We start from the raw sequence: 288,358 nt of genomic DNA, 5'->3' as shown, positions 1-288,358 counted from the left end.
TATAGAGGAGAAGGACAAACCTTTGTCCAATAACTCAGTAAGGTATTGAAGAACAACACTTAAATTAGGTTTAGAAACATCAAAGTCCTTTGCTGTACTCCAAATTAAAAATCTCCTCCATTTATCTGCGTAAACTTTCCTTGTACTAGGCCTTCTGGCCTCCAAAATAACATTCAAAACTTGTTGTGGAAGCTGAGACCCTCCAGGGTTTAAAACAGAATATGCCAGGCTGTCAGATGCAGAGAGTGAAGTTTGACATTGAGTAAATGACTGTTCTCCTGAGACAGCAGGTGTGGAATCGAAGGCAAAGGCCATGGAGGCTCCCGTACCAGACTTCTCAGTAATGGGTACCAGTGCTGTCGAGGCCAATCCGGAGCTATTAAAATCATGGTTGGCTTGTCCTGTCTGACCTTCAGGAGTACCTTTGGGAGGAGAGGCAGTGGCGGAAAGGCATACATGTGAAGATTGCTCCAATTGAATGAGAGAGCATCCACTTTCCAAGCTGTGGGATGAAACCTTTTTGTGCAAAACTTTGGCAGCTGGTAATTTAGTGGAGAAGCGAACAGATCTATGTCTGGAGTTCCCCATAACACTGTCAATTTTTGAAATACATGAGGATCCAATTTCCACTCGTGGGGATCCATAATTTGTCTGCTCAACACATCTGCTAAGGAGTTCTGTGTTCCTGGCAGAAACCTTGCCTGAAGATTTAGCTGTAAACTGAGAGCAGTCTCCCACAAAATCATTGCTTGTCTGCATAGAGGGTATGAATGAGTCCCCCCTTGCTTGTTGATGTACCACATGACAGTTGTGTTATCTGTTTGAATCAACACCTGCCCTGGAAGAAGTAAATCCTTGAAAGCTATCAATGCAAATTGGACTGCTAACATCTCCTTCAAGTTGATATGTAAATGTTGAAGTCTGGCAGGCCACGTGTCTTGTACCCATTTTCCATTTAGATGAGCTCCCCAAGCTTTGTCTGAGGCATCTGTCGTTAGAATCTGACTCGCCTCTGGTCGGGTCACAGAGAATCCCTTGTTTAGGTGACATTCCTGAGCCCACCACAAAAATTCCTTTTGAATGCAAGGTATTATCTGAATGACAGTGTCCATATCTTGGCAGTGTTGCGTCCATACATTTTTGAGATACCATTGTAGCTTCCTCATATGCAGTTTGGCATTGGGAAGTACCAGAATACAAGATGCCATGAACCCCAAGGCTTGAAGGACTGTCCTTGCAGTCAGCCTGGACTGACGAGACAACTGATGGAAGTAGAGAGAAAGATTCTTTTGTTTGTCCGGGGTCAAAAAGGCCATCTGGGATGCTGTATTCAGTCTCACACCCAGAAAGCACATGTCCTGAGAGGGTACTAGACTGGACTTTATTTCGTTCACAGAATACCCTAGGCATCTTAACACTGCCATCACATACTGTAAATGATGAAGAAGTTCGTCCTTTCCTTGAGCCAGAATCAGGCAATCGTCCAAATAAGGATAGATTTGTATTCCTCTTAGCCTGAAGAAAGCTACCACTGGAGCCAGAACCTTTGTGAACACTCTGGGCGCAGTAGATAAGCCAAAGGGCAATGCAGAGAACTGATAGTGAAAAATCCCAGCCCGAAAACGCAGATACTTCCTGCAACTGGGCCTGATAGGAACATGAAGGTAAGTCTCCTTGAGATCCAGAGTCACCATCCAGTGATCTTTGCCCAGCAGAGGTAAAAGCTGTTGTAACGTCAACATTTTGAACTTGGGAATGTCCAGATATATGTTGAGGATAGATAAATCCAAAATTGGTCTCCACGTGTTCCCTTTCTTTGGTACTAGAAACAGGCGAGAATAAAATCCTAGGCCCACTTCTGGCAGAGGGACCGGTTGTATAGCTCCTATTTGAAGTAGTAGAGAAATCTGTTTGTGAGCCTCTAGTCTTTGCTGAGGAGGAACGTCTGGCATGCCTTTGAAAGGAGGTAAAGTATGGAAATAAAACTTGTAACCTTGGTGTATGATATCCAATACCCATTTGTCTTGGGTAATTAAAATCCAATTTTCCTTGAAGAGTGCCAACCGTCATCCCAAAGGTGCTGCCAGGCAAGAAGAATCTGGCAGCTGAAAAAGTAGGTCATTGGGCCTGTTTACGAAAGGACTGGCCCCTGCCCTCACTCGAAGACTGTGCAGGTGAACTCCATGTTCTAGGCCTGAAGGAACTCTGAGCTCTGCCCCTACCACGTCTAGATCTACCCCTAGACTGAGAATCAGAAGAAGGATACGTCCACCCCTTAGCAGGCCAATTTCTACTAAACTTTGGAGGCTGAACCTGCAAAAATCTTTGACAGTCTGCATAGACTTAGCCTTGTCTTCCAATTTCTTCAAGACTGACTCCACAGGTGGACCAAACAACACTTCATACTGCAAAGGAGCATCCAAAATCCTTGTCTTAACATGGTCAGATAAATTCTGATCCTTAAGCCAGGCGTGCCTGCGAAGAACTGAACCAGTGGCAGCCACCCTAGAAGAGGCCTGCAAAGCATCAAAACCACACTGTAAAGAATGCTTACCCACCTGTTCAGAGACATGCACCAAATCTTGTAATTCTTTACAGTCAATGCCTTCTGCCAGAGCATCCACCTTAGATTTCAATGTGGAAAGAAGAAAATTTTGATATTTCAACATATGAAACTGGCAATTCAAAGCCCTCATTGCTAAGGTAGAAGATGTATAGGCCTTCTTTCCCCATCTATCCAAAGCTCTGGCCTCTTTATCTAGAGGAACCGGATTCTTTACAACAGAGGCCTTGACACCCTTAGGTCCCTGACTAATAGTTTCTGGGTCCGCCCTAGGACTCTTATAGAGATATTTATGAGCCTCAGGCACCCTGTAATACCTATCCGGTTTAACAGGCGCAGGAGGCAGAGAATCAGGATTAAGTGAAGCCTCTGAAAATACATCTTGCACAACATCCAGAACAGGGGGTATAGCTAAGGGTCTATGTTGAGGTAAAAACAAAAACTCCCTAAGCCTTTTCCGTGAATCAGAGAAGTCCTGACCTTCCCACTTAAAATGTTCCCTCATAGAATGAAGAGTCTCCGAAAAAGAAAAATCCTCTGGAGGAGAAGCAGAAGGAGTGGAATCTTCTGCATCAGAATCAGAGTAAGGAGTGTACTCCTGCAAGTCTTCAGCCGAAGACTCTGAAACATCCGAAGCCTGTTCAAAACTTTCCAACTCTGGCTCTACCCTAGGCCTCTTATCAGGAGGGGGCAAAGAACCTCTAATCAGAGTAATCAAATCTTCTGCCATTTTAAGCATGTGCTTCTTAGGCACAGACCCTGCTAAACTAGGACTGACACCAACAGAAGCTAAACCTGGCCTGCCTCTGGAAGAAGCCTTGGAAACAGAAGGAGAGGGTCTAACCACCCTGGGAAGGGAGGGGAGTACAGAAACCTGAGAAGCCCCTTCAGCCTGACCTGCCTCGTCTACCACATCTTCCAAAATCAAAGTCTCCCCCTGAGACTCCAGAGAAGCCACCATCGGAACCACCGGTTCCACTGAAGCCTCTAAAGAACCGGCGTCCGGAACGGACGACTCATCTTGCCTGGGTTTAACCGCTTTGTCTTTGCGCTTCTTCATGGAAGCGGGCGTCGGAGTATCCGACGGCATATTATAATTGCACCGCTTACCTAAGACCACCTTAGCTCAATCTAACCTTCGCTTAATAGTGGGCTTTTTGAAGCTAGCACAAAGCGACCCGACTACGGCGTGCTCAGGCCCCAAACAAGGAAAGCACAAAGAATGATAATCGCTATGCGTATCTGTTTCCCACAAGAAATACAATTATTCACTTTTTCTGACATCCGTAATACACTGAGGCAAGAAAAACCAAAATATTCCCAACGGGTACTTAGCCAACTTGGATTCGGTCTGAAACTCAACTCAAAATTTCAGAACGCCGAACGGCACTTGCAACGCTGCTTCTGCATCGGACCATGCGGCAAAAAAGACTGAGGATATGACGTCGGTCATGCGCTTTTGTACCCTGACGTCCTGATGTCAGTTTTAAGCGCCTTGACCGACGTCAGCTTAATACTTTGGTATTCGGGCCGACCGAGGACAGCGGACTACCCCATATGTAAGGACTGCAGCAATGTGAGATGAAGAACATCTGGAGGTATAGCTAAGGGCCTATGTTGCGGTAAGTGTAAAAAGGTCCTAAGCCTTTTTCTTGAATCTGAGAAATCTTGTCCCTGCCATTGGAATTGCTCTCGCATGGCATGTAAGGTTTCCCCAAAGGAAAATTCCTCTGGTGGAGAGGCAGAAGGAATAGATTCTTCAGCATCAGAATCTTCATAAGTAGAAAGAGGAGCCTCTGGATGGTCTGTAATGTCTGAGTCATCAGAAGAGTCATCTGAGGAACCTGGCTCAGGGGGCTCTGCTCTAGGTCTCTTTTCCGGAGGTAGTGAGGCCCTGTCTGGGTGAGATTGGGATCCCCTTATTAAAGAGATGAGATCCTCTGCCAGAGTAAGCATTTGTGAACTGGAGCTGGGCCTGTGAGAGGGGGGCTTAACAGGCACTGACTTAGCACTTTTGGCTGCTTTAGCCCTGGCAAAGGCCTTTATAGACATGGCTGCAGGAGGCCTAGCAGCACCACGTGCTGGGGTAGAGACATCCAAAGGGATGGTGTCCGATAACTCTAGAGAAACCACATTAGTAGGCAAAATTTCAGAGGCCGATTCAACTAGGGTAGAAGGGGCCTCGGTAGTAGTCATGGATTCGGCTGTAGATTGAACCGTTTGCTCGGTTTCGGCCGAAACCAAGACACTCGCAGTTTGCTTAACCGTGGTTTCGGCCGAAACCGCGGACCGCGAGTGTCGGGCCTTTTCTTTGCGTTTCTTAACAATTTGAGTAGTCGGAGGATCCGACGGCATAATGTACGCAAAGTCTGAGCCGAAAAACTGTTCAGCAAACTACGACCGACGCCTAAGCGTTCGTCGGTTGAAGGAAGCACAGGCTAAACAAGCTGCTACGTCGTGGTCTGGGCCTAAACAAGGTAAGCAGTAAGAGTGGACATCTTTATGAGGTATTTGTTTCCCACAAGTTAAACAGTTATTTACTTTTTCTGACATCGGCTGAGGCAAGAAAGAGTCCCCAACGGGGTACTTAGCTTTTAGAAGTCTTCGAAGTAGTATTCGGTAGTATTAATCTCTGGATCTGACCGACCGGCACTTGCGAACAGCTTCTGCTTCGGGCACAACGCGGCAAGAAAGACTGAGGAAAATGGCATCGGCTGATGCCTTTATACCCGAAGACCAGCAGAGATGACGTCGGGTGAAGAGCGGCACCAGCCGAGGCCAGACCCAGACTTTGGAATCCGGCCGACCGAAGGGCTGCCTGACGACAGGACAACCCATTTGTTAGGACTGCAGATGTATCCTTGAAGGACATCCGGAGAACCAGAGACCGGATCAACCGAGGCCTCGGAATCGGGCTTAGGCCTGGGCTGTCGGTCCTTGTCGCTGCACTTTTTGTGCACGCTGGTAGTCGGTAGCTCCGACGGCATGTTATAGTTAAATTTTCTACCAAAAAAGTGTTGTGCGAAATCAAATCGTCTTTTAATAGTACGTTTATTAAATCTGGCACAAAAACGACAAGAAGTGACGTCGTGATAGGCAAGGTATGCAATAAGAATGAAAATCCTTATAAGGTATTTGCTTCCCACAAGAAATACAATTGTTAACGTTTTCTGACATCGGTCTGAGACAAGAAAAGTTTCCCCAATGGGGTACTTAGCTTTATAGAAGACTTCGGTCTGAAATTCAGGACCCAGGACTTTGGAATTCAGGCCGACTGAGGGCAAACTCTCAGCAGGATTACCCAAATGTAATGACTGCAACAGTGAAACACGAAGAACATCCAAAATATTTAGAAGCGTAAATATACCCACGACGGACAGTTCATTGGTTAAATAAGGCAGAAAACCGACAGAGAGATACTTCGTGGTCAGGGCCTAGGCAAGAAATACAGTACGAATGAAAATGTTTATAAGGTATTTGCTTTCCACAAGAAATGCAATTATTAACTTTTACTTACATCAGTAAGAGCAACAAAAAGTTTCCCCAATGGGGTATTTAGCTTTTAGTTGAAGACTTTGGGTCTGAAACTCGAAAACGTAAATTTCAGGAGTCGTACGACCGGCACTTGCGAACTGCTTCGGACACCGAACAGCAAGAAAAACTTGATGTAATGGCATTGGCTGCATCTTTTATACCCCTGATGACATGACATCATGGAAGAAGGGACGGCAACTGACGCAGGAACCAAGACTTTGTTAATCAGGCTGACTGAGGGCTACTGCAAGCAGATAACCCAAATGTGATGACTGCAACAGTGAAACACGAAGAACATCCCTGTAATATCTATCAGGTTTTCTGGGAGCAGGAGGTAAAGAGTCAAGGGTCAAGCTAGATTCCGAAAAGGCATCGTCAATAATGTACAGCACAGGAGGGATAGCTAAAGGCCTGTGTTGGGGCAGGAGTAAGTATTTAAGCCTCTTTTTAGAATCAAGAGTAATCCTGGCTTTCCCAGTGAAAACGCTCCTTAAGAGTATGCAAGATTTCACCAAAAGAAAAATCCTCTGGGGGAGAAGCCGAGGGAATAGAGTCCTCTGCATCAGAATCCCCATAAGTAGATAAAGGTAAATCCTGGTCATCAGAGGAGACAGAAATTTCAGAATCCTGGTCAAAAGTATCATAAGCAAATTCAGTCCTAGGTCTCTTAGAGGAGGAAGCATGGCTTCCCCTGATTAAAGTAATAAGGTCTTCAGCCATTCTTATCATTTGTTTTTTAGGCAAAGAGGCCTGACCATCCGGTCTGGGCGTCGGTTTCCTAGGCATGGTTCGAGTTTTAGGCCTAGAAGAAGAAGATGGTGTCCAGTTTAATATGCACGTCAGTAGGCCTGAATACACCCTCAGAAGCCGGTGCCTGCACAGTGGCTCCGGACCCATCCAAGGTAGAGACAATCGTAGGTACCACAGTTGAAGCATCTCGTGGCATACCGGACTCCGAATGGGAATCAGTAGAGGCCTGCGAATCTGAAGTAGTGGGCATCAGGGGCTGCGAAAACGCCTCACTGAGTACTGGCGAACTGGTGACTAGCTTAGGAGAAGCGTCGTCGGCAGCTTTGGACCTAGGCGGCCTGTCTCTGTCTTTATCTTGCATTTTTTTGGAATGTTGATAGTCGAGTGGCTTACTGAAGACACATCTGGATAATTGAACCAAGTACAAAAATATTTAGAAGCGAAAATGTACCGACGATGAATAGTGCGTGGTTTAAATAAGGCACAAAACTGACAGCGAGGTACGTCTTGGTCAGGGCCTAGGCAAGGAATACAGTACGAATGAAAATCTTTATGAGGTATTTGCTTTCCACAAGAAATACAATTTATTTACTTTTACTGACATCGGTTTAGAGCAAGAAAAAGTTTCCCCAATGGGTTACTTAGCTTTAGTTGAAGACTTTGGTTCTGAAACTCGAAAACGAAAATTTCAGGAGTCAGCTGACCGGCACTTGCAATCTGCTTCTGCTTTGGGCACCGCACGGCAAGAAAGCCTGATGTAATGGCATCGGCTGCATGCTTTACACCCCTGACTACCTGACGTCACAGAAGATGAGATAGCAACCGACGCAGGACCCAAGATTTTGATAATCAGGCCGACTGAGGGCTACTGCAAGCAGATAACCCAAATGTGATGACTGCAACAGTGAAACACGAAGAACATCTTCTTAGTGTAGAATATGATGCAGCTGAAGCTTCAGCTGCATCATAACTGCATCTTAAGAAGTGTCTATTCACCTGAGAGGTGAGGGCTACCAGGGAGGTCAAGGAAGCTTTGGCTACACAATCAGGATTGTCAGCTAATTCCTTAGTGCTTTTGTCCAGCAGAGCTAAGGAATATTTGGTCATGTGAGTTTGGTAGTTAGTGGCTCTGAATGACAGGGTAGCAGAGGTGTAAATTTTCTTTCCCAACCTCTCCATATTCTTGCTGTCCTTGTCAGCTAGGAGGAATGGTAGTGGTAGGAAGAAGCTTGGAAGTCCTATCAGTACAGATGGAGATAGTGGCTGGATCAGCAGGAGGGCACTTAATCAGAAATGTTTCTGTCTCAGGGACTTTATAGAGTCTATCTGCTCTCCGTGGGTCTGGAGGTTGGGAGTCTGGGTTGATGAAAGCAGAAGCAAAAGCAACCAGGAAGGCTGGCTGAATAAGAAGGATAGCAGAAGGACTGGGGGAGTTCATTTGTATCAGGTCGTAAAACGTCTTCTGTACTTCAGTCATTGATATTTCATCTTATTGATCATTTCCCCATAGGTTAAATCCTCCACAGGGGAGTCGGGTTCAACAAAGCCTTCCTCTGGAGATCCATATCCCAGGGGGCAAGAGAGGACTAAGAGAGGGGAATACTCTGAGGAATCAGACAGTTCCTCCTCTTCTAGTTTTTCTACCCTCCTTTCAGAAATGAGAGGCCTAGGACTTAGGAGGGGAGGAGCAGTGTTAGGGGTTTCTGAGGCAGTAGGCCTAAGGGCCATAAAGACATTAAACAAACTCTTGCTGAAGGCCTGCCAATCAGGCATGCTTTCAATAGCAGGAGCTAGATTTTTTGTTTTCTGTTTTTTCTTTAGAGGCTTCGCTGGCGTCTGGCTGGGAGAAGGCCTCGGGTCAGGCATAGGGATGGCGGTGGCAGAAAAAGACGACCCCAAAGTGAATACTGGCCCCCCCCCCCGGTATCTAAAGTAGACACCGGTATATCCATTTTGGACGTGGCATCCACTCGAGATTGTGCGGCTTCCTCAGTGGTACCTGCTTTATCCACACCGGCGGATACTGAATCCTCAGCCAAGCCAATGTCGGCCACAGACTGAGGAATGGCTGAAAGAGGCTCAGCTGAAGAAGTAGGCCACAAGGTTTTGTCTCTTTTCTTGGGCAATTCAGATGGGGCTGCAGATGCGGCCTCCATCCCTAACGCTATTTGTTTCAAGCATTGATTTTCTAAGTACAAATGTAATGTCTGTAAATAGCAATGTAAGGTCTTAGGGACAAAAGATTGACAAATCGCACAGTTCTCGTGGTCATGTTCCTTACCTAAACAAAAGATGATCATGGGTGTCTTTGGTCTTTGTGGGGAATCTGCTGACCACATTTACACTTACCCTTTCTGGATGACATGAACAGACTATAAAAATTAACAGTAGGACTGAAAGGATACCCAATGGGGTACTTAACTGAATATTTCTTGATCCAACGTCCACGAGATGCAGGAGCACCTGGCATACGACTTGACTGCTGAAATGTTCTGAGGACTGGTGCATGCAGATGTCACTTTTATGGCCCACATACCTGCTGCCACATCAGACGTCTGACGCACCTACAGGGACTGTAAATCTTTGGAAACCTGGCCGGACGAACTGGAGGGGAAGAAGGGTAAACCCACATGTAGAATACTGCACACTGGAATAGAAAGACATCATCCTCTACCACTTCCAAAATTGGTGGGATAGCTAAAGGCGTGTGTTCAGGGAGGTCCAAAAACTCCCCAACTCTCTACTTGGCTTGGGGTAAGATTGTGATTCCCACTGAAAATGCTGCTTCATAGCATGAATAGTCTCCCCAAAAGTTTGATCCTCTGGAGGTGAAGCCAAGGGAAGGGTCTCCTCAGAGTCTGATTCTTCATAGGCTGTATAAGAGGGTCCTTCCTCTGACACGGGAGTCCTCCAAGTCTGAATCCTCTTCAGACATGAAGGGTTCAAGGTCAAGATCAGTATATGCATCCCTTTTCCTTTTTTCAGAGGCAGCTTCACCTGTGGTCTGTCTAGCCCTCACAATACTAATTAAATCAAATCCTGTTGGGATTCTGGTAACTGGGAGCCCATAGGCCTAAGTGGAGATGCTACCACACTGCCCTTCTTTGGGGTGAGTTTAGTCTTAGGCCTAGGTGCATCTGATGTCATACCGCTTGACTCTGAAAATACACCAGCATAGGCATAGGCCTTGATGTGTCACAATTTAAGGAGTGCTAGCCAGAAGCCATGGCCTGCTGAGCAGCCTCAGACCCAACCAATGAGCTGAAGATAGTGGAAGTTGAAGGAACTGAAGGGATGTCGGGACTCCAAATGGGTCTCAACAGAGGCCTAAGTCACTGTTTCAAATGTTGAAAGGGGCTGTGAAGGCACCTCACCTTCTTCAACAATGATCAGTCTAGCAGGAGAGTCAGGTGGGGAGTATTGTTGTCCGATGACTTAAGCTTACATTTCTTTCTCTTTTTTTGCACTTATGCACCTCAAGATCAGGACGACCAGCGGATGCTATTGGACGCGTTTCAACTGATTCTTGTCTTAGAAAACAAGCTAAGAATTCAGTCCTATGCCTAATAGTTCTACCATTAAACCTAACACAAAAATGACAATTTGGGACATCGTAGTCTGGGCCTAGGCAAGTAACACAAAGCATATGGAAGTCTCTGTGTAGGATTTGTTTACCACAGTGGAGAAAAATTAACTTTATCTGACATGAGTTAAATGAAAAACAAAGAGTTCCTCAATGGGGTACTTTTCTTTCCAACGACAACTTCTCTCTGGTGTGGACCAAACAACAAACTTGAAAACTGCTTCAGGCTCCGGTGGCAAGAAAAGACTGCAGTGATTATGCAGGCTGGCTCCCTTTACACCTGACTGTATTGACATCCACCAGACTAGGAGTCAAAAATGGTTTTCTCTGGTAGTTAGGCCAGCTGAGGGCTTTCAATGTGGAAAATCCCAACAGTCAGGACTGCAACAGTGAAACACAAAGAACACCTGCAGATGATTTGTAAGTAGCCATCTGAAGCAACTCATATCATCTCCTCAGAAATTCAGATACTTGAGAAGAATCTCACTTAAAAAAGTATTCCATCATCCTAGCAACTGTGTCCCCAAAGGGCAATTCCTCAAAAGAAGACTCCTCCTCATCAGAACCATAAGCCAAAGCCAAAGGCGTCTGAGAAGAATAGGACAAATTATCAGACTCTGAATTGTCATCTGAGGAATCTGCTTCCCTGGGCCATTTAGAAAGGTTTAAGGTCAAAAGAGGAGCAGGCACTGAAACCCCTTGAGGGGGCTTCAGGGCCATCAAGGCAGAAAACAAGCCCCGAATGAACTCTTGCCATTCCCACTGAGGATCCTTAGGACACACCGAAACATGCTTCAGTTTTTGTCTTTTCTTGAAAGGGATGTCAGCCCTAATAAATACTGGAGGCTCCAACCCTTGGTAAGACTCAGTAAGAGTATCCGTAAACTTTTTCCTGACTAGTACCTGTGGAATCCCACTGGCACTCTCCAAGATAATCAACCGTGGTTTCCCTCTCAACATCCAGAGCAGATGCATGCAAACCTTCACAGGACATGCAAAAAGACAGATAAATGCCAGGTCACAGCAGAGGAATCCGATGCAAACGCCAAAAGTCCTACAGAGCTATAACCCACTTCTAGAGGGTGGCCTGTGGAGGCTAGAGAGCTAAAGAATCCAGCTAAGACTTCTTGGTCTTCTTACCAAATGGGAAGTATCTCACGGTTAATGGATTCTGCCATGTTACCCTGGGCTAACTGTTTAAGCTGTTGGTTTTTAAGATAAATGGCCAGGGAAGACAAATTGCTTCTGAGTGTCTTAGGCACAAACACCTTATAGATACTACAAGAGGTCTGGTCATGGGAAGCACTCAAACAAAACAGACACTGTTTGTGATGAACCTTACAGGGGAATCTGCCTCCCACACTGATATTTACTTTCTTAGATGACAAATTCTAGGAAAGCAAAGTAAACACAAGACCAAAGAAAAGAAAAGAAAAAAAAAAGAAAATCCCAACAGGGTACTTAACTGACAGCTAGATAGTTATTCAGCAAAGCAATAATGTTTTCAGAGCATTCAGAGCAAAGAATAATAACGACATTCTGACTGTCGGCAAAAAAGTTCTGGATAACTGCATCCATACGTCACTTTTACGCCCAACATCCTGTGTAGGCAATATGTGTGAAGTACAGTGCATTCAAGACCATAAGGCTTTGGTATACTAGCCTAACATTGGGCTGCCCTGGACTGGAGACCCACACAGTAAAGAATACTCCCAACAGTGACATAGAAGAACATCATCCCAGTCACACAGACATCAAGGAGTGATTCTAGTATCTGATCATATTGCTGAAGGCTGACTAATATGGCAGCCTTTTAAAGACATGCAAGATAGCAACAGCAAAACATTACAATCAATGTATTCCCTTCTCACTCATTTATAAGCTGACTGATTAATACATGCTCAAATTTCCATGTAACTCCTGTTTATAAAACTTTGCTAATCAGAACATGGTTGCACTATTCTGGTACATCCAGATATCTTTAATTGTGCTAAGAAAATGAACAAAATTGAAGAGTGCTGTTAAACTAAAAGCATGTAAACAATTTCCTTGAACTGCTTCCTAATGAAAAACTTCATAGGGGAACCCATTTATGTCACGGTTGTGACCAGCAGAGATCTAGGCTAATGCCTGGTTCTCTGAAGATGCCTCATAGTATTCTACTCACCTAAGTATGTTAAAACCTGCAGTGCGGCCATTCTCTTTACTTGCTCATATTCACATACAGAGCTGTTGGGTTTTATGCAGACAGTATTTATGAGATGATATGGAATCCCTTGAATAAACACCTGAAACTTGAAGAAAACCACTCCATTTTCCCCTGTAATCCAACGCTTTATATGATACATTGGCAAACCCAGCTGCCTCTTCACACAGATCTTAGCCAAACTGTCCACAGGATCCCACGTGACTCTCTGATGGTTACTGCCAGCACAATGCTCATCAGGAAGACCAGGAAGAGGACACTGCAACAGCTGGTTACAAGCAGCTGCAGCCTTCTCTCGCTCTTTCTGCATTTTGACTTTCCTTTGGGGTTTCAGCCAGTCCACAACAATTGGGTGTCCCCACAGTTCAAGGTACCCTAAAACAATATGGGTGGTACAGACCAGTTAGAAAAAGGCAGGACACAGCACCTCTCAATAAAAAAATCAAACATCAGGTAAAGTAAAACAGCAGTTAAGTGTCCTAATTATCAACCTTTTTATTTAAAAAAAATATCAGAAACTACTTAAGACTATATAAAGCATATTTGTGTAAGAACTTACCATAATCTTAGATGTCCTACTCTTCCATGTTGCGGAATTCATAACAGTAGGAAGGCTGCTGCCTGCAGCACCACCATCTGGCCAGTTTACCAAAGTCTTTGTTTCAGGAGGGTACGTGTGCCGACCCTTACCAGGGCCATAAACTGACATTGGGTATAAAAGTGACATCTGCACGTATGCTCATCAGAATATTTTGCCACATACAGTAGTGCTTCTGTGGGTTAAGGGGAGTCCTATTTGGAGACCCTTAGACTTACATGTAGGCCATGCCCAGGACAGTAGGTTGACTGTGTTGAGAGAGGAGATGGGGGAAGAGAATGGCTATGTCCCCACAGGTATGTCATGGTGTGATAGTTAGGAAAGAAACGGGGTAGGTGGGTGGGACTGAATACTGCAACATGGAAGAGAAGGACATCTAAGGTTATTTTAACTTCTAACTAACTATTCTATGGCCTTCTATTCTCATGCTGCAGTATTCATAAAGTACAGTTGTGTACACCTACCATAAATGTAGATGTTCGAGTGTCTTCACTGTTGCAGTCATGACTGTAGGGCTCTCCCCTGCCGGCAGGCAGCCCTCGGTCGGCCAGAATCCCAAAGTCTGGGACCGGCGTCGGCTGTTCAACCATGCTCCCTGACGTCAGAGCACCAGGAGTACAAAGCTGACAGCCGACACCATCTTCTCCAGTTTTTCTTGCCCCAGATGTCAGGAGTCCCAAAATGAGAAAGGTCCCATATCCTTTGCAAATACACCTCAGAAGAATGGTGAAAAAAGCAAAGTACAGTTTTGTACCTACCATAAATGTAGATGTTTGAGTGCTAATACAGTTGCAGTCATAACAGATGGGTTCTCCTGCCATCAGGCGGGTTCTCGGTCGGCCGAATTCCAAAGTCTAGGTCCAGCGTCGGTTGTCGTCGCTTCTTCCCTGATGTCAGTGCGACAGGGGTATAAAGGAAAGTACAGTTGTGTACACCTACCATAAATGTAGATGTTCGAGTGTCTTCACTGTTGCAGTCATAACTGTAGGGTGCTCCTGCCGGCAGGCAGCCCGAGGTCAGCCAGAATCCCAAAGTCTGGGTCCGGCGTCGGCTGTATAAGCTAGTATCCTGACGTCAGGACGCCTTGGTACATAGCCCTCAGCCGACGCCATCTTCTCCAGCCTTTCTTGCCCTAGATGTCAGAAGTCCCCAACAAATCAAAAATGAATCCAACAAGGAAACACAAATACACCACAAATATGAGAGAAAGAGGGATAGGAGGAGGACCCCGACTGCAACAGTGAAGACACTCGAACATCTACATTTATGGTAGGTGTACACAACTGTACTATGTTCTTCGTGTTTCACTGTTGCAGTCATAACTGTAGGGTGGAATCCCAAAGCAGTGTAGAGAGGAGGAGGCTTTAGATAGAAGAAGGGGAGGCAAGAATACCCTGCAAGACAGCAGAGGCAAAGCCTGCCCTAGACTTAGAAAACAAGGGGAGATTGTAGTGCTTGGAAAAGTATGCACAGAACTCCAAGTGGCAGCTTCCAAGATATCCTTGGTAGGGACTCCTCTGAGGAAAGCAGTAGAAGTAGCAGCTGCTCTAGTAGAATGACTTCTAATGGTCCCTGGAAACTGTTTCCCATGATGAGTGTAACAAAATCTGATTCCATAAGCAATCCATTTGGAAATAGTTTGTTTAGAAATAGGTTTTCCAAGAGAACTGGAAGCAAAGGAAACAAACAATTGGTTAGACTTTCTGAAATCTTTAGTCTTGTCCAAGTAAAATCGTAACTGTCTGTGCACATCCAATGAATGCAAAATCCTTTCCCTTTATTTTGAGGATTTGGAAAGAAAGTAGGAAGGTGAATTGTCTGATTCAAAGCCACTTTCAAATCACCTTAGGCATGAAAGTAGGATTGGTCCTCAAGGATACTCTGTCCTGATGGAAAATAAGGTATGGTTCCACAGCCATGAGAGCTTGCAACTCTGAGACCCTTCTGGCAGAGGTCAATGCTAACAAAAGAACAGTCTTCCAGGATAGAAATTTAATATCTGAAGATGCAGCAGGCTCAAAAGGAGGCAAAGTAAGTTTTTCTAAAACATAATTAAGATCCCAGGCAGGGACAGGAGGGGTCCTTGGAGGCCGCATATTTTAGCCCCTCTCAAGAACTGCTTCACCAAAGGATGTGAAAAACAGGAGGATCAGAACTGAAATGCGAGAGATAGCAGAAGCATGAATCTTAATGGAAGAAAAGGAAAGTCCTTTACATAAAAGTTCAAAGGTAAAGCAAAATAGAGGAGAGATCAGGAACCTGAGGATCAGAGCCTCGGTCCTGCATCCAAATAGAAAACCTCTTCCATTTAGAGGCATAAGATTTCCTAGTGCTAGGCCGTCTAGCTTCCAAAAGAACATCCAAAACTTGTTTGGGAAGACTAGAGGAAATCAAATTCCTTTGAAGAGCCAAGCTGCCAAGCAAAGGGTCTTGAGATTGGAATGTAGTAACTGACCCTGATGCTGGGACAGAAGCGAAGGGTTCAGTGGAAGAATCCAAGGAGGCCCCGAGAACAGGAGCTTTAAGGTTGGATACCAAAACTGTCGAGGCCAATTTGGAGCAATCAAGATGAGGAACTTGGGCTTGTCCTGCTTTATCTTCAGTAGTACCCGAGGCAGTAGAGGAAGAGGAGGGAAGGCATATGCTGACAGGCTTCTCCAGCTGAAGGACACATCCACTCTCCATGCTGTTTTGTGGAAGGACCCGGTGCAAAAGCGAGGCAGCTGATGATTGAGATGGGATGCAAACAGATCTATCTGGGGACATCCCCAAACTGCAGTAATCCTGTTGAACAAGTTGGTGTCTAGCATCCATTCGTGAGGATCTGAAATGTTTCTGCTCAGGCTGTCTGCTAAGAGATTCTGTTTCCCTGGAATGAATTGAGCCTGGAGATGCAGATTCAAATTTAGAGCTGTGTCCCATAAACCCATAGCTAGTCTGCAAAGGGGGTATGAATGAGAAAGTACAGTTTTGTACCTACCATAAATGTAGATGTCCGAATTGGATAGCATCTGCAGTCATAACAACTGGGTTGTCCTGTCGTCAGGCAGCCCTTCAGTCGGCCGGATTCCAAAGTCCGGGTCCGGCTTCGGCTGATGTCGCACTTCACCCGACGTCATCTCTGTTGGTCTTCGGGTATAAAAGCATCAGCCAACGCCATTTTCTTCAGTGTTTCTTGCCCCAGATGCCAGAAGCCCTATAGAAGGCTAAAAATTTTGGATAGATGCCAATGTTTCCAAAAGATAGAGGTAAACACAAAAATAAGCATGTATGTACATAAATACAAACAAATACACCATGAAAGAAATCCCCCCACTAGCTAGCTATTAGAAGGGTAAACACCCTAGGAGTACCACAGAGGGGAAGGAGGGAGGGTAATCCTGACTGCAGATGCTATCCAATTCGGACATCTACATTTATGGTAGGTACAAAACTGTACTATGTCCTTCATGGATGCATCTGCAGTCATAACAACTGGGTAGAATACCATAGCCAACTAGGGGAGGAGGATAAAAGTAAATTATGGTGTGTTTAGGATCCCTTGCAGAACAGCAGGGCAAACCCTGCTCGGGATCTGGAATATAGAGGTAAATTATAATGCTTGGCAAATGTATGCACGGAGGTCCAAGTAGCCGCCTCAATAATGTCTTTGGTAGCCACTCCTCGTAAGAAGGCTGTGGTAGTGGCTGTTGCCCTTGTAGAATGAGGTCTTATGTTCTGTGGAATTGGCTTTCCATGGAAGGAGTAACAGAATCGTATGCAATTTCCTATCCATTTGGAGATTGTCTGTTTGGAAATAGCTTTTCCTTCCCTTCCTGTTGCATAGGCTACGAAAAGTTGGTCAGTCTTTCTGCTATTTTTTGTTCTGTCCAAGTAGTAGCGTAGCTGTCTATGTACATCCAAGGTATGCAGTATTCTTTCCCCTCTGTTTTGTGGGTTGGGAAAGAAGGTAGGCAGGTGGATTGCCTGGTTTAAAGACACTCTGGATACCACCTTAGGCATAAATGTAGGATTAGTCCTCATGGACACTCTATCTTGGTGGAAGATTAGAAAGGGTTGCACTGCCATTAAGGCCTGTAGTTCGGAAACCCTCCTTGCTGAAGTAATTGCCAGTAGGAAAGCAGTTTTCCATGACAGGTGTTGTAGGTCTGCTGTTGTTGCTGGTTCAAAAGGTGATAGTGTCAATTTTTCTAGCACAAAGTTCAAGTCCCAAGCTGGCAATGGTGGTTTCCTTGGAGGTTTTACATTCTTGATTCCTCTGAGGAACTGCCTGAGCAAAGGGTGTGAAAAAACAGGTGGATCAAAGCTGTATTCTGCTGAAATAGCTGATGCATGAATCTTGATGGAGGAGTAGGACAGGCCTGAATGAAGTAGTTCAGCCAGATACTCCAGAATGTTAGGCATATCTATGTTTGATACATCTTTTCCTCTTTCAGAACTCCAAATGACAAACCTTTTCCATTTCCCAGCATAATTCCTTCTAGTTGAAGGCCTGCGTGCTTCAAGAATAATGTCTTTAACTCTTTGTGAAAGTTCTGTATTAGCAGCTACTATGTGATGTTCCATGCAGACAGTTGCAGCGTTTTTAGGTTTGGATGCATGGTGCTGAAGTTGTTCTGAGTTAGCATCAAAGGCATCAGGGGAATTGGCCACATATTGTTCCGAGACATGCTCCTCAGTAGTGGGTACCAATGCTGTCTTGGCCAGTTTGGAGCTATCAGGATTATCCTTGGACGTTCCTCCTTGATTTTTAGCAGTACTTTGTGTATCAAGGGAAGAGGTGGGAATGCATATGCTGTTAGGCCTTTCCAGCTGAAGGAGAGCGAGTCCACTTTCCATGCTAGTGGGTGTAATGTCCTTGTGCAGAATTTTTTGAGCTGGTGATTGAGAGGTGATGCGAATAGGTCTATCTGAGGCATTCCCCATTTCTTCAAGATGGTCTTGAAGATATCCGGGTGCAGCTGCCATTCGTGGGCATCCGATGTGGTCCTGCTTAACATATCTGCTAGAGAGTTTTCTTTTCCTGGCACAAATATTGCCTGTAACTGGATGTTGTAGCTGAGTGCCAGGGTCCACAGCTCCAAAGTCATTCTGCATAGGGGGTAAGAATGAGTGTCTCCCTGTTTGTTGATGTACCACATGACTGTGGTGTTGTCTGTCCTTATCATCAAGTGGTCCTCCTTGAGAAATGGTCTGAACTTTTGGATTGCCAGTTTTACTGCCAGCATTTCTTTTAGGTTGATGTGCAGGTGAAGTTGGTCCTGTGTCCACAATCCTTGTACGCATTTGTCCAGCATATGCGCCCCCCATCCTAGGTCTGAAGCATCTGTTGTGATGGTCTGGCTTGCTTGACCCTTGCGAAAGGGCAGGCCTGGGTTTGACTGGCATGCCTGAGCCCACCATAGGAACTCCTGTTTTAAGCATGGTATTAGTGGGATTTCCGTTTCTAGGCTGTGACTGTGTTGGGACCATAAATTCTTTAGGTACCACTGTAGTTTTCTCATATGTAGTCTGGCAAATGGAACCAAGATTATGCATGATGCCATGAAACCCAAGGCCTGCAGTACCTTTCTTGCTGTTAACTTGTTCAGTTTTGTTAGTGCCAAGAAGTAAAGAGGGAGTTCTTTTGTTTTTCTGTAGTTAGGAATGCCATTTGTCTTACTGTGTCCAATTCCGCTCCCAGGAAAGTCCTTGTCTGGGATGGTATCAGTCTTGACTTTTGTAAATTGACTGTGTATCCCAGTGCTTGAAGCAAGTAAATGACCCTTTGTAAATCTGTTGTCAGCTTGCTTTTGTTGTCCCCTTGTAGCAGGCAGTCGTCCAGGTATGGATAAATTTGAATTCCTGTAGTCTGCAATGGGCGATTACTGATGCCAGGCATTTTGTGAATACTCTGCGCAGTAGATAAGCCAAAGGGCAATGCTGAGAATTGATAGTGCTCTGATCCTGCAAGAAATCTGAGGTATCTTCTGCAGATTGGTCGAATGGGGACGTGCAGGTATGCCTCCTTGAGATCTAGAGTTACCAGCCAACACTCCTTGCCCAACATGGGAAGAAGTTGCTGTAGGGTCAGCATTTTGAATTTTGGGACAATGATGTAAGTATTCAGGGTGGACAGGTCTAGAATTGGTCTCCAACTTTTTCCTTTCTTGGAACTAGGAATAGTCTGGAGTAGAACCCTTTCCTTGCTCTGCTGTTGGCACTTTCTCCACAGCTCTCATGTTTGCTAACTCCATTATCTGTTGTAGAGCCTCTGTCTTTTGATTTGGAGGTAGATTTGGCATTCCTCTTTGTCTGGTAAAGTGTGGAAGTGGAACCGGTAACCTTGATCTATGGTTCGTAAAATCCACTTGTCCTTTGTTATGTGGTGCCAGTTTTTTGAAAATAAGGTTAGCTTTCCGCCTAGAGGAGCTGCTATTTGTTCCCTGGTAAGCGGGTTTAGGATTAAGTCACTGTGGTTGTGTTGATGTAGTGGCAGGTGTGGAGTCTGTGCCTCTGTTGTTACCTTGCCACTGTCGTCCTCTGTAGGCACCTCCTCTGGATTGGTTTTTGCCTCTGGAACGTCTATTCCTGCCCCTTTGAGGTCTTGTGGAGTCAGGAAAGGACCAATTTTTGGCAGGCCAGTTCCTGCTAAACCTTGGGGGTTGAACCTGCAAGAAATCTTTAACCGTCTGGACTGATTTTGCCTTTTCTTCCATTTTCTTCATAACCTGCTGGGCAGGTGTACCAAACAAACTTGTTTTATCCATAGGAGCATCCAGCAATTTAGATTTAACATGATCCGGTAAAGCTTGCTCCTTTAGCCATGCATGCCTTCTAATTACAGTGCCAGTCATGGCTGATCTAAATGAAGCCTCCAGTGCATCATAGCCACATTTTAAAGAATGGTTACTAACTTGCTGTATGTTATTTACCATTTCTAATACATATTTCTTATCAAGAGATTCATCAGTGGTTAGTTTTTTAGTTAACTGATCAAGCATAAACTCTTGGTATTGTATCATGTGAAACTGACAGTTTAAAGCTCTAGCTGAGAGAGTGGCTGAAGTGTAAACCTTTTACCCCATCTGTCTAATGACCTTGCTTCCCTTTCAGAAGGAACAGGGTTTTTAGCTGTGGTCGCTACTGCCTTGGGACCCTGGGAAATAGTTTCGGGTCTGCAAGAGGGGCCTTGTAAAGGTGGTGATGAGTATCTGGCACCCTGTAAAATCTGTCTGGTTTGGCAGGGGCTGGGGTAAAGAATCTGGAGCGGAGCAGACATCATTGAAAGCATCATCCACCACAGAGAGAACAGGAGGTATAGCTAAGGGCCTGTGCTGTGGAAGGTGCAAAAGGTCCTAAGTCTTTTCTGGAGTCTGAAAAATCCTGTTGCTGCCATTGAAACTGTTCTCATGGCATGCAAGGTTTCCCAAAGGAGAATTCTTCTGGTGGGGAAGCAGCTGGAATGGATTCTTCAGCATCAGAATCTTCAAAATTGGAGAAAGGAGCCTCTGGCTGGTCAGTTATGTCTGATTCATCAGCAGAATCATCAGAGGACACTGGCTCATGGGGCTCTGCCCTAGGTCTCTTCTCTGGGGGCTGAGAGGCCCTGTCTGGGTGAGATTGAGATCCTCTAATTAATGAAATTAAATCTTCTGCCAAAGTAAGCATTTGAGAACTGGAAGAGGGCCTGGTTGAGGGGGGTTTAACAGGCACTGTTCTAGTAGGCTTGGCTGCTTTAGCCCTGGCGAAGGCCTTAATGGACATGGCTGCTGGAGGCCTAGCAGCACCACGTGCTGGGGTAGAGACATCCAAGGGAATGGTGTCTGATAAGTCAGTGGGAAGCACCGTAGTGGGTAAAATTTCTGAGGCCGATTCAAGAGTGTTAGCAGGGACCTCAGTTGTAGAGATAGATTCAGCTGTATTTTGATCAGTTTTCTCGGTTTCAGCCGAAACCGAGACACTCATGATTTGCTTAACCATGGTTTCGGCCGAAACCGCGGACCGCGAGTGTCGGTCTTTTCTTTGCGTTTTGGCAGAATGCGTAGTCGGAGGATCCGACGGCATAATGTACGCAAAATCAGAACCGAAAAACTGTTCTGCAAACTCCGACCGACGTCTAAGCGTTCGTCGGTTGAAAGAAGCACAGGATGAACAGGCTGCTACGTCGTGGGCTGGGCCTAAGCAAGGCAGGCAGTAAGAGTGGAAATCTTTATGAGGTATTTGTTTCCCACAGGTTAAACAATTATTAACTTTTTCTGACATCGGCTGAGGCAAGAAAGAGTCCCCAACGGGTACTTAGCTTTAGAAGTCTTCGAAGTAGTATTCGGTAGAAGTAATCTCTGGATCCGACCGACCGGCACTTGCGAACAGCTTCTGCTTCGGGCGCCACGCGGCAAGAAAGACTGAAGAAAATGGCGTCGGCTGATGCTTTTATACCCGAAGGCCAACAGAGATGACGTCGGGTGAAGTACGACATCAGCCGAAGCCGGACCCGGACTTTGGAATCCGGCCGACTGAAGGGCTGCCTGACGACAGGACAACCCAGTTGTTATGACTGCAGATGCATCCATGAAGGACATCCCCCCTGCTTGTTGATGTACCACATGACCGTGGTGTTGTCTGTGCGAATTAGCAGAGGCCCTGGTTGTAAAAGGTGTTTGAAGGCTAAAAGTGCATTTTGAACTGCCAACATTTCCTTCAGATTGATGTGCCAGTGAAGATGGTCCTTTGTCCAGGTTCCCTGCTGGCAATTGTCTAGAAAGTGTGCTCCCCAAGCATAATCCGAGGCGTCCGTGGTTAGGATTTGAGTAGGCTGAGGGAGACGAAAAGGTTTTCCTTCGTTTAACGTGCATGCCCTGGACCACCAGAGGAACTCCTTCTGGAGGCAGGGGATCAGAGGAATCAGAATATCCAGATCGTGGTAGTGCTGTGACCATACACTTTTCAGATACCATTGAAGCTTTCTCATGTGAAGCCTTGCGTTTGGAATCAACAGAATGCAGGAAGCCATGTAGCCCAGAGCCTGCAGGAATTTCCTTGCAGTGAGCTGAGATAGAGTTGCCAAGGTGTTGAAAGTAGAAGCCAGCTGAGTTTGTTTTTCTGGAGTGAGGTAGGCCCTTTGTAAGGTTGTATTTAAGAGGGCTCCCAAGAATACAATTTGTTGAGAAGGGATCAAATGTGACTTTTTTATGTTCACTGAGAATCCCAGTAGTAGGAGAAGACGTTGAACAAAGTCCAGATGTTGAAGCAGAAGATCTTTGCTGTCTGCCTGAATAAGGCAGTCGTCCAAATAGGGTAAATCTGGATCCCCTGAAGTCTGCAGTAAGCCACTACTGGTGCCAGGCACTTGGTGAAGACTCTGGGCGCAGTAGATAAACCAAAGGGCAGAACAGAGAATTGAAAGTGCCTCGAACCTGCCTTGAACCTGAGGAATTTCCTGCATTCTTGTCTGATAGGGATATGCAAATAGGCTTCCTTTAAGTCCAATGTCACCATCCAGGCGTCCTGAGAGAGCATTGGAATTAGCTGTTGCAGAGTAAGCATCTTGAACTTTGGAATTTCCAAAAGGTGTTTAACACAGAAAGGTCCAGAATAGGTCTCCATGAGTTTTGTTTTCTGGGAACCAGAAACAGCCTTGAATAAAACCCTTTTCCCATTTCGAGAGTGGAACAGGCTCTATGGCTCTCATGGCCAGAAGAGCATCCACTTGAGTTAAGGCCTCTGACCATTGAAGTTTTGGCAGATCTGGCCAACCGTGAGTCCTTGGCAAAGTGTGAAAGTGGAACTTGTAACCTTTTAAAATCACGTCCAATACCCATCTGTCCTGGGTAATATGAGTCCAATTTCTGTAAAAGAGACAGTTTTCCTCCGAGAGGGCGTCCAGGTAAAGGGGTCCTGAAGCCCAACCGAGAGAGTCATTGAGTTTGCTTTCTTTGAGATTGGGATCTGTCTTCTCCCTCCTAGGTGAAGAAGCAGTCCATTGTCTAGATCTGTAAGAGGTCTGGCCTTGACCACGACCTCTGGAGCGTCTATATCTTCCCCTTTGAGGTCTGTCAGACGTGGGAAAGGACCAATTTTTAGAGGGCCAATTCCTGGAAAATCTAGGAGGCTGAACCTGCAAGAAATCTTTTACAGTCTGCATGGACTTTGCCTTTTCTTCCATCTTTTAATAACTTCCTCAGCCTTAGAACCAAAAGAATATCCTGTTGAACAGGGGCATCTAATAACTTAGCCTTAACCTGTTCAGGTAAACTTTGTTCACGAAGCCAGGCATGTCTCCTAATCACAGTACCAGAGGCAGCAGCCCTGCAGGAAGCATCCAAAGCATCAAAACCACAATGTAAGCTATGCTTGTTAACCTGTTCAGTAGCATGCAAAACATCCTGAAGTTCCTTATCCTCTGCACAAGCAGGAAGGGAAGCAAGCTTTTGCTTTAAAACAGACAAAAGAAATTGCTGATATTTAAACATATGAAACTGGCAATTTAAAGCCCTTACAGACAGGGTAGCAGAAGTATATACCTTTTTCCCCACCTGTCTAAAGCACGAGAATCCTTCTCAGAGGGAATAGGATTTTTAGAAGTAGCAACCTTAGCAGCCTTAGAGCCCTGAGAAATAGTTTCAGGATCTGCAGAAGGGTTTTTAAATAAAAATAAATGAGAGTCAGGAACCCTATAAAATCTATCAGGCTTAGAAGGAGCAGGAGGCATGGAATCAGGATTCAAATTAGCCTCAGAAAAAGCATCATCTACAATGTCCAAGACAGGAGGAATAGCTAAAGGTCTATGCTGAGGAAGAAGAAGAAATTCTCTAAGCCTCTTTTTGGAAGCAGAATATTCCTGTCCTTCCCAATGAAAATGTTCCCTCATCTCATGCAAGGTTTCCCCAAAAGAAAAATCCTCAGGCGGAGAGGCAGAGGGCAAAGAATCCTCAGCATCCGAATCCTCATAAGGGGGAAAGGAAGAAACAGAAGATACAGAAGCCTGGTCAGAGGAATCCAGAGTAACATCCTGTCGAGGCCTTTTTTCTGGAGGGGGGTGAGAACCCCTAATCATTGTAAGCAAATCTTCAGCCATCCTCAATGATTGTTTTTGTGTCTTGGGAGTGGATTCAGAAGCAGCTTGAGCTGGAACTTTAGACTTAGTAGGAGTCTTTGTCTTTGCCTTTGCCTTTGAAATAGTGATGTGAGTAGGCCTGAAAACCCCCTCAGAAGCCGGTACCTGCACAGCGGTTCCGGACCCATCTGAAGGAGCGACGTCTGAAGGTCCTGCAGCAGTTAAAATAGTGGGCCTCGATGGCTCCCCATGGGAGTCCGTATCGGCCATCGGTTCAGAAGTGGCGGACGACAGGGGCTGCAAAAGCGCCTCACTGACGACAGCCGAACCGGACGCTGGCTCCAGCTGCAACGAGTCCTGTTTGAACCTCGGAGGCCTGTCTTTGTCTTTGTGCTTCTTTTGAACTCCGGTAGTGTCCGACGACATTCTATAATTGAAGCGTCTGCCAAAATAATTTAAAGCCCAATCGTACCTGCGCTTGATAGTACGAGAGTTGAACCTGGCACAGAACCGACAACAAGAAACGTCGTGGTCAGGGCCTAAGCAAGGTAGACAGTAAGAGTGGAAATCTTTATGAGGTATTTGTTTCCCACACGCTATACAATTATTAACTTTTTCTGACATCGGAGGAACAAGAAAAAGATTCCCCAACGGGGTACTTAGCTTTGAGAAGAGAAGTAACAACTTCGGACCGACAACAACCAAATACGCTGTTCGAAAATCGCCAACCAACGTTTTGCGAGCTGCTTTCCACCGCACGGCAAGAAAGACTGGAGAAGATGGCGTCGGCTGAGGGCTATGTACCAAGGCGTCCTGACGTCAGGATACTAGCTTATACAGCCGATGCCGGACCCAGACTTTGGGATTCTGGCCGACCTCGGGCTGCCTGCCGGCAGGAGCACCCTACAGTTATGACTGCAACAGTGAAACACGAAGAACATCCAGCCAATGCCATCTTCTTCAGTTTTTCTTGCCCCAGATGTCAGGTGCCCCCAGAAGGAAGGCAATACATAAATTTGTGTAATAAAGCAATGCAATATAATCAAAATACAGTAGTTGCAAGCAAATACACCATAAATGAATACCCAAGTCAGGTTGTATGAGGAGGTGTTAGCCAACAGGCCTGTCCCAAGAGGGGAAGGAGGGAGGGAAAAGTACAGTTTTGTACCTACCATAAATGTAGATGTCCGATAGGTATGCATCTGCAGTCATAACATATGGGTTGTCCTGCCTCAGGCAGCCCTTCGGTCGGCTGGATTCCAAAGTCTGGGTCTGGCCTCGGCTGATGTCGCACTTTCCCCGACGTCAGAGCGTCTGGGGTATAAAAGCATCAGCCGATGCCATTTTCCTCAGTTTTTCTTGCCCCAGATGCCAGGTGCCCTCTAGGAAGGCTAAATTTGGATAAATGCTGAAAAGTTCCAAACATTTGCAAATTATATACATATATAAACAAACAAATACACCATAATAGATTCCCCCAGCTAGCTGAAAGAGGGGTAAGCACCCTAGGAGTCCCACAGAGGGGAAGGAGAGTGGGTAATCCTGACTGCAGATGCATACCTATCGGACATCTACATTTATGGTAGGTACAAAACTGTACTATGTCCTTCAAGGATGCATCTGCAGTCATAACATATGGGTAGAATACCATAGCCAATCTGGGGGAGGAGGTACTAAGAGAAGGATGGTGTAGTTAAGATCCCCTGCAGTACTGCAGTTGCAAACCCTGCTCGGGATCTGGAGTATAAAGGTAGATTGTAATGCTTGGCAAATGTATGCACGGAGCTCCAAGTAGCAGCTTCTAAAATGTCCTTGGTAGCCACCCCTCGTAGGAAGGCTGTAGTGGTGGCTGTGGCCCTTGTGGAGTGAGGCCTGATATTTTCAGGAGCTGTCTTTCCATGAAAGGAGTAGCAAAAGCAAATGCAATTTCCTATCCATTTTGAAATTGTCTGTTTGGAAATTGCTCTTCCTTGCACCCCAGTTGCATATGCTACAAAAGGTTGGTCAGTTTTTCTGTTAGTTTTAGTTCTGTCCAAATAGTAGCGTAGTTGCCTGTGTATATCCAAGGTGTGCAAAAGTTTTTCCCCTTTGTTCTGTGGGTTAGGGAAGAACGTAGGCAAGTGAAGCTTGGTTTAAGGATACCCTAGATACCACCTTTGGCATGAAAGTAGGATTGGTTCTCAGTGACATTCTATCCTGGTGAAAAATAAGAAAAGGCTGCACTGCCATTAATGCCTGTAACTGAGATACTCTTCTTGCTGAAGTGATTGCCAGAAGGAATGCAGTTTTCCAGGATAAAAACTGTATGTCTGCTGATGCTGCTGGTTCAAAAGGAGGTAGTGTCAGTTTTTCCAGCACAAAATTGAGATCCCATGCAGGTAGAGGGGGTCTTCTTGGAGGTTTAACATTTTTGATCCCTCTCAAAAATTGCCTGAGAAGAGGGTGTGAGAAGATAGGTGGATCCATATTGTATTCTGCTGAAATTGCTGAAGCATGAATCTTAATGGAAGAATAAGACAGGCCATTGTGGAACAATTCTGCTAAGTATTCTAGGATGTGTGCTAGGTTTGCCACTGTGACATCTGTGCCCTTTGATGTGCTCCAAATGAGAAATCTCTTCCATTTAGCTGAGTATGTCTTTCTTGTGGAAGGTCTGCGAGCCTCCAGGATAATGTCCTTCACCCTCTGAGATAAAACAGTTTGGTTGGGTTTTAAGGAATTTTCCAGGCAGTTAGCTGCAATGTTTTCAGGTTGGGATGCAGGGTCTTGAAATTGTTCTGCATTAGAAGAGGCCATAGGGGAAGAGGCCATGAATTTGCCTGAGACATGCTTCTCAACAGTGGGTACCAGTGTTGTCTTGGCCAGTCCGGAGCTATTAGTATCACTTTTGGCTGTTCCTCCCTGATCTTCAGTAGAACCTTGTACATCAATGGGAGAGGTGGAAAGGCATATACTGTTAGGGCATTCCAGCTGAAAGAGAGAGAGTCCACCCTCCAGGCTTGTGGGTGGTATGTCCTTGAGCAGAATTTCTTCAGTTGGTGGTTGAGTGGGGAGGCGAACAGATCTATCTCTGGCATTCCCCATGTCTTTGTTATGAGTTTGAAGATGTCTGGATGCAGCATCCATGGTAGTTCTGCTTAAGCTGTCTGCTAGTGTATTCTCTTTTCCTGGTACGAATTTGGCCTGCAGCTGGATATTGAGATTCAGGCATAGGTTCCACAGATTCATAGCCATCCGGCATAGAGGGTAGGAATGTGTGCCTCCCTGTTTGTTTATGTACCACATGACCGTGGTGTTGTCTGTCCTTATTAACAGATGTCCTTGCTGGAGGAAGGGTCTGAATGCCTCGATTGCATGCCTCACTGCCAGCATTTCCTTTTGGTTTATGTGCATGCTTAGCTGTCCTTGCAGCCATAGGCCTTGGATAAGTTTGTCCTCCATGTGTGCTCCCCATCCTCGGTCTGAGGCGTCCGTGATGATGGTCTGCCTTGTTTTTGGTTTGTTGAAAGGCAACCCTCTGTTGGACTGGCAGGCCTGAGCCCACCACAGGAATTCCTTTTGAAGGCATGGAATGATTGGTATCATGGTTTCTAGACTGTGACTGTGTTGAGACCATACATTCCTTAGGTACCATTGTAGTTTCCTCATATGCAACCTGGCATGTGGAATTAAAATTATGCAGGATGCCATGTAACCCAGGGCCTGCAGGACTTTCCTTGCAGTAAGCTGAGTTTGCCTTGTCAGAATCATGAAGTAATCTGGAAGTTGTTTTTGTTTTTCTTCTGTGAGAAAAGCCATCTGGGTGATTGTGTCCAGATCCGCACCCAAAAAGGTTATCCTTTGGGATGGTACTAGTCTTGACTTTTGGATGTTGACTGTGTATCCCAAGGTCTGTAGCAGGTGTATGGCATAGGCCAAGTCCTTTAACAATTTTTTCTTGTTGTCCGCTTGTATTAGGCAGTCGTCCAGGTATGGATAAATTTGAATTCCCTGAAGTCTGCAATGTGCAATTACTGATGCCAGGCATTTCGTGAATACTCTGGGCGCAGTAGATAAGCCAAAGGGCAATGCTGAGAATTGATAATGCTCTGATCCTGCAAGAAATCTGAGGTGTCTTCTGCAATCTGGTCGGGACGTGCAGGTATGCCTCCTTGAGATCTAGATTCACCAGCCAAGACTCCTTGCCCAACATGGGAAGAAGTTGCTGTAGGGTCAGCATTTTGAATTTTGGCACAATGAGATAAGTGTTCAGTGCAGACAGGTCGAGAATAGGCCTCCATTGGTTTTCTTTTCTTGGTACAAGGAATAGTCTGGAGTAAAATCCTTGGCCTTGTTCTGTAGATGGTATCCTTTCTATAGCTTTCATCTGAAGTAAATTGCTGATTTGTCTTAAAGCCTCTGCCTTCTGGTTTGGTGGAAGGTTTGGCATTCCGCCTCTTTTTGGCAAAGTGTGGAAGTGAAACCTGTATCCTTTGTCTATTACTTGCAATGCCCATGTATCCTTTGTAATGCAATGCCAGTTTTTTGAGAATAAAGCCAGCTTTCCGCCCAAGGGCGCTTCCAGTTGATCCCTGGTAGGCGGAATCAGAGTCAAGTCATTGGGTCTGTCCTGTAGTAGTGGTTGTAGTTGTAGCTGTTGCACTACTCCTCTGGTTGGCAGGCTGCCACTGACGGCCTCTGTAGGGGCCCTTCGATTGACCTCTGCCTCTAGGGCACCTGTTCCTGCCTCTCTGTGCTCTGGAGGAGTCTGGAAAGGACCAATTCTTTGTAGGCCAGTTTCTGCTGAACCTCGGAGGTTGAACTTGCAGGAAATCTTTAACTGTTTGCACAGATTTTGCTTTTTCTTCAACCTTCTTTAGAATCTCCTGTGCAGGGGAGCCAAATAAATTTTGTTTCTCCATTGGAGCATCGAGGAGTTTAGCCTTGACATGGTCTGGCAAAGATTGCTCCTTCAGCCAGGCATGCCTACGAATTACTGCCCCAGTCATAGCTGATCTAAATGAAGCCTCCAGTGCAACATAGCCACATTTTAAGAAATGATTACTAACCTGTTGTGAGTTGTGTACCAGATCCTGAAGGGATTTACGGTCTAAGGGTTCAGGAGAAGAAAGCTTCTTATTCAGCTGATCTAACAAAAATTCTTGGTACTGTATCATATGGAATTGACAGTTTAATGCCCTGGCAGAAAGAGTAGCAGATGTATAAACCTTTTTTCCCCATCTCTCTAATGCTCTAGACTCTCTTTCAGAGAGTAGGGGATTTTTGGCAGTAGCGGCTGCAACCCCTTTAGGGCCCTGAGAAATAGTTTCTGGGTCTGCAGCATGGGCTTTATACAGGTGGAAGTGAGAATCCGGGACCCTGTAATATCTGTCAGGTTTGGCGGGGGCCGGAGGAAAAGAATCAGGTGCTGTACTGACATCATTGTACACATCATCAATTACATTTAGAACAGGAGGTATAGCTAAGGGCCTATGCTGGGGCAAATGCAAAAAAGTCCTTAATCTTTTTCTAGAATCAGAGAAATCCTGACCCTGCCATTGAAAGTGCTCTCTCGTGGAGTGTAAAGTCTCCCCAAAGGAAAATTCTTCAGAAGGGGAGGCCGAAAGGGATAGATTCCTCTGCATCTGAATCCTCATAAGGCGAGTAGGCCCCTTCCTGGTGGTCTGACAAATCAGATCCATCCGTGGAGTAATCTGAGGAGTGAGGTTCAGAGGGGTCAGTCCTGGGCCTTTTGTCTGGAGGAGGTTGGGAGGCCCTGTCTGGGTGAGGTTGGGAACCCCTGATTAAGGAGATAAGGTCCTCAGCAAGACTGAGGATCTGTGAACCAGAGGAAGGCCTCTGGGATGTAGATTTGGCAGGCAAAGCTTTTGAAAGTTTGGCAGCTTTAGCCCTGGAGAAGGCCTTAATAGACATAGAAGCTGGGGGCCTAGCTGCCCCACGTGCAGGGGTAGAAATGTCCAAAGGTATGGTGTCGGACAATTCCTGAACACTAGCTTCGGTAGGGATTTCTGAAGCCGACTCAGCCGGGGCCTCTCTGGCCTCGGTGGTCGGAGGTATGGTTTCGGTAGTAGGAATAGCCGTGGACTCAGTTTCAGCCGAAACCGAGACACTCGCGGTAGGCCTAGCCGTGGTTTCAGTCGAAACCGCGGGCCGCGAGTGTCGGTCCTTTTCCTTGCGTTTTCTGTCCATATGCAAAGTCGGAGTCTCCGACGGCATTTTATAAGCAAAAGCGGTTCCAAAAAATTCCTCTGCAAACTCCGACCGACATCTAAGAGTCCTTCGGTTGAAGGAGGCACAGGCTAAACAAGCTGATACGTCGTGGTCTGGGCCTAAGCAAGGAAGGCAGTAAGAATGGAAATCCTTATGAGGTATTTGTTTCCCACAAGTTAAACAATTATTTACTTTGTCTGACATCGGCTGAGGCAAGAAAGAGTCCCCAACGGGGTACTTAGCTTTTTTCGAAGTCTTCGGTAGCTGAAATCTCTGGATCTGACCGACCGGCACTTGCGAACAGCTTCTGCTTCGGGCACCGCGCGGCAAGAAAGACTGAGGAAAATGGCGTCGGCTGATGCTTTTATACCCCAGAGGCTCTGACGTCGAGGAAAGTGCGACATCAGCCGAGGCCAGACCCAGACTTTGGAATCCGGCCGACCGAAGGGCTGCCCGAGGCAGAACAACCCATATGTTATGACTGCAGATGCATCCTTGAATGACATCCTGGACTGCAGCTGTATTAGCACTCGAACATCTACATTTATTGTAGGTACAAAACTGTACTATGTTCATCATGCATACAGCTGCAGTCATAACAGATGGGTAGAATCCCAAAGCTAAGAAAGGGGTGGTAGGCACTAGGTGGAACTAGGAGGAGCCAGGATGCCCTGCAAGACTGCAGTGGCAAAGCCTGCTCTAGTTTTGGAGTATAATGGTAGGTGGTAGTGCTTGGAGAAGGTATGTACAGAACTCCAAGTGGCTGCTTCCAAAATATCTTTGGTAGGAACTCCTCTGAGGAAAGCTGCAGAGGTAGCTGTGGCCCTTGTGGAGTGAGATCTGATGCCTGTAGGTACAGTTTTGCCATGAAAAGAATAGCAAAAGCGTATGCAATGGGCTATCCATTTTGAGATTGTCTGTTTGGAAATTGGCTTTCCTTGAGCTCCTACACCATAGGACACAAAGAGCTGTTCTGATTTTCTGAAAGGCTTTGTTCTGTCCAAATAATAATGCAGTTGTCTGTGGATGTCCAAGGAATGTAGTAATCTCTCCCCTTTGTTTTGAGGATTAGGATAAAAGGTAGGTAAGTGTATGGCCTGATTCAAAGCTACCCTGGATACCACTTTAGGCATAAAGGACGGGTTGGTTCGTAAGGAAACTCTGTCCTGATGGAAGATGATAAAAGGCTGCACAGCCATGACAGCTTGTAGTTCTGAAACTCTACAAGCTGAGGTAATAGCCAGAAGCAGCAAAAATTTATTCCGGTACCTCGGCTGAATGCCTTCAAAGGAATAAAACCATAATTTTCTTAGCTGCTTAGATATTATGCAAAGCACCAATTATACAATTAAATATTTACATAAATACCAATTAGAGTTAAAGAAACATATAGTGAAACAGAAAATTTCATATAAATACATTCAAACTGAAAATATGCAAACACCTTAATGCATCACAACATACAATATAATTTATTATTCATTACCCAAAGATCAGAGTGTAAGATTTACTTCTAGGTTCATACCCTTAGGTTTTAAAGTGCTAAATTTCAAAATAAATCTACTTTCAAGATTTAAAAGATTCTGTAAGTAATTACCATTCATGCCTGGAGCAGGTTTAGCTAGAGCACAAAAAAATAAAGATTCCATAGCACCATTATGAACTGTGTTAAAATGTTCAGCAATTGGACTATCAATTCTGGCATTTCTAACATCTCCCATGAGCAAAATTATGTCAATTGGTGATTTTTGTGGGAGGCAAAGAGATCTATGTCTGGCCTTCCCCATGCTTGGATTATTTCTGTAAAAACTTTTGGATGCAACTTCCATTCGTGTGAATCTGTCATATTTCTGCTTAGGTTGTCTGCCAGCGTGTTTTCCTTGCCTGGCAAGTACTGTGCTTGTAGTTCGATTTGTAAGCCCCTGGCCATGTTCCAAAGTGACATGGCCAGTCTGCATAGGGGGTATGAATGTGTTCCTCCCTGTTTGTTTATGTACCACATAACTGTGGTGTAGTCCATCCTTATCAAAAGTTGACCTGGTTGCAGAAGGTCTTTGAAAGCTATAATAGCATTTATTACTGCTAGCATTTCCTTTTGATTGATGTGAAGGTGCTTTTCTTTTTGGGACCATTTGCCCTGAATGCACCGATCTGTCATGTGCGCCCCCCCCAGGCATAGTCCGAGGTGTCTGTTGTGATGACTTGATTTGCTTGAGGCTTGCTGAATGGAAGACCTGTGTTTGTTTGGCATGCTTGAGCCCACCACAGAAATTCCTTTTGTAGACATGGAATTAGTGGTATTATTATTTCCAAACTGTGGCTGTGTTGAGACCATAGGTTTTTCAGGTACCACTGAAGTTTCCTCATATGCAGCTTTGCACATGGGATTAATAAGATGCAAGATGCCATGAATCCCAGAGCCTGCAGGATTTTCCTTGCAGTCAGCCTGGTGCAATTTGCTAGTGCTCTGAAGTATTGAGTTAGTTGCCCCTGCTTCTCTGGCGTGAGGTAGGCCATCTGGGTGTTTGTGTCCAAGTTGGCACCCAGGAAAATTATCTTCTGAGAGGGTATTAGCCTGGATTTCTTTTTGTTGACTGTGTATCCCAGAGAGTTCAACAACATTATTACATAAGCCAGATGTTTCAGAAGAATGTGCTTGCTGTCCGCTTGGATCAGGCAGTCGTCCAAATAGGGGTATATTTGTATCCCTTGAAGTCTGCAGTAGGCAATTACTGATGCCAGGCATTTCGTGAATACTCTGGGCGCAGTAGATAAGCCAAAGGGCAATGCAGAGAATTGATAATGGGTTGAACCTGCAAGAAATCTGAGCTATCTTCTGCAGTTTTGTCTGACTGGGACATGCAGGTATGCCTCCTTGAGGTCCAATGCTACCAGCCAAGTCTCCTTGCCCAGCATGGGAAGAAGCTGCTGTAAAGTGAGCATCTTGAATTTTGGTACGAGTAGAAATGTGTTTAGGATGGATAGGTCCAAAATAGGTCTCCAATCTTTTCCCTTCCTTGGTACCAGGAATAGTCTGGAACAAAAACCTTGACCTTGTTCGTGCGTAGGTACCTCTTGAATAGCTTTCATGTCTATGAGATCTGTAATTTGCCTTTGTGCCTCTGCCCTTTGATTGTGTGGCAGGTTTGGCATGCCTCTCATTTTTGGAAGGGTGTGAAAATGGAATCTGTAGCCTCTGTTTATAATGTCCAGGATCCATTTGTCTTTTGTGACAATATGCCAATTGTTTGAAAATAATGCCAGTTTTCCTCCTAAGGGGGCTGCCATTCGAGTCTTGCTTGGCATGCAAAGGGGAAAGTCATTGGGCTTGCTTTCTGAATGATTGCGAGTTATCCTCACCACCTCTTTGTGTAGGTGCTTGCCATTGTCTGCCAACGATCCTTGGGATTGTCCTCTGCCCCTCGGGCGCCTGTATCTACTTCTTTGGGGTCTGTCCGTGGCTGGAAAGGACCAATTTTTGGGAGGCCAATTTCTACTGAAACGTGGGGGTTGTACCTGTAGAAAATCTTTCACAGTTTGCATTGATTTAGCCTTTTCCTCCATTTTCCTTAATACCTCCTCAGCATTAGCACCAAATAATACATCCATTTGTAGAGGGGCATCTAGTAATTTAGCTTTGACATGATCAGGCAAGGTTTGTTCCTTGAGCCAGGCATGTCTACGTATGACTGATCCTGTAACAGCAGCTCTACATGAGGCCTCTAGAGCATCAAACCACATTGTAAGGTATGCTTACCCACTTGTTCTGCACTATGCATCAAATCCTGCAGCTCCTTCAAGTCTGGTTGTTCAGGTTGTGACATTTTACTTTTCAATGTGATAACAAAAACTGTTGGTATTTTAGCATATGGAACTGACAGTTTAAGGCCCTCATGGTTAAGGTAGCCGAGGTATATACCTTTTTTCCCCACCTTTCTAAGGATCTGGAATCTCTCTCGGAAGGTAATGGATTTTTAGCAGTGGAGGCCTTAATTCCCTTGGGGCCCTGTGAGATGGTTTCTGGGTCAGCAGCATGGCTTTTGTATAGAAATTGGTGTGAGTCAGGAACCCTGTAGTACCTGTCAGGCTTGACTGGGGCTGGAGGCAGAGAATCCGGGTTAAGGCAGGCCTCCGAGTAAACATCATCTAGGATGTCCAAGACGGGAGGTATAGCCAGAGTCCTGTGCTGAGGTAGCAAGAGAAATTCCCTAAGCCTTTTCTTGGAATCTGAATAATCTTGGCCTTCCCAGTGGGAGTGTTCCCTTAAGGTATGCAAAGTTTCCCCAAAAGAGTAATCCTATGGGGGGGATACAGAAGGAATGGACTCCTTTGCATCAGAGTCTTCAAAAGGGAGTAAGAATGTTCCTGATCATCAGAGTGCTCTGAAATAATTAAGCCCTGATCAGAGGAGGGGGATTCTTCCTCCACTCTGGGCCTTTTGTTCGGTGGGGGTTGTGAACCCCTGATAAGAGTAATTAAATCCTCAGCCATTTTAAGCATCTGTTTTTTAGGCATGGGACCTGGAGATGGGCCCTGTGTAGCTTGTCTCTTAGAATGCATGGCTGCTTTAGACTTAGTGAAAGCCTTGATGGAAAAAGAAGAGGAAGGTCTGAAGACACCTTGAGTGGAGGTAGACCTGTCCACATTTTGAGGTTCAACGCCAAGAGTGGTAGTCGGGATGTGGGCCGAGGAGCCTGCGACCTCGGGCACAGGAGACACCACCAATGAAGTGTTGTCGGTAGTCAGGGGCTGCGTAGGCGACTCGCTGAGAACTGGACCACGTGTAGTCGGCTTTGGCATGGTGTCGGTAGAGGCCGCGGACCTCGTGTCAGTCCTTATCTTTGTGTTTTTTAGACAAAACTGGAGTTGGAGTATCCGACGACATAATATAGTTAAATGTTTTCCCAAGATAATGCTGGGCGAACTCCGCCCGACACTTAATGGTGCGTTTGTTGAATGTAGCACAAAAGCGACAGACCAAGACGTCGTGGTCTGGGCCTAAACAAGGTATACAGAGGGAATGGAAATCCTTATGTGGTATTTGCTTCCCACAAGAAATACAATTATTAACTTTGTCTGACATCGGTCTGAGGCAAGAAAAATTTCCCCAACGGGGTACTTAGCTTTCAAGAAGACTTCGGTTTCAAAATTTTCGTAATTTCAGGAGCCGGCCGACCGGCACTTGCGAACTGCTTCCGCTTCGGGCACCGCACGGCAAGAAAGACTGAAGAAGATGGCGTCGGCTGGTTCCTTTATACCCCTGTCGCACTGACATCAGGGAGGAAGCGACGACAACCGACGCCGGACCTAGACTTTGGAATTCGGCCGACCGAGGACCCGCCTGACGGCAGGAGAACCCATCTGTTATGACTGCAGCTGTATGCACGATGAACATCATGTGGAAATGAAATTTGTATCCCTGGGATACTATATTTAAAACCCAGTTGTCCAGGGTAATAAGCTTCCAGTTTTGTGCATGAAGTGCCAGTTTTCCCCCCAAAGGGGTGGCTAACAGGTAAGTGCTTGGTGACTGTAGAGGAAAGTCATTGAGACTGTTTACCATAGGGAGGTGCCTTGTTGTTTCCAGATTTGAAGGTGGAGGCACCCCATTGTTTTGTTCTAAAAGTTCCTTGTGACTGAAATCTGGAGCCTTTGGAATGTCTTGATTTGACTTGAGCGGCTCTCAAGGGGACTGGAAAGGACCAGTTCTTAGTAGGCCAGTGCCTACTAAATCTTGGAGGTTGCACTTGTAAGAAATTTTTCACAGTTTGCATAGATTTAGCTTCATCTTCCATCTTTTTTAAAACTTCTTCAGCCTTATTACCAAAGAGACGGTCCTGTTGTAAAGGAGCATCCAACAATTTTGCTTTAACATGGTCAGGCAGAGTTTGTTCTTTGAATCAAGCATGCCTTCTTAGCACAGATCCAGTTACAGGAGCCCTGCAAGAGGCCTCCAAAGAATCAAAACCACATTGCAAAGTAGGTTTACCAACTTGTTCAGCTGAATGCAATAAATCCTGTAAATCTTTACTTTCCACACAGTAAGAAATTAACATAATTTTCTGTTTAAGTAGTCCCATGATATGCTGTTGATATTTAAGCATATGAAACTGACAGTTTAAAGCCCTAATTGCCAAGGTCGCAAAAATGTAAACCTTCTTACCCCATCTATCCAGCGCCCTGGAATCTTTATCAGAAGGAGTAGGATTTTTAGCAGTAGAGGCCTTAATGCCCTTGGGACCCTGAGAAATGGTTTCAGGATCAGCAGTGGGATTTTTGAAAAGGAATTTGTGAGAGTCAGGAACTCTGTAGTATCTCTCTGGCTTACAAGGAGCTGGAGGCAGAGAATCAGGAGCCATACTAGATTCTGAAAAAACATCATCAACAATGTCTGGAACAGGAGGTACAGCCAAAGGCCTATGCTGAGGAAGAAGAAAATCTCCAAGTCTCTTTTTAGATTCAGAGAAATCCTGACTTTCCCAGTGGAAATGTTTTAGTAAAGTATAGTACAGTTTTGTGCCTACCATAAATGTAGATGTTTGAGTGTTCACACTGCTGCAGTCATCACACTTGGGTTATCCTGCCGTCTGGCAGTCCCGTAATCGTCCAGAGTTCCAAAGTCTTGGTCCGGCATTGGTTGCTGTCGCGTCTTCCCTGACGTCAGTGCGCCAGGGGTATATAAGATGTATCAGACACAATTTTTTCTTGCCCCAGATGTCAGGTGCCCTCAAGTAGGTAGGCAATACATATACAATAAAAAAGTACAGTTTTGTACCTACCATAAATGTAGATGTCCGAACAGGATAGCATCTACAGTCATAACAAATGGGTTGTCCTGTCGTCAGGCAGCCCTTCGGTCGGCCGGATTCCAAAGCCTGGGTCCGGCTTCGGCTGATGTCGCACTTCACCCGACGTCATCTCTGCTGGTCTTCGGGTATAAAGGCATCAGCCAACGCCATTTTCCTCAGTGTTTCTTGCCCCAGATGCCAGTTGCCCTCTTGGAAAGCTAAATTTTGGATAAATGCCAATGTTTCCAAAAAAGCAGAAGGCAAACACAAAAAATAAGCATGTATGTACATATATACAAACAAATACACCATAAGAGACTCCCCCCTAGCTAGCTATTAGGAGGGTAAATACCATAGGAGTACCACAGAGGGGAAGGAGGGTGGGTAATCCTGACTGCAGATGCTATCCTGTTCGGACATCTACATTTATGGTAGGTACAAAACTGTACTATGTCCTTCAAGGATGCATCTGCAGTCATAACAAATGGGTAGAATACCATAGCCAAACTAGGGGTGGAGGAAGAAAAAATTATGGTGTAGTTAGGATCCCTTGCAGTACAGCAGTGGCAAACCCTGCTCGGGATCTAGAGTATAGAGGTAGATTATAATGCTTGGCAAATGTATTCACGGAGGTCCAAGTAGCCGCCTCAATAATGTCCTTGGTTGCCACTCCTCGTAAGAAAGCTGTGGTAGTGGCTGTTGCCCTTGTAGAATGAGGTCTTATGTTCTGTGGAATTGGTTTTCCATGGTAGGAGTAACAGAATCTTATGCAATTTCCTATCCATTTGGAGATTGTCTGTTTGGAAATTGCTTTTCCTTCCCTTCCTGTTGCATAGGCTACTAAAAGCTGGTCAGTTTTTCTGTTACCTTTGGTTCTGTCCAGGTAGTAGCGTAACTGTCTATGTACATCCAAGGTATGCAGCAGTCTTTCCCCTGTTCTGTGGGTTGGGAAAGAAGGTAGGTAGGTGGATTGCCTGGTTTAAAGACACTCTGGATACCACCTTAGGCATAAATGTAAGATTAGTTCTCATGGACACCCTATCTTGATGGAAGATTAGGAAGGGTTGTACTGCCATTAAGGCCTGTAGTTCCGAAACCCTCCTTGCTGAAGTAATTGCCAGTAGGAAAGCAGTTTTCCATGATAGGTGTTGAAGATCTGCTGTTGCTGCTGGTTCAAATGGAAGGAGTGTTAATTTTTCTAGCACAAAGTTCAAGTCCCATGCTGGTAATGGTGGTTTCCTAGGAGGTTTTACATTCTTGATCCCTCTGAGGAACTGCCTGAGTAGAGGATGCGAAAAGACAGGTGGATCGAAGCTGTATTCTGCTGAAATAGCTGATGCATGTATCTTGATGGAGGAATAGGACAGGCCTGTATGTAGAAGCTCTGCCAAGTACTCCAGGATGTTAGCAATATCTATGCTCGACACATCTTTTCCTCTTTCAGCACTCCAAATGACAAACCTTTTCCATTTTCCTGCATAGTTCCTTCTTGTTGAAGGTCTGCGTGCTTCAAGGATAATGTCTTTAACCCTTTGGGATAGGTCTGGGTTAGAAGCTGCTATGTGATGTTCCAGGCAGTCAGTTGCAAGGTTTTTAGGTTTGGGTGCATGATGTTGTAGTTGTTCTGAGTTAACATCAAAGGTATCAGGGGTATTGACCACATTCTCCCCCGAGACATGCTCCTCAGCAATGGATACCAGTGTTGTCTTGGCCAATTCGGCGCTATCAGGATTATCCTTGGGCGTTCCTCTCTGATTTTCAGTAGTACCTTGTGCATCAAAGGAAGAGGTGGAAATGCATATGCTGCCAGGCCTTTCCAACTGAAGGATAGAGAGTCCACCTTCCATGCAAGTGGGTGGTATGTCCTTGTGCAGAATTTTTTCAGCTGGTGATTGAGTGGGGATGCGAATAGGTCTATTTGTGGCATTCCCCATTTCTTTGTGATGGCCTTGAAGATGTCCGGGTGTAGCATCCATTCGTGAGCATCCGAGGTGGTTCTGCTTAGCATGTCTGCTAGGGTGTTTTCTTTTCCCGGCACAAATATTGCCTGTAACTGGATGTTGTAGCTCAGAGCCATATTCCAAAGGTCCAGAGTCATTCTGCATAGTTGGTATGAATGAGTGCCTCCCTGTTTGTTGATGTACCACATGACTGTGGTGTTGTCTGTCCTTATCATTAAATGGCCTTCTTTGAGGAATGGTCTGAATTTCTGGATTGCTAGTTTTACTGCCAGCATTTCTTTTTGGTTTATGTGCAGTTGCAGCTGGTCTTGAGTCCACAATCCTTGTATGCATTTGTCCAACATGTGCGCCCCCCAGCCTAGGTCTGAGGCGTCTGTTGTGATGGTTTGGCTTGCTTGAAAGTTGTGGAAGGGCAAGCCTGGGTTTGACTGGCATGCTTGAGCCCACCATAGGAACTCCTGTTTCAGGCATGGGATTAGTGGGATTTCGGTTTCTAAGCTGTGCCTGTGTTGAGACCATAAATTCTTTAGGTACCACTGTAGCTTTCTCATATGCAGTCTGGCATGTGGGACCAAGATTATGCATGATGCCATGAAGCCCAAGGCCTGCAGTACTTTTCTTGCTGTTAGTTTGTTCTGCTTTGTTAATGCCAAGAAGTAAAGAGGAGTTGTTTTGTTTTTCTGCCATTAGGAATGCCATTTGTTTTACTGTGTCCAATTCCGCACCCAAGAATGTTCTTGTTTGGGATGGTATCAGTCTTGACTTTGTAAATTGACTGTGTATCCCAGGGCTTGTAGTAAGCAAATGACTCTTTGTAAATCTGTTGTCAGCTTGCTTTTGTTGTCCGCTTGTAACAGGCAGTCGTCCAGGTATGGATAAATTTGGATTCCCTGTAGCCTGCAGTGAGCGATTACTGATGCCAGGAATTTGTGAATACTCTTGGCGCAGTAGATAAGCCAAAGGGCAATGCTGAGAATTGATAATGCTCTGATCCTGCAAGAAATCTGAGGTATCTTCTGCAATTTGGTCGTATGGGGACGTGCAGGTATACCTCCTTGAGATCTAGAGTTACCAGCCAACACTCCTTGCCCAGCATGGGAAGAAGTTGCTGTAGGGTCAGCATTTTGAATTTTGGGACAATGATGTATGTGTTTAAGACGGACAGGTCGAGAATAGGTCTCCAACTTTTCTCTTTTCTTGGTACTAGGAAGAGTCTGGAGTAGAATCCTTTGCCCTGTTCTGTTATAGGTACTCTTTCCACAGCTCTCATCTTTGTTAATTCCGCTATCTGCTTTAGAGCTTCTGTTTTTTGATTTGGAGGTAGGTTTGGCATTCCTCTTTTTACTGGTAAGGTGTGGAAGTGGAACCTGTAGCCTTGGTCTATGGTTTGCAAAATCCACTTGTCTTTTGTGATATAGTGCCAATTTCTTGAAAATATGGCTAACTTTCCGCCTAAAGGTGTTGCTATTTGCTCCCTGGTAGGCGGTGTCAGAGCCAAGTCACTGTGATTGTCCTGTTTTAGTGGCAGTGGTTGTGTCTGTGCCTCGGTTATTGCCTTGCCACTGTCGTCCTCTGTAGGCACCTCCTCTGGATTGATTTCTGCCTCTAGAGCGTCTATTCCTGCCTCTTTGAGATTTTGAGGAGTCTGGAAAGGACCAATTTCTGGCCGGCCAGTTCCTGCTAAACCTCGGGGGCTGAACCTGTAAGAAATCCTTAACTGTTTGTACAGATTTTGCCTTCTCATCCATTTTCTTCATTACTTGCTGAGCAGGTGTACCAAATAGACTGGTCTTATCCATAGGAGCATCTAACAGCTTTGCTTTAACATGATCCGGCAAGACCTGTTCTTTCAACCATGCATGCCTTCTTATCACTGTGCCAGTCATGGCTGATCTAAATGAAGCCTCCAGTGCATCATATCCACATTTTAAAGAATGGTTACTAACCTGTTGGATGTTATTTACCATTTCTAAAACATATTTCTTATCTAAGGAGTCATCAGAGGACAGCTTCTTAGTTAACTGATCAAGCATAAACTCTTGGTATTGGATCATATGAAACTGACAGTTTAAAGCTCTAGCTGAGAGAGTAGCAGAGGTGTAAACTTTTTCCCCCATCTCTCTAAGGACCTGGATTCCCTTTCAGAAGGAATAGGGTTTTTGCTGAGGTCGAGGCTACTGCCTTAGGCCCCTGGGATATAGTCTCAGGATCTGCAAGTGGGGCCTTGTATAGGTGGTGATGAGTGTCTGGCACCCTGTAAAATCTATCTGGTTTGGCAGGGGCTGGAGGTAAAGTATCAGGAGCGGTGCAAACATCATTAAATGCATCATCCACAACAGGCAGTACTGGAGGTATAGCTAAGGGCCTATGTTGTGGTAAGTGCAGAAATGTCCTAAGCCTTTTTCTTGAATCTGAAAAATCTTGTCCCTGCCATTGGAATTGTTCTCTCATGGCATGTAAGGTTTCCCCAAAGGAAAATTCCTCTGGTGGAGAGGCAGATGGAATGGATTCTTCAGCATCTGAATCTTCGTAAGTAGAAAAGGAGCCTCTGGCTGGTCTGTAATGTCTGAGTCATCCGCAGAATCATCAGAGGACACTGGCTCGGGGGGCTCTGCCCTAGATCTCTTTTCTGGGGGCTGAGAGGCCCTGTCTGGGTGAGATTGAGATCCTCTAATTAAGGATATTAAATCCTCTGCCAGAGTAAGCATTTGTGAACTAGAAGTGGGCCTGTGTGAAGGGGCTTAACAGGCACTGATTTAACAGTTTTGGCTGCTTTAGCCCTGGCAAAGGCCTTAATAGACATGGCTGCAGGAGGCCTAGCAGCACCACGTGCTGGGGTAGAGACATCCAAAGGGATGGTGTCTGATAAATCACTAGGAACCACAGTAGTAGGCAAAACTTCTGAGGCCGATTCAACTAAGGTAGCAGGAGCCTCAGTAGTAGTCATGGATTCGGCTAAAGATTGACCGGCTTTCTCGGTTTCGCCGAAACCGAGACACTCATGCTTGCTTAACCGTGGTTTCGGCGAAACCGTGGACCGCGAGTGTCGGTCTTTTCTTTGCTTTTAACAATTTGGGTAGTCGGAGGATCCGGCGGCATAATGTACGCAAAATCTGAGCGAAAACTGTTCAGCAAACTCCGACCGGCGCCTAAGCGTTCGTCGGTTGAAGGAAGCACAGGCCGAACAGGCTGCTACGTCGTGGTCTGGGCCTAAGCAAGGCAGGCAGTAAGAGTGGAAATCTTTATGAGGTATTTGTTTCCCACAAGTTAAACAGTTATTAACTTTTTCTGACATCGGCTGAGGCAAGAAAGAGTCCCCAACGGGGTACTTAGCTTTTTAGAAGTCTTCGAAGTAGTATTCGGTAGTAGTAATCTCTGGATCTGACCGACCGGCACTTGCGAACAGCTTCTTCTTCGGGCGCCACGCGGCAAGAAAGACTGAGGAAAATGGCGTCGGCTGATGCCTTTATACCCGAAGACCAGCAGAAATGACGTCGGGTGAAGTGCGACATCAGCCGAAGCCGGACCCAGGCTTTGGAATCCGGCCGACCGAAGGGCTGCCTGACGACAGGACAACCCATTTGTTATGACTGCAGATGCATCCTTGAAGGACATCAATACCTTCAGTCACAAGCAAATACACCACAAAGGTTATATAGGATAGAAAGGTATAGAGAAGGCCAGCTAGTTCAGAGAGGATGGAGGGAGGGTAACCTGGACTGCAGCAGTGTGAACACTCGAACATTTACATTTATGGTAGGTACAAAACTGTACTATGTTCATCGTGTTACACTGCTGAAGTCATCACACTTGGGTAGAATCCCAAAGCTAAGGTTGGGTGGCTGGTCTATAAAGAGTTAGGATTGGCTATGAGGCCCTGCAGAACTGCAGTGGCAAATCCTGCTCTGGATTTAGAGTAAAGAGGCAGGTGGTAATGCTTGGTAAAGGTGTGCACTCAACTCCAATTTGCAGCCTCCAAAATTTCCTTGGTAGGTACTCCTCTGAGAAAGGCTGCTGAAGTGGCTGCAGCCCTGGTGGAATGTGGCCTAATGCTATTTGGGACTGATTCCCATGCTGTGTGTAGCAGTAACGAATACAGTGTCCTATCCATTTGGATATAGTCTGCTTTGAGATAGCCTTGCCCTGTGATCCTGCAGCATATGCTACAAACAGTTGCTCAGTTTTTCTGATAGCTTTTGTTTTGCCCAAGTAGAAGCATAGCTGCCTGTGTATGTCCAAAGAATGCAGAAGTTTCTCCCCTTTATTCTGGGGGTTTGGATAAAAAGTTGGCAAATGGATGGTTTGTTTAAGAGCCACACTAGATACCACCTTTGGCATAAAAGTAGGGTTTGTCCTTAAAGAAACTGTCCTGACGAAAAATTATAAAAGGTTCCACTGCCATTAATGCCTGTAGCTCTGAGACTCTTCGTGCTGAAGTTACTGCCAGGAGCAGAGCTGTTTTCCATGATAAAAATTTTAGATTGGCTGTATTGGCTGGCTCAAAAGGAGGCAGGGTCAGCTTTTCCAAAACAAAATTGAGGTCCCAGGTTGGTGTTGGTGCTCTCCGGGGCGATCTTATGTTTTTATCCCCACTGAGGTACTGCTTTAGCAAGGGATGAGAGAATAAAGGAGGATCCGTGTTATAATGTGCTGAAATGGCAGAGGCGTGGATCTTAATTGATGAGAAGGATAGGCCTCTGTCCAGCATCTCAGTTAAGTATTGTAAAATCTGAGGAATGTTTGGAACAAGATGGTCTAGGCTTTGAGCCTGGTTCCAAGCGCAGAATCTCTTCCATTTTTCTGAGTAAGCTTTTCTGGTGCTAGGCCTCCTGGCCTCCAAAATGACATCCATAACCGCTTTAGAGAGAGGTGTTGCCTGTTTGACTAATAAATCTGCCATGCAGCCAGGTTTAGGGTTTTGAGCTGACCATGCAGGATCTGATTGTTTTGCCAAGTCAGAAGGTGTGGAATTTGAAGCAAAATCCATGGTGGGCCTTGTGCTAGGTTCCTTAATATAGAGTACCAGTGCTGACGTGGCCAGTCTGGAGCAATCAGGATCATCTGTGGTTTCTCTTGTCTGGCTTTTAGGAGTACCTCTGAAAGGAGAGGCAGAGGTGGGAAGGCATAAACTTTTAGGTTCTTCCAGCTGAACAAAAGAGCATCCACTTTCCATGCTTGTTTGTGATAAGTCCTTGTGCAGAACTTTTGTAGTTGGCAATTCAGTGGGGAGGCAAAAAGATCTATGTCTGGGCATCCCCATTTTTGCGTTACCATGCTGAAGATTTGTGGATTCAATTTCCACTCGTGAGGGTCCATGATATTTCTGCTTAGATCATCTGCCAGAGTATTTTTCTTTCCTGGCAGGAATTGTGCTTGTAGATGAACTTGGTACGTTAGAGCTGTGTTCCACAAGGTCATGGCTTGCCTGCATAGGAGGTAAGAATGAGTGCCCCCTTGCTTGTTTATGTACCACATTACTGTGGTGTTGTCTGTCTTTAATAATAATTGTCCTGGATGCAAAAGGTCCTTGAAAGCTGTTAGAACATTTTGCACAGCCAACATCTCTTTTTGATTGATGTGAAGATGCATCTGGTCTGTGGTCCACTTGCCCTGAATGCATTTTCCTGTATTGTGTGCTCCCCAGGTGTAATCCGAAGCATCTGTTGTTAGAGTCTGCCTGGCTGTGGGCAGGGTGAAAGGCTGACCCTTGTTTAGGTGACATGCCTGTGCCCGCCATCGAAACTCCTGTTGTAGGCAGGGAATCAGTGGTATGACTGCTTCTAAACTGTGAGAGTGCCGAGTCCAAACACGTTTTAGGTACCATTGTAATTTCCTCATATGCAGTCTGGCATTTGGTATTAGTAGTATGCAGGATGCCATGAATCCCAGGGCCTGCAGAATTTTTCTTGCGGGGAGATGGGACTTTTTTGACAGTACTTGAAAATATTGAGTTAGTTGCACCTGCTTGTCTGGCGTGAGGTAAGCCATCTGGGCCGTTGTATTTAAGCTGGCAAACAGGAATATAATCTGTTGTGAGGGTACTAGTTTTGACTTCTTTTTATTTACTGTGTACCCTAGAGAAGTTAGCAACCTTTTTACAAACGCCAGATGTTGTACAAGAATGTCCTTTGTCTCTGCTTGAATGAGGCAGTTGTCCAGGTATGGATATATTTGAATTCCTTTTTGTCTGCAAAATGCAATTACTGGTGCCAGGCACTTTGTGAAGACCCTGGGTGCAGTAGATAAGCCAAAGGGCAGTGCAGAGAATTGGTAGTGCATTGTACCAGCTTTGAATCTGAGGTATCTTCTGCAATTTTGTCTGATAGGGACATGCAGGTATGCCTCTTTGAGGTCCAGAGTAACAAGCCAAGCGTTCTTGCCCAGCATGGGTAGAAGCTGCTGTAATGTCAACATTTTGAATTTCGGAATATCCAGGTAAGTATTTAGAAATGAAAGGTCTAATATGGGCCTCCAGGCCTTGTCCTTTCTGGGGACCAGGAAGAAGCTTGAGTAAAATCCTTGTCCTTGTTCCTGCTGTGGTACTTTCTGAATAGCTCTCATATCCATGAGGGCTGAAATTTGTTTCTGTGCCTCTGCCCATTGATTTTGTGGCAGGTCTGGCATTCTTTTTAGCCTTGGTAAAGTATGAAAGTGGAACCTGTAACCTTGAGACACAATATTTAGAACCCATTTGTCTTGGGTGATTGTTTGCCAGTTTTGAGAAAAAAGTGCTAGTCCCCCCCCCACCAAGGGGGCTTCCAAAAGGGAAGTGCTTGGCGTACGAAGGGGAAAGTCATTGTGACTGTTTCCTGTAAGGTTGAGACTTGTCCTCACCTCCTTTTGGGGTTGAGGTGCTCCACTGTCATTGTCTGCATGAGCCTTGGGGTTGAGATCTGCCTCTTGGGCGTCTGTATCTGCCTCTCTGTGGACTGTCTGACACTGGAAAGGACCAATTTTTTTGTTGGCCAATTTCTGCTAAATCAAGGTGGCTGTACCTGTAAGAAATCCTTGACTGTTTGCATAGATTTAGATTTATCCTCCATTTTCTTTAACACTTCTTCTGCCTTAACACCAAACAAGGTATCATGCTGTAAAGGAGCATCCAATAATTTTGCCTTAACATGATCAGGTAAACTCTGTTCTTTTAACCAGGCATGCCTTCGAATCACTGAACCTGTAACTGCGGCTCTACAAGAGGCCTCTAGAGACTCAAAACCACATTGCAGAGTATGTTTTCCCACCTGTTCAAACACATGCAATAAATCCTCCATTTCTTTACAATCAGGAGCTTCTGAGCTTGCAAGCATTTTCTGTTTTAATTGAGTCATTAAATATTGTTGGTACTTAAGCATGTGAAACTGGCAATTTAAAGCTCTTACTGCTAAAGTTGCAGATGTGTATACTTTCTTCCCCCATCTATCCAAAGCTCTGGAATCTCTGTCAGAGGGTACTGGATTTTTTGCAATGGAAGCCTTAACCCCTTTTGGACCCTGTGAAATAGTTTCTGGATCAGCAAAAGGGTTTTTATAAAGAAACTTGTGAGAGTCAGGGACTATGTAGTACCGATCTGGCTTGGCTGGTGCAGGAGGCAAGGAATCAGGAGATAAGCTGGATTCAGAAAACACATCATCCACAATATCTAGCACAAGCGGAATAGCCAGGGGCCTGTGCTGAGGCAATAGAAGGAAATCTCTGAGCCTTTTCTTAGATTCTGAGTAATCCTGACTTTCCCAATGGAAATGCTCCCTCATGGTATGTATAGTTTCACCAAAAGAATAATCCTCAGGAGGAGAGGCTGAAGGGATAGATTCTTCAGCATCAGAGTCCTCATAGGGGGGTAGAGAGTACCCCTGGTCTGAAGAGGAATCAGAGGAAATGGAAACCTGATCGGAGGAATCAGAGTCTGTATCCTGCCTAGGCCTTTTCTCGGGGGGGGGGGGGATGGGAACCCCTGATTAAAGTAATGAGGTCTTTGGCCATTTTAAGCATCTGTTTCTTAGACATGGAGGCTTGTCCAGGAGAATGCTGTACTTGTTTCTTTGTCTTTAGTGGTATTTTTGTCTTGGCTGTAGTTTTAATAGTAAGTTGTGAAGGTCTGAAAACACCCTCAGAAGCCAATGCCTGCTCAGCGGCTCGGCTCCGGACCCATCTGAGGGATTAGTTTCCATAGGCCCAATACCTTGAGTTTCCAGAGGCCTAGTTGTCTCCACGTGGGAGTCGGAGGCGGCCTGTGGCTCTGAGGTAGCGGGTGTCAGGGGCTGCGAAAGCACCTCACTGAGAATCGGCGACTGGCCTAGAAGAGGCTTCGTCGTCGGTTTTGGACCTTGGATGTCTGTCTTTATCCTTATCCTTGCGTTTTTTCGGTATTGCGGTCGTCGGTTGATCCGACGGCATTTTATAATTGAACATTTGACCAAAGCAGTGCAATGCAAAGTCAAAACGCCTTTTAATAGTACGTTTGTTAAACCTAGCACAAAACTGACAACTAGTGATGTCATGATCAGGGCCTAGGCATGGAATACAATAAGAGTGGAAGTCCTTATGAGGTATTTGCTTTCCACAAGTAATACAATTATTAACTTTTTCTGACATCGGTCTGAGGCAAGAAAAAAGATTCCCCAACGGGGTACTTAGCTTTATTGAAGACTTCAGATCTGAAATTCGACTTCGAAAATCTCAGGAGTCGGCCGACCGGCACTTGCGAATTGCTTCTGCTTCGGGCACCGCGCGGCAAGAAAGACTGAAGAAAATGGCGTAGGATGCATCTTATATACCCCTGGCGCACTGACGTCAAGGAAGAAGTGACAGCAACCAACGCCGGACCATGACTTTGGAACTCTGGACGACTACGGGACCACCAGACGGCAGGATAACCCAAGTGTGATGACTGCAGCAGTGTAACACGATGAACATGTAAAGTTTCCCCAAAAGAAAAATCCTTAGGGGGAGAAGCAAAAGGAATGGAATCTTCTGCATCAGTGTCCTCATAAGTAGATACAGACAAACTCTGTTCATTAGAAGAGTCAGAAGAAAAAGAATACTGTTCAGAAGATTCATAATCGATGTCTTGCCTAGGCCTCTTAGAAGGATGAGGTTGGCTAACCCTGATCAGGGTAATTAAATCTTCAGCCATTTTGATCATTTGTTTTTTAGGCATAGGGGCCAGTACATGTGGCCCAAGCATCGTTTTTTTACACACAGAAGTAGATTTTGGCCTTAGTTTTGAAGATGGCGTCGGTTTAATATACAAATCTTTAGGATTAAAAACACCCTCAGAAGCCGGTGCCTGCACAGCGGCTCTGGACCCATCCAAGGTAGAGATACCGGACTCCGAATGGGTCTCAGTTGAGGCCTGTGAGTCAAAAGTAGCAGGCATCAGGGGCTGTGAAAGCACCTCACTGAGTACCGGTGAACTAGTGACTGGCTTAGGAGAAGCGCCGTCGTCAGTTTTGGACCTTGACGGCCTGTCTCTTTTTCTTTGCGTTTTTTTTTTTTAGGTATTCTGGTAGTCGGATGCTAACCGACAACATTTCTGGATAATTAAAGCGTGAGTCAAAATATTTAGAAGCAAAAATGTACCGACGTTTAATACTGCGTTGATTAAATTTAGCACAAAACTGACAGCAAGGTACATTGTGGTCAGGGCCTATGCAAGGAATACAGTACAAATGAAAATCCTTATGGAGGTATTTGCTTCCCACAAGTAATGCAATTATTAACTTTTACTGACATTGGTAAGGAGCAAGAAAAGGTTTCCCCAACAGGGTACTTAGCTTTTTAGTTGAAGACTTCAGTTCTGAAACTCGAAAACTAAAATTTCAGGAGTCGGCCGGACGACACTTGCGAACTGCTTCTACTTCGGGCACTGTGCGGCAAGAAAGACTGATGTAATCGCATCGGCTGCATGTTTTATACCCCTAACAACCTGACATCATGGAAGAAGGGACAGCAACCGACGCAGGACCCAAGACTTTGTTAATCAGGCCAACTGAGGGCAACCTACCAGCAGATTACCCAAATGTAATGACTGCAACAGCACAAAGAACATCTCAAGGTTGATGGAACCGTCGGCGCCGAGCTACCAGCTGCCGCACGGATCGGGGAAGGAGAGATGGGGTGGAAAAAGGGCATGGAGGTCCCCTCTCCAGAAAGAGAGGGGCCAGGCAAGACTCCCATCTGTATTTGGGTCTGAATGAATCTCCGCATCATCCTGCCCATGTGCAAGTCCGATAGGCTCCGAGTCGATCGTGAAGAGGCGACTGACTCGGATTTGGCTGGTCTGCGCAGTAAGGGTAAGGAAGGCCTCAGATTAGAAGACTCAAACGACTCCAGCGAGAAATGGGGTGAGCGGAGCCTGGGAGAAGCTGGCCTTAAAGTCTTGGATGGTGGAGTAGGGAAAGATTCCCTGTCTGTGGACCTCTTGCAAGGCCTATCCTTCTTCCTCTCTTTATCCTCCTTGCGCCTTTCTCTGCCCTTTTCTTTTTCTCTCTCTCTTGCTTTTTATTTATCTTTGTCTTCCCCAACACCAGAACAAGTGGGAGTTTGAGTCCCTGTCTGAGTGGGTGGTTGGGCGGGAGTACCTGAGACCGAGGCCATGGCAGAATCCAGCATGGAGGCAGGAAGAAGACTCTTGGCAACAAAGTTGGCCTTCCTGTCCCTGAGGGCCCTCGGGTTAAAGCCTGCACAGATTGAACACTGTGTTGATAAATGGGGCACTCCCAAACATATTACACACAGAGTGTGATCATCAGCCGGTGAGAGCTTATGGCCACACTCTGTGCATTTTCGCCACTCCCTAAAGAGAACACAATACACTAACACATGCTGAAGGGAAGTGGGCCTAGAACTACTTTCAGCAATAAAAAACTTCTTTTTTTTTTTTGAAGCTATACCGACGAACAGCGTACACTAAAGGGGGGAGGAAGGGAAAACTAACTACCACTTGCACACTAAAACAGAATTAACCTACTTACTAGCACACAAAAACAGAATTAACCTACTTACTTATCCCTGAAGCTCACAGCAAAGGAGATCACAATGCTTACTATGGCACTGCAAACGAGATCTGGGGGAAGATAGGAGATGGTGGTGTATTGCGGGTAGGGGGAGGAGCTCGGAGTTTGGAGCAGATGCTAGAAGTTGCCGGCTCGGATCCAGTATGGATCTGTATACCCACAGGTTGCAGATAAAATGAAGTTAACTACTTCAGCTAGAACATTTAAAGAAAGCAACAATAAACAGACATTAAAAAGAATAAACAAAGCATTTACACTTCCTATAAAGTTTCCTCTAAATTGTTAAATTATCATTTGACTATGTGCACGTAACTCACAGTGAAAATGGGACTGAATGGTCCATTACACCTAAAAGTCAGAGAAAAAGATTACAGCCAGATGGGTGACATACAACAGAGATAAAGTCTGGACTATGATTAAGGGCTTGGACATCTGACAGAGGTCAAGGAGGATGGGTGTTAATATCCTTGGGGGGGTGTCAATCTAGTAAATCTGGATCACTCTTCAAGCCTTGGCAGAAAAGTACAGTTTTGTACCTACCATAAATGTAGATGTCCGATAGGTATGCATCTGCAGTCATAACATATGGGTTGTCCTGCCTCAGGCAGCCCTTCGGTCGGCCGGATTCCAAAGTCTGGGTCTGGCCTCGGCTGATGTCGCACTTTCCCCGACGTCATAGCTCCTGGGGTATAAAAGCATCAGCCGACGCCATTTTCCTCAGTGTTTCTTGCCCCAGATGCCAGGTGCCCTCTAGGAAGGCTAAATTTGGATAAATATTGAATGTTCCAAACAGTAGCAAAAAAAAAAAATATATATATATATATATATATATATATATATATATATATATATACATATACATATACATATATACAAACAAACAAACAAATACACCATAACAGATTCCCCCAGCTAGCTGAAAGAGGGGTAAGCACCCTAGAAATACCACAGAGGGGAAGGAGGGTGGGTAATCCTGACTGCAGATGCATACCTATCGGACATCTACATTTATGGTAGGTACAAAACTGTACTATGTCCTTCAAGGATGCATCTGCAGTCATAACATATGGGCAGAATACCATAGCCAAACTGGGGGAGGAGGTACTAAGATAAGGATGGTGTAGTTAAGATCCCCTGTAAAACTGCAGTTGCAAAACCTGCTCGGGATCTGGAGTATAGAGGTAGATTGTAATGCTTGGCAAATGTATGCACGGAGCTCCAAGTAGCAGCTTCTAAAATGTCCTTGGTAGCCACCCCTCGTAGGAAAGCTGTAGTGGTGGCTGTGGCTCTTGTGGAATGAGGCCTGATATTTTCAGGAGCTGTCTTTCCATGAAAAGAGTAGCAAAAGCGAATGCAATTTCCTATCCATTTTGAAATTGTCTGTTTGGAAATTGCTTTTCCTTGCACCCCAGTTGCATATGCTACAAAAAGTTGGTCAGTTTTTCTGCTGGTTTTAGTTCTGTCCAGATAGTAGCGTAGTTGTCTGTGTACATCCAAGGTGTGCAATAGTTTTTCCCCCTTGTTCTGTGGGTTAGGGAAGAACGTAGGTAAATGAATAGCTTGGTTCAAGGATACCCTGGATACCACCTTTGGCATGAAGGTAGGATTGGTTCTCAGAGACACTCTATCCTGGTGAAAAATAAGGAAAGGCTGCACTGCCATTAATGCCTGTAACTCGGATACTCTTCTTGCTGAAGTGATTGCCAGAAGGAAAGCAGTTTTCCAAGATAAGAACTGTAAGTCTGCTGATGCTGCTGGTTCAAAAGGAGGTAGTGTCAATTTTTCCAGCACAAAATTGAGATCCCATGCAGGCAGAGGGGTCTCCTTGGAGGTTTTACATTTTTGATCCCTCTTAAAAATTGTCTGAGAAGAGGGTGAGAGAAGATAGGAGGATCCATATTGTATTCTGCTGAAATTGCTGAAGCATGAATCTTAATGGAAGAGTAGGACAGGCCATTGTGGGACAATTCTGCTAAGTATTCTAGGATGTGTGCTAGGTTTGCCACTGTGACATCTGTACCCTTTGATGTGCTCCAAATGAGGAATCTCTTCCATTTAGCTGAGTATGTCTTCCTTGTGGAGGGTCTGCAAGCCTCCAGGATAATGTCCTTGACCCTCTGAGATAAGACAGTTTGGTTTGGTTTTAAGCAATTTTCCAGGCAGTTAGCTGCAGTGTTTTCAAGTTTGGATGCAGGGTCTTGAAATTGTTCTGCGTTAGAAGAAGAGGCCATAGGGGTAGAGGCCATGAGTTCGCCCGAGACATGCTTCTCAGTAGCGGATACCAGTGCTGCCTTGGCCAGTCCGGAGCTATTAGTATCACCTTTGGCTGTTCCTCCCTGATCTTCGGTAGAACCTTGTACATCAATGGGAGAGGTGGAAATGCATACACTGTTAGGGTATTCCAGCTGAAAGAGAGAGAGTCCACCCTCCAGGCTTGTGGGTGGTATGTCCTTGAGCAGAATTTCTTCAGTTGGTGGTTGAGTGGGGAGGCGAACAGGTCTATCTCTGGCATTCCCCATTTCTTTGTTATGAGTTTGAAGATTTCTGGATGCAGCATCCAATTGTGAGCATCCGTGGTAGTTCTGCTTAAGCTGTCTGCTAGTGAATTCTCTTTTACTGGTAAAAATATGGCCTGCAGATGGATATTAAGATTCAGGCCTATGTCCCACAGATCCATTGCCATCCGGCATAGAGGGTAGGAATGCGTGCCTCCCTGTTTGTTTATGTACCACATGACCGTGGTGTTGTCTGTCCTTATCAGCAGATGTCCTTGCTGGAGGAATGGTTTGAATGCCTCGATTGCATGCTTCACTGCCAGCATCTCCTTTTGGTTTATGTGCAAGTGTAGCTGTCCTTGAGACCATAGGCCTTGGATACATTTGTCCTCCATGTGTGCTCCCCATCCTAGGTCTGAGGCGTCCGTGGTGATGGTCTGCCTTGGTTTGGGTTTCGTGAAAGGCAACCCTCTGTTGGACTGGCAGGCCTGAGCCCACCACAGGAATTCCTTTTGAAGGCATGGAATGATTGGTATCATGGTTTCTAGACTGTGTCTGTGTTGAAACCATACATTCCTTAGGTACCATTGTAATTTCCTCATATGCAGCCTGGCATGTGGGATCAAGATTATGCAGGATGCCATGAAACCCAGGGCCTGCAGGACTTTCCTTGCAGTAAACTGAGTTTGTCTTGTCAAAGTCATGAAATAATCTGGAAGTTGTTTTTGTTTTTCTTCTGTGAGAAAAGCCATCTGAGTTATTGTGTCCAGATCTGCACCCAAAAAGGTTATCCTTTGGGATGGCACTAGTCTTGACTTTTGGATGTTGACTGTGTATCCCAAGGCCTGTAGCAGGTGTAAGACATAGGCCATATCCTTTATCAATTTTGTCTTGTTGTCCGCTTGTATTAGGCAGTCGTCCAGGTATGGGTAGATTTGAATTCCCTGAAGTCTGCAATGTGCAATTACTGATGCCAGGCATTTCGTGAATACTCTGGGCGCAGTAGATAAGCCAAAGGGCAATGCTGAGAATTGATAATGCTCTGATCCTGCAAGAAATCTGAGGTGTCTTCTGCAATCTGGTCGGATAGGGACGTGCAGGTATGCCTCCTTGAGATCTAGAGTCACCAGCCAAGACTCCTTGCCCAACATGGGAAGAAGTTGCTGTAGGGTCAGCATTTTGAATTTTGGTACAATGAGAAATGTGTTCGGTGCGGACAAGTCGAGAATAGGCCTCCATTGGTTTTCTATTCTTGGTACAAGGAATAGTCTGGAGTAAAATCCTTGGCCTTGTTCCATAGATGGTACTCTTTCTATCGCTTTTATCTGAAGTAAATTTTTGATTTGTCTTAAAGCCTCTGGCTTCTGATTTGGTGGTAGGTTTGGCATTCCGCTCTTTTTTGGTAAAGTGTGGAAGTGAAACCTGTATCCTTTGTCTATTGTTTGCAATGTCCATGTGTCCTTTGTAATGCAATGCCAGTTTCTTGAGAATAAAGCCAGTTTTCCGCCCAAGGGAGCTTCCAGGTGTTTCCTGGTAGGCGGAATCAGAGTCAAGTCATTGTGTCTGTCCTGTGCTAGTGGTTGTAATTGCAGCTGTGGCAGTACTCCTCTGGCTGGCAGGCTGCCACTGACGGCCCCTATAGGCACCTTTGGATTGACCTCTGCCTCGAGGGTGTCTATTTCTGCCCCTCTGTGCTCTGGAGGTGTCTGGAAAGGACCAATTCTTGGAAGGACAGTTTCTGCTGAACCTCGGAGGTTGGACCTGTAGAAATTCCTTTACTGTTTGTACAGATTTAGCTTTTTCTTCCACCTTCTTTAGAATCTCCTGTGCAGGGGAGCCAAATAAACTTTGTTTCTCCATTGGAGCATCTAGGAGCTTAGCCTTGACATGGTCTGGCAGGGATTGTTCTTTTAGCCAGGCATGCCTACGAATTACTGCCCCAGTCATAGCTGATCTAAATGAAGCCTCCAGTGCATCATAGCCACATTTTAAGAAATGATTACTGACCTGCTGAGAGTTGTGTACCAAATCCTGAAGAGATTTACGGTCTAAAGGTTCAGTAGAAGAAAGCTTCTTATTCAGCTGATCTAACAAATATTCTTGGTACTGTATCATATGGAATTGACAGTTTAAAGCCCTGGCAGAAAGAGTAGCAGATGTATAAACCTTTTTACCCCATCTCTCTAATGCTCTAGACTCTCTGTCAGAGGGTAGGGGATTTTTGGCAGTGGCAGCTGCAACACCTTTTGGGCCCTGTGAAATAGTTTCTGGATCTGCAGCATGGGCTTTATACAGGTGGAAGTGAGAATCCGGGACCCTGTAATATCTGTCAGGTTTGGCAGGGGCCGGAGGAAGAGAATCAGGTGCAGCACTGACATCATTGCACACATCATCAATTACAGTTAGAACCGGAGGTATAGCTAAGGGCCTATGCTGGGTAAATTTAAAAAATTCCTTAGCCTTTTTCTCGAATCAGAAAAATCCTGACCCTGCCATTGAAAGTGTTCCCTCATACAGTGCAAGGTCTCCCCAAAGGAAAATTCTTCAGGAGGGGAGGCAGTTCAGGAGGGGAGGCAGAAGGGATAGAATCTTCAGCATCTGAATCCTCGAAAGGAGAATAGGCCCCTTCTTGATGGTCTGACAAATCAGATCCATCCGTGGAGTAATCAGAGGAGACAGGTTCAGAGGGTTCAGTCCTAGGCCTTTTGTCTGGTGGAGGTAGGGAGGCCCTGTCTGGGTGAGGTTGGGAGCCCCTAATCAAGGATATCAGGTCCTCAGCAAGACTGAGAATCTGAGAGCTTGAGGAAGGCCTCTGAGAAGTAGATTTGGCAGGTAAAGCTTTTGAAAGTTTGGCAGCTTTAGCCCTGGTGAAGGCCTTAATAGACATAGAAGCTGGGGGCCTAGCTGCCCCACGTGCAGGTGTAGATATGTCCAATGGAATGGTGTCGGACAAATCTTGAGCGCTAACTTCGGTAGGGATTTCTGAAGCCGACTCGGCCGGGGCCTCAGTGGCCTCGGTTGTCGGAGGTAAGGTTTCTGTCGTAGGAAGAACCGAGGGCTCGGTTTCAGCCGAAACCGAGACACTCGCGGTAGGCCTAGCCGTGGTTTCAGCCGAAACCGCGGGCCATGAGTGTCGGTCCTTTTCCCTGCGCTTTTTGGCCAAATGCGAAGTCGGGGTCTCCGACGGCATTTTATATGCAAAAGTGGAACAGAAAAACTCTTCTGCAAACTCCGACCGACGTAGGAGGCACAGGCTAAACAAGCTGATACGTCGTGGTCTGGGCCTAAGCAGGGAAGGCAGTAAGAATGGAAATCCTTATGAGGTATTTGTTTCCCACAAGTTAAACAATTATTTACTTTGTCTGACATCGGCTGAGGCAAGAAAGAGTCCCCAACGGGGTACTTAGCTTTTTTCGAAGTATTCGGTAGCTGAAATCTCTGGATCTGACCGACCGGCATTTGCGAACAGCTTCTGCTTCGGGCACCGCGTGGCAAGAAAGACTGAGGAAAATGGCGTCGGCTGATGCCTTTATACCCCAGGAGCTATGACGTCGGGGAAAGTGCGACATCAGCCGAGGCCAGACCCAGACTTTGGAATCTGGCTGACCGAAGGGCTGCCTGAGGCAGGACATCCCATATGTTATGACTGCAGATGCATCCTTGAAGGACATCCAGGAGCTGGAACAATCACCAGGCTTGGGGGAAATGGGATGACTGAGGAGGTGTGGTAGCCCAAGAGCATTAGGTGAGTACATCCTTGGCAGACCACTCCTCATTGCCTAACCCAACCTACTAATGAAAGTCAACACACTGAGGCTACGGGTCAGCCAGCATACATCATACTGACCATGTCTACCTCCATTGTACCACCCAAACTGAAGACCCCACTTTCCACATCACCTATTACAGACTCTCTTCAGGAGGATCTCTTCTGGTCATCTCTATTCTCTCCACTCCACTCACCTTCATCAGAACGGCACACATCTGGAGAGGGGATGCACTGGCTGTGGATGTTGGGAGCAATGGGAGAATCTGAACAACTGATGGGCAGGTGGGAGTGTGCTAAGGGAAGAAAAAAGAATAAGTAAGGTAACAAATGTGTGTGTGTATTCAGGATGGATTTCTATACCTTCCACAAGAGCCTTTTTTGCCACTGCTGCAGCTTGGTGAGTTTCATACTTCACGATGGCAGTGGCTTTCAGCTTATTTTCTGGACAGGGATATAAACACACATCACGTACTCCTGCTGTAAGTTCCTTCATGAGTTGCAGGACTTCCTCCTTATCCTTCTCCAGTGGGAGCTCATCCACACTCAGCTCACACTTCTCTATACTCCGACACACCACAATGAAGCAGTCCTTCTCTACCTCATAATTGTTCAGGGCAGTAATTGCAGCCTTTGCAATGCGCCGGCTCATATATTTTGCATATGCAAAGCCACGGTTTCCACCACTGAATGTCATCATCAGGCGGAATTCATAGAGTTGCCCTACACTCTGAAAGAGAGGAATAAGCTTGTCCTCATACATATCCTGCGGAATCTTCCCTATGAAAACTTCGGAGCCGCAAGGAGGTGGATGTCCAATCCAACCTGCAAAACAAAATGAATCAGAACTTAATTGCATCAGTGGACACCAACTTACTTTTCACCGCAAGAAAATATTTAAAATCTCAATGTATTTACTAATGTTTCTACATAAATCAACTATATCAGTTTTAGCTGTACTTATTTTATCCCTAAAACACAAATAAACATTTCTTTATATACATCTTACCTGAATCTATTTCACATATACCCTACATCCCCTGTGAAAAAGGCTGCCCAAGAGATTTGTGCTGTTCTACAAGAAAGAATAGTTGTGTAAAATCTTGCCATAACCATAGATGTCCTTCGCAGTATTCTTGGTGTGGGATTTCCTGCCTTCAGGCAACTCGTACGTCAGCTCCTATACAAATGTTTCAGCTTGGCTGTTGCAGCTGCATGGGACGTCACAGGCAGGACCATAAAAGTACAGTTTTGTACCTACCATAAATGTAGATGTTCGAGTGTATACCCTGCTGCAGTCATCACACTTGGGTTATCCTGCCGTCAGGCGGTCCGGCAGTCGGTTGATGTTGAATTCCAAAGTCTTGGTCCGGCGTCGGTTGCTGTCGCTTCTTCCCTGACGTCAGTGCGGCAGGGGTATATAAGAGGCATCCAATGCCATTTTCTTCAGTTTTTCTTGCCCCAGATGTCAGGTGCCCCCCCAAAAGGTGGACAGTAGATAGTACCAATAATAAAAGTTTAGCACAAACAAAACATCCCTCCAGCTTTAAGCAAATACACCACAAAGGTTGTATCAGATTTTAAGGTACTGAAAGATTTCAGTTAGGTCAGAGGGGATGGAGGGAGGGTAACCTGGACTGCAGCAGGGTATACACTCGAACATCTACATTTATGGTAGGTACAAAACTGTACTATGTTCATCGTGTTACCCTGCTGCAGTCATCACACTTGGGTTGAATCCCAAAGCTAAGGATGGGAGGTGGAGTCAAACAGGGTTAGAGGAGGCTAGAAGGCCCAGCAAAACTGCAGTGGCGAAGCCAGCTCTAGACTTAGAGTAAAGTGGTGATAGTGTTTGGTGAAGGTGTGTACTGAACTCCAAGTTGCAGCTTTCAGAATATCCTTGGTTGGCACCCCCCCTGAGGAAGGATGTAGATGTAGTAATGTAGTTGCCTGTGAATGTCCAAGGAGTGCAGGAGTCTTTCTCCTTTGTTCTGTGGATTTGGGAAGAAGGTGGGTAAATGGATGGTTTGATTTAGAGCCACACTGGATACCACCTTTGGCATAAAGGAGGGGTTAGTTCGTAGAGAAACTCTTGTCTTGATGAAAAATGAGGAAAGGCTCTACTGCCATTAGTGCCTGTAGCTCCGAGACTCTTCTGGCTGAAGTAATTGCTAGCAGCAGGGCAGTCTTCCATGATATAAACTTTAAATCAGCTGAGAAAGCTGGCTCAAAAGGTGGCAGCGTAAGTTTTTCCAGAACAAAGTTGAGGTCCCAAGTTGGTGTTGGTGCTCTCCTGGGAGGCCTAATGTTTTTAGCCCCTCTGAGGTACTGCCTTAGAAGTGGATGTGAAAATAAGGGAGGATCCGTGTTGTAGCGAGCTGAAATAGCTGAGGCGTGGATTTTAATAGATGAAAAAGAAAGTCCTTTGTGTAACATCTCAGTTAAATATTGTAGAATCTGAAGTATGTCCGGCAGAAGGGTATTTTGGCCTTTAGCTTGGTTCCAGGCGCAAAATCTTTTCCAATTGTCTGAGTAGGCTTTCCTGGTGCTGGGTCTCCTGGCCTCCAGAATGACATCCATAACAGCTTGTGAAAGAGGAGCTGGCTGGTTGCTTAGGTGATGTGCCATGCAGCCAAATTTAAGGTTTTGAGCTGGCTGTGTAGAATCTGACTGTCTTGTTGTGTGAGATGTGGAATTTGTGGCAAAATCCATGGTGGGCCATGGGCCATGTTCCTTAGTAGAGGGTACCAGTGCTGGCGTGGCCAGTCTGGGGCAATGAGTATCATTTGGGGTCTCTCCATCCTGACTTTCAGCAGCCCCTTTGTGAGAAGGGGCAATGGAGGAAAGGCATATACTGTCAGCATTTTCCAACTGAATGAGAGTGCGTCCACTTTCCAAGCTTGATGGTGAAATGTCCTGGTGCAAAATTTTGATAGCTGATAGTTTTGGGGGTTGGCAAACAGGTCTATGTCTGGGCTCCCCCATTTTTGAGTTATCATTGCAAATACTTGTGGATCCAGTTTCCACTCGTGGGGATCCATGATGTTTCTGCTTAGGTCGTCTGCCAATGTGTTCTTTTTTCCTGGCAGTAATTGATCTTGTAATTGAACTTGGTAAGCCAGTGCCTTGTTCCACAAGGTCAGTGCTTGCCTGCATAGAGGGTAGGAGTGTGTACCCCCTTGCTTGTTTATGTACCACATTACTGTGGTGTTGTCTGTCCTTATTATAAGCTGTCCTGGATGTAAGAGTTCCTTGAAGGCTGTCAGAGCATTCTGTAGAGCTAGCATTTCCTTTTGATTGATGTGCAGATTTCTTTGATCTGCAGTCCATATGCCTTGAACGCACTGTCCTGCCATGTGTGCACCTCAGGCATAGTCCGATGCATCTGTTGTCATAATTTGCCTGGCTGGGGGTAAGGTGAAAGGTTAACCTTTGTTGAGGTGACATGCCTGTGACCACCACAGAAACTCCTGTTGAAGACAGTGAATGAGAGGTATCATTGTTTCCAAGCTGTGGCTGTGTTGAGTCCATACGCTTTTCAGGTACCATTGTAATTTCCTCATATGCAGTTTTGCAAATGGTATTAGTAGTATGCAAGATGCCATGAAGCCCAAGGCCTGCAGAATTTTTCTTGCAGGGAGTTGGGTCTTTGTTGCCATCATTTTGAAGTATTGAGTTAGTTGTAGTTGTTTGTCTGGCATCAGATAAGCCATCTGGGCCGTTGTATTCAAGCTGGCACCCAGGAATGTCATATTTTGTGAGGGCACTAGTTTTGATTTCTTTTCGTTTACTGTGTACCCTAGGCAACTTAGAAGATGTTTTACAAAAGCCAAATGTTGTAAGAGAATGTCCTTGCTTTCTGCTTGGATGAGGCAGTCGTCCAGGTATGGGTATATTTGAATTCCTCTTTGTCTGCAGTATGCAATTACTGATGCCAGGCATTTTGTGAAGACCCTGGGTGCAGTAGATAAGCCAAAGGGCAGTGCAGAGAATTGGTAATGGGTTGAACCTGCAATGAAACGGAGGTATCTTCTGCAATTTTGTCTGATAGGGACATGCAGGTATGCCTCCTTGAGGTCCAACGTTACTAGCCAAGCTTTCTTGCCCAACATGGGAAGAAGCTACTATAGTGTTAATATCTTGAATTTGGGTACTTGCAAGAAGGTGTTTAGAATCGAAAGGTCCAGAATGGGTTTCCAAGCATTGTCCTTTCTGGGGACTAGAAAGAGCCTTGAGTAAAATACTTGGCCTTGCTCCTGTGTAGGTACCAGTTGAATGGCTCTCATGTCCATGAGAGCTGTAATTTGCTTTTGTGCCTCTGCTCATTGATTTTGTGGCAGGTTTGGCATTCCTTTTATCCTTGGCAAGGTGTGGAAATGGAATCTGTATCCTTGTGAGATAATGTCTAGGACCATTTGTCCTTTGTGATGATGCGCCAGTTGTCTGCAAAAAGTGCTAATTTTCCTCCCAAGGGAGCTGCCAAGAGAGCTTTGCTTGGCAGTTTGAGGTTTAAGTCATTGTGTTTGTCTTCTAGTAGTTTGGGACCCATCTTCTCCTCCCTTCTCTGTTGCAGTGCCCCATTGGCAAGGTTTGTAACGGATTTGTGCTTGTCCACTGCCCCTTGGGCGTCTGTATTTACCCCTCTGTGGTTGGTCAGAAGCTGGAAAGGACCAATTTTTTGTTGGCCAATTTCTGCTGAAGCGTGGGGGTTGTACCTGTAAGAAATCTTTGACTGTCTGCATAGATTTTGACTTATCCTCCATTTTCTTTAAAACCTCTTCTGCTTTAACTCCAAATAAGACATCCTGCTGTAAGGGTGCATCTAGTAACTTTGCTTTAACCAAGCATGCCTACGTATAACAGACCCAATAACAGCTGCTCTACAGGAAGCTTCCAAGGAATCAAATCCACATTGTAAAGTATGTTTGCCCACCTGTTCAGCTGCTTACAACAGATCCTGCATTTCCTTAAATTCAGATTGTTGAGGGTGAGTGCTCATCTTTTGTTTTATTTGAGGCATTAGGAATTGCTGGTATTTCAGCATGTGAAATTGACAATTTAGTGCTCTCACAGCTAGAGTAGCTAAGGTGTAAACCTTCTTCCCCCACCTATCTAGTGCTCTGGAGTCCCTTTCAGAGGGTACAGGATTTTTAGCCATAGAAGCCTTACCCCCTTGGGACCCTGGGAGATTGTCTCTAGGTCAGCAACAGGGCTTTTGTAAAGGAATTTGAGTGAGTCAGGCACTCTATAATATCTGTCTGGTTTAGCTGGAGCAGGAGGCAGAGAATCTGGATTTAGACTAGATTCTAAGTAAACATCATCCGCAATGTCTAAAACTGGAGGGATAGCAAGTGGTCTGTGATGGGGCAGTAAAAGAAACTCTTGGAGCCTTTTCTTTGAGTCGGAGTAGTCCTGACCTTCCCAGTGGAAATGTTCCCTCATGGTATGTAAGGTTTCCCCAAAGGAATAGTCTTCAGGGGGAGAAGCTGAGGGAATGGAATCTTCAGCATCAGAATCTTCATAAGGGGGAAAGGAGTAATCCTGTTTCTCAGAGGAGCCTGAGGAAATAAGACACTTGATCAGAGGAGACATAATCCTCCTCTTGTCTAGGCCTTTTGTCTGGGGGGAGGTTGGGAACCCCTGATTAAAGAAATCAAATCTTCAGCCATTTTAAGCATCTGTTTCTTAGGCATGGGGCCTTGAACTGGAGAGTGATGTGCAGTCTTTTTTGGTTTTAGAGGAGTTTTAAGCTTAGCATAAGATTTTATGGTGAGAGTAGTCAGTCTGAAGACACCTTCTGTAACCGAAGGTGTTTCCACAGCACCGGCTTCTCCTTCTGCAATGTTGTCAGTAGGGCCTAAAAAAAATGGCTGCGTCGGCCTAGAACTCTCTGCTTGAGAATCCGAAGCGGTCTGGGGTTGCAATTCTGCAGTCTCCAGGGGCTGCGCAGGTGCCTCACTGAAAACCGGGAACCGTGACCAGCCCAGCCTAGGCCTCGGAGTCTGGCTTGGATCTAGGCTGCCTGTCTTTATCTTTGCGTTTTTTATGCACGCCGGTAGTCGGTTGTTCCGTCGGCATAGTGTAATTAAATTTCCTACCGAAGTAGTGTCGTGCAAAATCAAAGCATCGCTTTATAGTTCACTTATTGAACCTAGCACAAAACCGACAACCAGTGACGTTGTGGTCTGGGCCTAGGCAAGGTATACAAAAAGAATGAAAGTCCTTATGAGGTATTTGCTTCCCACAAGAAATGCAATTGTTACCTTTTTCTGACATTGGACTGAGGCAAGAAAAGGTTCCCCAATGGGGTACTTAGCCTTGAAGACTTCGGACTGAAACTCGATGCGAAAATCTCAGGTGTCGGCCGACCGGCACTTGCAAACTGCTTCTGCTTCGGGCACCGCGCGGCAAGAAAGACTGGAGAAAATGGCGTTCGATGCCTCTTAAATACCCCTGCTGCACTGATGTCAGGGAAGAAGCGACAGCATCCGACGCCGGTCCAAGACTTTGGAATTCAGGCCGACTGCGGGACCGCCTGACGACAGGATAACCCAAGTGTGATGACTGCAGCAGGGTAACACGATGAACATCTTGTACCGAAGTTCAGAATACAGCAAAACCTGAATTCAGGACTATTCTAGCACAGTAAAGGCGGGAAAAAGTACAGTTTTGTACCTACCATAAATGTAGATGTCCGATAGGTATGCAACTGCAGTCCTGACATATGGGTTGTCCTGCCTCAGGCAGCCCTTCGGTCAGCCGGATTCCAAAGACTGGGTCTGGCGTCGGCTGCTGTCGCCCTTTCCCTGACGTCAGAGCGCCTAGGGTATAAAAGCATCAGCCGACGCCATCTTCTTTAGTGTTTCTTGCCCCAGATGCCAGGTGCCCTCTAAGGAAGGCTAAATTTTGAAAATAGAGAAAAAATTCCAGACAAGTACAACAACATAAAAACAAATACACCATAAAAGATTACCCCAGGTAGCTAAAATGAGGGGTAGAAACCCAAAAGAATACCACAGAGGGGTAGGTGGGAGGGAAAACCTGACTGCAGTTGCATACCTATCGGACATCTACATTTATGGTAGGTACAAAACTGTAATATGTCCTTCAAGGATGCAACTGCAGTCCTGACATATGGGTTGAATACCATAGCCAACCTGGGGGTGGTAGGCACTAAGACAAAGATGGTGTAGCTAAAATGCCCTGCAGGACTGCAGAAGCAAACCCTGCACTGGATCTGGAATATAAAGGCAGGTTGTAATGTTTGGAAAATGTATGCATGGAGCTCCATGTAGCAGCTTCTAACATGTCCTTTGTTGCCACTCCTCTTAAAAAGGCTGTGGAGGTGGCTGTAGCTCTGGTGGAATGTGGCCTGATGTCAGCTGGCACAGTTTTCCATGAAAAGAGTAGCAGAATCGAATGCAATTTCCAATCCATTTAGAAATTGTCTATTTGGAAATTGCTTTTCCCTGCAATCCAGCAGCGCAAGCTACAAAAAGCTGGTCAGATTTTCTGAAAGGCTTTGTTCTGTCCACGTAGTAGCGCAACTGTCTGTATATGTCCAAGGTGTGCAGAAATCTCTCTCCTTTATTTTGAGGATTGGGAAAGAAGGTAGGCAGGTGAATAGCTTGATTCAGGGACACCCTGGCTACCACCTTTGGCATGAATGACGGATTGGTTCTCAATGAAACTCTGTCCTGATGAAAAATGAGAAATGGTTGTATAGCCATAAGGGCCTGTAGCTCAGGGACTCTTCTTGCTGATGTTACTGCCAGAAGGAAAGCTGTCTTCCAAGACAGAAATTTCAACTCTGAAGGTGCTGCTGGTTCAAAGGGAGGAAGAGTTAATTTTTCCAGCATGAAGTTGAGGTCCCATGCAGGCACTGGTGGTTTCCTTGGAGGGTTGATGTTCTTTATACCTCTTAGAAACTGTCTTAGCAATGGGTGAGAAAATACAGGCGGGTCAGTGTTATATTTGGCAGATATTGCTGAAGCATGTATTTTTATGGAAGAATATGAAAGGCCATTGTGGAGCATTTCAGCCAAGTATTCCAGGATCTGTGGAATGCTCATCACTGATGGGTCTTGACCGTTTTTGCTGTTCCAGATAAGAAATCTCTTCCATTTTTCTGAGTATGTTTTTCTAGTGGAAGGTCTGCGCGCCTTCAGGATGATATCTTTTACCCTTTGGGAAAGAATATCCTGAGGAATAGTCATGGAATCTTCCAAGCTGTCAGCTTCAATGTTTTCAAGCTGGGGTGTAGTGTCCTGTAATTGTGCTGTGTCAGAAGAAGTGGCCTTTGAGGAAGGAGCCACGGATTGGTGTGTGTCAAGCTCCGTAGCAGTGGGTACCAGTGTTGTCTTGGCCAGTCTGGAGCTATCAGTATGACTTTCGGTTGCTCTATCTTGATCTTTAGTAACACCTTGGTCATCAAAGGAAGAGGTGGGAAGGCATATAGTGTTAGAGAGTTCCAACTGAAGGAGAGAGTGTCCACCTTCCATGCTTGAGGATGGTATGTCCTTGTGCAAAACTTTTTCAGATGGTGATTGAGGTGGGAGGCAAAAAGATCTATGTCCGGCCTTCCCCATGCTTGAGTTATTTGTAAGAAAATGTCTGGATGCAACATCCATTCGTGTGGATCCATGATGTTTCTGCTTAGGCTGTCCGCCAGAACATTGTCCTTCCCTGGTACAAACTGGGATTGTAGCTCTATTTTCAGTTGTAGGGAAATATCCCACAGATTCATTGCCAGTCTGCAAAGAGGGTAGGAATGGGTACCTCCTTGCTTGTTTATGTACCACATAACTGTGGTATTGTCTGTCTTTATTAGTAGATGGCCCTAATGCATGAACTTTTCGAAGGCCTTGATTGCATGTATCACTGCCAGCATTTCTTTTTGGTTGATGTGCAGGTGCTTCTCTTTTTGTGTCCACTGTCCTTGAATGCATCTGCCCTCCATGTGCGCCCCCCATCCATGGTCTGAGGCGTCTGTTGTTATGGTTTGACTTGTATGAGGCTTGCTGAAAGGCAGACCTTTGTTTATCTGGCTTTCTTGAGCCCACCACAGGAATTCCTTTTGAAGGCATGGAATGAGTGGGAACAATGCTTCCAGGCTGTGGCTGTGTTGAGACCATAGACTTTTTAGATACCATTGTAGTTTCCTCATATGCAGCCTTGCGTGTGGAATCAGAAGAATGCAAGATGCCATGAAACCCAGGGCCTGCAGGATTTTCCTTGCAGTCATCTGGGTGTGCGTTGCTAATTTCCTGAAGTATTCTGGTAATTGGTTTTGTTTTTCTTTTGTCAGAAACGCCATCTGGGTGTTTGTGTCCAGTGTGGCACCCAGGAAAGGTATTTGTTGGGATGGTACGAGACTTGATTTCTGAATATTGACTGTGTATCCCAAGGCCTGCAGTAGGTGAATGACATAGTCCAAGTTTTTTAACAAGGCTTGTTGGCTGTCCGCTTGTATAAGGCAGTCGTCCAGGTAAGGGTATATTTGTATCCCCTGGAGTCTGCAATGTGCAATTACTGATGCCAGGCATTTCGTGAACACTCTGGGCACAGTAGATAAGCCAAAGGGCAATGCTGAGAATTGATAATGCTCTGAGCCTGCAAGAAATCTGAGGTATCTTCTGCAACTTTGTCTGATTGGGACATGCAGGTATGCCTCCTTGAGGTCCAGAGTTACCAGCCAAGACCCCTTGCCCAGCATGGGAAGGAGTTGCTGTAAAATCAGCATTTTGAATTTCGGCACAATAAGGTAAGTATTCAGTGCGGACAAGTCCAGAATGGGTCTCCATTGGTTTTCTTTTCTGGGAACAAGGAACAGTCTTGAATAAAATCCTTGGCCTTGTTCTGCAGAAGGAACCTTCTCTATTGCTCTTATTTGAAGTAGGTTTGTTATTTGTTTGAGTGCCTCTGCCCTTTGATTTGGTGGCAGATTTGGCCTGCCATGCCTTGTTGGTAGTGTATGAAAATGTAATCTGTATCCTTTGTCTATTATGTCCAGTATCCATTTGTTCTTTGTAATATTGTGCCAATTTTGTGAGAATAAAGATAATTTTCCACCCAAAGGTGCTTCTAATTGATCCCTGGATGGCGGAGTCAAAGCCAAGTCACTGAGATTGTCCCTGCGGAGAAGTGGAAGGTCCTGCTCCACCTCTCTGGTTTGGAGGCTGCCATTGGCGTCCTCTATAGAAGCCTCGAGTTTGCCCTCTACCTCTGCCACGCCTGTTTTTGCCTCTTTGAAATTTGTCTGTGTCTGGAAAGGCCCAATGCTTAGAAGGCCAATTCCTGCTGAATCTTGGAGGCTGTACCTGGAGGAAATCTTTAACTGTTTGCACTGATTTTGCCTTTTCCTCTATTTTCTTTAAAAACTCTTGTGCAGTAGCACCAAATAGCTTATGTTTCTCTAGTGGTGCGTCCAAAAGCTTAATTTTCACATGGTCTGGCAATGTTTGTTCCTTTAACCAAGCATGTCTGCGTATGACCGCACCTGTCATTGCTGCTCTACACGAAGCTTCCAATGCATCATATCCACACTGAAGGAAATGGCTGCTAACCTGCTGAGTATTATGAACCAATTCCTGTAACCCTTTTCTATCTAATGGTTCAGGGGAAGCCAATTTCTTTTGCAAGTCATCCAACATGTATTCCTGATACTGAATCATATGAAATTGACAATTTAATGCTCGCATAGAAAGGGTGGAAGATGTACATACTTTCTTGCCCCACCTTTCTAAAGCCCTAGAATGTCTTTCCGAAGGAAGTGGATTCTTAGCAGTAGTGGAGGAAACCCCTTTAGGCCCCTGAGAAATAGTTTCAGGGTCAGCAGTATGGCCCTTATACAGGAATTGATGTGTGTCTGGGACCCTGTAGTACCTGTCTGGCTTGACAGGAGCAGGGGGGAGGGAGTCAGGGGAAACCCTAGATTCTAAGTACACATCATCTAAAACATTTAAAACTGGAGGAATAGCTAAGGGTCTATGCTGAGGTAGCTTTTAAAAATTCCCTTAACCTTTTCCTAGAATCTGAGTATTCTTGGCCTTGCCATTTGAAGTGTTCCCTCATGGAATGAAGCGTTTCCCCAAAGGAAAACTCCTCAGGAGGAGAAGCAGAGGGAATGGATTCCTCCGCATCAGAATCCTCGTAGGCCGGGAAGGCCTCCTCCTGGTAGTCTGAATGTGCAGAATCACCTGAGGCCTCATCGGAGGACTGGGGATCTACCTGCTCAACCCTAGGCCTCTTGACAAAAGGTGGCTGAGAGCCTCTATCTGGATGTGGCTGAGAACCCCTGATTAAAGAAATAAGGTCCTCAGCTAAACTTAAAATTTGAGAACCAGAAGTGGATCCCAGAGAAACAGATCTTGGAGGGAGAGACTTAGCCTGTTTGGCAGCCTTAGCACATGTGTAGGCCTTAATGGACATAGACACTGGAGGCCTGGCAGCCCCACGTGCTGGAGTAGTCTTATCCACTGAAATGGTGTCAGAAATATCCTGGGCTACGGTCTCAGAGGGGAGAACAGAAACCGGCACCGAGCTGGCCTCCGGTACCGAAGTAACCGGTGGGGCGGTGTCGTCGGTCTGTAGCGGTTGTGAAACCAGCTCAGAGGAGACCGAGACACTCGCGGTAGGCCTAAGCATGGTGTCGGTCGAGACCACGGGCCGCGAGTGTCGGTCCTTATCCTTCCATTTTTTAGGTAAATGCGCTATCGGAAGCTCCGACGGCATGATATAACAGAAATCTTCCCCAAAATAATCCTGTGCAAACTCTGACCGACGCCTAAGAGTGTGTTTATTGAAAGAGGCACAAGCTGCACAGGCCGAGCCGTTGTGTTCTGGGCCTAGGCAGGGTAAGCAGTAAGAGTGGAAATCCTTATGAGGTATTTGTTTCCCACAAGTTAAACAATTATTAACTTTTACAGTTTTATCTGACATCGGCTGTGGCAAGAAAAGGTCCCCAACGGGGTACTTAGCTTTTTGAAGACTTCAGTAGCTGAAAACACAGGAGTTGGCCGACCAGCACTTGCGAACTGCTTCTGCTTCGGGCGCCGCGCGGCAAGAAAGACTGAAGAAGATGGCGTCGGCTGATGCTTTTATACCCCAGGCGCTCTGACGTCGGGGAAAGGGCAACAGCAGCCGACGCCGGACCCAGACTTTGGAATCCGGCCGACCGAAGGGCTGCCTGAGGCAGGACAACCCATATGTCAGGACTGCAGTTGCATCCTTGAAGGACATCAAAGAATTTTTTTTGTTTTTTTTTCTCTTTTTTTTAGGACAGCATCAGAGGCAGAAAAACACAGTAAATGCTTTGCACAGGCTAGCGCACTTGAGTGGGCAGCCTTAACAGTTAAATCAAACAACAAAAAATGACTTTAAAGTGCAGGTAAGCAAAAAATGAAATAACAAGCTTATTAAGGTATTACAGCAGTCACAAACTCGCTTTTTGGCGAGAAAATGCAGTCGCTAATGTAAAGGTAGCAAAGAAATACTTAAATCAGGTAGCAGTCACTCTTTTTCATCTCTCTGCTGCTAGCACCGCTCTGCAGGACCACAAGGAGGTGCTTATAGCAGAAATTAATGAAATGGCCTATCCATTTAGAAATGGTTTGCTTTGAAATAGCCTTCCCCTCTGCCCCTGCAGCAAATGCCACCAGCAGTTGTTCAGATTTCCTTTGAGGTTTAGCCCTGTCCAAGTAAAATCTAAGTTGTCTGTGCACATCTAAGGAGTGCAGTATCCGTTCCCCTTTGTTCTGTGGATTAGAAAAGAAGGTTGGCAAATGAATGGACTGATTAAGAACCATCCTGGATACTGCCTTGGGCATGAAAGAGGGACTGGTCCTGAGGGACACCCTGTCTGCATGAAAGATGATAAAAGGCTCCACTGCCATAAGGGCCTGTAATTCAGATACCCTTCTTGCTGAAGTGATTGCTAAAAGGAAAGCTGTTTTCCAAGAAAGGAATTTTAACTCTGCAGTTGCCGCTGGCTCAAAAGGAGGAAGAGTGAGTTTTTCCAATACAAAATTAACGTCCCATGCTGGAGTTGAGGCTCTCCTGGGTGGTCTTAAGTTTTTGGCCCTAAAGGAACTGCTTGAGCAGTGGGTGAGAAAAAGTACAGTTGTGTACCTACCATAAATGTAAATGTTTGAGTGTATTCACTGTTGCAGTCATTACACTTGGGTTATCCTGCTGGCAGACGACCCGCAGTCGGCCCGAGTTCCAAAGTCTTGGTCCGGCGTCGGTTACTTTCGCCTCTTCCCTGACGTCAGTGCGCTAGGGGTATAAAAGTAGCAACCAACACCATTTTCTTCAATTTTTCTTGCCCCAGATGTCAGGTGCCCCCAGATAGGAAGACTGGAAAGATAAAATTATGCCCAAAAAACATGCAGATATTACTATAAACATTTTCTTCATCTACAAGCAAATACAGCACATAGGTTGTACAGAGATGAGAAGTACAGAAAAGTCCCAGCAATGAAAAATAAAGGAGGATGGTGGGTGGGTAACCTGGACTGCAACAGTGAATACACTCGAACATCTACATTTATGGTAGGTATACAACTGTACTATGTTCATCGTGTTTCACTGTTGCAGTCATTACACTTGGGTAGAATCCCAAAGCTGAGGTTGGGTGGCTTGGATTTGGAGAGGCTACCAGGCCCTGCAGAACTGCAGTGGCAAAGCCTGCTCTGGATTTAGAGTAGAGAGGTAAGTGGTAGTGCTTGGTGAAAGTGTGCACTGAGCTCCAGGTTGCAGCTTCTAAAATGTCTTTGGTTGGTACTTCTCTGAGAAAAGCTGCTGAAGTGGCTGCTGCTCTGGTAGAATGAGGCCTAATGCCCTTAGGCCCAGATTTGCCATGTTGTGCATAACATAAGCGGATGCAGTGTCCTATCCATTTTCGAGATTGTCTGCTTTGTAATAGGCTTTCCTTGTGATCCTGCAGCATATGCTACAAAAAGTTGCTCAGTTTTTCTGAAAGATTTTATTTTGTCCGAGTAGAATCATAGCTGTCTGTGTATATCCAAAGCATGCAGAAGTCTCTCCCCTTCATTCTGGGGATTTGGGTAAAAAGTAGGCAAATGAATGATTTGGTTTAAGGCCACATTGGAGACCACTTTTGGCATGAATGTTGGGTTTGTCCTAAGAGAAACCCTGTCCTGATGAAAAATGAGGAAAGGTTCCACAACCATTAATGCCTGTAACTCTGAGACTCTTCTTGCTGAAGTTATTGCTAAGGGTAGAGCAGTTTTCCATGACAAGAATTTTAGATCAGCTGTGCTGGCTGGTTCAAAACATTTTGAATTTTGGAACATCCAGGAAAGTATTTAGGATTGACAGGTCCAGTATTGGTCTCCAGCTTTTGTCCTTTCTGGGTACTAAGAAAAGTCTTGAGTAAAATCCTTGTCCCTGTTCTTGCTGAAAAGTCTTGAGTAAAATCTTGCTGTGGAACTTTTTGAATAGCTCCCATGTCCATAATTGCAGCAATCTGTTTTTGTGCCTATGCCCATTGGTTTTGTGGCAGGTCTTGCACACGTTTTGGTTTTGGAAGCGTGTGAAAGTGGAACCTGTAACCCTGAGAAACAATATTCAGCACCCATTGGTCCTGGGTGATCATGTGGCAATTTTTTTGAGAAAAGTGCTAGCTTTCCCCCTAGGGGTGCTGTCAAAAGGTAAGTGCTTGGTATTTGTAGAGGGAAGTCATTGGGACTGTTTCCTATAAGGTTGTGATTTGTCTTCCCCTCCTTTGGGGGATGAAGCACCCCATTGCTTAGGTCTGTAGGAACCTTGGGGCTGAGATCTGCCTCTTGGGCATCTGCATCTGCCTCTCTGTGGCCTATCTGACACTGGAAAGGACCAATTTTTTGAAGGCCAGTTTCTGCTAAATCTAGGTGGTTGAACCTGTAAGAAATCTTTCACTGTCTGCAATGACTTTGCTTTAACACCTCTTCTGCCTTACACCAAACAAAGTATCATGCTGTAATGGAGCATCCAATAATTTTACTTTAACATGGTCAGGTAAACTTTGTTCTTTCAACCAAGCATGCCTTCGAATAACAGAGCCTGTAACTGCGGCTCTACAAGAAGCCTCTAATGAATCAAAACCACATTGCAGAGTATGCTTTCCCATTTGTTCAACTGCATGCAATAAATCCTGCATTTCCTTACTGTCAGGACTTTCTGTATTTGAAACCATTTTCTGTTTTAACAATGACATGAGGTACTGTTGATATTTAAGCATGTGAAACTGGCAGTTTAAAGCACTTACAGCTAAAGTAGCAGAAGTATAAACTTTTTTCCCCCATCTGTCCAGAGCTCTGGAATCCCTATCCGAGGGAATTTTTAGCAGTGGAAACCTTAACCCCTTTAGGACCCTGAGAAATTGTTTCTGGGTCTGCAGCGGGGTTTTTGTAAAGAAATTTATGAGAGTCAGGGACCCTGTAGTACCTGCCTGGCTTGACTGGTGCAGGGGGTAAAGAATCAGGAGACAGACTGGATTCAGAAAAAACATAATCAACAATATCAAGTACAGGGGGGATAGCCAGGGGCCTGTGCTGAGGCAATAAAAAGAAGTCTCTGAGCCTTTTCTTGGATTCTGAATAATCCTGGCTCTCCCAATGGAAATGCTCCCTCATGGTGTGCAGGGTTTCCCCAAAAGAATAATCCTCAGGCGGAGAGGCTGAAGGCATGGACTCTTCTGCATCAAAGTTCTCATAGGGAGGGAGAGAATATCCCTGATTAGAAGAGGAATCAGAGGAAATGGAAACCTGGTCAGAGGAATCATAGTCAGTGTCTTGCCTAGGCCTTTTGTCAGGAGAGGGATGGGTACCCCTGATTAAAGTAATTAGGTCTTCGGCCATTTTAAGCATCTGTTTCTTTGGCATGGAGGACTGTTCTGGAGAATGCTGCACTTGTTTCCTTGTCTTTAATGGTGTTTTTGACTTTGCCTTTGCTGTTGTAGTGGGCTTAATTGTAAGCTGTGAAGGTCTGAAAACACCCTCAGAAGCCGATGCCTGCTCAGCGGCTCCAGACCCATCTGAGGGAATAGTTTCCGTAGGCCCAATACTTTAAGTTTCCACAGGCCTCGGTGTCTCCATTTGGCTGTCGGTTATGGCCTGTGGCTCTGAGGTAGCGGGTGTCAGGGGCTGCGAAAGCGCCTCACTGAGAACCGGCGACTGGCCTAGAAGAGGCTTCGTTGTCAGTTTTGGACCTCGGATGCCTGCCCTTTTCTTTGTCTTTGCATTTTTTATAAATTCCGGTCGTCGGTTGTTCCGACTGCATTGTGTAATTAAACCTTCAGCCAAAATAATGTAAAGCAAAATCAAACAGATAGTGCGTTTATTGAATCTAGCACAAAACTGACAACTAGTAACATCGTGGTCAGGGCCTAGGCAAGGAATACAGTAAGAATGAAAGTCCTTATGAGGTATTTGCTTCCCACAAGAAATACAATTATTAACTTTTACTGACATCGGTCTGGAGCAAGAAAAAGTTTCCCCAATGAGGTACTTAGCTTTACTGAAGACTTTGGTTCTGAAACTCAATTTTTGAAAATCTCAGGAGTGGGCCGACCGGCACTTGCGAACTGCTTTTGCTTTGGGCACCGCACGGCAAGAAAGACTGAAGAAAATGGCGTCGGTTGCAACTTTTATACCCCTGGCACACTGACATCAGGGAAGAGGCGACAGCAACCGATGCCGGACCAAGACTTTGGAACTCGGGCCGACTGCGGGTTGCCTGCCAGCAGGATAACCCAAGTGTAATGACTGCAACAGTGAAACACGATGAACATCAGGGGTGGTTCTGTGTTGTAATGAACTGAAATGGGTGAGGTGTGAATTTTGATGGAGAAAAAGGAAAGGCCCCTGTGAAGCTTCTCAGTTAAGTATTGAAGAATCTGAGGTAAATTGGGTGCTGCTGTGGCCATCCTTTGAGTTTGGTTCCAGGCACAGAATCTTTTCCATTTTCAGCATACGATTTTCTAGTACTAGGCCTCCTTGCCTCCAAAATGACATCCAACACTTGTTTACTGAGGGATGGCAACGGAGAGATTAGGTAATTAGCCAGGCTGCCAGGTTCAGGGTTTGAAGCTGGAGGTTCAGAATCTGGCTCTCCTGCTGAGACAGCAGGGCAGGGGTCTGAGGTAGGTGCCATGGGGCCAGCTGTGACACACTGTGCAAGAAGGGGTACCAGTGTTGGCGTGGGTAGTCTGGTGCAATCAGTATAATCCTTGGTCTGTCCTGTTTGATCTTTAGTAGTCCTTTGGAGAGGAGAGGCAGAGGAGGAAAGGCATAAACTGATAAATTTTTCCAGCTGAAGGACAGAGCATCCACTTTCCAAGCTTGTTTGTGGGGACTCCTTGTGCAGAATTTGTCTGTTTGTTAGTTCTGGGGGGAGGAAAAAGTACAGTTTTTGTACCTACCATAAATGTAGATGTTCGAGTGCTAATACAGCTGCAGTCATAAAGTACAGTTTTGTACCTACCATAAATGTAGATGTCCGAACAGGATAGCATCTGCAGTCCTAACAAATGGGTTGTCCTGTCGTCAGGCAGCCCTTCGGTCGGCCGGATTCCAAAGTCTGGGTCTGGCCTCGGCTGGTGTCGCACTTCACCCGACGTCATCTCTGCTGGTCTTCGGGTATAAAGGCATCAGCCGACGCCATTTTCCTCAGTGTTTCTTGCCCCAGATGCCAGTTGCCCTCTTGGAAAGCTAAATTTTGGATAAATGCCAATGTTTCCAAAAAAGTAAAAGCAAACACAAAAAATAAGCATGTATGTACATATATACAAACAAATACACCATAAGAGATCCCCCCCCAGCTAGCTATTAGGAGGGTGAATACCCTAGGAGTACCACAGAGGGAAGGAGGGGTAATCCTGACTGCAGATGCTATCCTGTTCGGACATCTACATTTATGGTAGGTACAAAACTGTACTATGTCCTTCAAGGATGCATCTGCAGTCCTAACAAATGGGTAGAATACCATAGCCAAACTAGGGAGGAGGAAGAAGAATTATGGTGTAGTTAGGATCCCTTGCAAAACAGCAGTGGCAAAGCCTGCTCGGGATCTAGAGTATAGAGGTAAGTTATAATGCTTGGCAAATGTATGCACGGAGGTCCAAGTAGCCACCTCAATAATGTCCTTGGTAGCCACTCCTGAAGAAAGCTGTGGTAGTGGCTGTAGCCCTTGTAGAATGAGGCCTTATGTTCTGTGGAATTTGCTTTCCATGGTAGGAGTAACAGAATCTTATGCAATTTCCTATCCACTTGGAGATTGTCTGTTTGAAATTGCTTTTCCTTCCCTTCCTGTTGCATAAGCTACTAGAAGCTGGTCAGTTTTTCTATTTCCCTTGGTTCTGTCCAGGTAGTAGCGCAACTGTCTGTGTACATCCAAGGTATGCAGCAGTCTTTCCCCTGTTCTGTGGATTGGGAAAGAAGGTAGGTAGGTGGATTGCCTGGTTTAGAGACACTCTGGATACCACCTTAGGCATAAATGTAGGATTAGTTCTCATGGACACTCTATCTTGATGGAAGATTAGGAAGGGTTGTACTGCCATTAAGGCCTGTAGTTCAAAACCCTCCTTGCTGAAGTAATTGCCAGTAGGAAAGCAGTTTTCCAGGATAGGTGTTGAAGGTCTGCTGTTGCTGCTGGTTCGAATGGAGGGAGTGTCAATTTTTCTAGCACAAAGTTCAAGTCCCATGCTGGTAATGGTGGTTTCCTAGGAGGTTTTACATTCTTGATTCCTCTGAGGAACTGCCTGAGTAGAGGGTGTGTGAGAAGACAGGGGATCAAGCTGTATTCTGCAGAAATAGCTGATGCATGTATCTTGATGGAGGAATAGGACAGGCCTGTATGGAGAAGCTCTGCCAAATACTCCAGGATGTTGGCAATATCTATCTTTGACACATCTTTTCCTCTTTCAGAACTCCAAATGACAAACCTTTTCCATTTTCCTGCATAGTTCCTTCTTGTTGAAGGTCTGCGGCTCAAGGATAATGTCTTTAACCCTTTGGGATAAATCTGGGTTAGTTGCTCTTATGTAATGTTCCAGGCAGTCAGTTGTAGAGTTTTCAGGTTTGGATGCATGATGTTGTAGTCGCTCTGAGTTAACATCAAAGGAATCAGGGTAGTGTCCACGTTCCCCGAGACATGCTCCTCAGCAAAGGATACCAATGTTGTCTTGGCCAATTTGGAGCTATCAGAATTATCCTTGGACGTTCCTCTGATTTTCAGTAGTACCTTGTGCATCAAAGGAAGAGGTGGAAATGCATATGCTGTCAGGTCTTTCCAACTGAAGGATAGAGAGTCCACTTTCCAAGCCAGTGGGTGGTATGTCCTTGTGCAGAATTTCTTGATCTGGTGGTTGAGTGGGGATGCGAATAGGTCTATTTGTGGCATTCCCCATTTTTTTGTGATGGCCTTGAATATGTCGGGGTTTAGCATCCATTCGTGAGCATCCGAGGTAGTTCTGCTTAACATGTCTGTTAGGATGTTTTCTTTTCCCGGTACAAATATTGCCTGTAACTGGATGTTGTAGCTCAGAGCCATATTCCATAGGTCCAGAGCCATTCGACATAGGGGGTATGAATGAGTGCCTCCCTGTTTGTTGATGTACCACATGACTGTGGTGTTGTCTGTCCTTATCATTAATTGGCCTTCTTTGAGGAATGGTCTGAAATTCTGGATTGCTAGTTTTACTGACAGCATTTCTTTTTGATTTATGTGCAGGTGCAGCTGATCTGGAGTCCATAATCCTTGAATGCATTTGTCCAGCATGTGGGCCCCCCAACCTAGGTCTGAGGCATCCGTTGTGATGGTTTGGCTTGCTTGAATGTTGTGGAAGGGCAAACCTGGGTTTGACTGGCATGCTTGAGCCCACCATAGGAACTCTTGTTTCAGGCATGGGATTAGTGGTATTTCGGTTTCTAAGCTGTGCCTGTGTTGAGACCATAAATTCTTTAGGTACCACTGTAGCTTTCTCATATGCAGTCTGGCATGGGGAACCAGGATTATGCATGATGCCATGAAGCCCAAGGCCTGCAGTACTTTCCTTGCTGTTAGTTTGTTCTGCTTTGTTAATGCCAAGAAGTAAAGAGGGAGATGTTCTTGTTTTTCTGCAGTTAGGAATGCCATCTGTTTTACTGTGTCCAATTCTGCACCCAAGAATGTTCTTGTTTGGGATGGTATCAATCTTGACTTTTTTAAATTGACTGTGTATCCCAGGGCTTGTAGTAAGCAAATGACTCTTTGTAAGTCTTGTGTCAGCTTGCTTTTGTTGTCCGCTTGTATCAGGCAGTCGTCCAGGTATGGATAAATTTGGATTCCCTGTAGCCTGCAATGAGCGATTACTGATGCCAGGCATTTTGTGAATACTCTGGGCAGTAGATAAGCCAAAGGGCAATGCTGAGAATTGATAATGCTCTGATCCTGCAAGAAATCTGAGGTATCTTCTGCAATTTGGTCGTATGGGGACGTGCAGGTATGCCTCCTTGAGATCTAGAGTTACCAGCCAACACTCCTTGCCCAGCATGGGAAGAAGTTGCTGTAGGGTCAGCATTTTGAATTTTGGAACAATGATGAATGTGTTTAAAGCGGACAGGTCGAGAATAGCTCTCCAACTTTTCTCTTTTCTTGGTACTAGGAAGAGTCTGGAATAAAATCCTTTTGCCCTGTTCTGTAGGTGGCACCCTTTCCACAGCTCTCATCTTTGTTAATTGAGCTATCTGTTTTAGAGCTTCTGTTTTTTGATTTGGTGGTAGGTTTGGCATTCCTCTTTTTACTGGTAAGGTGTGGAAATGAAACCTGTAGCCTTGGTCTATAGTTTGCAAAATCCACTTGTCTCGTGATATAGTACCAATTTTTTGAAAATAAGGCTAACTTTCCGCCTAAGGGTGCTGCTATTTGTTCCCTGGAAGGCGGTGTCAGAGCCAAGTCACTGTGTTTGTCCTGTTGTAGTGGCAGTGGTTGTGTCTGTGCCTCGTTGGTTATTGCCTTGCCACTGGCGTCCTCTGTAGGCACCTCCTCTGGATTGATTTCTGCCTCTGGAACGTCTATTCCTGCCTCTCTGAGATTTAGAGGAGTCTGGAAAGGACCAATTTTTGGAAGGCCAGTTCCTGCTAAACCTTGGGGGCTGAACCTGTAAGAAATCTTTAACTGTTTGTACAGATTTTGCCTTCTCTTCCATTTTCTTCATTACTTGCTGGGCAGGAGAACCAAATAGACTGACCTTATCCATAGGAGCATCTAATAGTTTTGCTTTAACATGATCCGCAAGACCTGTTCTTTCAACCATGCATGCCTTCTTATAACTGTGCCAGTCATGGCTGATCTAAATGAAGCCTCCAGTGCATCATAGCCACATTTTAAAGAATGGTTACTAACCTGCTGAATGTTATTCACCATTTCTAAAACATATTTCTTATCGAAGGAATCATCAGAGGACAGTTTCTTAGTTAACTGATCAAGCATAAACTCTTGGTATTGGATCATATGAAACTGACAGTTCAAAGCTCTAGCTGAGAGAGTAGCAGAGGTGTATACTTTTTACCCCATCTCTAAGGACCTGGATTCCCTTTCAGAAGGGAGAGGGTTTTCGCTGAGGTCGCTACTGCCTTAGGCCCCTGGGAGATAGTCTCAGGATCTGCAAGGAGTCTTGTATAGGTGGTGATGAGTGTCCGCACCCTGTAAAACCTATCAGGCTTGGCAGGGGCTGGAGGTAAAGTATCAGGAGCAGTGCAAACATCATTAAATGCATCATCCACAACAGGAAGAACTGGAGGTATAGCTAAGGGCCTATGTTATGTAAGTGTAGAAAGGTCCTAAGCCTTTTCTTGAATCTGAGAAATCTTGTCCCTGCCATTGGAATTGCTCTCATGGCATGTAAGGTTTCCCCAAAGGAAAATTCCTCTGGTGGAGAGGCAGAAGGAATAGATTCTTCAGCATCGGAATCTTCATAAGTAGAAAAGGAGCCTCTGGATGGTCTGTATTGTCTGAATCATCAGAAGAGTCATCTGAGGACACTGGCTCAGGGGCTCTGCTCTAGGTCTCTTTTCTGGAGGCTGAGAGGCCCTGTCTGGGTGAGATTGGGATCCCTTATTAAAGAGATGAGATCCTCTGCCGGAGTAAGCATTTGGGAACTGGAACTGGGCCTGTGAGGGGGCTTAACAGGCACAGACTTAGCAGTTTTGGCTGCTTTAGCCCTGGCAAAGGCCTTTATAGACATGGCTGCAGGAGGCCTAGCAGCACCACGTGCTGGGGTAGAGACATCCAAAGGGATGGTGTCCGATAATTCTAGAGAAACCACATTAGTAGGCAAAACTTCAGAGGCCGATTCAACTAGGGTAGCAGGAGCCTCGGTAGTAGTCATGGATTCGCTGAAGATTGACCGCTTGCTCGGTTTCGCCGAAACCGAGACACTCGGTTTGCTTAACCGTGGTTTCGCCGAAACCGCGACCGTGAGTGCCGGTCTTTTCTTTGCTTTTAACAATTTGAGAAGTCGGAGGATCCGAGGGCATATAGTACGCCAAATCTGAGCCGAAAAACTGTTCAGCAAACTCCGACCGACGCCTAAGCGTTCGTCGGTTGAAGGAAGCACAGGCTAAACAGGCTGCAACGTCGTGGTCTGGGCCTAAACAAGGTAAGCAGTAAGAGTGGAAATCTTTATGAGGTATTTGTTTCCCACAAGTTAAACAGTTATTCACTTTTTCTGACATCGGCTGAGGCAAGAAAGAGTCCCCAACGGGGTACTTAGCTTTTTAGAAGTCTTCGAAGTAGTATTCGGTAGTAGTAATCTCTGGATCTGACCGACCGGCACTTGCGAACAGCTTCTGCTTCGGGCGCCACGCGGCAAGAAAGACTGAGGAAAATGGCGTCGGCTGATGCCTTTATACCCGAAGACCAGCAGAGATGACGTCGGGTGTGAAAATGGAATCTGTAGCCTCTGTTTATAATGTCCAGGATCCATTTGTCTTTTGTGACAATATGCCAATTTTTTGAAAATAATGCCAGTTTTCCACCTAATGGTCCTGCCATTTGAGTCTTGCTTGGCATGCAAAGGGGAAAGTCATCGGGCTTGCTTTCTGGATGGTTGCGAGTTATCCTCACCACCTCTTTGTGTAGGAGCTTGCCATTGTCTGCCTCTAAACGATCCTTGGGATTGCCCTCTGCCCCTCGGGCACCTGTATCTACCTCTTTGGGGTCTGTCAGTGGCTGGAAAGGACCAATTTTTGGAAGGCCAATTTCTACTGAAACGTGGGGGTTGTACCTGTAGAAAATCTTTCACTGTTTGCATTGATTTAGCCTTTTCCTCCATTTTCCTTAATACCTCCTCAGCATTAGCACCAAATAATACATCCTTTTGTAGAGGGGCATCTAGTAATTTAGCTTTGACATGATCTGGTAAGGTTTGTTCCTTGAGCCAGGCATGCCTACGTATGACTGATCCTGTAACAGCAGCTCTACATGAGGCCTCTAGAGCATCAAAACCACATTGTAAGGTATGTTTACCCACTTGTTCTGCACTATTCATCAAATCCTGGTTGTTCAGGTTGTGACATTTTACTTCTCAATTGTGATAACAAAAAGTGTTGGTACTTTAGCATATGGAACTGACAGTTTAATGCCCTCATGGTTAAGGTGGCCGAGGTATATACCTTTTTTCCCCACCTTTCTAAGGATCTGGAATCTCTCTCGGAAGGTAATGGATTTTTAGCAGTGGAGGCCTTAATTCCCTTGGGGCCCTGTGAGCTAGTTTCTGGGTCAGCAGCATGGCTTTTGTATAGAAATTGGTGTGAGTCAGGAACCCTGTAGTACCTGTCAGTCTTGACTGGAGCTGGAGGTAGAGAATCCGGGTTAAGGCAGGCCTCCGAGTACACATCATCTAGTATGTCCAAGACAGGAGGTATAGCTAGAGGCCTGTGCTGAGGTAGCAAGAGAAATTCCCTAAGCCTAAGTTCCCTTAAGGTATGCAAAGTTTCCCCAAATGAATAACCCTCTGGGGGGGATACAGAGGGAATGGACTCCTCTGCATCAGAGTCTTCAAAAGGGGAGTAAGAATGTTCCTGTTCTCTGATATAATGGAGCCCTGATCAGAGGAAGGTGATTCTTCCTCCACTCTGAGCCTTTTGTCCGGGGGGGTGGGGGTGGAGAACCCCTGATAAAAGTAATTAGATCCTCAGCCATCTTAAGCATCTGTTTTTTAGGCATGGGGCCTGGAGATGGGCCCTGTGTAGCTTGTCTCTTAGAATGCCTGGCTGCTTTAGACTTAGTGTAAGCCTTGATGGAAAAAGAAGAGGAAGGTCTGAAGACACCTTGAGAGGAGGTAGACCTGTCCACATTTTGAGATTCACCACCAAGAGTGGCTTCGGTATCTGTAGTCGGGGTGTGGGCCGAGGAGCCTGTGACCTCGGGCACAGGAGACACCGCCAATGTAGTGTTGTTGGTAGTCAGGGGCTGCGTTGGCGCCTCGCTGAGAACCAGACCACATGTAGTCGGCTTTGGCGTGGTGTCGGTAGAGTCAGACCTTATCTTTGCGTTTTTTAGACAAAACTGGAGTCAGAGTATCCGACGACATAATATAGTTAAATTTTTTGCCAAAATAATGCTGGCCGAACTCCGCCCGACGCTTAATGGTGCGTTTGTTGAACGTAGCACAAAAGCGACAGACCGAGACGTTGTGGTCTGGGCCTAAACAAGGAATACAGAGGGAATGGAAATCCTTATGCGGTATTTGCTTCCCACATGAAATACAATTACTAACTTTGTCTGACATCGGTCTGAGGCAAGAAAAGTTTCCCCAACGGGGTACTTAGCTTTCAAGAAGACTTCGGTTGCAAAATTTTCGTAATTTCAGGAGCTGGCCAACCGGGACTTGCGAGCTCCTTCTGCTTCGGGCACCGCGCGGCAAGAAAGACTGAAGAAAATGGCATCGGCTGGTTATTTTATACCCCTGGCGCACTGACGTCAGGGAAGAAGTGACGACAACCGACGCCGGACCTAGACTTTGGAATTCGGCCGACCGAGGACCCGCCTAACGGCAGGAGAACCCATCTGTTATGACTGCAGCTGTATGCACGATGAACATCTGGGATCCCCCATTTGTTGATCAATCTTTGGTTCCAGTTTCTACTCGTGTGGGTCCATGAGATTTCTGCTTAGTTTGTCTGCCAGTGTATTTAGTTTTCCTAGCAAGAATTGAGCCTGTAGATGCACTTGGTAGCTCAAGGCTGTGTTCCACAGAGCCATGGCTAGTCTGCAGAGGGGGTAAGAATGGGTACCTCCTTGCTTGTTTATGTACCACATAACAGTGGTGTTGTCCGTCTTTACCATTAATTGTTCTGGAAGAATGTGGTCCTTGATGGCTGTCAGAGCATTCTGTACAGCTAACATTTCTCTTTGATTGATATGCAGGTGCATTTGACTAGGGTTCAATTTGCCCTGAATGCACTTCCCTGCCAGGTGAGCCCCCCATGCATAGTCTGATGTGTCTGTTAGGGTTTGGGTGGCAGGGGTAGAGTGAATGGTAGCCCCTTGTTTTGGTGACAGGCCTCTGCCCACCAAAGGAATTCTAACCGTAGGCAAGGTATGATATGAATCATTGCTTCTAGATCCTGAGAATGTTGACACCACAGGCTTTTTAGATACAATTGTAGTTTCCTCATATACAGTCTTGCATATGGAATTAGTAGAATGCATGAGGTCATGAACCCCAAGGCTTGCAGTATTTGCCTTGCAGATAGCAGGGTTTTTGTGGCCAGTTGTTTGAAGTAAGTTGTCAAATGAATTTGTTTCTCTGGCGTGAGGAAAGCCATTTGGAAAGTTGTGTTCAAGCTTGCTCCCAGGAAAATAATTTGTTGACAGGGTACCAGATGTGATTTGTTTTCATTTATGGTGTACCCCAGACAAGTTAACACCTTTTGTACAAATGCCAGATGACTCAGAAGTATGTCCTGGCTTTCTGCCTGAATTAGACAATCATCCAGGTATGGGTATATTTGAATATTTCTTTGCCTGCAAAATGCAATGACTGGAGCTAGGCACTTTGTGAATACCCTGGGCGCAGTAGATAAGCCAAACAGCAGTGCAGAGAACTGATAGTGCATGCAGCCTGCTTTGAAGCGTAGGTATTTTCTGCAAGATTCCCTGATTGGGATGTGCAGGTAGGCTTCCTTTAAATCCAGTGTTGCCAACCAGGCATCTTTGCCTATCATGGGAAGCAAATGGTGAAGAGTTAGCATCTTGAATTTTGGAATCACCAAAAAGGTGTTTAGGATAGACAGGTCCAGGATAGGACACCATGAGTTGTATTTTCTGGGTACCAGGAAAAGTCTTGAGTAGAAACCTTGCCCCTTTTCCTCTTCTGGTACAGTATGAACAGCCTTTAATCTTAAGAGAGAGAGAACTTGCTTTTGAGCCTCTGCCCACTGATTTGGGGGTAGATCTGGCCAACCGTTTAGGGTTGGTAATGTGTGGAAGTGAAATCTGTATCCTTGGGAAACAATGTTTAAAACCCTTTTGTCCTGGGTAATGAGTTCCCAGTTTTTTGCTTGCAGAGCAATCTTTCCCCCTAAAGGAGCAGTCAGTTGAGAAGTACTTGGAAGTTTTAAAGTTAAGTCATTGAGACAGCTTACCATAGGTGGGAGTCTTACTACTTCCTGATTTGGAAGTGGGAGCTCCCCACTGCTTAGTCCTGTGCATACCTTGGGACTGAAGCCTGGGTGTGCTGCTGGTTCTGGATTTGAACTGAGAAGGCCTGGAAGAGGCAGGAAAGGACCATTTTTTGAGGGCCAATGCCTACTAAATCTAGGAGGCTGCAATTGCAAGAAATCTTTTAACAGTTTGCATAGATTTAGCTTTTTCCTCCATCTTTTTAAGAACTACTTTTGCTTTGTTGCCAAACAGGTGGTCCTGATTTAAGGGATCATCCAGCAATTTAGTTTTAACATGATCTGGCAAAGATTGCTCCTTAAGCCAAGCATGCCTTCTAAGTACAGACCCATTGACAGCAGCCCTGCAAGATGCCTCTAGTGAATCAAAACCACATTGCAAAGTATGTTTTCCAACCTGTTCAGCAGAATGCATTAAATCCTGTAAATCCTTATTTTCAGCACAATCAGGAATCAACATCATTTTCTGTTTAAGCAATCCAATAATAAGCTGCTGATACTTTAACATATGAAACTGGCAATTTAAGGCCCTAATGGCCAAGGTTGCAGAGGTGTATACCTTCTTACCCCATCTATCCCGGGCCCTGGAATCTCTATCAGAGGGGTAGGATTTTTGCAGTAGTAGCCTTAATGCCCTTGGGTCCCTATGAAATGGTCTCAGGATCCGCAGTAGGATTTTTTAAAAAGGAAAGTACAGTTGTGTACACTTACCATAAATGTAGATGTTCGAGTGTCTTCACTGTTGCAGTCATCACTGTAGGGTTCTTCCTGCCGGCAGGCAGTCCTCAGTCGGCCAGAATCCCAAAGTCTGGGTCCGGCGTCGGCTGTTCAGTCATGCTCCCTGACGTCAGAGCGCTAGGAGTACAAAGCTGCCAGCCGACGCCATGTTCTCCAGTTTTTCTTGCCCCAGATGTCAGGTGCCCAGAAAAGAAGGCTAATAGTAAAACAATAAAAGTAACATACAAAGTACAGTTTTGTACCTACCATAAATGTAGATGTCCGAACTGGATAGCATCTGCAGTCATAACAACTGGGTTGTCCTGTCGTCAGGCAGCCCTTCAGTCGGCCGGATTCCAAAGTCCGGGTCCGGCTTCGGCTGATGTCGCACTTCACCCGACGTCATCTCTGTTGGTCTTCGGGTATAAAGGCATCAGCCGACGCCATTTTCCTCAGTGTTTCTTGCCCCAGATGCCAGTAGCCCTCTTGAAGGCTAAAATTTGGATAGATGCCAATGTTTCCAAAAAGATAGAGGTAAACACAAAAATAAGCATGTATGTACATATATACAAACAAATACACCATAAAGACTCCCCACCAGCTAGCTATTAGGAGGGTAAACACCCTAGGAGTACCACAGAGGGGAAGGAGGGAGGAAGGAGGGATCCTGACTGCAGATGCTATCCAGTTCGGACATCTACATTTATGGTAGGTACAAAACTGTACTATGTCCTTCATGGATGCATCTGCAGTCATAACAACTGGGTAGAATACCATAGCCAACTAGAGGAGGAGGATAAAAGTAGATTATGGTGTGTTTAGGATCCCTTGCAGTACAGCAGTGGCAAACCCTGCTCGGGATCTGGAATATAGAGGCAAATTATAATGCTTGGCAAATGTATGCACGGAGGTCCAAGTAGCCGCCTCAATAATGTCTTTGGTTGCCACTCCTCGTAAGAAGGCTGTGGTAGTGGCTGTTGCCCTTGTAGAATGAGGTCTTATGTTCTGTGGAATTGGTTTTCCATGGAAGGAGTAACAGAATCGTATGCAATTTCCTATCCATTTGGAGATTGTCTGTTTGGAAATAGCTTTTCCTTCCCTTCCTGTTGCATAGGCTACAAAAAGTTGGTCAGTCTTTCTGCTACTTTTGTTCTGTCCAAGTAGTAGCGTAGCTGTCTATGTACATCCAAGGTATGCAGTATTCTTTCCCTCTGTTTTGTGGGTTGGGAAAGAAGGTAGGTAGGTGGATTGCCTGGTTTAAAGACACTCTGGATACCACCTTAGGCATAAATGTAGGATTAGTCCTCATGGACACTCTATCTTGGTGGAAGATTAGGAAGGGTTGCACTGCCATTAAGGCCTGTAGTTCTGAAACCCTCCTTGCTGAAGTAATTGCCAGTAGGAAAGCAGTTTTCCATGACAGGTGTTGTAGGTCTGCTGTTGCTGCTGGTTCAAAGGGTGATAGTGTCAACTTTTCTAGCACAAAGTTTAAGTCCCAAGCTGGTAATGGTGGTTTCCTTGGAGGCTTTACATTTTTGATTCCTCTGCGGAATTGCCTGAGCTAAGGGTGCGAAAAAACAGGTGGATCAAAGCTGTATTCTGCTGAAATAGCTGATGCATGTATCTTGATGGAGGAGTAGGACAGGCCTGAATGAAGAAGTTCGGCCAGATACTCCAGAATGTTAGGCATATCTATGTTTGACACATCTTTTCCTCTTTCAGTACTCCAAATGACAAACCTTTTCCATTTTCCAGCATAGTTCCTTCTTGTTGAAGGTCTGCGTGCTTCAAGAATAATGTCTTTAACTCTTTGGGAAAGTTCTGGATTAGCTGCTGCTATGTGATGTTCCATGCAGTCAGTTGCAACGTTTTAGGTTTGGATGTATGATGCTGTAGTTGTTCTGAGTTAACATCAAAGGCATCAGGGTATTGGCCACATATTGTTCCGAGACATGCTCCTCAGCAGTGGGTACCAGTGTTGTCTTGGCCAGTTTGGAGCTATCAGGATTATCCTTGGACGTTCTTCCTTGATTTTTAGTAGTACTTTGTGTATCAAGGGAAGAGGTGGGAATGCATATGCTGTTAGGCCTTTCCAGCTGAAGGAGAGCGAATCCACTTTCCATGCTAGTGGGTGGAATGTCCTTGTGCAGAATTTTTTGAGCTGGTGATTGAGAGGTGATGCGAATAGATCTATCTGAGGCATTCCCCATTTCTTTGAGATGGTCTTGAAGATGTCCGGGTGCAGCTTCCATTCGTGGGCATCCGATGTGGTTCTGCTTAATATGTCTGCTAGAGTATTTTCTTTTCCCGGTACAAATATTGCCTGTAACTGGATGTTGTAGCTGAGTGCCAGGGTCCACAGCTCCAAAGTCATTCTGCATAGGGGGTATGAATGAGTGCCTCCCTGTTTGTTGATGTACCACATGACTGTGGCGTTGTCTGTCCTTATCACCAACTGGCCCTCTTTGAGAAATGGTCTGAACTTTTGGATTGCCAGTTTTACTGCCAGCATTTCTTTTAGGTTGATGTGCAGGTGAAGTTGATCCTGTGTCCACAATCCTTGCACGCATTTGTCCAGCATGTGGGCCCCCCATCCTAGGTCTGAAGCGTCTGTTGTGATGGTCTGGCTTGCTTGACATCTGCGAAAGGGTAGGCCTGGGTTTGACTGGCATGCCTGAGCCCACCATAGGAACTCCTGTTTTAAGCATGGAATTAGTGGGATTTCTGTTTCTAGGCTGTGTCTGTGTTGGGACCATAAATTCTTTAGGTACCACTGTAGTTTTCTCATATGTAGTCTGGCAAATGGGACCAAGATTATGCATGATGCCATGAAGCCCAAGGCCTGCAGTACTTTTCTTGCTGTTAACTTGTTCAGTTTTGTTAGTGCCAAGAAGTAAAGAGGGAGTTCTTTTTTTTTTCTGTAGTTAGGAATGCCATTTGTTTTACTGTGTCCAATTCCGCTACCAAGAATGTCCTTGTTTGGGATGGTATCAGCCTTGACTTTTGTAAATTGACTGTGTATCCCAGTGCTTGTAGCAAGTAAATGACCCTTTGTAAATCTGTTGTCAGCTTGCTTTTGTTGTCCCCTTGTAGCAGGCAGTCGTCCAGGTATGGGTAAATCTGAATTCCTGTAGTCTGCAATGGCGATTACTGATGCCAGGCATTTTGTGAATACTCTGGGCAGTAGATAAGCCAAAGGGCAATGCTGAGAATTGATAGTGCTCTGATCCTGCAAGAAATCTGAGGTATCTTCTGCAGATTGGTCGAATGGGGACGTGCAGGTATGCCTCCTTGAGATCTAGAGTTACCAGCCAACACTCCTTGCCCAGCATGGGAAGAAGTTGCTGTAGGGTCAGCATTTTGAATTTTGGGACAATGATGTATGTATTTAAGGTGGACAGGTCGAGAATTGGTCTCCAACTTTTTCCTTTCTTGGAACTAGGAATAGTCTGGAGTAGAACCCTTTCCTTGCTCTGCTGTTGGCACTCTTTCCACAGCTCTCATGTTTGCTAACTCCATTATCTGTTGTAGAGCCTCTGTTTTTGATTTGGAGGTAGATTTGGCATTCCTCTTTGACTGGTAAAGTGTGGAAGTGGAACCGGTAACCTTGATCTATGGTTTGTAAAATCCACTTGTCTTTTGTTATGTAGTGCCAGTTCTTTGAAAATAAGGTTAACTTTCCGCCTAGAGGAGCTGCTATTTGTTCCCTGGTAGGCGGATTTAGGGTTAAGTCACTGTGGTTGTGTTGATGTAGTGGCAGTGGTTGTGTCTGTGCCTCTGTTGTTACCTTGCCACTGTCGTCCTCTGTAGGCACCTCCTCTGGATTGGTTTCTGCCTCTGGAACGTCTATTCCTGCCCCTTTGAGATCTTGTGGAGTCAGGAAAGGACCAATTTTTGGCAGGCCAGTTCCTGCTAAACCTTGGGGTTGAACCTGCAAGAAATCTTTAACCGTTTGAACAGATTTTGCCTTTTCTTCCATTTTCTTCATAACCTGCTGGGCAGGTGTACCAAACAAACTTGTCTTATCCATAGGAGCATCTAGCAACTTAGCTTTAACATGATCCGGTAAAGCTTGCTCCTTTAGCCATGCATGCCTTCTTATCACTGTGCCAGTCATGGCTGATCTAAATGAAGCCTCCAGTGCATCATAGCCACATTTTAAGGAATGGTTACTAACCTGTTGTATGTTATTTACCATTTCTAATACATATTTCTTATCAAGAGATTCATCAGTGGTTAGCTCTTAGTTAACTCATCAAGCATAAACTCTTGGTATTGTATCATGTGAAACTGACAGTTTAAAGCTCTAGCTGAGAGAGTAGCTGAAGTGTAGACCTTTTACCCCATCTGTCTAATGACCTTGCTTCCCTTTCAGAAGGAATAGGGTTTTAGCTATGGTCGCGGCTACTGCCTTGGGACCCTGGGATATAGTTTCGGGTCTGCAAGTGGGGCCTTGTAAAGGTGGTGATGAGTATCTGGCACCCTGTAAAATCTGTCTGGTTTGGCAGGGGCTGGGGTAAAGAATCTGGAGCGGAGCAGACATCATTGAAAGCATCATCCACCACAGAGAGAACAGGAGGTATAGCTAAGGGCCTGTGCTGTGGAAGGTGCAGAAAGGTCCTAAGTCTTTTCTGGAGTCTGAAAATCCTGTTGCTGCCATTGGAACTGCTCTCGCATGGCATGTAAGGTTTCCCCAAAGGAGAATTCTTCTGGTGGGGAAGCAGCTGGAATGGATTCTTCAGCATCAGAATCTTCAAAATTGGAGAAAGGAGCCTCTGGCTGGTCAGTTATGTCTGATTCATCAGCAGAATCATCAGAGGACACTGGCTCAGGGGCTCTGCCCTAGGTCTCTTCTCTGCGGGCTGAGAGGCCCTGTCTGGGTGAGATTGAGATCCTCTAATTAATGAAATTAAATCTTCTGCCAAAGTAAGCATTTGAGAACTAGAAGAGGGCCTGGTTGTGGGGGTTTAACAGGCACTGTTTTAGTAGTCTTGGCTGCTTTAGCCCTGGCGAAGGCCTTAATGGACATGGCTGCTGGGCCTAGCAGCACCACGTGCTGGGGTAGAGACATCCAAGGGAATGGTGTCTGATAAGTCAGTGGCAACCACCGTAGTGGATAAAATTTCTGAGGCCGATTCAAGAGTGGTAGCAGGGGCCTCAGTTGTAGAGATAGATTCAGCTGTACTTTGATCAGTTTTCTCGGTTTCGCCGAAACCGAGACACTCGCGTTTGCTTAACCATGGTTTCGGCCGAAACCGCGGACCGCGAGTGTCGGTCTTTATCTTTGCGGTTTTTGGCAGATTGGGTAGTCGGAGGATCCGACGGCATAATGTACGCAAAATCAGAACCGAAAAACTGTTCTGCAAACTCCGACCGACGCCTAAGCCGCTCGGTTGAAAGAAGCACAGGCGAACAGGCTGCTACGTCGTGGGCTGGGCCTAAACAAGGCAGACAATAAGAGTGGAAATCTTTATGAGGTATTTGTTTCCCACAGGTTAAACAATTATTAACTTTTTCTGACATCGGCTGAGGCAAGAAAGAGTCCCCAACGGGGTACTTAGCTTTAGAAGTCTTCGAAGTAGTATTCGGTAGAAGTAATCTCTGGATCCGACCGACCGGCACTTGCGAACAGCTTCTGCTTCGGGCGCCACGCGGCAAGAAAGACTGAGGAAAATGGCGTCAGCTGATGCCTTTATACCCGAAGACCAACAGAGATGACGTCGGGTGAAGTGCGACATCAGCTGAAGCCGGACCCGGACTTTGGAATCCGGCCGACTGAAGGGCTGCCTGATGACAGGACAACCCAGTTGTTATGACTGCAGATGCATCCATGAAGGACATCAAACCCCATACCCTGAAGCAAATACACCTCAGAAGAAGGGTGAAGTAGGTAACCACACCAATGAAAATATAAGAGGGGTCAGGAGGGAGGGTAACCCAGACTGCAACAGTGAAGACACTCGAACATCTACATTTACGGTAAGTGTACACAACTGTACTATGTTCATCGTGTTTCACTGTTGCAGTCATCACTGTAGGGTTGAATCCCAAAGCTGAGATAAAGGGTGGTGGTTACAGAGTAGAAGGGCCGGCTAGAAGGCCCTGCAAGACTGCAGAAGCAAAGCCTGCCCTAGACTTAGAGTAAAGAGGGAGATTGTAGTGCTTACAGAAAGTATGCACTGAACTCCAAGTTGCAGCTTCCAAAATATCTTTGGTAGGTACTCCCCTGAGAAAGGCAGCTGAAGTAGCAGCAGCTCTGGTAGAGTGAGTCCTAATTTTTCCTGGGATTTGCTTTCCATGATGTGAGTAACAAAATCTGATTCCATGAGCAATCCATTTAGAAATGGTCTGTTTTGAAATAGCTTTGCCTTGGGAATTTGTTGCATAAGAAAAGTACAGTTTTGTACCTACCATAAATGTAGATGTCCGATAGGTATGCATCTGCAGTCATCACATATGGGTTGTCCTGCCTTAGGCAGCCCTTCGGTCGGCCGGATTCCAAAGTCTGGGTCCAGCGTCGGCTGATGTCGCACTTTCCCCGACGTCAGAGCGCCTGGGGTATAAAAGCATCAGCCGACGCCATCTTCCTCAGTTTTTCTTGCCCCAGATGCCAGGTGCCCTCTAAGGAAGGCTAAATTTGGAGAGATGCATTTAAAAATCCAAACATGCACAGTAATATAACAACAAATACACCATAATAGATCACCCCAGCTAGCTATAAGAGGGATAAGTACCCAAGAAATACCACAGAGGGGAAGGAGGGAGGGTAAACCTGGCTGCAGATGCATACCTATCGGACATCTACATTTATGGTAGGTACAAAACTGTACTATGTCCTTCAAGGATGCATCTGCAGTCATCACATATGGGTAGAATACCATAGCCAATCTGGGGGAGGAGGAACTATGTAAAGGATGGTGTAGCTAAAATGCCTTGCAGGACTGCCATAGCAAAGCCTGCTCTGGATCTGGAATATAAAGGTAAATTGTAATGCTTGGCAAATGTATGCACGGAGCTCCATGTAGCAGCTTCTAAAATGTCCTTGGTAGCCACCCCTCTTAAGAAGGCTGTGGAGGTGGCTGTGGCTCTCGTGGAATGAGGTCTAATGTTAGCTGGCACAGTTTGTCCATGAAAGGAGTAACAAAAACAAATGCAATTCCCTATCCATTTTGAAATTGTCTGTTTGGAAATTGCTTTTCCTTGTGTTCCAGCAGCATATGCTACCAACAGCTGGTCAGTTTTTCTGTAACCTTTAGTTCTGTCCAAGTAGTAGCGCAACTGTCTGTGTATGTCCAGGGTGTGCAGAAGTTTCTCCCCTTTGTTTTGTGGATTTGGAAAGAAGGTAGGCAAGTGAATAGCATGGTTTAATGAAACCCTGGATACCACCTTTGGCATAAATGTAGAATTGGTTCTCAATGAAACTCTGTCCTGATGAAAAATAAGAAATGGCTGTACTGCCATAAGGGCCTGTAACTCAGATACTCTTCTTGCTTAGGTTATGGCCAGAAGGAAAGCAGTCTTCCAAGACAGGAACTGTAGTTCTTCAGATGCTGCTGGTTCAAAGGGAGGCAGTGTTAGTTTTTCCAACACGAAGTTAAGGTCCCAAGTAGGTAGGGGTGGTTTCCTTGGAGGATTGATGTTTTTGATTCCTCTTAGAAACTGTCTTAGGAGAGGATGAGGGAAGACAGGTGGATCAGTATTGTACTCTGCTGAAATTGCTGAAGCATGAATTTTAATGGAAGAGTAAGACAGACCATTGTGGAACATTTCTGCCAAGTATTCCAGGATATGTGCCATGTTCATCATTGTCGCATCTAGGTCCTTTGTGGTGTTCCAAATGTGAAATATTTTCCATTTTGCTGAATATGCCTTTCTTGTGGAAGGCCGGCGAGCTTCCATAATAATATCTTTCACTCTCTGGGAGAGCTTATCCTGAGGAGGAGTCAAGGTATTTTCCAGGCTGTTAGTTGCAAGGTTTTCAGGTTGGAATGCAGAGTTTTGTAGTTGTGCTGTGTCAGTAGAAGTGGCCATAGAGGAAGAGGCCATGGTTTCGTGCGTGACATGCTCTTGTGGGTACCAGTGCTGTCTTGGCCAGTCCGGAGCTATCAGAATCACTTTTGGCTGCTCTGTCCTGATCTTCAGTAAAACCTTGGTCATTAATGGGAGAGGTGGAAATGCATACACTGTTAGAGTTCTCCAGCTGAAAGAGAGGGCGTCCACTTTCCATGCTTGTGGGTGGTATGTCCTTGAGCAGAATTTCTTCAGTTGATGATTGTGGGGGGAGGCAAAAAGATCTATGTCCGGCCTCCCCCATGATTGTGTTAGCTGTAGAAAGATGTCCGGGTGCAGCATCCATTCGTGTGCATCCATGATATTTCTGCTTAAGCTGTCCGCCAGTATATTGTCTTTCCTGGCACAAACTGGGATTGTAGCTGTATATTGAGCTTCAAGGAAAGTTCCCACAGATTCATTGCCAGCCTGCAAAGAGGATAGGAATGGGTGCCTCCTTGCTTGTTTATGTACCACATAACCGTGGTGTTGTCTGTCCTTATTAGCAGATGGCCTTGATGCAGAAAGGGTTTGAAGGCTTCGACTGCATGTATCACTGCCAGCATTTCCTTTTGGTTTATGTGCATGCGTAGCTCTTTTTGTGACCATAGACCTTGAATGCATCTGCCCTCCAAGTGCACTCCCCATCCGTGGTCTGAAGAGTCTGTTGTAATGGTTTGGCTGGCTATTGGTTTGCTGAAAGGCAGACCCCTGTTTGACTGGCTTGCTTGAGCCCACCACAGAAATTCCTTTTGAAGGCATGGAATGAGTGGTATCAAAGTTTCCAGGCTGTGACTGTGCTGAGTCCATAAACTCCTAAGGTACCATTGTAGTTTCCTCATATGTAGTCTTGCTTGCGGAATCAGAAGGATGCAAGAAGCCATGTAACCCAGGGCCTGCAGGATTTTCCTTGCAGTCAGCTGGGTTTGTCTTGTCAGATTTTTGAAGTAACCTGGTAGTTGACTTTGTTTTTCTTCTGTGAGGAAGGCCATTTGGGTGGTTGTATCTAGATTTGCACCCAGATAAGTTATTCTTTGGGATGGAACAAGTCTTGATTTGTGAAAGTTGACTGTATATCCCAAGGCCTGAAGTAGGTGGATGGCATAATTCAAGTGTTTTACCAAAGTTTGTTGGCTGTCCGCTTGTATAAGGCAGTTGTCCAGATATGGGTACATTTGAATCCCCTGAAGTCTGCAGTGTGCCATTACTGATGCCAGGCATTTCGTGAATACTCTGGGCGCAGTAGATAAGCCAAAGGGCAATGCTGAGAAATCTGAGGTGTCTTCTGCAACTTTGTCTGATAGGGACATGCAGGTATGCCTCCTTGAGGTCTAGAGTTACCAACCAAGACCCCTTGCCCAGCATGGGAAGGAGCTGCTGTAGAGTCAGCATTTTGAACTTTGGCACAATGAGATAAGTATTCAGTGCGGACAAGTCGAGAATAGGCCTCCATTGTTTTTCTTTTCTTGGAACAAGGAATAGTCTGGAATAAAATCCTTGGCCTTGTTCTGACAGAGGAACCTTTTCTATAGCTTTCATTTGCATTAAGCTGGAAATTTGTTTCAAAGCCTCTGCCCTTTGATTCGGTGGCAGGTCTGGCATGCCTTTTCTTTTTGGTAATGTGTGGAAATGGAACCTGTATCCTTTGTCTATTATTTGTAGTGTCCATTTGTCCCTTGTAATACTGTGCCAATTTTCTGAGAATAAAGAAAGCTTTCCGCCCAAAGGTGCTTCCAATTGAGCCCTGGTTGGCGGTGTCAAAGTAAAGTCATTGAGCCTGTCCTTGTGCAGCAGTTGAAGGTCCTGCATTACCTCTCTGGTTGGGAGGTTGCCATTGACATCCTCTGTAGGAGCCTCTAGCTTGCCCTCTACCTCTGGCACGCCTGTTCTTGCCTCTCTGGAACCTCTCTGTCTGGAATGGACCAATTCTTGGAAGGCCAATTCCTGCTGAATCTTGGTGGTTGTACTTGGAGAAAATCTTTGACTGTTTGTACGGATTTAGCCTTTTCAAATTTCTTTAGGACCTCCTGAGCCGTGGAGCCAAATAACTTTTGCTTTTCCAGTGGAGCATCCAGCAGCTTTGCTTTAACATGGTCTGGCAGAGATTGTTCCTTCAGCCAAGCATGCCTACGTATGACTGCGCCAGTCATAGCTGACGTACATGAAGCTTCCAATGCATCATAACCACATTGCAAGAAATGGTTGCTAACCTGTTGTGAGTTATGTACCAGATCCTGAAGTGACTTGCGGTCTAGGGGGTCAGGTGAAGACAGATTTTTATGCAATTTATCTAACAAATACTCTTGGTACTGTATCATATGAAATTGTCAATTTAATGCCCTCATAGAAAGAGTAGCAGAAGTATACAATTTTTTACCCCATCTCTCTAAAGCTCTGGACTCCCTTTCAGAGGGGAGAGGATTTTTAGCAGTGGCAGCTGCAACCCCTTTAGGGCCCTGGGAAATAGTTTCTGGATCAGCAGAGTGGGCCTTGTAAAGGTAAAGATGCGAGTCCGGGACCCTGTAGTACCTATCGGGTTTGGCAGGAGCCGGAGGGAGAGAATCAGGGGTTGTGCTAGAGTCAAGAGTACACATCATCAATGACATTCAAAACAGGAGGAATAGCTAAAGGTCTATGCTGAGGCAAATGTAAAAAGGTCCTTAATCTTTTCCTGGAATCAGAGAATTCCTGGCCCTGCCATTGGAAATGCTCTCTCATAGTGTGTAGTGTCTCCCCAAAGGAAAACTCTTCAGGAGGGGAGGCCGAGGGAATAGATTCCTCTGCATCAGAATCCTCGTAGGCCGAAAAAACCTCCTCCTGGAGGTCAGAGAGAGTAGAGCCATCAGAGGCCTCATCTGAGGAGTGGGGATCAGAGGGCTCAACCCTGGGCCTTTTGTCTGGAGGAGGTTGAGAGCCCCTGTCCGGATGAGGTTGAGAGCCCCTAATTAAGGAGATAAGATCCTCTGCTAAGCTTAGAATCTGTGAACCAGTAGAGGGTCCCTGAGGAATAACCTTGGGAGGCAAAGCTTTTGAGAGTTTAGCAGCTGTAGCCCTGGAGAAAGCCTTAATGGACATGGATGCAGGAGGCCTGGCTGCACCACGTGCTGGTGTAGATTTGTCTAAAGGAATGGTGTCGGAAGGTTCCAGGACACCAGTTTCTGTTGGAAATTCAATAACCGACTCAGCCGGGGCCTCCGGGACTGAGGTAGTCGGTTGAGCGGTTTCAGTAATTGGAAGTACCAAGGACTCGGTTTCAACAGAGTTTATACTCGCGGTAGGCCTGGCCATGGTTTCAGCCGAAATCGCGGCCCGCGTGTGTCGGTCCTTGTCCTTCCGTTTCTTAATTAAATGTGAAGTCGGAGTCTCCAACGGCATCTTATACGAAAAACTAGCCCCAAAAAATTCCTCTGCAAACTCCGCCCGACGTCTAAGAGTGCGTCGGTTGAAGGAAGCACAGGCTGAACAGGCCGAGACGTCGTGGTCTGGGCCTAGGCAGGGGGGGCAGTAAGAGTGGCAATCCTTATGAGGTATATGTTTCCCACAAGTTAAACAATTATTAACTTTATCTGACATCGGCTGAGGCAAGAAAGAGTCCCCAACGGGGTACTTATCTTTTTGAAGACTTCGGTAGCTGAATTACAGGAGCTGGCCAACCGGCACTTGCGAACTGCTTCTGCTTCGGGCACCACGCGGCAAGAAAGACTGAGGAAAATGATGTTGTCTGATGCTTTTATACCCAGGCGCTCTGACGTCGGGGAAAGTGCGACATCAGCCGAGGCCAGACCCAGACTTTGGAATCCGGCCGACCGAAGGGCTGCCTGAGGCAGGACAACCCATATGTGATGACTGCAGATGCATCCTTGAAGGACATCCCTGTAATATCTATCAGATTTTCTGGGAGCAGGAGGTAAAGAGTCAGATGCCAAGCTAGATTCCAAAAAAGCATCATCAACAATGTCCAACACAGCAGGGATAGCTAAAGGCCTGTGTTGGAGAAGGAGTAAGAAATCTCTAAGCCTCTTTTTAGAATCAGAGTAATCCTGGCTTTCCCAGTGAAAATGCTCCCTAAGAGTATGCAAGGTTTCACCAAAAGAAAAAGCAGAGGAAATATAGAGTCCTCTGCATCAGAATCCACATAGGTAGATAAGGGTAAATCCTGGTCATCAGGAGACAGAAATTTCAGAATCCTGGTCAGAAGTATCATAAGCAAATTCAGTCCTAGGTCTCGTAGAGGAAGAAGGTTAGCTTCCCCTGATTAAAGTACTAAGGTCTTCAGCCATTCTTATCATTTATTTTTTAGGCATAGAGGCCTGACCATGCGGTCCTGGAGTAGGTTTCCTAGGCATGTTTTTGAGTTTTAGGCCTAGAAGAAGATGGCGTTGGTTTAATATGCAAGTCAGTAGGCCTGAATACACCATCAGAAGCCGGTGCCTGCACAGCGGCTCCAGACCCATCCAAGGGAGAGACATCCGCAGGTTCCACAGGTGAAGCATCTCATGGCATACCGGACTCCTAATGGGTCTCAGTAGAGGCCTGCGAATCTGAAGTAGCAGGTATCAGGGGCTGCGAAAGCACCTCACTGAGTACCGGTGAACTGGCGGCTAGCTTAGGAGTAGCATCGTCGGCAGCTTTGGACCTAGCCTGCCTGTCTCTGTCTTTATCTTTGCATTTTTTTGGAATGTTGGTAGTCGGGTAGCTTACTGAAGACATATCTGGATAATTGAACCGAGTACCAAAATATTTAGAAGCGAAAACATACCGACCACAAACAGTTTGTGGTTTAAATAAGGCACAAAACAGACAGCGAGGTCAGGACCTAGGCAAGGAATACAGTAGGAATGCAAATCTTTATGACGTATTTGTTTCCAAAAGAAATACAATTATTGACTTTTACTGACATCGGTTTAAGTTTCCACAACGGGATACTTAGCTTTAGTTGAAGACTTCGGTTCTGAAACTCTGCTTCTGCCTCGGGCACCGCATGGCAAGAAAGACTGATGTAATGGTATCGGCTGCATGCTTTATACCCCTAACAACCTAAAGTCATGGAAGATGAGACCGCAATCGACGCAGGACCCAAGACTTTGATAATCAGGCCAACTTGAGGGCTACTGCCAGCAGATAACCCAAATGTGATGACTGCAAAGTACAGTTTTGTACCTACCATAAATGTAGATGTCCGATAGATATGCAACTGCAGTCATAACATAAGGGTTGTCCTGCCTCAGGCAGCCCTCGGTCGGCCGGATTCCAAAGTCTGGGTCAGACGTCGGCTGATGTCGCATTTCTCTCCGACGTCAGAGCGGCTGGAGTATATAAGCATCAGCCGACGCCATTTTCTTCAGTGTTTCTTGCCCCAGATGCCAGGTGCCCTCCAAGGAAGGCTGTAATCAAATTGGAAGACAAAACAGGATTCCAGACAAATAAGTAAGCAATAAACAGATACACCATAACAGATATCCCCAGCTAAGAGAAACAGGGATAGGAGTGGACCCAAGGCATAGAGGGGTATGGAGGGAGGGAAAATCCGACTGCAGTTGCATATCTATCGGACATCTACATTTATGGTAGGTACAAAACTGTACTATGTCCTTCAAGAATGCAACTGCAGTCATAACATATGGGTTGAATACCATAGCTTAGCTGGGGGAGGAGGAATACTCTAGGAAAGAGATGGTGTGGCGATCAAACCCTGCAGGACTGCCGAAGCAAAGCCTGCTCTGGATCTGGAGTATAAAGGGAGACTGTAGTGTTTGGAGAATGTATGCACGGAGCTCCATGTAGCAGCTTCTAGAATGTCTTTTGTAGGCACCCCTCTTAGGAATGCTGTAGAGGTGGCTGTAGCTCTGGTGGAGTGTGGTCTGACATTGGCTGGAACATTCTTCCCATGGAATGGAATAACAAAATCTGATGCAATGTCCAATCCATTTTGAAATAGTCTGTTTGGAAATTGCTTTTCTTTGTACTCCAGGGGCGTAAGCTACAAAAAGCTGATCAGACTTCCTGCTGGTCTTGGTTCTGTCCAGGTAGTAGCGAAGTTGTCTGTGAATGTCCAAGGTATGCAACAGTCTTTCCCCTTTGCTCTCAGGATTGGGGAAGAAAGTAGGCAGGTGAATAGCTTGATTTAAAGAATCCCTAGATACCACCTTTGGCATAAAAGTAGGGTTGGTTCTTAAGGAGACCCTGTCTCTGTGAAAGATTATGAACGGTGGTATTGCCATTAGGGCCTGTAGTTCCGAAACCCTTCTTGCTGAGGTAATTGCCAACAGGAAAGCTGTCTTCCATGAGATAAATTGTAAGTCCACTGATGCTGCTGGCTCAAAGGGAGGTAGAGTCAGTTTTTCTAAAACAAAGTTGAGGTCCCAAGCTGGCACTGGAGCCTTTCTTGGTGGCTTAATGTTCTTGATTCCCCTGAGGAATTGCCTTAACAGAGGATGTGAAAACACAGGCGGATCAGTGTTATATCTAGCTGAAATAGCTGAAGCATGTATCTTTATGGAAGAATATGAGAGTCCATTCTGTAGCATATCTGCCAAATATTCCAGGATGAGTGGGATGTTCAATAATGATGCATCATGTCCCTTGCTGGTATTACAAATGCTGAATGTCTTCCATTTTGCTAAGTAAACCTTTCTGGTGGATGGTCTTCGAGCTTCTGTTAATATCCGCTGAACTTCCTTGGAGAGAGATAGATTGAGGTTATTCATGGGATCTCCCAGGCTGTTAGCTGCAGCATCTGAAGGTTTGGATGCACTGTTTTGAAGTTGTGTTGAGTCAAAAGTAGGGGCCATTGGGGAAGAGCCCACTTTTTGTTGTGACATATGCTCCGTAGTAGTGGGTACCAGTGTTGTCTTGGCCAGTCTGGAGCTATCAGGATCCCCTTGGATCTCTCTACTTTGATCTTTAGTAATACTGTGGTCATCAGTGGCAGAGGAGGGAATGCATAGATTTTTAGGAAGTTCCAGTTGAATGAAAGAGCATCTATTTTCCAAGCTTGTGGATGATATGTCCTTGAACAGAATTTTTGTAGATGATGGTTGAGGTGGGAGGCAAATAGGTCTACTTCTGGCCTGCCCCATGTCGAGGTGAGTTGTGTGAAGATTTTCGGATGTAACCTCCACTCGTGTGGATCTATGAAATTCCTGCTTAGGCTGCCCGCCAGCACATTGTCTTTGCCTGGAACAAACTGGGATTGCAAATGTATGTTTAGGCTCAGTGACTTTTCCCAAAGATTCATTGTCAGTCTGCAAAGGGGGTAAGAATGGGTGCCCCCTTGCTTGTTTATGTACCACATCACAGTGGTGTTGTCTGTCCGTATTAGTAGATGGCCTTGCTGAAGTTGTTGTCGAAAGGCCTCGATGGCATGCATTACTGCCAGCATTTCCTTTTGGTTTATATGCAGATGTGTTTCCTTTGGAGACCATTGTCCTTGTATACATCTGCCCTCCATGTGCACCCCCCATCCAAGGTCTGAGGCGTCTGTGGTCATGATTTGTGTTATCTGAGGTTTTTTGAATGACATACCTATGTTTGCCTGGCTTACCGAGGCCCACCATAGGAATTCCTTTTGTAGGCATGGAATGAGCGGTATGGTTGTCTCTAGGTTGTTGCTGTGCTGAGACCATAGGCTTTTTAGGTACCATTGAAGCTTTCTCATGTGTAGTCTTGCTAATGGGACCAGGAGAATGCAGGATGCCATGTAACCCAGGGCCTGTAGGAATCTCCTTGCAGTCATCTGGGTGAGTTTTGCCAAACCTTTGAAATAATGAGTTAACTTCTCTTGCTTGTCTTCTGTCAGGTAAGCCATTTGAGAGGCTGTGTCTAGATTGGCTCCTAAGAAGGTTATTTGCTGGGATGGCTGAAGTCTTGACTTTTGGAAGTTGACTGTGTATCCCAGAGCCTGTAGCAATTGTATGACATAGTTCAAGTTTTTTGTCAAAATCAATTTGTCGTCCGCTTGTATGAGGCAGTCGTCCAGGTACAGGTAAATTTGGATCCCCTGGAGCCTGCAATAAGCAATTACTGAAGCCAGGCATTTTGTGAATACTCTGGGCGCAGTAGATAAGCCAAATGGCAATGCTGAGAATTGATAATGCTCTGGCCCTGCAAGAAATCTGAGGTATCTTCTGCAGCTGTGTCTGATAGGGACATGAAGGTATGCCTCCTTGAGGTCCAGAGTAATCAGCCAAGACCCCTTGCCCAGCATGGGAAGGAGTTGCTGTAGAGTCAGCATTTTGAACTTTGGTACTATGAGAAAAGTGTTTAATGTGGACAAATCCAGTATTGGTCTCCATTGAGTTTCTTTTCTTGGAACAAGGAACAGTCTTGAGTAGAACCCCTGGCCTTGTTCTTGTTGTGGAACTCTTTCTATTGCTTTGATCTGAGCAAGCAGAGAAATTTGCTTGATAGCCTCTGCCCTCTGGTTTTGTGGTAGGTTTGGCATGCCTTGTTTTCTTGGTAAGGTATGAAAGTGGAACCTGTAACCTTGGTCTATAATGTCCAAAATCCATTTGTCCTTTGTCAATCTGTGCCAATTGTCTGAAAACAGAGATAATTTTCCGCCCAAGGGTGCTTCTATTTGCTCCTTGGTCAGCGGAAGTAGAGGAAAGTCATTGAGATTGTCCCTGTGGGGCAGGGGAGACCCCTGTGTCACTTCTTTGGTTTGCTGGTTGCCATTGTCATCCCCTGTAAGAACCTCTGTATTGTCCTCTTCCTCAGCCACGCCTGTTTTTACCCCTTTGAAATCTTTCAGGATTAGGAAAGGACCAGTTTTAGAAGGCCAATTCCTGCTGAATCTGGGTGGCTGAACCTGGAGGAAATCTTTGACCGTCTGAACTGATTTTGCTTTTTCCTCGATGGACTTTAACACATCTTTAGCATTAGCACCAAAAAGCTTGTTCTTTTCCAAGGGTGCATCAAGGAGTTTTGCCTTAACATGATCTGGTAGAGGTTGTTCTTTTAACCATGCATGTCTACGAATGACCGCCCCTGTCATAGCTGCCCTACATGAAGCTTCCAATGCATCTTATCCACACTGCAGGAAGTGATTGCTGACTTGCTGAGAATTATGTACAGCTTCCTGCAAAGACTTCCTCTCTAAAGGTTCAGGAGAGGCCAATGTTTTCTGTAAATCATCTAACAGGTAATCCTGATATTGAAACATATGAAAGAGGCAATTCAGAGCTCTCATAGATAAAGTAACGGAGGTATAGACCTTTTTCCCCCATCTCTCTAATGACCTAGCTTCCCTGTTGGAAGGCAAAGGATTTTTGGAGGTGGATGCTGAAACCCCTTTAGGTCCCTGAGAAATAGTTTCCAAATCAACAGCATGGGCCCTAAAGAATTGAGAATGTGTTTCTGGGACCCTATAATATCTGTCTGGCTTGGCTGGAGCAGGAGGAAGAGTATCCGGGGTAACACTGGAGTCAGAGTATAGGTCATCCAAAACATCTAGCACAGGAGGTATAGCCAGGGGCCTGTGTTGGGGCTTTTTAAGGAAGGTACGAAGGCGCTTTCTGGAATCAGAGTATTCCTGGCCTTGCCACTTAAAATGTTCCCTCATGGTATGCAGAACTTCCCCAAAAGAAATATCCTCAGGAGGGGAGGCCAAGGGGATGAAATCCTCTGCATTCGAGTCCTCATAGGTCTGGAAGAGCTCTTCCTGGCCATCGGAGTGAACAGAGTCCTCAGAATCTTCATCTGAAGGGATGGGGTCAGAGGGTTCAACCCGGGGCCTCTTATCAGAAGGAGGCTGGGATCCTCTCTCAGGATGGGCCTGTGAACCTCTAATCATGGAAATTAAGTCTGCGGCCATAGTCATGATTTGTGCTTCAGGAGTAGGCTGAGGTAAGGCTTTAACAGTAAGGTGCTTGGTCTTGCTGGCTGCCTTAGCACGTGTGTAGGCCTTAATAGACATGGCCATAGGAGGCCTAGCAGCTCCACTTGCAGGAGTGACCTTATCTACAGCAATGGTCTCGGGCATTTCCTCGGTTTCAGTATCTGGAGGAAAATCTAAAACTGGCGTCGGTTTGGCCTCCGGTATCGGAGGTAACGGTAATGCAGTGTCTTCGGTTCGGAGCGGTGAAATAACCGTCTCAGGGGGAACCAGAGCACTCGCGGTAGGTTTTGGCGTGGAGTCGGTGGAAGACGTGGGCCGAGGATGTCGGTCCCGGTCTTTTCGTTTCTTAGGAGTCTGCGATGTCGGAAGTTTATCGCCGAAAAAGTCTTCAGGGAACTCCGCCCGGTGCCTGAGAGTGCTCTTATTGAAGCGAGCACAGGCGACACAGGCCGAGACGTCGTGGTCTGGGCCAAGGCAAGGAAGACAGTAAGAGTGGAAATCCTTATGAGGTATTTGTTTACCACAAGACAGACAATTGTTAACTTTTTCAGTAATTTCTGACATCGGCTGAGGCAAGAAAAGGTCTCCAACGGGGTACTTAGCTTTTTTGATGACTTCGGATTCGAAGAATACAGGAGCTGACCGACCGGCACTTGTGAACTGCTTCTGCTTCGGGCACCGCGCGGCAAGAAAGACTGAAGAAAATGGCGTCGGCTGATGCTTATATACTCCAGCCGCTCTGACGTCGGAGAATGCGACATCAGCCGACGTCGGACCCAGACTTTGGAATTCGGCCGACCGAGGGCTGCCTGAGGCAGGACAACCCTTATGTTATGACTGCAGTTGCATTCTTGAAGGACATCAGTGAAACACATCTATGGTTATGGTAAGATTTTACACAAAGTACAGTTGTGTACACTTAGCATAAATGTAGATGTTCGAGTGTATTCACTGTTGCAGTCATTACATTTGGGTAATCCTGCTGGCAGGTTGCCCTCAGTCGGCCTGAATTCCAAGTTTTTGGTCCTGCGCCGGCTGCTGTCGCCTCTTCCCTGACATCAGGTCGTCAGGGGGTATAAAAGAAGCAGCCAATGCCATTTTCTTCAGTTTTTCTTGCCCCAGATGTCAGGTGCCCCCTAAAAGGGTAGTCAAGATTAATATATATATATATATATATATATATATATATATATATATATATATATATATATATATATATATATATATATATATACATATATATATAAATACACCACATATATAAACTTTACCTTCATCTACAAGCAAATACACCACATAGGTTGTATAAATCAGAGAATGAAAGAAAAGTTCCAGCAGAAAAAGGGGGAAGGAGGGTGGGTAACCTGGACTGCAACAGTGAATACACTCGAACATCTACATTTATGGTAAGTGTACACAACTGTACTATGTTCTTCGTGTTTCACTGTTATAGTCATTACATTTGGGTAGAGTCCCAAAGCTATGGTTGGAAGGCTGGAGCTAAACAGCACTAGGAGCGGCTATGAGGCCCTGCAGAACTGCAGTGGTAAAGCCTGCCCTGGATTTAGAGTAGAGTGGCAGATGAAAGTGCTTTGTAAAGGTGTGCACTGAACTACAAGTAGCAGCCTCTAAAATGTCTTTGGTTGGTACTACACTGAGAAAGGCTGCTGAAGTGGCTGCAGCTCTGATTGAATGTGCCCTAATGCCCTTAGGCACTGGCTTGCCATGGTGTAAGTAGCAGAAAAGTACAGTTTTGTACCTACCATAAATGTAGATGTCCGATAGGTATGCATCTGCAGTCATAACATATGGGTTGTCCTGCCTCAGGCAGCCCTTCGGTCGGCCGGATTCCAAAGTCTGGGTCTGGCCTCGGCTGATGTCGCACTTCACCCGAAGTCATAGCTCCTGGGGTATAAAGGCATCAGCCGACGCCATTTTCCTCAGTGTTTCTTGCCCCAGATGCCAGGTGCCCTCTAGGAGGCTAAATTTGTATAAAAGTAGAAAATTCCAAACAGTAGAAATCAAAAAGTATATATACATATATACATACAAACAAATACACCATAACAGATTCCCCCAGCTAGCTAAGAGAGGGGTAAGTACCCTAGGAATACCACAGAGGGGAAGGAGGGTGGGTAATCCTGACTGCAGATGCATACCTATCGGACATCTACATTTATGGTAGGTACAAAACTGTACTATGTCCTTCAAGGATGCATCTGCAGTCATAACATATGGGTAGAATACCATAGCCAAACTGGGGGAGGAGGCACTAAGATAATGATGGTGTAGTTAAGATCCCTTGTAAAACTGCAGTTGCAAAACCTGCTCGGGATCTGGAGTATAAAGGAAGATTGTAATGCTTGGCAAATGTATGCACGGAGCTCCAAGTAGCAGCTTCTAAAATGTCTTTGGTAGCCACTCCTCGTAGGAAAGCTGTAGTGGTGGCTGTAGCTCTTGTGGAGTGAGGCCTGATATTTTCAGGAGTTGTCTTTCCATGAAATGAGTAGCAGAATCGAATGCAATTTCCTATCCATTTTGAGATTGTCTGTTTTGAAATTGCTTTTCCTTGCACTTCTGTTGCATATGCTACCAGAAGCTGGTCAGTTTTTCTGCTGGCCTTAGTTCTGTCCAGATAGTAGCGCAGTTGTCTGTGTACATCCAAGGTGTGTAGCAGTTTTCCCCCCCTGTTCTGTGGGTTAGGGAAGAATGTAGGTAAATGAATAGCTTGGTTCAAGGATACCCTGGATACCACCTTTGGCATAAAAGTAGGATTGGTTCTCAGAGACACTCTATCCTGGTGAAAGATAAGGAAAGGCTGCTCTGCCATTAATGCCTGTAACTCGGATACCCTTCTTGCTGAAGTGATTGCTAGCAGGAAGGCAGTTTTCCAAGATAAGAACTGTAAGTCTGCTGTTGCTGCTGGTTCAAAAGGGGGGAGTGTTAATTTTTCTAGCACAAAATTGAGATCCCATGCAGGCAGAGGTGGTTTCCTTGGAGGTTTTACATTTTTGATCCCTCTCAAAAATTGTTCATGGAGCGGATGAGAGAAGACAGGAGGATCCATGTTGTACTCTGCTGAAATTGCTGATGCATGAATCTTAATGGAAGAATAGGACAGGCCATTGTGGAACAGTTCTGCTAAGTATTCTAGGATGTGTGCTAGGTTTGCCAGTGTGACATTTGTTCCCTTTGCTGCACTCCAAATGAGGAATCTCTTCCATTTGGCTGAATATGTTTTCCTTGTGGAGGGTCTGCGAGCCTCCACGATAATGTCCTTAACCCTCTGAGATAAAACAGGTTGGTTTTCTTTTATGCAATTTTCCAAGCAGTTAGCTGCAGCGTTTTTAAGTTTGGATGCAGGGTCTTGTAGTTGTTCTGCGTTAGAAGTAAAGGACATAGAGGTAGAGGCCATGAGTTCGTCCGAGACATGCTTCTCAGTAGCGGGTACCAATGCTGCCTTGGCCAGTCTGGAGCTATCAGAATTACCTTTGGCTGTTCCTCTCTGATCTTCAGTAGAACTTTGTTCATCAATGGGAGAGGTGGAAAGGCATATACTGTCAGGGCCTTCCAGCTGAAAGAAAGGGAGTCCACCCTCCAGGCCTGTGGGTGGTATGCTCTTGAGCAGAATTTCTTCAGTTGGTGGTTGAGTGGGGAGGCGAACAGGTCTATCTCTGGCATTCCCCATTTCTTTGTTATGGTTTTGAAGATGTCTGGATGCAGCATCCATTCGTGAGCATCCGTGGTAGTTCTGCTTAAGCTGTCTGCTAGTGAATTCTCTTTTCCTGGTACGAATCTGGCCTGCAGTTGGATGTTGAGATTCAGGCCTAAGTTCCACAGGTCCATTGCCATCCGGCATAGAGGGTATGAATGTGTGCCTCCCTGTTTGTTGATGTACCTCATGACTGTGGTATTGTCCGTCCTTATCAGCAGGTGTCCTTGCTGGAGGAATGATTTGAATGCCTCGATTGCATGCTTCACTGCCAGCATCTCCTTTAGATTTATGTGTAGATTCAGCTGGTCTTGGGACCATAGGCCTTGGATACACTTGTCTTCCATGTGTGCCCCCCAGCCTAGGTCTGAGGCGTCCGTGGTGATGGTCTGCCTTGGATGTGGTTTGTGGAAAGGCAATCCTCTGTTGATCTGGCAGGCCTGAGCCCACCACAGGAATTCTTTTTTCAGGCATGGAATGATTGGTATCAGGACTTCTAGACTGTGTCTGTGTTGAGACCATACATTCTTTAGGTACCATTGTAATTTTGTCATAGTCTTGACTTTTGTATGTTGACTGTGTATCCCAAGGCTTACAGCAGTTGTATGACATAGGCCAAATCCTTTATTATTTTTGTCTTGTTGTCCGCTTGTATTAGGCAGTCATCCAGGTATGGGTAGATTTGAATTCCCTGAAGCCTGCAATGTGCAATTACTGATGCCAGGCATTTCGTGAATACTCTGGGCGCAGTAGATAAGCCAAAGGGCAATGCTGAGAATTGATAATGCTCTGATCCTGCAAGAAATCTGAGGTGTCTTCTGCAATCTGGTCGGATAGGGACGTGCAGGTATGCCTCCTTGAGATCTAGAGTCACCAGCCAAGACTCCTTGCCAAACATGGGAAGAAGTTGCTGTAGGGTCAGCATCTTGAATTTTGGAACAATGAGATATGTGTTCAGTGCGGACAAGTCGAGAATAGGCCTCCATTGATTTTCTTTTCTTGGTACAAGGAATAGTCTGGAGTAAAATCCTTGGCCTTGTTCCATAGATGGTACCTTTTCTATTGCTCTCATCCTTAGTAAGCTGATGATTTGTTTTAGAGCCTCTGATTTCTGGCTTGGTGGAAGGTTCGTCATTCCTCTCTTTTTTGGTAGAGTGTGGAAGTGAAACCTGATTGACCTCTGCCTCTTGGGCGTCTATTTCTGCCTCTCTGTGCTCTGGAGGTGTCTGGAAAGGACCAATTCTTTGAAGGCCAATTTCTGCTGAACCTCGGAGGTTGGACCTGCAGAAAATCCTTGACTGTTTGGACAGATTTTGCTTTTTCTTCTACTTTCTTTAGAACCTCCTGTGCAGGGGAGCCAAATAAACTTTGTTTCTCCATAGGGGCATCTAGGAGTTTAGACTTAACATGGTCTGGCAAGGATTGTTCTTTTAGCCAGGCATGCCTTCGAATCACTGCTCCAGTCATAGCTGATCTAAATGAAGCCTCCAGTGCATCATTGCCACATTTTAAGAAATGATTACTGACCTGCTGAGAGTTGTGTACCAAACAAAAACAAAACACAAAAAGCACTTGAATTCAACCAAACAACGTAATGTAAAGTAATCCAAGCAGTATCCACCAAACAGATGGTGAAATTCGAACAGCTCACAATAGGTAGATCCAAAAGAAAGGTCCAAAATTCCAGTAGAAAACAGCTTTATTTAAACGCCACAATCCTGTTCAACGTTTTTCATCAATGTAAGACTTCGTCAGAATACAAACATCTACAACAGTACACTGCCTTATATACAACCTACCCTACATAGGCAATCATCTAATTACTCAATTAACTAATTTAAAAATACAACCCACATTAAAGTCACAGCACAAACTAAAAGCTTTTACAAATAATGTGCAATGAAATGTTAGTCGAAATACTGTTTTCAAAGAATGAAATTTAACTAATCTATTCTAAATTCATAAATTAACTTTCATAAATGTATATATAGTAACTAAACTTATATAGGTTAAAACAATGGTAAAATACATCCTTATAATTGTTGTATTCAAGTTAAGAACTATTGAGTTAAAATCTAAAGTAATAAAGGTTGTTTAAAAATAATAATAATAATTTAATACACAGATCAAAAACTTTGATACATACACCTTGCATATATATAAAACATGACCATCATACAATCTACAACCCAAAAAGAAACACATGATGGCATATTTGTTTCACACCCCACAAGGGTATTTTTTAAAACATTTCAATGCAAATTACAACAATAGGCTACCTAAATCTGTTGTGCTTTTAATTTTAAATATGGTACAATGGATATATGGTCATTCAATCCTGGGAAGCGGTTGGATTCTAAAAGAATCTGCCAATATGTCTCCTGATGGCATAATTTTGCTTCCCAGGGACCACCCCTAGCACTTTTAGCCACTGAATCCAAAATGAAGAACAGAAAAGTTCCATCCTCACAATTTATGGTATGCCTGTATAGGGCATTGTTACCATTACACTTCTGTATGTCGTAATAGTGCTCATATATACGCCTTCGGAGTGGTCTTTCAGTCTTCCCAACATAAAATGATTGGCAGCCCTGACATACTGCCAAATAAACCACCCCAAATGAAAGGCAATTGTAAAATTTTTTTGCAACAATTTTCCTATTTCTGCTCTCCAAATAAATCATTTCTTGATTCAACATGTATTTACATTGTGAGCACCCCCCACATTTATATGTCCCTTTCCTTTGGTCTCTCATACTCTGTGGTTGAATCTCCTGCTCCAAGATTCTTTTAACGTTGAATCCTTTTCTATAAATTGTTTTAACCTTTCTATCTTTAAGGCTACTCAGGTCAGTGATGTCCTGAAAAGTTTTAAACTCTTTCTCAATAATATTGGTTAGCCTACCAACATTTGCACTATAATCAGTCACAAATAACAAATGGTCTTTCTCAAAGGTCTGTAGGTCATGCGATTGTGTGGACCCTAGGTCCAGTAACACCTGCCCCAAAATGGGTTTGAATCTAGTGGACCTTCCTAACGTGACCTCTTTTTTCACTGATTCAATCAAATGTGGTTGGTAACCCCTGTCCAAAAACACCGAGGTTAATACCTCGCATTCCAGCTCGAATTCTGAATCCTGGGAGGTCATCCTTGATATCCTAACAAACTGCCCTTTGATAATCCCTTTCTTTTGAAATCCCGGGTGTGAACTAAGAAAGTGTAGGTAACAATTGGAAAAGGTAGGCTTTCTGTATACTTTAGAACTAAAACCAAAAGGGTTTTTCTTTATCGTAACGTCCAAATAGTTAAACTCTTCCATGAACACCTGATGTGTAAATTTCAAAAATGATGTGGTGGAATTTATATATGTCAGGAACTCATCAATAGTTTCAATGGGGCCAGTCCAAAAAATACAAATATCATCCAGGAATCTTGAGTAATGAGTCCAGTTGTCAATAAACTCACAGTCATGGATGAATTTTTTCTCCCAAACGGCCATGACCATGTCGGCATAGGTAGGCGCACAGTTTGCCCCCATCGATACTCCACTGGTCTGCTGGAAATACTCTCCATCATAAAAAACAAAGTTGTTTTTCAGTACCAGCTCTAAAAGACCTATAATCATGTGCACATCGTTGTTCGAAATAGTTTCTAGAGACCCCCTCCCCCAAAGTACCAACCATATTTGGAATTCCCAAGATTCACAAATGTGTCGAAGATCCACCTTTAAGACCTATTGTGGCCGCACAAGGCTCAAAGACCCACGCAATTTCAAAGCTCTTGGATTGGAAATTGAAACAGGTTCGGGGGAAGGAAACCCATCTTCTTAAGGATTCGTGGGAATTTTTGAGGAGGATCACCCCTGAATTATGTAAGCCAAACCTCATTTTCCTGACCATAGATGTTGTAGATTTATTTACGGTCATTCCTACTGAAATAGGTTTGGAGTGGATAGAGGAAGCCTTGTGGGAACGTCCAACTATTTCGAACAACGATGTGCACATGATTATAGGTCTTTTAGAGCTGGTACTGAAAACAACTTTGTTTTTATGATGGAGAGTATTTCCAGCAGACCAGTGGAGTATCGATGGGGGCAAACTGTGCCTACCTATGCCGACATGGTCATGGCTTGGGAGAAAAATTCATCCATGACTGTGAGTTTATTGACAACTGGACTCATTACTCAAGATTCCTGGATGATATTTGTATTTTTTGGACTGGCCCCATTGAAACTATTGATGAGTTCCTGACATATATAAATTCCACCACATCATTTTTGAAATTTACACATCAGGTGTTCATGGAAGAGTTTAACTATTTGGACGTTACGATAAAGAAAAACCCTTTGGTTTTAGTTCTAAAGTATACAGAAAGCCTACCTTTTCCAATTGTTACCTACACTTTCTTAGTTCACACCCGGGATTTCAAAAGAAAGGGATTATCAAAGGGCAGTTTGTTAGGATATCAAGGATGACCTCCCAGGATTCAGAATTCGAGCTGGAATGCGAGGTATTAACCTCGATGTTTTGGACAGGGTTACCCACCCCCTTTGATTGAATCAGTGAAAAAAGAGGTCACGTTAGGAAGGTCCACTAGATTCAAACCCATTTTGGGGCAGGTGTTACTGGACCTAGGGTCCACACAATCGCATGACCTACAGACCATTGAGAAAGACCATTTGTTATTTGTGACTGATTATAGTGCAAATGTTGGTAGGCTAACCAATATTATTGAGAAAGAGTTTAAAACTTTTCAGGACATCACTGACCTGAGTAGCCTTAAAGATAGAAAGGTTAAAACAATTTATAGAAAAGGATTCAACGTTAAAAGAATCTTGGAGCAGGAGATTCAACCACAGAGTATGAGAGACCAAAGGAAAGGGACATATAAATGTGGGGGGTGCTCACAATGTAAATACATCTTGAATCAAGAAATGATTTATTTGGAGAGCAGAAATAGGAAAATTGTTGCAAAAAATTTTACAATTGCCTTCATTTGGGGTGGTTTATTTGGCAGTATGTCAGGGCTGCCAATCATTTTATGTTGGGAAGACTGAAAGACCACCAAGGCGTATATATGAGCACTATTACGACATACAGAAGTGTAATGGTAACAATGCCCTTTACAGGCATACCATAAATTGTGAGGATGGAACTTTTCTGTTCTTCATTTTGGATTCAGTGGCTAAAAGTGCTAGGGGTGGTCCCTGGAAGCAAAATTATGCCATCAGGAGACATATTGGCAGATTCTTTTAGAATCCAACCGCTTCCCAGGATTGAATGACCATATATCCATTGTACCATATTTAAAATTAAAAGCACAACAGATTTAGGTAGCCTATTGTTGTAATTTGCATTGAAATGTTTTTAAAAAAATACCCTTGTGGGGGTGTGAAACAAATATGCCATCATGTGTTTCTTTTTTGGGTTGTAGATTGTATGATGGTCATGTTTTATATATATGCAAGGTGTATGTATCAAAGTTTTTGATCTGTGTATTAAATTATTATTATTTTTAAACAACCTTTATTACTTTAGATTTTAACTCAATAGTTATTAACTTGAATACAACAATTATAAGGATGTATTTTTACCATTGTTTTTAACCTATATAAGTTTAGTTACTATATATACATTTATGAAAGTTAATTTATGAATTTAGAATAGATTAGTTAAATTTCATTCTTTGAAAAACAGTATTTACGACTAACATTTCATTGCACATTATTTGTAAAAAGCTTTTTAGCTTGTGCTGTGACTTTAATGTGGGTTGTATTTTTAAATTAGTTAATTGAGTAATTAGATGATTGCCTATGTAGGGTAGGTTGTATATAAGGCAGTGTACTGTTGTAGATGTTTGTATTCTGACGAAGTCTTACATTGATGAAAAACGTTGAACAGGATTGTATGCTTAAATAAAGCTGTTTTCTACTGGAATTTTGGACCTTTCTTTTGGATCTACCTATTGTGAGCTGTTCGAATTTCACCATCTGTTTGGTGGATACTGCTTGGATTACTTTACATTACGTTGTTTGGTTGAATTCAAGTGCTTTTTGTGTTTTGTTTTTGAGTGGTTTCCTATGGAGGCTGTTCCGGGCAGTTCTACTACCGATGGTAACTCGACCGGTGTATTGTCGGCCACCGGAGATATATCGCAGCTCACGGGTCAGCTAACACAATTGGTTCAATTGCTTACCCCTATTGGGCAGGGGCTTAAGACTATTATTTCGGAGCAAAGGGAAGTCCTGAAAGCGGTTTCGACGAGGATTGGAAATTCTGACGTTATCCCCCCTGCAACCTCTAATCGCAATGGTATGGGCCGGAAGCAAGGTGAGCAGGGGATCACAAATAACACATCCAACGGAGGTGCGGAACTTTTGCATACACCGTCCGTTTTTCGTGATGATGGAGGGGAAGCGTCTATTCCGTGTCACCAGCCTAGTTTAACTACACCAACGGCATTGGAACATTTATCCTTCTCAGACTGGGTTAATGCAAAACCGGACTTTGTTTTTTCTGGGAGCGCTAGCCCCCGTTCTACTGAGAGTATTTCCTATGATGAAAATCTACGCATTCTTGAGGACATTTTACACAGGTACAAAAACCTAGTACTTGACAATATGTATTTATCTGAATGTGTTACAAGAAGCATTGTACCCAAAGGGTTGAGGGTACATAAGTACCCAAACCATGTTATTTGTGGTAGCGATTTTCATAGGGACCTAGTTAAAGCTTTTGATAGGTGTGGGCTTGAAATAGTTCAGGCCATTATGAAAAGAAATGAGAATGAAATTCAAAGCTTAACTGAAGAAATATTCAAATGTAATGAAAGAATTACCGGTGACCTATTGTTTACAGTTGAAAGCCAGAATTGTAAATATCAGGAGGTTCGTAAACGCATTGACAAACACTGTGACATGGTCATTAAAAGGAAACATAATAAATTAAATAGGGACCTGAGGGAATACAGGGAAGGGAGACAATACCCTAAACCTCCCCAAAGTGCTAACATGTATTTTAGGAATTCCTGGTCGAAAGACGAGACCGAGGTTAGGGTTCAACCTACGTCCCCCATTTTAGTTGAGGAGGAGGGGATGGAAGCATTGGATTCAGAAAATCCAACAGTTAATTCAGGTGACCATTTTTTACCAAGGAGATCAGAACGTATAAGGAACCAGCAGGGGGGACCACCCTACCCATTGTATCCCATTTTTGCACAAGGGAAGGAGAAACGTATGCAGGGGTGGAAAAGGAATCAGAACCTGGGTTGGCAATGAAAGAGGATATTTCTATTTCCAACATTGGTTTGTATAGGTGTTATAGTAGGAAAGGGTATCACATTTACAACTATAGTGATTTTTCCATTACCAGTACATGTTTTGACCTATTTACCAAGGGATTTAAGTTTGTTCCTTCTAGGGGTAGCCACTTGGTTAACAGCATTTTGGACCTGAAACTGTTCATTCGTAAATTAAATCTGGAACATCTTTTTTGTCATACACCGATTACACCTAGTTTACATCTCAAGAAATCTAGCACATTTCATCCCCCATTACATCCACAACTTAGTAACTTGGAGGCCAGGATTGAGAAACTTATTCGCCAGGAATTACACCGAGGTGAGGTGGAGTACAATCTTAGCTATTCTGAAAACCAGTTACTGCACGACCTGGCACAGAACCACCAGGTGAGGGTCATGCAACCGGACAAGGGTGGGGGTACGGTATTTATGAATGAAATTTTGTATCAGAGTAAAATGAATGACATTTTATTTGATTCCAATCGATACACCTTAACATCTATAAATGAAATTTTACTGTCATATCGAAAGATTGATCTGGCCATCAAGGATATGCTTGACCAGGAGGTTATTGAGTTTGATACATACTCCTTTCTAGAGACCCTCCCCAAAGTACCAACCATATTTGGAATTCCCAAGATTCACAAATGTGTCGAAGATCCACCTTTAAGACCTATTGTGGTCGCACAAGGCTCAAAGACCCACTCAATTTCAAAGCTCTTGGATTGGAAATTGAAACAGGTTCGGGGGAAGGAAACCCATCTTCTTAAGGATTCGTGGGAATTTTGAGGAGGATCACCCTGAATTATGTAAGCCAAACCTCATTTTCCTGACCATAGATGTTGTAGATTTATTTACGGTCATTCCTACTGAAATAGGTTTGGAGTGGATAGAGGAAGCCTTGTGGGAACGTCCAACTATTTCGAACAACGATGTGCACATGATTATAGGTCTTTTAGAGCTGGTACTGAAAAACAACTTTGTTTTTTATGATGGAGAGTATTTCCAGCAGACCAGTGGAGTATCGATGGGGCAAACTGTGCCTACCTATGCCGACATGGTCATGGCTTGGGAGAAAAAATTCATCCATGACTGTGAGTTTATTGACAACTGGACTCATTACTCAAGATTCCTGGATGATATTTGTATTTTTGGACTGGCCCCATTGAAACTATTGATGAGTTCCTGACATATATAAATTCCACCACATCATTTTTGAAATTTACACATCAGGTGTTCATGGAAGAGTTTAACTATTTGGACGTTATTTATAAAGAAAACCCTTTTGGTTTTAGTTCTAAAGTATACAGAAAGCCTACCTTTTCCAATTGTTACCTACACTTTCTTAGTTCACACCCGGATTTCAAAAGAAAGGGATTATCAAAGGGCAGTTTGTTAGGATATCAAGGATGACCTCCCAGGATTCAGAATTGAGCTGGAATGCAGGTATTAACCTCGATGTTTTGGACAGGGTTACCCACCACATTTGATTGAATCAGTGAAAAAAGAGGTCACGTTAGGAAGGTCCACTAGATTCAAACCCATTTTGGGGCAGGTGTTACTGGACCTAGGGTCCACACAATCGCATGACCTACAGACCTTTGAGAAAGACCATTTGTTATTTGTGACTGATTATAGTGCAAATGTTGGTAGGCTAACCAATATTATTGAGAAAGAGTTTAAAACTTTTCAGGACATCACTGACCTGAGTAGCCTTAAAGATAGAAAGGTTAAAACAATTTATAGAAAAGGATTCAACGTTAAAAGAATCTTGGAGCAGGAGATTCAACCACAGAGTATGAGAGACCAAAGGAAAGGGACATATAAATGTGGGGGGTGCTCACAATGTAAATACATCTTGAATCAAGAAATGATTTATTTGGAGAGCAGAAATAGGAAAATTGTTGCAAAAAAATTTTACAATTGCCTTTCATTTGGGGTGGTTTATTTGGCAGTATGTCAGGGCTGCCAATCATTTTATGTTGGGAAGACTGAAAGACCACTCCGAAGGCGTATATATGAGCACTATTACGACATACAGAAGTGTAATGGTAACAATGCCCTTTACAGGCATACCATAAATTGTGAGGATGGAACTTTTCTGTTCTTCATTTTGGATTCAGTGGCTAAAAGTGCTAGGGGTGGTCCCTGGGAAGCAAAATTATGCCATCAGGAGACATATTGGCAGATTCTTTTAGAATCCAACCGCTTCCCAGGATTGAATGACCATATATCCATTGTACCATATTTAAAATTAAAAGCACAACAGATTTAGGTAGCCTATTGTTGTAATTTGCATTGAAATGTTTTTAAAAAAATACCCTTGTGGGGGTGTGAAACAAATATGCCATCATGTGTTTCTTTTTTGGGTTGTAGATTGTATGATGGTCATGTTTTATATATATGCAAGGTGTATGTATCAAAGTTTTTGATCTGTGTATTAAATTATTATTATTATTTTTAAACAACCTTTATTACTTTAGATTTTAACTCAATAGTTATTAACTTGAATACAACAATTATAAGGATGTATTTTTACCATTGTTTTTAACCTATATAAGTTTAGTTACTATATATACATTTATGAAAGTTAATTTATGAATTTAGAATAGATTAGTTAAATTTCATTCTTTGAAAAACAGTATTTACGACTAACATTTCATTGCACATTATTTGTAAAAAGCTTTTTAGTTTGTGCTGTGACTTTAATGTGGGTTGTATTTTTAAATTAGTTAATTGAGTAATTAGATGATTGCCTATGTAGGGTAGGTTGTATATAAGGCAGTGTACTGTTGTAGATGTTTGTATTCTGACGAAGTCTTACATTGATGAAAAACGTTGAACAGGATTGTGGCGTTTAAATAAAGCTGTTTTCTACTGGAATTTTGGACCTTTCTTTTGGATCTACCTATTGTGAGCTGTTCGAATTTCACCATCTGTTTGGTGGATACTGCTTGGATTACTTTACATTACGTTGTTTAGTTGTGTACCAAATCCTGAAGGGACTTACGGTCTAAAGGTTCAGGAGAGGACAGCTTTTTATTCAGCTGATCTAACAAAAATTCCTGGTACTGTATCATGTGAAATTGACAGTTTAAAGCCCTGGCAGAAAGAGTAGCAGATGTATAAACCTTTTTACCCCATCTCTCCAGTGCTCTTGATTCTCTTTCAGAGGGTAGGGGGTTTTTGGCAGAGGCAGCTGCAACACCTTTAGGGCCCTGAGAAATAGTTTCTGGGACTGCAGCATGTGCCTTATACAAGTGGAAGTGAGAATCCGGGACCCTGTAGTATCTGTCAGGTTTTGCAGGGGCCGGGGGAAGAGAATCAGGGGCAGTACTGGCATCATTGTATGCATCATCAACAACTGATAGTACAGGTGGTATGGCTAAAGGCCTATGCTGTGGTAAGTGTAAACAAGTCCTTAGCCTTTTCCTAGAGTCAGAAAAATCCTGACCCTGCCATTGGAAGTGTTCCCTCATTGAGTGTAGAGTTTCCCCAAATGAAAATTCTTCTGGAGGGGAGGCAGAAGGAATGGAGTCTTCTGCATCAGAATCCTCATAAGGTGAGTATGGTCCTTCCTGATGGTCAGATAAATCTGAACCATCCGAGGAATAGTCAGAGGAGAGAGGTTCAGGGGGTTCAGTCCTAGGCCTCTTTTCAGGAGGGGGTTGTGAGGCCCTGTCTGGGTGAGGTTGGGATCCCCTGATCAGAGAAATAAGGTCCTCAGCAAGGCTGAGAATCTGAGAACTTGAGGTAGGTCTGTGAGAGGGAGCTTTTGTAGGTAAGGCCTTGGAAAGTTTAGTTTAGGTAAGGCCTTAATAGACATAGAAGCAGGGGGTCTAGCTGCCCCACGTGCAGGAGTAGAGATGTCCAACGGAATGGTGTCGGACAAATCTTGTGTGCCTGCTTCTTCAGTAGGAATTTCTGTAGCCGACTCAGCCGGGGCCTGTGTGGCCTCGGTTGTCGGAGGCATGCTTTCGGCCGAAGGGAGAACCGAGGTCTCAGTTTCAGCCAAAACCGAGACACTCGCGGTGGGCCTAACCGTGGTTTCAGCCGAAACCGCGGGCCGCGAGTGTCGGTCCTTTTCCTTGCGTTTTTTAGCTAAATGTGTAGTCGGAGTCTCCGATGGCATTTTATATGCAAAAGCGGAGCCAAAAAACTCTTCAGCAAACTCCGACCGACGTCTAAGTGTCCGTCGGTTGAAGGAAGCACAGGCTAAACAAGCTGATACGTCGTGGTCTGGGCCTAAGCAAGGAAGGCAGTAAGAGTGGAAATCCTTATGAGGTATTTGTTTCCCACAAGTTAAACAATTATTTACTTTGTCTGACATCAGCTGAGGCAAGAAAGAGTCCCCAACGGGGTACTTAGCTTTTTTAGAAGTCTTCGGTAGCTGAAATCTCTGGATCTGACCGACCAGCACTTGCGAACAGCTTCTGCTTCGGGCACCGCGCAGCAAGAAAGACTGAGGAAAATGGCGTCGGCTGATGCCTTTATACCCCAGGAGCTATGACGTCGGGTGAAGTGCGACATCAGCCGAGGCCAGACCCAGACTTTGGAATGCGGCCGACCGAAGGGCTGCCTGAGGCAGGACAACCCATATGTTATGACTGCAGATGCATCCTTGAAGGACATCAAATGCAGTGGCCTATCCACTTTGAAATAGTCTGCTTTGAGATAGCCTTTCCTTGTGATCCTGCAGCATCTGCCACTAGCAATTGCTCTGTCTTTCGGAAAACTTTGGTTCTGTCCAAGTAGAATCTAAGCTGTTTATGTACGTCCAAAGAAGGCAGAATTCTCTCCCCCTTGTTCTGCGGATTTGGATAAAAGGTTGGCAGGTGAATAGTTTGACTGAGAGCCACAATGGACACCACCTTAGGCATAAATGTTGGGTTTGCCCTCAGAGAGACCCTATCTGGATAACAAATGATAAAAGGTTCCACAGCCATGAGTGTCTGTAGCTCTGAAACTCATCTTGCAGAAGTTATTGCTAGGAGCAGAGCTGTTTTCCAAGATAAAAACTTTATATCAGCAGTAGCAGCTGGCTCAAAAGGAGGCAGGGTGAGTTTTTCCAAGACATAGTTGAGGTCCCATGCAGGCATCGGTGATCTCGTTGAAGGTCTTACAATTTTTGGCTCCTCCGAGGTATTGTTTTAATAAGGGAAGAGAAAAGATTGGTGGCTCTACATTGTAATGAGCCGAAATGGCAGAGGCATGAATTTTAATAGATGAAAAAGACAGGCCTTTGTCCAGCATCTCAGTTAAGTATTCCAAAATCTGAGGAATATTTGGCACAGCTGTATCAGTTCCTTGTGCCTGGTTCCAAGCACAGAATCTCTTCCATTTTCCAGGATAAGATTTTCTAGTACTAGGCCTTCTGGCTTCCAAAATGACATCCATCACAGCCTTACTGAAAGATGTGTTTTGTATGACTACATTATTCGCCATGCTGTCAGGTTTAAAGTTCTGAGTTGGCTGTGCAGGATCTGACTGTTTTGCTGGGAAAGTAGCTGAGGTATTTGAGGTAAGGTCCAAGCTGGGCATTGAGACAAGCTCCTTAGTAATGGATACCAGTACTGGTGGGGCCAGTCTGGGGCGATCAGTATCATCTTTGGTCTCTCCTGTCTGACCTTTAGGAGTACCTTGGGGAGGAGAGGCAGAGGGGGAAATGCATATACTGATAGGTTTTTCCAGCTGAAAGATAGGGCGTCCACTTTCCATGCTTGTCTGCGATAAGTCCTTGTGCAGAATCTTTTTAGCTGGTAGTTGTGAGGGGAGGCAAATGTTTGGGCATCCCCATTTGCTTGTTATCATGCTGAAGACTTGTGGGTCCAGGTGCCACTCATGGGGACCCATGAGGATTCTGCTTAGTTCGTCTGCCAGAGTATTTTTCCTTCCTGGCAGGAATTGTGCCTGCAGATGTACTTGGTAAGTCAATGCTGTGTCCCACAAAGTCATGGCTAGTCCACAAAGGGGGTAAGAATGTGTGCCCCCCTGCTTGTTTATATAACACATGACCGTGGTGTTGTCTGTCTTTATCAGTAGTTGTCCTGGATGAAGTTGGTCCTTGAAGGCTGTCAGGGCATTTTGAACTGCTAGCATCTCTTTTTGATTGATATGTAGATGCATTTAGTTTGAGGTCCATGTGCCCTGAATGCATCTTCCTGCCATGTGGGCCCCCCAGGCATAATCTGATGCATCCGTTGTTAGTGTCTGCTGGCTGGGGGTAATGTGAATGGCTGTCCCTTGTTTTGGTGACAAGCCTTTGCCCACCATCGAAACTCCTGTTGCAGGCAGGGAATGAGAGTAATCATAATTTCCAGGCTGTGGCAATGTTGAGTCCAAACACCTTTTAGGTACCATTGAAGTTTCCTCATATGCAGTCTTGCATATGGAATTAGAAGGATGCAGGATGCCATGAAGTCCAAAGCCTGCAGAATTTTTCTTGCAAATAACTGGGCCTTTGTTGCCAACATTTGATAGGTAGTCAGTTGCCTTTGTTTGTCTGGCCATCTGGGCAGTTGTATTTAAGCTTGAACCCAGGAATATTATCTCTTGAGAGGGTACTAGTTTTAATTTATTTTCATTGACTTTGTAGCCTAGACATGTCAGAAGTCTTTTCACAAACGCCAGATGCTGTAAAAGAATGTCCTTGTTCTCTGCTTGAATTAGACAGTTGTCCAAGTAAGGATATATTTGTATTCCTCTGTCTGCAGAATGCAATTACTGGTGCCAGGCACTTTGTAAAGACCCTGGGTGCAGTAGATAAGCCAAAGGACAGTGCAGAGAACTGGTAATGCATTGAGCCAGCCTTGAATCTGAGGTATCTTCTGCATATTTGTCTGATTGGGACATGCAGGTATGCCTCTTTTAGGTCTAAAGTCACACGCCAAGCATTCTTGCCCAGCATGGGCAGAAGCTGCTGCAAAGTCAACATCTTGAATTTTGGAATATCCAGGAATGTGTTCAAAATAGACAGGTCCAGTATTGGTCCCCAGGCCTTGTCCTTTCTGGGTACCAATAACAGTCTTGAGTAAAATCCTTGTCCCTGCTCTTGCTCTGGTATTTGTTGAATGGCTCCCATGTCCATGAGGGATGAGACTTGTTTTTGTGCCTCTGCCCATTGATTTTTTGGCAGATCTGGCCAGCCGTTTGCCTTTGGCAGGGTATGGAAATGGAACTTGTAGCCTTGTGACCCACTTGTCCTGGGTTATAATGTGCTAATTTTCAGAAAAAAGTGCTAATTTCCCCCCTAAGGGTGCTGCCAGGAGATAAGTGCTTGGTGCAGGCAGGGGGAAGTCATTGGGACTGTTTCCTGTATGGTTGTGACTTGTCTTCTCCAACTTTGGAGGTACAAGCCCCCCATTGCTTTGAGCTGTATGAACCTTGCGCCTGGGATCTGCCTCTAGGGCGTCTGGATCTGCCCCTTTGAGGCCTGTCTGACACAGGAAAGGACCAATTCTTTGTTGGCCAGTGTCTACTAAACCTAGGTGGCTGTACTTGTAAAATATCTTTGACCGTTTGCATAGATTTAGCTTTGTCCTCCATTTTCTTTAACACCTCTTCTGCCTTAACACCAAACAAAGTATCATGCTGTAAAGGTGCATCTAATAATTTAACTTTAACAGAATCAGGCAGATTTTGTTCCTTTAACCAAGCATGCCTCCTAATTACAGAACCTGTAACTGCGGCCCTGCAGGAGGCCGCTAAAGAATCAAACCCACATTGCAAAGTATGCTTTCCAACTTGTTCAGCTGCATGCAATAAATCCTGCATTTCCTTGTTTTCTGCACATTCAGAGTTTAACAACATTTTCTGTTTAAGCAATGCCATGACGTGTTGCTGATATTTGAGCATATGAAACTGACAGTTTAAGGCCCTTATAGCCAAGGTAGCAGATGTGTAAACCTTTTTTCCCCATCTATCCAGTGCCCTAGAATCTCTGTCAGAAGGGGTAGGGTTTTTTGCAGCAGAAGCCTTAACTCCTTTGGGACCCTGAGAAATAGTTTCTGGGTCTGCAGCAGGGTTTTTAAAAAGGAATTTATGAGAGTCAGGAACCCTGTAATATCTGTCAGGCTTAACACGAGCTGGAGGTAAGGAGTCAGGGGTAAGACTAGACTCCGAAAACACATCATCTACAAGGTCTAACAGAGGTGGGATGGCTAGTGGCTTGTGTTGAGGTAGTAAAAGGAAATCCCTGAGCCTCGTTTTAGAGTCTGAAAAATTTTGGCTCTCCCAGTGGAAATGCTCCCTGATGGTATGTAAGGTTTCCCCAAAAGAATAGTCCTCTGGAGGAGAAGCAGAAGGTATAGATTCTTCAGCATCAGAATCCTCACAGGGGGGGGGGGGAGAGAATATTTCTGATCAGAAGAGGAATCAGAAGAAATGGAAACCTGATCTGAAGATTCATAGTCTCATGCCTAGGCCTCTTATCCGGAGGGGGATGGGAACCCCTGATCAAGGTAATCAAGTCTTCGGCCATTTTGAGCATCTGTTTTTTGGGCATAGAGGCCTGACCACGTGGCTCTTGAGTTTGTTTCTTTGCTTTGGAAGGTGCTTTAGTCTTTGCCTTTGAAGCTGAAGTCGGTTTGATGTAAATATGTTTAGGTCTGAATACACCCTCAGAAGCAAGTGCCTGCTCAGCGGCTCCGAACCCATCTGAAGGGATAATATTCGAGGCTCCAATACCTTGAGTTTCCAGCGGCATGGCCGACTCCACGTGGGAGTCGGTAGCGGCCTGCAACTCTAAAGTAGCAGGCTTCAGGGGCTGCAAAAGTGCCTCACTGAGGACCGGCGAACCGGCGACTGGCTTAGGAGAAGCTTCGTCTTTGGTTTTGGGCCTTGGTTGTCTATCTCTTTCCTTTTTTTTGCATTTCTTGTGAACTCCGGTAGTCGGATGGCTATCCAACGACATTTCTGGATAATTAAACCGGTGTCCAAAGTAGTTTAAAGCAAAATCATACTGACGCTTAATAGTGCGTTGGTTAAATCTAGCACAAAACCAACAACCAGAAACGTTGTGATCAGGGCCTAGGCAAGGAATACAGTAAGAATGAAAATCCTTATGAGGTATTTGCTTCCCACAAGAAATACAATTATTTTTTTCTGACATTGGTCTGGAGCAAGAAAAAAGTTTCCCCAATGGGGTACTTAGCTTTATTGAAGACTTTGGATCTGAAACTCGAACACAAAAATCTCAGGAGTCGGCCAACCGGCACTTGCAAACAGCTTCTGCTTCGGGCACCGCGCAGCAAGAAAGACTGAAGAAAATGGCGTCGGCTGCTTCTTTTATACCCCTGACGTCAGGGAAGAGGCGACAACAGTCGATGCAGGACCCAAGACTTTGGAATTCAGGCCGACTGAGGGCAACCTGCCAGCAGGATTACCCAAATGTAATGACTGCAACAGTGAAACACGAAGAAAGTACAGTTTTGTACCTACCATAAATGTAGATGTCCGAACAGGATAGCATCTGCAGTCCTAACAAATGGGTTGTCCTGTCGTCAGGCAGCCCTTCGGTCGGCCGGATTCCAAAGTCTGGGTCTGGCCTCGGCTGGTGTCGCACTTCACCCGACGTCATCTCTGCTGGTCTTCGGGTATAAAGGCATCAGCCGACGCCATTTTCCTCAGTGTTTCTTGCCCCAGATGCCAATTGCCCTCTTGGAAAACTAAATTTTGGGTAAATGCCAATGTTTCCAAAAAAAAAATAGTAGGCAAACACAAAAAATAAGCATGTATGTACATATATACAAACAAATACACCATAAGAGATCCCCCCTAGCTAGCTATAAGGAGGGAAAATACCCTAGGAGTACCACAGAGGGGAAGGAGGGTGGGTAATCCTGACTGCAGATGCTATCCTGTTCGGACATCTACATTTATGGTAGGTACAAAACTGTACTATGTCCTTCAAGGATGCATCTGCAGTCCTAACAAATGGGTAGAATACCATAGCCAAACTAGGGGAGGAGGAAGAAGAATTATGGTGCAGTTAGGATCCCTTGCAATACAGCAGTGGCAAACCCTGCTCGGGATCTAGAGTATAGAGGTAAGTTGTAATGCTTGGCAAATGTATGCACGGAGGTCCAAGTAGCCGCCTCAATAATGTCCTTGGTAGCCACTCCTCGTAAGAAAGCTGTGGTAGTGGCTGTAGCCCTTGTAGAGTGAGGTCTTATGTTCTGTGGAATTTGCTTTCCATGGTAGGAGTAACAGAATCTTATGCAATTTCCTATCCACTTGGAGATTGTCTGTTTGGAAATTGCTTTTCCTTCCCTTCCTGTTGCATAAGCTACTAGAAGCTGGTCAGTTTTTCTATTGCCCTTGGTTCTGTCCAGGTAGTAGCGCAACTGTCTATGTACATCCAAGGTATACAGCAGTCTTTCCCCCCTGTTCTGTGGATTGGGAAAGAAGGTAGGTAGGTGGATTGCCTGGTTTAGAGACACTCTGGATACCACCTTAGGCATAAATGTAGGATTAGTTCTCATGGACACTCTATCTTAATGGAAGATTAGGAAGGGTTGTACTGCCATTAAGGCCTGTAGTTCCGAAACCCTTCTTGCTGAAGTAATTGCCATTAGGAAAGCAGTTTTCCAGGATAGGTGTTGAAGATCTGCTGTTGCTGCTGGTTCAAATGGAGGGAGTGTCAATTTTTCTAGCACAATGTTCAAGTCCCATGCTGGTAATGGTGGTTTCCTAGGAGGTTTTACATTCTTGATTCCTCTGAGGAACTGCCTGAGTAGAGGATGTGAGAAGACAGGGGGATCGAAGCTGTATTCTGCAGAAATAGCTGATGCATGTACATTGATGGAGGAATAGGACAGGCCTGTATGGAGAAGCTCTGCCAAGTACTCCAGGATGTTAGCAATATCTATCTTTGACACATCTTTTCCTCTTTCAGTACTCCAAATGACAAACCTTTTCCATTTTCCTGCATAGTTCCTTCTTGTTGAAGGTCTGCGGGCCTCAAGGATAATGTCTTTAACCCTTTGGGATAAATCTGGGTTAGTTGCTGTTATGTAATGTTCCAGGCAGTCAGTTGCAGAGTTTTTAGGTTTGGATGCATGATGTTGTAGTCGTTCTGAGTTAACATCAAAGGCATCAGGGGTAGTGTCCACGTTCTCCCCCGAGACATGCTCCTCAGCAATGGATACCAGTGTTGTCTTGGCCAATTTTGGAGCTATCAGAATTATCCTTGGACGTTCCTCTTTGATTTTCAGTAGTACCTTGTGCATCAAAGGAAGAGGTGGGAATGCATATGCTGTCAGGCCTTTCCAACTGAAGGATAGAGAGTCCACCTTCCATGCAAGTGGGTGGTATGTCCTTGTGCAGAATTTCTTGAGCTGGTGATTGAGTGGGGATGCGAATAGGTCTATTTGTGGCATTCCCCATTTCTTTGTGATGGCCTTGAAGATGTCCGGGTGTAGCATCCATTCGTGAGCATCCGAGGTAGTTCTGCTTAACATGTCTGCTAGGATGTTTTCTTTTCCCGGTACAAATATTGCCTGTAACTGGATGTTGTAGCTCAGAGCCATATTCCATAGGTCTAGAGTCATTCGGCATAGGGGGTATGAATGAGTGCCTCCCTGTTTGTTGATGTACCACATGACTGTGGTGTTGTCTGTCCTTATCATTAAATGGCCTTCTTTGAGGAATGGTCTGAAATTCTGGATTGCTAGTTTTACTGCCAGCATTTCTTTTTGATTTATGTGCAGGTGCAGCTGGTCTGGAGTCCATAATCCTTGTATGCATTTGTCCAGCATGTGTGCCCCCCAACCTAGGTCTGAGGCGTCCATTGTGATGGTTTGGCTTGCTTGAAAGTTGTGGAAGGGCAAGCCTGGGTTTGACTGGCATGCTTGAGCCCACCATAGGAACTCTTGTTTCAGGCATGGGATTAGTGGTATTTCGGTTTCTAAGCTGTGCCTGTGTTGAGACCATAAATTCTTTAGGTACCACTGTATCTTTTTCATATGTAGTCTGGCATGGGGGACCAGGATTATGCATGATGCCATGAAGCCCAAGGCCTGCAGTACTTTCCTTGCTGTTAGTTTGTTCTGCTTTGTTAATGCCAAGAAGTAAAGAGGGAGTTGTTCTTGTTTTTCTGCAGTTAGGAATGCCATCTGTTTTACTGTGTCCAATTCTGCACCCAAGAATGTTCTTGTGTGGGATGGTATCAGTCTTGACTTTTTTAAATTGACTGTGTATCCCAGGGCTTGTAGTAAGCAAATGACTCTTTGTAAGTCTTTTGTCAGCTTGCTTTTGTTGTCCGCTTGTATCAGGCAGTCGTCCAGGTATGGATAAATTTGGATTCGCTGTAGCCTGCAATGAGCGATTACTGATGCCAGGCATTTTGTGAATACTCTGGGCGCAGTAGATAAGCCAAAGGGCAATGCTGAGAATTGATAATGCTCTGATCCTGCAAGAAATTTGAGGTATCTTCTGCAATTTGGTCGTATGGGGACGTGCAGGTATGCCTCCTTGAGATCTAGAGTTACCAGTCAACACTCCTTGCCCAGCATGGGAAGAAGTTGCTGTAGGGTCAGCATTTTGAATTTTGGAACAATGATGAATGTGTTTAAGGCGGACAGGTCTAGAATAGGTCTCCAACTTTTCTCTTTTCTTGGTACTAGGAAGAGTCTGGAGTAGAATCCTTTGCCCTGTTCTGTAGGTGGTACCCTTTCCACAGCTCTCATCTTTGTTAATTGAGCTATCTGTTGTAGAGCTTCTGTTTTTTGATGTGGAGGTAGGTTTGGCATTCCTCTTTTTACTGGTAAGGTGTGGAAATGAAACCTGTAGCCTTGGTCTATAGTTTGTAAAATCCACTTGTCTCTTGTGATATAGTGCCAATTTTTTGAAAATAAGGCTAACTTTCCGCCTAAGGGTGCTGCTATTTGTTCCCTGGTAGGCGCGTCAGAGGCAAGTCACTGTGATTGTCCTGTTGCAGTGGCAGTGGTTGTGTCTGTGCCTCGTTGGTTATTGCCTTGCCACTGGCGTCCTCTGTAGGCACCTCCTCTGGATTGATTTCTGCCTCTGGAACGTCTATTCCTGCCTCTCTGAGATTTAGAGGAGTCTGGAAAGGACCAATTTTGGAAGGCCAGTTCCTGCTAAACCTTGGGGGCTGAACCTGTAAGAAATCTTTAACTGTTTGTACAGATTTTGCCTTCTCTTCCATTTTCTTCATTACTTGCTGGGCAGGAGAACCAAATAGACTGACCTTATCCATAGGAGCATCTAATAGCTTTGCTTTAACATGATCCGGCAAGACCTGTTCTTTCAACCATGCATGCCTTCTTATAACTGTGCCAGTCATGGCTGATCTAAATGAAGCCTCCAGTGCATCATAGCCACATTTTAAAGAATGGTTACTAACCTGCTGAATGTTATTCACCATTTCTAAAACATATTTCTTATCTAAGGAATCATCAGAGGACAGTTTCTTAGTTAACTGATCAAGCATAAACTCTTGGTATTGGATCATATGAAACTGACAGTTCAAAGCTCTAGCTGAGAGAGTAGCAGAGGTGTAAACTTTTTTACCCCATCTCTCCAAGGACCTGGATTCCCTTTCAGAAGGGAGAGGGTTTTTGCTGAGGTCGAAGCTACTGCCTTAGGCCCCTGGGAGATAGTCTCAGGATCTGCAAGGGGAGCCTTGTATAGGTGGTGATGAGTGTCGGTACCCTGTAAAACCTATCGGGCTTGGCAGGGGCTGGAGGTAAAGTATCTGGAGCAGTGCAAACATCATTAAATGCATCATCCACAACAGGAAGAACTGGAGGTATAGCTAAGGGCCTATGTTGCGGTAAATGTAGAAAGGTCCTAAGCCTTTTTCTTGAATCAGAGAAATCTTGTCCCTGCCATTGGAATTGTTCTCTCATGGCATGTAAGGTTTCCCCAAAGGAAAATTCCTCTGGTGGAGAGGCAGAAGGATTAGATTCTTCAGCATCGGAATCTTCATAAGTAGAAAAAGGAGCCTCTGGATGGTCTGTATTGTCTGAATCATCAGAAGAATCATCTGAGGACACTGGCTCAGGGGGCTCTGCTCTAGGTCTCTTTTCTGGAGGCTGAGAGGCCCTGTCTGGGTGAGATTGGGATCCCCTTATTAAAGAGATGAGATCCTCTGCCAGAGTAAGCATTTGAGAACTGGAACTGGGCCTGTGTGAGGGGGGCTTAACAGGCACAGATTTAGCAGATTTGGCTGCTTTAGCCCTGGCAAAGGCCTTTATAGACATGGCTGCAGGAGGCCTAGCAGCACCACGTGCTGGGGTAGAGACATCCAAAGGGATGGTGTCCGATAATTCTAGAGGAACCACATTAATAGGCAAAACTTCAGAGGCCGATTCAACTAGGGTAGCAGGAGCCTCGGTAGTAGTCATGGATTCGGCTGAAGATTGACCCATTTGCTCGGTTTCGGCCGAAACCGAGACACTCATGTTTGCTTAACCGTGGTTTCGCCGAAACCGGACCGCGAGTGTCGGTCTTTTCTTTGCTTTCTTAACAATTTGAGAAGTCGGAGGATCCGACGGCATAATGTACGCAAAAACTGAGCCGAAAAACTGTTCAGCAAACTCCGACCGACGCCTAAGCGTTCGTCGGTTGAAGGAAGCACAGGCTAAACAGGCTGCTATGTCGTGGTCTGGGCCTAAACAAGGTAAGCAGTAAGAGTGGAAATCTTTATGAGGTATTTGTTTCCCACAAGTTAAACAGTTATTCACTTTTTCTGACATCGGCTGAGGCAAGAAAGAGTCCCCAACGGGGTACTTAGCTTTTTAGAAGTCTTCGAAGTAGTATTCGGTAGTAGTAATCTCTGGATCTGACCGACCGGCACTTGCGAACAGCTTCTGCTTCGGGCGCCACACGGCAAGAAAGACTGAGGAAAATGGCGTTGGCTGATGCCTTTATACCCGAAGACCAGCAGAGATGACGTCGGGTGAAGTGCGACACCAGCCGAGGCCAGACCCAGACTTTGGAATCCGGCCGACCGAAGGGCTGCCTGACGACAGGACAACCCATTTGTTAGGACTGCAGATGCATCCTTGAAGGACATCATCTAATCTTTCTCTCTTCATCAGTGGCTTGAACAAACAAATCAGCATGCCCCAACAATTTAGATTTCTCAGCCATCAATGCAACACCAAGCATGCAAAATTCTTTCTCCCTTGTTCTGCTGTTTAGGAAAGAGAGGGTAATGGATGGGTTGAAAAAAAGAATTCTGAGAATGCTTTAGATATAAATGAGTTTAAGTCTTAAGACAACATTTGTCCTTGTGGGAAACTATAAATGGCTCTACACATTAAATTTGCAATTACACTTGCCATTACTATTTCAGACAGCTACAAGTCTGTTGTGATAGCAGACTTGGTTCCTAATCATAAAGTTCAAGTCCCATGCAAGGACTGCATGATTTTTTTTTCAAAACATCTTTATTAAATTTACACGTATTACAAAGGCAATCTTGCATTTATATAAATGAAAAACATAAAAAATGACATCACTTTAGTTACAGTTTACATCAGAGACACCAGTGAAACAAGTGTAGTTGTAAACATTATACATCACTTATAAACCATCCAGTCTTTGTCAGTTAAGCATTATATAGCTCATTCAAATCCTGCCTCTTAAACCTCGTTCATACTCTGCATATACTGTTTCCAAAATTCCCATTTTTTTCCTATGTAGTTTGCTCCTTCCATTTTCTAAAGATCCCAATTCCAATTGTTTTATCTCTGTTACTATATTCACTACTTCTAGTAAAGTTGGTCTAGACTTTGATTTCCATTTTCTAGTAATTGTTTTTTTGGCAGCCACCATAATTAAGACTCAGCAAGGCTTTACTAAGTCTAGGCAATTCCGATTCTGTAGCATAACTCAAAAAAATCTTCTCTCCAGTCAGCCCAATCTGCTCGCCCAGCATTTCCGACAGAGCTGTTTGCAGGAAATCCCAAAAGTCTGCCAGCTCTTCACACTTCCAAAAAATATGTTCCCAGCTACCTCGTTCTTGTCCATCACACCTCCAACATTTGCTATCCACCTGAAGAAAAATTCTTTGGAGTCTACTTGGGGTATAAAAATACATATGCAAACACTTCCAGGCAAAGACCCTAAATTTTCTAGACTTTGTTGCACATCAGGGAGATATACATATATCCCCCATTGTCTCCTTGTGAATTGCTTATCCAACCTCTCTTCCCAATCCTTTCTGAGCTCCTCTGATTGATTCTTATAATTATCATGAACTATTTTATATGCTTTGCTAATTATTCCTTTTTTAACAGCAGCTTCTGTTCGAGATTCTATTAAAATCTCTACCAGTGCTTTTCTTTCATTCAGAAGCCCCCTATTTCTTCCTCTTTGCCTATACTCTTGATATCAGTCCTTGATAGGGAAGGCAATCTCTAACCTGCAGTCCAAATAAATTCTTGGCCTATTCCCATTCTATTACCTTTCCCTTTCTAGTTATTTGCTCATTATTCCTTGGTTCTTTGCCAGTTTTGTCTAATAAATTCCAGCCCCCTCTTGCTTATTATCCGAATCCCTGACCACAGTCAACCCTATCGGTAAAATCTCTTTTCTCCATTCTCGTGCTGGTTTGGTTCTTAGAATACTCCATGCTATTTTATGAAGAGTACATGATGTTTTTGGAGGCCTCAAGGGATCCCCTTCAAAAAGTGTTTTTACAGCAACCCGAGAAGTTGCAGATGGACATACAGTCTTAAAGACAAAGATAGCAGACAAATGAACATTAATGGAATAATGAGCCAAGCCAGCATTTTAGGAGGTGGAACAGTACAGCATCTAATGTATTAAATGCTGACGCTAAAGGAAAATCAGATCCATTTACGCAGGTATGTCTTCCTATTAGTAGCTATTTTTAGTTTCTTTTAGGACACATAACACCTATGAAGAGAAAGCATGGCAGTCTGGTTATCAACTGAGGTCCTCACTTCTGTATGGCTGAGACACTTCTGTTTGCATAAAAAGAGGTAGGGGTACTGGCTGACGCTGAAATCTGTGTCACGAATGAATCACAGCTGTTTGGGTCAGCATGCAGCAATGAAGTGGAGGGGGCTTGCGTTTTTATACACGAGGGCAAGAGAAAAGTTTACAGAACAGACACAAATGATTACAAAGGCAAGGACAGCCCTCAGGCCCCAGCAGGACTGGTTTGCTCAATAAGCCTAGCACTAGCTGCCCATGGTATCCTCTCATATATTCTTTTTATGTGTTTTACATCTTCCTATGGCACGTAACCTTATTTATACTTTACCTGCACTGCTGAAGGAAGGCTTGCCTGCTGGAGGAAAAGTGGATACCCCCTAAACCAGGACAATAAGCTTTTTAGACTCAAGGATGGCCAACAGGCACTGCAAAGGAGTGTCTTTTTGTTGAAAACAGCAAAATGTTCACAGAATGTAACCCAATGGCTCTGTCCCTAACAAAAGGAATACTGAAAACGGCAGTCCTTCAAATAAACATGTCTTCAATAAGAACATTTGTTGCTCATCTTTTCCAGTAATATAAATAACCTCAGAGAGATCTCCAATTTTATAGCAGCAAAGTGAAAACAAAACAGTGTGCAATAAACACTAAAAGATTAATCATGCAGACATGTGAAGATAAGCTGAGCACTTATTGTAATTGGAGGAAACAAGGAAAGGTAGCCAATCTACCGGCTAACAAATTCAGCTCTAACTTTACACCCTCTTCCCTTCAATATTCTCAGATCACATACATGTACCTACAACCCCCCAGCAAATCTCCCAAGAAAAAGTTTTCAAGGCACTATCTAAGGCCACAAATACTGCTGTCTTTGGGGCCAGATGCTTACCAGTTAGCCTGAAACATGACTTGCCAGACCCCCTACTGTAACTACTCAATACTAGCCACAAAAAGTACAGTTTTGTACCTACCATAAATGTAGATGTCCGAGAGGTATGCATCTGCAGTCCTAACATATGGGTTGTCCTGCCTCAGACAGCCCTTCGGTCGGCCGGATTCCAAAGTCTGGGTCTGGCTTCGGCTGATGTCGCACTTCACCCGACGTCATAGCTGCTGTTTATTGGGTATAAAGGCATCAGCCGACGCCATTTTCCTCAGTGTTTCTTGCCCCAGATGCCAGGTGCCCTCTAGTAAGGCTAAATTTGGATAAATGCAAATAATTCCAAACAGTAGAGAGCAAACAATATAAATAATATATATATATATATATATATATATATATATATATATATATATATATATATATATATATACACATATATACAAACAAATACACCATAACAGATTCCCCCAGCTAGCTAAAAGATGGGTAAATACCCTAGGAGTACCACAGAGGGGAAGGAGAGTGGGTAGTCCTGACTGCAGATGCATACCTCTCGGACATCTACATTTATGGTAGGTACAAAACTGTACTATGTCCTTCAAGGATGCATCTGCAGTCCTAACATATGGGTAGAATACCATAGCCAAACTGGTGGAGGAGGCACTAAGATAAAGATGGTGTAGTTAAGATCCCTTGCAAAACAGCAGTTGCAAAGCCTGCTCGGGATCTAGAGTATAAAGGAAGATTGTAATGCTTGGCAAATGTATGCACGGAGCTCCAGGTAGCAGCTTCTAAAATGTCTTTGGTAGCCACTCCTCGTAGGAAAGCTGTAGTGGTGGCTGTAGCTCTTGTGGAATGAGGTCTGATATTATCAGGAATTGTCTTTCCATGAAAAGAGTAACAAAAACGAATGCAATTTCCTATCCATTTTGAGATTGTCTGTTTTGAAATTGCTTTTCCTTGCATTCCTGTTGCATATGCTACCAAAAGCTGGTCAGTTTTTCTGCTGGTCTTAGTTCTGTCCAGATAGTAGCGTAATTGTCTGTGCACATCCAAGGTGTGTAGCAGTCTTTCCCCCCTGTTCTGTGGGTTGGGGAAGAATGTAGGTAAATGAATCGCTTGGTTCAATGATACTCTGGAGACCACTTTTGGCATAAAGGTAGGGTTGGTTCTCAGAGAGACTCTGTCCTGATGGAAGATAAGGAAGGGTTGCACTGCCATTAATGCCTGTAACTCAGGAACCCTTCTTGCTGAAGTGATTGCTAGTAGGAAAGCAGTTTTCCAAGACAAGAATTGTAATTCTGCTGTTGCTGCTGGTTCAAAAGGGGGGAGAGTTAACTTTTCCAGCACAAAGTTGAGGTCCCATGTAGGTAAAGGTGGTTTCCTTGGAGGCTTTACATTTTTGATTCCTCTCAAGAACTGCCTGAGTAGAGGATGAGAGAAGACAGGAGGATCCAAGTTGTATTCTGCTGAAATTGCTGATGCATGAATCTTAATGGAGGAGTAAGACAGGCCATTATGGAACAGCTCTGCTAAATATTCCAGGATGTGTGCTATGTTTGCCAATGAGAAATTTTCTCCCTTTGCTGCACTCCAAATGAGGTATCTTTTCCACTTGGCTGAATAAGTCTTCCTTGTGGAGGGTCTGCGTGCCTCCAGGATAATGTCCTTAACCCTCTGAGATAAATCTGGGTTATTTTGTGTTATGCAATATTCCAAGCAACTAGCTGCAGTGTTTTCAAGTTTGGATGTAGGATCTTGTAGTTGTCCTGTGTTAGTAGTAAGGGACATAGAGGTAGATGCCATGCGTGTGTCCGAGACATGCTTCTCAGTAGCGGGTACCAATGTTGTCTCGGCCAGTCTGGAGCTATCAGAATTACCCTTGGTTGATCCTCTTTGATCTTCAGTAGAACTTTGTACATCAAGGGAAGAGGTGGAAATGCATATGCTGTCAGGTTTTTCCAGCTGAAGGAAAGTGAGTCCACCCTACAAGCAAGTGGGTGGTATGCTCTTGTGCAGAATTTCTTCAATTGGTGATTGTGTGGAGAGGCAAACAGGTCTATCTGTGGTAGTCCCCATTTCTTTGTTATGGCTTCGAAAATATCTGGATGCAGCATCCATTCGTGAGCATCCGTGGTAGTCCTGCTTAAGGTGTCTGCTAGAGAATTTTCTTTTCCTGGTACAATTCTGGCCTGAAGTAGAATGTTGAGGTTCAGGGCCACATTCCACAGGTCCATTGCCATCCGGCATAGAGGATATGAATGCGTACCTCCCTGTTTGTTGATGTACCACATGACTGTGGTATTGTCCGTCCTTATGAGCAGATGATCCTGTTGAAGGAGTGGTCTGAATGCCTGGATCGCATATTTCACTGCCAGCATCTCCTTTAGATTTATGTGTAGATTCAGCTGGTCTTGGGTCCATAGGCCTTGTATACACTTGTCCACCATGTGAGCCCCCCATCCTAGGTCTGAGGCATCCGTGGTGATGGTCTGGCTTGGCTGTGATTTGTGGAAAGGCAAGCCTCTGTTCAACTGACAGGCCCGAGCCCACCACAGGAATTCTTGCTTTAGGCATGGAATTATTGGAATCTGGTCTTCTAGACTGTGCTGGTGTTGAGACCATACATTCCTTAGGCACCATTGTAACTTTCTCATATGTAGCCTGGCATGCGGAATCAATATTATGCAGGATGCCATGTAACCCAGGGCTTGCAGGACTTTCCTTGCAGTAAGCTGAGTTTGTTTTGTTAATGACATGAAATAGCCTGGTAGTTGCTTTTGTTTTTCTTCTGTGAGAAAGGCCATCTGAGTTGATGTGTCCATTTCTGCCCCCAAGAATGTTATCTTTTGGGATGGTACTAGTCTTGACTTCTGCATGTTGACTGTGTATCCCAAGGCTTGCAACAGTTGTATGACATTTTCCAAATCTTTTGTTAATTTTGCCTTGTTGTCCGCTTGTATTAGGCAGTCGTCCAGGTATGGGTAAATTTGAATTCCCTGAAGTCTGCAATGAGCAATTACTGATGCCAGGCATTTCGTGAATACTCTGGGCGCAGTAGATAAGCCAAAGGGCAATGCTGAGAATTGATAATGCTCTGATCCTGCAAGAAATCTGAGGTGTCTTCTGCAATCTGGTCGTATAGGGACGTGCAGGTATGCCTCCTTGAGATCTAGAGTCCCCAGCCAAGACTCCTTGCCCAGCATGGGAAGAAGCTGCTGGAGGGTCAGCATTTTGAATTTTGGAACAATGAGGAATGTGTTCAGTGTGGACAAGTCGAGAATAGGTCTCCATTGATTTTCTTTTCTTGGTACCAAGAAAAGCCTGGAGTAAAATCCTTGGCCTTGTTCCATAGGTGGCACCTTTTCTATAGCTCTCATCCTTAGTAAGTTGTTGATTTGTCTTAGAGCGTCTGTTTTTTGGCTTGGTGGTAGGTTTGGCATTCCCCTCTTTTTTGGTAGAGTGTGGAAGTGAAACCTGTAGCCCTTGTCTATAGTTTGTAAAGTCCATTTGTCTCCTGTAATGTAATGCCAGTTGTCTGAAAATAAAGCAAGCTTTCCGCCCAAGGGAGCTTCCAGTTGTTCCCTGGTAGGCGGTATCAGAGCCAAGTCATTGTGTCTGTCCTGTGGAGGTGGTTGTAGTTGAATCTGTGGCAGTATTTCTCTGATTGGTAGGTTGCCACTGACGTCCCCTGTAGGCACCCCTAGATTGATTTCTGCCTCTTGGGCATCTATTTCTGCCTCTCTGTGCTCTGGAGTTGTCTGGAAAGGACCAATTTTTCGAAGGCCAATTTCTGCTAAACCTCAGAGGTTGGACCTGTAAGAAATCCTTGACTGTTTGGACAGATTTTGCTTTTTCTTCCACCTTCTTTAGAACCTCCTGTGCAGGGGAGCCAAACAAACTTTGTTTCTCCATGGGAGCATCTAGGAGTTTTGATTTAACATGGTCAGGTAAAGATTGTTCTTTTAACCATGCATGTCTTCGAATCACTGTTCCAGTCATAGCTGATCTAAAGGAAGCCTCCAGTGCATCATAGCCACATTTTAAGAAATGGTTACTGACCTGCTGAGAGTTATGTACCAAGCCCTGAAGAGACTTGCAGTCTATAGGTTCAGGAGAGGACAGTTTTTTTATTTAGCTGGTCTAACAAAAATTCCCGATACTGAATCATGTGAAATTGACAGTTTAAGGCCCTAGCCGAAAGAGCAGCAGAAGTATAAACCTTTTTACCCCATCTCTCTAATGCTCTAGATTCCATATCAGAGGGGAGAGGGTTTTTGGCAGAAGCAGCTGCCACACCTTTCGGGCCCTGTGAAATGGTTTCGGGGTCTGCAACAGGAGCCTTATACAAATGGTAGTGTGTGTCCGGGGCCCTGTAATATCTGTCAGGCTTGGCAGGGGCCGGAGGGAGAGAATCAGGAGCAGTACAGGCATCATTAAATGCATCATCAACTACTGTTAGTACTGGAGGAATGGCTAAAGGTCTATGCTGTGGTAAGTGTAAAAAGGTCCTTAGCCTTTTCCTCGAATCTGAAAAATCCTGGCCCTGCCATTGGAAATGCTCCCTCTTAGCATGTAAGGTTTCCCCAAAAGAAAATTCTTCAGGAGGAGAAGCAGAAGGAATGGAGTCTTCTGCATCAGAATCCTCATAAGCAAAATATGGGCCTTCCTGAGGGTCTGTAATGTCCGAATCCTCCGAGGAATAGTCTGTAGAGACAGGTTCCGGGGGTTCAGTCCTAGGCCTTTTATCTGAAGGGGGCTGAGAGGCCCTGTCTGGGTGAGGTTGGGATCCCCTGATCAAAGAAATGAGATCCTCAGCCAGGCTGAGTATTTGTGAACTAGAGGTAGGCCTATGTGGGGAAGTTTTAGCAGGTAAGGCCTTAGAAGATTTAGCTGCTTTAGCCCTGGCAAAAGCCTTGATGGACATAGAAGCAGGGGGTCTAGCAGCCCCACGTGCAGGGGTAGATATGTCTAAAGGAATAGTATCTGACAAATCCTGGGTGCCTGCTTCTGTAGCAGTAATTTCAGTAGCAGATTCGACCATGTTCTGTGAGGCCTCGGCTATAGGAGGCATGATTTCGGCCGAAGGAAGAACCGAGGACTCGGTTTCAGCCGAAACCGAGACACTCTGATTAGCCTAACCGCGTTTCAGATGAAACCGCGGACCGCGAGTGTCGGTCCTTTTCTGCGCTTTTAGCTATTTGTGTAGCCGGAGTCTCCGACGGCATTTTGTAAGCAAAAGCGGGACCAAAAAACTCCTCTGCAAACTCCGACCGACATCTAAGTGTCCGTCGGTTGAAGGAAGCACAGGCTAGACAAGCTGATACGTCGTGGTCTGGGCCTAAGCAAGGAAGGCAGTAAGAGTGGAAATCCTTATGAGGTATTTGTTTCCCACAAGTTAAACAATTATTTACTTTTTCTGACATCGGCTGAGGCAAGAAAGAGTCCCCAACGGGGTACTTAGCTTTTTAGAAGTCTTCGTTAGTAGAAATCTCTGGATCTGACCGACCGGCACTTGCGAACAGCTTCTGCTTCGGGCACCACGCGGCAAGAAAGAGAGGAAAATGGCGTCGGCTGATGCCTTTATACCCAATAAACAGCAGCTATGACGTCGGGTGAAGTGCGACATCAGCCGAAGCCAGACCCAGACTTTGGAATCCGGCCGACCGAAGGGCTGCCTGAGGCAGGACAACCCATATGTTAGGACTGCAGATGCATCCTTGAAGGACATCAGGCAATGTATCAGATGAATAGAGGACAACAGTCATTCCCTTGCAAAAAGATGGGGATTCAATGGACTTAGGTAATTTAAGGTCCATAAGCCTTACCCATCTAAACTGTAAGGCTATAGAAAGGATCATAACGGAACTGATACACAAGGATATAAGAAAAGTACAGTTTTGTACCTACCATAAATGTAGATGTCCGATAGATATGCAACTGCAGTCATAACATATGGGTTGTCCTGCCTCAGGCAGCCCTCGGTCGGCCGGATTCCAAAGTCTGGGTCCGACGTCGGCTGATGTCGCATTTCTCTCCGACATCAGAGAGGCAGGAGTACATAAGCATCAGCCGACGCCATCTTCTTCAGTGTTTCTTGCCCCAGATGCCAGGTGCCCTCCAAGGAAGGCTGTAATCAATTTGGAAGACAAAAACAGGTTTCCAGACAAATAAATAAGTAATAAACAGATACACCATAACAGATATCCCCAGCTAGGATAACAGGGAGAGGAGTGGACCCAAGGAATAGAGGGGAAGGAGGGAGGGAAACCCGACTGCAGTTGCATATCTATCGGACATCTACATTTATGGTAGGTACAAAACTGTACTATGTCCTTCAAGAATGCAACTGCAGTCATAACATATGGGTTGAATACCATAGCTTAGCTGGGGGAGGTGGAATGCTCTAAGAAAAGGATGGTGTAGCTATCAATCCCTGCAGGACTGCCGAAGCAAAGCCTGCTCTGGATCTGGAATATAAAGGGAGGTTGTAGTGTTTGGAGAATGTATGCACGGAGCTCCATGTAGCAGCTTCTAGAATGTCTTTTGTAGGCACCCCTCTTAAGAATGCTGTAGAGGTGGCTGTAGCTCTGGTAGAGTGTGATCTGACATTAGCTGGTACACTCTTTCCATGGAAGGAATAACAAAATCTGATGCAATGTCCAATCCATTTTGAGACAGTCTGTTTGGAAATTGCTTTTCCTTGTACTCCAGGGGCGTAAGCTACAAAAAGCTGATCAGACTTCCTATTGGCCTTGGTTCTGTCCAGGTAGTAGCGAAGTTGTCTGTGAATGTCCAAGGTATGCAACAGTCTTTCCCCTTTGTTCTCAGGATTGGGGAAGAAAGTAGGCAGGTGAATTGCTTGATTTAAAGAAACCCTAGATACCACTTTTGGCAGAAAACTAGAGTTGGTTCGTAAGGAGACCCTGTCTCTATGAAAGGTTATGAACGGTGGTATTGCCATTAGGGCCTGTAGTTCCGAAACCCTTCTTGCTGAGGTAATTGCCAACAGGAAAGTTGTCTTCCATGAGAGAAATTGTAAGTCCACAGAAGCTGTTGGCTCAAAGGGGGGTAGAGTCAGTTTTTCTAGGACAAAGTTGAGGTCCCAAGCTGGTACTGGGGCCTTTCTTGGTGGCTTGATATTCTTGATTCCCCTAAGAAATTGCCTTAACAAAGTATGTGAGAACACAGGTGGATCAGTGTTGTATCTAGCTGAAATAGCTGAAGCATGTATTTTTATAGAAGAATATGAGAGACCATTATGTAGCATATCCGCCAAGTATTCCAGGATGAGTGGGATGTTCAATAATGATGCATCATGACCCTTGCTGGTATTCCAAATGCTGAATCTCTTCCATTTTGCTGAATAAACCTTTCTGGTGGATGGTCTGCGGGCTTCTGTTAATATCCGCTGAACTTCCTTGGAGAGAGATAGATTGAGGTTATTCATGGAATCTCCCACGCTGTTAGCTGGAGCGTCTGAATGTTGAGATGTACTGTCTTGAAGTTGTTTTGAGTCAAAAGATGGGGCCATTGGGGAAGGGCCCATTTTTTGTTGTGGCATATGCTCCGTAATAGTGGGTACCAGTGTTGTCTTGGCCATTCTGGAGCTATTAGGATCCCCTTTGGCTTTTCTGCTTTGATCTTTAGCAGTACTGTGGTCATCAGTGGCAGAGGTGGGAATGCATACATTTTTAGGAAGTTCCAGTTGAATGAGAGAGCATCTGTTTTCCATGCTTGTGGATGATATGTCCTTGAACAGAACTTTTGTAGATGATGATTGAGGTGGGAGGCAAATAGGTCTACTTCTGGCCTGCCCCATGTCGAGGTGAGTCATATGAAGATTTCTGGATGTAACCTCCACTCGTGGGGGTCTAGAAAATTCCTGCTTAGGCTGTCCGCCAGCACATTGCCTTTGCCTGGAACAAACTGGGATTGCAACTGCATGTTTAAGCTCAGTGATTTTTCCCAAAGATTCATTGTCAGTCTGCAAAGGGGGTAAGAATGGGTGCCCCCTGCTTGTTTATGTACCACATGACAGTGGTGTTGTCTGTCTGTATTAGCAGGTGGCCTTGCTGAAGTTGTTGTCGAAAGGCCTCGATGGCATGCATTACTGCCAGCATTTCTTTTTGGTTGATATGCAGATGTGTTTCCTTTGGAGACCATTGTCCTTGAATACATCTGCCCTCCATGTGTGCCCCCCATCCAAGGTCTGAGGCGTCTGTGGTCATTGTTTGTGTTATTTGAGGTTTTTTGAATGACATACCTGTGTTTGCCTGGCTTACCGAGGCCCACCATAGAAATTCCTTTTGTAGACATGGAATGAGCGGTATGGTTGTCTCTAGGTTGTTGCTGTGTTGAGACCATAAACTTTTTAGGTACCATTGAAGCTTTCTCATGCGTAGTCTTGCTAATGGAACCAGGAGAATGTAGGACGCCATGTAACCCAGGGCCTGTAGGAATCTTCTTGCAGTCATCTGGGTGAGTTTTGCCAAACCTTTGAAATAATGAGTTAACTTCTTTTGCTTGTCTTCTGTTAGGTAAGCCATTTGAGAGGTTGTGTCTAGATTGGCTCCTAAGAAGGTTATTTGCTGGGATGGCTGAAGTCTTGACTTTTGGAAGTTGACTGTGTATCCCAGAGCTTGTAGCAATTGTATGACATAATCCAAGTTTTTTGTCAAAATCAGTTTGTCGTCCGCTTGTATGAGGCAGTCGTCCAGGTACGGGTAAATCTGGATCCCCTGGAGCCTGCAATGAGCAATTACTGAAGCCAGGCATTTTGTAAATACTCTGGGCGCAGTAGATAAGCCAAATGGCAATGCTGAGAATTGATAATGCTCTGGCCCTGCAAGAAATCTGAGGTATCTTCTGCAGCTGTGTCTGATAGGGACATGCAGGTATGCCTCCTTGAGGTCCAGAGTAATCAGCCAAGACCCCTTGCCCAGCATGGGAAGGAGTTGCTGTAAGGTCAGCATTTTGAACTTTGGTACTATGAGAAAGGTGTTTAATGCGGACAAATCCAGTATTGGTCTCCACTGAATTTATTTTCTTGGAACAAGGAGCAGTCTTGAGTAAAACCCCTGGCCTTGTTCTTGTTGTGGAACTTTTTCTATTGCATTGATCTGAGCAAGCAGAGAAATTTGCTTGATAGCCTCTGCCCTCTGGTTTTGTAGTAGGTTTGGCATGCCTTGTTTCCTTGGTAAGGTATGAAAGTGGAACCTGTAGCCTTGGTCTATAATGTCCAAAATTCATTTGTCCTTTGTCAATCTGTGCCAATTGTCTGAAAACAGAGATAATTTTCCGCCCAAGGGAGCTTCTGTTTGCTCTTTGGTTAGCGGAAGTAGAGGAAAGTCATTGGGTTTGTCCCTGTGGGGCAGGAAAAGCCCCTGTGTCACTTCTTTGGTTTGCTGGTTGCCATTGTTGTCCCCTATAGGAACCTCTGTATTGTCCCCTTCCTCGGCCACGCCTGTTTTTGCCCCTTTGAAATTTTTCAGGATTAGGAAAGGATCAGTTTTTTTGAAGGCCAATTCCTGCTGAATCTGGGTGGCTGAACCTGGAGGAATTCTTTGACTGTCTGAACTGACTTGGCTTTCTCCTCAATGGTCTTTAATACATCTTTAGCATTAGCACCAAAAAGCTTGTTCTTTTCCAAGGGTGCATCAAGAAGTTTTGCCTTAACATGATCTGGTAGAGGTTGTTCTTTTAACCATGCATGTCTACGAATGACCGCCCCTGTCATAGCTGCCCTACATGAAGCTTCCAATGCATCATATCCACACTGAAGAAAGTGATTGCTAACTTGCTGAGAGTTATGTACAGCCTCCTGCAAAGACTTCCTATCTAAAGGTTCAGGAGAAGCCAAAGTTTTCTGTAAATCATCTAACAGGAAATCCTGATATTGAAACATATGAAAGAGACAATTGAGAGCTCTCATAGACAAAGTAGTGGAGGTGTAAACCTTCTTCCCCCATCTCTCTAATGACCTAGCTTCCCTGTTGGAAGGCAAAGGATTTTTGGAGGTGGTAGCTGAAACCCCTTTCGGCCCCTGTGAAATAGTTTCTAAATCAACAGCATGGGCCCTAAAGAAATGAGAATGTGTTTCAGGAACTCTATAGTATCTGTCTGGCTTGGCAGGAGCAGGAGGGAGAGTATCAGGGGTAACACTGGAGTCAGAGTATAGATCATCCAAAACATCAAGCACAGGAGGTATAGCTAAGGGCCTGTGTTGGGGCTTTTTAAGGAAGGTTCGAAGGCACTTTCTGGAATCAGAATATTCCTGGCCTTGCCACTTAAAATGTTCCCTCATGGAATGCAGAACTTCCCCAAAAGAAATATCCTCAGGAGGGGAGGCCGAGGGGATGGAGTCCTCTGCATCTGAGTCCTCGTAGGTCTGGAAAGGCTCTTCCTGGCTATCAGAGTGGCCAGAAGCCTCAGAAACTTCATCTGAAGGGAGAGGGTCAGTGGGCTCAACCCTGGGCCTCTTATCAGGAGGAGGCTGGGATCCTCTCTCAGGATGGGCCTGGGAACCTCTGATCATGGAGATTAAGTCTGCTGCCATAGTCATGATTTGTGTTTCAGGAGTAGGCTGAGGTAAGGCTTTAGCAGTAAGGTGCTTGGTCTTGCTGGCTGCCTTAGCACGTGTGTAGGCCTTGATAGACATGGGAGGCCTAGCAGCTCCACGTGCAGGAGTGACCTTATCCACAGCAATGGTCTCGGGCATTTCCTCGGTTTCAGTATCTGGAGGAAAATCAATAACTGGCGTCGGTGTGGTCTCCGGTATCGGTAATGCGGTGTCTTCGGTTCGGAGCAGTGAAATAACCGCCTCAGAGGGAACCGGGGCACTCACGGTAGGTTTTGGCGTGGTATCGGTGGAAGACGCGGGCCGAGGATGTCGGTCCCGGTCTTTTCGTTTTTTAGGAGTCTGCGATGTCGGTAATGCTGACGGCATCGTGTAATCGAATTTTTCGCCGAAAAAGTCTTCAGCAAACTCCACCCGGCACCTGAGAGTGCGCTTATTGAAGCGAGCACAGGCGGCACAGGCCGAGACGTCGTGGTCTGGGCCAAGGCAAGGAAGGCAGTAAGAATGGAAATCCTTATGAGGTATTTGTTTACCACAAGACAAACAATTATTAACTTTTTCAGCAATTTCTGACATCGGCTGAGGCAAGAAAAGGTCCCCAACGGGGTACTTAGCTTTTCTGATGACTTCGGATCGAAGAATACAGGAGCTGACCGACCGGCACTTGCGAACTGCTTCTGCTTCGGGCACCGCGCGGCAAGAAAGACTGAAGAAGATGGCATCGGCTGATGCTTATGTACTCCTGCCGCTCTGACGTCGGAGAGAAATGCGACATCAGCCGACGTCGGACCCAGACTTTGGAATCCGGCCGACCGAGGGCTGCCTGAAGCAGGACAACCCATATGTTATGACTGCAGTTGCATTCTTGAAGGACATCACACAGACGCTCTTGCCTAATGCAGTTCAGATTTGTCAAGAGCAAGTCCTGGTTAATGTCTTTGAAAAAGTCACTGAGGCAATGGATGAGGGCAAATCAGTGCACACCATCCAACACTCAGGCATTGTAGATAAAACTCTCCCAGCTAAATGTTAACCCCTATGTAATTTATTAGAAAGCAAACTGTCTCACAAAAAGAACCCAGAAAGTAATGGTGGATGGCTCTACCTTCTCCAAAAGACCTGTCACTAGTGGTGTACTCCAGGGTTCAGCCCTTGGGCCACTTCTCTTTGGCATTTACTTCAAGCTAATGTTATGGGTTTGTAGTTAAACTTGATGCTACTGTAAACTTCACAGTGGACACCAGGATCCCAAACAAAAAAGCTGGCGTTAAAACCGTGGACTAAAATGCAATGGAAATACATAACTGTATCCTCAGATAAGCATAACTTCCCTTACAACTATATAATTGTATCCTCTGATAAGTATAACGTCCCTTATAACTATCACATTGACAATACCCCTCTGAAAACTGAGCACACAGTTAAAAGAAATCTTGGAATATGTGTCAATAGTGGCCTGATTTCAATCACCACAAACCCACTACTGCAGGGAAGTATTTTTTTTCATTTCACAGCTTATATCTAAAGATATGGTGTCCAGATCCATGGAATACCTTTCCAAAGTACCTTACGCTCATTAGGCTGATTATTATTTATAATGTTCCTGTTGGTAATTGCCTGTCCAAATGTTGAAATGTCTGTCACAAAAGGAATAACCATAATGCTTTTCCACAACAAAAAAAAATAAATTGCAGGGCCTACATCATAAAAACTATGCAGACCATCTCATAGGCCTGCTTCTCTTCTTCGTATCATACAGATAACTGAGGTATGCCCTCTGCCTCACATACAGAACCTCCTACATTAAACTTCTGGGTCTGTACGACTCTGGGGGTGTGCAACTACTCATTCCCTTAAAGACGGGTTTAACAAGTGTGGGTTTCCAATACTGAGGAATCTTCCCATATTTAAACAATCTAGTAACAGAAGGTACTGCAAGTTCATGCCCTAGTGTTCTCAAGTCATTACTACCAATTCAGTCTCCTCCCTGTGCTTTGCTTGGGTCCAGTTTGCGTAGTTATTTTTCAGTATAATCCGATTTCAGTATGTGAGGTTACCTGGATGTTACTATGACAATTTATAACCCCTGTTGTGGAGCCAAACTGTTTTGCATAAAATGTTGTAAATGTATAATCTGTTGTCTAAGAATACATTTTAGAATCTACACACAGTTTACCAATTTGTATGTCTTTACTCCTACCATATTATATGTATTGATAAAATGTTTTCTTATTATGTTAAATATCTTTATATAAATGTTCTTCCAATTTTTCTTAATCTTGTCTCATATTATGTTTAATTTGTCTATAAAGCCTGTTTACTTCATTTTTCAAAGTTGTTTCCACTTCTTTTCCTTATATTTTTTGTCTCTCACCTTAATCATCTTGTTCTTATGGAAATGCATCCTCCTGACTTTGTATGCCTAGATCACGACATTAAACATTTTTTTTCATGTTTTGCATTCAAACAACTTCTATTTCAAACCTTGATACATTCCTTCTGCAGTTTTTCCACTGAATGTATCACTTCCAGTTTGTTTTACATAGTGGCTGTTTTGCTTAATTTGTTATTAATCTTCTGTGAATCAGTTTAGATTTCAATTTGGCAAAATTAAAACCCCATGATCACTGCATATCAGTGGTGATAAAACCTGACATGAAGTAATAGTTTTTTTCTTTAGGAGCACAAACAATGACTAGCATGTTCCACCCCTGTAGGCTTTTTTTTTTTTTACAAACTGATGTACCTGTTGTTCTTGAACATACATTGTACATTTCCTTTTTAATGCTGTAGAAAGCACAGTTCTGTACACTTAACATAAATATAGACGTTCGAGTGTATTCACTGTTGCAGTCATCACACTAGGGTTATCTGCCTGCAGGTAGCCCTCAGTCAGCTTGAATACCAGAGACTTAGTATTTCTGCGTCAGATGCTGTCGCTCCAGGACTGACGTTAAGTCGCCAGGGGTATAAAAACAGGCAGCCAACGCCATTACATCAGTGTTTCTTGCCCTAAATGTCAGAAGCTCCCCAAATAGGGAGCTATGTTATGGTGGGGAACACGTTTATATTACTCTGTTGTACGAGTGAAATAGCGAACGCTATTTCATTGTACCTAAAATATCTAAAGCACAAAATATCGACCATACAGAACAGCAAATTTTTTCCCAGGGAAAAAATTTGCTGTTCCGAAACACAAACACACAACACAAGCACACCAAAATAAATAAACCACACACATACACTTAACAAAACCATAATTCTAACCCCATACTACTACCTATCCACTCACCTTAACCCAACCCTAACCCTAAAGTCCCTAACTACCCTCTCCCTAACCCTAAAGTCCCTAACTACCGCACACTCACCTTACCTGCTCCCTAACCCTAAAGTCCCTAACTACCGCACACTCACATTACTCGCTCCTTAACCCTAAAGCCCCTAACTACTGCACACTCACTTTACCTGCTCCCTAACCCTAAAAGTCCCTAATTATCGCACACTCACCTTACCCGCTCCCTAACCCTAATGTCTCTAACTATCGCACACTCACCTTACCCCAATCCGTTCCCACACCTACCTTAACCCGGTCCGTAACCTCCATTCACATACTTACCTTACCCCGGTCCATAAAGTACAGTTTTGTACCTACCATAAATGTAGATGTTCGAGTGTATACACTGCTGCAGTCATTACACTTGGGTTATCCTGCCGTCAGGCAGTTCCCCAGTCGGCCTGAGTTCCAAAGTCTTGGTCTGGCATCGGTTGCTGTCGCCTCCTCCTCCCTGACGTCAGTGCGGCAGGGGTATATAAGATGCAGCCGACGCCATTTTCTTGTTTTTTCTTGCCCCAGATGTCAGGTGCCTCTAAATAGGTAGGCATTTCCAATTGCTAATAAAACATACATAAGAAAAGCAAAAAACAACTTACAGCTACCAGCAAATACTCCCCATAGGTAGTAAGGGTAGAAGACATAGGTATGTACCAGCCAGTAAGACGGGAAAGAGGGAGGGTAACCTGGACTGCAGCAGTGTATACACTCGAACATCTACATTTATGGTAGGTACAAAACTGTACTATGTTCATCGTGTTACACTACTGCAGTCATTACACTTGGGTAGAATCCCAAAGCTGAGGTAGGGTGGCTGGTTCTATAAGGCATTAGGGGTGGCTATAAGCCCTGCAGCACTGCAGTAGCGAAGCCAGCTCTGGATTTAGAGTACAGAGGCAGGTGGTAATGCTTGGTGAAGGTATGTACAGTTCCAAGTTGCTGCTTCCAAAATATCCTTGGTAGGTACTCCCCTGAGGTAGGCAGTTGAAAAGGCTGTTGCCCTGGTGGAGTGAGGCCTAATGCTGCTAGGTACAGGTTTTCCATGGTATGTGTAGCAGAAACGTATACAATGTCCTATCCATTTTGAGATAGTCTGTTTTGAAATTGCTTTTCTCTGTGCTCCTACAGCATATGCTACCAAAAATTGCTCAGATTTTCTGAAAGCTTTGGTTTTGTCCAAGTAGAAGCATAACTGCCTGTGAATGTCCAAAGAGTGCAGTAGTCTCTCCCCTTTATTCTGTGGTTTAGGATAAAAAGTTGGCAGGTGAATAGTTTGGTTTAGAGCCACACTGGATACCACCTTTGGCATAAACGTAGGGTTAATTCTTAAAGACACCCTGTCCTGGTGGAAAATGATGAAAGGTTCCACTACCTTTCATGCCTGTAATTCTGAAACTCTTCGTGCTGATGTTATTGCCAGGAGCAGAGGAGTTTTCCAAGAGATATATTTTAATTCTGCTGTGTTAGCTGGCTCAAAAGGAGGTAAAGTTAGTTTTTCCAAAACAAAGTTGAGGTCCCAAGTTGGAGTATGTGCTCTACGGGGCGGACTTATGTTTTTAGCCACTCTGAGGTACTGTTTTAACAGAGGATTAGAGAAAATTGGTGGATCCGTGTTGTAATGAGCAGAGATGGCAGAAGCGTGGATCTTGATGGATGAGAAGGAGAGGCCTTTGTCTAGCATCTCAGTTAAGTATTGTAGTATCTGAGGAATGTTTGGGGCAAGAGGGTCAAGGCTGTGAGCTTGGTTCCAAGCACATAATCTCTTCCATTTATCCGAATAGGCTTTCCTGGCACTAGGCCTTCTGGCCTCCAGAATGACATCCATAACAGCCTTGGAGAGAGGCATTGCTTGCTTTACTAAGGAATCTTCCATGCAGCTAGGTTTAAGGTCTTTAGCTGGCTGTGTAGTATTTGACTGTTGTGCTGAGTCAGCAGATGTGGGATTTGAGGCAAAATCCAGGGTGGTTCTTGTGCTAAGCTCCTTAAGATTGGGTACCAGTGCTGGCGTGGCCAGTCTGGTGCAATTAGGATCATCTTTGTCTCTTCTTGCCTGGCTTTTACGAGTACCTTTCGCAGGAGAGGTAGTGGTGGGAAAGCGTATACTTGTAGGTTGTCCCAGCTGAATGAGAGGGCATCCACTTTCCATGCTTGTGGATGGTAACTCCTTGTGCAGAATTTTTGTAGCTGGCAGTTTATTGGGGATGCAAAAGTACAGTTTTGTACCTACCATAAATGTAGATGTTCGAGTGTATACCCTGCTGCAGTCATCACACTAGGGTTATCCTGCCGTCAGGCAGTCCCGCAGTCGGCCCGAATTCCAAAGTCTTGGTCTGGCATCATTGCTGTCGCCTCTTCCCCGACGTCAGTGCGCCAGGGGTATATCAGAGGCATCCAACGCCATTTTCTTCAGTTTTTCTTGCCCCAGATGTCAGGTGCCCCTAATAGGTAGGGAAAATACATATATATATATATATATATATATATATATATATATATATATATATATATATATATATACACACACATATAGCTATATAAAAATAAAACAAAACCCTTAGGCACAAGCAAATACACCACAGAGGTAGTATAGGGGGTCTACTTTAAAAGACCAAACCGACGATTCCCCGACACGTGGAAAACAAAGACCAAACGACCGACAGGTAAGTTTACCGACAGGGTGATTTGCCGACAGCGGAAAGACCGACAAGGGTAATGTGCGATCGCGACTCGGTAAGTGTGCGACAGTGACGGCGTTAGGAGCGGTGAGGTAAGTGTGCGATATTGTGGGATTTCGGGTTAGGCTGTGGGAAAGGTGAGTGTGTGTTAGTGTCAGAGTTGGGGTTCGTGTAAGGTAAGTGTGTGATAGTGACGGACTCTAGTTTAGGGACGGGTTAAGTGAGTTAGGTTTAGGGTGCAGGTAGGTGAAGTGTGCGATAGTGTCGGAGCTTGGGCTAGGGGTGGGTTAAGTGAGTTAGGGTTAGGGTGCAGGTAGGTGAAGTGTGCGATAGTGTCGGACCTTGGGCTAGGGGTGGGTTAAGTGAGTTAGGGTTAGGGTGCAGGTAGGTGAAGTGTGCGATAGTGTCGGACCTTGGGGTTAGGGGTGGGTTAAGTGAGTTAGGGTTAGGGTGCAGGTAGGGTGAGTGTGCGATAGTGTCGGACCTTAGGGTTAGGGTTTGGGTTAGGGCTAGTGGATATGCTATGTAGTGTGATGTGTTGTTTACGTTCGGTGTGTCGGTGTTATGGTGTTCGGTGTTTTGCGTTGTCGGTTTTGTGTGTTGTCGGTTATCTGGCGTCGGTGATTTTTGTGTCGGCGAAGTAGCGTGTCGGTCTTTCAAAGTAGAACCAGTATAGGACAGAGTGGTAGAGATAAGTTCAGCTAGTTCAGAGGGGATGGAGGGAGGGTAACCTGGACTCCAGCAGGGTATACACTCGAACATCTACATTTATGGTAGGTACAAAACTGTACTATGTTCATCGTGTTACCCTGCTGCAGTCATCACACTTGGGTAGAATCCCAAAGCTAAGGATGGGTGGTGGAGTCAAACAGGGTTAGAGGAGGCTAGAAGGCCCTGCAAAACAGCAGTGTCGAAGCCAGCTCTAGTCTTAGAGTAAAGTGGTAAGTGGTAATGCTTGGTGAAGGTGTGTACTGAACTCAAGTTGCAGCTTCCAGAATATCCTTGGTTGGCACCCCCCCTGAGGTAGGCTGTAGATGTAGCTGTTGCCCTGGTAGAGTGGGGCATTATGCTAGCAGGAAATGGTTTTCCATGGTGGGTGTAGCAAAAACGTATGCAATGTCCTATCCATTTGGAAATGGTCTGTTTTGAGATAGCCTTTCCTTGTGATGCTATAGCATAGAATACAAAAAGCTGGTCAGACTTTCTGAAAAACCTTAGTTTTATTCAAGTAGTAACATAGCTGCCTGTGAACGTCCTAGGAATGTAGGAGTCTTACTCCTTTGTTCTGTGGATTTGGAAAGAAGGTGGGTAAATGGATGGTTTGATTTAGAGCCATACTGGATACCACCTTAGGCATAAAGGAGGGGTTAGTTCATAGAGAAACTCTGTCTTGATGAAAAATGAGGAAAGGCTCTACTGCCATTAGTGCCTGAAGCTCTGAAACTCTTCTCGCTGAAGTAATTGCTAGCAGCAGAGCAGTCTTCCATGATATAAACTTTAAGTCAGCTGAGAAAGCTGGCTCAAAAGGAGGTAGTGTAAGTGTTTCCAGAACAAAGTTGAGGTCCCAAGTAGGTGTTGGTGCTCTACTGGGAGGCCTAATGTTTTTGGCCCCTCTGAGAAACTGCCTTAGGAGTGGATGTGAAAATAAGGGAGGATCCGTGTTGTAGTGAGCAGAAATAGCTGAGGCGTGGATTTTAATAGATGAAAAAGAAAGCCCTTGGTGTAGCATCTCAGTTAAATATTGCAAAATCTGAGTTACGTCAGGCTGAAGGGTATTTTGGCCTTTAGCTTGGTTCCAGGCGCAAAACCTTTTCCATTTGTCTGAGTAGGCTTTCCTGGTGCTGGGCCTCCTGGCCTCCAGAATAACATCCATAACAGCTTGTGAGAGAGGAGATGGCTGGTTGCTTACGTGATTTGCCATGCAGCCAAGTTTAAGGTTTTGAGTTGGCTGTGTAGAATCTGATTGTCTTGCTGTGTGAGCAGATGGGTAATTTGCGCTAGAATCCATGGTGGGCCCTGGGCCATATTCCTTAATAGTGGGTACCAGTGCTGGCGTGGCCAGTCTGGAGCAATGAGTATCATTCGGGGTCTCTCCATCCTGACTTTCAGCAGCACCTTTGTGAGAAGGGGTAATGGAGGAAAGGCATATACTGTTAGCACTTTCCAACTGAATGAGAGTGCGTCCACTTTCCAAGCTTGATGGTGAAATGTCATTGTGCACAATTTTGTTAGTTGATAGTTTTGGGGGCTGGCAAATAGGTCTATGTCTGGGAGCCCCCATTTTTGAGTTATCATTGCAAATACTTGTGGATCCAGTTTCCACTTGTGGGGATCCATGATGTTTCTGCTTAGGTCGTCTGCCAATGTGTTCTTTTTTTCCTGGCAGGAATTGAGCTTGTAATTGAACTTGGTAATCCAGTGCTGTGTTCCACAAGGTCATTGCTTGCCTGCATAGAGGGTAGGAGTGTGTACCCCCTTGCTTGTTTATGTACCACATCACTGTGGTGTTGTCTGTTCTTATGATAAGCTGTCCTGGATGTAAGAGGTCCTTGAAGGCTGTCAGAGCATTTTGTACAGCTAGTATTTCTTTTTGATTGATGTACAGATTCCTTTGATCTGCAGTCCATCTGCCTTGAATGCACCGTCCTGCCATGTGTGCCCCCCAGGCATAGTCCGATGCATCTGTTGTCAAAGTTTGCCTGGCTGGGGGTAAGGTGAAAGGCTGACCCTTGTTGAGGTGACATGCCTGTGACCACCATAGGAACTCCTGTTGAAGCCAGGGAATGAGAGGTATCATTGTTTCCAAGCTGTGGCTGTGTTGAGTCCATACGCTTTTTAGGTACCATTGTAATTTCCTCATATGCAGTTTTGCAAATGTTATTAGTAGTATGCAAGATGCCATGAAGCCCAAGGCCTGCAGAATTTTTCTTGCAGGGAGTTGGGTCTTTGTTGCCATTGCTCTGAAGTACCGAGTTAATTGTAGTTGTTTGTCTGGCGTCAGATAAGCCATCTGGGCCATTGTATTCAAGCTGGCACCCAGGAATGTCATATTTTGTGAGGGTACTAGTTTTGAATTCTTTTCATTTACTGTGTACCCTAGGCAACTTAGAATATGTTTTACAAAAGCCAGGTGTTGCAAGAGAATGTCCTTGCTTTCTGCTTGGATGAGGCAGTCATCCAGGTATGGATATATCTGAATTCCTCTTTGTCTGCAGTATGCAATTACTGGTGCCAGGCATTTTGTGAAGACCCTGGGCGCAGTAGATAAGCCAAAGGGCAGTGCAGAGAACTGGTAGTGCATTGAACCAGCTATGAATCTGAGGTATCTTCTGCAATTTTGTCTGATAGGGACATGCAGGTATGCCTCCTTGAGGTCCAAAGTCACGAGCCAAGCTTTCTTGCCCAGCATGGGAAGAAGCTGCTGTAGTGTCAACATTTTGAATTTCGGAACATCCAGGTAAGTGTTTAGAGATGAAAGATCCAGAATGGGCCTCCGGGTTTTGTCCTTTCTGGGTACCAGAAAGAGTCTTCGAGTAAAATCCTTGTCCTTGCTCCTGTGATGGTACCTGCTGAATAGCTCTCATATCCATGAGTGCTGTAATTTGTTTTTGAGCCTCTGCCCATTGATTTGGTGGCAGATTTGGCATTCCTTTTAACCTTGGCAGAGTATAAAAGTGGAAACTGTAACCTTAAAATACAATGTTGAGAACCCATTTGTCTTTGGTGATCATTTGCCAATTGTGGTAGAAGAGTGCCAGTTTTCCCCCCAAGGGGGCTGCCAAGAGGGATATGTTTGGCAGCTGTAGTGGGAAGTCATTGTAGCTGCTTTTTATATGATTGGGGCCTGTCTTCCCCTTCTTTCTGGCCTGATGCAATCCATTGTCGAGGCCTGTAAGGACCTTGTGTTTGACCTCTACCTCTTGGACATCTGTATCTTCCCCTTTGAGGTCTGTCTGTAATTGGAAAGGACCAATTCTTAGTTGGCCAGTTTCTGCTAAATCTAGGAGGCTGAATGTGTAAGAAATCCTTCACCGTTTGCAAAGATTTTGCCTTATCTTCCATTTTCTTTAATACCTCTTCTGCCTTAACTCCAAATAACACATAATGCTGCAAAGGTGCATCCAATAATTTTGCTTTATCATGATCTGGTAACGTATGTTCTTTTAACCAAGCATGTCTTCTAATGACAGAGCCTGTAAAGTACAGTTTTGTACCTACCATAAATGTAGATGTCCGAACTGGATAGCATCTGCAGTCATAACAACTGGGTTGTCCTGTCGTCAGGCAGCCCTTCAGTCGGCCGGATTCCAAAGTCCGGGTCCGGCCGCTGATGTCGCACTTCACCCGACGTCATCTCTGTTGGTCTTCGGGTATAAAGGCATCAGCCGACGCCATTTTCCTCAGTGTTTCTTGCCCCAGATGCCAGTAGCCCTCTTGAAGGCTAAAATTTTGGATAGATGCCAATGTTTCCAAAAAGATAGAGGTAAACACAAACATAAGCATGTATGTACATATATACAAACAAATACACCATAAAAGACTCCCCCCCACCAGCTAGCTATTAGGAGGGTAAACACCCTAGGAGTACCACAGAGGGAAGGAGGGAGGGTAATCCTGACTGCAGATGCTATCCAGTTCGGACATCTACATTTATGGTAGGTACAAAACTGTACTATGTCCTTCATGGATGCATCTGCAGTCATAACAACTGGGTAGAATACCATAGCCAACTAGGGGAGGAGGATAAAAGTAAATTATGGTGTGTTTAGGATCCCTTGCAGTACAGCAGTGGCAAACCCTGCTCGGGATCTGGAATATAGAGGCAAATGATAATGCTTGGCAAATGTATGCACGGAGGTCCAAGTAGCCGCCTCAATAATGTCTTTGGTTGCCACTCCTCGTAAGAAGGCTGTGGTAGTGGCTGTTGCCCTTGTAGAATGAGGTCTTATGTTCTGTGGAATTGGTTTTCCATGGAAGGAGTAACAGAATCGTATGCAATTTCCTATCCATTTGGAGATTGTCTGTTTGGAAATAGCTTTTCCTTCCCTTCCTGTTGCATAGGCTACAAAAGTTGGTCAGTCTTTCTGCTATTTTTGTTCTGTCCAAGTAGTAGCGTAGCTGTCTATGTACATCCAAGGTATGCAGTATTCTTTCCCTCTGTTTTGTGGGTTGGGAAAGAAGGTAGGTAGGTGGATTGCCTGGTTTAAAGACACTCTGGATACCACCTTAGGCATAAATGTAGGATTAGTCCTCATGGACACTCTATCTTGGTGGAAGATTAGGAAGGGTTGCACCGCCATTAAGGCCTGTAGTTCTGAAACCCTCCTTGCTGAAGTAATTGCCAGTAGGAAAGCAGTTTTCCATGACAGGTGTTGTAGGTCTGCTGTTGCTGCTGGTTCAAAGGGTGATAGTGTCAACTTTTCTAGCACAAAGTTTAAGTCCCAAGCTGGTAATGGTGGTTTCCTTGGAGGTTTTACATTCTTGATTCCTCTGAGGAACTGCCTGAGCAAAGGGTGAAAAACAGGTGGATCAAAGCTGTATTCTGCTGAAATAGCTGATGCATGTATCTTGATGGAGGAGTAGGACAGGCCTGAATGAAGAAGTTCGCCAGGTACTCCAGAATGTTAGGCATATCTATGTTTGACACATCTTTTCCTCTTTCAGTATTCCAAATGACAAACCTTTTCCATTTTCCAGCATAGTTCCTTCTTGTTGAAGGTCTGCGTGCTTCAAGAATAATGTCTTTAACTCTTTGGGAAAGTTCTGGGTTAGCTGCTGCTATGTGATGTTCCATGCAGTCAGTTGCAACGTTTTTAGGTTTGGATGCATGATGCTGTAGTTGTTCTGAGTTAACATCAAAGGCATCAGGGGAATTGGCCACATATTGTTCCGAGACATGCTCCTCAGTAGTGGGTACCAGTGTTGTCTTGGCCAGTTTGGAGCTATCAGGATTATCCTTGGACGTTCTTCCTTGATTTTTAGTAGTACTTTGTGTATCAAGGGAAGAGGAGGGAATGCATATGCTGTTAGGCCTTTCCAGCTGAAGGAGAGCGAATCCACTTTCCATGCTAGTGGGTGGAATGTCCTTGTGCAGAATTTTTTGAGCTGGTGATTGAGAGGTGATGCGAATAGATCTATCTGAGGCATTCCCCATTTCTTTGAGATGGTCTTGAAGATGTCCGGGTGCAGCTTCCATTCGTGGGCATCGAAGTGGTTCTGCTTAGTATGTCTGCCAGAGTATTTTCTTTTCCCGGTACAAATATTGCCTGTAACTGGATGTTGTAGCTGAGTGCCAGGGTCCACAGTTCCAAAGTCATTCTGCATAGGGGGTATGAATGAGTGCCTCCCTGTTTGTTGATGTACCACATGACTGTGGTGTTGTCTGTCCTTATCATCAACTGGCCCTCTTTGAGAAAAGGTTTGAACTTTTGGATTGCCAGTTTTACTGCCAGCATTTCTTTTAGGTTGATGTGCAGGTGAAGTTGATCCTGTGTCCAGAGTCCTTGCACGCATTTGTCCAGCATGTGGGCCCCCCCATCCTAGGTCTGAAGCGTCTGTTGTGATGGTCTGGCTTGCTTGACATCTGCGAAAGGGTAGGCCTGGGTTTGACTGGCATGCCTGAGCCCACCATAGGAACTCCTGTTTTAAGCATGGAATTAGTGGGATTTCTGTTTCCAGGCTGTGTCTGTGTTGTGACCATAAATTCTTTAGGTACCACTGTAGTTTTCTCATATGTAGTCTGGCAAATGGGACTAAGATTATGCATGATGCCATGAAGCCCAAGGCCTGCAGTACTTTTCTTGCTGTTAACTTGTTCAGTTTTGATAGTGCCAAGAAGTAAAGAGGGAGTTCTTTTTGTTTTTCTGTAGTTAGGAATGCCATTTGTTTTACTGTGTCCAATTCACCAAGAAGGTCCTTGTTTGGGATGGTATCAGCCTTGACTTTTGTAAATTGACTGTGTATCCCAGTGCTTGTAGCAAGTAAATGACCCTTTGTAAATCTGTTGTCAGCTTGCTTTTGTTGTCCCTTGTAGCAGGCAGTCGTCCAGGTATGGGTAAATTTGAATTCCTGTAGTCTGCAATGGGCGATTACTGATGCCAGGCATTTTGTGAATACTCTGGGCAGTAGATAAGCCAAAGGGCAATGCTGAGAATTGATAGTGCTCTGATCCTGCAAGAAATCTGAGGTATCTTCTGCAGATTGGTCGAATGGGGACGTGCAGGTATGCCTCCTTGAGATCTAGAGTTACCAGCCAACACTCCTTGCCCAGCATGGGAAGAAGTTGCTGTAGGGTCAGCATTTTGAATTTTGGGACAATGATGTATGTATTTAAGGTGGACAGGTCGAGAATTGGTCTCCAACTTTTTTCCTTTCTTGGAACTAGGAATAGTCTGGAGTAGAACCCCTTTCCTTGCTCTGCTGTTGGCACTCTTTCCACAGCTCTCATGTTTGCTCACTCCATTATCTGTTGTAGAGCCTCTGTTTTTTGATTTGGAGGTAGATTTAGCATTCCTCTTTTGACTGGTAAAGTGTGGAAGTGGAACCGGTAGCCTTGATCTATGGTTTGTAAAATCCACTTGTCTTTTGTTATGTAGTGCCAGTTCTTTGAAAATAATGTTAACTTTCCGCCTAAAGGAGCTGCTATTTGTTCCCTGGTAGGCAGATTTAGGGTTAAGTCACTGTGGCTGTGTTGATGTAGTGGCAGTGGTTGAGTCTGTGCCTCTGTTGTTACCTTGCCACTGTCGTCCTCTGTAGGCACCTCCTCTGGATTGGTTTCTGCCTCTGGAACGTCTATTCCTGCCCCTTTGCGATCTTGTGGAGTCAGGAAAGGACCAATTTTTGGCAGGCCAGTTCCTGCTAAACCTTGGGGGTTGAACCTGCAAGAAATCTTTAACCGTTTGTACAGATTTTGCCTTTTCTTCCATTTTCTTCATAACCTGCTGGGCAGGTGTACCAAACAAACTTGTCTTATCCATAGGAGCATCTAGCAACTTAGCTTTAACATGATCCGGTAAAGCTTGCTCCTTTAGCCATGCATTCCTTCTTATCACTGTGCCAGTCATGGCTGATCTAAATGAAGCCTCCAGTGCATCATAGCCACATTTTAAGGAATGGTTACTAACCTGTTGTATGTTATTTACCATTTCTAATACATATTTCTTATCAAGAGATTCATCAGTGGTTAGCTTTTTAGTTAATTGATCAAGCATAAACTCTTGGTATTGTATCATGTGAAACTGGCAGTTAAAAGCTCTAGCTGAGAGAGTAGCTGAAGTGTAGACCTTTTTACCCCATCTGTCTAATGACCTTGCTTCCCTTTCAGAAGGGATAGGGTTTTTAGCTATGGTCGGCTACTGCCTTGGGACCCTGGGATATAGTTTCGGGGTCTGCAAGTGGGGCCTTGTAAAGGTGGTGATGAGTATCTGGCACCCTGTAAAATCTGTCTGGTTTGGCAGGGGCTGGGGGTAAAGAATCTGGAGCAGAGCAGACATCATTGAAAGCATCATCCACCACAGAGAGAACAGGAGGTATAGCTAAGGGCCTGTGCTGTGGAAGGTGCAGAAAGGTCCTAAGTCTTTTCTGGAGTCTGAAAAATCCTGTTGCTGCCATTGGAACTGCTCTGCATGGCAAGTAAGGTTTCCCAAAGGAGAATTCTTCTGAGGGGAAGCAGCTGGAATGGATTCTTCAGCATCAGAATCTTCAAAATTGGAGAAAGGAGCCTCTGGCTGGTCAGTTATGTCTGATTCATCAGCAGAATCATCAGAGGACACTGGCTCAGGGGGTTCTGCCCTAGGTCTCTTCTCTGGGGGCTGAGAGGCCCTGTCTGGGTGAGATTGAGATCCTCTAATTAATGAAATTAAATCTTCTGCCGAAGTAAGCATTTGAGAACTAGAAGAGGGCCTGGTAGTGGGAGGTTTAACAGGCACTGTTTTAGTAGTCTTGGCTGCTTTAGCCCTGGCGAAGGCCTTAATGGACATGGCTGCTGGAGGCCTAGCTGCACCACGTGCTGGGGTAGAGACATCCAAGGGAATGGTGTCTGATAAATCAGTGGCAACCACCGTAGTGGATAAAATTTCTGAGGCCGATTCAAGAGTGGTAGCAGGGGCCTCAGTTGTAGAGATAGATTCAGCTGTACTTTGAGCAGTTTTCGGTTTTGGCGAAAACCGAGACACTTTCGCTTGCTTAACCATGGTTTCAGCGAAACCGCGGACCGCGAGTGTCGGTCTTTATCTTTGCGTTTTTGGCAGATTGGGAAGTCGGAGGATCCGGCGGCATAATGTACGCAAAATCAGAACCAAAAACTGTTCTGCAAACTCCGACCGACGCCTAAGCGTTCGCCGGTTGAAAGAAGCACAGGCCGAACAGGCTGCTACGTCGTGGGCTGGGCCTAAACAAGGCAGACAATGAGAGTGGAAATCTTTATGAGGTATTTGTTTCCCACAGGTTAAACAATTATTAACTTTTTCTGACATCGGCTGAGGCAAGAAAGGTTCCCAACGGGTACTTAGCTTTAGAAGTCTTCAAGTAGTATTCGTAGAAGTAATCTCTGGATCCGACCGACCGGCACTTGCGAACAGCTTCTGCTTCGGGCGCCACGCGGCAAGAAAGACTGAGGAAAATGGCGTCGGCTGATGCCGTTATACCCGAAGACCAACAGAGATGACGTCAGGTGAAGTGCGACATCAGCCGAAGCCGGACCCGGACTTTGGAATCCGGCCGACTGAAGGGCTGCCTGACGACAGGACAACCCAGTTGTTATGACTGCAGATGCATCCATGAAGGACATCTGCTGCTCTGCAGGAGGCCTCTAGAGAATCAAAACCACATTGCAAAGCATGCTTTCCCACTTGTTCAGCTGCATGCAATAAATCCTGCATTTCTTTAAAATTAGGAGGATCTGATTCTGGAAGCATTTTTTGTTTTAACTGAGAAAGTAAAAATTGCTGATATATTAGCATGTGAAAAGTACAGTTTTGTACCTACCATAAATGTAGATGTTCGAGTGCTAATACAGCTGCAGTAATCACATATGGGTTTTCTGCCGTCAGGCGGTCCCTCAGTCAGCCGAATTACAAATTCTAGGTCCGGCGTCGGTTGTTGTCGCTTTCTTTCCTGACGTCAGTGCAACAGGGGTATATAAGACACAGCCGACGCCATATTCTTCAGTCTTTTCTTGCCCCAGATGTCAGGTGCCCCCAGAAGGAAGGCAATACATAAATTATATATAAAAATATATTCAAGCAATGCAATGTAATCAAAAAACAGAAGTTGCAAGCAAATACACCATAGGAGAATAACCCAAATTAGGTTGTATGAGGAGGTGTTAGCCACTAGTCCTTTACCAAGAGGGGAAGGAGGGAGGGAAACCTGTACTGCAGCTGTATTAGCACTCGAACATCTACATTTATGGTAGGTACAAAACTGTACTATGTTCATCTTGCATACAGCTGCAGTAATAACATATGGGTAGAATCCCAAAGCTACGCACAGGGTGGTAGGTACTAGGTGGAACTGGGATGAGCCAGAATGCCCTGCAACACAGCAGTGGCAAAGCCTGCTCTAGTTTTGGAATATAAAGGCAGGTGGTAGTGTTTTGTGAAGGTATGCACAGAACTCCAAGTGGCTGCCTCCAAAATATCTTTGGTAGGAACTCCTCTGAGGAAGGCTGTAGAGGTAGCTGTGGCCCTGGTGGAGTGGGATCTGATGCCTGTAGGGACAGAGTTCCCATGATAGGAGAAACAAAATCGTATGCAGTGGCCTATCCATTTTGAAATTGTCTGTTTGGTAACAGGCTTCCCTTGAACTCCTACAGCATAGGACACAAAAAGTTGTTCTGATTCCCTGAAAGGCTTTGTTCTGTCCAAATAATAACGTAGCTGTCTATGGATGTCTAAGGAATGTAGCAGCCTTTCCCCTTTGTTTTGAGGATTGGGGTAAAAGGTAGGTAAGTGTATGGCTTGATTCAAAGCTACTCTGGATACCACTTTAGGCATAAATGACGGATTGGTTCGAAGGGAAACCCTGTCCTGATGGAAGATGAGAAAGGGCTGCACAGCCATGAGGGCTTGTAGTTCCGAAACCCTACGAGCTGAGGTAATGGCCAGAAGGAAAGCTGTTTTCCAGGACAAATATTGCAAATCTGTTGAGGCAGCTGGTTCAAAGGGAGGCAATGTTTAATTTTTCTAGAATGTAATTAAGATCCCAGGCTGGCAATGGTTGTTTCCTTGGTGGTCTTATATTCTTAGCCCCTCTTAGAGGAATTGTCTTAAAAGTGGGTGAGAGAATAACAGTGGATCCGTGTTGATTTCTGCAGAAATGACTGAGGCATGGATTTTTATGGAGGAAAATGAAAGCCCACTGTTCAGCAGCTCAGCTAGATACTGTAATACCTGAGGCAAATTTAGTTTTCTAGGATCCTGGCCTTTTTTCTCATTCCAGGAGCAAAACCGTTTCCATTTTGCGGAGTAGGCCTTTCTAGTAGATGGCCTTCTGGCCCCCAGAATGACGTCCTACACCTCTTTGGGGAGTAGGATCTGTTGTGGTGTTAAGGAATTTTCCATGCAGTGAGATTGAGTGTTTTCAGCTGACTGTGAAGAGTTTTGTAGCTGTGCTGAGTCAGCAGAAGAGGCATTAGAGGTAGAGGCCAGGGAGGAGTATGTGTTAGGCTCCTCAGGAGTGGGTACCAGTGCTGTCTTGGCCAGTCTGGAGCAATCAGTATCATCTTCGGTCTGTCTGCTCTTGCTTTCAAGAGCACCTTGGGCAGAAGAGGCAGAGGTGGGAAAGCGTACACTGTCCATGCTGTCCAACTGAATGAAAGGGCATCCACTCTCCAGGCCTTTGGATGGAAGGTCCTTGAACAAAACTTTTCCAATTGATGATTCCTGTGGGAGGTGAAGAGATCTATGTCTGGCCTTCCCCATGCTTGGATTATCTTTGTAAACACCTGAGGATGCAACTTCCATTCGTGCGGATCTGTCATATTTCTGCTTAGACTGTCTGCCAGCGTGTTTTCCAAACCTGGCAAGTACTGTGCTTGAAGTTCGATTTGCCATTCCAGAGCCAAGTTCCAAAGTGTCATGGCTAGTCTGCACAGGGGGTATGAATGTGTTCCTCCTTGTTTGTTTATGTACCACATTACTGTGGTGTTGTCTGTTCTTATCAATAATTGTCCTGGATGCAGGAGGTCCTTGAATGCTGTAATTGCATTTATCACTGCTAGCATTTCTTTTTGGTTGATGTGAAGGTGCTTTTCTTTTTGGGACCATTTTCCCTGAATGCACCGATCTGTCATGTGCGCCCACCAGGCGTAGTCCGAGGCATCTGTTGTGATGAGTTGATTTGCTTGAGGCTTGCAGAATGGGAGACCTGTGTTTGTTTGACATGCTTGGGCCCACCATACAAATTCCTTTTGCAAACATGGAATTACTGGTAATATTGTTTCCAAATTGTGGCTGTGCTGAGACCATAGGTTTTTTAGGTACCATTGAAGTTTTCTCATATGCAACTTTGCATATGGGATTAAAAGAATGCAAGATGCCATGAAGCCCAGAGCCTGCTGGATTTCCCTTGCAGTAAGCCTGGTACAATTTGCTAGTATTTTGAAGTACTGAGTTAGTTGCCCCTGTTTTTCTGGCATAAGGTAGGCCATCTGGGTGTTTGTGTCCAAGTTGGCACCCAGGTTATTTTCTGAGATGGTGTTAGCCTGGATTTCTCTTTGTTGATTGTGTATCCCAGAAAATTCAGTAACCATATTGCATAAGCCAGGTGTTCCAGAAGTTTGTACTTGCTGTCCGCTTGGATCAGGCAGTCGTCCAAATAAGGGTAAATTTGTATCCCTTGAAGTCTGCAGTAGGCAATTACTGATGCCAGGCATTTCGTGAATACTCTGGGTGCAGTAGATAGGCCAAAGGGCAATGCAGAGAATTGATAGTGGATTGAACCTGCAAGAAATCTGAGGTATCTTCTGCAGCTTTGTCTGATTGGGACATGCAGGTATGCCTCCTTGAGGTCCAATGTTACCAGCCAAAACCCCTTGCCCAGCATGGGAAGAAGCTGCTGTAATGTGAGCATCTTGAATTTTGGTACGAGTAGAAATGTATTTAGGATGGATAAGTCCAAAATGGGTCTCCAGTCGGTTCCTTTCCTTGGTACCAGAAATAGTCTGGAATAAAAACCTTGACCTTGTTCGTGAGTAGGTACCTCTTGAATAGCTTTCATGTCCATGAGTTTTGAAATTTGTATTTGTGCCTCTGCCCTTTGATTGTGTGGCAGGTTTGGCATGCCTCTCATTTTTGGAAAAGTTTGAAAATGAAATCTGTAGCCTCTGTTTATAATGTCCAGGATCCATTTGTCTGTTGTGATAATATGCCAATTTCTTGTAAATAATGCCAGCTTTCCTCCCAAGGGAGCTGCCAGCTGAGACTTGCTTGGCATGAAAAGGAGGAAGTCATTGGGTTTGTTTTCTGTATTGTTGTGCACTGTCTTCGCCACCTCTTGGTGCTGGAGTTTGCCATTGTCTGCCTCTATATGATCCTTGAGATTGTCCTCTGCCCCTTGTGTGCCTGTATCTACCTCTTTGGGGCTTGTCCGTGGCCGGAAAGGACCAGTTTTTAGAAGGCCAATTTCTGCTAAAACGAGGTGGTTGTACCTGTAGAAAAGCCTTGACAGTTTGCATATATTTAGCTTTTTCTTCCATTTTCCGTAGTATCTCCTCAGCATTAGTACCAAATAGTACATCCTTTTGTAAAGGAGCATCTAGTAGTTTAGCTTTAACATGATCAGGCAAGCTTTGTTCCCTAAGCCAAGCATGTCTACGAATGACTGATCCTGTAACAGCAGCTCTACTTGAGGCCTCTAAGGCATCATAGCCACATTGTAAGGTGTGTTTACCCACTTGTTCTGCACTATGCATCATATCCTGCAATTCCTTCAAATCTGGTTGTTCAGGTTGAGACATTTTATTTCTTAATTCAGATAACAGAAACTGCTGGTATTTAAGCATATGGAACTGACAATTTAAGGCCCTCATGGCTAGGGTGGCCGAGGTGTATACCTTTTCCCCCCACCTTTTTAAGGATCTAGATTCTCTTTCGGAAAGTAGTGGATTCTTGGCAGTAGAGGCCTTCATTCCCTTGGGGCCTTGAGAAATGGTTTCAGGGTCAGCATTATGGCTTTTAAAAAGAAATTGGTGAGAGTTAGGAACTCTGTAGTACCTATCAGGTTTGACTGGAGCAGGAGGCAGGGAATCCAGATTAAGACAAGCCTCCGAGTAAACATCATCAAGTATGTCCAAGACAGGAGGTATAGCCAGCGGCCTGTGTTGAGGTAACAAAAGAAATTCCCTAAGCCTTTTCTTGGAATCAGAAAAGTCTTGGCCTTCCCAATGGAAGTGCTCCCTTAAGGTGTGCAAGGTTTCCCCAAAAGAGAAATCCTCTGGGGGAGATGCAGAAGGAAAGGGGAGATGCAGAAGGAATGGACTGTTCTGCATCCGAATCTTCATAAGGGAGTACGAGTGCTCCTCTACATCAGAATGTTCTGAGAAAATGGAGCCCTGTTCAGAAGAGGGAGAATCTTCCTCCACTCTGGGTCTCTTGCCTGGAGGGGGTTGGGAACCCCTGATAAGAGTAATTAAATCCTCAACCATTTTAAGCATCTGCTTTTTAGGCATGGGGCCTGGGGATGGGCCCTGAGCAACAGGCCTCTTGGGATGCATGGCTGATTTGGACTTAGTAAAGGCCTTAATGGAAAAGGAAGATGAGGGCCTAAAGACACCCTGGGTGGAAGTGGACCTGTCCACATTAGGAGACTCAACACTCACAGTGGCTTCGGTGGTTGTAGTCTGAGTAAGGGCCAAGGCACCTGCGGTCTCGGGTACAGAAGACACCGCCAAAGAAGTGTCATCGGTAGTCAGGGACTACAAAGGCGTCTCGCTGAGAAGCAGACCACGTGCAGCCAGTTTTGGCGTGGTGTCGGTGGAGACCGCGGACCTCGCCTGTCGGTCCTTGTCCTTGCGTTTTTTGGACAAAACGGTAGTCGGAGTCTCCGACGACATTTTATAATCAAAGGCTTTACCAAAATAATGTTGGGCGAACTCCGCCCGACGCTTAATAGTGCGTTTATTGAAAGTAGCGCAAAAGCGACAGCCCGAGACGTCGTGGTCTTGGCCTAAACAAGGTATGCAGAGGGAATGGAAATCCTTATGCGGTATTTGCTTCCCACAAGAAATACAATTGTTAACTTTGTCTGACATCGGTCTGAGGCAAGAAAAGTTTCCCCAACGGGGTACTTAGCTTTAAAGAAGAATTCGGTTTCCAATTTTTCGTAAATTCAGGAGCTGGCCGACTGGCACTTGCGAACTGCTTCTGCTTCGGGCACCGCGCGGCAAAAAAGACTGAAGAATATGGCGTCGGCTGTGTCTTATATACCCCTGTCGCAGTGACGTCAGGAAAGAAAGCGACAACAACCGACGCCGGACCTAGACTTTGGAATTCGGCCAACCGAGGGACCGCCGGACGGCAGAAAACCCATATGTGATTACTGCAGCTGTATGCACGATGAACATCTGGCAATTTAAGGCTCTCATTGCTAAAGTTGCAGACGTATATACTTTCTTTCCCCATCTGTCTAATGCTCTGGAATCTCTGTCAGAGGGAACTGGATTCTTGGCTGATGAGGCCTTAACTCCTTTGGGTCCTTGAGAAATAGTTTCAGAGTCAGCTACAGGGCTTTTATACAGAAATGTATGTGAGTCAGGGACTCTGTAGTATCTGTCAGGTTTAACAGGGGCCAGAGGTAAGGAATCAGGATTTAAGCTGGATTCAGTATACACATCATCCACAATATCTAACACTGGTGGAATAGCAAGGGGTCTGTGTTGAGGTAATAAAAGGAAGTCTCTGAGCCTTTCCTTGGATTCTGAGTAATCCTGGCCTTCCCAGTGGAAATGCTCCCTCATGGAATGTAGGGTTTCCCCAAAGGAGTAGTCCTCAGGTGGTGAGGCTGATGGAATTGATTTCACGGCATCAGAATCCTCATAAGGGGGTAAAGAGTATCCTAGGTCTGAGGATGAATCAGAAGAGATGGACACCTGGTCGCATGAGTCATAGTCTGCATCATTTCTAGGCCTTTTATCAGGAGGGGTATGTGACCCCCTGATCAGAGTGATTAGGTCTTCGGCCATTTTGAGCATTTGTTTCTTAGGCATGGAGGCCTGCCCTGGAGAATGCTGTATTTGTTTCTTAGATTTTAAAGGAGGCTTAGACTTAGCTGAGGGTTTAATGCTTAACTGAGTGGGTCTGAAGACACCCTCTGAAGCTATGGGTTGCTCAGATACTCCGGATCCCTCTGAAAGGTTAGTCTCGGTAGGCTGAATAGCTTGTGCATCCGAAGGCCCAGCCATCTCCACGTGGGAGCCAAAGGCGGCCTGTGGTTCTACAGAAGCGGTCGTCAGGGGCTGTGAAGGCGCCCCGCTGAAAACCGGAGAACCGGCGACTGGCATAGAAGGGGCTTCGTCGTCAGTTTTGGGCCTCAGATGCCTATTCTTGTCTTTGCGCTTTTTGTGTATTCCGGACATCGGAAGTTCCGACGACTTGGTATAATTGAATTTTCAACCAAAATAATGTCGGGCAAAATCAAACCGACGTTTAATAGTGCGCTTTTTAAACCTAGCACAAAACCGACAACCAGTGACGTCGTGGTCTGGGCCTAGGCATGGGATACAATAGGAATGGAAATCCTTATGAGGTATTTGCTTCCCACAAAAAATACAGTTATTAACTTTTACTGACATTGGTCTGAGGCAAGAAAAGTTTCAACGGGTACTTAGCTTTGTAGAAGACTTCGGTTCTGGATTCGGAATGAAAATCTCAGGAGACGGCCGACCGGCACTTGCGAACTGCTTTTGCTTCGGGCACCGTGCGGCAAGAAAGACTGAAGAAAATGGTGTTGCCTGCATCTTATATACTCCTGTCGCACTGACGTCATGGAGGAGGTGAAGCAATCGACGCCAGACCAAGACTTTGGAACTCAGGTCAACTGGGGAACCGCCTGATGGCAGGATAACCCAAGTGTAATGACTGCAGCAGTGTAACACGATGAACATCCTTCACACCACAGTAGAGTAAATAGCGAAGCCATGGAACGGACAACCGAAATCTTACCCTATGTAAAATTTCGAAGTTCCGTGGCTTCGCTATTTTGAGTTTTCAAAAAAAATGGGTCGATATAGCATTCGAAGTTTAAAAATTCAATACTATAATATAGACCCTGGAGAAAGTACAGTTTTGTACCTACCATAAATGTAGATGTTCGAGTGCTAACACAGCTGCAGTCATAACAGATGGGTTCTCCTGCCGTCAGGCGGGTCCTCGGTCGGCCGAATTCCAAAGTCTAGGTCCAGCGTCGGTTGTCATCACTTCTTCCCTGACATCAGTGCGACAGGGGTATAAAAGAACCAGCCGACGCCATTTTCTTCAGTTTTTCTTGCCCCAGATGTCAGGTGCCCCCAGAAGGAAGGCAATACATACATTTTTGTAATAAAGCAATGTCATATAATCAAACTACATTAGTTGCAAGCAAATACATCATAAAAGAATACCCCAATCAGGTGGTATGAGGAGTTGTTAGCCAATAGGCCTGTCCCAAGAGAGGAAGGAGAGAGGGAAACCTGGACTGCAGCTGTATTAGCACTCGAACATCTACATTTATGGTAGGTACAAAACTGTACTATGTTCATCGTGCATACAGCTGCAGTCATAACAGATGGGTAGAATCCCAAAGCTAAGAAAGGGGTGGTAGGCACTAGTTGGAACTAGGAGGAGCCAGGATGCCCTGCAAGACTGCAGTGGCAAAGTCTGCTCTAGTTTTGCAGTATAATGGTAGGTGGTAGTGCTTGGAAAAGGTATGCACAGAACTCCAAGTGGCTGCTTCCAAAATATCTTTGGTAGGAACTCCTCTGAGGAAAGCTGCGGAGGTAGATGTGGCCCTTGTGGAGTGAGATCTGATGCCTGCATGTACAGTTTTGCCATGAAAAGAGTAACAAAAGCGTATGCAGTGGGTTATCCATTTTGAGATTGTCTGTTTGGAAATGGGCTTCCCTTGAGCTCCTATAGCATAGGACACAAAGAGCTGTTCTGATTTTCTGAAAGGCTTTGTTCTGTCCAAATAATAACGCAGTTGTCTGTGGATGTCCAAGGAATGTAATAATCTCTCCCCTTTGTTTTGAGGATTAGGATAAAAGGTAGGTAAGTGTGTAGCCTGATTCAAAGCTACCCTGGATACCACTTTTGGCATAAAGGACGGGTTGGTTCGTAAGGAAACTCTGTCCTGATGGAAGATGATAAAAGGCTGCACAGCCATGAGGGCTTGTAGTTCCGAAACCCTACGAGTTGAGGTGATGGCCAGAAGGAAAGCTGTTTTCCATGACAAATATTGCAAATCTGTTGAGGCAGCTGGCTCAAAAGGAGGCAAGGTCAGCTTTTCTAGTATGAAACTGAGGTCCCAAGCAGGTATTGGTTGTTTCCTTGGGGGTTTTATATTCTTAGCCCCTCTGAGGACCTGTCTTAAGAGGGGGTGAGAGAATAAAGGTGGACCAGTGTTGTATTCTGCAGAAATGGCTGAGGCATGGATTTTGATGGAGGAGAATGAAAAGTCCACTGCTTAGCAGCTCAGCTAGATACTGTAATATTTGAGGTAAATTCAGTTTTCCAGGATTCTGGCCCTTTTTCTCATTCCAGGTACAAAAACGCTTCCATTTTGAGGCGTAGGCTTTTCTAGTAGACGACCTTCTGGCCTCCAAAATGACATCCTGCACCACCTTGGAGAGTGGGGTGTGTTGTGATGTTAAGGAATCTTCCATGCGGCCAGCTTGAGTGTTTTGAGCTGAATGTGAAGAGTTTTGAAGCTGTGCTGAGTCAGAAGAAGAGCCATAAGAGGTAGGGTCCATGGTGGGGAATGCGTCAGGCTCCTCAGGAGTGGGTACCAGTGTTGTCTTGGCCAGTCTGGAGCAATGAGAATCATCTTTGGTCTGTCTGCTCTGGTTTTTAATAGAACTTTGGGCAGCAGAGGAAGAGGTGAAAAGGCATAAACTGTCATTGTTGTCCAACTGAAAGAGAGAGCGTCCACTCTCCAGGCCTTTGGATGAAAAGTCCTTGAGCAGAATTTTGACAATTGGTGATTTTTGTGGGAAGCAAAGAGATCTATGTCTGGCCTTCCCCATGCTTGAATTATTTCTGTAAAATCTTGAGGATGCAACTTCCATTCGTGTGGATTTGTCACATTTCTGCTTAGGTTGTCTGCCACCGTGTTTTCCTTGCCTGGCAAGTACTGTGCTTGAAGCTCGATTTGTAAAGTGACATGGCCAGTCTGCATAGGGGGTATGAATGGGTTCCTCCCTGTTTGTTTATGTACCACATTACTGTCGTGTTGTCTGTCCTTATCAACAGTTGACCTGGATGCAGAAGGTCTTTGAAAGCTATAATAGCATATAGTACTGCTAGCATTTCCTTTTGATTGATGTGAAGGTGCTTTTCTTTTTGGGACCAATTGCCCTGAATGCACCGATCTGTCATATGCGCCCCCCCAGGCGTAGTCCGAGGCGTCTGTTGTGATGACTTGATTTGCTTGAGGCTTGCAGAATGGGAGACCTGTGTTTGCTTGGCATGCTTGAGCCCACCACAGAAATTCTTTTTGAAGACATGGAATTAGTGGTATTATTGTTTCCAAACTGTGGCTGTGTTGAGACCATAGGTTTTTCAGGTACCATTGAAGTTTCTTCATATGCAGCTTTGCACATGGGATTAGTAGGATGCAAGATGCCATGAATCCCAGAGCCTGCAGGATTTTCCTTGCAGTCAGCCTGGTAAAATCTGCTAGTGTTCTGAGGTATTGAGTTAGTTGCCCCTGCTTCTCTGGCGTGAGGTAGGCCATCTGGGTGTTTGTGTCCAAGTTGGCACCCAGGAAAATTATTTTCTGAGAGGGTATTAGCCTTGATTTCTTTTTGTTGATCGTGTATCCCAGAGAATTCAACAACATTATTACATAAGCCAGATGTTTCAGAAGAATGTGCTTGCTGTCCGCTTGGATCAGGCAGTCGTCCAAATATGGGTATATTTGTATCCCTTGAAGTCTGCAGTAGGCAATTACTGATGCCAGGCATTTCGTGAATACTCTGGGTGCAGTAGATAAGCCAAAGGGCAATGCAGAGAATTGATAATGGGTTGAACCTGCAAGAAATCTGAGGTATCTTCTGCAATTTTGTCTGATTGGGGCATGCGGGTATGCCTCCTTGAGGTCCAATGTTACCAGCCAAGACTCCTTGCCCAGCATGGGAAGTAGCTGCTGTAAAGTGAGCATCTTGAATTTTGGTACGAGTAAAAATGTGTTTAGGATGGATAGGTCCAAAATAGGTCTCCAATCTTTTCCCTTTCTTGGTACCAGGAATAGTCTGGAATAAAAGCCTTCACCTTGTTCGTGAGTAGGTACCTCTTGAATAACTTTCATGTCCATGAGATCTGAAATCTGTTTTTGTGCCTCTGCCCTTTGATTGTGTGGCAGGTTTGGCATGCCTCTCATTTTTGGAAGGGTGTGAAAATGGAATCTGTAGCCTCTGTTTATAATGTCCAGGATCCATTTGTCTTTTGTGACAATATGCCAATTTTTTGAAAATAATTCCAGTTTTCCACCCAAGGGTGCTGCCATTTGAGCCTTGCTTGGCATGCAAAGGGGAAAGTCATTGGGCTTGCTTTCTGAATGGCTGCGAACTATCCTCACCACCTCTTTGTGTAGGAGCTTGCCATTGTCTGCCTCTATACGATCCTTGAGATTGCCCTCTGCCCCTCGGGCGCCTGTATCTACTTCGTTGGGGTCTGTCCGTGGCGGGAAAGGACCAATTTTTGGAAGGCCAATTTCTACTGAAACGTGGAGGTTGTACCTGTAGAAAATCCTTCACTGTTTGCATTGATTTAGCTTTTTCCTCCATTTTCTTTAATACCTCTTCAGCTTTAACACCAAATAATACATCCTTTTGAAGAGGGGCATCTAGCAATTTAGCTTTGACATGATCTGGTAAGGTTTGTTCCTTGAGCCAGGCATGTCTAAGTATCACTGATCCTGTAACCGCAGCTCTACATGAGGCCTCTAGAGCATCAAAACCACATTGCAAGGTATGTTTACCCACTTGTTCTGCACTATGCATCAAATCCTGCAACTCCTTCAAGTCTGGTTGTTCAGGTTGTGACATTTTACTTCTCAATTGTGCTAACAGAAACTGCTGGTACTTTAGCATATGGAACTGGCAGTTTAAAGCCCTCATGATAAAGGTGGCCGAGGTATATACCTTTTTTCCCCACCTTTCTAAGGATCTGGAATCTCTCTCGGAAGGTAATGGATTTTTAGCAGTGGAGGCCTTAATTCCTTTTGGGCCCTGTGAGATAGTTTCTGGGTCAGCCGCATGGCTTTTGTATAAAAATTGGTGTGAGTCAGGAAAGTACAGTTTTGTACCTACCATAAATGTAGATGTTCGAGTGCTAATACAGCTGCAGTCATAACAGATGGGTTCTCCTGCCGTCAGGCGGGTCCTCGGTCGGCCGAATTCCAAAGTCTAGGTCTGGTGTCGGTTGTTGTCGCTTCTTTCCTGACGTCAGTGCGCCAGGGGTATAAAATAACCAGCCGACGCCATTTTCTTCAGTTTTTCTTGCCCCAGATGTCAGGTGCCCCCAGAAGGAAGGCAATACATAAATTTATGTGATAAAGCAATGCAATATGATCAAAATGCAGTAGTGCAAGCAAATACAACAAGAATGAATACCCCAATTAGGTAGCATGAGGAGGTGTTAGCCAATAGGCCTGTCCCAAGAGTGGAAGGAGGGAAACCTGGACTGCAGCTGTATTAGCACTCGAACATCTACATTTATGGTAGGTACAAAACTGTACTATGTTCATCGTGCATACAGCTGCAGTCATAACAGATGGGTAGAATCCCAAAGCTAAGAAAGGGGTGGTAGGCACTAGGTGGAACTAGGAGGAGCCAGAATGCCCTGCAAGACTGCAGTGGCAAAGCCCGCTCTAGATTTGGAGTATAATGGAAGGTGGTAGTGCTTGGAGAAGGTATGCACAGAACTCCAAGTGGCTGCCTCCAAAATATCTTTGATCGAAACTCCTCTGAGAAAAGCTGCAGAGGTAGCCATGGCCCTTTGTGGAGTGAGATCTGATGCCTATAGGTACAGTTTTTCCATGAAAAGAATAGCAGAAACGTATGCAGTGGGCTATCCATTTTGAGATGGTCTGTTTGAAAATTGGCTTCCCTTGAGCTCCTATAGCATAGGACACAAAGAGCTGATCTGATTTCCTGAAAGGCTTTGTTCTGTCCAAATAATAACGCAGTTGTCTGTGGATGTCCAAGGAATGTAGTAATCTCTCCCCTTTGTTTTGAGGATTAGGATAAAAGGTAGGTAAGTGTATAGCCTGATTCAAAGCTACTCTGGATACCACTTTTGGCATAAAGGACGGATTGGTTCGTAAGGAAACTCTGTCCTGATGGAAGATGATGAAAGCTTGCACAGCCATGAGAGCTTGCAGTTCCGATACCCTACGAGCTGAGGTAATAGCCAGAAGGAAAGCTGTTTTCCAGGACAAATATTGCAAGTCTGATGAGGCAGCTGGCTCAAAAGGAGGCAAGGTCAGTTTTTCTAGAATGAAGTTGAGATCCCAAGCAGGTATTGGTTGTTTCCTTGGGGGTTTTAGATTCTTAGCCCCGCTGAGGAACTGTCTTAAGAGGGGGTGAGAGAATAAAGGTGGATCAGTGTTGTATTCTGCAGAAATGGCTGAGGCATGGATTTTGATGGAGGAGAAAGAAAGTCCACTGCCTAGCAGCTCAGCTAGATACTGTAATATTTGAGGTAAATTCAGTTTTCCAGGATCCTGGCCCTTTTTCTCATTCCAGACACAAAACCGTTTCCATTTTGCGGTGTAAGCTTTTCTGGTAGATGGCCTTCTGGCCTCCAAAATGACATCCTGCACTTCCTTGGAGAGTAGGGTCTGTTGTGATGCTAAGGAATCTTCCATGCGGCCAGATTGAGTGTTTTTAGCTGACTGTGAAGAGTTTTGAAGCTGTGCTGGGTCAGAAGAAGAGGCATTAGAGGCAGGGTCCATGGTGGGGAATGCGTCAGGCTCCTCAGGAGTGGGTACCAGTATTGTCTTGGCCAGTCTGGAGCAATGAGAATCATCTTTGGTCTGTCTGCTCTGGTTTTTAATAGAACTTTGGGCAGCAGAGGAAGAGGTGGGAAGGCATAAACTGTCATTGATGTCCAACTGAAACAGAGAGCGTCCACTCTCCAGGCCTTTGGGTGAAAAATCCTTGAGCAGAATTTTGTCAATTGGTGATTTTCGTGGGAGGCAAAGAGATCTATGTCTGGCCTTCCCCATGCTTGAATTATCTCTGTAAAAACTTGAGGATGCAATTTCCATTCGTGTGGATCTGTCATATTTCTGCTTAGGTTGTCTGCCAGCGTGTTTTCCTTGCCTGGCAAGTACTGTGCTTGTAGTTCGATTTCTAAGTCCAGGACCAGGTTCCAAAGTGACATGACCAGTCTGCATAGTGGGTATGAATGGGTTCCTCCCTGTTTGTTTATGTACCACATTACTGTGGTGTTGTCCGTCCTTATCAATAGTTGACTTGGTTGCAGGAGGTCTTTGAAAGCTGTAATAGCATTTATTACTGCTAGCATTTCCTTTTGATTGATGTGTAGGTGCTTTTCTTTTTGGAACCAATTGCCCCCCAGGCGTAGTCCGAGGTGTCTGTTGTGATGACCTGATATGCTTGAGGCTTGCTGAATGGGAGACCTTTGTTTGCTTGGCATGCTTGAGCCCACCACAGAAATTCCTTTTGAAGACATGGAATTAGTGGTATTATTGTTTCCAGGCTGTGGCTGTGTTGAGACCATAGGTTTTTCAGGTACCATTGAAGTTTCCTCATATGCAGCTTTGCACATGGGATTAGTAAGATGCAAGATGCCATGAATCCCAGAGTCTGCAGGATTTTCCTTGCAGTCAGCCTGGTGCAATTTGCTAGTGTTCTGAAGTATTGAGTTAGTTGCCCCTGCTTCTTTGGCGTGAGGTAGGCCATCTGGGTGTTTGTGTCCAAGCTGGCACCCAGGAAAATTATTTTCCGAGAGGGTATTAGCCTTGATTTCTTTTTGTTGACTGTGTATCCCAGAGAATTCAACAACATTATTACATAAGCCAGATGTTTCAGAAGAATCTGCTTGCTGTCCGCTTGGATCAGGCAGTCGTCCAAATAGGGGTATATTTGTATCCCTTGAAGTCTGCAGTAGGCAATTACTGATTCCAGGCATTTCGTGAATACTCTGGGCGCAGTAGATAAGCCAAAGGGCAACGAAGAGAATTGATAATGGGTTGAACCTGCAAGAAATCTGAGGTATCTTCTGCAATTTTGTCTGATTGGGACATGCAGGTATGCCTCCTTGAGGTCCAATGTTACCAGCCAAGACTCCTTGCCCTGCATGGGAAGAAGCTGCTGTAGAGTGAGCATCTTGAATTTTGGTACGAATAGAAATGTGTTTAGGATGGATAGGTCCAAAATAGGTCTCCAATCTTTTCCCTTCCTTGGTACCAGGAATAGTCTGGAATAAAAACCTTGACCTTGTTCGTGCGTAGGTACCTCTTGAATAGCTTTCATGTCTATGAGATCTGAAATTAGTCTTTGTGCCTCTGCCCTTTGATTGTGTGGCAGGTTTGGCATGCCTCTCATTTTTGGAAGGGTGTGAAAATGGAATCTGTAGCCTCTGTTTATAATGTCCAGGATCCATTTGTCTTTTGTGACAATATGCCAATTTTTTGAAAATAATGCCAGTTTTCTGCCTAATGGTGCTGCCATTTGAGTCTTGCTTGGCATGCAAAGGGGCAAGTCATTGGGCTTGCTTTCTGAATGGTTGCGAGTTATCCTCACCACCTCTTTGCGTAGGAGCTTGCCATTGTCTGCCTCTAAACGATCCTTGGGATTGCCCTCTGCCCCTCGGGCGCCTGTATCTACCTCTTTGGGGTCTGTCCGTGGCTGGAAAGGACCAATTTTTGGAAGGCCAATTTCTACTGAAACGTGGTGGTTGTACCTGTAGAAAATCTTTCACTGTTTGCATAGATTTAGCCTTTTCCTCCATTTTCCTTAATACCTCTTCAGCATTATCACCAAATAATACATCCTTTTGTAGAGGAGCATCTAGTAATTAAGCTTTGACATGATCTGGTAAGGTTTGTTCCTTGAGCCAGGCATGCCTACGCATGACTGATCCTGTAACAGCAGCTCTACATGAGGCCTCTAGAGCATCAAAACCATATTGTAAGGTATGTTTACCCACTTGTTCTGCACTATGCATCAAATCCTGCAACTCCTTCAAATCTGGTTGTTCAGGTTGTGACATTTTACTTCTCAATTGTGATAACAAAAACTGTTGGTACTTTAGCATATGGAACTGACAGTTTAATGCCCTCATGGTTAAGGTGGCCGAGGTATATACCTTTTTTCCCCACCTTTCTAAGGATCTGGAATCTCTCTCGGAAGGTAAAGGATTTTTAGCAGTGGAGGCCTTAATTCCCTTGGAGCCCTGTGAGATAGTTTCTGGGTCAGCAGCATGGCTTTTGTACAGAAATTGGTGCGAGTCAGGAAAGTACAGTTTAGTACCTACCATAAATGTAGATGTCCGATAGGTATGCAACTGCAGTCCTGACATATGGGTTGTCCTGCCTCAGGCAGCCCTTCGGTCGGCCGGATTCCAAAGTCTGGGTCCGGCGTCGGCTGATGTCGCCCTTTCCCCAATGTCAGAGCGCCTGGGGTACAAAAACGTCAGCCGACGCCATCTTCCTCAGTGTTTCTTGCCCCAGATGCCAGGTGCCCTCTAAGGAAGCCTAAATTTTGAAAAATAGAGAAAAAATTCCAGACAAGTACAACAGCATAAAAACAAATACACCATAAAAGATTACCCCAGGTAGCTAAAATGAGGGGTAGAAACCCAAGAGTATACCACAGAGGGGTAGGTGGGAGGGAAAACCTGACTGCAGTTGCATTCCTATCGGACATCTACATTTATGGTAGGTACAAAAAGTACAGTTTTGTACCTACCATAAATGTAGATGTCCGATAGATATGCAACTGCAGTCATAACATATGGGTTGTCCTGCCTCAGGCAGCCCTCAGTTGGCCGGATTCCAAAGTCTGGGTCCGACGTCGGCTGATGTCGCATTTCTCTCCGACGTCAGGGCGGCTGGAGTATATAAGCATCAGCCGACGCCATCTTCTTCAGTGTTTCTTGCCCCAGATGCCAGGTGCCCTCTAAGGAAGGCTGTAATCAAATTGGAAGACAAAAATAGGTTTCCAGACAACAAATAAGCAATAAACAGATACACCATAAAGTACAGTTTTGTACCTACCATAAATGTAGATGTCCGATAGGTATGCATCTGCAGTCATAACATATGGGTTGTCCTGCCTCAGGCAGCCCTTCGGTCGGCCGGATTCCAAAGTCTGGGTCTGGCCTCGGCTGATGTCGCACTTCACCCGACGTCATAGCTCCTGGGGTATAAAGGCATCAGCCGACGCCATTTTCCTCAGTGTTTCTTGCCCCAGATGCCAGGTGCCCTCTAGGAAGGCTAAATTTGTATAAAGGTAGAAAATTCCAAACAGTAGAAATCAAAAAGTATATATACATACAAACAAATACACCATAATAGATTCCCCCAGCTAGCTAAGAGAGGGGTAAGTACCCTAGGAATACCACAGAGGGGAAGGAGGGTGGGTAATCCTGACTGCAGATGCATACCTATCGGACATCTACATTTATGGTAGGTACAAAAAGTACAGTTTTGTACCTACCATAAATGTAGATGTTCGAAGATCCACATTGCTGCAGTCCTTACATATGGGTAGTCCACTGTCCTCGGTCGGCCCGAATACCAAAGTATTAGGCTGACGTCGGTCAAGGCGCTTAAAACTGACATCAGGACGTCAGGGTACAAAAGCGCATGACCGACGTCATTTCCTCAGTCTTTTCTTGCCCCAGATGTCAGAAGGCCCTAACAAGACAGGCCAAAGCCAAAAACCAGCAAATCCCAACCAACCACCCGTGCACTAACCATATTTACAATATGTACAACACAAACCACACCACCACCTTCAACAACAGAGGGAAGGAGGGAGGTAATTGGACTGCAGCAATGTGGATCTTGAACATCTACATTTATGGTAGGTACAAAACTGTACTATGTTCTTCATCTCACATTGCTGCAGTCCTTACATATGGGTAGAATCCCAAAGCAGAGGTAAGGGAGGATGGCAAAACTATAAAGCATTAGGAGATGCCAACATGCCTTGTAAAATTGCAGTTGCAAATCCAGCCCTAGATTTAGAGTAAAGTGGAAGGTGGTAATGCTTAGAGAAAGTATGCACTGAACTCCAAGTAGCTGCTTCCAAAATATCTTTAGTAGCCACCCCTTAAAAAGCTGTAGAAGTGGCAGTAGCCCTAGTGGAATGAGGCCTAATCCCAGCTGGAATCTCCTTACCATGATGGGAATAACAGAAAGCAATACAAAAACCAATCCACTTAGAAATAGTTTGTTTTGAAACAGGTTTGCCCTGAGAACCCAAAGCAAAAGAAACAAACAACTGCTGAGACTGCCTGAACCCTTTAGTTCTGCTTAAATAATATCACAACTGTCTGTGAATATCCAAAGTGTGCAAAATCTTTTCCCCTTTATTTTGGGGGTTTGCATAAAAAGTAGGCAAATGAATAGTTTGGTTTAAAGCCACACTAGAAACCACTTTAGGCATAAAAGAAGGGTTAGTAAAGACACCCTATCCTTGTGGAAAATTAAGAAAGGCTCAACTGCCATAAGGGCCTGTAATTCAGAAACCCTTCTCGCAGAGGTAATGGCCAACAAAAAAGCAGTCTTCCAAGATAAATATTTCAACTCTGCCGATGCTGCAGGCTCAAAGGGTTGTAGAGTGAGTTTCTCCAACACAAAATTGAGATCCCAAGCAGGAGTAGGAGCTCTACGTGCGGGTCTTATATTCTTTGCCCCTCTAAGGAATTGCTTAAACAAAGGCTGAGAAAATAATGGTGGGTCACAGTCATAGTGAGCAGAGATTGCTGCAGCATGAACCTTTATAGAGGAGAAGGACAAACCTTTGTCCAATAACTCAGTAAGGTATTGAAGCGCCACACTTAAATTAGGTTTAGAAACATCAAAGTCCTTTGCTGTACTCCAAAATAAAAATCTCCTCCATTTATCTGCGTAAACTTTCCTTGTACTAGGCCTTCTGGCCTCCAAAATAACATTCAAAACTTGTTGTGGAAGCTGAGACCCTCCAGGGTTTAAACCAGAATATGCCAGGCTGTCAGATGTAGAGAATGAAGTTTGACATTGAGTAAATGACCATTCTCCTGAGACAGCAGGTGAGGAATCGAAGGCAAAGGCCATGGAGGCTCCTGTACCAGACTTCTCAGTAATGGGTACCAGTGCTGTCGAGGCCAATCTGGAGCTATTAAAATCATGTTTGGCTTGTCCTGTCTGACCTTCAGCAGTACCTTTGGGAGGAGAGGCAGAGGTGGAAAGGCATACACGTGAAGATTGCTCCAATTGAAAGAGAGAGCATCCACTTTCCAAGCTGAGGGATGAAACCTTTTTGTGCAAAACTTTGGCAGCTGGTAATTTAGTGGAGAAGCGAACAGATCTATGTCTGGAGTTCCCCATAACACTGTCAACCTCTGGAATACATGAGGATCCAATTTCCACTCGTGGGGATCCATAATTTGTCTGCTCAACACATCTGCTAAGGAGTTCTGTGCTCCTGGCAGAAACCTTGCCTGAAGATTTAGCTGTAAACTGAGAGCAGTCTCCCACAAAATCATTGCTTGTCTGCATAGAGGATAAGAATCGTTCCCCTTGCTTGTTGATGTACCACATGACAGTTGTGTTGTCTGTTTGAATCAACACCTGCCCTGGAAGAAGTAAATCCTTGAAAGCTATCAATGCAAATTGGACTGCTAACATCTCCTTCAAGTTGATATGTAGATGTTGAAGTCTGGCAGGCCACGTGTCTTGTATCCATTTTCCATTTAGATGAGCATCCCAAGCTTTGTCTGAGGCATCTGTCGTTAAAATCTGACTCGCCTCTGGCCGGGTCACAGAGAGTCCCTTGTTTAGGTGACATTCCTGAGCCCACCACAAAAATTCCTTTTGAATGCAAGGTATTATTTGAATGACAGTGTCCAAATCTTGGCAGTGCTGTGTCCATACATTCTTGAGATACCATTGTAGCTTCCTCATATGCAGTTTGGCATTGGGAAGTACCAGAATACAAGATGCCATGAACCCCAAGGCTTGAAGGACTGTCCTTGCAGTCAGCCTGGACTGATGAGACAACTGGTGGAAGTAAAGAGAAAGATTCTTTTGTTTGTCCAGGGTCAAAAAGGCCATCTGGGATGCTGTATTCAGTCTCACACCCAGAAAGCACATGTCCTGAGAGGGTACTAGACTGGACTTTATTTCGTTCACAGAATACCCCAGGCATCTTAACACTGCCATCACATACTGTAAATGATGAAGAAGTTCGTCCTTTTCTTGGGCCAGTATCAGGCAGTCGTCCAAATAAGGATAGATCTGTATTCCTCTTAGCCTGAAGAAAGCTACCACTGGAGCCAGAACCTTCGTGAACACTCTGGGCGCAGTAGATAAGCCAAAGGGCAATGCAGAGAACTGATAATGTGAAGTCCCAGCCCGAAAACGCAGATACTTCCTGCAACTGGGCCTGATAGGAACATGAAGGTAAGCCTCTTTGAGATCCAGAGTCACCATCCAGTGATCTTTGCCCAGCAGAGGTAAAAGCTGTTGTAACGTTAACATTTTGAACTTGGGAATGTCCAGATATGTGTTGAGGATGGATAAATCCAAAATTGGTCTCCACGTGTTTCCTTTCTTTGGTACTAGAAACAGGCGAGAATAAAATCCTAGGCCCACTTCTGGCAGAGGAACCGTTTGCATGGCCCCTATTTGAAGTAGTAAAGAAATATGCTTGCGAGCCTCTAGTCTTTGCTGAGGAGGAACGTCCGGCATGCCTTTGAAAGGAGGCAAGGTATGGAAATAAAACTTGTAACCCTGGTGTATGATATCCAATACCCATTTGTCTTGGGTAATCAACATCCAATTTTCCTTGAAGAGTGCTAACCTTCCTCCCAAAGGTGCTGCCAGGCAAGAAGGATCTGGCAGCTGAAAAAGTAGGTCATTGGGCCTGTTTACGAAAGGACTGGCCCCTGCCCTCACCCGAAGATTGCGCAGCTGAACTCCCTGTTCTAGGCCTGAAAGAACTCTGAGCTCTGCCCCTACCACGTCTAGATCTACCCCTAGACTGAGAATCATAAGAAGGATACGTCCACCCCTTAGCAGGCCAATTCCTACTAAACTTCGGAGGCTGAACTTGCAAAAAATCCTTAACAGCCTGCATAGACTTAGCCTTGTCTTCCATTTTCTTCAAGACTGATTCCACAGGTGAACCAAACAACACATCAAACTGCAAAGGAGCATCCAACATCCTTGTCTTAACATGGTCAGATAAATTCTGATCCTTTAACCAGGCGTGCCTGCGAAGAACTGAGCCAGTGGCAGCCACCCTAGACGAGGCCTGCACAGCATCAAAACCACACTGTAATGAATGCTTACCCACTTGTTCAGAGACATGCACCAAATCTTGCAACTCTTTACACTCAATGCCTTCCGCCAGAGCATCCACCTTAGACTTCAATTGAGAAAGAAGAAAGTTTTGATATTTCAACATATGAAACTGGCAATTCAAAGCCCTCATAGCTAAGGTAGAAGATGTATAGACCTTCTTTCCCCATCTATCCAAAGCTCTGGCTTCTTTATCTAGAGGAACCGGATTTTTTACAACAGAGGCCTTGACACCCTTAGGTCCCTGACTAATAGTTTCTGGGTCCGCCGTAGGACTCTTATAAAGATATTTATGAGCCTCAGGCACCCTGTAATACCTATCCGGTTTAACAGGAGCAGGAGGCAGAGAATCAGGATTAAGTGAAGCCTCCGCAAACACATCTTCCACAACATCCAGAACAGGGAGTATAGCCAAGGGCCTATGCTGGGGTAACAGCAAAACTCCCTAAGCCTTTTCCTAGAATCAGAGAAGTCCTGACCTTCCCACTTAAAATGTTCCCTCATAGAATGAAGTGTCTCTGAAAAAGAAAAATCCTCTGGAGGAGAAGCAGAAGGAGTGGAATCATCTGCATCAGAATCAGAATAAGGAGAATACTCCTGCAAGTCTTCAGCTGAAGACTCTGAAATATCGAAGCCTGCTCAAAACTTCCCAACTCTGGCTCCACCCTAGGCCTCTTATCAGGAGGGGCATAGAACCTCTAATCACAGTAATTAAATCTTCTGCCATTTTAAGCATGTGCTTCTTAGGCACAGACCCTGCTGAACTAGGAGTGACACCAACAGAAGCTGAAACTGGCCTGCCTCTGGGAGAAGCCTTGGAAACAGAAGGAGAAGGCCTAACCACCCTAGGAAGGGAGGGAGTACAGTAACTTGGGAAGCCCCTTCAGCCTGACCTGCCTCCTGAGAGACCACCTCCTGCAAAATCAAAGTCTCCCCTGAGACTCCAGAGAAGTCTCCGGAACCACTGGTTCCACTGAGGCCTCTAAAGAACCGGCGTCCGAACGGACGACTCATCTTGCCTGGGTTTAACTGTTTTGTCTTTGCGCTTCTTCGAGAAGCGGCCGGAGAATCCGACGGCATATTATAATTGCACCGCTTCCCAAAGACCAGCCTAGCACAATCCAACCTTCGCTAATAGTGCTTATTGAACCTAGCACAAAAGCGACACCCAACAACGCCGTGCTCAGGCCCCAAACAAGGAATACACAAAGAATGATAATCCCTATGCGTATCTGTTTCCCAGAAGAAATACAGTTATTCACTTTTTCTGACATCCGGTAAAACACTGAGGCAAGAAAAAAACAAAATAATCCTCAACGGGGTACTTAGCCAACTTGAATTCGGTCTGAAACTCCGAATTCGAAAAATTTCAGAACGCCGAACGGCACTTGCAACGCTGCTTCTGCATCGGACCATGCGGCAAAAAAGACTGAGGAAATGACGTCGGTCATGCGCTTTTGTACCCTGACATCCTGATGTCAGTTTTAAGCGCCTTGACCAACGTCAGCCTAATACTTTGGTATTCGGGCCGACCGAGGACAGCGGACTACCCATATGTAAGGACTGCAGCAATGTGAGATGAAGAACATCTGTACTATGTCCTTCAAGGATGCATCTGCAGTCATAACATATGGGTAGAATACCATAGCCAAACTGGGGGAGGAGGCACTAAGATAAAGATGGTGTAGTTAAGATCCCTTGTAAAACTGCAGTTGCAAAACCTGCTCGGGATCTGGAGTATAAAGGAAGACTGTAATGCTTGGCAAATGTATGCACGGAGCTCCAAGTAGCAGCTTCTAAAATGTCTTTGGTAGCCACTCCTCATAGGAAAGCTGTAGTGGTGGCTGTAGCTCTTGTGGAGTGAGGCCTGATATTTTCAGGAGTTGTCTTTCCATGAAATGAGTAGCAGAATCGAATGCAATTTCAAATCCATTTTGATATTGTCTGTTTTGAAATTGCTTTTCCTTGCACTCCTGTTGCATATGCTACCAGAAGCTGGTCAGTTTTTCTGCTGGCCTTAGTTCTGTCCAGATAGTAGCGCAGTTGTCTGTGTACATCCAAGGTGTGTAGTAGTTCCCCCCCCCCTGTTCTGTGGGTTAGGGAAGAATGTAGGTAAATGAATAGCTTGGTTCAAGGATACCCTGGATACCACCTTTGGCATAAAAGTAGGATTGGTTCTCAGAGACACTCTATCCTGGTGAAAGATAAGGAAAGGCTGCACTGCCATTAATGCCTGTAACTCAGATATCCTTCTTGCTGAAGTGATTGCTAGCAGGAAGGCAGTTTTCCAAGATAAGAACTGTAAGTCTGCTGTTGCTGCTGGTTCAAAAGGGGGAAGTGTTAATTTTTCTAGCACAAAATTGAGATCCCATGCAGGCAGAGGTGGTTTCCTTGGAGGTTTTACTTTTTTGATTCCTCTCAAAAATTGTCTGAGGAGAGGATGAGAGAAGACAGGAGGATCCATGTTGTACTCTGCTGAAACTGCTGATGCATGAATCTTGATGAAAGAATAGGACAGGCCATTGTGGAACAGTTCTGCTAAGTATTCTAGGATGTGTGCTAAGTTTGCCAGTGTGACATTTGTTCCCTTTGCTGCACTCCAAATGAGGAATCTCTTCCATTTGGCTGAATATGTTTTCCTTGTGGAGGGTCTGCGAGCCTCCAGGATAATGTCCTTAACCCTCTGAGATAAAACAGGTTGGGTTTGTTTTATGCAATTTTCCAAGCAGTTAGCTGCAGGGTTTTTAAGTTTGGATGCAGGGTCTTGTAGTTGTTCTGCGTTAGAAGTAAAGGACATAGAGGTAGAGGCCATGAATTCGTCCAAGACATGCTTCTCAGTAGCGGGTACCAATGTTGCCTTGGCCAGTCTGGAGCTATCAGAATTACCTTTGGCTGTTCCTCTCTGATCTTCAGTAGAGCTTTGTACATCAATGGGAGAGGTGGAAAGGCATATACTGTCAGGGTCTTCCAGCTGAAAGAAAGGGAGTCCACCCTCCAGGCTTGTGGGTGGTACACTCTTGAGCAGAATTTCTTCAGTTGGTGGTTGAGTGGGGAGGCGAACAGGTCTATCTCTGGCATTCCCCATTTCTTTGTTATGGTTTTGAAGATATCTGGATGCAGCATCCATTCGTGAGCATCCATGGTAGTTCTGCTTAAGCTGTCTGCTAGTGAATTCTCTTTTCCTGGTACGAATCTGGCCTGCAGTTGGATGTTGAGATTCAGGCCTAAGTTCCACAGGTCCATTGCCATCCGGCATAGAGGATATGAATGTGTGCCTCCCTGTTTGTTGATGTACCACATGACTGTGGTATTGTCCGTCCTTATCAGCAGGTGTCCTTGCTGGAGGAATGATTTGAATGCCTCGATTGCATGCTTCACTGCCAGCATCTCCTTTAGATTTATGTGTAGATTCAGCTGGTCTTGGGACCATAGGCCTTGGATACACTTGTCTTCCATGTGTGCCCCCCAGCCTAGGTCTGAGGCGTCCATGGTGATGGTCTGCCTTGGATGTGGTTTGTGGAAAGGCAATCCTCTGTTGATCTGGCAGGCCTGAGCCCACCACAGGAATTCTTTTTTCAGGCATGGAATGATTGGTATCCGTGCTTCTAGACTGTGTCTGTGTTGAGACCATACATTCCTTAGGTACCATTGTAATTTTCTCATATGCAGCCTGGCATGTGGGATCAAGATTATGCAGGATGCCATGTAACCCAGGGCCTGCAGGACTTTCCTTGCAGTAAGCTGAGTTTGTCTTGTTAATGCCATGAAGTAGACTGGTAGTTGTTTTTGTTTTTCTTCTGTGAGAAAAGCCATCTGAGTTATTGTGTCCAGTTCTGCACCCAAAAAAGTTATCCTTTGGGATGGCACTAGTCTTGACTTTTGTATGTTGACTGTGTATCCCAAGGCTTGCAGCAGTTGTATGACATAGACCAAATCCTTTATTATTTTTGTCTTGTTGTCCGCTTGTATTAGGCAGTCATCCAGGTATGGGTAGATTTGAATTCCCTGAAGCCTGCAATGTGCAATTACTGATGCCAGGCATTTCGTGAATACTCTGGGTGCAGTAGATAAGCCAAAGGGCAATGCTGAGAATTGATAATGCTCCGATCCTGCAAGAAATCTGAGGTGTCTTCTGCAATCTGGTCGGATAGGGACGTGCAGGTATGCCTCCTTGAGATCTAGAGTCACCAGCCAAGACTCCTTGCCCAACATGGGAAGAAGTTGCTGTAGGGTCAGCATCTTGAATTTTGGAACAATGAGATATGTGTTCAGTGCGGACAAGTCGAGAATAGGCCTCCATTGATTTTCTTTTCTTGGTACAAGGAATAGTCTGGAGTAAAATCCTTGGCCTTGTTCCATAGATGGTACCTTTTCTATTGCTCTCATCTTGAGTAAGCCGATTATTTGTTTTAGAGCCTCTGATTTCTGGCTTGGTGGAAGGTTTGGCATTCCTCTCTTTTTTGGTAGAGTGTGGAAGTGAAACCTGTAGCCTTTGTCTATTGTTTGCAAAGTCCATTTGTCTCCTGTAATGCAATGCCAGTTTTTTGAGAATAAAGCTAGCTTTCCGCCCAAGGGTGCTTCCAGTTGTCCCCTGGTAGGCGGAATCAGAGCCAAGTCATTGTGTCTGTCCTGTGGAAGTGGTTGCAGTCGCAGCTGTGGCGGCACTTCTCTGGTTGGCAGGTTGCCACTGATGACCCCTGTAGGCACCCCTTGATTGACCTCTGCCTCTTGGGCATCTATTTCTGCCTCTCTGTGCTCTGGAGGTGTCTGGAAAGGACCAATTCTTTGAAGGCCAATTTCTGCTGAACCTCGGAGGTTGGACCTGCAGAAAATCCTTGACTGTTTGGACAGATTTTGCTTTTTCTTCCACTTTCTTTAGAACCTCCTGTGCAGGGGAGCCAAAATAAACTTTGTTTCTCCATAGGGGCATCTAGGAGTTTAGACTTAACATGGTCTGGCAAGGACTGTTCTTTTAGCCAGGCATGTCTTCGAATCACTGCTCCAGTCATAGCTGATCTAAATGAAGCCTCCAGTGCATCATAGCCACATTTTAAGAAATGATTACTGACCTGCTGAGAGTTGTGTACCAAATCCTGAAGGGACTTACGGTCTAAAGGTTCAGGAGAGGACAGCTTTTTATTCAGCTGATCTAATAAAAATTCCTGGTACTGTATCATGTGAAATTGACAGTTTAAAGCCCTGGCAGAAAGAGTAGCAGATGTATAAACCTTTTTTACCCATCTCTCTAATGCTCTAGATTCTCTTTCAGAGGGTAGGGGGTTTTGGCAGAGGCAGCTGCAACACCTTTAGGGCCCTGAGAAATGGTTTCTGGGTCTGCAGCATGGGCCTTATACAAGTGGAAGTGAGAATCCGGGACCCTGTAGTATCTGTCAGGTTTGGCAGGGGCCGGGGGAAGAGAATCAGGGGCAGTACTGGCATCATTGTATGCATCATCAACAACTGATAGTACAGGTGGTATGGCTAAAGGCCTATGCTGTGGTAAGTGTAAAAAAGTCCTTAGCCTTTTCCTAGAAGCAGAAAAATCCTGACCCTGCCATTGGAAGTGTTCCCTCATTGAGTGTAGAGTTTCCCCAAATGAAAATTCTTCTGGAGGGGAGGCAGAAGGAATGGAGTCTTCTGCATCAAAATCCTCATAAGGTGAGTAAGGTCCTTCATGATGGTCAGATAAATCTGAACCATCCGAGGAATAGTCAGAGGAGAGAGGTTCAGGGGGTTCAGTCCTAGGCCTCTTTTCAGGAGGGGGTTGTGAGGCCCTGTCTGGGTGAGGTTGGGATCCCCTGATCAGAGAAATAAGGTCCTCAGCAAGGCTGAGAATCTGAGAACTTGAGGTAGGTCTGTGAGAGGGAGCTTTTGTAGGTAAGGCCTTGGAAAGTTTAGCTGCTTTAGCCCTGGAGAAGGCCTTGATAGACATAGAAGCAGGGGGTCTAGCTCCCCCACGTGCAGGAGTAGAGATGTCCAACGGAATGGTGTCGGACAAATCTTGTGTGCCTGCTTCTTCAGTAGGAATTTCTGTAGCCGACTCAGCCGGGGCCTGTGTGGCCTCGGTTGTCGGAGGCATGCTTTCCGCCGAAGGGAGAACCGAGGTCTCGGTTTCAGCCGAAACCGAGACACTCGCGGTAGGCCTAACCGTGGTTTCAGCCGAAACCGCAGGCCACGAGAGTCGGTCCTTTTCCTTGCGTTTTTTAGCTAAATGTGTAGTCGGAGTCTCCGATGGCATTTTATATGCAAAAGCGGAGCCAAAAAACTCTTCAGCAAACTCCGACCGACGTCTAAGTGTCCGTCGGTTGAAGGAAGCACAGGCTAAATAAGCTGATACGTCGTGGTCTGGGCCTAAGCAAGGAAGGCAGTAAGAGTGGAAATCCTTATGAGGTATTTGTTTCCCACAAGATAAACAATTATTTACTTTGTCTGACATCGGCTGAGGCAAGAAAGAGTCCCCAACGGGGTACTTAGCTTTTCTTAGAAGTCTTCGGTAGCTGAAATCTCTGGATCTGACCGACCGGCACTTGCGATCAGCTTCTGCTTCGGGCACCACGCGGCAAGAAAGACTGAGGAAAATGGCGTCGGCTGATGCCTTTATACCCCAGGAGCTATGATGTCGAGTGAAGTGCGACATCAGCCGAGGCCAGACCCAGACTTTGGAATCCGGCCGACCGAAGGGCTGCCTGAGGCAGGACAACCCATATGTTATGACTGCAGATGCATCCTTGAAGGACATCAGATATCCCCAGCTAAGGATAACAGGGAGAGGAGTGGACCCAAGGCATAGAGGGGATGGAGGTACAAAACTGTACTATGTCCTTCAAGAATGCAACTGCAGTCATAACATATGGGTTGAATACCATAGCTTAGCTGGGGGAGGTGGTATGCTCTAAGAAAGGGATGGTGTAGCTATCAGTCCCTGCAGGACTGCCGAAGCAAAGCCTGCTCTGGATCTGGAATATAAAGGGAGGTTGTAGTGCTTGGAAAATGTATGCATGGAGCTCCATGTAGCAGCTTCTAGAATGTCTTTTGTAGGCACCCCTCTTAAGAAGGCTGTAGAGGTGGCTGTAGCTCTGGAGGAGTGTGGTCTGACATTGGCTGGCACACTCTTTCCATGGAAGGAATAACAGAATCTGATGCAATGTCCAATCCATTTTGAAATTGTCTGTTTAGAAATTGCTTTTCCTTGTACTGCAGGGGCGTAAGCTACAAAAATCTGGTCAGACTTCCTACTGGTCTTGGTTCTGTCTAGGTAGTAGCGAAGCTGTCTGTGTATGTCCAAGGTATGCAACAGTCTTTCCCCCTTGTTCTCAGGATTAGGGAAGAAAGTAGGCAGGTGCATTGCTTGATTTAAGGCAACCCTAGATACCACTTTTGGCAGAAAGGTAGGGTTGGTTCGTAAGGAGACCCTGTCTCTGTGAAAGGTTATGAACGGTGGTATTGCCATTAAGGCCTGTAATTCCGAAACCCTTCTTGCTGAGGTAATGGCCAACAGGAAAGCTGTCTTCCAGGAAAGAAATTGTAAATCCACAGAAGCTGCTGGCTCGAAGGGAGGTAAAGTCAATTTTTCTAGAACATAATTGAGGTCCCAAGCTGGTACTGGTGCCTTTCTTGTGGGCTTTATATTCTTGATTCCTCTAAGAAATTGCCTTAACAAAGGATGTGAAAACACAGGTGGGTCAGTGTTGTATCTAGCTGATATAGCTGAAGCATGAATTTTTATGGAAGAGAATGAAAGTCCTTTATGCAGCATATCTGCCAAGTATTCCAGGATGAGAGGAATGCTCAAAAATGAAGCATCATGACCCTTGTTGGTATTCCAAATGCTGAATCTCTTCCATTTGGCTGAGTAAACTTTTCTGGTGGATGGTCTGCGGGCTTCTGTTAATATCCGCTGAACTTCCTTGGAGAGAGGTAAATCAAGGTTATTTATGGGATTTCCCAAGCTTTCAGCTGTAGCGTCTGGATGTTGGGATGAACTGTCCTGAAGTTGTGTTGAGTCAGAAGTTGGGGCCATTGTGGAAGGGCCCAAGTTTTGTTGTGACATATGCTCCGTAGTAGTGGGTACCAGTGTTGTCTTGGCCAGTCTGGAGCTATTAGGATCCCCTTCGGCTTGTCTACTTTGATCTTTAATAACACTGTGGTCATCAGTGGCAGAGGTGGAAATGCATAAATTATCAGGGTGCTCCAGTTGAATGAGAGGGCATCTGTTTTCCATGCTTGTGGATGATATGTCCTTGAGCAGAATTTTTATAAGTGGTGATTGAGGTGGGAGGCAAATAGATCTACGTCCGGCCTGCCCATGCCGAGGTGAGTCGTAGGAAGATGTCTGGATGTAGCCTCCATTCGTGGGGGTCTAGGAAATTCCTGCTTAGACTGTCCGCCAGAACATTGTCTTTGCCTGGAACAAACTGGGATTGTATTTGTATGTTTAGGCCCAGTGATTTTTCCCAAAGATTCATTGTTAGTCTGCAAAGGGGGTAAGAATGAGTGCCCCCCTGCTTGTTTATGTACCACATCACTGTGGTGTTGTCTGTCCGTATTAATAGGTGGCCTTGTTGAAGTTGTTGCCCAAAGGCCTCGATGACATGCATTACTGCTAACATTTCTTTTTGATTGATATGCAGATGTGTTTCCTTTGGAGACCATTGTCCTTGAATACATCTGCCTTCCATGTGCGCCCCCCATCCAAGGTCTGAGGCGTCTGTGGTCATGGTCTGTGTTATCTGAGGCTTTTTGAATGACATACCTATGTTTGACTGGCTTGCTGAGGCCCACCATAGAAATTCCTTTTGAAGACATGGAATGAGTGGGATATTTGCTTCTAGGTTGTTGCTGTGTTGAGACCATAAGCTTTTTAAGTACCATTGAAGCTTTCTCATGTGTAGTCTTGCTAGTGGAACCAGGAGGATGCAGGATGCCATCTAACCCAGGGCCTGCAGGAAACTCCTTGCAGTCATTTGGGTGAGCTTTGCTAAACTTTTGAAGTAATGGGTTAACTTCTTTTGCTTGTCTTCTGTCAGGTAAGCCATTTGAGAGGCTGTGTCTGGTTTGGCTGGGATGGCTGAAGTCTTGACTTTTGAAAGTTGACTATGTATCCCAGAGCCTGTAGCAAGTGTATGACATAATTCAAGTTTTTTTGTCAAAGTTAGTTTGTTGTCCGCTTGTATGAGGCAATCGTCCAGGTACGGGTAGATTTGAATCCCCTGAAGTCTGCAATGTGCAATTACTGATGCCAAGCATTTCGTGAACACTCTGGGCGCAGTAGATAAGCCAAAGGGCAATGCTGAGAATTGATAATGCTCTGAGCCTGCAAGAAATCTGAGGTATCTTCTGCAACTTTGTCTGAGTGGGACATGCAGGTATGTCTCCTTGAGGTCCAGAGTAATCAGCCAAGACCCCTTGCCCAGCATGGGAAGGAGTTGCTGTAAAGTCGGCATTTTGAATTTTGGCACAATAAGGTAAGTATTCAGTGCGGACAAGTCCAGAATGGGTCTCCATTGGTTTTCTTTTCTTGGAACAAGGAACAGTCTTGAATAAAATCCTTGTCCTTGTTCTGCAGAAGGAATCTTCTCTATTGCTCTTATCTGAAGTAGGTTTGTTATTTGTTTGAGTGCCTCTGCCCTTTGATTTGGTGGCAGGTTTGGCCTGCCATGTCTTGTTGGCAGTGTATGAAAATGGAATCTGTATCCTTTTTCTATTATCTCCAGTATCCATTTGTCCTTTGTAATATTGTGCCAATATTGTGAGAATAAAGATAATTTTCCGCCCAAAGGTGCTTCTAATTGAGCCCTGGATGGCGGAGTCAAAGTCAAGTCATTGAGATTGTCCTGGCGGAGCAGTGGAAGGTCCTGCCCCACCTCTCTGGTTCGGAGACTGCCATTGACTCCCTCTGTAGGAGCCTCGAGTTTGCCCTCTACCTCTGCCACGTCTGTTTTTGCCTCTTTGAAATTTGTCTGTGTCAGGAAAGGACCAATGCTTAGAAGGCCAATTCCTGCTGAATCTTGGAGGCTGTACCTGGAGGAAATCTTTGACTGTTTGCACTGATTTTGCCTTTTCCTCTATTTTCTTTAAAACCTCTTGTGCAGTAGCACCAAATAGCTTATGTTTCTCTAGTGGTGCATCCAAAAGCTTAATTTTCACATGGTCTGGCAATGTTTGTTCCTTTAACCAAGCATGTCTGCGTATGACCGCACCTGTCATTGCTGCTCTACATGGAAGTTTCCAATGCATCATATCCACACTGAAGGAAATGGCTGCTAACCTGCTTAGTATTATGAACCAATTCCTGTAACCCCTTTCTATCTAATGGTTCAGGGGAAGCCAGTTTCTTTTGCAAGTCATCCAACATGTATTCCTGATACTGAATCATATGAAATTGACAATTTAATGCTCGCATAGAAAGGGTGGAAGATGTATATACTTTCTTGCCCCACCTTTCTAAAGCCCTAGAATCTCTTTCCGAAGGGAGTGGGTTCTTAGCAGTAGTGGAGGAAACCCCTTTACGCCCCTGAAAAATAGTTTCAGGGTCAGCAGTATGGCCCTTGAACAGAAATTGATGTGTGTCTGGGACCCTGTAGTACCTGTCTGGCTTGACAGGAGCAGGGGGGGAGGGAGTCAGGGGAGACACTTGATTCTAAGTACACATCATCTAAAACATTTAAAACTGGAGGAATAGCTAAGGGTCTATGCTGAGGTAGCTTTAAAAATTCCCTTAACCTTTTCCTAGAATCTGAGTATTCTTGGCCTTGCCATTTGAAGTGTTCCCTCATGGAATGAAGCGTTTCCCCAAAGGAAAACTCCTCAGGAGGAGAAGCAGAGGGAATAGATTCCTCCGCATCAGAATCCTCGTAGGCCGGGAAGGCCTCCTCCTGGTAGTCTGAATGTGCAGAGTCACCTGAGGCCTCATCGGAGGACTGGGAGTCTACCTGCTCAATCCTATGCCTCTTCTCAGAAGGCGGCTGAGAGCCTCTATCTGGATGAGGCTGTGAACCCCTAATTAAGGAAATAAGGTCCTCAGCTAAACTTAAAATTTGAGAACCAGAAGTGGATCCCAGAGAAACAGATCTTGGAGGGAGAGACTTAGCCTGTTTGGCAGCCTTAGCACGTGTGTAGGCCTTAATGGACATAGACACTGGAGGCCTGGCAGCCCCACGTGCTGGAGTAGTCTTATCCACTGAAATGGTGTCAGAAATATCCTGGGCTACGGTCTCAGAGGGGAGAACAGAAACCGGTACCGAGCTGGCCTCCGGTACCGAAGTAACCGGTGGAGCGGTGTCGTCAGTCTGTAGCGGTTGCAAAACCGGCTCACAAGAGAACGAGACACTTGCGGTAGGCCTAAGCGTGGTGTCAGCCGAGACCGCGGGTGTCGGTCCTTATCCTTCCGTTTTTTAGGTAAATGTGCTGTCGGAAGCTCCGACGGCATGATATAACAGAAATCTTCCCCAAAATAATCCTGTGCAAACTCTGACCGACGCCTAAGAGTGCGTTTATTGAAAGAGGCACAAGCTGCACAGGCCGAGCCGTTGTGTTCTGGGCCTAGGCAGGGTAGGCAGTAAGAGTGGAAATCCTTATGAGGTATTTGTTTCCCACAAGTTAAACAATTATTAACTTTTTCACTTTTATCTGACATCGGCTGAGGCAAGAAAAGGTCCCCAACGGGGTACTTAGCTTTTTTGAAGACTTCAGTAGCTGAAAACACAGGAGCTGGTCGACCGGCACTTGCGAACTGCTTCTGCTTCGGGCGCCACGTGGCAAGAAAGACTGAGGAAGATGGTGTCGGCTGACGTTTTTATACCCCAGGCGCTCTGATGTCGGGGAAAGGGCGACATCAGCCGACGCCGGACCCAGACTTTGGAATCCGGCCGACCGAAGGGCTGCCTGAGGCAGGACAACCCATATGTCAGGACTGCAGTTGCATCCTTGAAGGACATCCCTGTAGTACCTGTCAGGCTTGACTGGAGCTGGAGGCAGAGAATCCGGGTTAAGGCAGGCCTCCGAGTACACATCATCTAGTATGTCCACGACAGGAGGTATAGCTAGAGGCCTGTGCTGAGGTAGGAAGAGAAATTCCCTAAGCCTTTTCTTGGAGTCTGAATAATCTTGGCCTTCCCAGTGGAAGTGTTTGAGATTCTCCGCCAAGAGTGGCTTCGGTATCTGTAGTCAGGGTGTGGGCTGAGGAGCCTGCGACCTCGGGCACAGGAGACACCGCCAATGTAGTGTCGTCGGTAGTCAGGGGCTGCGTAGGCGCCTCGCTGAGAACCGGACCACGTGGAGTCGGCTTTGGCGTGGTGTCGGTGGAGGCCGCGGACCTCGTGTGTCGGTCCTTGTCTTTGCGGTTTTTAGACAAAACTGGAGTCGGAGTATCCGACGACATAATATAGTTAAATTTTTGCCAAAATAATGCTGGGCGAACTCCGCCCGATGCTTAATGGTGCGTCTTTTGAATGTAGCACAAAAGCGACAGACCGAGACGTCATGGTCTGGGCCTAAACCAGGAATACAGAGGGAATGGAAATCCTTATGCGGTATTTGCTTCCCACATGAAATACAATTATTAACTTTGTCTGACATCGGTCTGAGGCAAGAAAAGTTTCCCCAACGGGGTACTTTGCTTTTAGATGACTTCAGTTGCAGAATTTTTCGTAATTTCAGGAGCTGGCCGACCGGCACTTGCGAACTGCTTCTGCTTCGGGCACCGCGCGGCAAGAAAGACTGAAGAAAATGGCGTTGGCTGGTTATTTGATACCCCTGGCGCACTGACGTCAGGGAAGAAGCGACAACAACCGACGCCGGACCTAGACTTTGGAATTCGGCCGACCGAGGACCAGCCTGACGGCAGGAGAACCCATCTGTTATGACTGCAGCTGTATGCACGATGAACATCCCGGTAGTACCTGTCAGGCTTGACAGGGGCTGGAGGTAAAGAATCCGGGTTAAGGCAGGCCTCCGAGTACACATCATCTAGTATGTCTAAGACAGGAGGTATAGCCAGTGGCCTGTCCTGAGGTAGCAAGAGAAAATCCCTAAGCCTTTTCTTGGAATCAGAGTACTCTTGGCCTTCCCAGTGGAAGTGTTCCCTTAAGGTATGCAAGGTTTCCCCAAATGAGTAATCCTCTGGAGGGGGGGAGACAGAGGGAATGGACTCCTCTGCATCAGAATCTTCAAAAGGGGAGTAAGAATGTTCCTGTTCATCAGAGTGCTCTGATATAATGGAGGCCTTGTCAGAGGAGGGAGATTCTTCCTCCACTCTGGGCCTTTTGTCTGGGGGGGGGGTTGAAAACCCCTGATAAGAGTAATTAAATCCTCAGCCATTTTGAGCATCTGTTTTTTAGGCATGGGGCCTGGAGAAAGGTCCTGTGTAGCTTGTCTCTTAGAATGCATGGCTGCTTTAGACTTAGTGAAAGCCTTGATGGAAAAAGAAGAGGAAGGTCTGAAGACACCTTGAGGAGAGGCAGACCTGTCTACATTTTGAGATTCACCACCAAGAGTGGCTTCGGTATCTGTAGTCGGGGTGTGGACCAAGGAGCCAGCGACCTCGGGCACAGAAGACACTGCCAAAGAAGTGTCGTCGGTAGTCAGGGGCTGCGTAGGCACCTCGCTGAGAACCGGACTACCTGTAGTCGGCTTTGGCGTGGTGTCGGTAGAGGCCGCGGACCTCGTGTGTCGGTCCTTATCTTTGTGTTTTTTAGACAAAACAGGAGTCGGAGTATCCGACGACATAACAGTTAAATTATTTGCCAAAATAATGCTGGGCGAACTCCGCCCGACGTTTAATGGTGCGTTTATTGAATGTAGCACAAAAACGACAGACCGAGACGTCGTGGTCTGGGCCTAAGCAAGGAATACAGAGGGAATGAAAATCCTTATGCGGTATTTGCTTCCCACATGAAATACAATTATTAACTTTGTCTGACATCGGTCTGAGGCAAGAAAAGTTTCCCCAACGGGGTACTTAGCTTTCAAGAAGACTTCGGCTGCAAAATTTTTGTAATTTCAGGTGCTGGCCAACCGGCACTTGCTTCTGCTTCGGGCACCGCGCGGCAAGAAAGACTGAAGAAATGGTGTCGGCTGGTTCTTTTATACCCCTGTCACACTGACGTCAGGGAAAAAGCGACGACAACCGACGCCGGACCTAGACTTTGGAATTCGGCCGACCGAGGACCCGCCTGACGGCAGGAGAACCCATCTGTTATGACTGCAGCTGTATGCACGATGAACATCACACCACCAGTAAAAAGTAAATACCAGTGCCAATCCCAATACCCCAGAAGGGGTTAATAATAGCCATAGATACAAGAGAGAGAGAGAGAGAGAGAAAGTACAGTTTTGTACCTACCATAAATGTAGATGTTCGAGTGCTAATACAGCTGCAGTCATTACAGATGGGTTCTCCTACCGTCAGGCGGGTCCTTGGTCGGCCGAATTCCAAAGTCTAGGTCCGGCGTCGGTTGTTGTCGCCTTCTTCCCTGACATCAGTGCGACAGGGGTATATAAGAAACAGCCAACGCCATTTTCTTCAGTCTTTCTTGCCCCAGATGTCAGGTGCCCCCAGAAGGAAGGCAATACATAATTTATATATAATAATGCAATGCAATATAATCAAAAAACAGTAGTTGCAAGCAAATACACCATAAAAGGATAACCCCATCAGGTTGTATGAGGAGGTGTTAGCCACTAGGCCTGTCCCAAGAGGGGAAGGAGGGACGGAAACCTGGACTGCAGCTGTATTAGCACTCGAACATCTACATTTATGGTAGGTACAAAACTGTACTATATTCATCGTGCATACAGCTGCAGTCATTGCAGATGGGTAGAATCCCAAATGTACGCACAGGGCGGTAGGCACTAGGTGGAACTGGGAGGAGCCAGAATGCCCTGCAACACAGCAGTGGCAAAGCCTGCTCTAGTTTTGGAGTATAAAGGTAGGTGGTAGTGTTTAGTGAAGGTATGCACAGAACTCCAAGTGGCTGCCTCCAAAATATCTTTGGTAGGAACTCCTCTGAGGAAGGCTGCAGAGGTAGCTGTGGCCCTTGTGGAGTGGGATCTGATGCCTGCAGGTACATATTTACCATGAAAAGAGCAACAAAAACGTATGCAGTGGCCTATCCATTTTGAAATTGTCTGTTTGGAAATTGGCTTCCCTTGAGCTCCTACAGCATAGGACACAAAGAGTTGTTCTGATTTTCTGAAAGGCTTTGTTCTGTCCAAATAGTAACGCAGCTGTCTATGGATGTCTAAGGAATGTAGCAGCCTTTCCCCTTTGTTTTGAAGGTTAGGGTAAAAGGTAGGTAAGTGTATGGCCTGATTTAAAGCTACCCTGGATACTACCTTAGGCATAAATGACGGGTTGGTTCGTAGGGAAACCCTGTCCTGATGGAAGATGATAAAGGGCTGCACAGCCATGAGGGTTTGTAGTTCCGAGACCCTACAAGCTGAGGTAATAGCCAGAAGGAAAGCTGTTTTCCAGGACAAATATTGCAAATCGGTTGAGGCAGCTGGCTCAAAGGTAGGCAAGGTTAATTTTTCTAGAATGTAATTAAGATCCCCAGCTGTGATTGGTTGTTTCCTTGGAGGTCTTATATTCTTAGCCCCTCTGAGGAACTGTCTTAAGAGTGGGTGAGAGAATAAAGGTGGATCAGTGTTGTATTCTGCAGAAATGGCTGAGGCATGGATTTTGATGGAGGAGAATGAAAGTCCACTGTTCAGCAGCTCAGCTAGATACTGTAATATTTGAGGCAAATTCAGTTTTCCAGGATCCTGGCCCTTTTTCTCATTCCAAGCGCAAAACCATTTCCATTTTGCGGAGTAAGCTTTTCTAGTAGATGGCCTTCTGGCCTCCAAAATGACATCCTGCACCTCCTTGGGGAGTAGGGTCTGTTGTGATGTTAAGGAATCTTCCATGCGGCCAGACTGAGTGTTTTCAGCTGACTGTGAAGAGTTTTGTAGCTGTGCTGAGTCAGAAGAGGCATTAGAGGTAGGGTCCATGGAGGAGAATGCGTCAGGCTCCTCAGGAGTGGGTACCAGTGTTGTCTTAGCCAGTCTGGAGCAATCAGTATCATCTTTGGTCTGTCTGCTCTTGCTTTCAAAAGCACCTTGGGCAGCAGAGGAAGAGGTGGGAAGGCGTAAACTGTCCGTGCTGTCCAACTGAAAGAAAGGGCGTCCACTCTCCAGGCCTTTGGATGAAATGTCCTTGAGCAGAATTTTGTCAAGTGATGATTTTTGTGGGAGGCAAAGAGATCTGTCTGGCCTTCCCCACGCTTGGATTATCTCTGTAAACACCTGAGGATGCAACTTCCATTCATGTGGATCTGTCATATTTCTGCTTAGATTGTCTGCCAGCGTGTTTTCCATGCCTGGCAAGTACTGTGCTTGAAGCTCGATTTGCAACTCCAGAGCCATGTTCCAAAGTGACATGGCCAGCCTGCAAAGGGGGTATGAATGTGTTCCTCCTTGTTTGTTTATGTACCACATTACTGTGGTGTTGTCTGTTCTTATCAGTAGTTGCCCTGGATGCAGAAGGTCTTTGAAAGCTGTAATAGCATTTATCACTGCTAGCATCTCCTTTTGATTGATGTGAAGGTGCTTTTCCTTTTGGGACCATTTGCCCTGAATGCACCGGTCTGTCATGTGAGCCCCCCAGGCGTAGTCTGAGGCATCTGTTGTGATGACTTGATTTGCTTGAGGCTTGCAGAATGGTAGACCTGTGTTTGTTCGGCATGCTTGAGCCCACCATAGAAATTCCTTTTGCAAACATGGAATTAGTGGTATTATTGTTTCCAAACTGTGGCTGTGTTGAGACTATAGGTTTTTTAGGTACCATTGAAGTTTCCTCATATGCAACTTTGCACATGGGATTAGAAGAATGCAAGATGCCATGAATCCCAGAGCCTGCAGGATTTTCCTTGCAGTTAGCTTGGTACAATTTGCTAGTGTCTTGAAGTATTGAGTTAGTTGCCCCTGTTTTTCTGGCATAAGATAGGACATCTGGGTGTTTGTGTCCAAGTTGGCACCCAGGAAAATTATTTTCTGAGATGGCGTTAGCCTGGATTTCTCTTTGTTGACTGTGTATCCCAGAGAATTCAATAACCGTGTTACATAAGCCAGATGTTCCAGAAGTATGTGTTTGCTGTCCGCTTGGATCAGGCAGTTGTCCAAATAGGGGTATATTTGTATCCCTTGAAGTCTGCAATAGGCAATTACTGATGCCAGGTATTTCGTGAATACTCTGGACGCAGTAGATAAGCCAAAGGGCAATGCAGAGAATTGATAGTGGATTGAACCTGCAAGAAATCTGAGGTATCTTCTGCAGTTTTGTCTGATTGGGACATGCAGGTATGCCTCCTTGAGGTCCAATGTTACCAGCCAAGACTCCTTGCCCAGCATGGGAAGAAGCTGCTGTAAGGTGAGCATCTTGAATTTTGGTACGAGTAGAAATGTATTTAGGATGGATAAGTCCAAAATGGGTCTCCAATCGGTTCCCTTCCTTGGTACCAGGAATAGTCTGGAATAAAAACCTTGACCTTGTTCGTGAGTAGGTACCTCTTGAATAGCTTTCATGCCCATGAGCTTTGAAATTTGTATTTGAGCCTCTGCCCTTTGATTGTGTGGCAGGTTCGGCATGCCTCTCATTTTTCGAAGGGTGTGAAAATGAAATCTGTAGCCTCTGTTTATAATGTCCAGGATCCATTTGTCTTTTGTGACAATATGCTAGTTTTTTGAAAATAATGCAAGCTTTCCTCCTAAGGGTGCTGCCACTTGAGCCTTGCTTGGCATGCAAAGGGGAAAGTCATTGGGTTTGTTTCCTGTATTGCTGTGAACTATCTTCGCCACCTCTTGGTGTTGGAGTTTGCCATTGTCTGCCTCTATATGATCCTTGAGATTGTCCTCTGCCCCATTGGGCGCCTGTATCTACCTCTTTGGGGCCTGTCCGTGGCTGGAAAGGACCAATTTTTTGAAGGCCAATTTCTACTAAAACGTGGTGGTTGTACCTGTAGAAAATCTTTAACAGTTTGCATAGATTTAGCTTTTTCTTCCATTTTCCTTAGTACCTCCTCAGCATTAGCACCAAATAATACATCCTTTTGTAGAGGAGCATCTAGTAATTTAGCTTTGACATGATCAGGCAAGGTTTGTTCCCTAAGCCAGGCATGTCTACGTATGACTGATCCTGTAACAGCAGCTCTACTTGAGGCCTCTAGAGCATCATAACCACATTGTAAGGTGTGCTTACCCACTTGTTCTGCACTATGCATCATATCCTGCAATTCCTTCAAATCTGGTTGTTCAGGTTGCGACATTTTATTTTTCAATTGTGATAACAGAAACTGTTGATATTTAAGCATATGGAACTGACAGTTTAAGGCCCTCATGGCTAGGGGTAGCCGAGGCATATACCTTTTTTCCCCACCTTTCTAAGGATCTAGAATCTCTCTTGGAAGGTAATGGATTCTTAGCAGTAGAGGCCTTCATTCCATTGGGGCCCTGAGAAATGGTTTCTGGGTCAGCAGTATGGCTTTTGTAAGAAATTGGTGTGAGTTAGGAACTCTGTAGTACCTATCAGGCTTGACTGGGGCTGGAGGCAGGGAATCCGGATTAAGGCAGGCCTCCGTGTAAACATCATCAAGTATGTCCAAGACAGGAGGTATCGCCAGAGGTCTGTGCTGAGGTAGCAAAAGAAATTCCCTAAGCCTTTTCTCGGAATCTGAATAATCTTGGCCTTCCCAGTGGAAGTGTTCCCTCAAGGTATGCAAGGTTTCCCCAAATGAGAAATCCTCTGGGGGGGATACAGAAGGAATGGACTCCTCTGCATCGGAATCTTCAAAAGGGGAGTAAGAATGTTCCTCCTCATCAGAATGCTCTGAAATAATGGAGCCCTGATCAGAAGAGGGTGATTCTTCCTCCACTCTGGGTCTCTTGTCTGGTGGAGGTTGGGAACCCCTGATAAGAGTAATTAAATCCTCAGCCATTTTAAGCATCTGCTTTTTAGGCATGGGGCCTGGAGATGGGCCCTGTGCAACAGGTCTTTTGGAGTGCATGGCTGATTTAGACTTAGTAAAGGCCTTGATGGAAAAGGAAGAGGAAGGTCTGAAGACACCATGGGTGGAGGTAGACCTTTCCACATTATGAGGCTCAACACTGTGGCTTCGGTAGCTGTAGTCAGGGTGTGGGCCGAGGAACCTGTGGCCTCGGTTACAGAGGACACCACCAGAGAAGCGTCGTCGGTAGTCAGGGGCTGCGTAGGCGCCTCGCTGAGAACCGGACCACATGTAGTCAGTTTTGGCGTGGTGTCGGTGGAGGTCACGGATCTCGCGGTCGGTCCTTGTCCTTGCATTTTTTGGACAAAACAGGAGTCGGAGTCTCCGACGAGATTATATAGTTAAACGCTTCCCCAAAAAAGTGCTGGGCGAACTCCGCCCGACGCTTAATAGTGCGTTTATTGAAAGTAGCACAAAAGCGACAGCCCGAGACATCGTGGTCTGGGCCTAAACAAGGTATACAGAGGGAATGGAAATCCTTATGCAGTATTTGCTTCCCACAAGAAATACAATTGTTAACTTTGTCTGACATCGGTCTGAGGCAAGAAAAGATTCCCCAACGGGGTACTTAGCTTTAAAGAAGACTTCGGTTTCCAAATTTTCGTAATTTCAGGAGCTGGCCGACCGGCACTTGCGAACTGCTTCTGCTTCAGGCACCGCGCGGCAAAAAAGACTGAAGAAAATGGCGTTGGCTGTTTCTTATATACCCCTGTCGCACTGATGTCAGGGAAGAAGGCGACAACAACCGACGCCGGACCTAGACTTTGGAATTTGGTCGACTGAAGACCCGCCTGACGGCAGGAAAACCCATCTGTAATGACTGCAGCTGTATGCACGATGAACATCCAGGAGGCTGGAGGGAGGAAAACCAGGACTGCAACAGTGAATACACTCGAACATCTACATTTATGGCAAGTGTACACAATTGTACTATGTTCTTCATGTTTCACTGTTGCAGTCATTACATTTGGGTAGAATCCCAAAGCTATGGTTGGGAGGCTGGAACTAGACAGCAGTAGGACTGCAGTGGCAAAGCCTGCCCTGGATTTAGAATAGAGTGGCAGATGATAATGCTTTGTGAAGGTGTGCACTGAACTCCAAGTAGCTGCCTCTAAAATGTCTCTGGTTGGTACTCCCCTGAGAAAGGCTGCTGAGGTGGCTGCAGCTCTGGTGAATGAGGCCTAATGCCCTTAGGCACTGGTTTGCCATGGTGTAAGTAACAGAAACGAATGCAGTGGCCTAACCACTTAGAAATAGTCTGCTTTGAGATAGGCTTTCCTTGCGATCCTGCAGCATATGCCACTAGGCAGCATATGCCACTAGTAATTGCTCTGTCTTCCTGAAAGCTTTGGTTCTGTCCAAGTAGAATCTAAGCTGCCTGTGTATGTCCAAAGAATGCAGAATTCTCTCCCCTTTGTTCTGTGGATTTGGGTAAAAGGTTGGTAGATGGATGGCGTGGTTAAGAGCCACACTGGACACTACTTTAGACATAAATGTTGGGTTTGTCCTCAGGGAGACCCTGTCTGGATGAAAAATGATAAAAGGTCCACAGCCATGAGCACCTATAGCTCTGAAATTTGTCTTTCAGAAGTAATTGCTAAGAACAGAGCTGTTTTCCAAGATAAAAACTTCATATCAGTAGTAGCAGCTGGTTCAAAAGGAGGCAGTGTGAGTTTTTCCAAGTCATAGTTGAGGTCCCATGCAGGTATTGGTAGTCTCCTTGGGGGCCTTACATTTTTGGCTCTTCTGAGGTACTGCCTTAATAAAGGGTGAGAAAAAAGTGGTGGCTCTGTATTGTAATGAACCAAAATGGCAGAGGCATGAATTTTAATTGATGAAAAAGATAGGCCTCTGTCCAGCATCTCAGTTAAGTATTGCAAAATCTGAGGAGTATTTGGTACTGCTGTATCAGTTCCTTGTGTCTGGTTCCAGGCACAGACTCTCTTCCATTTTCCAGCATAAGATTTCCTAGTACTAGGTCTTCTGGCTTCCAGAATGACATCCATCACAGCTTTGCTGAGTGGCGTTTTTTGTATGACTACATTATCCGCCATGCTGCCAAGTTTAATGTCCTGAGTTGGCTGTGCATGATCTAATTGTTTTGCAGGGACAGTAGTCGAGGTATATGAGGTAAGGTCCAAGCTGGATATAGAGATATGTTCCTTAGTACTGGATGCCAGTACTAGCGTGGCCAGTCTGGGGCAATCAGTATCACCTTTGGCTTCTCCTGTCTGACCTTTAGGAGCACCTTGGGGAGGAGAGGCAGTGGAGGAAAGGCATATACTGATAGGTTTTTCCAGCTGAAGGATAAGGCGTCCACTTTCCATGCTTGTCTGTGATAAGTCCTTGTGCAAAATTGAGTGGGGAGGCAAATAGATCTATGTCCGGGCACCCCCATTTCCTTGTTATCATGCTGAAGACTTGTGGATCCAGCTTCCCCTCGTGGGGATTCGTGAGGTTTCTGCTTAGTTCGTCTGCCAGAGTATTTTCCTTTCCTGGCAGGAATTGTGCCTGCAGATGTACTTGGTAAGTCAAAGCTATGTTCCACAAGGTCATGGCTAGTCTGCAAAGGGAGTAAGAATGTGTGCCCCCCTGCTTGTTTATATACCACATGACCGTGGCGTTGTCTGTCTTTATCAGTAGTTGTTCCGGTTGAAGTAGGTCCTTGAAGGCTGTCAGTGCATTTTGAACAGCTAACATCTCTTTTTGATTGACATGTAGATGCATTTGGATTGAGGACCATGTGCCCTGAATGCATCTTCCTGCCATGTGGGCTCCCCAGGCATAGTCTGATGCATCCGTTGTTAGTGTCTGCCTGGCTGGAGGTAGTGTGAATGGCTGTCCCTTGTTCTGGTGACAAGCCTTTGCCCACCATCGAAACTCCTGTTGCAGGCAGGGAATGAGAGTAATCACTGTTTCTAGGCTGTGGCAATGTTGAGTCCAAACACTTCTTAGGTACCATTGAAGTTTCCTCATATGCAGTCTTGCATATGGAATTAGTAAGCTGCAGGAGGCCATGAAGCCCAAAGCCTGCAAAATTTTTCTTGCAGATAACTGGGCCTTTGTTGCCAACATTTTGAAATAGGCAGTCAGTTGCCTTTGTTTGTCAGGTGTGAGATAAGCCATCTGGGCAGTTGTATTTAAGCTTGCACCCAGGAATATTATCTCTTGTGAGGGTACTAGTTTTGATTTCTTTTTGTTGACTGTACCCTAGGCATGTTAGAAGCCTTTGTACAAATGCCAGATGTTGAAGAAGAATGTCCTTGTTCTCTGCTTGAATGAGATAGTCGTCCAAGTAAGGATATATTTGTATTCCTCTTTGTCTGCAAAATGCAATTACTAGTGCCAGGCACTTTGTAAAGACCCTGGGTGCAGTAGATAAGCCAAAGGGCAGTACAGAGAATTGGTAATGCATTGAACCAGCCTTGAATCTTAGGTATCTTCTGCATGACTGTGATTGGAACATGCAGGTATGCCTCTTTTAGGTCTAAAGTCACAAGCCAAGCATTCTTGCCCAGCATGGGCAGAAGTTGCTGCAAGGTCAACATTTTGAATTTCGGAATACCCAGGAAAGTGTTCAGAACAGATAGGTCCAGGATCGGCCTCCAGGCCTTGTCCTTTCTGGGTACCAAGAACAGTCTTGAGTAAAATCCTTGTCCCTGCTCTTGCTCTGGTACTTGTTGAATGGCCCCCCCATGTCCATGAGGGATGAGACTTGTTTTTGTGCCTCTGCCCATTGATTTTTTGGCAGATCTGGCCAGCCGTTTGCCTTTGGCACAGTATGGAAATGGAACTTGCAGCCTTGTGACACTATGTTTAGAACCCACTTGTCCTGGGTTATGACGTGCCAATTTTGTGCAAAAAGTGCTAATTTTCCCCTTAAGGGTGCTGCCAGAAGATAAGTGCTTGGTGCTGGCAGGGGGTCATTGCGACTGTTTTCTGTATGTTTGTGATCTATCTTCTCCAGCTTTGGAGGTTTTCTTTAACACCTCTTCTGCCTTAACACCAAACAAAGTATCATGTTGTAAAGGTGCATCTAGCAATTTTACTTTAACATGATCAGGCAGATTTTGTTCCTTTAACCAAGCATGCCTCCTAATTACAGAACCCGTAACTGCGTCCCTGCAAGAGGCCTCCAAAGAATCAAAATCACATTGCAAAGTATGTTTTCCAACTTGTTCTGCTGCATACAATAAATCCTGCATTTCCTTGTTTTCTGCACATTCAGAATTTAACAACATTTTCTGTTTAAGCAATCCCATGACATGTTGCTGATAACTAAGCGTATGAAACTGACAGTTTAAGGCCCTTATAGCCAAAGTTGCAGATGTGTAAACCTTTTTTCCCCATCTATCCAGTGCCCTTGAATCGGTCAGAGGGGGTTGGGCTTTTTGCAGTGGAACCCTTAACTCCCTTTGGACCCTGTGAAATAGTTTCTGGGTCAGCAGCAGGGTTTCTAAAAAGAAATTTGTGTGAGTCAGGAACCCTGTAATATCTGTCAGGCTTAACAAGAGCTGGGGGTAAGGAGTCAGGAGTCAAGACTAGACTCCGAAAATACATCTACAATGTCTAACACAGGTGGAATGGCTAGAGGCCTGTGCTGAGGTAGTAAAAGAAAATCCCTGAGCCTCTTTTCAGATTCAGAAAAATCTTGGCTCTCCCAGCGGAAATTCTCCCTCATGGTATGCAAGGTTTCCCCAAAGGAATAGTCCTCAGGAGGAGATGCTGAAGGTATAGATTTATTCAGCATCAGAAACCTCATAGGGGGGAAAAGAATATTCCTGATCAGAGGAGGAATCAGAAGAAATAGAAACCTGATCTGAAGACTCATAGTCAGAATCTTGTCTAGGCCTCTTATCAGGAGAGGGATGGGAACCCCTGATCAAGCTAATCAAGTCTTTGGCCATTTTGAGCATCTGTTTTTTTGGGCATAGAGGCCTGTCCACGTGGCTCTTGAGTTTGTTTCCTTGCTTTAGAAGGTGCTTTAGTCTTTGCCTTTGAAGCTGAAGTCATTTTAATGTAAAGATGTTTAGGTCTGAATACACCCTCAGAAGCCGGTACATGCTCAGCGGCTCCGGACCCATCTGAGGGATTAGCGTCCAAGGCTCCAATACCTTGAGTATCCAGTGGCATGGCCGACTCCACATGGGAGTCGGTAGCGGCCTGTGACTCTAAAGTAGCGGGCGTCAGGGGCTGCGAAAGCGCCTCACTGAGAACCGGCGACTGGCTTAGGAGAAGCTTCGTCATCGGTTTTGGGCCTCGGTTGTTTTTCTTTATCCTTTTCTTTGTGTTTTTTTTGTAAACTCCAGTAGTCGGATGGCTATCCAACGACATTTCAGGGTAATTAAACCGACGTCCAAAATAATTTAAAGCAAAATCATACCGACGCTTAGTGTGTTGGTTAAATCTAGCACAAAACCGACAACCAGTAATGTTGTGATCAGGGCCTAGGCAAGGAATACAATAAGAATGAAAATCCTTATGAGGTATTTGCTTTCCACAAGAAATACAATTATTAACTTTTTCTGACATCGGTCTGGAGCAAGAAAAAAGTTTCTCCAATGGGGTAATTAGCTTTATTGAGGACTTCGGACCTGAAACTCAAACACGAAAATCTCAGGAGTCAGCCGACCGGCACTTGCGAACTGCTTCTGCTTCGGGCACCGCACGACAAGAAAGACTGAAGAAAATGGCGTCGGCTGCTTCTTTTATACCCCTGACGACCTGAAGTCAGGGAATGGCCGACAGCAGCTGACGCAGGACCCAAGACTTTGGAATTCAGGCCGGCTGAGGGCAACCTGCCAGCAGGATTACCCAAATGTAATGACTGCAACAGTGAAACACGAAGAAAGTACAGTTTTGTACCTACCATAAATGTAGATGTCCGATAGGTATGCATCTGCAGTCATAACATATGGGTTGTCCTGCCTCAGGCAGCCCTTCGGTCGGCCGGATTCCAAAGTCTGGGTCTGGCCTCGGCTGATGTCGCACTTCACCCGACGTCATAGCTCCTGGGGTATAAAGGCATCAGCCGATGCCATTTTCCTCAGTGTTTCTTGCCCCAGATGTCAGGTGCCCTCTAGGAAGGCAAAATTTGGATAAAAGTAGAAAATTCCAAACAGTAGAAGAAAAAATTATATATATATATATATATATATATATATATATATATATATATATATATATATATACAAACAAATACACCATAATAGATTCCCCCAGCTAGCTAAGAGAGGGGTAAGTACCCTAGGAATACCACAGAGGGGAAGGAGGGTGGGTAATCCTGACTGCAGATGCATACCTATCGGACATCTACATTTATGGTAGGTACAAAACTGTACTATGTCCTTCAAGGATGCATCTGCAGTCATAACATATGGGTAGAATACCATAGCCAAACTGGGGGAGGAGGCACTAAGATAATGATGGTGTAGTTAGGATCCCTTGTAAAACTGCAGTTGCAAAACCTGCTCGGGATCTGGAGTATAAAGGAAGATTGTAATGCTTGGCAAATGTATGCACGGAGCTCCAAGTAGCAGCTTCTAAAATGTCTTTGGTAGCCACTCCTCGTAGAAAAGCTGTAGTGGTGGCTGTGGCTCTTGTGGAGTGAGGCCTGATATTTTCAGGAGTTGTCTTTCCATGAAAAGAGTAGCAGAATCGAATGCAATGTCCTATCCATTTTGAAACTGTCTGTTTGGAAATTGCTTTTCCTTGCACTCCTGTTGCATATGCTACCAGAAGCTGGTCAGTTTTTCTGCTGGTTTTAGTTCTGTCCAGACAGTAGCGCAGTTGTCTGTGTACATCCAACGTGTGCAGTAGTTTTTCCCCCCTGTTCTGTGGGTTAGGGAAGAACGTAGGTAAATGAATAGCTTGGTTCAAGGATACCCTGGATACCACCTTTGGCATGAAAGTAGGATTGGTTCTCAGAGACACTCTATCCTGGTGAAAGATAAGGAAAGGCTGCACTGCCATTAATGCCTGTAACTCGGATACCCTTCTTGCTGAAGTGATTGCAAGAAGGAAAGCAGTTTTCCAAAATAAGAACTGTAAGTCTGCTGATGCTGCTGGTTCAAAAGGGGGAAGTGTTAATTTTTCCAGCACAAAATTGAGATCCCATGCAGGCAGAGGTGGTTTCCTTGGAGGTTTTACATTTTTGATCCCTCTTAAAAATTGTCTGAGGAGAGGGTGAGAGAAGATAGGAGGATCCATGTTGTACTCTGCTGAAATTGCTGAAGCATGAATCTTAATGGAAGAATAGGACAGGCCATTGTGGAACAGTTCTGCTAAGTATTCTAGGATGTGTGCTAAGTTTGCCAGTGTGACATTTGTTCCCTTTGATGCACTCCAAATGAGGAATCTCTTCCATTTGGCTGAGTATGTTTTTCTTGTGGAGGGTCTGCGAGCCTCCAGGATAATGTCCTTGACCCTCTGAGATAAAACAGATTGGTTTTGTTTTATGCAATTTTCCAGGCAGTTAGCTGCAGCGTTTTCAAATTTGGATGCAGGGTCTTGTAGTTGTTCTGCTTTAGAAGTAAAGGCCATAGAGGTAGAGGCCATGAATTCGTCCGAGACATGCTTCTCAGTAGCAGGTACCAATGCTGCCTTGGCCAGTCTGGAGCTATCAGGACCACCTTTGGCTGTTCCTCCCTGATCTTCAGTAGAACTTTGTACATCAATGGAAGAGGTGGAAAGGCATAAACTGTCAGGGCCTTCCAGCTGAAAGAAAGGGAGTCCACCCTCCAGGCTTGTGGGTGGTATTGTCTTGAGCAGAATTTCTTCAGTTGATGGTTGAGTGGGGAGGCGAACAGGTCTATCTCTGGCATTCCCCATTTCTTTGTTATGTTTTTGAAGATGTCTGGATGCAGCATCCATTCGTGAGCATCCGTGGTAGTTCTGCTTAAGCTGTCTGCTAGTGAATTCTCTTTTCCTGGTACGAATCTGGCCTGCAGTTGAATGTTGAGATTCAGGCCTAGGTTCCACAGGTCCATTGCCATCCGGCATAGAGGGTAGGAATGCGTGCCTCCCTGTTTGTTGATGTACCACATGACTGTGGTATTGTCTGTCCTTATCAGCAGGTGTCCTTGCTGGAGGAATGATTTGAATGCCTCGATTGCATGCTTCACTGCCAGCATCTCCTTTAGATTTATGTGTAGATTCAGCTGGTCTTGAGACCATAGGCCTTGGATACACTTGTCTTCCATGTGTGCCCCCAGCCCAGGTCTGAGGCGTCCGTGGTGATGGTCTGCCTTGGTTGTGGTTTGTGGAAAGGCAACCCTCTGTTGGTCTGGCAGGCCTGAGCCCACCACAGGAATTCTTTTTTCAGGCATGGAATGATTGGTATCATGGTTTCTAGACTGTGTCTGTGTTGAGACCATACATTCCTTAGGTACCATTGTAATTTTCTCATATGCAGCCTGGCATGTGGGATCAAGATTATGCAAGATGCCATGTAACCCAGGGCCTGCAGGACTTTCCTTGCAGTAAGCCGAGTTTGTCTTGTCAATGCCATGAAGTAGACTGGTAGTAGCTTTTGTTTTTCTTCTGTGAGAAAAGCCATCTGAGTTATTGTGTCCAGTTCTGCACCCAAAAATGTTATCCTTTGGGATGGCACTAGTCTTGACTTCTGTATGTTGACTGTGTATCCCAAGGCTTGTAACAGTTGTATGACATAGGCCAAATCCTTTATTATTTTTGTCTTGTTGTCCACTTGTATTAGGCAGTCGTCCAGGTATGGGTAGATCTGAATTCCCTGAAGCCTGCAATGTGCAATTACTGATGCCAGGCATTTCGTGAATACTCTGGGCGCAGTAGATAAGCCAAAGGGCAATGCTGAGAATTGATAATGCTCTGATCCTGCAAGACATCTGAGGTGTCTTCTGCAAACTGGTCGTATAGGGACGTGCAGGTATGCCTACTTGAGATCTAGAGTCACCAGCCAAGACTCCTTGCCCAACATGGGAAGAAGTTGCTGTAGGGTCAGCATCTTGAATTTTGGTACAATGAGATATGTGTTCAGTGCGGACAAGTCGAGAATAGGCCTCCATTGAGTTTCTTTTCTTGGTACAAGGAATAGTCTGGAGTAAAATCCTTGGCCTTGTTCCATAGATGGTACCCTTTCTATTGCTCTCATCCTTAGTAAGTTGATGATTTGTTTTAGAGCCTCTGACTTCTGGCTTGGTGGAAGGTTTGGCATTCTTCTCTTTTTTGGTAAAGTGTGGAAGTGAAACCTGTAGCCTTTGTCTATTGTTTGCAATGTCCATTTGTCTCCTGTAATGCAATGCCAGTTTTTTTAAAAATAAAGCTAACTTTCCGCCCAAGGGTGCTTCCAGTTGTTCCCTGGTAGGCGGAATCAGAGCCAAGTCATTGTGTCTGTCCTGTGGAAGTGGTTGTAGTCACAGCTGTGGCGGTACTCCTCTGGTTGGCAGGTTGCCACTGACGACCCCTGTAGGCACCCCTTGATTGACCTCTGCCTCTTGGGCGTCTATTTCTGCCTCTCTGTGCTCTGGAGGTGTCTGGAAAAGACCAATTCTTTGAAGGCCAATTTCTGCTGAACCTTGGAGGTTGGACCTGCAGGAAATCCTTGACTGTTTGCACAGATGTTGCTTTTTCTTCTACTTTCTTTAGAACCTCCTGTGCAGGGGAGCCAAATAAACTTTGTTTCTCCATAGGGGCATCTAGGAGTTTAGACTTAACATGGTCTGGCAAGGATTGCTCTTTTAGTCAGGCATGCCTTCGAATCACTGCTCCAGTCATAGCTGATCTAAATGAAGCCTCCAGTGCATCATAGCCACATTTTAAGAAATGATTACTGACCTGCTGAGAGTTGTGTACCAAATCCTGAAGGGACTTACGGTCTAAAGGTTCAGGAGAGGAAAGCTTTTTATTCAGCTGTTCTAACAAAAATTCCTGGTACTGTATCATGTGAAATTGACAGAAAGAGTAGCAGATGTATAAACCTTTTTACCCCATCTCTCCAATGCTCTTGATTCTCTTTCAGAGGGTAGGGGTTTTTTGGCAGTGGCAGCTGCAACACCCTTAGGGCCCTGAGAAATAGTTTCTGGGTCTGCAGCATGGGCCTTATACAAGTGGAAGTGAGAATCTGGGACCCTGTAATATCTGTCAGGTTTGGCAGGGGCCGGGGGAAGAGAATCAGGGGCAGAACTGGCATCATTGTATGCATCATCAACAACTGAAAGTACAGGTGGTATGGCTAAAGGCCTATGCTGTGGCAAATGTAAAAAAGTCCTTAGCCTTTTCCTAGAATCAGAAAAATCCTGACCCTGCCATTGGAAGTGTTACCTCATGGAGTGTAGAGTTTCCCCAAATGAAAATTCTTCTGCGGGGGGAGGCAGAAGGAATTGAGTCTTCTGCATCCGAATCCTCATAAGGTGAGTAAGGTCCTTCCTGATGGTCTGATAAATCTGATCCATCCGAGGAATAGTCAGAGTTCAGGGGGTTCAGTCCTAGGCCTTTTTTCAGGAGGAGGTTGTGAGGCCCTGTCTGGGTGAGGTTGGGACCCCCTAATCAGAGATATAAGGTCCTCAGCCAGGCTGAGAATCTGAGAACTAGAGGAAGGTCTGTGAGATGAAGCTTTTGTTGGTAAGGCCTTGGAAAGTTTAGCTGCTTTAGCCCTAGAGAAGGCCTTAATAGACATAGAAGCAGGGGGTCTAGCTGCCCCACGTGCAGGAGTAGAGATGTCCAACGGAATGGTGTCGGACAATTCTTGTGCACCTGCTTCTTCGGTAGGAATTTCTGTAGCCGACTCAGCTGGGGCCTCTGTGGCCTCGGTTGTCGGAGGCATGCTTTCGGCAGAAGGAAGAACCGAGGACTCGGTTTCAGCTGAAACCAAGACACTCGCGGTAGGCCTAACTGTGGTTTCAGCCGAAACCGTGGGCCGCGAGTGTCGGTCCTTTTCCTTGCGTTTTTTGGCTTAATGTGTATTCGGAGTCTCCGACGGCATTTTATATGCAAAAGCGGGACCAAAAGACTCTTCTGCAAACTCCGACCGACGTCTAAGTGTCCGTCGGTTGAAGGAAGCACAGGCTAAACAAGCTGATACGTCGTGGTCTGGGCCTAAGCAAGGAAGGCAGTAAGAGTGGAAATCCTTATGAGGTATTTGTTTCCCACAAGTTAAACAATTATTTACTTTGTCTGACATCGGCTGAGGCAAGAAAGAGTCCCCAATGGGGTACTTAGCTTTTTTAGAAGTCTTCGGTAGCTGAAATCTCTGGATCTGACCGACCGGCACTTGCGAACAGCTTCTGCTTCGGGCACCGCGCGGCAAGAAAGACTGAGGAAAATGGCGTTGGCTGATGCCTTTATACCCCAGGAGCTATGACGTCGGGTGAAGTGCGACATCAGCCGAGGCCAGACCCAGACTTTGGAATCCGGCCGACCGAAGGGCTGCCTGAGGCAGGACAACCCATATGTTATGACTGCAGATGCATCCATGAAGGACATCATCCCTGTCACCATGGAATATAATGAAGGGTTCCACAGCCATGAGTGCTTGTAGCTCAGACACTCTTCTAGCTGAAGTGATGGCAGAAGCAAGGCTGTTTTCCAAGAGAGGAATTTTAACTCTGTTGATGCAGCAGGTTCAAAGGGGGGGAAGCATGAGCTTTTCCAGTACAAAGTTAAGGTCCCAAGCAGGGGTGGCCGCAATCCTTGGCGGCCTTAAGTTGTTTGCCCCCCTCAGGAACTGTTTGATAAGAGCGTGCGAGAAGAGAGGTGGCTCAGTGTTCTAATAAGGAGAAATGGCTGAGGCATGCACCTTAATGGAGGAGAAGGACATGCCTTTGTGGAGTAGATCTGAATCCAGGAAAACAAGCAGAGGGGGCAGTGTTGTGTCCTCTCCTTTAGATTGAATCCATGAGCAGAACCTTTTCCAATTATCAGCATAAGATTTTCTTGTACTGGGCCTTCTGGCTTCAAGAATGACGTCCAGCACCTGTTTGCTTAAGGTTGCTGGGTGAAGCCAGACTGCAAGATTTAGGGTTTGCAGTTGTGGTTGCAGAATCTGTCCCTCCTGCTGAGAGAAGAGGGTTGGATTCTGGATTCTGCCAGGGTGGCACCGATGTCAGGCTGCACATGAGTGGGTACCAGTGCTGGCGTGGCCAGTCCAGAGCAGACAGAATTGTTCTTGGTCTGTCCTGCTTTATCTTGAGTAATACTCTTAAAAGGAGGGGCAGAGGGGGAAAGGCATACATTGAGACATTTACCAACTGAAAAGATAGGGCATCCATTTTCCAGGCCCTGCTGTGAGGATTCCTGGTGCATAATTTGCTGAGTTGGTGGTTGTAGGGGGAGGCACAGAGATCCACCTCTGGGGTCCCCATTTCTGAATCGGAAGGTTGAAGGTGCTGTGCTCCATTTGCCACTCGTGTGGGTCTAGGAGATTTCTGCTTAAGTCGTCTGCTAGCAAGCTTTGTTTGCCTGGCAGGAATTGAGCTTGCAAATGGACTTGAATGTCCAAGGCCGTGTTCCACAGGGCCATGGCTAGCCTGCAGAGTGGGTAGGAATGGGTTCCCCCCTGCTTGTTGATGTACCACATAACAGGGGCGTTGTCTGTTTTTATCAGCAGTTGTCCTGGAAAGATTAGGGATCTAAAAGCTGTTGGGGCATTCTGTACAGCTAGCATCTCTTTTTGGTTGATATGCAGATGAATTTGACTTGGGCTCCAGTGGCCCTGAATACATTTTCCGTCCATGTGTGCCCCCCAGGCATAGTCTGATGCGTCTGTGGTTAGGGTCTGGGCGGTTTGGGGTTGAGTAAATGGCAGTCCCTTATTGTGGTTTCATGCTTCTGCCCACCAGAGGAATTCTGTCCTTAGACAGGGTATGACAGGAATGACTGTTTCCAGGTCTTGAGAATGTTGGCACCAAAGACTTTTTAAGTACCACTGGTGTTTCCTCATATGCAGTCTTGCATACGGAATCAGCAGTATACATGAGGCCATGAACCACAGGGCTTGCAGTATTTTTCTTGCAGATAGCTGGGTTCTGGTGGCCATTTGTTGGAAGTAGTCTGTCAGACAGACTTGTTTTTTCTGAGGTGAGGACTGCCATCTGGGAAGTTGTGTCCAAGCTTGCTCCCAGGAATACAATCTTGACTGGGTACCAGTTTTTATTTATTTTAGTTGATGGTGTACCCCAAGGGAGGCGAGAAGGTTTTTCACAAATGTCAGGTGCTGCAGCAGCAATTCCTGACTGCCCGCCTGAATCAGGCAGTCGTCCAAGTACGGGTAAATTTGGATAGTTCTCTGAGAGATGAACGTTTACAGAAGAATAAGAAAGGTCATTTTTTATCAATTGACACAAGTAGTTTTGAACCAGTGGAACCTTGGCAGAGCTGGGGTCCCTTCCCTTTTGTAGACACCATTTTGCAAATCTTTTCCATTTTGCCAGGTAAAGGTTTCTGGTGGTAGGTTTCCTTGCCTCCCTTAGGAGTGAAAGCATGTCCTCTGAGTAGTGGTGTCTGAAAAGAATCAAAAGTTTATCACCCACAGAGTCAGAAAAAACATCTGTACTTGTGGGTGTAGGAGAGTTCCTTTGTCTTGTGACAGCAGGAGTTCCTTTGTCTTATGACAACAGGTCCACCTTGTAAGGTAACTTGAAGTGACTGCCCTTGACTAGTTTGTGAAGCTGGGGGGAATCAGGGGAGCCAATAGGGAGTCACTAACAAGATTTTTGGTTTGTCCTTCTGGATTTTCAGGAGGACTTTCTGAATCAGTGGGAATGGGGAGAAGGCATAAAGGAACTTCCCCTCCCAAGAGAAGCAGAAAGCATCCACTTTCCATGCTAGAGGGGAGTGGGTTTTTGAGCAGAAGCTCTGCAGTTGCCTGTTTTGGGGGGAGGCAAACAGGTCTATTTGTGGAGCACCCCACCGGTGGACTATGTCTAAGAAGACCTCCCTGTTAAGCATCCATTTGTGTTAAGGCGAGGAGGTCCTGATCAAGAGGTCTGCTTGGTGGGTGTCCTGTGAGGGGATGTAGACCACCTGCAGGACTAAGTTGAGCCGGGAGGCTAAGTCCCATATCAGCAGGGATAGACTGCACACCTAATAGGCCTTTGTTCCTCCCTGCTTGTTGAGGTACCACATCACCATGATGTTGTTGGTGACAATCTGAAGCAGCCCTGGAACTAGAAGGGAGGTGAAGGTCTGTAGAGCTAAGAAAACTGTTGTCATTTCCCTTTGGCCTGAAGATAGGGATGCCACTTCGCCTGAATCTTGTAACAGGCCAGAGTTGCTCCCAAACCTGAATCCTAGGCATCTGTATGCATAACTTGGGTTGGGGTGGGGGGCTGTAGCGGGAGCACTGGGTTCAATTTCACTTGATGGATCCCCAAGTTGATTTCTGTTTCTAGACAGGGAAGGAGCGGCATGTCCTGCTCTAGGAGATGTAGGTGCTGGGTCCAGGTGTTCTTCAGGAACCACTGCAGCTTGCGCATATGCAATCTTGCCAGAGGTAGCATGGGGAAGGTTGCTGCCATCAAACCCAGGAGGTGAAGAAAATGCCTTGCCATCACCTTTCGGGATAGAAGAGCTTCCTGGAAGTGGGAAGTTAAAGACAGAACCTTGTCCTGAGGTAGAAAGGCCTTAATTGTATCTGTTCTGATTCTGCAGCCGAGGAAAATATTGTCCTGGTGTGGGATCAGAGAAGATGTGGAGAGGTTGACAGTGAATCCTTGGTTCTGCACAAGGGACATGGTGAAATGTAGATGCTTTAGTAGAGCATCCCTGTACTCTGCCAGAATCAAGATGTCATTCAGATAAGGGTAAAGCTGTATCCCTTGAGTTCTGCAGAAGGCAATGGCTGGGGCCAGGCACTTTGTAAAGATCCTGGGGGCCATGGATAAACCAAAGGGCAAGGCAGTAAATTGGAAATGAGAGGAAGGGCCAGAGAAATGCAGGAATTGTCTGTGGGAACTCCTGATGGGTATGTGCAGGTAGGCTTCCTTTAGGTCTAGGGTGACCACGAAGGCCTTGGCTGGAATGAGAAGCAGCAAGGTGGGGAGAGAGCATTTTGAAGGAGGGTACCTGAAGATGTAGGTTTAGAAAGGACATATCTAGGATGGGTCTCCAGGGGCCATCGTTTTTGGGGACCAGGAAGAGATGGGAGTAAAACCCTTTTCCTTCTTGTCCTGGAGGAATGGGCTCTATGGTGCCTAGTTGCTGGGTGGCTTCTCATTCCAGGATATGAAGTACTCTTTTTGGATAATATTTATGACCCACTGGTCTGAAGTGATGGATTGCCAAAGGGGGAGACAGTGGGAAAGGCGGGTTGAGAGTGGGAGGTGGACACGGCAGTCACACATTACTGGGGCCTTCTCTGTCCTGAAAGGGCTGTCTGGATTTGTTGTGGTGGAGCAGAGAATCTGCAGTTAGTAGGTTTTCTGGCCCCACTCTTGGACCTAGAAGTGGAAGGCTGTAGAGTACGTCTTACAAATGTGGCTTTAGCAGGGTACTTCCTGTAATATTTGGGTATGGGCAACACCAGCAGGTGCTTAATGTCCTATAACTCTTTGCTTTTTTCTTGTACATTTTTAAAAAAGGTAAGTGGATTGTTTTCTGAACAGCACATTGTAGTCCAGAGAGGCATCCAGGATTTTAGCCTTGAAGTCCTCGGGAAGGCTCTGGTGTTGAAGCCATGAGTACCTCCTGAGGGCTGAAGCAGATGCTGCAGACCTGGCAGATGCTTCTGCAGCATCATAGCTGCACCTTATGGAGTACCTGGCTACCTGTTTGGCCAAAGAAAGTTTGGATGAGATGTCAGACTGTCAGGCAAGGAAGACAGCATGAAGGAGGCTTGAGAGACCAAGTCTAATGCATATGTGGTCATGTGGGTCTGATAATTTATGGTTCTGAAAGCCAAAGTAGAAGAAGTGTACACCTTCTTCCCCACGCTATACATGTACCTGCTGTCTTTGTCAGTGGGTAGTAGGGAGGCAGAAGGCCGCAGTCTAGATTGTTTATCTGCTTTGGAGGCAATAACAGCTGGGTCCACCATGGGTGAAACATGATGAACATAGTACAGTTGTGTACACTACCATAAATGTAGATGTTCGAGTGTATTCACTTTTGCAGTCCAGGTTACCCTCCCTCCATCCCCCTTTTATTGCTGGGACTTATCTGTACTTCTCTATTCTATGCAACCTATGTGGTGTATTTGCTTGTGGCCTCCTGCATCTTACTAATTCCATATTTGCTTGTAGATGAAGGTAATGTTTATGTTAGTGCATGCTTTTTTATGAGCAGAATTTTTAGCCTACCCTTTTGGGCACCTGACATCTGGGGTAAGAAAAACTGAAGAAAATGGCATTGGCTGCATCTTTTATACCCCTGGCGCACTGACGTCAGGGAAGAGGCGACAGCAACCGACGCCGGACCTGGACTTTGGAATTCAGACCAACGGCATGTAGCCTGCCAGCAGGATAATCCTAGTGCAATGGCTGCAACAGTGAAACACGATGAACATCTCTAGTTGTAGGCAAGGTATGATAGGAATCATTGTTTCCAGGCTGTCACAATGCTGATGCCATAGACTTTTTAAGTACCACTGAAGTTTCCTCATATGCAGTCTTGCATATGGAATTAGAAGAATGCAGGAGGCCATGAACCCCAGGGCTTGCAGTATTTGCCTTGCAGAAAGCAGGGTTTTTGAGGCCACCTGTTTGAAGTAAGTCACCAAATGATTTTGTTTCTCTGGTGTAAGAAAAGCCATATGGGCAGTTGTATTCAAGCTTGCACCCAGGAATGTAATTTTTTGAGAGGGTACCAGTTGTGATTTCTTTTCGTTTATAGTGTACCCCAGACAAGTTAGAACCCTTTTTACAAAAGCCAGATGATTTAGGAGTGTCCTTGTTTTCTGCCTGAATTAGACAATCGTCCAGGTATGGATATATTTGAATATTTCTTTGCCTGCAAAATGCAATTACTGGAGCCAGGCACTTTGTAAAGATCCTGGGCGCAGTAAATAAGCCAAACGGCAGCACAGAGAACTGGTAATGCAAGTGGCCTGCTTTGAAGCGGAGGTATCTGCTGCAAGATCCCCGATTGGGATATGCAGGTGAGCCTCTTTTAAATCTAGAGTTGCCAACCAGGCATCTTTGCCTAGCATAGGAAGTAACTGGTGAAGAGTCAGCATCTTGAATTTTGGAATGTCCAGAAAGGTGTGAGTAGATAAGTCCAGGATTGGACACCATGATTTTTCTTTTCTAGGTACCAGGAAAAGTCTTGAATAGAAACCTTGTCCCTTTTCCTCTTCTGGTACTGGTTGAATAGCCCCCATGCTCATGAGAGAAAGTACTTGTTTCTGGGCCTCTGCCCACTGATTTGGGGGCAGGCCTTGCCATCTGTTTGGAATTGGCAACGTGTGGAAATGAAATCTGTATCCCTGGGATACTATATTTAAAACCCATTTGTCCTGGGTTATAAGTTGCCAGTTTCTTGCATGAAGAGCCAGTCTTCCCACCAAAGGGGTGGCTAAAAGGTAAGTGCTTGGTAAGTGTAAAGGGTAGTCATTGAGACTGCTTACCATAGGGAGGTGTCTTGTTGTTTCCAGATTTTGAAGAGGAGGCACCCCAATGTTTTGTTCTGAAAGTCCCTTGTGACTGAAACCTGGAGCCTTTGGAATGTCTGGGTTTGACTTGAGTGGCTCTTGAAGGAACTGGAAAGGACCAGTTCTTAGTAGGCCAGTGCCTACTGAATCTTGGAGGTTGTACTTGTAAGAAATCTTTCACAGTTTGCATAGATTCCATCTTTTTTAAAACTTCCTCAGCCTTATTACCAAAGAGATGGTCCAGTTGTAAAGGAGCATCCAACAATTTTGCTTTAACATGATCATGCAGATTTTGCTCTTTGAGCCAAGCATGCCTTCTTAGCACAGACCCAGTTACAGCAGCCCTGCAAGAGGCCTCCAAAGAATCAAAACCACATTGCAAAGTATGTTTTCCAACTTGTTCAGCTGAATGTAATAAATCCTGTAAATCTTTGTTTTCCACACAGTCAGAAATTAACATCATTTTCTGTTTAAGCAGTCCCATGATATGCTGTTGATATTTTAGCATATAAAAATGACAGTTTAAAGCCCTGATTGCCAAGGTTGCAGAAGTGTAAACCTTCTTACCCTATCTATTCAGCGCCCTGGAATCTCTATCAGAAGGGGTAGGATTTTTAGCTGTAGTAGCCTTAATGCCCTTAGGACCCTGCGTAATGGTTTCAGGATCTGCAACAGGATTTTTGAAAATAAATTTGTGGGAGTCAGGAACCCTGTAGTATCTGTCTGGCTTACAAGGAGCCGGAGGCTGGGAATCAGGAGCCATACTAGATTCTGAAAAAACATCAACAATGTCTAGAACAGGAAGTATAGCCAAAGGCCTATGCTGAGGAAGAATAAGAAAATCCCCAAGTCTCTTTTTAGATTCAGAGAAATCCTGACTTTCCCAGTGGAAATATTCCCTTAAGGTATGTAAAGTTTCCCCAAAAGAAAAATCCTCAGGGGGAGAAGCAGAAGGAATGGAATCTTCTGCATCAGAGTCCTCATAAATAGGTATAGACAATTCCTGTTCATTAGAAGAGTCAGAAAAAACAGAATCCAGTTCAGAAGATTCATAATCAATGTCTTGCGTAGGCCTCTTAGAAGGGGGGTGGGGTTGGCTACCCCTGATCAGTGTAATTAAATCTTCAAGCCATTTTGATTATTTATTTTTTAGGCATAGGGGCCTGCACATGTGGCCCAGTCGTCATTTTTTTTAGGCAGAGGTCTAGATTTTGGCCTTATTTTTGAAGATGACGTTGGTGTAATATACAAATCTGTAGGCCTGAAAACACCCTCAGAAGCCGGTACCTACACAGCAGCTCCGGACCCATCTAAGGTAGAGACATCCACTGGATCCATAATTGAAGCATCGCGCGGAATACCGGACTCCCAATGGGTCTCAGTAGAGGCCTGCGAATCAGAAGTAATCAGGGGCTGCGAAAGTGCCTCACTGAGAACCGGCGAACTGGTGACTGGCTTAGGAGAAGCGTCATTGTCAGTTTTGGACCTCAATAGTCTGTCTTGTCTTTTTCTTTGAGTTTTTTAGGTATTCCGGTAGTCGGATTGCTAACCGATGACATTTCTGGATAATTAAAGCATGAGCCGAAATATTTAGAAACAAAAATATACCGATGTTTGATAGTGCATTGATTAAATTTAGCACAAAACCGACAGCAAGGTACGTTGTGGTCAGGGCCTAGGCAAGGAATACAGTACAAATGAAAATCCTTATGAGGTATTTGCTTCCCACAAGTAATGTAATTATTAAGTTTTACTGACATCGGTAAGGAGCAAGAAAAAGTTTCCCCAATGGGGTACTTAGCTATTTAGTTGAAGACTTCGGTTCTGAAACACGAAAATGAAAATTTCAGGAGTCGGCCAACAGGCACTTGCGAACTGCTTCTGCTTCGGGCACCGCGCGGCAAGAAAGACTGATGTAATGGCGTCGGCTGCATGTTTTATACCCCTGACGACCTGACGTCATGAAAGAAGGGACAGCAACCGATGCAGGACCCAAGACTTTGTTAATCAGGCCGACTGAGGGCAACCTGCCAGCAGATTACCCAAATGTAATGACTAACAGTGAAACATGAACATCCACAGGTTCCACAGTCGAAGTAGCATCTTGCAGCATGCCAGACTCCGAATGGGTCTCAGTAGTGGCCTGCGAATCTGAAGTAGCGAGTATCAGGGGCTGTGAAAGCACCTCACTGAGTACTGGCGAACTGGCGACTAGCTTAGGAGAAGTGTTGTCGGCAGCTTTGGACCTATGTGGTCTGTCTCTGTCTTTATCTTTGCGTTTTGTCGGAATGTCGGTAGTCGGATTTCTGGATAACTGAATTGAGTACCAAAATATTTTGATGCGAAAATGAACCGATGACGAATAGTATGAGGTTTGAATAAGGCACAAAACTGACAGAGGTACGTGGTGGTCTGGGCCTAAGCAAGGAATGCAGTACGAATTAAAAATTTTGAGGTATTTGCTTTCCACAAGAAATACAATTGTTAACTTTTACCGACATCGGTTTACAGCAAGACAAAGAATCCCCAATGGGGTACTTAGCTTAGTTGGAAGACTTCAGATCTGAAACTCGAAAACGAATATTTAGCCAACAGGCACTTGCGAACGTACAGTTTTGTACCTACCATAAATGTAGATGTTCGAGTGCTAATACAGCTGCAGTCATAACAGATGGGTTCTCCTGCCGTCAGGTGGGTCCTTGGTCGGCCGAATTCTAAAGTCTAGGTCCGGCGTCGGTTGTCGTCGCCTCTTCCCTGACGTCAGTGCGAAAGGGGTATAAAAGAACCAGCCGACTCCATTTTCTTCAGTTTTTCTTGCCCCAGATGTCAGGTGCCCCCAGAAGGAAGGCAATACATAAATTTGTGTGATAAAGCAATGCAATATGATCAAAATACAGTAGTGCAAGCAAATACAACAAGAATGAATACCCCAATCGGGTAGCATGAGGAGGTGTTAGGCAATAGGCCTGTCCCAAGAGGGGAAGGAGGGAGGGAAACCTGCAGTGCAGCTGTATTAGCACTCGAACATCTACATTTATGGTAGGTACAAAACTGTACTATGTTCATCGTGCATATAGCTGCAGTCATAAGAGATGGGTAGAATCCCAAAGCTAAGGAAGGGGTGGTAGGCACTAGGTGGAACTAGGAGGAGCCAGAATGCCCTGCAAGACTGCAGTGGCAAAGCCCGCTCTAGATTTGGAGTATAATGGAAGGTGGTAGTGCTTGGAGAAGGTATGCACAGAACTCCAAGTGGCTGCCTCCAAAATATCTTTGATAGGAACTCCTCTGAGAAAAGCTGCACAGGTAGCCGTGGCCCTTGTGGAGTGAGATCTGATGCCTATAGGTACAGTTTTTCCATGAAAAGAATAGCAGAAACATATGCAGTGGGCTATCCATTTTGAGATAGTCTGTTTGGAAATTGGCTTCCCTTGAGCTCCTATAGCATAGGACACAAAGAGCTGATCTGATTTCCTGAAAGGCTTTGTTCTGTCCAAATAATAACACAGTTGTCTGTGGATGTCCAAGGAATGGAGTAATCTCTCCCCTTTGTTTTGAGGATTAGGATAAAAGGTAGGTAGGTGTATAGCCTGATTCAAAGCTACCCTGGATACCACTTTTGGCATAAAGGACGGATTGGAAACTCTGTCCTGATGGAAGATGATGAAAGGTTGCACAGCCATGAGAGCTTGCAGTTCCGATACCCTACGAGCTGAGGTAATAGCCAGAAGGAAAGCTGTTTTCCAGGACAAATATTGCAAGTCTGATGAGGCAGCTGGCTCAAAAGGAGGGAAGGTCAGTTTTTCTAGAATTAAATTGAGATCCCAAGCAGGTATTGGTTGTTTCCTTGGGGGTTTTAGATTCTTAGCCCCTCTGAGGAACTGTCTTAAGAGGGGGTGAGAGAATAAAGGTGGATCAGTGTTGTATTCTGCAGAAATGGCTGAGGCATGGACAAATATTGCAAGTCTGATGAGGCAGCTGGCTCAAAAGGAGGCAAGGTCAGTTTTTCTAGAATGAAATTGAGATCCCAAGCAGGTATTGGTTGTTTCCTTGGGGGTTTTAGATTCTTAGCCCCTCTGAGGAACTGTCTTAAGAGGGGGTGAGAGAATAAAGGTGGATCAGTGTTGTATTCTGCAGAAATGGCTGAGGCATGGATTTTGATGGAGGAGAAAGAAAGTCCACTGCATAGCAGCTCAGCTAGATACTGTAATATTTGAGGTAAATTCAGTTTTCCAGGATCCTGGCCCTTTTTCTCATTCCAGACACAAAACCGTTTCCATTTTGCGGTGTAAGCTTTTCTGGTAGATGGCCTTCTGGCCTCCAAAATGACATCCTGCACTTCCTTGGAGAGTAGGGTCTGTTGTGATGCTAAGGAATCTTCCATGCGGCTGGATTGAGTGTTTTTAGCTGACTGTGAAGAGTTTTGAAGCTGTGCTGGGTCAGAAGAAGAGGCATTAGAGGAAGGGTCCATGGTGGGGAATGTGTCTGGCTCCTCAGGAGTGGGTACCAGTGTTGTCTTGGCCAGTCTGAAGCAATGAGAATCATCTTTGGTCTGTCTGCTCTGGTTTTTAATAGAACTTTGGGCAGCAGAGGAAGAGGTGGGAAGGCATAAACTGTCATTGATGTCCAACTGAAAGAGAGAGCGTCCACTCTCCAGGCCTTTGGATGAAAAAACCTTGAGCAGAATTTTGTCAATTGGTGATTTTCGTGGGAGGCAAAGAGATCTATGTCTGGCCTTCCCCATGCTTGAATAATCTCTGTAAAAAAACTTGAGGATGCAACTTCCACTCGTGTGGATCTGTCATATTTCTGCTTAGGTTGTCTGCCAGCGTGTTTTCCTTGCCTGGCAAGTACTGTGCTTGTAGTTCGATTTGTAAGTCCAGGACCAGGTTCCAAAGTGACATGGCCAGTCTGCATAGTGGGTATGAATGGGTTCCTCCCTGTTTGTTTATGTACCACATTACTGTGGTGTTGTCCGTCCTTATCAATAGCTGACCTGGTTGCAGGAGGTCTTTGAAAGCTATAATAGCATTTATTACTGCTAGCATTTCCTTTTGATTGATATGTAGGTGCTTTTCTTTTTGGGACCATTTGCCCTGAATGCACCGATCTGTCATGTGCACCCCCCAGGCGTAGTCCGAGGCGTCTGTTGTGATGACCTGATATGCTTGAGGCTTGCTGAATGGGAGACCTTTGTTTGCTTGGCATGCTTGAGCCCACCACAGAAATTCCTTTTGAAGACATGGAATTAGTGGTATTATTGTTTCCAGGCTGTGGCTGTGTTGAGAAGAATAGGTTTTTCAGGTACCATTGAAGTTTCCTCATATGCAGCTTTGCACATGGGATTAGTAAGATGCAAGATGCCATGAATCCCAGAGCCTGCAGGATTTTCCTTGCAGTCAGCCTGGTGCAATTTGCTGGTGTTCTGAAGTATTGAGTTAGTTGCCCTTGCTTGTCTGGCGTGAGGTAGGCCATCTGGGTGTTTGTGTCCAAGTTGGCACCCAGGAAAATTATTTTCCGAGAGGGTATTAGCCTTGATTTCTTTTTGTTGACTATGTATCCCAGAGAATTCAACAACATTATTACATAAGCCAGATGTTTCAGAAGAATGTGCTTGCTGTCCGCTTGGATCAGGCAGTCATCCAAATACGGGTATATTTGTATCCCTTGAAGTCTGCAGTAGGCAATTACTGATGCCAGGCATTTTGTGAATACTCTGGGCGCAGTAGATAAGCCAAAGGGCAATGCAGAGAATTGATAATGGGTTGAACCTACAAGAAATCTGAGGTATCTTCTGCAATTTTGTCTGATTGGGACATGCAGGTATGCCACCTAGAGGTCCAATGTTACCAGCCAAGACTCCTTGCCCAGCATGGGAAGAAGCTGCTGTAGAGTGAGCATCTTGAATTTTGGTACGAGTAGAAATGTGTTTAGGATGGATAGGTCCAAAATAGGTCTCCAATCTTTTCCCTTCCTTGGTACCAGGAATAGTCTGGAATAAAAACCTTGACCTTGTTTGTGCGTAGGTACCTCTTGAATAGCTTTCATGTCTATGAGATCTGAAATTAGTCTTTGTGCCTCTGCCCTTTGATTGTGTGGCAGATTTGGCATGCCTCTCATTTTTGGAAGGGTGTGAAAATGGAATCTGTAGCCTCTGTTTATAATGTCCAGGATCCATTTATCTTAAATGACAATATGCCAATTTTTTTGAAAATAATGCCAGTTTTCCGCCTAATGGTGCTGCCATTTGAGTCTTGCTTGGCATGCAAAAGTCATTGGGCTTGCTTTCTGAATGGTTGCGAGTTATCCTCACCACCTCTTTGCGTAGGAGCTTGCCATAGTCTGCCTCTAAACGATCCTTGGGATTGCTCTCTGCCCCTCGGGCGCCTGTATCTACCTCTTTCGGGTCTGTCTGTGGCTGGAAAGGACCAATTTTTGGAAGGCCAATTTCTACTGAAACGTGGTGGTTGTACCTGTAGAAAATCTTTCACTGTTTGCATTGATTTAGCCTTTTCCTCCATTTTCCTTAATACCTCTTCAGCATTAGCACCAAATAATACATCCTTTTGTAGAGGGGCATCTAGTAATTTAGCTTTGACATGATCTGGTAAGGTTTGTTCCTTGAGCCAGGCATGCCTATGTATGACTGATCCTGTAACAGCAGCTCTACGTGAGGCCTCTAGAGCATCAAAACCACATTGTAAGGTATGTTTACCCACTTGTTCTGCACTATGCATCAAATCCTGCAACTCCTTCAAATCTGGTTGTTCAGGTTGTGACATTTTACTTCTCAATTGTGATAACAAAAACTGTTGGTACTTTAGCATATGGAACTGACAGTTTAATGCCCTCATGGTTAAGGTGGCCGAGGTATATACCTTTTTTCCCCACCTTTCTAAGGATCTGGAATCTCTCTCGGATGGTAAAGGATTTTTAGCAGTGGAGGCCTTAATTCCCTTGGGGCCCTGTGAGATAGTTTCTGGGTCAGCAGCATGGCTTTTTTATAGAAATTGGTGTGAGTCAGGAACCCTGTAGTACCTGTCAGGCTTGACTGGAGCTGGAGGCAGAGAATCCTGGTTAAGGCAGGCCTCCGAGTACACATCATCTAGTATGTCCAAGACAGGAGGTATAACTAAAGGCCTGTGCTGAGGTAGCAAGAGAAATTCCCTAAGCCTTTTCTTGGAGTCTGAATAATCTTGGCCTTCCCAATGGAAGTGTTCCCTTAAGGTATGCAAAGTTTCCCCAAATGAGTAATCCTCGGGGGGGAGACAGAGGGAATGGACTCCTCAGCATCAGAATCTTCAAAAGGGGAGTAAGAATGTTCCTGTTCATCAGAGTGCTCTGAAATAATGGAGCCCTGATCAGAGGAGGGGGATTCTTCCTCCACTCTGGGCCTTTTGTCCGGGGGGGGGGGGTTGAGAACCCCTGATAAGAGTAATCAAATCCTCAGCCATTTTAAGCATCTGTTTTTTAGGCATGGGGCCTGGAGATGGGCCCTGTGTAGCTTGTCTCTTAGACTGCATGGCTGCTTTAGACTTAGTGTAAGCCTTGATGGAGAAAGAAGAGGAAGGTCTGAAGACATCTTGAAAGGAGGTAGACCTGTCCACATTCTGAGATTCACCGCCAAGAGTGGCTTCGGTATCTGTAGTCGGGGTGTGGGCCGAGGAGCCTGCGACCTCGGGCACAGGAGACACCGCCAATGTAGTGTCGTCAGTAGTCAGGGGCTGCGTTGGCGCCTCGCTGAGAACCGGACCACGTGGAGTCGGCTTTGGCGTGGTGTCGGTAGAGGCCGCGGACCTTGTGTGTCGGTCCTTGTCTTTGCGTTTTTTAGACAAAACTGGAGTCGGAGTATCCGACGACATAATATAGTTAAATTTGTGCCAAAATAATGCTGGGCAAACTCTGCCCGACGCTTAATGGTGCGTTTGTTGAATGTAGCACAAAAGCGACAGACCGAGACGTCGTGGTCTGGGCCTAAACAAGGAATACAGAGGGAATGGAAATCCTTATGCGGTATTTGCTTCCCACATGAAATACAATTATTAACTTTGTCTGACATCGGTCTGAGGCAAGAAATTTTCCCCAACGGGGTACTTAGCTTTTAGATGACTTCGGTTGCAAATTTTTTCGTAATTACAGGAGCTGGCCAACCGGCACTTGCAAACTGCTTCTGCTTCGGGCACCGCGCGGCAAGACAGACTGAAGAAAATGGCGTCGGCTGGTTCTTTTATACCCCTGTCGCACTGAAGTCAGGGAAGAGGCGACAACAACCGACGCTGGACCTAGACTTTGGAATTCGGCCGACCGAGGACCCGCCTGATGGCAGGAGAACCCATCTGTTATGACTGCAGCTGTATGCACAATGAACATCTGCTTCTGCTTCAGGCACCGCACAGCAAGAAAGACCGACATAATGGCATCGGCTGCTTGCTTTATACCCCTGACTACCTGGCGTCATGGAAGAAGAGACAGCAACCAATGCAGGACCCAAGACGTTGATAATCAGGCCGACTGAGGGCTACCTACAAGCAGATAACCCAAATGTGATGACTGCAACAGTGAAACATGAAGAACATCCATGGCCTTAAGCTCAATGCCAAAAATGTGTCATCATCCCCCTTGGGAAAAACCCAGTTCCCTTGAATAACCACACTGATGGTAGTCCACTGAACACGGAAGGCGTTACAAGAGATCTGGGAACAGAGGCTGACAGCAACCTCTATTTTGACCACCAGATTGCCACTGTGGTCAGAAAGTCCTTCTATGTGGCACATCTCATTACTAAAGGTTTTGCATCCAAAAAGAAAGAGGTCATTGTCTCTCTCTACTCTTCCCTAATTAGGCCAATCATCGAGTACAATGCCCCACTTGGCATGTACCTCACTAGACACCTGCAACAACTGGAGAGGCTGCAAAAGTACCTCACAAAGAGGATCCTAGGCCTTAAACACTTGTTCTGTAAGGACAAACTCAAAAAAACTCCCAACTATTCTCTGTCTCATATCACCTACTTACAGGCGATCTCTACTTGACTTACACAGCCATGTCTGACCCAGCTCTGTTAGAAATGCTACATCTAACGAAATCCCAGTCCCTCTGCATCACACGCTCCAGAGACATCAACCTCATTACCACAATCAACAGAACATGCTGGAGCGACAGGTTTATAACCCAGAGACTGCCCATGCTAAGGAATAGAATTCCCATACATGTCAAGCAGAGCACCTCACTGGTCCTCTTCAAGAGAAATCTTGATGAGTGGATGGGAAATTCACCCCAGGGATCACTCCAGTGGCTATACTCGACTGAGGCACTGGGAACTAAGGTCGGGTGGCATGATTCCAGGGTAATCCTATGGGCTAAGCTTGTAAAGACTCCAGGGCCATTAGCCTAGTACACACCTATGAACCTATGAAAAGCCTGAAGAGTCAGCAGAAGAGCTCTCATCTCTTTGACACTGATGTGCTCCTTCTGTTGGAAAGGCGACCACAACCCCTGTACCTTCAGGGAGCTAAAAAGCTGCTCCCCATCCCACATGTGAAGCATCTGTGAACAGTTCCTGAGAAGGAAAAGGGGAGTGAAAAGGGAGCCCTGGATTTAGAGACAACTGCTGGACTCACCAATGAAGTTCCTTCTTTAGACAAGGAAGAAGAGGAAGTACAGAGTCTACAGGATGCGCATGTTGAAACAAAAACTTGACTTCAGGAACCACTGAAATTTTCTCATGTGGAATTTGGCCGGAGTAGGGACAGTGGAAGCCATGAAACCCAGAGCTCTCTAAAACTCCCTGGCTGTAATGGAGGCCAGAGGAAGAAGAGTTTGAAAGAGGGAAATGAGAGTTAAGGCCTTGTGAGAAGGTAGATATACGAGTACAGGCACCATCTGAATCCTGCAACCTAGTAAAACCTGATCCTGAGAAGCAGTCAGAGAGAAGACTTTTTGAAGTTTACCCTGAACCCCAGCCTCTGAAGGGAAACAGCAAAATGAAGATTTTGCAATAGGATCTCTAGACAGGAGAACTGAATCAGCAGGTCGTCCAATTAAGGAAATACTTGGATCCCCTGAAGCCTGCAAAAAGCAATCACAGGAGCGAGGCATTTGGTGAATACCAGTGGGGCAGCAGAAAGGCCAAAAGCCAAAACAGAGAACTGAAAATGCCAGGAAGCAACTGAGAAATACAAAAACTTCCTGAAAAGGGGATGGATCGGAATATGGAGATAAGCATCCTTGAGAACCAGAAACCGCATATAAGCCTGAGGCAGCAAAAAGTACAGTTTTGTACCTACCATAAATGTAGATGTTCGAGTGTTCACACTGCTGCAGTCATCACACTTGGGCTATCCTGCCGTCAGGCGGTCCCGCAGTAGGTCAGAGTTCCAAAGTCTTGGTCCAGCGTCGGTTGCTGTCGCTTCTTCCCTGACGTCAGTGCGCCAGGGGTATATAAAAGGCATCCAACGCCATTTTCTGCAGTTTTTCTTGCTCCAGATGTCAGGTGCCCCCAAGTAGGTAAGCAATACATATTGCTAATAAAACATAAAAGGAATACCTTCAGTTACAAGCAAATACACCACAGAGGTTGTACCGGATAGAAAGGTATAGAAAAGTTCAGCTAGGTCAGAGGGGATGGAGGGAAGGTAACCTGGACTGCAGCAGTGTGAACACTCGAACATCTACATTTATTGTAGGTACAAAACTGTACTATGTTCATCATGTTACCCTGCTGCAGTCATCACACTTGGGTTGAATCCCAAAGCTAAGGATGGGCGGTGGAACTAAACAGGGTTTGGAGAAGCTAGTAGGCCCTGCAGAACTGCAGTGGCAAAGCCAGCTCTGGTTTTAGAGTATAGAGGTAAGTGATAGTGCTTGGTGAAGGGGCCTGTAGCTCTGAGACTCTTCATGCTGAAGTTACTGCTAGCAGCAGGTCAGTTTTCCATGATAGAAACTGTAAATCAGCTGTAAAAGCTGGTTCAAAGGGCGGTAGTGTAAGTTTTTCCAAAACAAAGTTGAGATCCCAAGTTGATGTTGGTGCTCTCCGGGGCGGTCTTATGTTCTTAGCCCCTCTGAGGTACTGTCTTAGTAATGGATGTGAAAATATAGGAGGATCCGTGTTGTATTGAGCTGAAATAGCTGAGGCGTGGATCTTAATAGATGAAAAGGAAAGTCCTTTGTGCAACATCTCAGTTAAATATTGTAGAATCTGCGGAATATTTGGGACAAGGGGATTTTGGCCTTTAGCCTGGTTCCAGGCGCAGAATCTTTTCCATTTGTCTGAATAGGCTTTCCTGGTGCTGAGCCTCCTGGCCTCCAGAATGACATCCATAACAGCTTTAGAAAGAAGTGTTGACTGGTTGTTTAGGTAATTTGCCATGCAGCCAGATTTAAAGTCTTGAGCTGGCTGTGTAGAATCTGATTGTTTTGCTGAGTGAGCAGGTGAGGAATTTGAGGTAAAATCCATGGTGGGCCTTGAGCCATGTTCTTTAGTATTGGATACCAGTGTTGGCGTGGCCAGTCTGGAGCAATGAGTATCATTTGTGGCCTCTCTAATCTGTCTTTCAGCAGCACCTTTGCCAGAAGAGGCAGTGGAGGAAAGGCATACTCTGTTAATGTTTTCCAACTGAATGAGAGGGCGTCCAATTTCCAAGCTAGTGTGTGGTATGTCCTTGTGCACAATTTCCGTAGTTGGTAGTTTTGGGGGGAGGCAAACAGATCTATGTCTGGGCTCCCCCATTTTTGAGTTATCATTGCGAATACTTGTGGATCTAGTTTTCACTCGTGAGGATCTATGATGTTTCTGCTTAGATCGTCTGCCAATGTGTTTTTCTTTCCTGGCAGGAATTGTGCTTGTAGTTGAACTTGGTAGGTCAGTGCTGTGTTCCACAAGGTCATTGCTTGCCTGCATAGGGGGTAGGAATGTGTGCCCCCTTGCTTGTTTATGTACCACATCACTGTGGTGTTGTCAGTCTTTATTAGGGGTTGTCCTGGATGTAGGAGGTCCTTGAAAGCTGTTAGGGCATTTTGTACAGCTAGCATCTCTTTTTGATTGATATGTAGATGCCTTTGATCTGCAGACCATTTGCCCTGAATACACTGTCCTGCCATATGTGCACCCCCAGGCATAATCCGATGCATCTGTTGTTATAGTTTGCCTGGCTGTGGGTAAGGTAAAAGGCTGACCCTTGTTGAGGTGACATGCCTGAGCCCACCATAGAAACTCCTGTTGAAGGCAGGGAATGAGTGGTATTATTGTTGCCAAGCTGTGGCTGTGTTGAGTCCATACGCTTTTCAGGTACCATTGTAATCTCCTCATATGCAGTTTTGCCTATGGTATTAGTAGTATGCAAGATGCCATGAATCCCAAGGCCTGCAGAATTTTTCTTGCAGGGAGTTGGGTCTTTGTTGCCATCATTTTGAAGTATTGAGTCAGTTGTCCTTGCTTGTCTGGCGTGAGATAAGCCATCTGGGCCATTGTATTTAAGCTGGCACCCAGGAATATTATGTCTTGTGAGGGCACTAGTTTTGACTTCTTTTCGTTTACTGTGTACCCTAGGCAACTTAATAGGTTTTTGACAAATGCCAGATGCTTTAAAAGGATGTCCTTGCTTTCTGCTTGAATAAGGCAGTCATCCAGGTATGGATATATTTGAATTCCTCTTTGTCTGCAGTATGCAATTACTGGTGCCAGGCATTTTGTGAAGACCCTGGGCGCAGTAGATAAGCCAAAGGGCAGTGCAGAGAATTGGTAATGGGTTGGACCTGCTATAAATCGGAGGTAACGTCTGCAATTTTGTCTGATAGGGACATGCAGGTATGCCTCCTTGAGGTCCAACGTTACTAGCCAAGCCTTCTTGCCCAGCATGGGAAGAAGTTGCTGTAGTGTTAGCATCTTGAATTTGGGTACTTCCAGATATGTGTTTAGAATTGAGAGGTCCAGAATGGGTCTCGGGGAACTAGAAAGAGTCTTGAGTAAAATCCTTGTCCTTGCTCCTGTGTAGGAACCTGCTGAATGGCTCTCATGTCCATGAGAGCTGTAATTTGTTTTTGAGCCTCTGTCCATTGATTTGGTGGCAGGTTTGGCATTCCTTTTATCCTTGGAATCTGTATCCTTGAGATACAGTATTTAGGACCCATTTGTCTTTTGTGATGATGTGCCAGTTGTCTGCAAAAAGTGCTAGTTTTCCTACCAAGGGAGCTGCGAAAAGGGATTTGCTTGGCAGTCTGAAGGGTAAGTCATTGTGTTTGTCTTCTGATAGTTTGAGACCTGTCTTCTCCTCCTTTCTGGGTTGTGGCACCCCATTGTCGAGGCTTGTAAGAGCCTTGTGACTGACCTCTGTCCCTTGGGCATCTGTATTTGCCCCACTGTGGCCTGTCAGAAGCTGGAAAGGACCAGTTTTTGGTTGGCCAATTTCTGCTGAAATGAGGGGGTTGAACTTGTAAAAAATCCTTGACCGTCTGCATAGATTTTGCCTTACCCTCCATTTTCTTTAAAACCTCTTCTGCTTTTACACCAAATAAAACATCCTTCTGTAAAGGTGCATCCAATAACTTTCCTTTAACATGATCAGGTAAAGTTTGTTCTTTTAACCAAGCATGCCTACGTATGACAGACCCTGTCACTGCTGCTCTACAAGAAGCTTCCAATTAATCAAATCCACATTGCAAAGTATGTTTTCCCACTTGTTCAGCTGCATGCAACAAATCTTATATTTCCTTGTAATCCGGCTGCTCTGTATGTGTGATCATTTTTTTGTTTTAATTGAGACTTAAAATATTATTAATATTTCAGCATGTGAAACTGGCAATTTAAGGCCCTCATAGAGTAGCTGAGGTATATACTTTCTTTCCCCATCTGTCTAGTGCTCTAGAATCCCTTTCAGAGGGTACAGGATTTTTAGCAATAGAGGCCTTAACCCCTTTGGGACCCTGGGAAATGGTTTCTGGGTCAGCAACAGGGCTTTTATATAGGAATTTGTGTGACTCAGGGACTCTGTAGTATCTGTCTGGTTTGGCTGGTGCAGGAGGTAGTGAATCTGGGTTAAGGCTAGATTCTGAATAAACATCATCCACAATGTCTAACATGGGGGGGAATAGCAAGTGGTCTGTGCTAGGGTAGTAAAAGGAACTCACGGAGCCTTTTCTTAGAATCAGAGTAATCCTGGCCTTCCCGGTGGAAATGTTCCCTCATGGTATGTAAAGTTTCCCCAAAAGAGTAGTCTTCTGGGGGAGATGCTGAAGGAATAGACTCTTCAGCATCAGAGTCTTCATAAGGGGGAAAAGAGTATTCCTGTTCCTCATAAGAATCTGAGGAAATTGAAACCTGGTCAGAGGAAGCGTAGTCCTCCTCCTGTCTAGGCCTTTTATCAGGAGGGGGATGGGAACCCCTGATTAGGGTAATTAAGTCTTGAGCCATCTTAAGCATCTGTTTCTTAGGCATAGGGCCTTGTACTGGAGACTGCTGTACAGTCTTCTTTGCTTTTAAAGGAGTTTTCAGCTTTGCATAGGATTTAATAGTGAGTGTAGTCGGTCTGAAGACACCTTCTGCAACTGAAGGCATTTCAACTGCAATCTCCTTCAGCCATGGAGTCGGAAGGGCCTAAATATAAGGGCTGTGGAGGCCTAGCAATCTCCGTTTGGGAATCGGATGCCGCCTGGGGTTCTAAATCAGCGGTCGTCAGGGGCTGCGTAGGTGCCTGACTGAAAACCGGAGAACCGGCGACTGGCCTAGCAGAGGCCTCGGAGTCTGGTTTGGGTCTTGGCTGCCTGTCCTTATCTTTGCGTTTTTTATGCATTCCGGTCGTCGGTTGCTCCGACTGCATGGTATAATTAAATTTCCTACCAAAATATTGTCGGGCGAAATCAAACCGACGTTTAATAGTTCGTTTGTTAAACCTAGCACAAAACCGACAACCTGTGACGTCGTAGTCTGGGCCTAGGCAAGGACTACAATAAGAATGAAAGTCCTTGCCTAGACAGGGGTCCAGGAAAGTAAATAATGTGGGAAGAAATAGCCAGGGAATTGTTATGCCTAGGCTTGTATAGGCCCTAGGGCTGATAGCCTAGTACCAACCTATGAACCTATGAACCTTATGAGGTATTTGCTTCCAACAAGAAATGCAATTGTTAACTTTTTCTGACATTGGACTAAGGCAAGAAAAGGTTCCCCAACGGGGTACAAACAGTATATCAACAGTAATCACCACTCATTGAGCAGAAAAGAAAAATGCCAATCATAAAACAGGGAAAGAGAAAAAGTTCAGAGCGCAAGCTGTGAAAATGAAAAGCAGAATCAACTCTTGCATAATCCTGCCTTGCTGCACCCTCCCACATCTGAATCTCAGACTATGGTCATGCTGGTTATGCTATGGTCACCAAGCATGAGCACATACAAATATGAGCAAATGCAACTTTACAACCAAAAAGGAAAAGCTGAAGTGCTGTCACAAGTCAGTACTTAACAACACCTAAATACTGCCAGGTAAGACTACATAATTTAGGCATACACTCCTCGTTTCAAATTGCAGGCTTTCTTCACTTACGCAAATCATAATTACACACATATATGCACTTGCTTTTCTCAGACTATAAGATTTCTTAAATTGTTTTTTTAACATGGTACCCCTGAAAAAAAGGAGTGCAAATTCAAAGTGTAACTGCCATCACTGAAAAAGAACATGGTCAGAACATGCAGTCAGTCTTTCAAATAACTCACAAAAGAGTATTGGTTACCTGTGGGAGGACCGCCATATTTTCTCTGCCCGTTGACCTGCACGAGTTTGACTCCCGTTTTCTTCACCCAAGCATCTAGTGATGCCTTACTCTGTTCATTCTTCAAGGTATAAAATGCAAACTGCAGATGACAAAAATAAATATCAGCAGCTGAAAGACTGACTCAGTAAAGGACTGCTGCATAGCAACATGGCCTATGTAATCCACCTTGCTACCTACCTATGCATTTTTTCAGATCTAGAAGCTGGAGTTGTCTGTAGCTCAAGCTAAGTTTAAAACCACAGCGATGTTCACCAATACCATTGTCCTTTTTGCTTCTTAAAAACATTCACTCCGAATATAAATAAATGCCTCAGAATACTATCTTGAACAAATAAGGACAAATACAACTCCCACAATACACTGGGCTCCTGCTAAATGTAGACAATAGGACCGCTAATAAACTGTGCTACTTGCTAAACATTAACTATATTAACTACTATAATTCAATTTATACCCCCCCCCAAAAAAATAATATACAGAGAACACACACATAAGCGTGCACATACGCACATCTGTGGTACTGTGACAAAGTGGCATCAATATTTATTAACATTTATTTACCTGGAATGTCTGAATGGGTCAAATGTACCCATTTTCAGCAGAGGCACAGGAACAAAAGCTCCAGTATTATCATTAGCAATACATTACTTACATTATTAAATAGGTATACCATGACTTCAGAATTTATATATAAATTACAGAGTTACATTACAACCTGGAGGATTATACAAAGTACAGCATTATTTGGTTACAGTTTAGTTAGACAGTAAGTGTCACTGGCACTGTGTAGTTAGTGGCACTGTGTAGAAATTAAATTTGTTAGTACTGAAGACAGTAAGTAAAAGGGTGAAACTGTTAAAGAGTGTTAAAGGGAAGAGAAAGAGGTGCTGGGATGGATTAAGAGAGACAGTAGAGAATGTGGGGAAAGCAAGGCATAAGTAACCAGGGAGAGTAGGCAAAGGGGATAGGAATGTTAGGATACGTTATAGTAGTTAGTACTATCAACCAGACTTAGCCAGGCTTAGAGCAGGAGTATATCCAGTATTTGGCAAGGAATCCTTGTCTGCTTAAAGGCCAAAAGGCTAGTGTTAAATCGGATGTTAAACGTGGGATACTCCACACTCTGGCCTCTAAGTGGGATTCACTCATTGGGTTGACAGACTCAGATTAGGTGCTTATTGTTTGACACAGGGGTGGGGCCTTTTTAGGTATATTATCTGTGGAGTACAGAACTGAGTGCTGGGCATGCTGATGCTTTATGTATTATTCCTCCCTGGTGACATTAAACTACCAAGCAAAACTTCCAATTTCAAACCGCCTTAAATCTTACCTTCTCACCAACCGGCTATGCAACTGTAATGTCCCACCTTAAAACCCCTCTTCTCCATAAGAGTGCTGTTCCACCTAGGATTCCTTGCTTTTAAGTATTTTCTCAATACAGCTAAACTACATAGAGTTCATAGAATACTACCAATGTTGACCATAATTGCTTACTGTAAATATTGTACATATAATAGGCCTCTTTCCTTCCCTCTCTGACACTCCCAACACTGTTTACTACTCATTTAACCTCCAGTGCCTATTCCGTTTTCTGCTCTACTTGTGTTACTACAATTTTTTTTTTAATTCAGCGCCCTACAACACTGTCTACTTTTTTGTATTATGTTGCTTACTTACTGTATTACCTGCACAACAACACTGTCTAATCTTGGTTACTATGACATTAACTGTATGTACTAACTGTCCTATTTTACTTTTCAAACTGTTAATTGAACTTTCACTACTAAATATTGTTAATATTGGTAATATGTTTACTACTGTATCCTTAGCTCCGACTCGGCCGATTTACAAGCTCAAAGACTTCTGGTTGGCTCATGGCTAAGCAAGTATCCCATAGTGCACCAGTACAAACCCCAGATCTTGTTTGCTGCTCACTAGAAGACAAGCCAATACTAAAGGGTCTCCAACCAAAGATAACCAAATTATTATTACTGTTATCTCCAGATCTTCCAGGATGGGGGCAGGAGGGCGGCTTAGTAAAAATGAAGGGTGAGACGGACTACCAACATGTAACATTATGGTGAGTATATAACTTCTTTATGTTGTGTAGTCCAATCTCACCTTCATTTTTATATATGGGACAGCGTCCCTACCGCCTTACTCTTGGGTGGCTCACTGGAAAATACTCCTAAGCCCCGTGGAGCCAAAGGATGCTCTACCCCTGGAAGCTAAATCCAATTTGTAATGTGTAATAAAAGTGTGAGGGTTAGCCCACGTAGCTGCTGCACAAATATTATCAAGTGGGACCCTGGCTTGAAAGGCTGCAGAGGTAACAGCGACCTGGTAGAATGAGCCTTGATCCTGCAGGGTAAAGGTCTGCCCGCAGAACTGTAGATAAAGGCTATGCAACTGGAAATCCAGTTAGATAGTGTCACTTTAGAAACTGGTAAGCCCAATCTGGAGTCAGAAAAATAAATGAATAGTTGATCTGATTTCCTAAATTCCTTGGTCCGCTGTAAATAAAAACGTAGTTGTCTATGAATGTCCAGCTGATGAAAACAATATTCAGCTGCATTACAGTGATTAGGGAAGAAAACTGGGAGTTTTATGGATTGATTTAAGGTAGCAGGGGAACAAACTTTGGGGACAAAGGAGGGATTAGTAAGAAGTAACACCCTGTCCTTGTGAAAGATCAAATAAAGTGGCTTAACAGACAAGGTTTGTACCTCCAATACCCATCTAACTGATGTAATAGCTACCAAAAACAAAGGGCAGGATTCACGAAGCCTCCGTGTAAGAGTTATAACTCATACACGGAGGCTGCAGTTAAACGGAGTGATGTCAGCATGCTTTGCATATTTATGAGAGCAGGCTGAATCACACTTAAGGCTAACACGGTCCGTGTAAGACAGTAGGGGGCGTGTCCGTAGGCCGAGCCCTGAAAGCGGACACGCCCCCAGAAGAGGAAAAGTTCCCAAAGTAAACACCCACGACAGAGTCCACGGAAATGTGAATAAACAGAACACAACACATGCCCCCACAAACTATGAACAGAAAACATATAAATAAACATGTTATATATTTTTTTTAAATTGTAAAAATGTTTAACCGTGAGTGCGTTCGTTATGCTGGCGTGCCGTAAGCGCAGCTACAGTTAGCAGTCAGTGGGAAAGCATATAAGAACTAAATATGCAAAATAAGCCAGGAAGCAATAGCGTAGCGGTAGAGATGTTGGCTGAAGAGCAGGCATTCATGGTTCAAGCCCCCACAACACCAATTCTTATTTTTAGCAAAATAAGCACGAAACAAGTCCCTGACAAATATGTACACATAAAACCACATTTTATGTAAAATGTAATGAAATAGCCCATTTATATTGAAGAAATGTGAGGTAACAAAAGAATAAAAAATGCCAGATATGCCCATAGCTGAGCTACAGTTTAACAGGGTGAGTGCATCTGCCCGTAGATGAGCAGTGGTTTAACTGGTGCAAAATGAGTGCCCGTAGCTGAGCAGTGGTTTAACACGCTAAATCTATGTGCCCCTAAGTGAGCTGAGCGTAATATGCGTGCCGATAGCCAAATGAGGCTTAAACCAGCGTACCCCGTTTGCGCGGAGCTGCGCACCGCGCAAACAAGCTAACCGACAGGCAACGTTGAGCAAGCCGTATCAAAACTGCCTTTACACAGACACACCCCTCAGCATGTCTAGACAGTCATGAAAAATAAAAGCAGTGGCAAGGTTCGAACCCAGGATACTATACACCATAGTCAAGGTACCAAACCACTAAGCCATGACAGCAGTACCTAGAAATGCAATAATAGCTAATATATAGGAATGAATACATACTGGAGCATGACAATGCAGGTTTACTGAAGTTGATACAATTCCAAAATGGCCAATCACAGATATGTGCGGGAAAACGGACTATATAAGCCCCATAGGTGGGAATACACAGCATAAACGATTGTAGAACTGACCTGCAGGCAGAATGACAGGAGTAGGAGAGGGTAGTTGCTTTCGAGCACAGAGGTGGGGTGTTGAGGAGTCCAGGTACATGGTCTGGCTCCTAGTCCACAATCATGAGGCCCAACTCATGCAGGGCCAGGTCCTCTGGGGAGCATACAGGGCCGAGGCATGGGACCGGTTGGCTCATGATCTCACCAGTGCCACAGGGATTCCAAGGACTGGTGAGCAGGTCCGTCACCACCATGCGGACCTGAAGAGATGCAAGCAGGACCAACTGAACCTTTGGATCCAGGAGGCCCGGCAAACACCCAACGCCCCACTACTGAGTAAGTTACATTTAATTATGTATGTAAGAAATTAAACTAACTGATATTATGGAGATGTGTATTCCAATATTACTTCATTTATATTACAGCTGCAGGTGTCCGTTCTGCGAACCGCAGAGCCTATGGCGACAGGCTGGTGCGGTTGCGCCACCAGGCAGGTCAGTAATCCACTAACAGTAACTGTAAAGAAATATAAAAGTATGACAGTCAGCAAAAGAGTGCAGTGTAGTCAGTAAGGAATAAAATGTGCAAGTAACAGTGTGAAAGTGTCTGCAAGTATTGCTTGATTACAAAAGTGTGTTTCAGCCTGTAAGTTAAACCGAAAAATGAAACTGTCTGACATAAATTCTGAAATAAAAATGCCCTACCTCTAAGAAAATAGTACACAACCTGCAGCAGGCTGAAAAGTATAGCTGCAGAAGATGATGAAATCACATGTGTGAAATATATCCCTGTTGAAATACTGAAACATGACAGAAGTGAGACTGCTGGAAAGGATTGTAATAACTACAGGTAAAACATGTCAATAAAGCCTAAAAGTAAGTACCATCCTGAATAGTAAAATGAAAGCAAGTGAGAGAGTGTGAGAAAGTGGCATGAATCCAGCAATACAGTAGTAATAACCCCTGAATAATGTATACTGCAGTCAAGACAGAATGAAATGCATGTGAGAATCAAAACGAAACAGCGAAATCTGTTCAAAGTGTTGCTGCATCTGGAATGTGTACCCCAAAATCTGGATATGTTGCTCTCAGTCTGCAATATGCAGATAGGATGATTGTCTGATATACCAAACATCCACACTTGTCTACAGCTATATAAAGCAAATGTAGCAGGATGATGTAGCTGAACAAAGCTAGATATGAATGTGTATGAAGAACAATAAAATGTATATTGATGTTGCAGTAACAGTCCTATCACCAAGTTGAAATAGTTATCATATAGGAAACTGTAGTTAGAACAGTAGTGTGTATATAACTGTAGCTGTTAGAAATGTACAGCATATGTATTGGTATTTGAAGGTGTTAATATTATTTTCTTCACCCCACCCTATAACCACATATAACCCATTCCACGTGAAAATGGTATGTGCAATCACAATTAACACCCCTGGACGTTTGTCCTGTTGGGTCATATATATATTTGCATGTCTGTTGATGCATCTGCCCTGTTCATACATCCAAACCTGATGGCCTGTTGCCATCAATTAACCCTGCATTTTGTTGGACTGTGTATTTCTGTTCAAATTATGCATGTATTATGCACGCTGTTCAATGGTGTGAATATCTGGGTGTATGGTTAATGGGAATACTAATGCATGCTGTTACAACTAATTGTGAATGGTATTATATGTCACTAACCCAAACTGTCATGACATAATGCAAAACATAGGACGACAGGGAAGGCGGGTTCCAGTGGACCCACCTCTCCCACCTCAGCTGGCGAGTGCAACTGGCACTAGTGCCGAGTCCGGACCCTCCTCCGGTGGCCCTGTGCCACCTGCGGGTGGAAGTGCTGCAGGGGATGGGGCTCGCCCCCCCCCCCTGCAAGTGTGGCCAGAGGAGAACCACCACTCACCCTCTGTAGCGTCCGGACTGTGGTGCGTAGGGAGATTCGGTACTGTGTTCTCGAGCCCCTACGCCAGCTTGAGGCACAGGTGGCGCAACTAACGGGCATGCCTGTTGCCCGGCCTACACAGCCCCATCCTGGGCAGTGAAGGAACAGTGGCAACTGCCTATGGGTGGGGATATCAGTTCCACTGTTGCCATCGGTGGGCTCATGGGCTCTGGATATCCAAACTTCCATCCCCGTCAATTGTGTAACCCCCCCCACACGTGTCATACACTGCCCCTGTATGCGTCTTGTTTGTCTTGTCTGTGTACCTACCCAACCTACCTCCCCAGCTGTACCAACTTCCTTCACCTGACACACCACTCTCACCTGAAAAAAAAAAAAAAAAAAAAGGGCACTCTGTAACCACAAAAAAATTACGCCCCATACAAAGCTGCCCATTCCGCACACATGTCTGCTGGACATGGAATCTATCAATTACAATTGGCTGTACAACAAGTATTATTGTTGTCCTGACACCTCTCTCAGGGGTGGAAGGTTTCAAATGTCACACCAAATTACATACATATGCACAGCTGTTGCTGAAGAAGAAATGGGCAGCTATGGGCCTTACCTACATCCCTCCTGGAAATCCCAAGCTTGTTGCCCTACTGTCTTACTCTCTTTGTGACCCCCTTTTTCACCACTTTCCTGTCTCCCCATTTTCTTTTCTTTCAAAGAAAATAGCGCGGGTGTGCACCAGAGTAAGCACCGTTAAGCAGTTGTAAGCGGGTGTGCGCTTGTGTGCGCAGAGCTAACCGCCAATGCACATGCGTGAGCTCCGCGCAAACCAGCGCTAACCCGGTTACAACTGCTTAAAAGTGCCTTAGTCACTTTGATTGACAGGTCCTGTACTCCGTTCAAAAGCAAAATAAAATCCCACTGTCAGTCCCGAACCCAGGACCTTGGAAACACTAGTCTGTATGACCTACCACTAAGCCATGACTCTTATACAAGAACATTGTGCTAAAATAAATATAACATGTAATAGTAGGGATGAATGTAAAGGGAATATAGAATATGTTGTACACAAAGCATGTCATTTAGAATTACTGTCAAAACTACTGGATTTCTATAATAGTAGTGTGTGAACAGAAACAGCCATGCTAGTTGGTAGCTTGTAGATAATAATGTCAGTTAAAGTATATACATAAATGTATGTATATGTACATATATATACATATATATATAAATATATATCTATATATAGTTGTAGGAGTCATTGTGCATACACACTTGCTACAGGGAACATGAGAGAGGAATGGAGAAATGTGAATATACAACACAGCCTGAATCATGAGAGAGATACTAACCTTTACACTCACAGAACACTGTCCACAGCATACCAGCATGGTCCCCGCCCTTACAATCTGAAAAGGCAACACCTATCCCACATACCCTTTTATAGCACTGACCTGAAATCACAGTGAGAACTGCAATCAGTACACAACTGGCTGTATGCAATTAGCAAATGCTGGCTTACAATTGGTGCAGAGGCCATCACATGGACCTATGCAGATACCTACAAAAGCATCCAGTACTAACACTCCACACATGCAATACATTCATTGCACTGTCTGGAAGCAGACAGAGGGAGAGAGAAAAGTGAGAAAGAGAGAGAGAACAAAAAAAAATGTATACACTGTGACTCTGTCACCCGAAGCTGTCAGCAGTGACAGTAGCAGCAGCAAGCAGAAGCAGTGGTAACGCAACCAGCTGCGACAAACACAGGTAATGCAAAGTAGCAGGTTAATAGTGTGCATAATGTGAACCCTCCAAATGTGTCATAGGTCTGTATCTATAGGTATGTCCATGTGATATGTTGTGTGTACGTAGTTCCACCAAAAGGGGATGACCATACATTACATGTCAATCAGTCTTAGGCCATGATCCTGGCAGCAGTTGTCTGTGCGTTGCCCCAGCAATGGCTGTAGTGACTGCTTTGAAAGGCCAGCCAGGTTCAAAAGGCAGGATCAGCCCATTACAAAGGCACACTGGCTGGGAACAAGTGTCTGCAGGTACCCGAGATCACTACATATGCATCCCATACTGCATAATTCCATAGCTTAGCAGACCAGGCCGGTTATGCATATGATGTGGTAGTTCCCAGGGTCAGTTGAGGTGCCTCCTTAGTGGTGTGGGACCACTGTCGCTGTATGCCACTGTCCAGGTACATATCCTGTAGTACGGCCAAGATAAATTATCAGTGTTATATGCGGTTGTATGTCCTCTCGGAGTGCAGGTAGCACACATCCAGTGATACCATGAGGTCACAGTGATGCTGTGTGTTCTTCTCTGCTGAGGGCGGCCCTCACCTGGACATGTGAGATGATAGGGAGGTTAAATCCAGCTGTGATAAATATGTCAACTGGTGGGGGAGAAGGAGGGGGGATACGTGCACCGAACATGTCTGCAAGATTGTTGCCAATATCCCTGTGTTTGGTGAATGTTAAGTAGGTGTGTATTAACACAGAGCATATCTGAGGCATGTGGTCCATATGTGTAACATAACTGAAGAAGGCCTTGTGGTCATCCATAGTGTTTGTGGCCATTTCCCTCCCCAGAGTAGGCCGTGGCCATTGTTATGACGGACCGTAGCGTAGTACCAGTGCTGACCACAGATGCCTTCCCTTAATGTGAATGTGCTCTGTCCTATAAAAGCCTCCTGCTATTGTTATACAATCTGCCTCTGTCTGGGGTCCACCGGACAGGATGCCTAACCTTTATGCATAGGGTCTGGGTTAGAAATGTGTGTGCATGTTCCATGCAATCCATGGTAAGCATTAGCAAAGGGGTCAGCAGTGTGGCTTGTGGCTTCCACTGGCCCAGTGTGCTGCATGGATACCATCTCAGTCCCAGCAAGTGAATAACTGTCTAATCACATACATATCAAAGTAGTCTACTGTGCTGGTGGTGGTGGTGGGATATGTATATCCAGGCCAAGTAACTTCTGTCCACATCACAGTAGTGGACGGCGTCCCACATAAAGTACCTTGGGATGAACCCCCAGAGTGAGGTTGTGCATTTCACCTGTCAGTGTGTGCTGACCGATGGAGCATGCTACTATGTTGTGTGGAATGTGGCAGGTATTGTTGCAGAGGTGTTGGCTGAGCAGTGATATCTGGCCATGTATCTGTGTATCCACAACGACACACACACATGCAACATATGGGAGTAGTAGTATATCAGTACACATGAGTATCGTGTATAGTATGTGGGCCATATATTGCTGACATGGTCTGCTGATATCCTGTTTGTGTTCTCTTCCAGGGAGATGGCGCGTCAGCGTAACCCCGCCTACTCTGTGGTGGAAGACGAGGAGATCCACCAGAGCCTGGTGCGGGAGTATGACATCCTGTTTTCCCGCACCAGTCAGAATCAGCAGGAGAGGGCTGCACTGTGGCAAGACCTTGTCCGTAGGGTAAATTATATTGGCATGCATAACAGGACATATGAGCAGGTATGACATCACTGCAGTGATTTAATCCGAAGTGTCTGTCAGCGTGCATCAGATATCCACAGGCAACAGGTTGCCACAGGAGGTGGGGTGGCCACACATCCCCCCCCCTCACCAGACTGGAGGGGCTACTCCAAAGTGTTGTGGCTCCAGCCCCGGAACACCAACAGCAGTACACCTGCATTATGATGGAGGCTGGTTCCACACAGCAGCACGACATGGAGCGTGCAGGTAATATGCCATATGTACACTTGACTGTTCTGTACACTGTATCATATGCAATATCAATGGCACAGTTGTGCCCACTGACATTAATCTCATCATTTCTGCAGGTCCCTCCGGGGTTACAGCAAGGCAGGCCATCCATGCTGGTGAGTGTGTTTAACATAACCTATAATAGTCCTGATAATGCTAGTAACAGTAGTGTAACTCAGTAGTGCTCTGTGTGTACACTGCGGGGTGTGCATGTGTGCAGGTGTGCCTGTGCCCATGTGTGCATGTGTGTCTGTGTCCACGCGTGCATGTGTGCCTCTGTCCACGTGTGCATGTGTGCATGTGTACACGTGACCACGTGTGCATGTGTACACGTGACCACGTGTGCATGTGCCCATGTGTGCATGTGTCCACGTGTGCATGTGTGCATGTGTCCACGTGTGCATGTCTGCATGTGTTTCTGTGTCCATGTGTGCATGTGTCCATGTGTGCATGTGTGTAGAAGTGCATCACTGGTAACAATGTCAGGAGACTGTAAACTGTGTTTCCAGGTTCTGGGGCTGCTCTGGTGACCTGCAGCAGGGAACCTGAATCCTGTGCCATGGCTACTGGTAATGATGATATTTGTTTAATAGTACAGGAAGGTGTGTCAGGGTCCGCCATTGGTCAGCCAATTGACAGTACACAGCTGTCAACCCCATCATTGCGCACAGTCATCCTGCCAGTACATCCTTTGTCACGATTGTCCCTAGGTGATGGACAGGATACAGTGGGCATAGACCAGGGTAATGTGGTACCTGTGGCACATGTGTCCCCACACAGCAGCCATGGGCAGGGTCCTCCGATGGTACCACACAGACAGTTGCCCATGGGTTCTCGTGGGAGCATCCGTGGGCGTACTGCCTCTGGCTGACGTGCCCAAAGAAGTCTGTCAACCTCAGCTTTGTTTCGGACTGTCATGCAGGCACAGTCACGTATGGAAAGGTACACCAGACAGGGTCTGAGGGAGCTGGGAGCATGTCGCACAGCCATGACAGACAGTATGCGTGACATTGTGGATGCTATCCGTAAAGTACAGTTTTGTACCTACCATAAATGTAGATGTCCGATAGGTATGCATCTGCAGTCATAACATATGGGTTGTCCTGCCTCAGGCAGCCCTTCGGTCGGACGGATTCCAAAGTCTGGGTCTGGCCTCAGCTGATGTCGCACTTTCCTCGACGTCAGAGCTTCTGGGGTATAAAGGCATCAGCCGACGCCATTTTCCTCAGTTTTTCTTGCCCCAGATGCCAGGTGCCCTCTAGGAAGGCTAAATTTGGATAACTGCTGAAAAGTTCCAAACATTTGCAAATTATATACATGTATAAACAAACAAATACACCATAATAGATTCCCCCAGCTAGCTGAAAGAGGGGTAAGCACCCTAGGAATACCAGAGAGGGGAAGGAGGGTGGGTAATCCTGACTGCAGATGCATACCTATCGGACATCTACATTTATGGTAGGTACAAAACTGTACTATGTCCTTCAAGGATGCATCTGCAGTCATAACATATGGGTAGAATACCATAGCCAATCTGAGTAAGGGGGTACTAAGAGAAGGATGGTGTAGTTAAGATCCCCTGCAATACTGCAGTTGCAAACCCTGCTCGGGATCTGGAGTATAAAGGTAGATTGTAATGCTTGGCAAATGTATGCATGGAGCTCCAAGTAGCAGCTTCTAAAATGTCCTTGGTAGCCACCCCTTGTAGGAAAGCTGTAGTGGTGGCTGTGGCCCTTGTGGAGTGAGGCCCGATATTTTCAGGAACTGTCTTTCCATGAAAGGAGTAACAAAAGCGAATGCAATTTCCTATCCATTTTGAAATTGTCTGTTTGGAAATTGCTCTTCCTTGCACCCCTGTTGCATATGCTACAAAAAGTTGGTCAGTTTTTCTGCTAGTTTTTGTTCTGTCCAAATAGTAGCGTAGTTGTCTGTGTATATCCAAGGTGTGCAAAAGTTTTTCCCCTTTGTTCTGTGGGTTAGGGAAGAACATTGGCAAGTGAATAGCTTGGTTCAAGGATACCCTAGATACCACCTTTGGCATGAAAGTAGGATTGGTTCTTAGTGACACTCTATCCTGGTGAAAAATAAGAAAAGGCTGCACTGTCATTAATGCCTGTAACTCAGATAATCTTCTTGCTGAAGTGATTGCTAGAAGGAAAGCAGTTTTCCAAGATAAGAACTGTAGGTCTGCTGATGCTGCTGGTTCAAAGGGAGGTAGAGTCAGTTTTTCCAGCACAAAACTGAGATCCCATGCAGGTAGAGGGGGTCTTCTTGGAGGTTTAACATTTTTGATCCCTCTCAAAAATTGCCTGAGAAGAGGGTGTGAGAAGATAGGTGGATCCATATTGTATTCTGCTGAAATTGCTGAAGCATGGATCTTAATGGAAGAATAAGACAGGCCATTGTGGAACAATTCTGCTAAGTATTCAAGGATGTGTGCTAGGTTTGCCACTGTGACATCTGTGCCCTTTGATGTGCTCCAAATAAGAAATCTCTTCCATTTAGCTGAGTATGTCTTCCTTGTGGAAGGTCTGCGAGCCTCCAGGATAATGTCCTTCACCCTCTGAGATAAAACAGTTTGGTTGGATTTTAAGGAATTTTCCAGGCAGTTAGCTGTAATGTTTTCAAGTTGGGATGCAGGGTCTTGAAATTGTTCTGCATTAGAAGAAGAGGCCATTGAGGAAGAGGCCATGAATTTGCCTGAGACATGCTTCTCAGTAGTGGGTACCAGTGTTGTCTTGGCCAGTCCAGAGCTATTAGTATCACTTTTGGCTGTTCCTCCCTGATCTTCAGTAGAACCTTGTACATCAATGGGAGAGGTGGAAAGGCATATACTGCTAGGGCATTCCAGCTGAAAGAGAGAGTCCACCCTCCATGCTTGTGGGTGGTATGTCCTTGAGCAGAATGTCTTCAGTTGGTGGTTGAGTGGGGAGGCGAACAGATCTATCTCTGGCATTCCCCATGTCTTTGTTATAAGTTTGAAGATGTCTGGGTGCAGCATCCATTCGTGTGCATCCATGGTAGTTCTGCTTAAGCTGTCTGCTAGTGTATTTTCTTTTCCTGGTACGAATTTGGCCTGCAGCTGGATATTGAGATTCAGGCATAGGTTCCACAGATTCATAGCCATCCAGCATAGAGGGTAGGAATGTGTGCCTCCCTGTTTGTTTATGTACCACATGACCATGGTGTTGTATGTCCTTATTAACAGATGTCCTTGGAGAAAGGGTCTGAATGCCTCGATTGCATGCCTCACTGCCAGCATTTCCTTTTGGTTTATGTGCATGCTTAGCTGCCCTTGAGGCCATAGGCCTTGGATACATTTGTCCTCCATGTGTGCTCCCCATCCTCGGTCTGAGGCGTCCGTGGTGATGGTTTGGCTTGTTTTTGGTTTGTTGAAAGGCAACCCTCTGTTGGACTGGCAGGCCTGAGCCCACCATAGGAATTCCTTTTGAAGGCATGGAATGATTGGTATCATGGTTTCTAGACTGTGACTGTGTTGAGACCATACATTCCTTAGGTACCATTGTAATTTCCTCATATGCAACCTGGCATGTGGGATTAAAATTATGCAGGATGCCATGTAACCCAGGGCCTGCAGGACTTTCCTTGCAGTAAGCTGAGTTTGTCTTGTCAGAATCATGAAGTAATCTGGAAGTTGTTTTTGTTTTTCTTCTGTGAGAAAAGCCATCTGGGTGATTGTGTCCAGATCCGCACCCAAAAAGGTTATCCTTTGGGATGGCACTAGTCTTGACTTTTGGATGTTGACTGTGTATCCCAAGGTCTGTAGCAGGGGTATGGCATAGGCCAAGTCCTTTAACAATTTTTGCTTGTTGTCCGCTTGTATTAGGCAGTCGTCCAGGTATGGATATTTGAATTCCCTGAAGTCTGCAGTGTGCAATTACTGATGCCAGGCATTTCGTGAATACTCTGGGCGCAGTAGATAAGCCAAAGGGCAATGCTGAGAATTGATAATGCTCTGATCCTGCAAGAAATCTGAGGTGCCTTCTGCAATCTGGTTGGATAGGGATGTGCAGGTATGCCTCCTTGAGATCTAGAGTCACCAGCCAAGACTCCTTGCCCAACATGGGAAGAAGTTGCTGTAGGGTCAGCATTTTGAATTTTAGCGCAATGAGGTAAGTGGACAGGTCGAGTATAGGCCTCCATTGGTTTTCTTTTCTTGGCACAAGGAATAGTCTGGAGTAAAATCCTTGGCCTTGTTCTGTAGATGGTACCCTTTCTATAGCTTTCATCTGAAGTAACTTACTGATTTGTCTTAAAGCCTCTGCCTTCTGGTTTGGTGGAAGGTTATGGCATTCTGCCTCTTTTTGGCAAAGTATGGAAGTGAAACCTGTATCCTTTGTCTATTAATTGCAATGTCCATGTATCCTTTGTAATGCAATGCCAGTTTTTCGAGAATAAAGCCAGCTTTCCACCCAAGGGTGCTTCCAGTTGATCCCTGGTAGGCGGAATCAGAGTCAAGTCATTGTGTCTGTCCTGTAGTAGTGGTAGTAGTTGTAGCTGTTGCACTACTCCTCTGGTTGGCAGGCTGCCACTGACGGCCTCTGTAGGGGCCCTTGGATTGACCTCTGCCTCTAGGGCGCCTGTTTCTGCGTCTCTGTGCTCTGGAGGAATCTGGAAAGGACCAATTCTTTGTAGGCCAGTTTCTACTGAACCTCGGAGGTTGAACTTGCAGGAAATCTTTAACTGTTTGCACAGATTTTGCTTTTTCTTCAACCTTCTTTAGAATCTCCTGTGCAGGGGAGCCAAATAAATGCTGTTTCTCCATTGGAGCATCGAGGAGTTTAGCCTTGACCTGGTCTGGTAAAGATTGCTCCTTCAGCCAGGCATGCCTACGAATTACTGCCCCAGTCATAGCTGACCTAAATGAAGCCTCCAGTGCATCATAGCCACATTTTAGGAAATGATTACTGACCTGTTGTGAGTTGTGTACCAAATCCTGAAGGGATTTACGGTCTAAGGGTTCAGGTGAAGAAAGTTTCTTATTTAGCTGATCTAATAAAAATTCTTGGTACTGTATCATATGGAATTGACAGTTTAATGCCCTGGCAGAAAGAGTAGCAGATGTATAAACCTTTTTCCCCATCTCTATAATGCTCTAGACTCTCTTTCAGAGGGTAGGGGATTTTTGGCAGTAGCGGCTGCAACCCCTTTAGGGCCCTGAGAAATAGTTTCTGGGTCTGCAGCTTGGGCTTTATACAGGTGGAAGTGAGAACCCGGGACCCTGTAATATCTGTCAGGTTTGGTGGGGGCCGGAGGAAGAGAATTAGGTGCAGTACTGACATCATTGTAAACATCATCAATTACAGTTAGAACCGGAGGTATAGCTAAGGGCCTATGCTGGGGCAAATGCAAAAAGGTCCTTAATCTTTTTCTAGAATCAGAAAAATCCTGACCCTGCCATTGAAAGTGTTCTCTCATGGAGTGTAAAGTCTCCCCAAAGGAAAATTCTTCAGGGGGGGAGACTGAAGGGATAGATTCCTCTGCATCTGAATCCTCATAAGGCGAGTAGACCCCTTCCTGGTGGTCTGACAAATCAGATCCATCCGTGGAGTAATCTGAGGAGTGAGGTTCAGAGGGGTCAGCCCTGGGCCTTTTGTCTGGAGGAAGCTGGGAGGCCCTGTCTGGGTGAGGTTGGGAACCCCTAATTAAGGACATAAGGTCCTCAGCAAGACTGAGGATCTGAGAACTAGAGGAAGGCCTCTGGGATGTCGATTTGGCAGGCAAAGATTTTGAAAGTTTGGCAGCTTTAGCCCTGGAGAAGGCCTTAATAGACATAGAATCTGGGGGCCTAGCTGCCCCACGTGCAGGAGTAGAAATGTCCAAAGGTATGGTGTCGGACAAATCCTGAACACTAGCTTCGGTAGGGAGTTCTGAAGCCGACTCAGCCGGGGCCTCTCTGGCCTCGGTGGTGGAGGTATGGTTCGTAGTAGGAATAGCCATGGTCTCGGTTTCAGCGAAACTGAGACACTCATGTAGGCCTAGCCGTGGTTTCAGCGAAACCGCGGGCAGCAGTGTCGGTCCTTTCCTTGCGTTTTTGACCATATGCATAGTCGAGTCTCCGGCGGCATTTTATAAGCAAAATCGGTTCCAAAAAACTCCTCTGCAAACTCCGACTGACGTCTAAGAGTCCGTCGGTTGAAGGAGGCACAGGCTAAACAAGCTGATACGTCGTGGTCTGGGCCTAAGCAAGGAAAGCAGTAAGAATGGAAATCCTTATGAGGTATTTGTTTCCCACAAGTTAAACAATTATTTACTTTGTCTGACATCGGCTGAGGCAAGAAATAGTCCCCAGCAACGGGTACTTAGCTTTTTTCGAAGTCTTCGGTAGCTAAAATCTCTGGATCTGACCGACCGGCACTTGCGAACAGCTTCTGCTTCGGGCACCGCGCGGCAAGAAAGACTGAGGAAAATGGCGACGGCTGATGCCTTTATACCCCAGAAGCTCTGACGTCGGGGAAAGTGCGACATCAGCCGAGGCCAGACCCAGACTTTGGAATCCGGCCAACCGAAGGGCTGCCTGAGGCAGGACAACCCATATGTTATGACTGCAGATGCATCCTTGAAGGACATCTTCACCGATGTCATAGACAGACGTTGTGGGGACATATTACAGCAGTTCCACAACCAGATGTCCATGAGCCAGGGCAATGGTGGGCGTTTGTGGCGTCGATGTGGCCATATGCCGGCAGCAGCAGCAGCTGGCAGTCGGCGTGGACGACAACAGGCTCGCGCATGCCCCCATAGTGCCAGCAGCAGCCCCAGCAATGCTGGGTCTGTGCTGTCATCGGAACACCCCAGGAGACCACGTGCACGTGGCTCTGGACAGTCCCAACAGGGACTTGTGTCCAGTCAACACACTCTCGCTTCTGATGATAGTACCCAGTCTGGCTTAGTACTGGATACGGTTCGTAGCACCCCTGCCAGGCACAGGTACCGTGTCCGTGCACACAGACACTGATCTGTATGACCTGCCAGGTGCAGTCTGTGGCTGTCAACAAACCCCTGTATATGGCAGCCATGAGGTGGAACTGTGTGCGTGCATACACACATGCGAAATGTTAACACCTAGGGCGACCACATACACGCACACACTGCACCAACACTGCCCCACCCTGTACTGCTGCCCCTCACCAACACACATACACACACATGTCAATTGGTGGTATCAGTGGCTGACTCAGGCATACCTGATCCACACCCTGTGCATATGATGACACTGTGCCACCTCCTGCAATCTCCAACATCATTGCGGGAACAGGTAAACACGTTGCTGATGCACAGGGTGACTACACAGAAGTGTATTAGTAGTATCATGTTGGTAACAGTACAGTGTGCTGCTATGACTGTGTGTTTATCCCAGCATGCCTGCTGCAGTAACTGTATGAATGTCCTGAATTGTTATCTGCACCCACAGTATATACCAAAGTATAACAGCTGCACATAATTGCATGCCGGTGGTAAGGTTGTCAACAGAAAGCCGCATACATGGGTAGCACAGGGGGAATGCTAACGCAAGTAGTGATATGCAATGATGGACATGTACAGTAATGGTGTCAAGTTGCCCACAACGACTATGCCATGTGCATGTTCGCGCATGTAAATGTGTGCAGTACTAATGTAATCCAAATCACAAATAACTATTACATAATATCAGTTCTACCATGGGCATCTGCGCTGTGTATTCCTGGGTACATGTTGATAGTGCCTACATATTTGCATTGTTACTTACTGTTGTTACCCCTTCTTTGTTGTACAATGCACTACTTCCAGCCCTGTTTACTGTAGCTTTGTTTGCATGCATGTTCGCTTGGGGTTCTCTGGAACACTGCTTACACCTGCAATGCAGAGTTACAGTGCTTCTGTAGACTTCTAGTGACATCTGCATAGCGTACGATACGTATGTCAACTTTCCACAAGACAGAACGTCACTGTCTGTCCTGTACGCATGTACGTTGCCTGTGACACATTGCACATGTCTTACCTGGCATTTACCCACGTGTGCAGTCATATATGTCAGTGCTATGAAACAGTAGCGGTACACCCACACATACACACCTTCAGTATGTTGTTCCCCATTGGCCCTATGTGTTGGTACTCACCATGGCAATCACACAACTAAGGCAGCATGTGCAAAGGTAACCTGTGAATCGCCTCTATGGTCCAGTTGTGGTTTATGTGAGTCATGTGTCAATGTCACAGCTGCCACATGTATGCAGTCAGCCATCACCCTTGGCCAGGAATGTACAACACATGTGTGGGATGCCACCACACAGCCAATCTGGGGACTGGGCTCTCTGAACCCAGTAATGCCATACCCTGTCAGGTGGCATGTCATATATACTACATCCTGGACAAACGTCAACCCCAATCCCTGCTGCTACTATTGATAATACCCCTGAAGATGTTCCTGATAGTTTTGACCAATTCTTTACTGAGACATTTCAGGCCCTAGCTAGCCATCTACCTCCTAGCTCCCCTGGTCCTGAAAGTAGCACCCCTAGAAACCTACTTGCGTTCAGCTGCCAATCAGTCGCCACTTCACTTCTCCGTACCTTGATTGAAACAGTGAAACCCACTACACTTTCTGCTGATCAACTCCCTGCCGAGTACCTAACAAATTCAGATGATGCTATTGCTTACCCCGTCTCAAAGGTAATCAAACGAACCATGGTAGAATCTAAATTTCCCACCATCTGGAAAATGTCATATGTAATCCCACTTCACAAAGGAGGCAGCTCTACTGAATTCCCCAATTATAGGCCAATAGCTATACTCTCTCCACTTGCAAAGATTATGGACACTTTAGTCATAGACAATTCATGCACCACCTAATCCAAAATCGCCTTATGGCAGACACTCAGCATGGCTTCCGTCCTCATCACAGCACTACTTCAGGCCTCCTAGCCTTTACTAACACCATAAACCATACTTGCAACACTAATTATATATCCTCAGCCCTCTTTTTGGATCTTTCCAAGACATACGATATGGTTGATCACCAACTTGTAATCCACACCCTGCAAACATTCTGTCTAGATACTGGAGCCTTCCAATGGTTTCAATCCTACCTGCATGGTCGACAGCAGGCTGGCCTCTGGCAGAACTAACTCTCTAACCTTCTACCTAACACCCTCAGAGTACCACAAGGCTCTATACTAGGGCCCTTGCTGTTCTCCATCTTCATTAACGACCTTTATACTGTCATCCCAAAAGTCAGCTGTATCCAATATGCTGAAGACTCTACTCTGATCTGCTCAGCCACATCTCCAGTAGAGTTATGGTCAGCTACCCAGACCACCTTTAATACAATAGAAAACTGGCTTTCTGAACATCGTCTGATCCTAAATTCCAAATAGACTAAACTGCTGTTATTTCACCAACATGTAGGTCTACCGCTTTCGCCGTTACCATAACATCAACTGATGGCACAAAAATCTCCCCTGACCCATCTACTAAACTATTAGGTGTCATCATAGACAATAATCTCAAATGTGACCTACATGTTAACCAAATTATCAAAGCCATCAATAGAAAACTAGGGTCACTTTACAGAATTAAAGCCTTCCTAGCCCCCTCCAGATAAAGGTGCCATAGCTCGCTCACACCTTGTTTCAACCCTTCTGTATGCATCCCCTCTACTCACGAATATGAACAAGACTGTCCTTAACACTCAATTTGCTACAACCACATTGCCAGGTTTGCCACTGGGCTGCCTTTTAGGACACATCATTGCATCAATCTAAATCAGCTTGGTTGGCTTGCAATACCCAGCCTAATACAGTATAACCAACTGATTATGGCCTATAAAATCCTCTATAATCCAGACAATACTCCTGCACTTCAAATATTATCACCCCCTATAACAATCCTAGACCACTTCAATCCTCTAACAAACTACTAATTCAGACTAGCAGATTTAATAACACAGCCGGTGATTCTCTCTTTGCAAACTCTGTAAGTAGATCCTGGAACTCACTTCCAGCTGATATTACCCTACTGTCCACCTTAGGTCAATTTAACACTAGACTCAAACAACATTTGTCACTTAACTGGCTATGTCAATGTATCAAGCCTGGCTAACTCAAATGTGTAAAATCTGGGAACCACTTTACTGTGTAATTTAATTTAATCCTGACTTGTGCTCAGGACTAACATTAACCTGTGGAACATGTTTAACTTGCTTACTTATGTAATCTCTGTAAATAATCTGTTTGTAATATGTAATGCTGTATCTGCTACCCTCGTAGCTTGTCTCCCTGGGCCTCCCCTGGAAATGGACATGCATCCAGTTGGACTATCCCGGTCAACAAATGTAGGATAAATAAATATATAAATAAAATATATTACAGTGACTACAATACAAGTCAGACATTGACACGCACTGACAGCATGCTGAACACACTGGGGCATACGTGGGGACTCAGAATAGCAGCCTGCCTGAGCATCACACACCTCCGCAGCTGGCACACAGGCATATGTTCCATCGGAACAGAGCACATGCCACACATGGCACACACATCCCCTGTGCCACACACTCACAGCCTGTAGGGCTACACAACACACCTGCTACAGACGTGTCAGGTACCTGTCTTGTGTGCTGCACTGGTGTCCCACTCAACAGGCTGTATCTGGTGAAGGTCACAGTGATATGCCTCAGGGGCACTATGGTCCACCACAGAACACATGCATACAGGTCAGTCAGAGGCATGGACACATATGACTCACTCACTGACCATGCCAGTATGGCTGCCTGAGACATACCTCCCTGGACTACATGATAGGGAACATAGAATGGATCTCTCAGCATGTGGCACAGGCCAGTATGAGCCTGATGTTGGTTGCCAACATACCCTCACCAGGTATGCTACCACTATATGTGGGAAGGGTGTTGTATGTCTACATTATGCTCGGTCTCCACTGTCATTCATAGGGTATCCGCTGGCTGTCAACGTGTGCTTACATGCTAGGGAAGCCACAATGATATGCAAGGGTCATCTTGCACGTGACACCCATGGCCCGATGTATAATGGCAAAGCTCCTTGGTACACACATACTGCCTTATGCTGCAGGACATGGTTTACATAGCCACCTCCGTGGGTATCACACAGGTTAGGACACTAACAGTGCTGCTATACAACAACAGCAGTGTACACCGGAAGATGCATGCACCAGACACTGTCCTCAGCACGGTGAACTGTAATGTCTGTGCAGTACCAGATTCATGGCTCACAGGTGTTACCCATCACTGACAGGTTATGCCCCATACCATGCCTGTCGTCCCCTACACATGTAACACACATGGATAGGGGGGTGGTATCCCAAGGTACCACAGATACACACACATCCAGGTTGTTGGCACAGCACAAACCATCAGGGCCTAATCATGTGCAGCTAACAGTGTGTCGGACTGCCATCTGGTTCATAGCCTGGCACACACAACCCTCCCATACACAGGAAGACCACCTATCCTCCATAACAACACTGGCAATATGACAGTCTCAAGAACTGTGTTTATATGGCTGGACTGCATCCAGCCAAACATTGTGCGTGAGCATTACTGTAGCTACAACACACTAGTTGAAGGGTTCACAGCATGTGGTCACTGAATTGCAGTGGAATGACATGTTACCACTACCACAACAGGTGGGAACATGCAGCACCTGTACATCGACTACATGTACACTATATGGCCCAGACCAGATGCGTATTCCCTGCTGTAGGTATTTCACCATATACACCCACACTGTATAGAGACATACCACGTGCGGACCCTGCACAGTAAGACACAGTCATATTGGTATACATTGCAAATACCATTTATCCACTCGAGGCATGTGTCAGACATGGTAACTATTGCAGGTCACAGGTATTTATGTGTATGTGTCACACACATACATCATGTGTGCAATGCCATTGCTGGTTTAGGCAATGGCATGCATTGTTATGTACAAAGACCCACACAAGGTCATACTGTGTGACACAACCACACGTGGCAGTTGTGGGTTACCAAAACATACCTATCTGTACTCTGACAATGGTAATAGACACAGTAGCAGAGCGCACTATTGGCATTACTAGCCAAATAGCCCTGTTTGGCTGTGCTGATAGTGTGGTGACATCCCCTGTGTTTACTGGGGGAATATGCAGCATCTGTTGTATTGTAGTATTTGCCAAAAGGATCTGTTCTCTCACACTTGCATTTACACACACCCTACTACCCCACACACACTTGCCACTTGCAGGATTCATTCCCTTACCTAAGTCATGACACGTAAGAGAGAAGCATTAGCAAAGCGCACTATTCGGTTTACTAGATAGTCCCTCTTCTCTGGCTGTACTTACAGGGTGCTGACAACATCAGTATTTTGAAAGGGTAATGTGCATCAGGTAGTGTGATTTCCTGATTGCCAAAACTAACATGTTTTTCATACGGAAATGCACACACACAAACTCCCCACATCCAAACACACACACATGCCATTTACAGGTTTCAAACTCCTACCTAACTACATTATGATACTCAGGAAAAACGCATTAGCAGAGTGCGCTATTCACATTACTGGGAGGCTTCTCTTCTCCTGCTATACTTATAGGGTGCTGACATTATCTGTGTTTAGAAAGGGGAGTGTGCATCCTGTAGTGTGTTCTCCCAGTTGCCAAAAGGGACATTTCCCTCACACAAATTTGCACACACACTAACCCCCCTCATCCAAACACACACACTTGCCATTTGCAGGATTCAAACCACTACCTAACTATGCTATGACACTCGAGACAGACGCATTAGCAAAGCGCGCTATTCGCATTACTGGGAGGCTTCCCTTCTCCTGCTGTACTTATAGGGTGCTGACATCATCTGTGTTTAGAAAGGGGAGTGTGCATCCTGTAGTGTGTTCTCCCAGTTGCCAAAAGGGACATTTCCCTCACACAAATTTGCACACACACTAATCCCCCTCATCCAAACACACACACTTGCCATTTGCAGGATTCAAACCACTACCTAACTATGTTATGACACTCGAGATGGACGCATTAGCAGAGCGTGTTATTTGCATTACTGGGAGGCTTTCCTTCTTCTGCTGTACTTATAGGGTGCTGACATCATCTGTGTTTAGAAAGGGGAATGTGCATCCTGTAGTGTGTTCTCCCAGTTGCCAAAAGGGACATTTCCCTCACATAAATTTGCACACACACTAACCCCCTTCATCCAAACACACACACTTGCAGGATTCAAACCACTACCTAACTATGTTATGACACTCGAGACAGCCACATTAGCAGAGCATGCCATTCACATTACTGGGAAGCTTCCCTTCTCCTGCTGTACTTATAGGGTGCTGACATTATCTGTGTTTAGAAAGGGGAGTGTGCATCCTGTAGTGTGTTCTCCCAGTTGCCAAAAGGGACATATCCCTCACACAAATTTGCACACACACTAACCACCCTCATCCAAACACACACACTTGCCATTTGCAGGATTCAAACCACTGCTTAACTATGCTATGACACTTGAGATGGACGCATTATCAGAGCGCGCTATTCGCATTACTGGGAGGCTTCCCTTCTCCTGCTGTACTTACAGGGTGCTGACATCATCTGTGTTTAGAAAGGGGAATGTGCATCCTGTAGTGTATTCTCCTAGTTGGCAAAAGGGATACTTCTTTCAAACAGTCTTGAACACACACTAACCCCCTCCACACACACTGAGCATGTACAGGATTCAAACCACTCCCTAACTATGTTATGACACTCAAGACGGACGCATTAGCGGAGCACGCTACTCGCATTACTGGGTGGTTTCCCTTCACCTGCTGTACTTATAGGGTGCTGACATCAGCAGTGTTTAGAAAGGGGAATGTGCATCCTGTAGTGTGTTTTCCTAGTTGCCAAAAGGTACATTTCCCTCTCACACACACAAACCCAACTCACCCACACACACACTGAGCATTTGCAGGATTCGAACCCCTACCTAACTATATTATGACACTTGAGGGAGACACATTAGCAGAGCGCACTATCCGAATTACTGGGCATCTACTCTGCACCTGTAGTATTTATAGGGTGCTGACATCTTTATTTCTACAGAGGTATGTAGATGTAGTACTACCTGTCAGGTGGGGGATAGCATATATATGCATTTGCAGCCACCTACGTCAGGGTTAGATATGCACATCGCACTGGCAGGTTATGTTCTATACCATGCTTTGGGACCACATGACCTGTAACACACAACCAGTCCAGAACACCGCACCCACATCCAGGACACACACTTCCCTGCTTCCCTGGGAACAGTGCCAGGATATGCAGGTATTCACATACACCATTCCAGTTGTTAAAATCAGGTACAGGCAAATTGTGTATGAGAACTACTCAGGCCTCTACCACTTTATCCTACAGCCACTACAATTTGTGGGTCCATGTGCTATGGCAGAACCACACACCACAGCCACATGGGTGAATACATATTGCACCTGTCCATCTGCAGCGTGTGTACTCACTGTTCCACACCAGAGGTAGACCACCATTGTTGATATCTGACCATACCCACCTTTCCCTGGACATCCATATCTCATCTCCACCCCCAGGCAAGGTTGTCACTGCACACAAACTGTGTTTAGCACAAGCAGACTCTACACTTGTGTAGACTGGGGTGGATGACTTCAGAGGACCCATGCTGGAGGACTATACTGGCCACTCAGCATAATCCTTAACAATTGCATTCTATGAGCATGTGTACAGTTTGCATTGGTCATGCTATCCCACATATACCCATGACTGCTCCACAACAAGACACCTGTCAGCTGTACACCAGCCATATATGCGCCGTTCAACAGACAGAGTGATCTAATACATTGCAGAGCTGTAGCCCACAGAGGGAGGACATCTGTGGACAGTTCCGGCACGGCACTTCATTCACACATACTCATTACAACACAGTGTTGACAGTGGAATTGTCCAGAGAATGCAGATAGGGCTCCCCTCAGTCTGTTATTGATGGACGCCTACTGTCAGAGATCCTCAGCAACCCTCTCAGCACACACCGACAACATGGCTGTGGCTTAGCACATTCAATCCCTGAGACCTCCACGGTGCCCCTGCTTGACAGAGGCACAGCTCACTAGCCTCACATGTTGCCTTCTGTGACTTACTTTACAGTGGCACAGTAGCCTACTATCCTGGGGATGCAGATGCCAAGCACACTCTGGCTGAGCTGTCATTCCCTGGGGCAAGAAGCCTAGTATTGACCTCTACACCCATATGTTCACTTGTCGGATGCACAATATTTGTTGTGCTGTTCTACTGTTTGCAGGTCTTTATTGCCATAGCATTCCCTGTTCCTATGACCAACTTGTGTATCTGTGGAAGATGCTTGCATATGACGGCGATCCACTATATCAGTTATGTCTCTGTGGTCGTTTACTGTATGCACTGGGCTGATTGCTGTGTTGTGGTTGGTTCCTGGACTGACACGTACAAATACCAGATATGTGTGGCCAACTGCTAAACGGAGATATGGCCTAAGTGTGTGAGCATGCCCAGTTCAGCCTTTCCATGGCATGTTGTCTGACATATGCCTCATTTATCAAAGTGTGCGAGCATGCCCAGTGTGAGCTTTCCATATGTTGCACTTTAAAGTCCACCACATATTTGGGTGTGTGTGAACTTCGACAATATCGCATGTTTATGATTGTGTGTTGGGTGTCATGTTGTGTACTAAATGGCCAACTGCTTCGTGTCTGCCACAACAGGGATTATACTGTGCCGGCAGGGATTGCATGGGATACTTTGCAGACAGTTCTCAACATACTTTCATAATGACCTACCACTGTAGTACCATATAGTGTACTGGTTTGATACTTTCTCTGTGGTGGACAGTATCCTGGGCTTTAGTCCTATGACTGAATCTTCATAGTGAGCACAACAGACTGTGTAGGGGCCAGTTGTGCACATATGACCATGTTGCAATATGTTCAGATATGGACTACCTACACCAGGCTCGTCCAACATTGCTAGTGTATTCCACAACATGGGTGGACATTGGCAAACACTAGAGATGTTCCCTAGGCCATTTCTGATGCTAGTCACAGGGTGTGTTTGTCCTTCGACACACATTGTAACTGGAGTTTGCCATGACATATGTCATGGTTAGTATACTGTACCTCCGTCTACCTCTGACATAACAGTGATACCCAGGGTAGCCTACCATCTCCCATACACTCATCAGGATGCCTCTTGAGGGGTGTCGATATGTGGCTCTCTGGCTGACCTGTACCAGGAGTTTACTGAAGTGTGGGGTGCCTTCTGTGTTATGGATCATTCTGTACAGCTTGTCCTATGTATGTCAGTGCTGGGGTTCAGGTCTCTCATGTGCATAGCTCACTGCCATTCAGATTGTACAAGATGCAACATGTTCATTCATTCCAGGTTGGACATGGCTTCATACATCAGGCACAGCTTTCCTGTAGCTGGGAAGGATGGCGGTGTGTGGGGTTGCAGTTTGTTTACTCAGGCAACACATGGCATCTGTTCATGCTCTTTGCTACCCCTGGTGGGGTACTGTTGTGGACTTTACAGTTGATGGAGGTGTCTGCTGTAGTATATCCCACAGGTGCTACTGTAGTCAGTTGTGACGCTGATGGAGGATGGCTGCAGAGCCACAGTGAGTTCCCCTTATCTACATCTGCCAACCTTCATGTTTGGGTGGGTATATGGTACATGTTTCTGCGAACACTACAGCCATATGTTTGTCCAGTGCAGGATATTTATCACCTTTTGTACCCAGGTCTCACATTACATGTTAGGTACCTCATGGGTTAACACCTGTGTGGTAATTTGTGGGCACTTACTGTATATCCACGGTGGTTGTCTATACACAGTTCTGCAATTAGCTTGCTGACATGGCTATGGCTACATTTGTCTGTTTGTAGGTGGCCCTTTTGTGGGTTGCTTGTGTCAGCTGGGAGTCGGATATGGTGGGCTGTTTGTACTCCTCTGCATACATGCTCAGTCACAGTCCTTCCATGTTGGCCTATACCTATGGGACATGTATACAGAACGGGGGTGGGGTGGGCCAAGACCAGGCCTTGTGGGATGCCACTCATATCCGCTTTGTAGTCTGACATGGATGCGGCATGTCTGACCATGTCAGTTCTGTCCTTGGTCTGGTTTGCAACCCCTCTACTGACATAGGGGTGTATATTTAAGCTGGTGAACATATCCATACTGAACTCGTACGGTACTGTCTAGAAGCATGTGCACAGTCCAGCTACGCTGTGTGGACCACATTGCCCTCATCAATGACCTTTATGACTGCTTCAAATGGGTCAGACATGTTTAGGGGCCGGTTCTGCAGTTACAACAGCCACAGTGTGTAGGGTCCAGTATCAGTAGGTCCACAATAGCCTTCTGTCTGCAGTACATACTGATCCTTTCCACAGCTGTGCAGAACAAGCTTGTCAGGATCCTGGGGTGGTAGTTTGGAGTAGCCATTCAGGCAACACCTTTATTGTGATGGACCACTGTTGTTGTACACTGCTCTTTGGGTACATATCCTGTGGTAAGGCTGACATTGGGCAGTAGTGTGATTTGGCATTCCATTATTCTTGGAGTCCATGTTGGCCTCAGCACAGGACACCATCACATACCTTTGCTGCTGTGTGTTCTGCTTTGCAGATGATGGCTGTTACCTCAGCATCTGCAATGTCAGGGGACCATCTGCTGGGATAGGTATTTTGCACTCGGGGGGGGGGGTGTTTGCACTACACCTGACAGGTTGTAGGTTAGCAATATGTGTGTGTGTTTGGTATGTTTGTAATATCTGTGTGATTCGGAGCATATCTGTGGATGCCCAACATGGTTCCTACCATCAGTTGGATAAGCCTTGTGATTATCCTTAGTGTCCTGTACGTTTTGTATCTTCATAGGTTCATGGGTTCATAGTAGGCTAGACACCCTAGGACATTAGTAAGCCTAGCTAGAGTGTGTGTGTCTTTCGCCACCCCTTGCTATGTTCAATTATGGCCATTTATGATGTTCTTCACTGTGCCTCTGTCTGGTCGTGACACAGTGGGGACCCCCAGTATACATGTACGGTCATCCATCCACTTGGCAATATTCCTGTTGAGGGGTGTCAGTGAGGGGCTCTGCCTACCATGGATTGGGATCCTGTTTCTGGGTGTGGGGAGCCTCTGGGTTATGTATCTGTCCCTCCAGCACATCTTATTTCATTATGTGTTGAGGTTGACATCTGTGACTCTCACAGCTCCAATGGCTTTGCTTTCCTGTGGTGTAGCATGTCCATTACTCCTGTGTTGGACATGGCCTTGTACAACAGACATACAATGCCTCTGTGTAAGCAGTGTGTGACTGCAGTCAGCTGCCAGGCAGCATATGACATATATTTCACACCCTTTATCCTGTTGGTGGGGTAACAATGAGGTCTTCCGAACCGCTGCAGGTGTCACGTACGGTACATCCCATATGAGTCATTGTACTACATTATGGGTCTGATAAGGGAACAGTACAGCGGCACAGTGACCTCTATTGATGTTGATGTGAATCCTTTCATGATACGGTGTCCAGTATCAACAGTCTTCATAGCCACATTGGCATTGTGGGTGTCACATGACAGATTAATGTCGACCTGTGTCCCTAGGTCCCTGACTGCTCCTTGCATACATAATGGCTTGACACCTATGTGGTACTTTGTGTGTACCTTGTCTGGTATTTGATGGGACATTCATACTGTCCAGTGTCTTCGGATGTCTGGGTGGAGTTCTTGTGTGTGAGAGTGTGGTCTGTCGCATGCTACAGACTGTACAGCAGTTTTGACTACAGTTATGTGCACATGGGTGGTGTCCACTGCTTTGTGCATTGTCAGTCACCTGGCAATATGGGTGTCTGTGCTGCATATGGATACTCCCCCTCCTTTGATGTTTTGGTGCAGGTGTTGGGGCCATAACACATGATATGTGGTATAACCTAGTAGTGCTGGTGTGCTATCACTAGGCTTGCAGCAGGCTTCTGTCACTGGACAGACATCAATGTTCTCCATAATGGGAAGTGCCTCAGGGGCATGCATATTGCAGTTTACACATCTGGCATTGGTCAGCATTACCCTTATGTTTCCTACCACTTATGTTTTCTAGGGTGGTGGGTAGTCTTTTTGGCCTTGCCTACATACGGCTCTATGGAGGCGGCAAAGGCCTTATCCAGTATCCAGACGCACATGGGTAACAGCTGACAGCCATCCCTGGAACAGCAGCATGGCTTGTCATGCTTGACATCTCAAGCAGACACACATTAGACCCTCTTGGACTGACAGCTGTAACTGTGCCAGCTGTTAAACATGTTCTGTGTTTGTACTGTGGCATCATTCTTGGTGAGGGTTGGATGCTGCACACAGCCAGTGTCATCCCCCCGTGGGGTACATACTCAGAGGGACCATCCATGTCTCTTTTGATGTTGACCAGGGAGGTACATCTCAGGTAATTCACACCAGCATGGACATTGAGTGCATCATATTTCTGCTTGCTTTGGGGTGACCTGCATACTTGTGTTATGTGGCATTTTGTGGCAGCCTACAAGCAGCTTACTCTACCCTTTCCCTTGTTCAGTCTGGTGAGTGGGACAGCTGTGTGTCTGCCTATACAGACACCTATTACGACTGTATCAGGCATGTTGTTTCTCCTTCTGGCCTGTGACTGTTTGGCACACCAGTTTTGCGTACTATTCGTTGCATGTGCTATGTTTGAAGGTTGTGGTTGCTTGTGATCTACTTTGGAGGCTTCTGTTGGTGTGGTGTGTTTGTAATTAAGGCCTCCGGGAATATTTGTGTTTATGTGTTTGGTTTACAGTTGTGGTAGGTGTATGTGGGACTGGGTTTGTGGTGTATGTGGTTACCTTCTCCTCCTGACTAGTTTTGACAGTACTGAGTTGTTGGAGCTCAACCTCTGGTTTGGATACAAGGATGCATCAATCACATATATTTGTATTTATTGGGGGGTGTTGTGGTTGTCTGTGTACTTGGTACTGGCATCACATTGCCTCTGGATTCACATATTCTACTTGTTGTGGCTGGACTTCGTGGATTGTATGTGTGGACATATGTTGTTGCCATACTATTGGTCAGTGATTACTTCCCTTTTTATGTTTGCTCTATCATGTGGTAGCTTCCTCATTCTCTTGCATGGTTTGGTAATGGCTGGAGGCCAGCATGCCAGATGCCTGCGTGTATGGCATTGTGTGTTGTTGTTATTTGTGATTGCATACTCCAAGCATTCCTGGCTGTGTTCATGGAATGCCTGTATAACATGTTCTGTGGTGTGTCCCATATTCTGCACTTGCACAGGGCCTTTTGTGGATTCAACATCGGTTTTGAGGACTGCAACCTATACTTTACACTTGTTTTTCACTGTGGTATTCTGGCCAGGGACTGGGGTCAGGATGTGTATATCCAGTGTGATTACTCTATGGTCTGGTCTTACCAGTGAGGGGCACACTTCTCATCTTGCCATCCAGTACACATGTTGCTGATTATCACATCCAGTATGCTTACCCCTCTTGTGGGAGTAGTACATTGTTCCTGGGCATTTTGGTTTATGGAATCTGGGTAATTCTCCCCTACTGTGTTGGTGCTAGTACAATGCTACCGGTGTATGTCTGGGTATTTTCAGTCAAGCAATATAATGTGGTTTGGGGGGCTTGATATATTCATGTATTCCGACATAGGCCAGGTGCTGTTCCTGGTATTAGGACAGTAGTCTGCAGCAGGCTATATACTGCAAGGCAGTTTTAGCCATTGGTATTTGACCATGGCTATTCCATGCTGCTTCTTGTTGTGGTACCAACATGGGGGTGTGGTTATCCTTGCCATTTCTTGCTAGTCACCCTCCTTTTGTAGCTTGTTCCATGTTTTGCGGCTGTACAGCACAGTATGAGGTATGACCTGGTAGTGTTAGGGTGCTGATGTGGGCCTTGCCCAGTTCTCTATTACAGGACTGGTATCTACATTCTCCATACTGTGTGCGTTTACACTGCACACATCTTGCTGTTTATACATCTGTCATTGGGTAGCATTACATCTAGGTTCCTATCCCTTGTAGAACCCAAGAAGGAGGGTTTGTGTTTTGAAACTTAGCTATTCAGGGCATGCTGTGGGTACTGACAGCTTTTGCCGGTATCCATGGGGCATGGCATGATAGGTGCACGCCACCCCTAGCAGGTGGTGCATCATGTCAAGCTCCGCATATCTTCCCAGCCTGAAACACATTGGCTCCCCTTTGACTGACTGCATTACTTCAGCCAGTTATTGCACTTGATCATACCATCGTCATTTTGTGGCTTCATGCTTGATGAGGGTGGATGTTAGTCAGGATGCTCAGGTGTGCATATAGTACATGGTGTTACATTACTTAACACATAGCATTCATGCCTCAGGTGGTGCTGCCTCTGTCGGATGCGCATATTACACTTCCCTGTACATGTTTGTGAGCAGGTCATGTCATTTTAGGCATCCATGTTATTATTTGAGTGAGTCAGAGGGGGTATCATTCCCAGGGTTCCTACTGAGCCAGTGTATGTGCTATGCGTTGCCTCTTTGCCAAGGCCAGGGCATACTGGGCACGCCTCCTTCTGCCTACTGGGGCAGGCTCAGGTTGTTCCTCCTCCGAGTCACGCTCTGCCTGTGATGGCCTTGGCAATGGTGGGGGGCTGTTTGGCCCGGCCCTATGCTGGTCCTGCTGCAGCTGTTTTCGCAAGATCATATTATGTAGCATAGCACATACCATGACAATTTGGGTACATGTAGTTGGTCTGTACTGCAAGGCTCCACCAGATGTGTCCAGACACCGGAACCTTGACGTGAGCAGCCCAAACACACGCTCTATTACATTACGTGTTTGTGCGTGTGCCTCATTATGGCATTCCTGTTCAGGTGTGTGTGCGTTTCTGATGGGTGTCATCAGCCACGGCTCCAGTGCATAACCTGCATCCCCCACTAGGTGTCCGTGTGGGATGTCCCCATTGGCAAATGTCTGGTACAGCTGCGTCAAATGCCAGATGTGGGAATCGTGGTAACTCCCAGGGCAGCCAGCACACACATTCATTATTATGCCCTGGGCATCACACACGACCTGACAGTTGATGGAGGGGAAGCCCTTGCGGTTAATGTAGGCCCTACCCCGCTCACCGGCTGGTGCTTTGATGCGTATGAGCGTGCAGTCTATTGCACCCAGTACCTCAGGGTATTCCGCTATTTGATGGAAGAGACGCATATTGCTGGCCAATACCTCACGGGCATTGGGGAAATATACATGATCACCGACATGTGCTGACATGGCATCCAGGAACTGGTGCAGTACCCTGGAGGCTGATGCCTGTGATATCCCCATCATATCGCCAGTTGGTCTCTGGAAGGTACCTGTTGCTAGTATTCTTAGGCCAACACATACCTTGGTTTCCACTGGGATGGGTTCCCCTCTGTTGGTTCTGTGTGTGAGGCGTGGCCTGCACAGCTCAACAATTTGCTGCAGGAGCTCTCTGTCCACTCTATAACGCTCTACTATCTCCAGCTCATGTAACCCATGGTAGGTGACCCTGGGCCTGTACACTCTTCTCAGTCTCCTCACTGTGGGCTGTCTGGCACCATCTGCATTGTCACCACCCTCAGCAAGTCGCCTATGTCTCATTATGACAGCTATGGCAGCCCCTAACATTTCTGCTCTGAGTTCAGCTTTTTCAGTATTCACTTCTATTAGCTTACTCGTGTCTTGCAGTGTCTCATAAGGGAAACATCCTGCACTACTGTTTGCAGAGTTTTTAAGTGCTGGGCTGGGCTACTATTCTGCCTGTGTAATTGCCTGCTAATTGGTTTCACCTGCTAGCTTCAGCAGTTATCCCTGCTAGCTTCCTATTAATTCTGTTGCTTCCTTTTTCCTCTCTGTTTCCTCTGGGGGGAGCAACGTGCATACCATCAGAAACATGCTCACAGTGGCTTACACGCGTGCACACGTGCTTACACGGTTCAGAATCTACTTATTCGGGTTAAAACACGTGTACACCTGCGCAAACACTGTTACACGTCTGCCAACAGCCTCCAACATACTCAGCCTGCCCTACACGCGCGCACACCCACGCAAACAGTGTTAAACATCTCCCAACACGCTCCCACATCCTCAGACTGCCTTACACGCGAACACACTATCCTACTCGCGCTTCATGGCTCGCACACGTGCGTATGCATGCCCAGCAAGAAACTTTGGTGTAGGCAACAGTGTACACCTTCCATTTCTTGACTTTCCATGACTTATCTAGTGGCACATCTCTTTCCATGATCTGTGCCTGTCATCTGTCATGTTATACTGGCCTCCAATGAACTGCATTTCTTTCTACCATTCCCCCCTGTGATGTCACCTATCTCCTACTCTATTCCTCCCCCTTATGTATCTCTTACACTACTCAGACTGTGCTCATTTGCTATGTGACTGTGAGATTCAGTATCCGAACCCTCATTTACATGAGACTGCCTACTAATGCTTAGTTACATGTCTTAGACTTGGCTTCCCCCCTTAGCAACCACTACACGGTGGCCATGTTGTTTTTGGTCTGCTGGTCCCTGCATTGTCATTCCATGTATTGCATGAAACCCACATTTGTGGGTTTATAACCTTCTTTTTTATGTTTTTATACAGCGCAGCCCGTTTAAACAAAAAAAAATTATAATTTTATTATTTTGGCATCGGGTTGTATTGCCAATGGCCACATATTTGGCCATTGGCATGCTGCCGGAGTCATATGCAACCTTTTTTTGGAGCTGACATGGCTCCGTTGTGTAATTTGCAGAAATGTACTCAGTTGTCAACTGAGTACATTTCTGCAGCTAAAACGTCTCCTACACGGACTGGTTTCTGCTTCGTGGATCGTTAATATACCTCATTTGCATACCTTTCGGATGCAAGTGAGGTATTTAGCATGTCCACGCCCAGTCCGTGTAAGAGACGTTTTAGCTGGTCTCTTACACGGAGCTTAGGGCTGTTCCTGGATTGCGAGGCTTGCATGGAGTGTTGCACGTCTCTTACACTCCGTGCAAGCCTTCGTGAATCCTGCCCAAAGTCTTCCAAGACAAAAATTTCAATGAAGATGAGTGTGAAGGTTCAAACAGGGGAGAAGTCAGTTTGGACAACACAAATTTTAAATCCCAAGAAGCCACAGGTTCTTGCAGTGGTGGTCTCAAAAGAGTGATCCCTTTCAAAAAGGTCTTGCATAGCTTATGAGATATTAAATTGTTATCTGTAAACCCTAAGTGAAAATGAGAAATCGCCACTAATTGGACTCTTGATAGTGGCGGCGGCAGCTACTTGTTGAAAAAGCTCAGACAGAAATTCCAAAATCACAGGGATAGAAGCAGTGTAGGGATCTACATTAATTTTCTGTTCCCAAGTAGAAAATCTTTTCCATTTACTGCCATACAGCCTCCTAGTTGAAGGTTTATGGAAGGACACAGGAATATGTGATACTGAGGATGATACATCATGAAGCCTGACTACGGATGGAACTGGAGCAGCCACGCTGTCAACCTGAGGGTGTGGATTGAGGGATGTAGCGAACCTGACATGTGAGTCAACAGATCTAGAGCTGGGTCCAGCATCCAAGGATCATCCAGGAGAAGAGGCTCGAGAAAAGGGAACCAGACCTGACGAGGCCAGTAAGGAGCAATGAGGATCAACTTGCTTCCCAGCCGACTGGCTTTCTGAATCACTCTGGAAATGAGAGAAAATGGTGGAAAAGAAGTCCCATGGGCCAATCGTGAGCCAGAGCATTTCTGGGTGCCTCCCCCGGATGGGGAATGAGGGAAAAATATCTGCTGCATTTGGTATTGACTGGGCTGGCAAAGAAGTCACAGCAAGGCTGTCCCCATTTGCGGAAAATCTGTTCGGTTGTTTCCTGTTTCACTCGTGAGGCAGTAGGATCGCCCGGCTGAGCTTGTCGGCTATCACGTTGGTCGTCCCTGGAATGTGAGTTGCAACCAGAAAGCGCTGGGAAGAAATCGCCCATTCCCAAACTCACATGGCCTCTCGACAGAGTGGGTAAGATCTGGTAACACCCTGTTTGTTGATATCAAACAAGAACACAAAAATGAAAGCGTGTTGCTCAAGATATTTGGATTAAAGCTTCTGTATTGGGTGTTGAATCCAGCTCATTTTTGTGTTCTTGTTTGGTTTTCATTTTCTTGGTTTCCTGTTTGTTGATATACCAAACTACCGACATGCTGTCTGATTGTATCGCAATAGTCCCGAGAGGAAGAAGGTCTTGAAGTGCTTTCAACGCGAGGAGCACCGCCCTCATCTCCAGAATACTCCAGAATACTGACATGCAGGTGAGCCTCGTGTTCTTGCCATGTGCCTTGGACAGTCCTGCCAAGATAATGCCCCCCCACCTGATCTGGGAGGCATCTGTGGTCATAGTGGCAACGAGTTGGGCAGGAACAAAGGGAGCTCACATGATCAACTGGTTGGGAGCTCTATTCTTGCATGATTCCGTCAGCAGGATAGGAAGACTCAGAGGGAGATACTGGAAGGATCATTGGGAAGACAGAAGCCAATGGAGAATTCTCATGTGCAACCTGGCTAATGGTACTAATAGAATGGTGAAAGCCATAGTCCCGCGGAGCTGAAGAACCCACTTCGCTTTGACCTTCCGCAATGGAAGAAGACGTTGAATTTGAAAGATTAAGTTTTGTGCCCTGTCGGCGGGGAGACGAGCTGTCATGTTCAGTGTCTACCTCTGCGCCTGTGGAGTTCCCTAACTGAGCACAAAGTTGAACAGTGGCGTCTCTGTTTTGGAGGAGTAGAAGCCTGGTGGGGGCGGTCAGGAGCCAGTTGTCCAAATACAGAAACACCCGGAATCCTTGACGTCTCAGGTGAACTGTCACTACTGCCATGCATTTGGTGAACACCCTGGGGGCTGTGGTGAGACCGAAGGGCAGGGCACGAAACTGGTAATGACTGGCTCCCAGCCGTACGCGTAGATGGCTCCTGGATGTCTTGTCCATTTTTATATGGTAGTAGGCATCTTGGGAGATCTAGAGAGCACATCCAATAGTCTTTTCCTAACAACGGGAGTATAGACTGCAGAGTTACCATCCAAAACTTGTCCTTCACGGATTCGTTTAACCTGCTGAGGTCCAATATTGGCCTCCAATCTCCGGTTCGTTTTGGTACTAAAAAGAACCTGGAGTAAGTTCCGGATCCTATCAGGTCTGCTGGGATAGACTGGATGACTCTTTTTAAAAGCAACTTGTTGGATCTCCACAGTTGCCTGTTCCCTGTGATTGGGTGGTACATCTGGGATCTTCTTGGGAACAAACAAGGGAAAAGGGTATGATATAGCCTCTGGTAACAACTTTTTGTACCCACTTGTCTAGAGTGATATTTAGCCAGGCTTCTGAATACAAAGAAATGCGACCCCCGACCGGCCCCAGAGAAACACAGTCGGGCCTCACATCAGGAGATACATAAGGCTGTCCGCAAAAGGAATCACGGCCTTGCTGGTATTGCAGACTGCCCCTGCCTCTAGGGCGGCGTCTCCCATTTCCTCCTCCTCCTCTGCCTCTGAAGGAGGATTCACCCTGTGTGTCCGGAAAGACCCTCTGAGACTTTTTGAACCACATTTTACTGTCCCTTTGACCTTTGGGGTATGGTCAAGAGGGAATAGTAAAACGTACTCTCACGGCAGAAAGCGCCCTTCCTTCTTGCTCACACTGAGTGAGTGTGTCCTTCACCTTGGAACCAAACAATGAGGAACCATCAAATAGGGCATTGGTGAAAGTAGACATGAACGGTTCCACAAAATTGCACAAGCACATCCAGGAGTGACACCTCTGGGCATCTCCTGAACCCGCTGCTCTACTCGCTCCATCAGCCGCATAGGAAATAAGCCACATGGAGGAGTTAACTATAGAATTTAAGGTGGACAACTGAGCAGAGATCTTGTCAGGGACTCCCTCAGTACATGCACCTTGTATAGAATCTCCTAACTCCTTGAGGAGATCCCTCTGTAATCTCGTGAAGTGAGTGAGATAGTTCAATGATCGAAGGGTAAATGCCGATGAACTAAAGATACGCTTCCCAAATCTGTCCATCTGTCGAGAATCCTTATTTGGTGGATGAACAGAGGAAGAAGTCTCCGCCAGCTCCTTCTTTGTGGCTGCCGCCATCACCATGGCATCTACAGGAACGCCCTTAGACAAAAACTCTTTACCAGGTTGGGCAGACAGAAACTTATTGGGTCTCCTGGGGACTGGCTCCATGGCATCAGGAGTATCCCACACCTTTTGACTAACTAGATCCATTAGTTCGTCAAAAGGTGGAGACACCCAAGAGGCAGAAGGTTGAGACCCGAAAACCTTCAGGTACACTGACTCCTCATCAGAAGGGTTGACAGTGAGCCAGTCACACCTCTGCTTAAGAATCTCCAAGATGTCCATGAAGGAGATATCATCAGAGGAAGACTTGGGGGACCCTTCCAACTCCTCGAGGTCAGTGTCCGATGTCAAGGATTCATCATGGGAGTCAACATGCTTCCTCTTACATACCCTCTTCCGGGGTGGGTCCTTGAAAGAGCATTCCTGGGAGGCCTCTGAAGAGTGGTGGCCACCAGCCAATGGCTCCTGAGGCTGAGGGTCTCTGCTGTCTCTGGACAGAGTAGGGGCTGAGACCGAAGTGGGTGCTCTCGGAGGAAGAGTGCTGGTACCACTGGTAGGGGCTGGAGAATGAGACAGCACGCTCCTCATCATCTCAAACGCCAACCTCTCTGGCTCCGAAGACCTTCCCCGCTCCAAAGAGACAAAGGTTGACGTCGGAGCCAGAGCCTTCGGCTCCAAGATAGATGCAGGGTCCAAACTCACCCTGGCTGACACACCGAGAGGAAGGCTCCAAACCAAAGAAGATTGATTTCAACCCTCCCTGTCGGTGCCGACAGGAGATCTTCAGCCCCTGGACATGACGGATGGCACAGAGCGTGTCAGAGCCAAACCCGGCTCCAAAGCAGTGACAAAGGGAGCTGGAACCGATAGTACCTCTGGTGGCACCAAGCACTCCGGCTCCGAAGGGCCAACATGGCTCGAAGGAGGAATAGCAGACAAGGACAAAGCTGGATCGAGTGGCTTCGGAGCCGACTGGGTCGGAGCCAACAATAATTTTGGTAAGGCATACGACTTCAGGAATCTCAACACTACCCTCTCTACATCTTCTTCCGAAAGGCTCCTGGAAGATCTGGAAGACATAGTAGGGGATCTTGATCTAGAGGGCACTGGAGACTTTAGTAACACGGAAACCAGTAGGGAATCCAGACTGGCTCCGAGAAGCAGATTCAATTGCTAATTCAATCGGATCTGAGATTGGCTCCGAAACACTTGGAACCGACTTAAGACACCACAATAGTGCTCTCCTTCGGCTCCGAAGGCAGTGGAGTCGAGGAGACATATTTTAACTGTTTAGAAGGTGGCTCCGAGACACCAGCCAGCGCCGGAGAAGGCCTTTTTGAAGACTTATTGCCAGACTTGGAGGAAGCCAAATAACTGGATAGAACTTCCTCAAAAGATGGTTTTAGTACACCCTTGAGTATAAGCTTGTTCTTTCTCTCCTGTAACACCCTAGGAGAGAAAGCATGGCAGAACAAGCATGATTCCTGCAGGTGGATGGCCCCCAAACAGTAGACACAGCTACTGTGGCCATCCGTTAAAGACATCTTTTGGGAGCATTTCATTCACTTCTTAAAACCCGAAGGTTTGTGCTCCTTACTCTCTGGGAGATTGTCTCTGGGTCAGCAACAGGGCTTTTGTAAAGGAATTTGTGTGAGTAAGGCACTCTATAATATCTATTTGGTTTGGCTGGAGCAGGAGGCAGAGAATCTGGATTGAGACTAGATTCTAAGTAAACATCATCCACAATGTCTAAAACTGGAGGGATAGCAAGTGGTCTGTGCTGGGGGAGTAAAAGAAACTCTTGGAGCCTTTTCTTTCAGTCAGAGTAGTCCTGACCTTACCAGTGGAAATGTTCTCTCATGGTATGTAAGGTTTCCCCAAATGAATAGTCTTCAGGGGGAGAAGCTAAGGGAATGGAATCTTCAGCATCAGAGTCTTCATAAGGGGGAAAGGAGTAATCCTGTTCCTCAGAGGAGCCTGAGGAAATAAGACACTTGATTAGAGGAGGCATAATCCTCCTCTTGTCTAGGCCTTTTGTCTGGAGGGGGGGGTTGGGAACCCCTGATTAATGAAATTAAATCTTCAGCTATTTTAAGCATCTGTTTCTTAGGCATGGGGCCTTGAACTGGAGACTGATGTGCAGTCTTTTTTGGTTTTGAAATCAAATCTTCAGCTGTTTTAAGCATCTGTTTCTTAGGCATGGGGCCTTGAACTGGAGACTGATGTGCAGTCTTTTTTGGTTTTAGAGGAGTCTTAAGCTTAGCATAAGATTTTATGGTGAGAGTAGTCGGTCTCAAGACACCTTCTGTAACCGAAGGTGTTTCCACAGCACCGGCTTCTCCTTCTGCAATGTTGTCGGTAGGGCCTAAAGAAAATGGCTGCGTCGGCCTAGAACTTTCTGCTTGAGAATCCGAAGCGGTCTGGGGTTCCAATTCTGCAGTCGCCAGGGGCTGCGTAGGCACCTCACTGAAAACCGGAGAACTGGAGACCAGCCCAACCGAGGCCTCGGAGTCTGGCTTGGATCTAGGCTGCCTGTCTTTATCTTTGTGTTTTTTATGCATGCGGGTAGTCGGTTGCTGTAATTAAATTTCCTACCGAAGTAGTGTCGTGCGAAACCAAAGCATCACTTTATAGCTCGTTTATTGAACCTAGCACAAAACCGACAACCAGTGACATTGTGGTCTGGGCCTAGGCAAGGTATACAATAAGAATGAAAGTCCTTATGAGGTATTTGCTTCCCACAAGAAATGCAATTGTTAACTTTTTCTGACATCGGACTGAGGCAAGAAAAGGTACCCCAACGGGGTACTTAGCTTTAAAGACTTCGGACTAAAATTCGATTCGACAATCTCAGGTGTCGGCCAACCGGCACTTGCGAACTGCTTCTGCTTCGGGCACCGCACGGCAAGAAAGACTGAAGAAAATGGTGTCGGATGCCTCTTGTATACCCCTGGCACACTGACGTCAGGGAAGAAGCGACAGCAACCGACGCCGGACCAAGAATTTGGAATTCAGGCCAACTGCGGGACTGCCTGACGACAGGATAACCCAAGTGTGATGGCTGCAGCATGGTAACATGATGAACAACAGTAGCAAGACAAGTTTGCCAGAGTCTCTCATATTAACAGTTTCCATAAAGGAAAGTACTGCAGTTGTATTACTATGAGCCAGCCAAAAACCATGTTGAATTAGAATTAAGATATTGGTTTTGAATGAGATATGTGTAGTTCCCTATAGACACAGTTTTCTTAACATCCTGGAAAGGGAGGGAGAGGATGGCAATAGAGCAGTAGTTAGATACATCGCTGGGAGTTACCTCCTTTATAAAGAGGACTGATAAAGACTTTTCCCACAATTTTGGAACTTAAGATTCTGTAATGGATCTGTTGATGAGAAAGCTGATAGGATATGCTACGGGCTGTGCAGCAAGTTTAAGATAGTCTGAGGGGAGACTGTCTGGTGAGATGGGAGTAAGGTTTTAGCTTCTGTGGAAGTTGTGACGCCTGTGCGCTGGCCCAGTAATCAAGGAGCCTCAATCCTCACCACTTAACACTAATGAGGGGCGTTCACATTGGGAAGGATAACAAATACACTCAGTAAAGTACAATTTCCCTTAAGGGCACACAGAGATCACAGTCAGTCTGGGGCTGGTTTCTCCCTTTCTCTCCAGATCCCCAATAAGACTCCCCACTGGCACAGCTATAGGGTACAGGTCTCAGCCTAGTGGTCAAGCTAAAACCTCCTGAACCCTCTTTGTTCAAACAGTGCTTCATGTCCCTGCCCAAGTAGCTGACACACACACACACACATACACACACACACACACACACACACACACACACACACACACACACACACACACACACACACACACACGTGCACACACACACACACACGCACACACACACACACACACACACACACACACACACACACTTTAAGATACAAGTTATATACAAGCATACAGACACTCCTGGCAGGTTCTTGCGCTATGCCTTCCTGCCAGTCTATAAGGTAGTACCAGCTGCCACCAACCACTAATATCAGCTACTAATAAGGCCCTTACCAAAGGGTGTCCAATTATTACTGTGCAATATTATTATCCAAATAGTAAGTGTGACCCAGGGCTAAACATATTGGAGTGGCTTGGACAGTATCACTATATACGTGCAATGTATTCTAGAGCTTAAATTACCTCTACACGAAACAGCCACAGTTGAAAGGTTTAAAAATATTTAATAATAAATAATAAAAACACAAGACAATACTTCTTACTACACAGGGCTAGTCAAGAGTTCAGACATCACAGGAAAATGTTAAAATAATACAGTAGAATAGTTCTGAAATCAATTCAGAAAACAGCTAGACTAAACTTAATATTTTCTATCTATATCTAAGAGCAATCACAGTTCTAAATAAACTTACATATAGAGCAAAGCAGAGTACTGGTGAGTTGTTGTCAGCTTTAGACAAAATCCAAAATGCTCTCTCTGTCTCTGAGAAAGTCCTTTAAATTGATAATCCATCCTGCTGACTCATTTTAGATTACATCATTCTTAACAATTCTCTTGGTTTCCCAGGCTAACAGAAACTCTACATTAACATTTCTTAGTAAGCCTGCACCTGGTCAGGAAACCACAGTAATTAAAGATATTATATATGGAAAATCTAGCAACTAACTGGTTTCACAACAAGAAAAAGAATCTGCTGGTTCAGACATCACGGCTCCGAGTTTGAGATCAAACAGTCATACAAGGCTTGACTTATCAGCTTTCTTCCAGCAGAATGCACTCATTACATTTTTGACGTTCAGCATTTAATACAATTTTCTTCCATTTCAGAGAACAAGCCTGTGGCTTACATTAATATTTACAAATCTAGCTAGGCTTGCGGCATTCACATATCTTCACTGAAGTTTTTTAACAAGGATGGTGGTCCCAGGTTGAAGTGGGAAAGTTAGGCAATTTATGGATGATGATTGGGTGGTCTTATTTATGGGGGAAGACATAGATGAATGATTAGTAGTATATACAGATTAGATTATTATTTGGGCGGTTAAGAGAGAAAGAGGAGGACGAGGACTGACTGTTAATTAGGTTGGCTATACATTCAATAAAACATTAATTATTGTTGCCGTTTGAAATTAGATAAGTCAGAACATGGTGTGTGTGGGGGGGGTCTTTTTATCCTGGAATAAGTAATGAATTAACTGATGGCCAGAATATTTTGGGGTTATTTTTATAGTTGTTTTGAAGTTGAGTATAATATTTTTTTTTCTTGAAGTACTTGTTTTGTCTTGATTACTCAGATATTTATAAAGCTTTGTAGCTGATGACTGCTTTTAGCCATTTTCCATGTTTTTTGTCATGGCTCTCCACTAATTGTTTACTTTGTTTTGACAGTCACGGAGCATGGTTCCATTTGATTATTTTCCTGCGAAGGGGAGCTATACTTTAATCACTAGACTGCACAGCAGAACAATTCTGGGGCACTCCACAGAAAACAGTATGCACTGCTACAGCAAAAGGCATTATGCAACCATTAAATCCTAGTTCTTCCCAAACTCAATAGCTTCAGATGGATACCATGTTACTCTGCAACACACTGAAACTTTCAAGTAAAACAATTACTGCATAAACAAATTGGGTTTTGAACAAAGCAGAATGGCCCCTCTACTCGTCACTCATCAGACCCATCATAGAGTACAATGCCCCATTTGGGATGTACCTCACAAGACACTTCCAACAGCTGGAAAGACCACAAAAGCAACTCACCAAGAGGATTATTGGCCTCAAACATATGTCCTATGCAGCCCGACTGAAAAAGCTCCGGATGTACTCAGTGGCATATCGCTTACTCAGAGGTGATCTCTGCCTGACTTACAAAGCCATGTCCAATTCAGAATTGATGGACATGCTCCACCTAAAGAAATCCAAATCACTGAGAGCCACGCGCTCTAGTTAGCTAAATCTTGCCACAACAATAAATAGAACATGCTGGAGGGATAGATTCCTGTCAGAGACTCCCCATGCTTTGGAACAAAATTCCTAACTACATTAGGCAGAGCCCCTCACTAACACTCTTCAAGAGAAGCCTTGAAGAGTGGATGGGTAACAGAAAATACACCCCTGGAATCACTTCATTGGCTCTGCTTAACAGAGGCCAAGTTAATTAATCACTGGGGCGGCGAAAGCAGACATATTCTGGCTAGGCTTAAAAATGCCCTCGGGCAGATAGCCTAGTACCTACCTATGAACCTAAAAAAAGTACAGAAATACGCAGCAACAGCCAACATCAATAAGGGCAAGCTTTTCAAATGAAAACCCTTTAGTAAAAAACTTTTCATTGTCTGATCAATTGAACAAGTTGTGGAATTTCTTATGTATTAGTCTACAATACAATTTAATAAAAACCTACTAAACTTTATCAATTTTATCTTCAATCGTTTTAGAAAATTCTTAAATGTTAATATAAATATCAAACTTTGGTTTGCGTTATTAATACCTTTCAGTATTACAAAAAAAATATTCAACAAGGTACATAAAGGTTTTACTCCAAAAGAAGACACAGCTTACACCAAACTACTGAAAAAACGCCGCAAGACAACTTCAGAGACTGCCGGTTTTATTTAAACGCTAAAATAAAAACACGTTTTTCGTCCCGCAATTGTAATTCTGAAGAAGTCCTACAATCAGGTTGGATGAAAAATGTGTTTTTATTTTAGCATTTAAATAAAAAAACGCAGTCTCCGAAGTGGTCTTGCGGCGTTTTTTTCAGTAGTTTACATAAAGGTTTTACTTCTTGGGAATCTAAAAATGTAATTTGTTTGCACCACTGTATGAACAATCAAAAAGTTGTAGATATTCAGAATTTTAATAACCTATAAAACAAAACCCTGACAAAATTACTGCCATTTTATCACTAAAGGGCATTCATGTCTGTCCTTGGAAAGTAAATCTAATATTTTATTATCTGTCAAATTAACACCCAACACACGATTTTGGATACTATATACATGGAAATTTCTTCATATAGCCTTTTTTGCACCTAATAAGTTAGCCAAGCCTAGTTCTTCTAGTAATAACACTTGTTGGGAGATCCCTACAGACATGTAAAATGGACTGGATATATACTTTATGATTCTGTTGCTGTTAAATTCTGGGGGATATGGATAACTTCTTACAAGCTATATTTACATATTTGTTTGTACTATCCAAAGCTCTAATTCTGTTAAATGTAAATGAAGAACTAGAGATGAAGAAAAGTAATTTGTACTTATCATGGACAATGCTAGCAGTTGCTAAGAAATGCATTATCAGAAAGTGGGAAATGCATTATCAGAAAGTGGAAGTCCAACTCTATTCCATCTATTGAAGACTTTAACTCTGCTGAAGGAAACGGCACTTTTGGGAGATTAAAATTAAAGAACTTGTAAACCATGGCGTAATAATCCTTGGGAGGAGATTTTATCTCTCATCGATACTTTGCAAATGATCTTAAATCTCTTCCTGATTATTATTTTTTTTTCTTTTTCTTGGGCCAACATTTGTTTATTGTTTACATTTAACTGAATCAGATTTTTTTTCATAGTTTTTTTTTTTCAGGCCAAATTTAAATATTGTAATATCCATGGTGGTGCAGCGGTAGCGTTGTTGCCTCACAGCAAGAGGTTCTCCTGTTCGATTCTCGGCTGGAGTGCGGGGAGTGCCATCTGTGTGGAGTCTGCATGTCCTCCCCGTGGTTGGGTGGGTGTTCGAAAGACATGCGTAAATGGGCATGCCTTCGTTGAAGGTTGGACATTGAGCTGGCACCTCGGCGTTCGTGAAAATCTATGCCAATCATTAGTGGACCGCTGTGGCGACCCCTAACCGGGAAAAAGCCGAAAGACAACAACAACAACTTAAGTTATTTATAATACAATGTTTAGACTATTTATAAAAATCTTAACCAATATATTTGTTTTTCTCTTAAAAAAAATAAAAATCATTTGAGTGAAAAAAAAACAAGGGCAAACGTTAAGACATCTAGAACTAGAAAGATGCACAATCTCATTTGGTCTTTTTCATACATAACACAGGGTGATTAAGTATGATAGGTATATTCACTGTAACCATGACCATTAGGCAGAATCCCTCTTAGGCACTTCATCTAAGCTAGACAATTCCTACCACAGGCATTCCATTCTTTTGGAATGTACATTGGATTGAACTGGTGAACTTTGCTGCTTTCCTTTTGAAAGTTGGCTTGAACTGCTGCCAAATGCTTAGAGAACATTGTTGCTTTCCATTTGAGGGATGAGATACAGTACTCAAAGGTGTGTGTGTAATGCTCCAGTTAGGAACGGCAAGTTAAATAGCTTGGTCAGGCTCAAACTCTGTACTTTATCTACAGAAGACAAGAACAGTAATCCTCCACACCAGCTACCAGACTGCTTGATTGACAAATTGCTGAAATAGGTTAATTTTGACTGTTACCATTTCATTTTGTTTCACTGCTTACTGGAAAAAACCTTAAAAACTAAAAGGGTGCATTTTCAAGGAATGCAAATTTCAGTGTATTTTCAATAACAGGAGTTTCAGTGCATTCTCAAGGAATGTGAATTTTGGTACATTCTCAAGGAGTGAGACTTTAAAAGGAGGAGAAGTTTACTGTTGCTCATGCCAAGCCGCTGTTTTCAGTGTGCGCTAGTTTGGTTTAGTAAATGCCCATCAGTGTTTATGTTATAAAATTTCAAAGCAGTGTTAGCAGCATAGCACATAGCATACTTGCCTTTGGTGCAGAATGCTTTGGGTTCTACTGCCATGCCATGGAGATGGATTGCTGATATCCCAGTGTAATTTAAGGTGGGAGGGGTAGTATTTCACTCCTGAGTGTGTTGCACTTTGGATGAGATTTTAAACCAAGTCTACTTCTGTATGTGTCAATGGTAGCTGCTGTGACATCTTTTACACTCACCTGAGCTATCAAAAAAGAGTGGGAACAAGTTCCTCAATGCCCTACCCAAATTTTCCCTATTTGTATAAATACCACCAAGGGTCCCCTGAAAAGATTACTAGCCTACTAGGACTAACCTAGTCAACAAAGCATAAAGTTTTACATTAAATCCATATTTCTGCCTTCTTTGGAGGGAGAATGACAAGTAACGGGACACTGGAATGGCTGCAGAGGGTGCTGGTCCATTCTCTTGACTACGGCCAGCCACATTTGGCCATGATCCAGCTCTGCCTGTCACTCTGTCATTATTTAGTAACTTCATTCCTCAGTGATTTGCCAGAACACCACAAACTTTATACAGAAGAGACCAAAAATAAGAGTCAAATACCTGGATATTCTGCAAAAATATGGGCTGTGTTGACAAATGTTTCAGTCCTTTCCAAGTAACAAACTATTTAAGCAATAACCGACGACGTGGTGTGGTACATTGAAGATTTACCCATGGTTGGTGTGGATTAATCACTGGGGCGAAGCCAGAGTGATTAAACAAAGGCAACAGTGGGTAAATCTTCAATATACCACAACCACAGAGTCTGTTATTGCTATTATACAATGACATTACTTAAGAAAAAAATACTTGCTTTTCTTACATAATGTCTTTGTATAACGGCAGATTGCTTTTCTTCCGCCAGTTGTGGTATACTGCTTCTGCGTTTTGATGTACTGCACATGTGCATGGGACTTGCGTTCCCACACATACCCAGTACATCAATGCTTTGAAAAGGAAGCAACGGAGAAAAGCAAGTTTCCATTTCTCTTTTTTTTTTAATTGTGAAAATAAAAAAGGTTTTGGGGCAGTTTATACCAACAGAAAAAATGTCCGGGCGACCGGACCTTTTTCCCTCGATATATTGTGGGATTTACAACGGTCATGCTGGTTGAGCTGGCCAATCAGAGTGCATGCTTTAGAATATTAATAGGGAGACAATTGTATAATATATGTTAATGCCCAGACACAAACTGCTAAGAAGTGCGTGCTTATAGTACCACATATTATTAGTATAAAATCACTAAGACATTGAAAGCAAATTTTCTGAACAGATAGCAGTACATGTAAACCATACTAATAACAAGCTTAGACTAACGCTAACATAGCAGAACTAAAGGAAACAGAAAAAAACAGGTTCTAGAATATTCATTCCAGTCATAGTGAACAACCTTGATTGGTAGGAAAAAAGCAATTATCATTCAGAGACTGGTGATCAGCATACTTCTCAGATAACTCTGCACTTTCTCATGTTTTCATTTGCACAACTGCAGTTGTCGTGGAACAGAGAATAGACGAAGTCCAAACTATGGAGACATACATGTATATATATATATATATATATATATATATATATATACACATATATACATATATATATATATATATATATATATATATATATACATACATATATATATATATATATATATATATATGTTTTAACTGCTTCACTCAAGCACACAATGTTCCCTTCATTTTACAGCAAAGCAGTATTATAAAGCTTCTATCCTCACAATGTAAAAGTTTATGTATGACATACAGAAAATCATTTGGTCAGTTGTAATGTCTGAAATAATTTTACCAGAGAAAATCCATCTGTTCACAATTTTTGTATATTAACTTAGGTGTAATAGTTCTCCATTTGATTTTATCCTTTATCAATGAATCAAACTTGTCTAAGAACTTAAGAAAGTGGGTATACATTTAAGAAAGTGGGAGTATTTTAGCTTTAGATTCACAGTGAGAAATAACTCAGTAGGACAAACATAAGGTGTAGGAAAAATGAACACTAGGGTAAGAAACACACCTACTGGCTGGAGTACTTGAATGGTAGAACTCACTCCTAAGCTATTACATGCATAATTATTATCAAATTTTGAGTGCATGTTTCGTACTAATCTATTAATGTCCTACGCATGAAGCACTGCACGATTAGAATCATAAACACTACAACTAAAAGCCTTCTGAAAACACCGTTTCCCAAACTGGAAACAGATTGGTTAGCCATGCCATGGTGAGTCATTAATGTCTTCACCACATAGAACAGACAACTATCAACACAATTGATTTTTTATTCTCATTTAACTGCCTGAAATGACTGTGGAGGCAAAAGGCAAAATGCAAAAGGACACTGGGAAAGTGCCCATCTTTTGGTAGATTTGTCGCATTATTAGTACAGTATAGTCAAAGGTACCATAGTTAATGATTCAACATAAAGTATAAAAGGTAGACCTGCCTTACATTACAGAAGAATAGCAAAATGCCTGGACTGCTTGTATCTCATGATGGTTCTCTTAGTGAGGAGAACTCTACTTGAAACAGCTGTACTCCCCTTCCAGGAATGTTCTTCAAGAACAGACAGAGCATTGGGATTAGACTCACCAAACTATGGTAGAAATGATCATCCTATCTCTACAGAACTCACTAGGGTACAAATGAAGACAACAGAACAGTGAAAATTAAGACAAAAACTGATCAAATTCTTTGTACTGTCAGTCAGAAGCAGTCTTGATGTACTGCTTCGGTGCCTGTAATTCAATCTGATAATACCTCACTTGACAAGTGTGTTCCTGACTGAAGGAATCCGCATATTTCATTGTGCTGATGGCAGGAAATGTAAAATTCTCAACTAAGTGCGGCCAAAACAGAATCCAGAGAGCTCTTAAGCAGTACACTATCAGGAGAAACCCTTTTTTAGCAGATGGCATTAATAAAGCAATGTTTATGATTATGTGGATACAAGTAGCCCCATTACAGGGGTTACTGACAACTGTTCCAAATATGGATGCTATTTGGCACACTAAATGTGTTTAACAGAGCATGAGAAAACTCAACACATCATGCAGTCGGCAACAACAAAAATCATCGGGCTCCTTAACCAATTTCTTCTAAAGTACAACTTAAAAAATAGATTGGTAGAGGGAGAATTGTTATTCTTACTTATGGACACCTGACATTTAGAAAATAAAATAACCTAGTAAAAAAAAAAAAAAAAAAGGTTAAACATGCTGATGGTAAATAAAAATAATAAAACTAATTTTCCCCCAAAAAAGGTGTATGCCTGGCCTCTCCCTGCTTATTTACATTCTTTTAAATTTCCTTTGCAGTATTGGAAGAGACAGAGGCTGGCTAAGGGAGGGGGAGACAAGCCTGCAGGCTTGTTTCACTCTGTAGTCTTGCAGATTACACAGGCCTTAAAAAGCAACAACTCTGACATCAAAAGTGGGACATTTTTGGTACAAACGTCAGATTTTACAAGGCGAAACATACCCACTGTCAGTACACAGGACAGAACTTCACATTTTTACCTAAATAAAAGCTTATTCTTGTAGCATTTTAGTTGCTTATTCTGTTTCTTATAACATTTAAGTGTTTCAGATACAGAACAACTGTTTTATGCAACTATTACATAAACTATACGAAATAATTTTGTTCTAAAATCTCAGGACATTTGCCATTTTTTCAGTTTTTATACAGGACACAACTGCCCAAAGAGGGACTGTCCCTCGCAAAGTGGGACACTGGGACAGGTGGTAACCCTAGCATGATGTCACACTGAAATCTGCATGGCTGTCAATAACATATCATTTCCATACCACAACATGCCCATTTCACCTGTCAATCACCAAGGCTACACCCACTTCTGCAAAGGCCAGCCTGCAAAGTACTTTTCTAATACAATACTGGAAAAGCTGTGCTTCATACAGTTATCCTTAACAGCAAGTGCACTACTTGTTACTCATGCCTATCAGTACAAGGGCTACTAGTTAAGACCCTTTCTCCTGCCATTCCCCATCCTCTGGATGGAAAGAGTTACCACCACCACTAACAGCATTTCAGCATTCCCTTCCCCTGCTAGCCCTCCAGCAACCCAGATTACTCACTCAATCTTATATGTGGTACTGCAGTCGTGGCAGAAACCTCTCTCTCATGGAGAAAACTCACTACTACCTAGTCACTCCTCCAAGTGTTTCTGTAGTTACGCCATGCACACACCTCTGTCAGCATCTAACATAGCCTGTTCAAACTTACACTAACAATTACAAAACTACTTCACCATAAAGCTTATGATGCACTGATTCCATGTCTGTCTAATAGTGCAAAGGAGATAATAACTGTTATTCATACACTATTTATAAAGCCATCATTTTCTTATTTTTTTTCTAAATATTACAACCATCTAACACAGAGCTGCACTGCCTCATGTGAAAGCTTACAGATCAACAACAAAATGCTGCTGACAGTACGTGTGGTTACTAGTTTTTTTAAAAAAATAATATTTCCTGTGTTTGTTATAATTTATGAAATATAATGAACACTATCACTGTAAAGATTTGTTTGTACTGAACAGTTTGTCGCAATTATTTTTTTGGTAACCCTTATGGCTCCAGAGATGTGAACATTTGTCTGAACTGTGAGGACATCATTTTTTGTCAAACAGCTCAAGATGCAATCATTGGGGATTACAAACCTCCAGAGCTCCAGTGGAAAGGGTCACCACCTCTTACAGTGGTGAAGCACATTCAGGTGAATACTGCCACCCATTCCCACTATCTCAAGAACTGGTACATAATGCCTATGTGGGTGCATTGACCCCTTCATACCAGTACAGAATACTGCAGGAACTTGTCATTTGAAAGGAAGGTAAAATGATTTAACATCGCTATTTCCTAACGGGGCATTGTCAAATGTTACTGCCAAACCATGAAAATACTTCATAGTGGAAGACAAAATCCTTTTTCTCAAGTATCAGAGCTGTATGTCTGTTAGAATCATGGTAAGGCCTGAATTCAAAGTAAATCTGAATATTTGATACAATTCATGACAAGAAGGTGACCTCTCTGAAAAACATGGGTATATACAGAACGAAAGGGGAAATCGCATTTGTAGTGAAATAATTTGGTATCACATGTTCAAAAAGAATGAAGCTAGCTTAGTACATACCCTATTCTCACACAAGTGGAGATGACTGCATGTAGACGGCATTTTCTGGGGAGGGGGACCTCTGCGCTAGAGCAAGTTGGGGGGAAAGGAGAGGTGTGGAAGAGTAGCAGAAGTAGGTCAGAGACAGGTGATAGGTCATCTCTGAATCATACTAGGTCATGAGTGCAATTGGCAGTCTGTACTCCAGAAAATTCCAGAGGCTCTTCATTTTCCTACGGGAGCAGCTGATCAAGCTTCCCATTCTAACAGGGTCTGCTTACATTAAACTAGGCCAGTGTGAGGGAACCACTGGCTCATAATGGTGATCACATTACTAGTTGAAACAAAATTTCTTGTTTTCCTTTCCAAAGGAATTTCAGATTTTTACAGATTCACAGAGATTCCAAGGCTACCAAATCTCATTACCATTTTCGCTGTACCAGTACCTTACCTCAGTCTGCACACCTCCTTTCTTCAAGAGGGGCATATGGGTCAAACTTGGGAGTAAGTTTGTGTACTGGTACAGTCATCTAGTTTATGTTTAAAGGAAGATAATGAATAGAACCGCAGATATTTACCGTACTACTTAACATAAAACAAAGCAGCGGTGGTGCAGTGGTAGAGTTGTCGCCTCACAGCAAGAGGTTCTCCTCTTCGATTCTTGGCTGGAGCACATTCTGTGTGGAATCTGCATATTCTCCCCGTGGTCGAGTGGCATTTGAAAGACATGTGTGAATGGGCATGCCTTCATTGAAGGTTAGGCATTGAGCTGGCACCTCAGCACCGTAAAAATCCACTGTCAATCATTAGTGGACCAGAGTTCCGATGTGGCGACTCCTAACCAGGAAAAGCCGAAAGAAGAACAACAACTTACCATAAAATGGCAAGTTTATTCCAGAGGTTTGGGAGGCATCATGTTATAAACCTGTCCATCCACCATGCCTTATTTATCGTCAGGTGAACATTTAGCTCCTTGATTCTAGTGCTGGAGATATTGAACTTGTGAATAAACAGTAAGTCCAGGACAATCGGGTCTCTGAAGGAGCAGTAACAGAGACAGAGATCTCCCCTCAAAGGTCTACAAGACACTGAATAAAGGGATAGAGCTTCCAGACTCTTCCGAGTATTGCCTTCTCTAAGGGGAGCTAGTTGGGGGAAGTAGGATGCACAGTCATGTGGGCGGTAGGCAGGGATGCCAAAGGAGGCATACTTCTCAATCTCTTAGCGCAAGAAATCTGGACAAATCCAAAAATTATGGGGAGACATCATCTTCTTTTGGCTGTTCCAGTTAGGGGTCACCACAGCAGATCATCTGTTTCCATTTCTTCCTGTTCACTGCATCTTGCTCTGTCACCTTTCACCACATCCATAAACCTTATATTAGGCCTTCCTCTTTTCCTGTTACCTGGTAGCTTCATCCTTAGCATCTTTTTCCCCCAATATACTCAGCATCCCTCCTCAGCACATGTCCAAACCAACATAATCTTGCCTCTCTGGCTTTGTCTCCAAACCTTCCAACCTGGACTGACCCTCTAATATACTTATTCCTAATCCTGTCCACTCTCATCACACCCCGTGCAAATCTTTAACATCTTTAGCTCTGCCACATCCAGTTCTAACTCCTGCCTTTTTGTCAATGCCACTGTCTCCAACTCATATAACACAGCTGGTCTCACTACCCTCTTGCAGACCTTCCCTTTCACTCTTACTGGTACTCGTCTGTCACAAATCACTCCTGACACTCTTCTCCACCCACTCCATCCTGCCTGTACTCTCTTCTTCACCTCTCTTCCACACTCACCATTACTCTGAACTATTGATTCCAAGTATTTAAACTCATCCAGCTTCGCCACCTCTACTCCTTGCATCCTCACCATTCCTCTATCCTCCCTCTCATTCACACACATATATTCTGTCTTAGTCCTGCTGACCTTCAGTCCTCTTCTCTCTAGAGGACATCTCCATCTCTCCAGGGTCTCCTCCACCTGTTCCCTACTCTCACTACAGATCACAATGTCATCTTCAAACATCACAGTCCATGGGGACTCCTGTGATCTCGTCTGTCAACCTGTCCATCACCATTGCAAATAAGAAAGGGCTCAGAGCTGATCCTTGATGTAATCCCACCTGCATCTTAAACGTATCCGTCACTCCCACCGCAGACCTCACTGCTGTCACACTAGGGCCAAAATCCAGCAGATTTTAAATATTGCTCTCCCACTTAGAAAATGGCTATAATAACAGGTTTTTGCATTAGCATATTTTACTTTCTAAAGTATATGAAGTCTGAAACTTAAAATGTGTGTCACTATTTAAGGACTGCAATCCTCAGTGATTTGCTGGAAAACCACAGATCCTACGAGGAATAAGCCAAACGTATGAGGCACAAATCTGGGCATCCTACAAAATACTGGACAGTTGAGAGGTATGGTTTACATGTGATTACTAGACATAACAACCCCAGGTGGCCTGTTTAAGCTTCCCAAATATATCTGAAAAAATTGTGATACTCTAGGGTTATTTTAAGGGGTACATGTAGGCTTGGATATTGGTGGTCAAGCATTTACAGGCTACGGAAGGGGATGTAGTGAATCTGCATCACTTGAATCTTACCTAAGGCAAGGATTGCCCTAGGAGGGGTACAAGATGTTTTAGCCAGCCTCTCTTAGCAGATTGTGTGGTGGCCTAGATGTTGTCTTTTGCACAGTGACTTGGTAATGACTTGGATATAATGCAGCTGGACATCAAAGTGCAATCTGTCTTGGACAACAGGACAAGTGGGAATTCTTCTTGACTCTCCACGTGGTGCACATCTGGCATACTTGTCTGTGTACTGAACATGATAACAATTTGGTTACCAGCTGGCTGAATTTGGCCTAATAAACACATGGCTGTGTGCTGTGCTATTTTATAATAAGCCTTTGAGTTAAGTGATGGCAAGTATTTGTCTGTCTAAACAGACAAAATAGGAATCATGGCAAGTCTCACTTGTACATTATGCTGTGTAACAAGTCTGAAACAAGCAGAACATGGTAAGCTCCGTTTGTGATAAGAGAATTTGGTATCACATGACAAAGCCGAATGAAAGGGTCTGCATCACTTTGAAGTACTTGGGATGTAGTGTTGAACCAGTATTGAATGTTATACGTGCATTCAGTTCTGAACTCATCCATCCTTTGGATGGGATGTCAAACCAAGGTCTCATGTGTCTGATTTTGTGTTGGCTCAAGCAGATGTAAAAAAATCCTATGTTGCCCTGACCAAATTTCCCCTTGTCAGTATAAATACCACTTCAGGTCAGCCCTAAAAAAGAAGCTAGCAGCATGGTGGGACTAACCTCGTCAACGGAAGATAAATAAGTAAATAAATATAAAATAACATAAATTTCTAAGCACATTTCCGACCAAGTTATCTACAAATAATATATGGAAATGTAAATATCTGGCTGTAGACAGAAACTCCTCAGTTTGACCCCTTTGTTTGTATCGGTGATCTGTCCGGTTACTTTACTTTATTGATGCTGTACAAGTCTAAGCCATAGCTAACCCATTCATTACTTAAACTGCCTACATGTTGTTACAGATCATGTCACTATACCACAAGAAATAATGCAAGATTTTTACAAAAGGCTTAAGTGGTGTGCACAGAAACTGCTTCAAGCAAGAAATGAGAATAACATTTAAATTAAGTTAAATATTTTAAACAAGTTACATAAACAGATTTGGTGTTTTTATTTATTGCTAATACTTAAAAAATGCAATTCAACATCTCAGTGTTAAAAATAAGTGGATCATGATTAATGTGTGATGATTAAGGTGTACATCAGTAGCCATCTTAAAACTACGACTGCTCATCTCCCACTTCTGAATCACTCCCGCTCAAATGCAGGTAAGTTCCATCCTGTAGTCCTAGGTCTGACTCCCCCAGTCTCCATTTGCACACTCTTTAAAGATGTTAATGGATTATTACAGAGAAACAGTATATAAGACTCAAAGGAATCACTGCCTTGGAAGTTTACACAAAGAGTGCAAGTGGAAGTGATCTGTTCATCAGGTCAGGACTTAACAGGCTAAAAAAGGAGAATTTACATGGCACATGCCAGCTTCCATCTCAATAGGTAATGAAGTCATATGCCACTTAAAAATAAATGAATAAATGAAAGAAAAGGAATAAAGGAAGACTAAACCTGATCAGAGAATACTATACAAGGGCTAAGGAGGAAGGGAAGGGCCCATGGCATTTCTACCTTATAGAGGAAGGACCTGAAGAGACATAACTTGGTCCTAAGGCAGTGGATGACCTCAGACAGTAAGTAGTTAGGAATCAGGCCTACAATATCATGTATGTGACTGAAGAGGGGACATGGATCTTCAGGCCATCATGGTGGTTAGGGGACCCTCCTCAGCTTCAGCTGCATCTTGAGGGTTTAGAGCTACTTTTGATTATAATAATGCTAACTTGGATGTAGAAATTGATCGGGGTTGGGAGGGTGGCCTAATCGTTAAGATGTTTGCCTTAGAAGCACAAGATGCAGGGTTTGATTCTCACAAGGGATACTTAGCTAGGCTTAAAATGGCTCGCAAGGGCAGTTAGCCTAGTACTAATCTATGAACCTATGAATTGAAATGAAAACACCTCTGCTGTGGTTCCATCTGCAAGAAAACTAGCAAAACCTTTGATACAACATTTGACGGAATTAAATTAAGAGCAACAGGTCTGTAACTCCAGCACCTTCCTAGACTCATCTGACCACCCCACCTACTGTCACTTCTAGGTCTTGAGTCGCCAAATTTCTCATTTGTGGCAGCAGCTATGGAGCAGAGTGCCTGTGCAGTTCAGCAATTCTACATTTGCCCTCACTTTACAGTTTATCCAAATTATTAACAGACAACACCCCTATACTATTTTAGTTTATTTTATTTACATTTGTTACCCAGAGTAGAACACTGAGCTCAGTGAACCATTTTCAGGTTCAACCTAGGGTTACATACCAATAAAGAAAATAATTTTACAATGACACTTGGATAAAGAAAAGTACAGTTGTGTACCTACCATAAATGTAGATGTTCGAGTGTATTCACTGTTGCAGTCATGACTCTTGGGCCATCCCGCTGGCAGGCCACCTGCAGCTGGCCAGAACCCCAAAGTCCAGGTCCGGCGCCGGCCGCTGTCGCCCCCCTCCCCAACATCAGTGCGCCAGGGATACAAAAGACGCAGCCGACACCACTTTCTTCAGCCTTTCTTGCCCCAGGTGTCAGGTGCCCCCAAAATGGTAGGCTAAAAATTTATGCCAATAAGTATGCATGCCAAAAAGTACAGTTTTGTACCTACCATAAATGTAGATGTCCGATAGGTATGCATCTGCAGTCCTAACAAATGGGTTGTCCTGCCTCAGGCAGCCCTTCGGTCGGCCGGATTCCAAAGTCTGGGTCTGGCCTCGGCTGATGTCGCACTTCACCCGACGTCATCGCTGCTGGGGTATAAAGGCATCAGCCGACGCCATTTTCCTCAGTGTTTCTTGCCCCAGATGCCAGGTGCCCTCTAGGAAGGCTAAATTTGGATAAATGCAAATAATTCCAAACAGTAGAAAGCAAAATATATATACATATATACATACAAACAAATACACCATAATAGATTCCCCCAGCTAGCTAAAAGAGGGGTAAGTACCCTAGGAATACCACAGAGGGGAAGGAGGGTGGGTAATCCTGACTGCAGATGCATACCTATCGGACATCTACATTTATGGTAGGTACAAAACTGTACTATGTCCTTCAAGGATGCATCTGCAGTCCTAACAAATGGGTAGAATACCATAGCCAAACTGGGGGAGGAGGCACTAAGATAATGATGGTGTAGTTAAGATCCCTTGCAAAACAGCAGTAGCAAGACCTGCTCGGGATCTGGAGTATAAAGGAAGATTATAATGCTTGGCAAATGTATGCACGGAGCTCCAAGTAGCAGCTTCTAAAATGTCTTTGGTAGCCACTCCTCGTAGGAAAGCTGTAGTGGTGGCTGTAGCTCTTGTGGAATGAGGTCTGATATTTTCAGGAGTTGTCTTTCCATGAAAAGAGTAGCAGAATCTAATGCAATTTCCTATCCATTTTGAGATTATCTGTTTTGAAATTGCTTTTCCTTGCACTCCTGTTGCATATGCTACCAGAAGCTGGTCAGTTTTTCTGCTGGTTTTAGTTCTGTCCAGGTAGTAGCGTAGTTGTCTGTGCACATCCAAGGTGTGTAATAGTCTTTCCCCCCTGTTCTGTGGGTTGGGGAAGAAAGTAGGTAAATGTATAGCTTGGTTCAAGGATACCCTGGAGACCACCTTTGGCATAAAAGTAGGATTGGTTCTCAGAGGCACTCTATCCTGATGGAAGATAAGGAAAGGCTGTACTGCCATTAATGCCTGTAACTCAGATACTCTTCTTGCTGAAGTGATTGCTAGCAGGAATGCAGTTTTCCACGATAAGAACTGTAAGTCTGCTGTTGCTGCTGGTTCAAAAGGAGGAAGTGTTAATTTTTCCAGCACAAAGTTGAGATCCCATGCAGGCAGAGGTGGCTTCCTTGGAGGCTTTATGTTTTTGATTCCCCTCAAAAACTGCCTGAGTAGTGGGTGAGAGAAGACAGGAGGATCCATGTTGTACTCTGCTGAAATTGCTGATGCATGAATCTTAATGGAGGAGTAGGACAGGCCATTGTGGAACAGTTCTGCTAAGTATTCCAGGATGTGTGCTATGTTTGCCATGGAGACATTTTCTCCCTTTGCTGCACTCCAAATGAGGAATCTTTTCCATTTGGCTGAGTATGTTTTCCTTGTGGAGGGTCTGCGAGCCTCCAGGATAATGTCCTTAACCCTCTGAGATAAATCTGGTTGATTTTGCTTCATGGGATATTCCAAGCAGTTAGCTGCAGTGTCTTCAAGTTTGGATGCAGGGTCTTGTAGTTGTTCTGTGTTAGAAGTAAGGGGCATAGAGGTAGAGGCCATGAGTGTGCCCGAGACATGCTTCTCAGAAGCGGGTACCAATGTTGTCTTGGCCAGTCCGGAGCTATCAGAATTACCTTTGGCTGTTCCTCCCTGATCTTCAGTAGGACTTTGTACATCAAAGGAAGAGGTGGAAATGCATATGCTGTCAGGTTTTTCCAGCTGAAGGATAGAGAGTCCACCTTCCAGGCAAGTGGGTGGTATACTCTTGAGCAGAATTTCTTCAGTTGGTGGTTGTGTGGGGAGGCGAACAGGTCTATCTCTGGCATTCCCCATTTCTTTGTTATGGTTCTGAAGATATCTGGATGCAGCATCCATTCGTGAGCATCCATGGTAGTTCTGCTTAAGGTGACTG

At 45.1% G+C, this 288,358-nt stretch overlaps 1 protein-coding gene across 1 annotated transcript; it reads right to left on the bottom strand.

Annotated features, from left to right (window-relative positions):
* Window positions 1–56,654: 56,654 nt before the first annotated feature.
* Window positions 56,655–280,762, bottom strand: DND1 (DND microRNA-mediated repression inhibitor 1). Its single transcript, XM_044069845.1, has 4 exons — window positions 280,706–280,762; window positions 230,236–230,356; window positions 56,868–57,329; window positions 56,655–56,800 (listed from the first exon to the last, which is right to left on the bottom strand). The coding sequence occupies exons 1-4, from the start codon at window positions 280,760–280,762 to the stop codon at window positions 56,655–56,657; spliced, it is 786 nt and encodes a 261-aa protein (XP_043925780.1).
* Between the last annotated feature and the right edge of the window lie 7,596 nt (window positions 280,763–288,358).

The sequence above is a fragment of the Protopterus annectens genome, chromosome 4.part0, assembly GCF_019279795.1.
Source record: "Protopterus annectens isolate FY-2018-M chromosome 4.part0, PAN1.0, whole genome shotgun sequence".
Lineage (NCBI taxonomy): Eukaryota > Metazoa > Chordata > Ceratodontiformes > Protopteridae > Protopterus > Protopterus annectens.
Note: the sequence above shows the minus strand (reverse complement) of the source record. Positions and strands in the feature narration are given on the sequence as shown.

Excerpts from the sequence above, each read along its gene's own strand:
- DND1 (XM_044069845.1), bottom strand. The coding sequence starts at position 280,762 with ATGTTAAATCATTTTACCTTCCTTTCAAATGACAAGTTCCTGCAGTAT. Across the intron at positions 230,357-280,705 it reads TCCTGCAGTATTCTGTACTG|TTTGCATTTTATACCTTGAA; the intron begins GTATGAAGGGGT and ends TGTCATCTGCAG. Across the intron at positions 56,801-56,867 it reads AAAAAAGGCTCTTGTGGAAG|CACACTCCCACCTGCCCATC; the intron begins GTATAGAAATCC and ends TTCTTCCCTTAG.